Source organism: Drosophila ficusphila, unplaced genomic scaffold (genome assembly GCF_018152265.1).
Source record: "Drosophila ficusphila isolate 14025-0441.05 unplaced genomic scaffold, ASM1815226v1 contig_197, whole genome shotgun sequence".
Taxonomy (NCBI): domain Eukaryota; kingdom Metazoa; phylum Arthropoda; class Insecta; order Diptera; family Drosophilidae; genus Drosophila; species Drosophila ficusphila.
Window position 1 is genome coordinate 4,354,005 of NW_025064091.1, and position 244,175 is coordinate 4,598,179.

Below are 244,175 nucleotides of genomic sequence, written 5' to 3' on the forward strand. Positions count from 1 at the left end.
AACATGAATACAAGAAGAATATAGACCATTACAAACGAAGAGGCGACAGCAAAACGAGGAGTATCGTTAAGTGAAATGCGAAATATTGAGGAATAATTCAGAGAGCTAGCTGTCCTTAGTAGTAAACGATACAGTTAAGAACAGATTTCCCAACCATACCTTACTGAACCATACCTTACTGAACCATACTGTACGATATTTCCCACTCAAAATCAATTTCTTTTACTATTATTTATATTGATTGTACTTTTAGTTCCACGCACCACATAGGCGATATACATCTAGATGCATTTTTATTTAATAAAAATGTACTTTTAGGCACTGCCAAACTACTTTATTTTTACTCGTGAGCAGCAGAATGGCAAACGAATCGAATAGATAATGGTTTGTTGTCTGCGGCAGGCCTAGAAATCTGATCTGAAAACTTAAAGCCAGTGCTTTAAATAAATATAGGCGCCCCATACTTGCCCCTAGAAAAAGGGTTCTTCGACTTAGGGAGCACAGATTCGATAGAGTAATCCACAACATAAATTTACCCAACCCATACTTGGTTTTAAATAAGCAAAAGTATTACATAAATAATAAGTTACCTTACGTCTTTTTTTTAATTGTGCTCGTTTTTTTGTCTCTAGACTTATTTTTTGTAAAATTTTCTTTACATTTTGGACAAACGCAACTAACAAAAAAATCTCGAAAATGCTAAACACCTTTACAGACATTTTCTCAAATCCCAAAAACAAAAATAAAAATAAACAAAAAAAAAATGTTGCGAACAGTTTGTTCAAATTAGCTCAAAATCAAAACAATTATAATTATAAATTGTAATCTAACTGTAATTGATAGAAGGGTTCTTATATATACGTTTTTTTTATAATTTTGCATAATTTGCCTAACATATAAAATATTGAAATAAAATATTAATAAAAAGAATCCAACGAACTAATTGTTTTTTTTACTTGGGACTCAACAAGTGCTAAAGGTCACATTTTGAAATATGGAAATATATATACAGAAATCACTTGGCACTCCGACATTTCCGTTGGTGACGCAGAATGTCGATCTTTGACAACCGCAAGCTGCTTTTGCAGGTTTTGCAATAATAGCCATCGGACGATTGTGAGGCGGAGCTTTCGGATGCAGCGGGTTGTCCATCTTTGGCAGATGCGACCGGACTATCGGGCTTGGGGTTACGATCTTTTGTCCTGCGACCCTTACAATGTGGTCGATGGACCAGCTGCTCTAGCACATCAAACTCCTCCAGCTCAAAATCGCATCGCGTGCAGCTCCATGGCTTCGTGCGGAGTTCCGCGTCCATGGCCAATGTCCACGGTTGATCTGCCAAGCAGTCGTATACCACGTGCTCGGAAACATTGAGGCCTCCCTTCTCGGCATTTGCCAGCATAGGATAGTCGACGGCAAAGGGGTTCTCCTTAAGTTCCATGAGTCGTGCCGATGGCGCTTGGTGAGAATAGAGCCTTTTGATATCGGCGGGCAACAAACGCCAAATCGCGTACGCCACATCCAGCGACATGAAGTCAAGGAGCTCGTGCCAGAGCGTGCTGCTCACTTCGCTCCTAGTGAGAGTTACCTCCTGTTTGTTGTTGAGATCTGCAAATTGTTGGGTCACTTAGATTCACCGTTTACGACTGGCACGAAAAAACCACTAACCATCCAATTTGGAGTAGAGCTGACTGCTCCAACGGCGTCGCAACTCGATTGCGCGACTCAGTAACTCCATCCCACTGCCAGGCGTGGGCAGATCCAACCCAAGCCAGCCATCGCAAACAATTTGAGTGATGCCCGCGTTCGTGTCGATGGCAAAACTGAAGAGCAGCAAAGCCTGGGCAGCCGGCAAGCGAATACAGTTGATCAAATATGGCTTGGCGGTCTCCAGCAGCGATCTGTGGATCATTGGAATTAGCACTCTACCATTATATTGGTTTTTTGTATACCCACTGATAGCACAACAGCTGATGGCGTTCACTAATCGGATGCTTGGGCGTATAAAAATCCGGCTTGGGCAGCAGATCACTGTCAGCCAGTTTGAGCAGCTCGTAGTGCTTGGCAAAGTGCGAATTGGGGTGCTGCAGTATAAAGGGCTTGAGACGCGTGTGAAAAAACTGCTGGCCGCCACCCTTGCAGTAGTTAAACTCATCGCCGACTGCCAACTGTGGGTAAAATCCACTGCAAAGCAGTAATTTCAGCAAGACGACATCGCGATGTCGATCAAGGCGTGCCGATCGCTCCAGCAAGGCCAACTGGCGGTGGTCATAACGCAGCCGGAAGTCAACATCCCGCATATCATCGGCCGGCTCCCCATCCCGTTCTTCTTCGTCCGAGGGACCAGCGCCACTTTGATGGTGCTGCTTGAGCAGCTTGCGCTGACGCGGCTGCTCGAAACGTTTTCGGCGCTTGAGAGCCTTTAGCTGAAGAAGTTCACCATGCCGAGTGGCGCGCTCAGCGCTGGTCAGCTGGCCACCAGAACCGCTGGCCACCACCATGCCGCAGCTTTCGAGAATACGCTGGAATTGCTGGCGCAGCTTGGTCACCTCGTAAAAGCGCTGTTCCTCAATGCCCAGCCGTCGGCACCATTGTCGCGTGCTATCGCGTCGCAATTTAAGGTTCAGCCACTCGCAATAGAGACGCACCAATGTGAATAGATCTCCCTGATCCGATTCAAAGGATTCACGCTCGCGAACGCAACGCTGATCTGTGTGCGCGCGATTTGTCAATGGGTTTTGCACGCTCAACATGGCCGCCATAGTTAAAAGCTGCTCCACTTCCGGAAAAACGCATCCCATGAGCAACATCTTGCCGATGGATAGTTCCACGGGTAAATTGGCCAGCGAACTCCCCAGTGGTGTGATTTTTTCCTCCACGCTGAGGGCACACTGTAAATTAAGGCTTTAAGATTGATTTGGGTATTGCTTTAGAATTGCTTTTACATGTTGCTTGAGCGCCAGAATGGTCTGCTCGATGCGCTCTGCTTCCGGAGCTTCTATAAAGGGAAATTCCCTGACATTGGGCAGTCCCATGGAAACCATCTGCAGCAGCATTGTGTCCAGCGGCACGCGATATATTTCCGGCGTGGGATATGCCTCGAAGGAGTTAAACTGATCAGCGGTATAGAGGCGAAAGCAAACCTGCGATTGTAAAGTGAAGATAAGCAACCCATTTCGGGGATTTGAATATTACAGCTCAACTTACGCCAGGTCCTGTGCGTCCAGCGCGACCTTTGCGCTGCTCCGCTGACGACTTGGACACCCAGAACTCCTTGAGGCGCTGCCCTTTGCATGTGGCATCGTAACTCATTTCCTTGACTTTGCCAGAGTCAATTACAAACCTGACGCCATCCACAGTTAACGACGTTTCAGCGATGTTTGTGGAGACGATGCATTTGCGCGATCCTTCGGGTGCATAATCAAATACCTTTCCTTGCTCGGCAATCGCTTGTCCACTGTGCAGCGGCAGCACCATCCAATGCTCCTGCTGTGTGGCATACTCCTGGACGGCCTCCACAACCGATTCGATTTCGTTTACTCCACTCACAAATATTAGCACATCACCGCGCTCACTAGCTGGGTTTTAGTTTTGTAAAGGGTTTAGATTTTAATATATTTAGGTGAGCTACACTCACTTGGATATTGCTGATCGATGAGGCTGAGCACCTGGACAAAGGGCGCCGGATCGAGACGAGCGCTTTGGGAACGCTTTGAGGAAGCAGTCGCTTGTCCTGCTTTAAGCTCCAAAGCTGGTGGCGGCATGTAGCGCAGTTTGATAGGAAACAAGCGACCGGGCACCTGAACAAGTATGGCGCCCTCCTCCCGGAAGAAACCGTGAAAGAGCTCCACATTTATAGTGGCCGACATGAGGATCAGCTTCAGTTGCGGTCGCGCTCGCAGCAAGCACTTCGTCACGCCCAACAGAAAGTCACCAAACAGATTGCGCTCGTGTATCTCATCCAGAATGAGTACATCGTAGCGATCCAGATTGGCGGTCACAGCCAGTTGGCGCAGCAATAGACCCTCTGTGATGAAAAGTATGTTGGTGCTCTGCGTCCGGCTGCGTTCGAAACGAATTTGGAAGGCCACCTTACTGCCGTAGTCGTCAAGGAGCTCGTGGGCCACTCGCTTACAAAGAGAAACGCAGGCCAATCGACGTGGTTGAGTGCAGGCTATAAATATTAAATGGTTACATAGCTTAACAATTAAATGAAATCCTTCAGAACTTACCAATGCTGCGGTAGCCAAAATCGTAGAGGTATTGGGGAACCTGTGTGGATTTTCCGCAGCCCGTGTCACCGGCAACAATGACCACGCGAGATGAGTCCAAAGCGTTTTGCAAATCCTTTCGAAAACGGGCAATTGGCAGGTTACGTTGCGACTGTCTTAACTTCTTAATGCGCTGAAACTTCTCAGCCTGCCGAAAGTCCAGGTAGACCAGCAGGAGCTGCCGAAATTGGGCCTGCAACTCCGAGTTTGCCTCCTGAAGCAGTGTATCCTCATCCAAGCGCAAAGCCAAGTGCTTGCTGCGGTGATACGGCTGATCGATCTTTAGTTCTTCCCTGGAGAGCAGCGGTGGCAACACCGGCTGACCCGTAGAACGCATCATGGCCTCATATTTTCCCACAAACTTCCAAAAATCAGCTTCGTTCTCCACCAGACTTTTGCCCGCCTGACGGGTCTTGGCCTGCAGTAATCCGGATAGCTCCGCCTTGCGATCTAAAAAGCTAAAGTCGACAAGGTTGATCTGCGCCCGGTGGGCAGATGCGCCCCCTTCGCCTTTTCTTGATTTCCGGGACATATTCGTCGGATTACAGCAACTTAAAAAGACATTTCTTAACCGGCGGCGCAGCGTCCAAGAACACAACTATCGATAGACGGTCAGCTGTTGAGGTAGGTGCCAAAAACCGATAACAAAGATCTGGCCCAGAATGTTTTATTTTGTCTAAAAAGCTAACAGAAGGAGTCACTACCACATGGCGCGCTGCACGCCGGATAGCTTGTTGTAGTCAGCCAAGTGGCGCCATACGATTCGGCTAAGTCGATACTTGTGGACAACTCCACGGGGTCGTGACGTAAGAGCACAGCGTTCCCGCACTCGAACCAGCGATGAATCGCGCGGAAAGGCAGCAATTTCAGCATCAGCCAGCTCGCGGAGTTCTGGAGGCAGGATGTCGTTCTTGCGGAGAGAATTCACGCGCAACCGTTCCACGGCGTTCTCGCGGACGCATTTGCGTCGCTTGACATCGCGGATCATCTTCCAATCGGCGTACTTTGTGCGCACCTGCTGCAGCTGTTCGTCGAAAGAGAATGGGTCAAGTTTTGTTATTTACTTGGTTTTCGGGTTTCTTACCCCACAGCCGGCGATTTGCACCGACTGGCAGACAAAGCCCCCAATCCTGGCCAGAGAATTCATATTTTGTTGCTCCTGCCGGTGGTGTTGCTCTTCTTCTTATTCTGTCGTAGACCAACTATCGATTAAATATGGTAATGCCTGGTGTTTTCGATAAGACCGATTGTATCAGCTGATTACGTTGCGTGGTGAACGATACTTTATGGAATATATTTTTAGATTGAATTTCACTACACTTGATAGTTTATTTTAACAGCTGAGCGGGCGTGGGGCAAACTGTCGTGCAAATACATAAGCCGACAACGCGCCGCCTACGCCGCAAAAAACAGTTTTGATAAAAACCGAGACCGCTTTACATAACCGACCTGCAAGAACTTTTCAAAACAAGCGCCGTTATTGCCACTCACTCAGGCGCGAAAGCGATATTTGCCATTCGCCGCGCAACGCACGCACGTGTGCATGTGTATAATTCTGGTTCCCGGTACGTGTATGTGTGTGGCTGTCTCACGTCGAGTAAGAAATTTGCTCGTGCCCGCAGTTTGCCGTTTGCCGTTTTTCGCCTTGTGTGGTGTGTCTTGTGTGTTCTGCTCAGAGCCTATTGAAATCCCGCTCCGGAAGCAGTCGACGAGTAGCATCCGCAACATCGAACCCAGATTCCGGTCAGAATTCGCAGTCCCGGACCAGAGGCGATAATCCACGGTCAGCAGCTGAGGAAGAAGAAGAAGCCGAAGAAGAGGAAGAGTTGAAGAGGAGCAGCAGCAGCAGCCTTGCAGAGATGCCTTCCAGCGATCCCCTGCCGCCCAAGGAGGGTGCGCTCTTCCGGAAGCTACTTGTAAGCCAGGGGGTAGTCCTTTCAGTCTTGGTTTCTTTAAAGAAAGCCTCCTCTTCCGCCCCTCTGCTCTTGGCCGGCTTCGGCATCCATGTGCTTTTTGCCCGGCCAAATTAGAGTGGCCTAATTTGCACCAAATGCAGCAGGAGCAGTCAACCAATAAGAAGATGTCCAACTGGCATGGAGAGCTCTCCCGGCCGTTGTGTGCCAAACCAACTCCCCTTACCAAAGACCCCCCGAAAGTAGCATAACCTCAAAATCGGTCATTGGGCGGGATGTCCCACTAAACCTTAAACTCTTTACCCGTTCCTTTAATTTTTTTCTCCGCCCACAGAAATGCTACGAACTGAAGCAGTACAAAAATGGCCTTAAGCTGGCCAAGCAGATCCTCTCCAATTCCAAGTACACGGAGCACGGTGAAACTTTGGCCATGAAGGGTCTGACCCTTAACGGACTGGGCCGTCGGGAAGAGGCCTATAAGTATGTGCGTCTGGGTCTGCGCAACGATCTGCGCTCCCACGTCTGCTGGCATGTCTACGGATTGTTGCAGCGCAGCGACAAGAAGTACGACGAGGCCATCAAGTGCTATCGCAATGCTTTGAAGTGGGAGAAGGACAATCTGCAGATCCTCAAGGATCTGTCGCTGTTGCAGATCCAAATGCGAGATCTAGAGGGCTACAAGGAGACGCGCCACCACCTGTTCATGCTGCGACCCTCGCAGCACGCTTCCTGGATCGGCTTTGCCATGAGCTACCATCTGCTGCGCGACTTTGACATGGCCAACAGCATCCTGAAGACGTTCATCAAGTCGCAGACTTCGATTGTAAGTAGTTGGCTATCGGGGCACTCAATTTTATGATCCACAATCTCTCTCCGTATTTTTTGTGCAGGAGGCGCACGACTACCGCCACTCGGAGCTGCTGCTGTACCAGAACCAGATACTCATCGAATCGGAGCGTCTGCAGCAGGCGGTGGATCACCTGACCAAGTACCAGTCGCAGATCGTTGACAAGCTGGCCGTGCGCGAGACCATGGGCGATCTGTACATCAAGCTGCAGCAGCAGGAGAAGGCGGTGCCGATTTTCGAGTCCCTGATCCGGCGCAATCCGGAGAATGTGCTTTACTACGAGCAGTACATAGCCGCCCGCCAGGTGACTGAGTCCAGCGCCGTGGTGGCGATCTATCGTGTGTTCCAGGAGCAGTATCCGCGCGCCCTTTGTCCCCGCCGCCTGCCACTGAACATTGCCATTGGCGACGAATTTCGCGTCGTAGCCGATGAGTACCTGCGCCGCGGCCTGCGCAAGGGCATTCCGCCGCTTTTCGTCAACGTGCGCACGCTGCACCAAATCCCAGAGAAGGCGGCCATTATTGAAGAGCTGACGCTGCAGTATTTCGAGAACCTAACCCGTTCCGGGCACTTCTCTCGCGAGGATGCCGACGCCGGGGTTCCTGTCGAGCCGGCCTCGGCGCTCGTCTGGACGGCACTGTTCCTGGCGCAGCACTACGACTACATGCGCGACACCGATCGCGCCCTCGAGTACATCAATGTGGCGATCGACCATACGCCGACTCTGATTGAATTGCTCATCACCAAGGGTCGCATCTTCAAGCATGCCGGCGATCCCGTCGAGGCTTACGTTTGGCTGGAGGAAGCTCAGAGCATGGACACGGCGGATCGGTAATTTAAGCGCTAAAAGAAAGGATTTTCCAAGCATAACCGTTGTTCTTTTTTTCAGCTACATCAACTCGAAGTGCGCCAAGTACATGTTGCGCGCCAAAATGGTGCAGGAGGCCGAGGAGATCTGCGCCAAGTTCACGCGCGAGGGCGTCTCCGCCATGGACAACTTGAACGAGATGCAGTGCATGTGGTTCCAGACGGAGTGCGCCCTGGCCTACCAGGACATGGGTCGCTGGGGCGAGTCGCTGAAGAAGTGTCACGAAGTGGAGCGCCACTTCGCCGAGATTGTCGAGGATCAGTTCGATTTTCACACCTACTGCATGCGTAAAATGACGCTGCGCGCCTACGTGGGCCTGTTGCGGCTGGAGGACGTGCTGCGCCAGCACCCATTCTACTTTAAGGCGGCCAAGTGCGCCATTGAGGTGTACATCCGTCTGTACGACAAGCCGCTCAAGTCGGAGACCACCATTGAAGAGATCGATATTGGTAGGAAGAGTGCAAACATTCAGGGTAACGCCTTGCTTTACAAACCTTTTTCCTGTCTTGTAGAAAACTTGCCCCCTTCGGAACTTAAAAAGCTGCGCAGCAAACAGCGCAAGGCCAAGAAGAAAGCCGAGCTGGAGAGTGCGCAGGCCGCACAGGCGCAGGTGAAGCGCGAGCAGCACCAGAAGTCGAAGCAGCAGGCGAACCAGGAGACCGATCCCGATGCCCCGCAGCTGGACGAGCTGGTGGCCGAGAAACTGGAGCGCACGGATGATCCGCTGGAGAAGGCCATTGATTTCCTAAAGCCGCTGCAGCAGCTGGCCAAGGAGCGCATCGAAACGCACCTGCTGGCCTTCGAGGTGTACTACCGCAAGAACAAGCTGCTGCTCATGCTGCAGTCGATCCTGCGCGCCCGCGCCGTCAATCCCGCGCACCCCGAACTCCACAGCTGCATTATTCGCTTTATGAAGTCGTTGACCAGCGCTGCCAAGCAGCAGCCGTTCAATGAGCACGTACAGAAGGTGCTGGACAAGGCTACCAAAGAACTGATAGGCAGCAAGACGCCCCAGCAGCTGAACGACGAGTTCATTGCCAAAAACAACGCTTCCATACTGCATTTATACGAGGGCGCTCGCAGTCTGTACGAGTTGGACAATAGTAAAAAGGCCGCCGCCATCAAGTTGGTCACTAGCTTCAATCTGAACAAGATCAGGCTGGAGGTAAGCATTTGTCAGCTTGTTAAGTAGCTTATCCTGTTATCCTTCTTGTACTTGTGTGTATAGGAGGCCACCAAAATCTACACAGCGTTGCGGGACGGCGATGTGTTTGGCGAGTGCGAAGCGGAGGCCGCTCTTTACCAGCAGGCATGCCATGAACGCTTCCAGTACGCCCGCATCTTTCGCAATGTCGAGGAGCTGGAGGCCCAGCTGCAGGAAAAGGAGGCCGCCAAGCTGCGCGCCGAGGAGGAGCAGCAGCAGTTGATTCACGTTGATTCTAGTGAACCGGTGTCAGTTTTGGCCACGGCAGCGGCAGCGTCTTAGGACCAAACAAGACTGCTACTAAATACCCACAACCGCAATCGCAATCGCAAGAATAGCAACAACGGCAACAGCAACAGCTACAGCAACTACAGATCGATATGCGGCAATCAATAACGAAGTGAAGCGAACCTAACTAACAACAAAACAAACAATATGAACCAGGAATAAGCTTAGCTCTATAAACAACGGCAACCACAATAAAATTCACTATTAACAACAACAAACAAACAAACGAAATGCTATGATGAACAGGCTGAGCCAAAATCGCCAAAAGGCAAGGCCAAGTTTAGCGGAAGAGTTTCGGCAGACATACAATACAATTGTCCAAGTTGGCACTGTTGTAGGATTTTTAAAATTGAATCAAATGTGGACCCTTGTTGACAACACACTCGCTGGCTTTTTTAAACAACATTTATTTTTTATTATTTTTAACGATTCAATGTACATATAAAGTCGTAATTAATTATACGCAAAATCAAAACCTTAAATCGTAAAGAAAGACACGTCTTATAATTCTAGATAGCAATCTTCGCTACATCGAAATGATGTAGATAACAGAAAAAATCTTGAGTGCGTTAGAGCTCGAGCGAATGTTTTTAGTACCCTTGTGCTTTACCTGCTTATGCAATTCGCAATTAAAGTTTTCAATCTGTCGTATGCCATTCCAAGTTTTTCCGTAAAACTATATGTTGGGCCTTAAAAGGTAATCGTAGAGCACATAAATGCTATTACAATTTCAGTTTTGAAGTATGCTTTGGGGAAAATAGCTTCCGTGCCAAATACATATTTCTAATCAGCTGACAGGACGAATCTAGCTCAAGCCTTTACAAGTCTTTAAATTTCAGGAATTATAAGAATCGGGCGGACTCATTATAAAGCTGCCAAAAGGAACAATTAGGTCAGTTATATCCTAATAGGGAAGGCTAGCAGTTAGACCGCCAACTTATAAAATGAAAGGGAAACGATTAAATGCACGAAGAGTGTAAGAGAAAATAAGAGTTTATTACAAGAAAATATAAAGATGAGTCAGTCTCATTTCCAGGATTTCGTAACATAATCTACATTTTTCATTTATTCGCAAACCAATCCATTATGGTTTTAGCAATGCAGTCTTCGATTGTGGCTTTCTCAAGTTAACTCAAGTGCCTCGCACAGACTAGAAAAGTAAAGTTAATAAGGTAATAATCAAATACATTTCAGAGTTCATATCGTTAGGTGGGCAATAAACCTTATAATACGCAATCGCCGTAGCTATTACTACCATATTGATTTACAATTTATATTTATATATATATATATATGTATATATATATCAATTCATTGATTACGAGGCTTCATCCTCGCCAGGGAAAAATCTATTTTCGCTTGTCTAATTCTGTTCAACTAATGCATTATGTACTCCAAATCAAACTTGGCGCCAATACGAGGTACTCGTTGTTTTCGGGGCCTGATCGGCTGCAACGAAATAGGATGAAAGTTATGTGAATTTGAATCCAATGCATTTGTTATATATAATATAAAAATCACAGATTCCGTTAACGATTTTCGGTACAAAGCACCTTACATTGCGGGTCTACTGACTGACTCACCTGACGGGAGGTCGTTGCTGCAGCTTCATCCGCTTCAACTGCCTGAGCCACATCCGAAACCGATGGCTGTTGATGTCGAAAGGCGTTATATTATGATCACTGCGAGCATTACTTAACGCTCACCTTATCGTTAAGCGATTCCTTCGGTTCGTTCGTAGACTTCTCCTGGAAACTCGAGCTCGAGTTGGATTCCGTGGTCTCCGCCAACGGTGGCTGCTGCGATGGCTGGTTGGCCTCTTTCGAATCTTGGCGTCCGGCTGTCTGAGAACGATTAGATTTGCTAGCACGATACGCCTGAATGGGCACGAAATCTTGTATGGAAGAGTAGCGCGGTGCCACGTTGCCGATGTCCTGCAACTGGTGGAAGTGCTGTTGATTTGGTTGCTGGTAGTGCTGATATTGTGGCGCTGTGGCGTTGTTGCCCGAAACAATCTGTGCAGGAACATTGTTATTGGAACGTAGCTGATTTCCGTCGTTAAAGGCCAACCATGGCATTCGTTGCTGCATCATCATTCGATGACTTTGCAGGATCTGCTCCTGTAACTGAGGACTCGGCTGGCTAAATGGAGAATCTCTTTCCCCCATCATTCGGCCCCTTCTGACCCACTGTCGAGTCCTAATGCGATCGGTTGGCTGGGCCTGGATCTGGTTTTGCGCCTGAGCTTTGGCCTGGTCCTGAGCCTGTTGTTGCTTCTGTGCCTCCTGCTGCCAAAAAAGCGGTGGTTTGGGCAGGATCTTAAACAAAACAAATTGGAGAAATTTAAACACGAATATACTTATTTAACAACTGCAAAAGTTCTCACTGGCATTTGTCCGGGTCCGGGAGCTTGCTGATGCTGTTGCCGACTTTGATTTGGATTCTGATTTTGATTTTGATCTTGAGATGGCTCCGAATCCGATTTGCTCTTCAAACCCAGCAACGACATGAGCGCCAGGGTTTGATCTTGGGGCGAAGCCGTTCCTACAGCGCTTGCAGTTGGCGCTACAGAAGGAGCGGCAGCTTTTTCCGGGGCAAGGGACGAGCTGCCGCCTTTTTTACGCCAGTTCTCTGGCACACTTTGCGGCTTGGTCGATGGACCAGGTGGCCCAGGAGGACCAGATGGACCAGCGGTGCGCTCTCGCCAGTTGGCCACCTTCTCCGGCTTTTCCGGCTGCGGCTGGACTGCTTCTGGCTTGGAGCGATCCCGTTTGGCCTTGTCATCGCTACGCGTCTTGACAAAATCATCAGATATCTGTGTCTTCATCGTGATTGGCATCCAATCCGATCCGGCTGCAGTCATATAACGACTGCTAGTCGCCTGTTGTTTTGGTTGTTGTTGTGTTTGTTGCGACTCTCGGGAGTGAGAGTTTGCGCGGACATCTTCCACCGGTGTCCTGTTCTGCTGGCCAGTCTGCGAAGACTGAGCGTTGGCCTGATTCTTTTGTCCTTGCTCTGAAAACAGAAAAAAATAGATAACAATTAAAAAAAATCCGAAATAAAAAGATTTACCCATTTTAGAACTGCTTATGTTACAATAAAATCGACTACAAAATTATTTGTTAACGCTTGAGCTGGCACCGCTCACTTAGTCGGATATTTTAAAACACAGGCACAAAAATCGAAACAAATAAAACTGGTTCCTATGATTCACTTTTTCAAATTTAAATCAGTACGTTATATACATAAAAAAAAAAAGTATTTTAATAAAATATAAAACAATATATTCAACTGCCTGTAAATGTGAGCCATTGCTTTTAGTTCTTGAAATCTGGATACGAATTGACCCGATTGAAAATTTAGTGTTTGCTCTCAGATGAATATATTGCCTGCCTTTGAGGTTGAGGACTCTTCCTTGCAGACAATTCATAGTAAAGTTCTACCACACACCGTTCGTGAAGATGACCACCAGTGCGTTCTCCGGCACCTTGTAGACGCGCTCCTGCGCAATGCCGTGGATATCGTTGCAGTTCGGCACTGGCTTGTCGAACAGCACCTCGCAAAAGGTATCTACTGCGTGCACGCATTCCAGACGCACTGGATTCGGATCCGTTACGAGATTGATGCCGATGACGGTGCCCTTGATGCCAACTGGCACCATGTAGACCGTGCGCACGATGACGACGCGGTCGAAGAGTCGCACCGGTCGTCGGGGTCGGTAGACCTCCGGCAGCGTGACATTTGGCTTGATCAGCAGGTGCGGCTTCACCTGCAGCTTGACATCCTTGACGGGCAGCGATCGCAGCTCGTCGACGGCGGACATCAGAAGCTCAACGGTTTCGCGACACACGGTCTTCGATCCGCACGCGATGCGCTCGACCTTCATGTGCGGCTGTTGGCGCACCCAATTGGCCAGGGCCTCCACGCGATGCTGGCCCACTTGGTCGGGAAAGACATCCTGCTCGAAGACGTACTTGCCGCGATCGTTGCTCACGGCAAAGAAGGCGACGACATCAGGAAAGCGCTGGCAGTAATCGCTCATCAGCTCCAAGGCGAGGCGGGAGTAGAACCACTGGTTGCCCGTTCGGCAACAGTAGCCGGCTCGCTCCTCGTTCAGAATCGGGTACTTCAGCTGCAGGCCAATGTTGTGCTTGGCCACGTTCTCCATTCGCTCGCGTCGCGGTCCCAAGACCACCCAAACGGTGCCGGTGAGGCGACCCAGCGCACGTCCATTGATGTTCAGCAGGTGGCAGACCTCGTAGGTGTTCAAAAAGTCCTTGTCGCGCTCTTCTTGTAACAAACGAGCTGCATTGACATTCGGTTCCGGACGCACGCGTATGTTGACTGGAGAAAGAGGGGTTTAAGTGGTTACTCCAGCCACTATAAGGCTTGAATGGCTCACCCTGAATGCGACCACAGGAATAGGCAAGCATTGGGTCTTGCACCACTCCCTCGCTGCCGTAGTACGGATTGCCGATGAAGAACACCGTGCTGCCGACCGAGAAGAACTTCTCCACCTTGCGGAACTGCTTGCGCCTGATCCCGCCGGTCACCAGTTCGGCCAGCACTCCCTGGGCGGGATAGCCGGTCACCGAAGTGCTCCAAGTATCCCGCTCCTTGAGGGCTCCCCTCTGACCGAACTCCACCGTGCTGCCGGCAAAGGTGCGCACGTAGACGAGCACATCGTAGTTGGCGAACTGGATGCCCATGCGAGTGGTGAAACTAGTGGGGAGGAAAGCAGGTTAGCTGTGGGGCACGGGGGGCACGAACTGGGGTCAAGACTCAACTGTTCCTGCAGCGACTTGCACTCGGAATCGAAGCGACGCGCGTCATTTGGCGCGATGCCCTCCTCGTCGACGCGTCGGTCTCGCGTGGCTACGCGCACCACCTTCGCCTTGATGAGATGCGGCCAGCCGATGTGCACCACCTGCTCCAGATACTGCCCGGCCACCGCCTCCAGGGTGTCCTCCAATTGTCGCTTTCGCGGCATCAGGACTATGTTCTGGTTGCGGCTCGCCTGCTCGAAGACCTTGACACGATCGTGACGCAGCTCGAACTGGAGGATAAGAGAGGGTAAATCAGGAGCTGGATAAACAGCACTGCACTGGGGGCAACTCACGTCGAAGGGCAGATGCTGCATGGTGGGAAAGCCAGGGAAGAAAACGTGGCGCGCCGCATTCGGCAGCTCGACGCAGACGCTGCGCGGCAGGTTGAGCGCGATCTCGCTGGACCACTTGGCCATCTCGATGCAGTAGAGATGCTGCAGCGGCCCCAGCGGCGGGTGGCAGGCCATCGGACCCTGCGATTCATTGGTGTGCTTGTACACGTACATTGGACCGTGCTTGTTGCGCTTTCGCTCCGCTTCCGTGAGATTCGCCTCGCACGGACGCATGGCGGTCAGGAGCTGGTGTTCGTCGATGAAGGGAATCAGTACGACAGCCTCCCAGTCGTGCTTCTTGCCATTGAGATCGCTCTCGAACTCCAGCGGAAAGAACTCGGCCAGCGGACTGGCGGGATTGAGCATTAAATTGTGGTAGGCGAAGGGCAGGAGTTTGCAACTGGCTGCTGGCAGAACGGCCAAAAGCTGAAAGAAAAGGGGATCATTAAATATGTACATAATATTCAGCGGGATCATGGGGAATTCAATCAACAGATAATTATTTTCATATTATATATTGTGACCCCTATTTAATTGTTATCTTTTCTTTCGAAGAATCTCTCTTTATTTGGAAATGCCGTATGCATTTTAAATGGAAATGGTTATCAGCGTTAAGAATGATTTAGAGCAAGACAGGTATAGAACACACAACATTAATATATGCATATGCGATTCTTTGTCTGTTTTTCTTTCATAAAAGTACAAGATAGTAGAGCTAATTAGCGTTTCAACTCACTTGCTGGAATGGTAGAAAGGGCGTTCCCTGATGAAAGCTAACCCGGACCTGCTCGATGTTCTTGAGGTCGCTGATGAAGGGCGCGTAGTGGAAGGGATAGTACCAATCCCAGGACTGAACGCCGCGGTAGTAGTAATCGAGGACCCACTGCAGCGCGGTCACATAATGATGTCCCAGTTCCTCGATCAGTTGAGCCGGCGACTCGGAGTCGCACTTGAACTTGTTGCGGTAGTAGTTTCGCTTGTAGTTCTGGAACTCGTGCATCAAGCTCACATTTTCATCGCTCCAGTCCTCGTCGCTGTCGCCTTCATAAAGCTGCGAATGGGAAAGGCATCTCAATTAGTAGAAATCTAGACCTCAAACAAGGTAACCAGCTGCTTACCTTCGTGCTTTGATCGATGAGGGCCGCCAGATCCGAATTGCAGTTATCGTAGGAGGTAATTTCGGAAACATCAGCGTCGAATGCCTCAGTCTTGGCATTCATATACTTTAGGTCGTCGGCGTGCTCCCTAAACTGCTCCAGTTCCACCTCCGTGAGGGCGGACATGAAGATCTGCAGGCGCCGCAGGTTCAGCTTGCCGTTTTCGTTGATATTACCACCGAGCGTGGGGTAAATACGTATGTACGTGCGGTAGAGCAGTGGCAGGGCATTGGACGAGATGTGCAGGCAGGGCAAGTGGGGTATGAAGTCGTTGCCCACCATGAAGCCCATCAGAACCCAGTCGTCGATCAGCTGGGCCACATCAAACTTGCGCTCCGCAGTGCTCAGCTCGTGGAACTCCAGCTCGAGATACTCGCGCAGCAAGCCCAAGTGCAGCAGAAAGAAGCGCGTCTCTTCCACGGAGTCTCGTTTCACGTTCTTGCCGAATTTCACCTCCTCGCGGAGCACCACAAAGTGAAGTTCGTGGGTGCAGAGGCCCAGGATGATTAGATCAGCATCCAAGCCATACAGACAGTGCCGCGTATTTGGATCAAAGTCCGGCTGGGCCTTCATGTAGCGTATGTAATCCATGATCTTGTGCTCGCCCTCGCCGGGGGTCTCCTGTCCACTGAGAATCACAGTGCAGCGCTGCCATAGCGGATCCGTCGAGATCTTGGTCTTCAGAAAGGCGCGCAAGCCTTCCTGCAACCGGACCATAAACTCCGTGCCCGGCGTGATGCAGTTGCTGTCAAAGCGTTCGTGCTCCCGCTTCTCACCGCGCTGCGCGGCCTTCGCCTCCAGTTGATCCGCTTCGCGAGCCGAGCGAAACCTCCGGCTGCGCTGTTGATTCATTTTGGCACGCGGTGCCACTCCATCGACGGCCAGGAAGAAGAGCTTCTGCGGCTTGATGAGATAGAACAGCTTGTCAACGTAGTTGAAGATATCCTGGAAGATCTGCACCTCCTCCAGATGAAAGTGAATGTTGTTGTCGTCCGGATGCGAGCAGTTGTGCACGATGCCGTTCATGTCCAGGTACAGGTTATCGAACTCGGGGATCTGCAAACAAAGCGTTATTGATCATTGGAGATCCGCATTCGCAACCCATCCGCACTTACGCTGTGCTCCCGCGCCAGTTCGCTGAGGCACGGATACCGCTCGCTGATGTAGCGAAAGAACTTCGGAACACCCATTACGCTGCTGCTGCTTGTGCTCTCTAAGTTCTGTTGGCCGCGCCGAAACTCGTCCTTGGTCAACGAAAATTTTGGTGAAATTGGAGCTGGCGATCAGTGTACCCAGACGGCGCAATGTAGGGCTACACAAACATCGGCCTCACAAACGATAGCCTAACTCTAACGAACAGTGTTGAGAAACTTAAATTATTTGTGTACCTTTAGCGCTGTCACAAACCAATACAGCCTGGACTATGGTCGCACTGACACAAAATTCAAATGAAAACAAAGAAAGCGTTCGGCCACACTGCCACTGTCGAACAGCTGTTTTCTCATCTGTGTAACATTGCGAGCGCTTGTGTTCCAAATTTTACGTAATTCGCATCTGGAAGCCGATTATTGCGAGCAGACCAGCGAAATGTCGGCCCTCCGCCAAGTGATGTGCAGAAGCACCGCCTCTCTGCAGCTGTAAGTTGTCGTTCTATTTGCCAAAAAACAAGGGCATCCTAGGGGTTAACTGTTTTCACTCCGAAACTTCCATTGCAGCTACCAGGCCAACAAGCTGGCCGCCGCCCGCTGGGCGTCCGCCTCCTCGCTGGACAGCGGCCCACTCGATCCCAAGTTGGCACTGGCCCGTCCCGAGGAAGTCGAGCAGCGCAACAAGCTGAGCGGCAAGATCACCGTGCCCACGGCCGTCAATCTGGGACCAATTTCCGGAGTGCCGGACGAACACCTAAAGGAGCGTCGCGTCCGCATCCATATTCCGCCCAAGAACGCCATGCAGAGCGGCACGGACAACGTCAACACCTGGCAAATCGAGTTCGACAACCGCGAACGCTGGGAGAATCCACTCATGGGCTGGGCCTCCACGTAAGTCGCTGCCATGCAACTCCAGAATTATTATCAACAATCGATTGTCTCTTGCAGCGGGGATCCACTGTCCAACCTGAACGTGCAATTCGGCTCCCAGGAGGAGGCAATCACCTATTGCGAGCGCAACGGCTGGCGTTGGTACGTCGACGGCGCCGAGAAGCCCAAAAAAGAGCGCGTTAAGAACTACGGGATCAACTTTGCCTGGAACAAGCGTACACGCGTCTCCACCAAGTAGGCTTAATTCGAGAGCCAGGATCATAGACAACTATTCTTTTTTTTTTGCCTGATTTGTTCATAATCTGAATTACCAAAATAAACAGTCGGTTGGACTAGGAAGTAAACTCTAATTAGAAGAGGTATAAGGTTGAATGCCTGGCCAATTGGAGTGCAACTCCTCCTTAGCTAAAACAGGTGAAATTCACGCTTTAATGTTTTCTGTAGTATTGCCTACGGTACTCATGGTCATCTCGTTTTTGGCCATATCGCATCCTTTCTGAACTGGGACTCCTATTCCTACTTCTCTTTCGGCTGCTTCTGTGGTCCCTGTGCCTCTCCTTGTGTTTTTCATGTCCTTCTTTGATGTTCATTTCCACCGGATGCAGGTCTTTGTGATCTCTATACCGCTCTGTATCTTCCTTATGATCCTGGTACCGTTCTTTGAGCTCGTTATGCCGCTTTGGGTGGCACTCCTTGTGTTCCTTAGGGGTCTGGTGACGCTCTTTATGCCCCTCATGCTTATGCGTATGTTTTTCATACTCCTGGTGCTGTTCGTCATGCTCCTTTTGCCACTGCATTTGCAGCGCATGCATCTGCAGGTTGACCAACTGTTGCAGCTCCTCGTTGATGGTGGGCTTACTCTTGCGATGGCGTCGCTGCTTCTTCCGCTCGCGCTTTGTTACGCTCACCATCTCGGCGAAGGCAGCATTGTCCTCGAACTCCGGATGCTTCTTGGTGTGCTGCAGTACGTGCTCGTAGACGAGGAGCCTTTCGTTTGCGTTAAGTCCTGACTGCAGATCATCAAATGTGGCGGCTTCATTGAGCTGACCTGTATCTTTTCCTATAATACGTTGGATAGCAGTTCTGTCCAGCTGAATGCTGAAGGCGGAATTAGTGCAGCAGGAGTCGGGCAGTAATTCCTTTGCGCCCAATACATCCTCTTCCTTTGCATGATTCTTTGAGCTTTGACCACCTTCTCTTGCAGCCATCACCCCCTTTTCGCTCCAATGTAGGCGCTTCAGGATAGCCTTCAATCGCCTTCTGTTTACATCCACAAAGCGACGCAGTTGCTCCCGATCTTCGACAGACATTTTTTAACCGCAGAATGAGCAGACATAAAACGTAGTGTTGTGAAGGGCCAAAATGGCTAATCAGTGCTGCAGAACTCAGCTTGTATTTACACAGTCCTTTAAAGTGGGAAGTATTTTACGATGCAATTCGCCGTCAGGATAGGGATATCTAGGCCAGGAATTGCCACTCAACTCCAGAAGAGAACGGTGAAGGCCATGATCAGACAAGCAGCTCCCACCCACGGCGATTTACGCTCCCCGATCCTCGCCAGCTTCCAGAAGGTGCCAAGGAAACTGCAATAAAAGGGGGTTAATATGGTGGTCAGATTCAGAAACATTCGAGTTTTGGAATCTGCACACTTACCCGGTTTTGTTGCGATCGATGATGCTGGGAAAGAGGGAGCGTAGGTAGGCACAGGTGCAAATCAGCAGCAAGATCACTGACAGCAGGCTTTGGAAGTTGAACAGGGCACTCTGTGGGTGGGAAATACGGCGAATTAATGTCCGCTTTTGTCGGCAGCAAATTGTCCTTTCAAACCATGATTTTACGAATATGAATCCTAGCTTGGCAATGACAACAAACTGTGAACGAGTGACGTGCCAGATGTTGGGGGCCCGCGAACTGGTTTTAAAATCGGACAGGGTACTGGTTCGATATCCATTTACTAAGATATCGATATATTGAGAATGATTTTTGAAACCATCACTAAACTCTTGAAACCATCAGTAAAAACCGTTTTAGTTACACGCCTGTCATGTAGCTATCCGAAAAAACTGTATCTGTTGATAATAAAGTTGTTCCAAAACATTTCAAAAATCCTTTGTGCACTTGCTTGCCCGGAACGCATTTACTTGGTTTTTGTCCAATTAATTGTGGTTTCAAAGCAGCAGCCACCATTTTTCACCCTGACACTCTCGAGGATCTAATTTCAGCCACCGAATCTAATAATAATAATAATAAATAACAATTTTTTGCAGATGACGGCACATTTGATAATGCTTGAAGTACCGCGACCCGTATTTTATGTAGACAAAGACAGCAGCAGTATGTTTAACTAAATTGCTGTTTAAAAATCAATATTTTGATAATAAAGATGTTTTATTAATTTCATAGCGTATATTTTAGTTACTAGCTTTGCTGACTCTTAAGAAAAAATTAATGCTTTTTATTAGAACCCTTACATGGTCTAACAATTCTAGAAAAATAGGCAGAAATGTTATAATTTGTGATAAGTTTCGTCCATAAAAACCATAACAAGTTATGGTCCGCAAAATTTAGATAGTCGATAGACGCAAAGTTATTGGTATGGACAGATTTCAGTGAAATCGATAGTATCGCTTAAACATCGACTTTGCTACCAGCTCTAGCACCTTTACAATTTGTCTGCAACTTCTAATTCGCTGCGGGTATTGTATTTTTTTTTTTGTGTTACATATAATCCGATCAACTTCGATCGTTCGTTTAATCGTTCTGCCGTTCCGACTGGTGAGCTTTTGGCCAAGTTAAGACGAGCACAAAAGGGCAAAACTCTGCCTTCAATAAAAACGTTTATTTGCTGCCAGGGCTTTTGGTTTTCCCTTGCCTTCATTTTTTCCTCCGTTTTCGTTTCGTTTTCCACTTGGAATTGCGGTGGTGGTCGCGAGTCGTGAGGGGATGAAGAAAAGGGGAGAGGAGAGGAGACTCCCGACCGAGTGCATCCCCCGTGTGCGTGTGTGTGCATGAGTGTGCGTGCGCTGCAAATGCAATTGTAGCTGAGCGCGCTCATAAAAATCAAAAGTATATTTAGATATACATGTATTTATAATAATCGGATACGTTTTCTCGTTTCGCTGCCCCAAAGTGCGTGTGTGTGTTTGTTTAAATCAGCAATAATACAACAGACACACGTTCATTTGCGCTAGTGTGCGTGTGTGTGGAGCGCGCAGCGTTTTGTTGTTAAGTGTAAGCGAGAAAGCAACAAAAGGAACAAACAGGAACTGTAACAACAACGCATTGGAAGCAGAAGCGATGACTTCCAGTCGCTGCACTAGCATAGCGGTAAGTTTTTGGCGTGTCAAAACACGAAAAGAAATACAAATAAGTTAAGTTTCGCGAGGTGCTGCATGTGTATTTATGTAAGTACATACACACACACTGTGGTGTGCTAGTGTGTATCGTTTACAGCGCTGTTAGCTTCTAACACCACAGTAATGGTCATTCGCTTAGAACCAAATCAAAGTTATCGCGAGGTGGAGTGGTGCAAAAGAAAAAAATGAAATACAAACAAGTGTGAACGTAATTTATCAAGTTAATGCTAGAGGGCAATTACGATAAAGCAAAGGTGAGTTGCATTTTTATATGTCCTTTCAATGCTTTTCATGACACATTCACCCACAAAACACCACGCACATGCGCAGGGCGGGCAACTAATACCAATATACCAAAACATACCAGTGAGTCGTACGCGCTAGTGTGCGCTCTTTATTTTTGTTTTAGTTTTGCTCCACTCTGTCTTCTGTATTCATCGGGTGCAATTATTGTTATCGGTTTCTCTTGTACAGAAGTAATCGCTGCGTGTAAAAAACGGTAATCTTTGTGAAATTTGTGCTTCAATTAGATTTAGGCATTTTATTTATGTGGTGCTGAATGAAGGGAACATTAACGCAATTGATTTGTGTTTTTTCTGGTGTACACTAAATGATTGGTTCTCTTTGTGGTTTTATTAGATTTCTTGCTCTTTCTCTCTCTCGCACAAGCACTGGCCGGTGGCACACTCACACACGCGCGAAACACACACACATTTAAACAGAGGCCGCCATTGCTATGCTGCGCAGCTTTTACAGTGTTGCATTCTGCCGCGCAGTGTTTTTGTTGCTCATTGTGGAAGCTTTTTCGACTCTTGTTTTGTGTCCCTCATTCGTTCAGGTGTTTCTGCTATTCTGTTAACATCAATAGCCTTTGCGATATTTAGAAACTATCGGATTTAGGGTCTCCTATTAAAAATAACTTATTTTAGAATTTAACCGTATATGTATATGGCAAAGAAAACATCACATTGAGTTTAAAAATCTAAAAATTTGTACAGAATTTTTATATTATATTTCAGTCATCTAACTTTTTAAACCTTTCAACTTATGTTATATTTTTAAATGTTTTAAAGTGCCAGTTCGACATTTTTCTATCATTATTAATGATATATAAGCGTTTCTTATAGTGTGAGACGTACAAAAACGTAATAAAATGTTATCGTGTAAATTAAAGCACTTTAAAAAAAATCGAGCTATTTGATAAGCAAGTGAAACCAATCAGGACGCACTAAATGATTATAATTTAAATTCTGTCTTAAAATGATTGCAGACTTAATATACCGAATATATTGGATGTTTTCTGATAAATATCCTATCTCAATCCTTAAAGTAGGTATCAATTTGTACAGTATTTTTTTCCTTAAGGTGTTAGACACTGACGTAGGTACTGGTTGAACTTGCAAAATATTTATCCTCAGATTTCCTATTAATAAACCCTATGTGCTTGGCCGCAGCTGTTGCGCTATTTACCGCTGCCTTTCGTAATCCCTGCATAGACAAACGATTCGGGCTGGGATTCGTATTCCGATTCCCGATTGTGTGATTACCACCGACAAAACAAACGGCGACATCGGCGGTACGGTACCCGCTTTTTTCTTCTTCTTTTTGCTTGTGTTGTATTTGCTTTCCGCTCGGCGATCATCGCTCGCGTGCCGTTTTCGCAAGTCTGGGGGCTTCTGGCACTTGACTCGCTCTGCTTTTTGCTCATTTCGATTTTGTCAAGCGACGTGTGCGGAACTGAACTGAACGGCGGTTCGGCGAAATCGTCTTGTACTTTCGTTTCTTGTGCGGTGTGGTTGGTTGTTTTGTTGTGCCGTGTTTGCCCCCGAGTCAATATCAAATCTAAATAAGATATTCGTGTTTTTTTATATTAGCAGCGTTCAAACAAAACCGATCTGTGCTTTTTTTTTTCCTGTTCTGTTACTCTTTTTGGTCGTTTTGAAAAATCGCGTGTTTGAAAAATAGAGATTTTGCAGATCAGGCACACCACTGCTTGAGTTCGGCACACTGCTTGCATTCCGGGGCAAATGGCTCAGTCGACGGCGACTACGCCGCGCTACGCCGGCTATAAACCCCTACAAATCGTCAATACCGCTGCTACGGATCCGGATTTAATAGCCATGTGTACGTATAGAGTGCAGATCAGATCTAGATCCCCTGCCCCTCTTAATTTCACCCACGTTGCATAGTTTTCATCGTTTTCGCTGACTCGATTGTCTGGGCTCTCAGGTGGTTTAATCGCGTTTTTAGCATTTATGTGGTTTAATGACATTCTTGGCTTATTAACACAGTTATTAGCTCTTCCGATAATCTGCCAATAGTTCGTGTACACACTCTCCCACTCTCTCCTCTTTTTTTCGCACTTGTTTTGAGTGGATTTTACACACAGCATTGCCATTTACGTCGTTTGTTTATGCGTTGTTCCTCTCCGTAGTTGTCTCGTCATCGAATCACCATCCCCATCAGAATTGAAAAAACGCTTTGTTTTCATTTTCAAATGCCTCAAACGAATATTTCTGCCCCCATCTGCTATTTTGGTATTTTTGTGAATTTTCTTTCCGCCTTTGGCGGCGCATTGTTGTTACGGCGACTGCTAGTTTTCTAGTTTTCTTTGCGCCATATGCAACAAACACAGGTCGCTTTTATTTTCTATCATTTTTCTTTTTGAGGAACCGGAAAAATAGCTCAAAATACAAAACGCAGAGGAAGCACATAGGCGAACGATTTGGCCATTTATTTATTTATTTTTTGTTCCGCTCATATCCGTATCACCTGACCATTTGCACTACCCACACCCTATTTGCCTCCCCCTTTCGTGGCCTTGAGGGCCCGTTATTTATAATTCCGTTTGCTTGGGCCCAGCGGATAGCACTTCGTTGTTCGGGAATGCTTTTCGTCTACGGGAATGTAAAGCTGTCTACGGTTTTGGGCGCCTTATGAATTTTATTTTGCCACATCAAGTTCGATTTTTGTATCGCTGGATTGCTCAAGAAATCTCCCTTAACCGATTTTGTACAGATTTTTGAAGCTTATTCTGGAGCACACCGGATTGTGAGACACTGTAGTGTGCGATGTCGAGTGCAATTTGCCCGGTGTAGAGCAAAAGCTTGGGTGCTTAAAGCTTAAAATCCCTTTTAAGCCCAGCGCACATGACATTGAAACTGAAAGTTGAAGGCTTATCTGCACCGTCGACGATGACAAATGTATACCCTTTAAAAACAATTTGTTGACAGTCAGAAATCCCCTTTAATTGCAAGCAGTAATTGGGATTTTACAACGTTTGGATGGCACTCAGTCAAGAAATCACACAATTAGTTGATATCATAAGTATTTTACATATTTCAGACACTAGGTTGTAGGTAAATGTTGTTTCAACTCAAATATTGTTTATAGGATTTTAGTTCAAAAGTACATATTGGGTATATTTATAATTTATTATTTCTATATTGTAGCCTACTTTCCCTACAACTGTTAAAGCCAATAGCCAACCTAGCAGGCAAAACTCAAACGCCAGCAAGGTGGTCACGAGTGCCATTGGAGCGATTTGCAAGTCGCAATTAGAACTTGGTCAGGTGGTCTAATTGGTATTTAAGGGGGTGGAGCCCATATTTTGCCCTTTTCCCGATCAAGTCAAACAGCTTTGCCAACTAGTAACTGGGCAGGTTCATCATCTTGTAGCATCAAAACTAAAAGGCAAACATTTCCGTATAGTAATCAATGTCAATTGTTGCCAAATCTATGTTTTTATTGGCGAAATGTTAAAGTAAACATTTACGCAGATTATTAATAAAATGACTTTAAGTAAACAAAAACATTGGAACTTTTTGCGAACCATTAAAAGTAGAAACATTCTTTATCAGCATTAAAGCATTGGAATAGTAATTCGAAATCAAAATATGTACTATGAAATCAAAGCGATTCGAAAGAAGACAAAGGGTTCTATGAACATTTGGAGAATATTATCTGCAAATGTGTTTACTCGTGTAAATCCGAATCAGAGATGCTGAGCTAAGGCTTTAGTGTTTATAAAAAAATTCATAGCTAGGGAGAATAATCGGACGAGGCATAGATTATTTATTCCAATAAAATCTGCACTTTAGGTAAAACAAACACAAATGTTATGTTTTTAAACAGTTAACAAAAGCATTAACTTTATTATACCGAATGTTACTGTTGAACTCTCTCTAACCAGTGCGGGTGTACACTTTAAAAAATCTCCATAACGAATAAGATACCCTCTCTGAATAAATATAGAATAAAAAGCTGTTAAGAAAACAGCGTTAATTGTCCCATAAAAGGGGCTGGAATGAGTCACCATGACTCACAGCTAGAAATTGATTGGCAACAGTGATTTCTTTTTGGCCCCACCGACGACCATCAAGCGAAATGGCAGTGAGGTGGAAAGTTTTGCAGTTGCCGTTTAGCGCACCAAATTTAGCATCCCCCCACGCAGCATCAGACTTATCATCATTCGCACCTCACGTGAACACATGCCATGCACCATAAATTATCACCTGAAGTAACAAAACAATAAGCCGATTTGCGGCCGCTGTTGTTTAACGAGGGGCGCAGAGTTGTGGGTGGTTCGGTTTATTAACTTTGCTGTTTGGATACTGGCAGTGATCTTATATTGCCTCTAGTAGCTGATAACGGGGCAACGATAATCGGCAATTGCATTGCCATTATTTGTATGCCGATGGACTCTGCTCTGCGCTCATCTATTTGGTTTAGTCGCCGTCGTTCTTTTCTTTTTTTCGCACTGTGATATTTGTCTTATCAGGAGGTTCGTTCTGTCCAACCGGACTTTCATGTCACAACGATAATTACACTCGTTGCCGTTTCGTCGCTGCCGCCGCTGACAATGTTGTTATTGGAATTATTTTCGGTTGTTCTGATAGTGCGACAGCTGGGGAGAGATTATCAACAAGTCGGCGGAAGATTGTACCACAAGCGACCGCGTGGTCGCATTTGCCAATTTCTGCAGCGCTCAATTACTTTGATTACGCCGTTGATCATTCGGAATGAGTCAGCCTATGACGACGATCTTGTACTCATGCTGCAAGCAGAAGTATCATGTCCTAATAACAAATTCCTGATAAAAACAGGTAATTATTATTAGCAATACATTCAATTGAAATGTTGTCCAATACTTGCTCATAGTAAATATGAACAGATAAATAAATTACCTCTCGATATCAGCTTTGCATTCGAAGTGTAAATAATTGTTTACACTTTTTATATCTCTCCTTGTTTTATTTTCATAGTTTCAGCACGCAGGATGCAGTTCATTTCGAGTTAGATAAGATATTAAAAAAGTGCAAGTGTACCTTTGCGCAACAGATTAAAGTCTTTAATCTTACTTAAAAGGCCTCCTTGTTTTTCTTCTTATCTGCTAAAATAGGCAGGTATGTTTTAAACTTTTTAAAAGTAGGAGATCTCTTTAAGTATTTAAATTAAATACGATACCCCCACGATTTTGGGGTAGACGGGTCTCGACTATGTTTTATAAAAATGTAAGTTTTTAAAATTGCAAACCGTATTTGTCCGCAATTCCGATAAAATAGATTGAATTCAAAACTGGGAACAGGTCTTTAGTTTCGGATTCCTGTTTCTGATAAGAGAGTGCAATTCAGATCATCGATCTGGTTGCACCCGCAGATGCACGTCTCAAATGCGTGATCATCTAACCCAGTCGTATTTGTTTTTGCCGCACTCGACCTTGAGCGGTTCATATGGACCAGTTTGGGAGGAGATAGCTCGATCGGTAGCCGCCTCTATAGGCTAATGACGCACGTATGTATGAGCGATCCGATCCACACAAAATAGGAGGGCCGGCAGTCCACAGAGCCAGAGCTCAATTGCATTGGGAAGCCTTGTGGACAAACACGTGAGGTTCGAGTTAAGTGGTAAGACTTATGAGCTGAACTTTGAATGCGAGCCCGGCAATGTCAATTCAGCCAGGAATCGCAGAAAACTGTGTGCAAATAATTTGACATTTGTGTTTTTTTTTTTGTGTAGCTGCAAATATGCGCTTTGCCTCTGTTATTGTCGTTTCTCAAATACAGTGAAACCTTGATAGATTACACTCATCTCATTCATCCTAATTTCTTTAAATTTGTCTAAAAGCCAAAAAGATTGTATTACATTTCTCGAAAAAATAAATTCAAAACGCGTGGATAGACGTTTACTACTAGTTAATTGTTTTATTTTAAAAGAATCCCCTTTATTATGTAAATAAATAAGACCAAAACAGGTTCGACTTAAAGACGGTTTTAAGCCAAAGAATATTGCCTGTAGCTGCGCAGTTAGGCAAATGATCAACTCACTTCTTTTATTTATTGTTTTTTTTTTCCTAATTGGAGCCCAGTCGTCGTCGTCGTTACAGTTACATTTCGATTTCGATTTCGTGCCATTTGAGCGCCGGCGTCGAGTCGTCGACGCTTGTTTTTATTTTTTTTCTGCCCGCCGACGATCGGGGTTCTCAGAAATCGGCATTAGTTTTTCAGTGTTTGAGCGTTCAGCACAGTGTCTGCTTCATCTTTTTCAATCGCTCTGTTTCGCGGTTTCTGTGCCTCCAGCTCCTCGACGTCTTCAGGCTTTTGTTTCCGATATCCAGGTAATAATTGAAACCACTATACATCGCCTGGCTAAAATAGCGCGCACTTACTAATTATTGCTGACCATAAACGCTAATAAACCCAACCAGTTCCTTAAGTCCATCTGTGTATACTCTGTTGATATCCATTCGAGGTTTGCGTTGAACTCGTTTATTTGTTTGTGTCCCGTCGTGTTGGTCAATTCTGCGCTATCAAGCATTATTCAAGCAAAAAAAAAAAAGATGCTGGCTAAAAAGAGCACTAATCATACTATAACAATATGATAATATATTTTATACTCATTTGGATCTTCCCCTAAAAAAAATTGTTGAAAATTTCGAAAATATTAATGGTTTAAAAGTAATACAATGTCTGGTTTTGTTTAGGCTTTGGGAACACGGCGTTTAAAATTGTCAAGAGGTAATAATGCAATTTTGTTACTACAAGATTACAAGTGTTTAAGTATAGGGTTGTAGTTAAATGAGCGTTTTAAAAATTTGTTGCGTACCGGTATAACTTCATTGATAGCTGTACGAAATACATGTTCCAATTCATATTGCGCGATCGTCTAAAAATGTTTAAGAATTTTGCTTGTGAGCTTGTTGGAAGATACTCATTATACGTAGATCGTCATCTTTGTATTTCCTTTCGTCCCCATAGACTGTTTGTGGGGTTCTGTGCTTGGATTGTTTGGTTTCTCTTTGTTTTTGTTTTCTTTGGTTAGGCGATAAAGGCGATCGCTTTGCTTTATAAATTTTGCCTTGTCTTTATCATTTTTACTGGGACGCTGGTAAAATTCCATCGCAGGTCCCAGCGTATTCGAATTGAAATACCTTAAAAGAGCCGAACACAAGGCCCTAGAGTTTTTATGATTGCTTGGGGTAATAATCAGCAGCGGATCTGCATATAAAAAAATTGAAGCAGACTCATAAATATCGCAAATGGGCATTTGGAATTCCAAGTGTATTTTGTTTGCTGTGTTCTTTGTTTTTTTAGCTCTCCATTTTTATTGCAGATCAGATCGTAGATACTGAGCAACCTGGGAATTTGGCAATTCCAGGTAGTAATCACCTGTGGAAGCCATGTTGACAACCCTGATGCTATCGAACTGCGCCAACAGGTCATAGCCTAACTATCGATAACGCAAAAGAGTGCGAGGAGTAGTCGATACGATTTCAAACGATTCGTCAGCTGTTTTTATTCACTAGTTTCGTTCCGTTTCGTTTTGTTATTTAGCGTGCTTCGTTTATTATTTTCGCTAATTCCGCTCTCCGTTTCTCTCGACTCTCTCTTGCTCTCCCGTTTTTATTTTTGTTTTTGTATCGCCCACGCAGCACGCACGTTTTTGTGTGAGGCTCTTTCTTGCTCAGTCTCAGTTTCACTTTCATTTGTCTTCGATCGTCAAGTGCAAATAAGTCAAATATTAGCCATCCACAGAAACCGCCATACATATGCATACAATTTGTATCTATCCATATATGTATAATTAAAAACGGTCACACATAGATACACAGATGAAAGGCGTTGTTGATTTGTAGGTAAATCTTGGTATATATCCAACATATATCCCCTTGACTTTGACTTTGGCTTTGCTTTTTTCATCCATCCAGCACTCACAAAAACAAACTTGTGATACACAGTCACCCATCTCCACAAACCACATACTCCACACAAGCCATTCAGTAATTAAAAACCAGTAAAACAGCACATTTATGTTTGAAATACTCGACTAATTTCATGTCTCGCCACGCCACAACAACAAACAGCAGCAGCAACAGCAGCAGCAACATCAGCAGCAGCATCATCTGCAGCCACATCAGCTGTTCAGGTTCAAAATCCCGTGGAAGGATCCCCAGCAGAGCTGAAGAAAGCGAACCCTAGTCAAATACTTTCAGCCAGCAGTAATCAGCATCAGATTCAGGACGATCACGAAGACGACGACAAGGACCAAGTAGGAACATTGCCATTGCCATTGCCCCTGACCCACTCCATTAACAAAAGGACACCCGCCCTCGCCCTCAACCCAAATCGCCAAGCACAACCAGCGAACCTAAACCGAACCCCGTCCTACACAGACGACCTGTGCACGTGCTGCAATTGTGCCTACTCCAGTTCCTCCTCCGCATCCTCGACCGCCTCGTCCACATCCTCATCATCAGCCGTCGCCGCCGCCGTTGCCAAGCAGCTAGCTGTCCGCTCAGTGACCGCCACCAGCATCATGGATATGCCCTACAACACCTCGCCGTCGCTACGCGTGCGCACCACTTCGCTGAATCAGCTGAAGAAGACCGCCGACCTGGCCATCGAGAATGAGCTGCACGTCTGCCCGTCGGTGATGTCCGAGGAGCTGCGCAAGCTGCTGCCGCCCACCTCGGAAACGGTGATGACCAAGCCGTTCCCCATTCGCGGCGAGCGAACCATCGCGGACTGCACCACGCCGCATGTGATTGCGATGGTGGGTCTGCCCGCTCGCGGCAAGACCTTCATCTCGAAGAAGCTGGCACGCTATCTCAACTGGATTGGGATCGCAACGCGAGTGTTCAACTTGGGCGAGTACCGGCGACATGCGACCACCGCGTACAAGTCGCACGAGTTCTTTCGCGCCGACAACGAGGAGGCAATGGCCATCCGCAACCGGTGCGCCAACCAGGCGCTCCACGATTCCTGCGAATGGCTGCTGAGCGGCCAGGGCAGCATTGCCGTCTTCGATGCCACCAATTCGACGCGCGACCGCCGCCAGTTGATCCACGACATTGTGGTGAAGCAGCACGGCTTCCGGCTCTTCTTTGTGGAGTCGATCTGCGATGATCCGCAGATCATCGAGCAGAACATTATCGAGGTGAAGGTCAGTTCGCCGGATTACCTGAATATGAACACAGAGCTGGTGGTCAGGGACTTCCTGCAGCGCATCGAGCACTACGAGGAGCGCTATCAGCCCATTGACGAGGTCACCGAGGCGCATCTCAGCTTCATGAAGGTCTACAATGCCGGCAAGAAGGTGGTGGTCTACAACAATGAGGGTCACGTCGAGTCCCGAATCGTTTACTACCTGATGAACATTCACATAACGCCGCGAACCATTTACCTGACCCGTCACGGCGAGAGCGAGCACAACCTGAGCGGTCTGATCGGCGGCGATTCGAATCTGAGCGCCCGTGGCCATCAGTACGCCAATGCCCTGTCCACTTTCATTGCCCAGCAGCAGATCGACGGCCTGCGGGTGTGGACGTCGTGGATGAAGCGGGCCATTCAGACGGTGGCCGATGTGAAGGCGCCACAGGAGCGCTGGAAGGCTCTAAATGAGATCGATGCGGGCCACTGCGAGGAGATGACCTACGAGCAGATCAAGGAGCGCTTCCCCGAGGAGTTTAAGGCGCGCGACGTGAACAAGTTCGCCTATCGCTATCCGCGCGGCGAGAGCTACGAGGATTTGGTGGCCAGACTGGAGCCGGTCATCATGGAGCTGGAGCGGCAGGGCAATGTGCTGGTGGTATCCCACCAGGCCGTGCTGCGCTGCCTGTTCGCCTACTTCCTGGACAAGTCCGCCGATGAGCTGCCCTACCTGTATGTGCCGCTGCACACGGTGATCAAACTGACGCCGGTGGCCTACGGCTGCAAGGTGGAGCACATCAAGCTGCCCATCGATGCGGTGGACACGCACCGTCCGAAGCCCAAGATCCCCGGCGACGTTAGTGAGCCCGGACTGGACGGACTCAGTGGCGAGCTGGTCGCACCCGATGGCGTCGGCAAGGTGCTCATTGTGGGCGACGATGTGGCGACGGCCACCAACGGCAATGGCGGTCGCGTCGATGTCCATCAATGACGACGTCGCCACCTGCTGCACGTGCACCCCGTGCATTCACGTCTACCGCCTCCGAAATCCAAGACAATCTGAATATGAATAAAAGAAAAAACGGCTGCTGGAACGGCTGCCCCATCCGACCTTAGCCATTTGCCATCCCCCTGAATCCCAAATCCCGCACCAATTACTTAACCGAAATCGCATCCCGAACAGCCCAACGGAGACGGACAAAGAGATACGGACATGGTCGTGCCAGTGTGACAAAAGTTGATCGCTGCTCCTGCTCCCAAAAAACAAAACAAAAAAAAAAACTAGAAACAAAAAAAGGAGGATTAGGAGGCCAAGGTGGACGCTACTACTTAATGTTGCATCGGAGGACTGCGATTATGAAATTGTGATTTGATCCATTGTGCTGTTTTTTATTATGTACTTTAATGAACAATTAAATATTTTTAAAATTTTCTAGAACATCTATCTACACTGATAAAAAACCAAGACAAAAACCCAATACAGACTTAAATACTTAGATTTATATTTTGTACGTTTTCTCTTGCCAAAAAAAAAGAGATAATTTTCTTAATTGGGTGTGATAAGTTACTCCTAGCTGTCGAGTACTTTCAGCCACAACTTAGAAAGTAGAATATAATAATGCTATCACTGTAAACAGCTACGTGTGTTTTTTTATCTGCATTATTGTCTATTTTTTTATAGCAGTTTTGTGCGAGTTTTGTTGGCAAGCGAGAGGATAACTCACGGATTCCATTCGACAACTCTGTTTAACCGAAATCACTTACCCGAAACACTTTTATATAGCCTATATGTTTGCTCGTAGATGTATGTGCGGAATAAACAATGTAACTACATTTATACTATCGGACTTAATCAACAATAAATAAATATTAGAAACTATACAAAAATGAATGTTGTTTTATTCGTGTTCAGTACGACGGAAATACAAATACTTTAAGATTTTTAAAGCATCTGAAGACACTCGCACCAAATATTCTATTTGCGCGTGAATAATGAGTTTTGCATTTTCATTTTCGAGTTTTTAAAATAAATTTGCATTTAAAAATAAACTAAGCATGCTTTTAAAATTATTTCGCATTTAATGAAAACAAAAGCAGGCTTTGGGAAATTTCATTTGACAGAATATTTAATTTCTATATCAGTTCATTCCTGGAATTCGTTCCCTTCGTATCTCGTGCGCAATTTCAATCAAAAATAGTTGAGCTAATGCCATAAAAAGAAAGAATATTATTGGTGACGAGTGTGAAGGTGCTTGATACTACTGAAATTATCAATATTGTTAAGCAGTTATTCATTGAAATTTCGATTGGCTTTCAGCTGCCGGGAAGTGTTTCGGGGCGTGTCCTTATCCACGCCTTTTAGATCCACTTTTGCGACGGCAGAAGGGTCACGAAAGTGACGGTAAACCATTCAAGAGACATCGAAGGTCCAGGACGCCTCAAGAACTTCAACAGAATGCCTCGTTTCCGCAACGAGGAGCCCGAGCAGTCGCCCTACAGCGAGGGCGACGTGGTCTGGGTCAAACTACACAACACAGAGATCTGGTGGCCAGGCGAAGTGACATCATCGCAGGACTTCCGCTACACCAACGCAGTGCGGCCTCCTTTCGCCGTTGTGGCCTTCTTCAACGAGAAAACCTTGTGAGTCCTTTTATTTTTAAATCGAAGAGCGCTACTAAACTTAATTTACGCCATGAACAGCGAGCAAGTCAAGTCAGGAAAACTGATTTATCCCTTTCAATGTGATCACAAGGAGGAGTTTATTAAGCGCAGCAGCAGTAAGTATAGTCGCTAGAATATAGCATTCAATAATAGTAAATCTATGAAAGAGGAGGGGTATTAATTTCCTTATGCAAGTACAAACTATTTGTAAAATTGTTAATTAAAAATAACTTCAAGAACTAGCAACTAACACATTTAAAAAATTGGTAATTTCTTAAAAAGTACGATCTATTTTATTTTTTCCAACTCTTTAAATGCCAGAGAACCCAAGAAGGGGTAAATAACTTGTAACTACTCTCTCAAAACCCCGTTCCTATATTTTATGAAATTTCAGAAAAGGCCAGTGCAATGCACATGGGCGAGAAGTTCACCGAGGATGTAGCGCTCGCCGAGTCCCGCACTCAGCAGATGCAGCACCTCGGATCGCATGCCACCGGATCATCCTCTTCGTCCGTGATCGAAAGTAACAGCAACAGCGGCGGTGGCAGCAGTGGCAGTGGCGCCAGTGGCAGCAGCAGTGGTGCTCCCGTTTCCCGGCCGGACACCCTCATCAAGGCGCTGCTCTCGAGCAGCAGCAGCAGCGTTCAGGACAGCAGTGCCAGCAGCAGCGTAGTGCCCTCGCCGTCAGGTCGAGTAAGTAGCTCCTCCTGCAAGCCATTACACTGTTTGTTAATCATTTGATCACCTGTAAACAGGAGCCCACGTTCAGGATCATGGACATCGGGGGCGGCAACCCGCCCGCTTCGGGGGAACGCAGCTCCGCCGAGCCGGGCTACGAGTGCAACATGTGCAGCTTTCGCACGAACAGCATGAGTGTCCTGCTCATCCACCGGCGTGCCCACTTGGAGAGTACGGCGGCGCCACGACAGTCGCGCGCCACTCGACGAGCCAACACCACCTCCCACAGCGTGCTCGAAGTGCAGTACAACAACGAGAGGAGCCAGAGTCGCGACAGCACGCTCTTCACCCAGAACTCGATGCGCTGTCAGTCGCGACACGTTTCCATTGTGGTGGACGCCTCTCTGACGGACAAGGAGCAGCAGAAGATAGCCAAGATTGCCGAGGCAACGATGGCCAGCATCGAGCGCGTGATGCAGCCGAAGCATGCGGGCAGATCCACTTCGCGCTCGACCAGCGTCTCCACGCCCAGCGTCTCCGCGCCGAGCAATCGCAGCACTCGCTACAGCTGCGCCTCATCGCCGCAGGTGCCTTATGCGCGTCGCGTGAATCCACGCGAACAGCGCAGCAGTAAGCGCTCGAATCAACTGAGAGCCACGATGCCGGCTCCCCAATCGCCGCCGACGAAGCATCGACGACTCACGCGCTCGATGAACCGACGGATGCAAGAAGAGAGTCCCCCGGCGCGTCGCTGCACCTTGGCCGCCGCAGCCAGGGGGCAGGCAGAGGTGATGGCGACACCGAGGCGAGGAGCTCCGCTGCGTAAGACGGTGACAACACCACCAGCCGCTCCGCCCGTTGAGAAAACTCCACGGGCCGTCGGACGGCGCAAGCGAACTGTTTCGCGGGCTAGAACATCACTGGCCAGTGAGACTCCTCCACTCGTGCCACCGACTCCTGTGCTGCCTCCGCCGCCGGCAAGCAAGAAGTCGAGAGTTAGCAATCCACCTAGGCGAGCATCTCCATCTCCGTCTCCATCAACAGAGCGAGAACCAGAACCGGAACTAGAACTAGAACGGGAACCAGAAGTAGAATCAGAACCAAAACCAGAACCAGAACCGAAGCCAGCACCTGTGGCTGTTGCCCCACAAAACAAAAAGAATCTCGCGCAGAGCAGCAGCATGGCAGCCTCGCTGCAGCTGCAACAAAGTCTGCTGGCCGAGTGGTGCGACGATGACGATGAGCTGGAGGACTCGCCGTGTACGCCACCTGCTGCCAAGCCAGCCGAGAAGGAGGGCGTCAAGAAGAAGGTTCTCGATAAGCAAGCAGCGGTGCCAATGGAAAAGCATATGGAGCAGGAGAAGACTGAGAGCGTGGCGTCCAAGAAGCGCATACGCAACATACCAAAGAAGGATCGACGCGATGTGGTTATGCAGGAATTCGATCTGGACAGCCAGATGGCGGCGGACGAGACGATTGTCATCCAGGACAGCGATGCCAGCTCCAATGAGAGTGTGGTCTTCGTCGAGGATGTGCCGCGCCAGCGCGGCAAGAGTGTACATCCGCCGCAAGCCAATGGAAATGGCAACGAGAGGGCCAAGTCATCGTCAAAGACATTCAGCAACATCGCATCCTGCTTTGACTTCGAGGAGGAGGAGGACTTGCAGCAGCAGCAGAAGCAGGATGGCCAGAACGGCCTGAGCTACAGGCGTCGCACCAACACCAATCGTCCGGATGCCAATGGCAAGGCGCACCTGGAGGAGGATGCTGACGAGCCGCAAGTGGAGGCGGAACCGGAAAAGGCTGAAAAGCCAAAGAAAAGCAAGCCTGCCACAGGCGATGATCTTTTCAAGGGCTTCGGAGATGTTCAAACAACGACTATTGCAGCCGTTGAAGTGGATGCAGAGCCACCCCAATGTTCCAAGAAGCAGGAGGAGTTGCCTCAGCGAATGGAAATCGAAGAAGCCGAAGAAGAGGCGGTCGATCAACTGAGCATGCACAACAAGGACCGCCAGAAGCGCATCTTCAAGTCGCGTAACAAATCCATTGCAGCAGGCGCCCAAGAAGATGCGATCAATGCGGTGATGCCTAGTGATGAGGAGGAGGAGAAGGAGGTGGAGGTGGAGAAGGAAGAGGAGCCCGAGGGGCAGACAAGCTGCATCTTTAATGGCGCAGAGCGCAGACCGAGCAGCTCGAGCAACAGCCACTCAAATAGCAGTCGCAGCAAGCGGCGCAAGAAATCCAAGACTGAATTGAGCCGTCGATTGAAACGTGGCTCAAAGGCGAAGGTGAATCAGCTGCAGGAGCCGCAGTTGCCGCACGAGGAGGAGCTGAGCTGCAGCAGCAACAGCAACTCGAGCAGCAGCACTTCACACACCAGTCGTTCGAATGAGCATGGCCCAAGACCACTTTCCCCGGAGCCGAGTTCCAGCAACAGTTGCTCGATTGCCTCGAACATTGCGGTCATTTCGGCGGAGGAGGCACGCGAACTGCAGCGCTCGGCTTCCGGTGCTGGTCTCATCCACGCGGCCATTGTGGATGCCACACAGCCGGTGCAGCGCGGTGGCGTGCTCATCCTGGAGGACATTCGGCTGCCCAATTTGTTCGAACCCTTCGGCGGCAGTCTGCACTCATCGGACAGCAATAGCAATAGCAACAGCAACAGCAACAGCAACAGCAACAGCAACATCAGTCGCAGACCGAAATCCCAGCCTCCGGATGTGGATGATGAACAGTCGCGGGACAGGAAAATATACAAGCAGCGAGATCCTTATGGGGAGAAGCATCGGGATGAGAATGATGAGGGTCTAGCTGGAAAGCCAATCGTGGAGGAGGACAAGGAGGAGAAGCCAAAGCCTGAGAAGTGCGATCGAATCAAAGAGAAACATCGGAATGAACAAAATGAGGTTCTGGTCGGAGTAAAAATCACAGGCGAGAACCCTAAGCAGATGAAACGTGATCAAAGCAAGGGAAATCATCGGGAAACCCCATATGAGGGTATATCTGAACAGAAATTCATTGAGGAAAATCAGAAAGAAAAACCAAAAAAGAAGAAGCGGAACAGGGAGAGACATGGGGACGAACCAAAAGTTGGTTTGGCTGAAAAGAAATTCGTCGAGGAAAAACGGGAAGAGAAACCAAATAAGAAGAAAGATCGCAATAGGGAGAAACAACGGGACGAACCTGTTGAGGCACCTCAACTAACTAGACAGAAAATCGAGCAGGCGAAACCGGAAGAGAAACCAAAAAAGAAGAAACGCGATCGAAACAAGGAGAAACATCCGGATCAGCCTGATCAGGATCTAGCTGCAAAGAATTTCGTGGAGCGGAAACAGGAAGAGAAACCCAAAAAGACGAAGCGAGATCATCGCAATAAGGAGAAACCTCGTGAAGAACCTGATGAGAATCTAGCTGGACAGAAGATCGCAGAGGATCACCCAGCAGAGAATCCGAAACCAAAACGAAACGAGCATGAAAATAAGGAGGAGCCAATGGACATCGATGCGGAGAATTCCCGTTCTCTTCCTGGCCGCCAATCGCCAGGAGCGGGACGCTTTGTGCCACATGCACGCGAGGTGCTTCTCAAGGAACGCGAGCAGCAGCTGCTCCGTCAGTACGAAGCCGATGTGGCCAGTGGACGAAGCGTGGAGAAGAGTCGGCTGGCCCGTGAACGCTGGCACCGTTTGACCCCGTCCCCTGGACTTCTGCCGGAACCGGAACCGGAACCAGAACCGGAGGCGTTTGATGAACTCGATGACGAGCATATGATGTTCGTTGGAGAAGACGACGATGATGAGGATCTGGGCAGGCCCCTATCCCTGGAGGAGGAACTGGCCGCCTTGGAACTGGACCTGCCAGCCATCAGGTCGTCCCACGCCTCGCGTCGCTTGGCCAGCTATCCGCAGGTCAATCCAATGGCCACGAAGGCATTTATCTTCGGCACAAGGAAGCCGTCGCGGCACTACAGCTGCACCCGAATCCTCAGCGACGAGGACGTGGAGAAGGCCCACCAGCAGCTGGTCGATCTGCGCCAGCAGATGGAGGCTCTGCGCTCGAGCGCCTGCAACTCGGTGGCCAGTAGTCCGCCGTCATCCGGCGTCCATCGCCGACATCTTCGCCGCTCAAGGAACTCAGGAAGCGGTACGCGCAGCGATACAGCCGAGGATTCTTCGTGCGAGGACAAGGATGGCCAAGAAAGTTCCGAAAACGTATGTGACGATGATGATGACTATCTGATTCGTAGGATGACATTGCCATAAAGCCCTTCCCTACTTTGACCGATTTTGTTTATCTCAATAAAAATAACAATTAACCAATAGGTTTTATTAACATTATTATTTAGGAACTTTATTTTTGTTTATGGTTTTTATTTTATTTGTTGAGTTTTGTTAAAACACTAAGTTTTAAAAGCCTTAAAATGCTATAGTCAACATTGACTAAGGTAGAATTTGTCCAAAGTTTTTTGCGTCAAAGATTACGGAGAACTTTATCGATAAAAAAGTCTATTTTTTTGACATTATGACAGTTATTTTTACAAAAACAAAAACAAAATGACATGTAAAACCTATGTTAAGTAATGTTTTTTTTACGTTTTAATGTTGCCACTCTATTTAAGCAGAACTTTTTACAACCCTAAAGAATCATTTAAGAGAGGAAAGGGCTTTCATATTCCAACATTTAACTGTAATGTCTTCCTTCAGTCATTTTCGAACATTCAACCATTCGACCCATTTAACACTGACTTTCAATTCCTTGCAGCCACCACAATTGTGCGCTGGACGCATTTGCGCGGTGATGACTCGACCGATTCCGGGCTACAGCCACACATTCATGCTCTGCTCGCTGAACAACAACAACTTTACGCCGCTGAACAATGTGGCCCTGTACCTGGACAACGAGAAGAACCACTTGGTGCCGGTGCCGCGGGAGGCGCTACTGGAACCACCACGTCTGGCCGACGGTCATCCGCTGTCCGCCGTCTTTGCGGACATTGATTTCCTGGGCGGCGAGGCGGTGGCCCAGGTGGTGGAGCCATCGGACACGGAGGCGGGAACCGAAGGAGTTGACCTAAATCCGGATGTGCAACAGAATGATATTGAGCGGGTTTTGTCGCCGCAAATTCTATCGCTTTGCGAAGCGGACAACGACGTTGTGCCGCCGGTGGACTCGATGGGCATCATGACACCGCTCAGCCAGGTGACCGAGGGAAGCGCCTTGGCTCCCGGGAACTTCGTGAACGAGGAGGAAGAGCTATCCCTGCCCGAGGATCAGCTACAGGCGAACATACTGCAGTTGAATGTGAATGGCCACCGCCTGGAATTGGATCCCTCGGTGCTGTTTAGCATTGCCGAGCAGCCGGACTCCTGCATCGAGCTGAGTGTGAACGAGACGGGGTCGAGCAGCTCGGGAGGAGGAGTATCGAACAGCAGCCTGAGAGCCGTGCTCCATGCTCGCGACATCCTGCAGGCAGCTCAAGTCTACTTGCAGGCGCGCGATCTGCAGCTGGTCAATGTGGAGGATATGACGTTGGACGACGGGGAAACGGTGGCACCCTCGATGGCAGCTGTGCCCGCCACGGATCTGCTGTCGCAGGCACTCGCCGGCAGCCAGGTGGTGGACGATACGGACTTTGTGAATGCAGCCAACGCTGGCGTTGGTCTGCTCCACATCGACACGCGCATCGGTGGTGGGCTCCTGCACGTGGGCAACGACGATCCCGGCGGTGTGGTGATCCTCTCCCATCCAATGGCTCCGCAGAACGTCCACCTAACACCACCGATAACGGCGCGCACGAACGAAACGAATGCGCTGCTCGATCAGACGCCCATTATGTCCACGCTGGAGAATCCCAGCATGCAGCTGCGTCGCGTGTCTCCGCTGGTCGAGGGCAATCTGGAGGACAGCCTGGCCGTCCTGGGGGTGACGAACGGCAGCGGAGTGCCCACCTCGCTGGAGTTGCCCATCACCGTAACCAATCCGGCCATTGCATCACGAATGTCGGCGGCTCCCGTCGCCGATATGCTGCAGTTCGCTCCCTTTCAGTAAACCAGACTTGGATGGGGCACCACACCACAAACACATACAAACACACACAAACAAACACACTCAAACACACACACACACACACAGTCCACACATTGAAGATTAATTTGCTTTATTTTTGTTACAATTTTTTTGCGTACCATCTAAGAGCTTTATTCGTTAGACTTAGTCAAAGCAGGCGGTGCGTTGTATTTTGTGCATTGTATTTTGTGCATTGTATTTTGTGAATTGTATTTCTGTACCTTTTCGTTAGTTGAATTTAATTGACGACCAACGACATTTAGCGAGAATGTCATCGCAGATATTTTAGCTGCTTCGTTGGAGAAGCACTTTAAGTTCGATGATGCGGCTCCCCTTACATTGCAAATGTATAATGGGGAGCCCGAAACACATTAGCTCGTAAACGATTTTATAACCATCGCATAGATTTCGCATCTATCAGAACAGAACAGACGAAGCTGAACAAAAATGAGAAGCCAGCGAGGAAGTAGCACCAAAGCAAAACTTACGACGTATAACATAAAATCAGAACAGAACAGAACATGCAACGCAGGATATATAGGACCCTAGTTTAAAACTCATGTGAGCAGGAAGCGCACTTATATTTAATTAACATAAATGACTATACCAATGTGTGTAAGATATGTCAGTCTCTACGTTGAAAAAATGTATAATTTAAGCCAAGAATGAACGAATGGCAGTTCGAGCTGCCCAGCCTTGGCAACTATTTAAATATTTAAATAAAGGCAACATGTGCGACAAAGATGTATGTTATTTTTTTGGACGCGGGTAAATCAAAACAACTAATTAATAATATAGAAATCAGGTTTTTGAATGTGGAGCACAAAAAGGGATCCAATGAATCCCATGCCAAAACCTGTTTAAGTAACAGCTCAGCCATTTAATTTGGTTTCCTTTATTGAGTTTTAACAATTGCATGATGATTTTGCATTACAATTCGCTTAATTATTAATAACAATTGCTTTTCATTTCATAGCATTTGTGTATTTCTCTCTTGGTTTGAATAGGTTTAATTTGTGTTCTGTTTAAAATAAAGTTATTGTAACCGTTTACACTCTTTTACAACTTTCAACTAGTCTGGCTTCCATTTCACACGTTTATTGCCTCGAATTTGACAAAATTGTTGCCTTCTTTAAGTGGGTCGGCTGCACGCTGCACAAGGGAGCTCACTTAACTCAAAAGACTAAACAAATTAGAAAATCAATATTCAATAAATAATTAATTAACATTACTCTTTTTGCGTACGAATTATATAAACAATAATAACTCAAGGTTTTGGCTGGATGGCGACAAAAATACTTTACTACCGCAAGTAAAATTGGCAATTTAACGAATTTTAGCGCTTGCAAGTTTTGGCCTAAGCAAATTAAATAATATACCTAGGTATTCGAACGTAAAAATACTTTAGGTAGTGCTTTCTCTTTATACAATTTTCGTTGTTTCCTTGCTTTCGTGGAAATTTTGGCAAAATTGAAAAGGATAAAACGTAAGAAACATTCGGCAAAGTTTAGTGAGTGTTGTGTTTGTTGTTATGTTGGTTGTTGGTAGTTGTTGCTATATAGTTTTTGGTTTGGGGCGAGTGTTTAACTGCTGTTGTTCATACTGCATCATCTTCCCTCTCCACAATATTCCTGGCGATCTTTTCTCTCTGCTCCATCAGTTGCTGCTGCTGTTGTTGTTGTTGTTGTTGCTGTTGTTGGCGATACTCTTGCTACAGTTTGTGGCGGATGATCTACAGCTTGGCGCAGATCTCGTTCGTGAACTCGGAGCACTTGGCACGGCCGCCAAGATCACCGGTGAGGTACTTGCCCTCCTTGATGGTCTCGAAGGCGGCCCGCTCGATTTTATCGGCGTACGAGTTGAGCTCCATGTGACGCAGCATCATCACTGCCGAAAGGAGCAGGGCAGTGGGGTTGGCCAGATCCTTGCCAGCAATATCGGGGGCAGTGCCGTGCACAGACTCGAAGAGAGCGCCGTTCAGTCCCATGTTTCCGGAGGGCGTCAGACCGAGGCCGCCCACCAAACCGGCGCACATATCCGACAGAATATCACCATACAGATTGGGCATGACCTGATTTGGATCACCATTATTAGATAGGCTCAATAATCACTTAGAAGGTCGAGTTAACCCACCAGCACGTCGTATTTTCCGGGGTTCTGCACCATGTTCAGGCACACCGTGTCCAGGTACTTCTCCTCGAACTGGATCTCTGGATACTTCTGGGCCATGTCGCGCACACAACGCAGGAAGAGGCCATCGGACATGCGCCTGTTGGAGAAACGCACACGTGATTGCTGAGTGTACCGACGAATAGGAGGGACTATTCCCCCATACCGACTTACATAATGTTTGCCTTGTGCACCACAGTCACCTTCTTGCGGTTGTTGTTCTTGGCATACTGGAAAGCATACTCGGCCACACGCTTCGAGGCTTCCTCGGTGATCAGCTTGATGCTCTGCACAACGCCATCGACGATCTCGTGCTCGATGCCGGAGTACTCGCCCTCGGTGTTCTCGCGAATGGTGACGACGTCGACATCGTCGTACAGCGTCTTGTAGCCCTCGAGACTCCGGCAGGGACGCACGTTGGCGTACAGGTTGAACTCCTTGCGCAGGGCCAGATTCAGCGAGCGGTGTCCCTTGCCCACGGGCGTCATCAGGGGACCCTTCAGGCCGATCTTGTTCGTGTTCACCGAGTCAATGGCCGCCTGTGGGATTCCGAACTTGCCATCGGCTCCCTGTTTTCATGACACACAAAAAGGGGAACGTAAAGAGCAATTAATGGAGATTTCTATAATATGACTGCACAAGAATTTTTCGTAAAATATATTTTATTTTTTTCAAAATAATTGTAAGCAAAATGTCAATATTAAAACATTTTGGTTGAAACTCCTTTATAATAAATATTGATAATATATGTATATAAAAACAATTATAAAAGCTACACTAACTAGCAAACATATTTGAAAATAAAATATTTGGAAATTACTGAATAGAATAACTGCCTGGAAATCAACTTTCATTTTTAAATTTCCCGCCCCAATAACCTCCATTGTTGCCACCTGTTGCCAAAAAGGCCATTCACATCGATAGCGCGGTCAATTTGAAATTGAACTGGCGCTTGGTTTGGCCCGGTTATTACGACACTCACCCGCACGGGGGTCACATCCACAGCCTCCCACTCGATGGGCACATTTGCCGCGGTGAAAATCTTCTGGACGGCGGCAGAGATCTCGGGTCCGATGCCATCGCCGGGGATTAGGGTGACCTTCTTGGTGCCGGAGGAGTAGGACCGGCTGGCGGCGGGAGTCGCGTTGACCTGCAAATGGAGGTCACTGGGTTACAAGGGGTTGAAAAAACTCAACAAAATAAAACGGAAAATAGCTCTGAATAGGCAGCACATCTAGAAGGATTACATAAGTTGTCATGCCAAAACAACAATCTCGTCGTCAGTCGCTGCAGCCCCCTCCCCTTTCCCAGCCAGCAGCCCCTCCACGCCAAACATCCAACAATGTTGAGGTTAGAGAGCATAAATTATTCCCACGGTGTTGATAAGAAATCCAAATCCGAACCCAATCTCGGTAACTGTTTTTTACGCTGCGCGGGCGTTAGTAGGAGGTGGGGTGGTGGGTGTCTCGCGAGGGGTGGTAACCACTCGACAGCGTTTATCGATATCTCGGCCACGCAACGAGGGAGCGAGAGGGAGAGTGTTATGTAAAGGGAATGCGAATATGCTGATGCTGCTGCTCATTTTCGCCGGAAGGAGGACAGCTGATATCCTTTTATGGGGGATCGTGGGTCAAGGATCCCCGATTCCGGATACATCCGGTGCTGCTGGGGAAGACCAACCTTCGTTGCTGGCGTCACAGTTGCCGGAGCATCACGCGCAGCTATCAAACCCAATTGATTAAGCTGCAAGTATTTTGCGTAATGTGTTGTTGTCGGTGGGTTTTGATTTAGTTGGTTGATTGGTAGATTGGTTGATTGGCAGTTTGGTTATCGTTGGAGCAGGCAGGACCGTTCGGAGTAGAAACAAAATCGCAATGTTAGTACTTTTTGTCAGCCAGTGCACGTAATCAACTGCAGTCCTTTTTAGGGATTTCGATGTGGGCGGGTAGGGGGCGTGGCCGGGTCAATTCAACTTAAAGCCTACACACACACAAAGCACACACAGACACACGGGGCTCTTACAATTTTCTGTATGAATCGAGCAGCCATTGCGTTGCCTCGGTTTTTTTTGCACTGTATAGAAAAAAGTCTGTCTTATTTAGTCTGCGCCCGCCGTAGTCGCCACCTTGCGGAAATCTGGCGAATCTGCGGCTTATCGGCCGATAGACAGTGGGGGCATCAAGATTGCCACCCTGTCGGCAACTTACCCTTGCTAATTAAATGCATCCACTTGGCGGCGGCATCGGGCAGGTTTTCGGCTAGTGTGAACACCGATATCGCCCCCAACGGTCAGTTATCGATAGACAATATCCGTTTTTGGCATAGTCCGCGGTCTGGCAACACTTGCAGGACGCCGCAATCGATACACCGAAGCGTGACAATCGATAGTTTCGAGTGTATCCCTTGCAACCTTGCCACAGTTTAAATTAACTTTGAGCATTCGCTCAAATTTTCAGCACTATTTTTTCGTAAAACTCGTCCTGTGGTGCATTTAATCGGGGCGAAGAGCATAAATTTTCGATCGCGAACTGTAGTGCTAGTCGCGAATTGTAAAGGATCACTATCGGAACTGCTGGGTAAACGCTTAAGAAAAATCGGTCCAACCGACAGACAAAGCTGCACTGCGGTCGTCATTGGAAAAGTGCGCTGTGCACGGACGACGGTACGCGAGCGAGCTAGTTTTTTTTTTTCCATTTCTCGCGTTTGAGTTTGGGTTTTCGGTTACCTGCGCGCAACAACCCCGTTGTTCTGCCCGTTTGGTGCGGTGGTCTACAGTTTTGGGCCAACTAATAACCAGTTGAGTGGTGTCCGACTTTTCCGAGTCCCGGCAGTCGGCTAAACTACGTAAGCGGGGCGAAAGCAGTCCCATTGAACTCCGTGTGGCAGTCAGCAATTTTTCGGTTGTGCGTGCTTCTCGGGGCACCAGTCTACCAGGTAGGTGGACGCTGTCACTATTAATATAGATTGCACAAATCTCGCAAGGAATCACCCAATTCCTATACCAAAGATCCGTAAGCATTTGCAATCTCAGCTGGCTTGGCCCTCACCCACACACGCGTCGCACTCACAAGCATGCACACACTTTCACGCGAGCGTACACACGCGTCAGTGTGAATGTATCTGTTTGACAGCGCACTTCTCGGTGGTCGTTATGGGCAAAAGTGAGACTCGCAAAGCGCACACTCTCGCACCGAATGCTCCAAAGAGTTTCCATTTGTGGTGGATTTTTCAACGGGAGGAAATCCGTGCATCGTCCAAATTATTAACAAATACCTCGCGTTCTTCCTGCTTGCAGCATTTGCAATCGTTTGGCCACAGCCAGCAACCTGGAGAAGCAAAATAAGCGCGCCCAGCTCATCCGGGACAAGATGGTGTTGGCAGAGCGCAACACCACGGACGTGGTGCGCAACGGCCGTAGGTCGCGCGGTCCCAGTCCCAATACGCATACATCCGGAGGCGGTGGAGGCGGCGGCGTGGCCAACACACCCAGTCTGGTTGGCGGCGGAGGAGGAGCGGCCAGTGGAGGCGGCGGTGGAAATTCCGGAAATGCCAATTCCAATGAGAAGAACAACACAAATGTGCCCGGTGCCGGGACGCCGGAGAGCTCCGATGATGACAATTGTAAGTGGCTAGCAATGAAATCCTTTCTTGTGTTTCAAAACTCACTATTTCCAACTTGTTATTCAGCCACCAAGCGCAACGGAAAGAGCAAGGCGAAACAATCTGAGTACGAAGGTGGGTTACGAAATTTTTCGACTCCAATACCATTAACTAATAAAATAAAACCCTTTTCCACAGAGAAAATCCGCGTGGGTCGCGACTACCAAGCGGTTTGTCCCCCACTCGTTCCCGAAGTGGAAAGACGTCCCGAGCAAATGAATGAAAGGGCCCTGTTAGTTTGGTCACCCACCAAGGAGATACCAGATCTTAAACGTATGCAGAAACTAAGGAACTGCCTTTGGTGATGTACTTACTACCTTTTTAATCATCTTTCAGTGGAGGAGTACATCTCAGTGGCGAAGGAGAAGTACGGCTACAATGGCGAACAGGCCTTGGGCATGCTCTTCTGGCACAAACACGATCTGGAGCGGGCTGTAATGGATCTGGCCAACTTCACACCCTTTCCGGACGAGTGGACTATCGAGGACAAGGTGCTGTTCGAGCAGGCCTTTCAATTCCACGGGAAGAGCTTCCACCGCATCCGCCAGATGGTCAGTTTAGTGGGCTTCTGCTGCTACTTTAACTAACTCCTGCTCATTTCACAGCTGCCAGACAAATCAATCGCCAGTTTGGTGAAGTACTACTACTCGTGGAAGAAGACGCGCCACCGCAGCAGCGCCATGGATCGCCAGGAGAAGACCGTCAAGGCGGTGGTCAAGGATGGCTCCGAGAATGGCAGCGAAGTGGGCAGCAATGAGGAGTCAGATAACGATGACAAGGTAATTATCAGCTAGAATTAGCCAAGCGACAAGCCAAAAGATCCTTTCCCGCTCCCAAAACACACACACACACACATACATCACATCAAACACTGCTCATCCATACACACACTCGCTTTGAGAACAAAAACCACAGCCAAAAAGAGACGGCTCCTGTTTCGCCTCTCCTCGTAAGTCCACCGACTAAGTAAGTTAGTAGTATTATGTGCGCCAGGGCAGCTTATAACACAAAGATTAGGATACGGATGTAAATTCAGAGCTAAAAGTACTACAAATTGTTTTCTTCGAGACCCAAGTAAATGCCTAAAATTGTCAAACACAAAATAGCCTTAGCAGGTTTTTAAACAAGAAATGGAAAATCATGAGATTTAATTATTTCATTCAGCGTTAAACACCAAACTTAAAGAAAGGTTTAACAAGATTTAAAGCAACTTAAGATCCTAGGCTTTTTTGTTTTCTATATCCTTTATCCCTCGACTTGCCAAAGGTTTGTAGTTCGGACTGTACCCACTATGGCTCTTCCCCATTTTTAGCCAGCGATGTATGTCGTTTCAAAGTCTGGTTCGTTATTTTTCAGATAATCGCCGTGCCTGCATACATCTCATAAAATTTTAAATCAATACCCGAACACACACACAAACAAACGAATACCAAAAACAATAATTGACCAGCATCTATAAGACTTATAAACAAAGTAATGATACATTTTCGTTCGTACACAGAGAGAAAGAGAGATTGCAAACACAGAGAAGTTGCGATAATGTATTGCGCAGAGGTTAACCGGATTTGTTTGATTTGCTTGAGATTTTTTTTATCATCGCGGTAAATCAGCAAATTAATCAGGTCGGCACTAGACTAAGGCAAAGCAACAAAACGATTTGTTCTTTGTTCATACACACACATACACCTATATAAATAGTATATACAAATTATAAATATTTTTTTTAAATAATTATAAATAGCATGGTAAATTATTATACGTAAAATAGTAATTTATAAAATGAGATTGATTAAGAATAACGCATTTAACTATTAAAGTATATAACGCAAAACCTAAATTATGTAGAATTATACATATTTGTATACAGTGAGAGTGGAAAGGAGGAAGGCATTATCTCCCTTTTCCAGCTCACTCAACCACAGACGATAATCATGATGGATCATCAACACACCTAATGCTAAATCCTAATAAATGCATATCTTGTTTGCAAAAAGATTAAACAAAAACCCAACAACCAACAATTTATATGTGTTTCTTATTCATAGAGATTCGTTTCGCTTCTTCGTTTCCATCTGTATTTTTGTTCGATAATTCCCTCAAATCGTTATCCATTCGCCAGCACTTATGTACACAGATCCACAAAAACACCTACACATAGCATACATCCATTAATCTGATCCAACTTTCACTCATTCCCGCATCCTGAAACACAAACCAACACAAACCAACACAAACCAACACAAACCAACACAAACCCTCACAAACCCACCCAGTTCCCAAACGCTTTTACAGAATACTTTTCTATATCTACCATTGTATACACATGTATGGCATAAGATTCCTATATTGCCTGACATTCGAATCGGATTTCTGATCTCTTTGATTGCCTTGCTTCAAATCGAACAGAACTGTAATGTAAAAATCAGCGGTCCCCTTTCGTTTATGAGTTTAGTCGTTAACTATATTTTCTTTAGTCAAGGATACTAGGTTCTGTTATTCAGATATGAGATCCCTTAGAAAAAAAGAAAGCAAATCTTTGGAACTTGGTATTTGATTAACTATACCCAAATATAGGAGCTTCGTTTATTTTTTTATATTGGCATTTAGAGAGGGATCGGGATTGTTTTTCAGGGTGCTTGGGTTCGGGTTTGGGTGTTGGGATGAGAGAGCGTGGCAAGATCGTAACGTACTAGCGAAAAAACATCGTTTAAAAATTCCGTTGACAATAAAAAATGAAAAAAAAAAAAAAATCAACCAGGAGAGCAACAACAGACAACCCAAATACAATCTAGTAATTGTTAAGTGTTACCAACTGAACTAAAGCAACAACCAAATACGTTTTTTCTCTTCTCTTTGCATTTACTGTACAAAAATCGCAACAATCAAAATACACCATTAAACCAATAACCCGACCTGAAACTGTCCGAATCGAAAACGAATAATCAAATCAAATCAAAAACAATTTGAAAAACGAAAAATGCAAACATACCCAAACAAACGTTGCTTCATATTCATAATGATTGTTGCTGCAATTCCCACATCGTTGCAATCCTGTTGTGGCAGAAGGGGCAAGGCAACAATAGCAACAGTACAACAAACACAGAAGCCACCGCGAACTCAGCCAACACCAATTCCCCCGCAAACACAGTCACCACAAGCAACAACAACAATCACAGCAGCAGCAGCAACAGTAACAGCAACAGCAACAGCGGCAACAACCATACCAACAACAGCAGCAACAACAACAACAATGGGGATGAGAACAACCAAGGCGGCGGCGGCGGCGGCGGCGGTGGCAGCAACAGCAGCAGCAACACGAGCAACAACGAATTGGACTCGGAGCAGTTGTCCATCTTTGCGGGGAACAACGTTCAGGGCGATGAGGTGTTGGGAGTCCTTGGCCAGTCCATCGAAGGCGCCACAAATGGCGGCGGCAACAACAATGGCGAACTCGGTGCCGACAACTTGCGTCGCATGGTTGTTGGCGGTTTTTGCAAGATTTGCAACGTGGTGTGCCACGTGCTGCACGAATCGCCGTTGGGTCGAATGTGCAAGAGTTGCCACGCCCACTGGAGGTAGATATATATAGCATCGGAAGATCAGCAAGACCTAATGCCAAGTTTTCTATCTCTTTTTTCCCCCCACAACCCCCTCTCGAATCTTTTCTCCAAACCCGACTTTCAAAAACGTTGCATTCACTTGACTTTTGTCACAAAAAAAAAAACACATGAAAACTTTCGATTCGAAGGCGAACGGGCAACAAGCGTCCCATTTCCGGTCCGGAGGGCAATGCTCCTCGCAGATCCACACACAATTGCGCCGCCACCGCGGACCGATCCAAACGCAAGCCGCCCAAGGGCATGTACATCAACCACGACGATCTCACTGCCCTCGCCAGCTGCAAGAACCCCAGCGTCTATTTGGCGGAACGCGATCGCAAGATCACAGCCCTCATGGCCGAAGTAAGCGATTTGCAGGAGAGAATTAGTCCCTCCCCTCATTCCCATTTAATTGATTAGCTGTAGGATTTTTTCGGGAGGAAGCTTCAAAACCTTATTTTCGGGACTGGTTGGGTTTTAGTTAGAAATCTTTCAGATAGGGGTTATAATCACAATGTACTATCCAGAAACCAATATTGAAATTCTAAACATATTTCAAACAAATGATAACGAAAAAGTTTTCGGTATTAGAAATTTAGCATGTTCCATAAAAAGTCAGTTGTATAAGCAGTCCATAAGAAGATTATTATTTTGTATACGTAAATGGAGAATGGTATATCGAGTCATTTTATTTTGGCCAACTAATACTTAAGAACCTGCGAGTGAAGGCATCACAAATCAGAGATCATTACGCGCACTCACTAACAAACACACCACCCATCCACACACACAATCACACACTTCACGAGCCAATTGTACGACTTGGACCCACTGACAACATTCAATTGAATGCCCCCCTGCACCCTGACCCATTTCAGATTCAGAAGAATAGGCAGATGATGGAGCAGCTGGACAAGGAGTGCGATTCCATAAATGTCGAGGATGTGGTCTCCAAGCCAGCGGCGGCCAATACCGAAACAGCTCAGCCACGCATCTCCGCCCGTTGGTCGCCGGAAGAGATTCAAATCGCTCTAATGGCGCTCCGCGAATACGGCAAAAACTTTCCTGTAAGCAGACAACCATTAAACCACTTAGAATTGAAATACTAATTTCTTTTCTGTTTCTTCAGATGATTGCCAAGCTGGTGAGCACCAAAACGGAGGCGCATGTGCGCACCTTCTTCTTGAACAATCGGCGTCGATACAATCTGGACCAGATCGTAAAGCAGTACGAGGCTGGAAAGTCGGAGGAGTCTGGTGCGGAGGACCAAAACGAACCAGCTGCGGCCGATGCAGCAGGAGGAGCAGCAGCAACAACAGCTGGAGCTACTGCAGCAGCGACAACTGCTGCTGCCGCTGCGGCGGCACCCAGTGCTGTTGATTCCGCAGCAACTGCAGCAGCGGCGAGTGCGACGCCAGCCAGAAAACAGTCCACCGAAGCGAGCAACAACGGTGTTGAAGCGCTCCAGGAATCGCTGCCGAAGAAGGAGGATGCCAAGAAGCCGGAGCCGGCGACCAAGAGTGCTGCAGCTGGGGAGGCTGGAGCAGAGGCCACTCCAGCTACTGCAACCAATGTGAGCTCCAGCCCAGCCGCGACTGCTGCTTCACCAGGCAACAAGGCGCCAAGCAGTGCTACAATCACGATCACAGACGAGTCCGACACGGCCACAAACTCGAGCAGCGATGTGGTCACCAGCGGATTAGCCACCGGAGCTGCTAGCTCCTCTTCCCAACTGTCCAGCGCAACTACGGCGCCCGAAACCAAATCCCAAGGCGGCAGCGATGAGCCGTCGGCACTGAAAACCAATCCCGCAAGCGCCGGAACTCCGCCAACTGGAACTGCAGCGCCTGCCAGTGCGGCTGGAACTCCGCTGGGCAAGCGGGATAGCACTGTTCTGGTGGGTTCACCGTAGGATTGCTCCTTCTAAGATCTCCATTACTAATAGCTTTTATTATTTGGTCCCAATAGACCGTCGCCGAGCAGCAGCCACCGGCCAAGAAAATCGCACTCAGCCACGTCGCAGCGTTCTTTGGCAAGTGAGGCGATCCCTGCCGCGCCGTTGGATGTTTCTACTCGCGATATATATATTAAAAAGCATGAATATATATATACACACACCGGTACATAACATAGCCTGATGTTCGGCGGAAGCGGCGTGAAATCTCCACGGAACACCCACACACCACGTCCAAGAATTTTGCAGCCTGCCGTACATTTGCTCGCCGGTTTCGTTTAATATTATTAATTTTACTATTATTTTTTGTCTAGAACTTTTTGGGACGCATTTACTATAAAAAAAGCATCACGGCTTTATCTAGGCTTGTAGAAATTAGTTTGTTTGTGTTTTTGGTAACACTTAATCGGTGTCGTTGCGCCTGTAAATCGGAGATCGATCGTAAAACATGAATACTTTAACACACGCACGTAATCTTTCACCATGAAGTTGGGTAAATGAGGGGCAAAGCTGACGTATCTTTCACAAAAGTTGTATAGGTCAGAGATTATTTTAAATGGGCTTAGCGGGTAAGATACTTTCCTATGAGTAGTGGTGCGCACGAACGAGTTTTTGTATGTAAAATTATGATAATTTTAACACTAACGAGCTATGCACGTGTAAATTATTAACCTAACTGTCATATTTTTTTTTCGTGGCATAATTTAGCGTATAATAAAATTTACTTGGGAGTCGCCTGAAGGCAAGAAGCGTCGTAAATTTAACCGAAACTACCACAGAAAATTGAAAGAACGCGATGCAAACAACTTTGGCAACGAGTTTCTGTTAGGCTAATGAAAATGTGTAACTAAACGAACTGGGCAAGAAACTGTATACAGCCAGCGGTATTCGTTTAAGAAAACAAATTCACGTCAATCTTACTGAATTCTAGAACCCTAAGCGTCCACTGGCCGATGAAACTCGATTTCCCTGTTCTTAGCAAAAGGGTCTGTATAAGAAGTTTACACATCTCGGATTCGGCTAACGAAAGTCGGTCTCTAACGAGTTGTTAATAATAAATATAAATATAATTCACAAATGGCTTGTTTTTTCTGCAATGGAGGTTTGTTATACTGTGAGTTTGGCTTGAATAAAAAATATATTTGGGCGAATCATTCTGTTTCTTTTTAGCATATGTATGTACATACATACTTGTTGGTACAAAAAAGCGCCACCATTTTACCGTTAATCTTTGAACCAAGAACACCAAATTTTGTGAATCATAATAATCCTTAATATCAGTATGACTGTTTTGTGGTATTTTCTTTTATCCTTTTTCATGAAGTGGTCAACACTTTTTAGGCAGAATAGCTAACTGCTTGCTACATATATAAACAAAAACCAATAAGGCTTTAAAAAAATCGTTTATGAGCATTTTTCATATTTTTTTTCCAAATTATTTATTTTATTTTGAATAATCTTAATAGTTAAAAATTGAAACAAGAAAACGTTTACTTAACATCCTGGAATTATAATATGGTCAATTACAAAATTTTTAAAGCATACCTTTTTGCGCAAATATGGTCTTATGTTTTCGTTTGTTTTAAAATGTTGCCACAATCTAACTTTAAAAAAATCCACAACTCAATTATAAACATAGTAAATGTTCGTTTAACATTTAAAATGATTTGTTTGCTTGCAAATATTCAAATGAAAAATACAGCTGAAGAGCAAAGCAACTATGTATATTCAATATTTAATGGGTTTGGTGCTATTTAACTCAACTCCGCCGGGGATGCTGGTGAAATCGGCGCTGCGGTGAACTGGGAATCATGCAGCGCTCAAGGAACGGAACACAGGCGACCAGGTAGGCCAATCGATTCACCCAGCCGGGGATCTTCCGGCCACAGACGATGTTCACTAGGCTGTTGGAGAAGTGGTTGCAGTTCTTGCTGGTCAGGTGGTAGCTGTTCCCGGTGAACTGCACTCCCAGCTGGACCACGATGTGCTCCACATCGGTGCAGCTCAGATGGGTGTGGCCCAGCAGGATGCTCTCGCGGAATCGATAGTGCTCGCCCAGTTCCACCTGTCCGCTGCAGGGAGCGATCTCGAAAATCCCGGAAACCGGAAACTCGTGTCCACCGAACCCGTACTCCCTGCCGTACAGCTCCACTCCGGAGTGGAAGAATCCCAGGCCGAGGGCAAGGGTGTAATCGTTGGTGGGCACCAGGTCGTAGACATTCAGGAGCACCGCCTCCTGGGGCAGCATCTCGTCGCAGGAACTCTCCTTCACCTCGCCTCCCAAACGGGAGAGCCTCTTCAGTCGGCTGCAGAACATCCTTCGGGGACACAGAACCAGGAGCTGATGCTGATGCTGATGCTGAAGTGGATGTGGATGTGGATGTGGGTGTGGATGCGGAAGGACTCACAGGACTCTCCCCACTTGACTCCTCGATCGGCAGCGGTTTAAAACAAACTTGGAATTTATTTACACGAAAGCCTGGCCTTTCATCGATTGCCAACTGAAAGATATCGCCTTGCTTGCCAGAGAACAAAAATAATTATGCACCGAAAAGGAAACCGAACTCAAGTGTCGGAATTTCCACAGAGAGCTTGATTTGATCTTGACGTAAACATTTGTAAATTGAACTCTCCTCCAAAATGGAAACCCTTCTATAATGGAAAAAAGAAATGAAACTTTATAAACGTTGAGAGAGCTAAAATAGAATTAAAAGATTCCAAAGGAGTTGAAATAGATCACAAGTTACAAATTACCACCAAATAAATAATATTTACCATTTCCATCTAATTTGAATCTTACCAGCAATGATCTATCCAAATATCTAAATAAATAAGTAATACTTTGAGCAACAATTTGTTTTTAATATTTTTATTATTTCCATTCTTGCTGTGTCTGGCATAATTTGTTAAACATGCTTCTTGTAGTTTTCATTTGGCTTGTTGTTTTTTGTATTTAAATATATATAGGTGATGTATTTTATTGGTTTCAGTTTTTGTTTTTTTTTTTTGTTTTGTTTTGTTTTTTTTTTTTTTTTGTTTTGGTTTCGTTTAGTATTATTATTAAATATAACTCGTTAATGCATTGCTTAGCTAAAAAAAATCATCTTATAATTAGTTCGACACACCTTGAATTAGTTAGAAAGTTTGTGGTTTTATTCGGTTGGGTTTTTGGGCTTTCGACTTGCGGATGCTTCGATTTCACTGTGCACTTGGAGTTTATGAAAGGGATGGATTGGACAGGCATTCGGATGGTTGGAGGTGGAGCTCTATATGTACGTCGTATGTTGAGTAAGCTATATTTAAATGGATAGTGAGCAGGCAATGGAAAGTCGAGTCGGTGAAAGCAACCAAAGAGTTGCGTTGTTGGAGCTTAGGATAGGATCCGATCAGATCAGATCAGATAAGACTGGGCTCCATCTATGGTTTCTTTCATTGATTTTTGGTTTCTTTTTTTTTGGGGGTGGGGTCAAGCAACCGGAATTCTTATCCTACCGCTAGTACATACTTTAGTATATAGGTATTTATTTAAATTTATATATATTCGCACGACTTGTGCTTTTTATATTACTTTTTATAATGCCACGATAAAATCTCAATACACAATTTGCTTAGATTCTATGACTAGTTGCCTATTACATTATATCCTCCGCTCGTATTTGTTTACCTCCGATTCTTCTGGCTTTCTACATCCAAGCCTTATCTTATTTCGATTTGGATCTGGTTGGTCCAAAGAAAAAAAAATATGCAAAAAAAAAACACACACCGAATAATATCAACAAGTCTTATGAGTAAATCCCGCCCAGAGCTGAAAAGCGACATAGATTTGGATGCCCATTCGAATCTCTATATCTCTATATCCGATCCCGATTCTGGAGACTAATGACTGACTGACACACACACCCGTATATATACTATGTACATATATACAGCGATATATGCATAGATATAGACAGAGAATAGTTTTTGGTTTGTTTTGTGTTTTGAGTTTTGTGTTTTGAGTTTTGAGTTTTGTGTTTTGAGTTTTGTGTTTTGAGTTTTGTGCTTGGTTTTTTGTGGATGTTTGAGGATTTTCAACGCTTGACGCACTCACCCTTAAAACACCGCACTTTAAAGGCCCGGAATCAAGGCAATTAAGGTGCGATCTTTTAAAAGAAGTCGTCAAAGGTCTTTGATTATGTCTGGTATTGGAGCATTGGGGCTGACAGGTTGGGATGATGCGACGAGTTCATCCGCAGGGCGGACAGACTCTTGTTGTACCACTCGTCCTCCGGCGACATGCCTGCAACAAATGCAATAAAAACAAATGGGGAATCCCATTAGTCAAGGAGATTCATAAATAATATATATTATAAATATAAAGACGCCTTGCACTTTCCTTTTGCGGAAATTCGCATATACGCCTTGCCACTTGGCAGAACATTTTCTCCAGCCGGAAATTCATTTCTCTGCCCCAAGAAATATACATTGCTTCACTTCCGTCGAAAGGTGACCTCTAACTTTACCCCACTCTCCTCCACCTCCACCTCCTCCCCCAGTTACTGGTTAGCACTTGATTTGTTTACGCCTGATTAGGGGAATCGCTTTGCCTTTGGTTCGACGGCAGGTAACCCAATATTCGCCTCAGCAACCAACCAGCGATAAACAACTTCGGATTTCGGCGCCCAAGTTGTCGCCTTCAGCGGAAATTTACTTGCGGAATTTATTGGGGACTTCGATTTCGAGGGGGAGGATAAGTACGATAGTCGGAAAACATACATATGTACATATATGCACAAAGCTCGATCGGAAAAGCTCGGCTCTTTTAATCGGCGGCGATCGGAAAATCGAAATCATAAGCTTTGATTTCGATTGGAAAAAATCTGGTCTGTAGATTTACTTCTGTCATTCAAAGTGGAGCCTCGAAAGGGCGAGGATCGATCTAGCTTTAAGTTAAAAGTGCAAGTGAAAGTTGAAGCTAAAGGAATTTATAGAAATATTCAAAGGATATCTCAAGCTGTCCTGGAGGAAGGTGAGTGAACAAACATATCTTTTATAATTTATGCAATTTCTAATAATTAAGATGATATACAGAGAACAAGAAATGTAATTCTTAGTTAAACTTATTTAGTGTTAAACAGAAGAGTCAAAAGCCTATAAAATAATTATTATAAGTTATAAGTGGAAGTTTTTAAATTTAAATTGGGAGACCAAACAGTCATGAAATCTCTTCCCAATATTCATTTGAAAAAGGCAAAAAAAAATGAAATACTATCCCTCTGAATGGAAACTCACCCATCGAGTCCTGACGCACTCCGACGGATCCCATGTTCGTGCTGTGGGCCATGGAGAACGGTTGCGTCATCCCAGGATACGAGGAGGCGCCCATTTGGAAGAGGTCCTGCGGGAGTGCACAGATACACTTGGTTATGGGGAGAACAATCGGGGGTTATTATATAGACAATCGCACCTGGGGATAGCGGTTCATGGTGTTGTGGTGCGGATACGGCTGGTATCCCCGGGAAACGCTGTAGCCCTGGATGTTCCTCATCATCCCGTTGCAGGATGGGATCACAGACGGTGCCAGAGCCTTTTGCAGCTGCTTCTCCTGTTTTCGGTACTTGGCGCGTCGGTTCTGAAACCAAACCTGCAACACAAAATGCGAAATGGGATGAGTAATATATTTAAGGATTGCCAGAACTTAAGTTTTCGTTTTCCCTTTAAGCATTTTCCCCCATGAAAGCTGTACAGAAAAAAAAGCACTCGTCGCTTAATGAAGAAATAAGAAGGCAAAGCTAAATGGAAAAATATCCTCAACCTCTGCATTTCCCCGCCCCGCCCCCTTTTCCCTTTCCCCGTTTCCCTTTCCCCCCTTTCCCCCCTTTTGACTATCCTCTCTGGTCTAAGGACCTCCTTTTGCCTTTTTCCTTTTTGCTTTTCTTTTCTGTCTTGTTGCCTTCGGGGCTCCGGACGATGGCAACGTCTTATGAGTGAAAAAATCTACTAAATTGAAATTGAAAATAAGTTGACGACGCTGTTTGCTGCGAGGGTCCTGCTCTTCCAGGACCTGCCATCCATCTAAGTGAGTCGCGTAGTGGGGTTGCCTGCTCTGTTTAGATATTATTAAAGACAGTCCTCAGTCCTTGGTCCTTCGTCCTTCGTCCTCGCTCCTCGCTTCTGATGATGTCCTCCCCCCTTCTCTGCCTGCCTGCGTTTTTTCCTTCCATCCAAGATGGCAAAAAGAAATTGCCAAGATGAAAGCAGAGCACTAGACAACAAGATGGGCTTCTTGGCAGGATTCAGGGACAGGACAGAGCTCGGGGATGCGGGTTGCAGGGGTGCAGGGGTGCAGGGATGATGATGGTGTGTAGAAATTTCCGACATTTTGGAAGCAGCTCAGCTTGCTTTGAGTTACTTAAGCGCAGTGCGGGCGGGCGGGACGAATAACGGGGCTCTCAAAATGGGGTGGTGATGGGTGGTTGGGTGTATGGATTGGAGATGGAGATGGAATGGAGTGGATGGGAGTGAAGTGGAGTGGAGTGGGTGGTGGACCATCCGTAATGGCGGCAGCACCCAGACTTTCAGACTCTTTCGATTTTATTTTCTTTCTTCTTTTTTTCGTTTTTCGTTTTTTTTTTTTGTGCTTTGCTCTCCTCTCCTTTCATTTTCTTATTTATTTTATCATTATTATTATCTTTGTCCATGACTATGTACACGTACATATTCCACTGGCTGGCAGGGAGTAGGATTCTGGGATGCTGGGATGCTGGGATGATGGGTATCCTGCAGTTGGAGCCTTTAAACGAAAGGTCCTTCCATTCGGGGGTTGTTTTCAGCGCCCACTTTATGGCTCGTTCGGTTTCGTTTGGTTGGCTGCCAGCATAAAAATGCCAGCAAGGACACCCACCCATTCCCCATTCCCCATTCCCCATTCCCATTCCCCTCTCCCTCTCTCTCTCACACACACACTGCTAAATAATGCTCTTAACCATCATCAGGCATGTACGTATGTGTTAGTGTGTGGATGGCAGGATCCCCAGTTTTGGGGTGGAAAATGCGTTGTCTGAATGATTCGATGGCGCTCTGTCTATCTGTCGTTCAATTTCCAGCTGAATATGTGTGTGTGTGTGTGGGTGGGAGGGGAAACTCAATTAAGGATACATTTGATGGCACACTCCTATATATATATACACACACACACACACACACACATCTATAGTATGAACATCGGTGGGCCCAAACAAGAACAAACAAAATCGAAGGGAAATTCGATTTTAGCCAACATTTTCGATGGCTATTTCGCATCTTTAAGTCGAGGGATCTAAACACTAAAACCAGACGGCGCTTTAATTATTTGATGGCAAATTATAAATACAAATAACCATGGTCAAAATAACAAAAACAAAAACAAAAACAACAACAAAAAAAATACAAACACACGCACACGCACACGCACACACACACATACACATGGCCACTTGGCCACGGCGGAAATATGAAAATTAAACGTATTCAAATTGAATTTACTTTCAGCATTTAATCAAATTTAGCCGCTGCCAACGTTTTGTTGTTATTTTTTCAACTTTTTTTTTTTGGTTTATATTTTTTTTACTCGTTTTTGGTTTTTTCACTTGACAGCGCTTAGAGGTTTTGTCTGGTTTTCTATTTTTTATTTTTATCCCGCTTCGCCTTTTGTTCGCCGTGTGCGAATAAGTTAGATGAACTTTTCATCGGGTGGGAGAGAGAGTTGGCCAGGACTTTCAGGACATTCAGGACACTGAGGAGTTTGCAGGTGTTTGGGGCGCAGGCTTGCCAGGATTCCCCTGCCAGCGGTGACCTAGAAATGCGAAAGGTGACTAATTGCCAGCTGTTCCCCTTCAAAATGGAGCGAAGGCCCATTATTGCTGGTCGCCTGTTTTGTCTGCCTGGAATTTCAAATTTCACCTGCCCCAATATCCAGTGGCGCCTGCCCCAAAGTGCTTACCCTCAAGTCGGCGACAAGTATCAAAGTTTCGCATAACAAGTGCTGCCTTAAACAAAACAAATTCCAGTCTCCCCAAACTACAAACAAATAAACACCGAAATAATCGATTCAGCGCCAGACAATTCTCACGATTATTTGTTTACGGGCTTTGCATTTGGGGCCTTAGCAACTCGATTCCCCTTTTGCTCTTCTTTCCTCCCCATGAAGATAATCCGCAGATATCGGAATTCGTAAACATATCATCGCGCAGTCCGAACAAATGTTTTCTTTCTGTTAAAACAACCATCAAGTGCATTTTTGGTATTGATATCCGCTCCTGTCTGACTTTCAAACTTTCAATTTGTTAGTTTGTCATTTTAAAGTAAAGTTCCTTTCCTCTAACTTTACACTGAAATTAGTAACTTAAAGTACATTCAGATTGGTTTTTGAGATAACTGGTTGGTTTTTAAGGTGGATTTTATGAACAAGACACACTTTAAATTTCAGAAATTTATAATATCCAGATTCTATGTCACAATTGGTTTGCAGAAAAGTGGTGGTAATACCTGCACTTCCAAACCTATAACTTTTCTAATCCATCCAACATCCATTTCCGAAGTGGTACACCTCTAAATTCCCCTGTTTTTACTATCTAAAAGATCAGATCTATTACGAGTTTGTTTTGTATTTTTGAATCGATTTTTTTAAAATTTTTAAAACCCCCCTCCTGTAAAAATTAGTAAAAAATGAATTTGTAGAAAGATGAGATCTTAGAGCTTCTAATCCCTTAACTTTTCTAATTTGAATCCAATTGGCATAATCCTATGAATTAATTATTTTATTATGACAAAAACTGCATTCGATGTGGCATACCTCTAAAAACTTTAACTCTTCAAATATTTTCGTGATTATTGTGAATATAATAAATAGAACTTGAATAATTGTGATCCGAATTCGGAGTTGCAAAAAGTCAAAAATCTTGTCGTCAAACTGTCTAAACATCCACTCAAATTTATATTTACACATTTGGGTAGTTTTTTTGGACATTTTTGATGATAGAACCGGATTGCAAGTGAAATACAAAACTAAAAGTGCGTACTTCCATTGCCATATTTGTTGTTTCTAAAAACGGATTATGTTTTGGTTCCCTTGAAAGTATGCTATAGTTCTTTGCTTTAAAGAAAACCCTCACTCGTAGAAAATAAAATCTATAACTAATTAAGAAATACCACTGAGACAAGTGAATGCTGATGTGCCTTTGGCTAAATTCGAAATTTGCTCATGAGACATATTTCCCCGGCTGACGGATTTTCCAGGCAGATGTGTCCCGGAACGCCCCCTTTCCCCACGCCCACCTCATCATCATCACCATCGTCGCTCCGGAGCGTCAGTTTTCCCGTAAAGTGAATACAAGTTCAAATTCGAACACGAATAGCCGACAAATTTGTCAACACGAGAGTGGCAGAGTCAAGTTGCGATGTCGAGCAATGGTCGGATTACCAGGGGGTAGAGTTCCATAAAAACCTCTGAGTTCCGGTCGGGGGAAGTGCGGAAAAGGTCCTCGGAAGGGGGTTGCACCGGCCAGCTCAAAATATTTGAGCATTTGCACAAAAATATGGTTTATGCGGCGATAATAAAGCGACAGGGCTTTCAACATTCAGCTCTCCCATTTGCAGTGTCTAATTTGACCGAGAACAGTTGTTCGAATAACTTTTCTGGGGAAGGGGAAAGAGGGATGTGCTGATTATATAGCCATAAAATAACTGTAATAATCTGTAATGATTGCGATCGGATATTGTACAAGATGTTGTAAAAAGCATGGACGGAGTTATCACAATGTTCTCTTGATCTCTTTCGATTCGAAAACTACTTTATGATTCGATTTACTTTGCTTTATATATTTTTAAAGGTTTATTTAAATATAATTATAATTTGAATAAAATTCATTTGGTTTACTAAGCTCTATAACCTTAGAATCCTTTATATTAGCAATGATATTTTGATTTTCTCGATATTTTAAGGAAACCATAACATATTTACCCACACATAAATTGAATAACATGATTCCCTGCACTTAATGGTTTCCAAATTGTTTTCTGTTTCATAAAAAGTGCCTTATCTACTGGCTTATCGGCAAATGAATTATAAACTCCTTTGATACCTGTATCGGATTCTCTTTAAATAAAATGCTGACAGGCGAGTGCACTTGCTTAAAAAAAAAAACACTTTCCTGGGGGAGTGAATAAAACAAATCCCGCGCCGAGAAATTCGACACCGCAATTCCCTGCTTTTTCTCTCCGGTTGTCGAAGGAACATGTGGACTGGCTGAATTTAGATGATGTTGCTGATGAAGCTGATGAGGCCGATGAGGCTGTCAGCAACCCTCCTGCCTTCTCCGCCTTTCCTGCTTTTGGGAACTCCCCCTCGCAATTTGGTGGCTGGCGGAACACCCGCGGAAACCCACTTGTCTGGCAGTCATGATAAAACTATAAATTAATTATTACCGCGGCGCACTTGAAAGCGCAACAGAGGCGATCCATCGAAGCGGAGAACTCAGTCGGGGGTTTATGGATGTACCGAAATCGTATTCTGAACCAGAATCAGAATCTGAATCAGAATCGGAGTGGGGGGAATAAAAGTACTTGAGAGCAACACCACTGGGAGTCAGTCGATTGGAATAATCGCTCGCTAATCGGTGGCCGAGATCACCACCAGCGGGATAGGATACGGAAGGATATGCAAGGATATGGCTTCGATTTGGTTTCTGTTCAAATTGTGTCTTCAAGCCGCGAACAACTGTTGAAATTGCAGTCGGTAATTGGCCACGTTCAAACAGGCGGCAATTGTGGGGTGCTACACAGAAAAAAACAATTAGAGTGAATGGATGCAACCACTTCAATTTGAGATATAATTTGTACCATTCAAAAACGAGGTATTCGTACTTAAAATAGTTTCTATCTAACTCTTTTTCACCTTTAAATAAATTACTTTTAAAACTATATTGATTTGATATTGATTTCCAGCGAAAGGAATATACATAGTTTCTTATCAACTTTTGTTCTGTATACATATATAGAGATATAGTATATATCACGCTTAATGACTGATTGATAAACCCTTATAGAATATATTACTCACTTGGATCCGCGCCTCGTTCAGCTTTGTTGTTCGCGCCAGCTCTTCGCGGCAGTAAATATCCGGATAATGCGATTTGGCGAACGCTGCTTCCAGTTCCGCTAATTGTTCCTGAAATAAAGCGGATTTTAATTAGGCGAATTCGGTGTGCGGTGCTTTTTCATTTCTACCCCCCTTTACCCCCCTTTCCCCCTCTTCCTTTTCCCCTTTCCCCCTTCGGATTTCTCATTATTATGTCCTAGCATTTCCTCTTCACTTTTGCCCAATGGTTTTTATTCTGCTTGCCAAGTTGCCTAAATCTTAAAGGCAAAAGTCTGCTGCTCTAAATATAGGTTGTTATTATAGGTGGGTTGTTCAATCTATTCAATTAATTTCGGAACGTAAATTACTTATTAACAAGTATGAGCTGCTATAATTTTCATTACTTATTTTGCAGGACTTTAAAACGTTTTTAAGCTCACAAAAATCTCTCACAAACAAAGAGTTTTGTAACCATACATCAGTCTTCAGTCTACTTCCCTATTTCTGTATAAATTTCACTTCCTTTTTGTGAGTTAATTTCAGTGTTATGGGTTTTATAGGTTTTTGGTTCCTCGGATACAGATTATTAGATCCTGACTCCCCTTCGACCCCTCAACTCTTGATTATCTCAGTCAGGAATTGCAGCAAGTCCTGCTCCTTATTTCTTTCTTTTTTTTTTGTCTGGACTTGATTAAAGAGCCTCAACAAGGTACTTTGGGTGCCCCCTTCTCTTGTTTTTGTTTTTACTGTCTCCTCTGGTGCTCTTGTGGCATCAAAGTTTTTAATTGCGAGTAACCTTCACGAAATCCAATTAAATTGGTGGCCCAGGATGCAGGACGGAGGATCCCGAACCTCTGAGCCCCTGAGCCCCCGAGCCCCTGCTAGCTGTAAGCTGTAAGTTGGAGGAGGCGGACAACACTGACCTGTGTGAATGTGGTGCGGTGTCTCCGCCGGGCGGGCGTGGGGCAGGACGCTGTGGTTGGGGTGTGGCCGGCGTGCTGGCTGAGCGAGGATAATCCGCTTCCTGGCGAGGTGATGCCGGCGGAAACCGTCGACAGGCCGCTGTTGGGTTCCGGCTTCAGCTTCTTGAACGCGCCTTCCGCTGCAAACACCGAAAACAAATACACACACAACACATCCTTCGGTTATACAGTTTTTAAAGTGAATTATATTATTTTAAATTTTATAAGGCAGAAGTCGAAAATAAACCAAAATCTTTTTTCGAGTTGAGAGATCTGCTAAATCATAATTTATAATACACTACAATATTCCTTTTCCCATCATTTGTGTGCCAAACGGCTTACTGCATGAGGTTTACTTCTTTAATCCAATAAACGTAATAAATCAGAAATTTTTTTATTGCTAAACATTTTTCTCGGAGAAAGGTACTTCAATTCACTTTGACATAAAAGCCAAGCTATTGAGAATTTTATTACAACACTATTACCATATTATGACAATTATTTCCCAGAACTTAAACAAAAAATCTCTTCTTCTAATTAGAAATACCTAAGACATAAAAGCCAAGCTATTGAGAATTTTATTACAACACTATTACCATATTATGACAATTATTTCCCAGAACTTAAACAAAAAATCTCTCCTTCTAATTAGAAATACCGAAGATTTCTTAGGCTTTTGTACAACCTTGATGTTGCATTAGGTGTGTTGTATTACACAAGTTCTGCTACAAAATGCCCATAAATTAAAATGTGTTGGGCGGGCGTTTAAGCGGAGTGCTGCATAATTGCCAGGACAAGGGGACAAAAGGACAAAGGACATCGGTACTGAAAGGACAACACCGCAGTGCGGCCACAAGACGTTGGCGGCCATTGTCGAAGAGGTGAAAATGCGAACAGAACGCTGGAAAAGCTGAAAGCGAGGCGTGAAGGTGGAGGAAAGGTGAAAAGTTTCGTAACGGACGGACGGACTTACGGACAAAACGGACAGACGGACGGACGGACGGACAGAGTATTTATTCTAGCGGCACGTCGCAAAGTCGCAGAATCGCCGACGTTGGCGGTCGCATGAATATGCAATATGGGATAATTTATGCAAATTTCTGGCACATTAATCGAGGCGAGGCAGCCTTGCTTGGATATCCTGCAACCTGAGGGTCGCAACCTCGAGTCCGGAGCTCCGGAGCTCCCGAGTTCACCAGTTCCCGAGTTCCCGAGTCCTTTTGGCCAGAAAATGTCGTTTACCTGACGCGTGCCAACGCAAACGCAAAAAGGCGGCAAATAACACCCGGTCAAAGGTCAAAGTAGGGCACTCATTCGCATTTCGTTGGACTTTGCATTTAACACTCAACATTTTACATTTTGGATTCTGGATTCGAGGGATTCCGGCTTTTTGGCTTTTTGGCTCTTTGGTTCTTTGGCTTTTGGCGCTTAATTGAGGCGCTTAGCTCGTTAACAAAATGCAAACTATGTTGGAAATTTGTGGAGGGCGTCGCACTAATTGAATCACTGCCATAAACAAAATCCAGCGAATATCGTTATTTATGTTAAGTAAGGACATTCCGGCATCTCGTCCTTCGAAAACCGCTCGTCGTCTAATGCAATTGACCTTGCCGCGTGGGTGTGGCCATTTTGGCCATTTGGCCATTTGACGTATTGCTTCATTGGCTTATTGGCACTTTGGCTTTTGGCTCTTTGGCTTATTCCGCCGAGCCAGCTGTTAGCCAGTTCCGTTGGCGGTTTTCAGCCTGTTGGTCGCTGCATAGGCAAACGGGGTCAAAACCATCAGGCACGCGCCCAAATGCACACACAAAAAAGGAGTTGGGTGGTCATAAACACCTCCCCAAGGATCAATTATTATTCAGCCAGGAAGCCAAAGATTGTGGTGGTGAAGAAGGGAATAGACATATTTATAAGGAATATAATATTTGTAACCACTGCAAAGATCAAGATTTGTAATGCTTTTGAAGTTTCTTTCCTTAGCCATTTGCCAAATATTTGAGAGCTCTGATTTGGCCAGAACGTAATATATAATTAAATAACTGACTATTTCCTACGGTGTGTAGTCTAATTTGTTAGTTTTTATTTCAAATGACGACTTATTTAAAAAGCCCTTCCATGTTATTGCAAACTTTTCACAAAAACACGCAATTTTAGGGGCTATTTGGTTGTAGGTTGGCCAAAATGGGATCCTCAGCTGAACGGAAAACTATTTTGAGCTAAGAATCTAACCAAACAATTCCTATCCCCTTTTGGTAGATTTTGAAAAAATTGAATTCTTATCAATTATCTCATTTTTGATAAGGATAAGGGGCACCTTAATCATTTTTTGCAAAATTTTGAAAAATAGAAAATTTTCAGATTTGATTTCCAATCGATTAAGAATCCTATTACGAGTTTAACGAGGTATGACACTCCATATTCTGTATATTAATTATCTCCTTTCTATGCCTAAAAAAATGATTTTTTGGGTGGAAAATGACGATTAGTGATTTTTAAATTTTTGGCAAAGGTCACATTTTTTTGCAAAAAATTTCAAAAATAAAAAACTTTTAGATTTAAATGACAATCGATTAGAAATCTTATTACGCATTCAACGAGGTATGACTTTCTATATTCTGAGCATTATTTCTCCTTTCATGGCTGAAAAGATCAAATTTTAGGAGGAAAAATCTCGAAAAAAAACTACATCCATATTGAAACCCTAACTCTATTATTATAAACTTGTCGCTGAATAATATGCACAACGCTTCGCTGATATTGCAAGAATCTTATGTGAACCAGAAATATAGTTTGGGAATGATAAGGAAACTGCTAAGTTAACAAAGATGGGAAATAAATAAGTATTTTCTGCTTTAGTTAATTGGTTTTTATGCTAATTAAAGATGAGTAGAGCTGTCAATATGTTTTGATATGCTTACAAATATCCTTGCCGCGTGCCTTAAATGTTTCTTAGATTAATGCGATCGATTGTGTCTAAAGCGGGTTTAAAAGCAGCCCGTAATACCCGATTTCTTAAGTACAAATTGACAGCTCATTGGCTTTATTGTGAATTAAGTGGGCTGTGTTCGGGGGAAAATCGCCGGGATTTGGCGGCACTCCAGCTGTCGCCCTCCGACATCAGAAATCCTTGTGGCACTGGTCGACAACCAGGACGTGCAGGCCATGCAGGACATGCCTTCTGCCGCAGGACATGGGACACACAAAGCAGGACACTGGCGATAAGCCAGTGACAAAAGGCAGCAAACGCAGTAATAGGAAGCTGCGAAACGAGCATCAACAAACAGGCGGAGGACAAAGGATCAAGGACAAAGGACAACGGATGGAATGGAGGGCAAGGGGTGCGGATGGTGCGGATAGTGCGGGTGGAACAGCGGGTGCCAAAGGATAATTTCCTGTTAATGGGTAAGCTGGTCTAACCAGGCTATTGTGGTCAGATTAGGGGCACTAAAATAGGGAAAGGGGACACTCGGATTCAGGGGACTCGAAGGGGTTCTTTAGCGCACAAGACTTCCAGGATTTGCCAGGACTCAACGACTTTAAAGATTCCATATAACACATAACATATAACTGTCAAGATTCAAAGAATCCGCAGAACTAACAGCACTCTAAGGATTCACATTCACTCCTGAGATTTACAGAGCCTCCAGTATTCAAAAAGCTCTAAGGATACACTGTATTCCCAGGACACACACTCCACGCAAAACTCACAGAACCCAAGAATTGAATGAATCTCCTGGATTCTTCTGCAGCGACTTACAAACCCCTGGTCACACTACTTTCTGATTAAAAGAACTTCTGAGTTATCCAATACTTAACTCTGTGTACGAGTATGCAGATACCTTCCTGGGTTACAGGACTTGTTGGCTTTACATCCCTATCAGAATTGACTGTTTTTCAGGACCCGGAACTGTCTGGACAATAGGGAGTACCAGGAATAACATAATACTCTTAAAGCTCCCTAAACTCACAGGACTCCAAGAAGTCATAGCTAACTACACTACTACTACTACCAGGATTCGTAGGACACTTCCGCTGCACAGAATCCCCTTTATCTAAAGAGTGGAATGGAGACTCGCAGAGTTTTAAGAGCCAGTACTGTGGGTTCTTCCACCCGGAACTCCTGCTCCTCCCAGGGGATCCCTGGGGACACTCACCCGAGATGGTGTGGTCGGAGAGCCGGGAGGGCGGCGTGTGGGCCGGCGTGTGGTGGTGCGAGGACGAGTCCATGCCGGGGGTGGGCAGGCCGGAGTAGAGGGCGCTGAAGTCCTCCGGCGTGCTGCTGCACTTGCGCTGGTGGTTCAGCGAGGAGGAGGAGGACTTCTCCAGCGTGGTGATCGGCGACCGGGTGTCCTGCACCGAGCTGGCCAGGCTGAGCAGTCGGTTCTCGTGCGAGCCGCCGATGCCCATCAGCCGCTGGTCCTGGAAGGACATGAACTTGGTGTCCTGCGCCACGCCCCCGTGCTGCATGCTGGCATGATCCTCCAGCAGTCCCTGCTGCAACCCCAGCAGCCCACCGACCAGATTCGGCCGCAGCTCGTCCATGCTCAGCTTGCCCGCCGAGGTGCCGCCGGCGGAGAAGTTCAGCTGCCGGCTGAAGATCGCCGGGAAGATGTTGAACTGCTGCGAATCCGCGCTCGACTGCGGACTCAGCCCCAGGCTGTGTGGCGCCACGTGTGGCAGTCCCCCCGCCGCCGCCGTCGCCGCCGCCGAGTTCGAGGATGCGGAAAGCGAGGCGGATATCGATGCGGATGAGGATGAGCCGCCGCCGCCGCCTCCACCTGGTCCTCCTCCTCCTCCTCCTGCTCCTGTTGCCGCTGCTGCGGCGGCTGCTGCTGCGGCTGCTGCTGCACTTGCTGCGGCTGCTGCGGCGGCTGCTGCAACCGATCCGTTGCCCGATCCCGCGCCCGTGGAACTCGGTCCGTTTCCAATCAGCAGAGTGGGTGTTCCACCGCCTCCTCCGTTATTCAGCAGCTGTTGTTGCTGCTGTTGCTGCTGTTGTTGCTGTTGCTGCTGCAGGGGACTTGCGACACCAACGCCCGGCGGCAACTGTTGCGTCTGTTGCTGCTGTTGTTGCTGCTGCTGCTGTTGCTGTTGCAACAAGCCGTGCTGATGACCGTGGGCAACCGCTAAGGCGTGGGCGTGTCCGTGGGCGTGGCTGCTGTGGGCGTGGCTGCCAAGGGCGTGCGGATGATTTAGAGACAAGGCGGCCACCGAATTGCTGCCGTTCGATGAGTTTCCCACTTGCTGTTGCTGCTGTTGCTGTTGCTGTTGCTGCTGCTGCTGCTGCTGCTGTTGTTGCTGCTGCTGCTGTTGCTGTTGTTGCGTCGCCGAGTTGCTGGTGTTGCTGCCGACGCCTCCGACTCCCAAGCCCAGTCCCAAACCCAAGCCCAAACCCGTTCCCACTCCCCCGCCGCCACCACCGGCAACACCACCACCGGATCCTGGGCCGCCGGCACAACTCTGGTGTTTGAAATCCAACTTGTGGCCGGCGTAGAAACGCTGCGTATCGATATACGTCTTGAAGAAGTCGATTGAGTAATCCAACTGGAAGCTGTCCGCGGCGAAAAGCGCGCTCTCGTTTTTAAGAAGGAATTATATATATACTTAATTTTATTTATTTTTTGTTTTTTTTTATTTGTTTTAAGGCCAAACAGCCTGCGTTTTTTCCGCTTCTTGTTGTTCAACCAGTGTTCTTCGATTAACAATTTACGGTTGGAACTTTCGATTAACGTTTACGATTACGATTAGGATTTCGATTGCGATTTCACCGTTATTGCGTTGCTTGCACTTTTTGTGGCACTGACCGACGGCCTTTTCCCTTTGGGGCACTGGCAAAAAAATGAACTTTGGCACGACACATTCAAAAAAAAGGTTGAACTGCAACTAATATTGTCTGGGGAATACAGTATTCATTTATAATAGATATATATATAGAATATATCTTAGTCTCTGACCGCGAAGGGAAACTTTTCTCCTTTTGTTTATTGACCGCTGGAATGTCCTGGTAAACCGTTGTGCCAGGAGCCGCTGCAGCAACTATATGGCTGTTTGTTTTTCGCCTTCGACTTCGCAGGAGCAACAAGAAGAAGAAGAAGCACAAGAAGACCACGAAGTATATCCTTGTGTGTGCTTTTTTCGGTTATTCTTTTTTTTGTTTTTTTTTTTGACTTTTTGTGCGTTGCGCGCGAGTTTTCAAGAAGGCAAACAAATTCTTGTCTCGTCCTTTTTTTTTTTTTTTTAGAGTCCTTTGTTATGGTTACTGTTGTGGTTGTTGTTATTGTTGTTGCTGTTGCTGTTGTTGTTGTTGCCTTTGCTGGCTGGTTAACGCAGGCACACGGGGCGATACGTATTCTCGGCCGATCAAACTTAAAATGATATACAATTTCAGGCAACATACAAAATTATAACGAAATTAAGGATCATGTGCTCGACGGCAGAGACGTCGCTGCTCGTCCTTTTTGGCTGGCTTTCGCTGGCTCCGGCTGCCACTTTTCCTAGTGTCCTGGCGGTGGTGGTGGCTCCTGCTGCGGGGACATTTGCGGGCTGCGCGCGAACGATTGGTGGTTAGTGGCTCGTCGCCCGACTTTCCGACTCTGTGTGTGTGTGTGTGTTTGTCTGTATTCGAGTGTGTGTGTGTGCGTCTGTGTGAGACCACGAATCGTTAGTCGTACTAATAATTTTCAAAAAATAATGAAGCTCCCTGCCTGCCTGTGTGTGTGTGTAAGAGAGAGCTGTGTGTATTGCGCTCCCGCTCGCACAGCTGCCGCACAACAGCCGTCTCGCTTTAACTCGCTTGGTTAATTTCGTTAGTCGCTGCCGCCCGACGCCATTGCTCTTCTGCCGCTGTAGTGGTGTGGCGTGTCCTGCGGCCAGTCCGAATTCGAAACGGAGTCCTTTTCGGATACGGATACGGATTTTGATTCGGATTCGGATTCGGATTTGAATTTAGAGAATCGAGAGAAACAGTAACGAAAACAGACGGGCACATTCCTTTCAAAGGAAATAACGGCAAAAAGTGGCACACTTTTGCATTTGGCAAGACAGGATTTTTTTCGTTGAATTTTCTGATGTTTTTAGCGAGCAAAGTAAAGTCCTGCGAAACAATTAATCCTGGCTGAGCGAGCATCCGAGAGAGGCTGCTCCACCTGGCTCGACTCGAATCGAATGCGAATTCTGAGCGCCAGGAGCAGCAGCCAGCGAAGAAAGAGATGGCAATAGCGGCGAAGACAAGGCGAGATGGCAACAGGACACGACGACGTCGGCAGCGGCAGTGATGTTCTGTCTGCTCGAAACACTAGTCTTCTCACTCTCGCTTGTGGAAACTAAGGCGGCAGGGTATTTGACCAATCGGAGGACGCCAAAATGGAGTCGTGCGCAATGAATTAATCCTTGTTAAATGTGTCGATGACACAGGACTCAGGACACACAGGGCACGAAGCGCTGTTGCCGCTTTTCTTGCCACTTTCTTTCGGCTCGCCTGCAGTTGCGCACCGCCATTCAGCCAGCCAAACAGCCAAACATCCAGTCGTCCTGTATCCATCCACTTCGTCCTGTATCTCTGCAATCCTTAAAACAATACATTCAGCTGAAAGTCCCCAAATGCCGCCTGTCTGCCGTTTTCCTTTCCTTTCCATTCCTTTCGTTTCGTTTCGGAATCGTTTCGTTTGGCACTAAGGATGTTTTTTTTTCATTTTCATTTTCGTGGGGGCGTCCTTTATTTTCATCGCAGGATGAGAGGCGCCGCTTTAAGGCGCTCTGAAAATGGGGTCCAAATGGGCCACTCATCGTATCTGTTGGGCTCACTTTTCCCCCCTCTTCCCACTCCTTTTGCCTGGGTCGAAATGATTAAAACTTTTTCTTGAGCAGAACACAAAAAAAAAAAGAGAAAAAGGAAAACAAAAATGGGGAAAAATGCTTAACTGGGTACAATACACATATGTTTCTGGCCAACTTCGCTGCAGCCAACTGATTTGGATTTTAAAGAGCGAGGACTTCACTTCAATGAACACCAGCTGAAAGTTGGAGCAATATTATTAGGAAGGGATAATAAACGGAGTAATGGAAAAGGGGGAAATACAATCAGGAGCGCAAACATTTCCCACAACAAAAATGCCACACAAATTAAGCTAAACAATTTAATAAATCAAATTTCCTCACATAATTGTGAGTTATTCAAAAGGTCAGCTGTAAATTTTTATGATCAGCTATTTAGGTTTTGTCCTAGGGGTTGATGTATTTATTTTTGATAAAGATTTAAAATGTGTTTAAAATTCATTTTATTAAATAAGCTATTCAAAACAGTATACTGTTTGTATTTGTAACAATTTTTGTTTTAGTTATATAAATTAAGTCACAAGGATAAATGAATTTTTCCCTTTAAAAAAGGTAAATTGACTTTAAAAACAGAAATATTTAGCCAAGTATGGAATGTCATACCTCGTTGAACTTAAAATCGAATTCCTAATCAATTTCTATTCAAATGGAAGAATTTATATTTTTTGTAAAATTTTGCAAAAATATTATGATTATCAAGAAGTTGAAAATTTGAATGAGTAATTCTCTTTTTTTATCGCCTGGAAAGCATAATAAATCGTTAGGTTGTTAGCTATTTTAAAATGGTAATTATTTTCGCTGTGGGTCTCTTTTTGATTTAGTTACAGCATAAAAACCATACAAAAACTTGTTTTTTATGGGCAAAACTAATAAAGGTTACTTGAGTACTCTTCCCCTCGCTCCTCAATCAAAACACTTCTAGTTTCTCATGTGTAAAAGCATTAAAAGCACCTTTGCTGCACTCCCATAAAATGTTTCAACTGCAATGGCAGCGGCAGGACTTAAAGTCAGCATTTAAATGCACGACGTCAGGTCAAAGGATACGCCACACGAACACAACTAAGTGTGTGCTCTGTGTGTAAGTACTTTCCCAAAGTCAAACAGACACACACACACACTAGCACACACACACACACACAGACATACTCGCTCATGAGTGCGGATAAGGTGCGGGGAAAGGGGAGCCTGTGAAGCAGGCTATTAAGCATCCATTTAGGATACTAATTTGTGTATCATTACAAATTGTATCTGCACGCACACACTTATACACTCGCACACACACACACACACACGAAGCGAGGCAAACTGTTGGCCACAACCAGTGCATATGAGGCAGCACCACCCATCAGCCACCCAAAAGGCAACTGGCACCACCCAGAAAACGCCACCCGAATGCCCCCCGAATGCCACCCGAATGCCACCCAAATGCCACCCACTGGCCGCAGGCCTTTGCTCTGCTCGCATGTTACTCATACGCAGCGTTGGCCACAAAGAACATATCACCGAACACACAGGGATATTGCCATGCTTGCGGGGGGCGGTCAAAGGGGGGAGGGGGATGTGGAAAAGGAGGAGGAATGGTGATCATCATAACATCAATTAAGGCTTCCATCTATCTATGCCATTTCATTCGACCAACAAAGCCAGCAAAGAGCCAAGGAAAAACCCCAAAAACAAGAAGTAAAGCGAGTGGACACACAAAGAGCCACAGCCATAACAACGAGTTTTCCATTTTTTTTTTTTTTTCCTGTCGGTTGGCCCGACATCTTTCAATTTTAGCAACGACAAGAACGAAAGAAAATCTTCCTCGCAGAACAAAAAAAGATGGGAAAATGATTGCTGCTGTTGTTTTCTCTGCGTTGAAAACACATTTTACCTCATCCTGAATACAGGCATATGGGTTCGAAAAAAAAGGAACCGAAAAAAAATAAACGAAAAAAGAAGTGGAAACCTCATCGCCATCACTTTGCGAAGCAAGTAAGAAAAATGTATCTCATTGATGTGGCTTTTTAACTTTTCATTATTTACCGCTAAAAGCATCTTTTAAAAATTTTCAAATAGCTACCGCAACAGAAAAAGCGCTAGACAACAACAACACAACACAAAAACAACAACAACAACAGAACGCAACACAACACAACAACAACAAAGAAAACGTGAAGGGCGGAAAAAAGGGAAAAGTTCAAGGAACAGGAGAGAGCAGGACAGGACTAAAAAATGCGAAAGACAAAAAGAAAATATAAAAAGGGAATTAAGACCAAAGTGGAAAGTAAGGACGACAAGTTACTCACTAAAAATAATATGTCGCAAATAAACAAAAATGTTGAGTTGTATAAAATTTTAAAATATAACAAATAAACATCCTAATTATAAAATCATAAATCAGTTTAAATGGGAACACGAATGGATAAATGGATCTCTATTATTAAATGAAGCTGGTATTAATAAGATAATAAATATCTAACTATATCTAAATCTATATCTATATTCAGTGGCGTATTTAGAATTTCAATCTGGGGGGGTTTTCAAAAATCAAAAATTTTTCTGTGTAAATCTAGTCTGTAGAATTTATATGGTAATCTCGGGAATTAACTTTATATCAGTTCATATATATATCTAATTATTGTAAAATTATTCAATTATAAACGAATAGTTTCAATTCAATTTTACCGCTCTGCAAATGCAGACCTGCAGATGTCGACTGCGTTCTTTTTTGGGTTTTTGGTTTTCAGGGGGCTTTTATATCTAAATTATTATATATACTTATATCTAAGTTAATATCTATACTTATATCCAAATTATAATCTATACTTATATCCAAATTATAATCTAAACTTATATCTAAATTATTATCTATACTTATATCTATACTTATATCTGAATTATTATCTATACTTATAACTAAATTATTATCTGTTCTTACATCTATATTTATTTCTATGCTTATATCTAAATTATTATCTATACTTATATCTAAATTATTATCTATACTTATATCTAAATTATTATCTATTCTTATTTCTATACTTATTTCTATTCTTATATCTAAATTATTATCTATACTTATATCTAAATTATTATCTATTCTTATATCTAAATTTATACCTATACTTATATCTAAATTATTATCTATACTTATATCTAAATTATTATCTATTCTTATTTCTATACTTATTTCTATTCTTATATCTAAATTATTATCTATACTTATATCTAAATTATTATCTATTCTTATATCTAAATTTATACCTATACTTATATCTAAATTATTATCTATACTTATATCTAAATTATTATCTATACTTATATCTAAATTTATATCTATACTTATATCTAAATTTATATCTATTCTTATATATAAATTATTATCTATACTTATATCTAAATTATTCTCTATACTTATATCTATACTTATATCTAAATTATTATCTATGCTTATATCTAAATTATTATCTATACTTATATCTAAATTATTATCTATACTTATATCTAAATTATTATCTATACTTATATCTAAATTATTATCTATTCTTATTTCTATACTTATTTCTATTCTTATATCTAAATTATTATCTATACTTATATCTAAATTATTATCTATTCTTATATCTAAATTTATACCTATACTTATATCTAAATTTATATCTATTCTTATATCTAAATTATTATCTATACTTATATCTAAATTATATCTAAATTATTATCTATTCTTATATCTAAATTTATACCTATACTTATATCTAAATTTATATCTATTCTTATATCTAAATTAATATCTATACTTATATCTAAATTATTATCTATACTTATATCTAAATTATTATCTGTTCTTACATCTATATTTATTTCTATGCTTATATCTGAATTATTATCTATACTTATATCTAAATTATTATCTATACTTATATCTAAATTATTATCTATACTTATATCTAAATTATTATCTATACTTATATCTAAATTATTATCTATTCTTATATCTATACTTATTTCTATTCTTATATCTAAATTATTATCTATACTTATATCTAAATTATTATCTATTCTTATATCGAAATTTATACCTATACTTATATCTAAATTATTATCTATACTTATATCTAAATTATTATCTATTCTTATATCTATACTTATTTCTATTCTTATATCTAAATTATTATCTATACTTATATCTAAATTATTATCTATTCTTATATCGAAATTTATACCTATACTTATTTCTAAATTTATATCTATTCTTATATCTAAATTAATATCTATACTTATATCTAAATTTATATCTATTCTTATATCTAAATTATTATCTATACTTATATCTAAATTATTATCTATACTTGTATTTAAATTATTATCTATTCTTATATCTTTACTTATTTCTATTCTTATATCTAAATTATTATCTATACTTATATCTAAATTATTATCTATTCTTATATCGAAATTTATACCTATACTTATTTCTAAATTTATATCTATTCTTATATCTAAATTAATATCTATACGTATATCTAAATTTATATCTATTCTTATATCTAAATTATTATCTATACTTATATCTAAATTATTATCTATACTTGTATTTAAATTATTATCTATTCTTATATCTTTACTTATTTCTATTCTTATATCTAAATTTATATCTATACTTATATCTGAATTATTATCTATACTTATGTCTAAATTATTATCTATTCTTACATCTATACTTATTGCTATTCTTATATCTAAATTATTATCTATACTTATATCTAAATTATTATCTATTCTTATATCTAAATTATAATCTATACTTATATCTAAATTAATATCTATACTTATATCTAAATTATTATCTTTTCTTATATCTATACTTATTTCTATTCTTATATATAAATTATTATCGGTATCTATATCTAAATTTATATCTATACTGATATATTTATTAATATATTTACTTATATCTAAATTGTTATCTTAACTTATATCTAAATTTATATCTATACTTATATCTATATTTATATTTATATTAATTTCTATATTACATCTATGTTTATATCTTTACTTATATTTATATATTTATCTTTATTTTTTCACTAATATACCCGAATTTGATCTATGATTACTGGGTGCAAAAAGGAAAGCAGAACGAAAATGGTTGGGTGCTCGGAAAGTGCTCGTCCCCCCATCCCCCACAAACCGCCATCCCTGCCCCCACCCCCCTTTTCCTCAACCTGCTGGCGCCATTTTGCCAGGACTTTGATATCACCCCCCATTCGCCTGTTTCGTCCTTCAACTCATTTAGCTGATGCTGCTGTCATTTTTTGCTCGTTCCTTGCGGCTGCACCACGCCCACTACTTGAAGCACTAGCTCCCCGCCCCTCTTCCCCTTCCCCCTTCCCTCTTCCCCCTTTCCTCTTTATTTTATACATATATTTCTTTTGTGATGTCTGTGTGCGCCGTTAAACATTTCTGAAAGCCCCCCTTTCCCCCTCCTTCTCCATCCTCTTACACGCTTTTCCGACTCTTCTCTACTTTTTTTTTACGTTTTTTTTCGACGTTTTTACTTTGATTGCAAAACGCATTTTTATTCCTTGTCGCGCTTAAACGCGCTTAATTTAGCCTATTAGTTTCTTGAATGCTCTCGTACACACACACAAACATACTCATACTCATACATACGCACACGCACGGAAGGAAAAGGTTCAATTACGCCAGTCAGGACGAAATTGGAGCTCCTCCATGCGAATGCCATCCTTTTGGAGGTCTTCTTTAAGCAGTATCCCATCTTGCACTGAGCGAAATAAAGGGGAGGCCTGGCGAATTAACTAGGGAATCTCACAAATAATATTCGAAAATTTGATTTCAGTATATTTAAAAAAGCTTAAATACAATTTGAATACGTTTTTTAGGAATTATTTGGCGAAAACTAAAGAAATATTGGTCTGATTATGGAATATCATTAAACATTCGTTGAATTTGGCAAAGCTACTATTATCTTTATCAGTTTAAACAATTTGGAAAAATACAAAACGGTGACATTGACATCTCGTGTTTGGCGAATGAGCTCGGATTTTTGTAGTATTTGAATAAGATAAATCTGTTCATTCCTCGACACAAGAAGTTGAAGTTGATAATCAACTAAAACAAAGTGCTAAGGATACGCAATTAAAAACAAAAAAGGAGCATTTCCCCTAAGCGAGCAAAGAAGTAGTATTTGTTCGTGCTGAAAACTCAAATATAACTTTTTTGAAAGCTAAAAGGATTTGTTTGCAATCAGCTGCATTTCAATTGAATTGCACAATAAAAACGTCATTATACATTATAATAGTTAAAGCTTAAAAAGCAACGATTAAAATCAGTTTTAAACATAATTAACCGCGCATTTCATTGTGTTAATTAAGAGATGATATCTCGCCATCTCCATAAATATTGTAATTCGCTTGCGATACAAAAAATGCCAGCGACAACCTGCTGCCTTAATTAGAGATTCAAATGGAACATTTAAATGATACAAATCTTTCGATTTAATTGGCATCATTTTAAGAAATTCAATTTTCCCCCGTACAACTTGCTAAATATCAAAACACTCCTTTCTTGTTTCCCTATTCGTTTTGTGTGTGTGTGTGTGTGTGTGTGTGTGTCTGTGTGGGAGTCTGTGTTTGTTTGTATCTGCGAAAAAAGGATGGCTGCTGGAAGGAAGAAGGATATAGTTGGGTTCGCTCCGCCTCCGCAGGACTCGCTTCCCATCAATTTTTCACTCATACAATTTTCGAGGCCAGCGATGGGATACATCAAAAACTACACGAAAAACAACACGATTATCCAGGACTCTCGACTGAAAAATCAAGTGAATGTCCCTTGGTGCTCAAGATACACTCAAAACGCATTGCAAATATAAAAAATATAAAATAAAATAGAAAATATAGAGATACATGTAGAAAAGAAGGAGGAGGAAAGAGAAGAGGACGGCGACGGCGATGGGGTAGAAAAGAAGGTGGAAATGGAAAAAATGTCGCCCTGCTGTTTCCGGAAAAGTGCTCGGGGCGCACATATGTCAACTTTTTGTCGTTTGCCTTTGCAGTTTGGCATCCGCATCCGCCATCCGCTATCCGCTATTCGCCATCCGCCATCCGACATCCGCAGCAGGATCCGCATCTTGTCGTGCTCTTTCATCCTTCGCCTGCACGCACACTTTGTGACAAGTTTAGCGAGGAACTTTTCGAGCGCAGGACGAACTGAGGAAAGGACGAACGGAACGAAGGACGAAGGACGAAGGGCAATGCGGCGCACTTGAAGCGAGCGGCACAACTTGAAATTGGAAACTTTTGAATGTCCCTCTTATCAAAATCGTATAATTTGAATGTAATTTGCAACTGTAAAGGGGCGAAAGCATGCGGCCGCTCCGCATTTCCGGCTCATGATCCCGTTCCCATTTCCACCCCCTCCGCCTCCCCCTCAGCCTCCCCCTCCCCATTCCTCATTCCTCATCTTTGTTTTGAACTGGCATTCCCCGTTCCAAAAAATCCTGACCATGCGTGAACCAAGTCGAGAAAGGACGAAGGGTCCTGCTGTTTGCCAGTTTGCCTGTTTGCAGCATTGCGGTGAAGTCAATGAAACGACAGGTTGCTAAATCTTTAATGTCCTCGGGTGCGGAGACAAAAGCTTTTTGGAAGCCCAATAAGTCCTTTAAGTCGGGCTAAAGACAATTTCCCTCCCATATTTAGAGTAGCTACTTATTGCGACTTAAACAGCATCTAGAATTTTTGGGAGCATTACGAGGTTTTATATAGGTTTCCATATGCCAAAGGATCTCCAATATTACCATTAAGTTACACTCTTTTAAATATGTTCTTTGTTGTATGATACATCACTTTATTTTCGTTTCATAAAGGACTCTTTACTACTGTTTTATATTTTAATTAACTATCTTTTAGTAAATGTTTAAAATTTAATCATTTAAACAACAACTATTCTCTAAATTACCAAATCAGTAAATCATTTATATTTTCTATTATACAAGTTCCTTTAAATTCTGAAATATATTTATAGTTTTATTTTTAAATCCTTATTATGACAGTTATCTTGAAATACTTATAGCTTACAATCCTTAATCCATTTATATTTATCCTCAGATAATAAAATAATCTTGTAATTTAAGCATTTAAACAACAACTATTAAATTAAATTAAATAACCAAATCAGTAAATTATTTATATTCTCTGTTATAAAAGTTCTTTAAAATTCTGTAATATAATTATAGTTATATTCTTAAGTTCTTATTATTACATTAAAATAACTTTTAAATAGTTATTGTTACAATCCTTAATCCTTATATATTTATCCTCTGATAATGACCCAAATTCGCTGGCTTGACTTTGTTTGAGCTGGAATTGTTTGGAAATAATCTTGTAATTTAATCATTTAAACACAACAACTATTAAATTAAATTAAATAACCAAATCAGTAAATTATATATATTCTCTATTATACAATTTCTTTAAAATTCTGTAATATAATTATAGTTGTATTCTTAAGTCCTTATTATTACATTAAAAAAACCATTTAAATAGTTATTGTTAGAGTCGTTAATCCTTATATATTTATCCTCTTATAATGACCCAAATTCACTGGCTTGACTTCGTTTGAGCCGGAATTGTTTGGAAGTGATTAGCTCGCTCGGAATTCCTTTCTTCCCAGTAAACAGCACCCGCAGATAAAGTTGCACAGATAAGGCGCTTTGAGCGTCAAAAGCCTCTTCCACACACAAAGGACAAAAAGTGTTGGCGAAGCAGGTCCTGCAACCGCAATCCCACTGCCAGGATTAGCTCTGCCCGTCCAAATGGAGATGCCTTCTGCTCCTCACCCACTTCATCCCCTGCAGTCGTCCATCCCCCTTGGAAAACAAAACAGGGGGGGGTGGGGTAAAAAAAAAAAAAAAGAAAACACTTTGGCAACGCACCAGCAAACAAATAGCGATGATGACAACAATTTAAAATCCATCAAGAGCACAAAAAGGCCTCATTAAGTCAAGAGGGTGACGATGGCGAAATGGGGTGGGCGTGTTGGACGGGAAAGCACCCAAGGGGCGTGGGCACACACCCCTCCCCCTCTATTCCCTCCCCCTCCCCTCTGAATTCACCTCCCAGCTTACCTCCCCCTTTTTGCCAAAATGTAAGCATAAGACACAATAGTAATTATTGCCTAAATAATTTCAAATGAGGCCTTCGCACACGGGCAGTTGAACCTCGTTGTTCCTCAGCTTCGGATTCGGATTCAGATTCAGATTCGATTCGAATCTCGATGGGGTGGCAAGTTGCCACCAAAAGGGTGGCGACACCCACGGTGGTCCTGCACAAGTGCACTACACGTCCGCCTTCAATTGAGACACATCCATCCATTCATCAATCCATCCTTCCAACTCGGTTGTCATCGCCGGGGGATCCTTATAAAAGCATAATGTATCTGGATTATAGGGTTAGCAGGAAGTCTGGGTTATAAACCCAACCACTAGAAATGCATTGACTATATGTTAATTTATACACAACTGCAGATATAAAATTGGGTAAAAAGGAAAGATTGGGAACTCTTACAAACCTCGTCAGGTTGATATGAATAGATTAGAAAATTATGTAAATCCTTTAAAACGATTTAATTCATTAAAAAATCGGATTAAATGAACATTGAACCTTGTGTCACGTGAAGTATGGTACTTCCTTACTACAAAAATCTACAAGTGCAAACACAATTTCTTAAATCGTTATCATTTTTAATTTAAACAATAAGCGTTTATTATTTCTCTACGAGTGAGAAGAAAATAATCAAAGAACCCCTTTCTGAACTTCTAAAGCAATTCAATATCCTGATTAAGTAAATGGCTGAACAGCAGCCTAATTATATTAATTTCAATTCGTTTCTACTCATTTTTGATCATTGGTGGGAAGGTTTAACAGGATTTACAACATTTACTTCCTTACCAATGTTTAAAAATTATAGCTAATGAAGAGAGTGTTCTCTGTTGAAGGAAGTCGCTTTGAGATGACACTCTTGACCTAAGCTTTTGTTCACACTTTACTTTGTAAACAGGAGATATTAAGATCGAAGTTCCATCTGGAAGTGATCCTTGAAGACTTTGCACTTGAACCCCTTTGTGTTCCTAACCAGTGGCTAATTCGTACTTCCTTGAATAGAAACCCGAAAAGCATTTGCAATTGGAGACGCGAAATCCCTGAATAGGCACACATTTCCCAGACTAATCCAAGTGCGCATATGCGCGATTCAGCCTAAAAGTCCTGGGCGAAGCGAAGGGAAAAGGGAGGGAAAGGGGAGGGGTGGAAAAGGACCTGCCAGGAGTCGTCCTTTTCGAGTGACTGCGATAGCCAACACCTCGGGGTGTCGAACTAAAGCGCTCGCCAAAAAAAAAAGGGGGAAGCAAAGTGAAGTGAAGTAAAGGACATTCAATAGAAGGAAGAATGGATGGATGGATGGATGGATGGATGGCCAGCAGGAGGACTCCTGGCTGATGGACAACTGCGTGAATCAGAGGCAGCGACTCAAGTCTCCAGTGTTTCAGCTTTTTGTGCTCAATCCACACTGCGATTCATCGGGGGTGGTTATTCCATTTGGTTTGGTTTGCTGTTTAGTTGGTTTGGCTGGTTTGGTTGGTTTGGTTGGTTCGGTTCATCCAACCCAAGTCCACACCCTCGACAATTGCCACTGCACTTGCCCTAATGTGTCGATGTCGATGTCAATGTGCTGGTAATTCGAGTAGGCAAAACGACCCGGCGTGTCCTCCGATGTGACGACCCCGGGATGTCCTGGGATGTCCTGTCCTCCGCCGATGCGCCTCTTTAGCGTCCGATGGCAGCAAACAATTGTGAAATTGTAACAAAGGCAACAACAACTGCAGGCGAACCAAGATCAAATGAATTGTGGAATTATGCCACAGAAATTCGAAATCAATTTGCACATGTGTTCCAGCTGACTCCTCCTTTCGTCCTTTCGTCCTTCCATCCTGACATCCCGCTATTCCGCCTCGTCCTTTTGAACACTCAACTCCCAACGCCTATTTCCCATCCCCATCTAGGGATTTTCCTTCGCGCGATTCCTCCTTGCAACTGGTTGAAGTTAAGTCAGTTTAGTTGGGTTACTTACTTTGTATATATACTGTACACCAGGAGAAACGATTTTGTATTTAAACGGAAATTATTTAAATTCAAGAAAACAATCTGTCTCAATTGCATTTGCTGGTATTCAATTTATTTGGTTTTGAAATACAATTTTTTTGGAATTTAAACATAGAGAAGTTAAATCTTTATTTTATTTATTAACTTTTATCATTTTCTTACAATAAGTATAACATTTATAATCAACATTTTTAATAGTGTTTCTTTTCTTTTTATTTATTATTATTTATAATATATTTATTACATTCATATATCAATTAAATATTATAGTTCTTCTTACATTTAAAGCAGTTATTTTTTAAAAAGACCATGTATAAATGGTAAAAACTGATCATGATCTTTACGTTTTTTGTAAATTTATAGAACCTTTTTTATGTTAATGGCAGCAACCACTTGTAAGTAGTTTGGGCACATCGAATCCAGCACTTCTGATCCTTTGCAATGGATGTCCTGCTGGTGCTGAAGAACTTGTTCTGCAGCCATTGTGTTTGGTCCCCGAGGATTGGAGGTCCTTCGCGTGGGCTTTGCAGGTGTGAGCAGTGCTGGTTCCCACTTCCATTCCGGTTTCTGTTCCTGCAACTGTTTCTGCATCTGTATTCGTTCCTGTAAATGTATCTGGATTTGTTTCGGTTAATTCATCTGCATTTGTGTGCGTGTTTCGACGTTGGCGTCAGCGCAGTGCCATTGTTATTTGCCGGCATGCGGTTGGCGTGCGCGTCGACATCCGCATTTCTATACAACCATTTCTACTCCTGAATTCTACTGCTACTGCTGGATGCTACTACTGGATGCTACTGCTGAATGCTACTGCCGAATGCCACTGCAACTGCGACTCCGGATGGCCTTGCCCCCGGGCAGTGGGCCTGCAGGACATCCCCGTCTCGACATCACCCAATTCGCTGGGACACGTGCCTCCACTCAACCAACAATAATAACAACAACAACACGTGGCAACAGCAACAGGAGCAGTCAAAGGATAACGGCGGGCGTCAAGGAGTCAAAAGAAGTCAAAAACCGTGTCACGTGTGCGGCTCTCTTCGCTAATTTCGTCACCTCCTCTTTTCCTTCCTTTTTTTTTTTTTTGTTGTTCAGGAGCTTCCTAATTTCCTCACCAGAACGACAATGGCCAGTTGTGCCACCCCATATAAAAATAATGTATATACAGATATATAAAAAGGAGAGAAATCCTGCCTTTGCCACGCCCCCAAAATAAGAGTAAAGTTCGCCAATTTTCATTGCGATTGTTCGGCTCTGCGTGTGTTTGTCTGATTTGATGTATTTCAAATATTATATTTGTACGAATGTATGTTTATATCATATATATATGGGTCACGCTTTGAGTGGCAAAATCTATTAAACTTATTCAATGCAATCATTTCATTTGTTTCCGATTCCCATTTTTAGGTGGAAACTCATTGGCTTTGGAAGCCGACGTTGCAGATACACTCTCGAATTAAATCAGTCCGAATTGAAATATATATGTAGGTAGTAACTCTCCTAAAACCTTACTGATTAATTTCAGAATTACTTAAATAACTACAAGATTATTATAAATAAATAAATAAAGTTTGGTACTCACTCAGTCACATCCTTGGTTTTCCCATCAACCTCTCGTCTTCCTCAAGAAAGATAACCACTGCAACCACTTTGTCCGCACAATTTACACTTTACCCTGAAATTAAATATAAAACAAAAAAATAAAATAAGTAATTTGTTATAAATATTAATTGGCAGTATTATTAGTTAGTATTCACTTGCTAATAAAAGGGGTATTTACCTCTTTGGGTTATTGATGCACTGCATCTTGAAGTTCACTCCAAGCAGGAAGGATTAGTCATCACCTGTAATGAAAGAAAAGAATTGTAAAATATTCGTTAGATTATTGAATTCAAATTCAATGTTCCATAAAATATATTACTTACCCCAATAGGTTGATGCTCTGCATCCTGGAGTGGAGTTCAATAGAAGATCTCGCCATTAACCACTTTACCCTGCAAATAAGAAAAAAAAAAAAAATAAAATTAGGAATTGGTTACAAAAAGTAAAAGATCGTTTTAATTTTACCTCTTTGGGTTATTGATACAGTGCATCTTGAAGTTTACTCCAAGCAGGAAGGTTTAGTCGTCACCTGTAATGAAACAAAGAATTGAAAAATATTCGTTAGATTATTGAATTCAAATTCAATGTTCCATAAAATATATTACTTACCCCAGTGGGTTGATGCTCTGCATCCTGGAGTGGAGTTCAATAGAAGATCTCGCCATTAACCACTTTACCCTGCAAATAAGAAAAAAAAAAAAAAATAAAATTAGGAATTGGTTACAAAAAGTAAAAGATCGTTTTAATTTTACCTCTTTGGGTTATTGATACAGTGCATCTTGAAGTTTACTCCAAGCAGGAAGGTTTAGTCGTCACCTGTAATGAAACAAAGAATTGAAAAATATTCGTTAGATTATTGAATTCAAATTCAATGTTCCATAAAATATATTACTTACCCCAGTGGGTTGATGCTCTGCATCCTGGAGTGGAGTTCAATAGAAGATCTCGCCATTAATCCCTGATCTTGGAGCCTGTTGTCCAGTCCATTTAGGTGGTATCAGCATACTCAGCATTTCTCCGGTAGCCGCATTCTTAAAACTATTGTAACTATAGGCTTAAAATCTACCTACTTAGTTTAAATTATTGTGTTTGAATTCATGTACATTACATTATCAAGTTCATTATTTGATCAAAATCAACTTTTAAATATCTTTGCTCTTGTTGAATACTTTCGGATCTTAAACTGTTGCTCTTGATTTCTTGTCAGAAATTTCTTTTCAAAACAAATATCTTAATTATTTACTTTCTAATTGATGTACTCACTGCGTAAAATCTTTGGTGCACTGCATCCGGATGTCCAACTCCAAGCTACAAGTTAGGTGGTGTCACCAATTGTTTTCTGGAACTTGTTAAATACACATGCAAAAACCTGAAAAAAAAAAAAAATATTTCATAAAATTATATATTATATTATTAATATATTATATTAAATTATATTTAATTAAAATATTATTATATTATATATTATTTGCAAAAAGCCACGTCATCACGTAATTTAATAACAAAACACTGTACTCACCGCTTTGGGGTTTGATGCACTGCATCCTGGAGTCCTCCCATGCAGGCAGGTGTCGGGCACTTTTAAGTTTATGCCAAGTCGGGAGATGATGCAGTGCATCCTCCGCTTCAAGCAGGTGCCTCTTCCAGCTTGGTGTGGACCAGGATGCAGTGCATCATCACAACTCCATGCCAGGTCAAGTGATGGTGCACTGCATCCTGATCCCCACCCGAGTCGGGTTATGATGCAGTGCATCCTCCGCCTGCTTGGTGTGGATCAGGATGCAGTGCATCATCACAACTCCATGCCAAGTCAAGTGATGATGCACTGCATCCTGATCCACACCCAAGTCAAGTGATGATGCACTGCTTCCTGAACCACACCAGGAAGGCACCTAGCACACAAAAGCACATGCCAAGTCCAGGCTATGATGCACTGCATCCGGGAGTGGACTCCAGTGGGAGGGTACCATCAGGTACTCTCTGTCGCACTCTGGAGCCACACACGCACTCTGGAACCACTACGCACACACACACACTTCCATAGACCGGAAAGAGTTTCTCAGAGAAACTGCCGGTCATCCCGGAGAACTGACCAAATTGAGCAAAATCCACTGATATCCCACCACAAAACAGCTAGAACAACTTGGGAATTGGCACCAAAACGAAAAAAATGTTTAATTATCATGGTCGCTGACGTGGCCATAATAATTAAGTTAACATTAAATTAACATTAAATTAACATTAAATTAACATTAAATTTACATTATATTAAATTAACATTAGGTTAACATGTAATTAACATTATATGGATTTAAATTAACATTTCACATTTAAAATATTTTTTTTTTTTGCCTTTTGCATTTGGATTGATGCTCAAATTTTTGGTGTTGTTGAATTATTAAAAGAGCTTAAAAAAAGATGTCCTGACATCCATTTGATCCGTTTTTTTTAACATTCGAATACCCTTTAATTATCTATTCCGCATTCAGAAGGTTGAAAATAATCTGTTTCACTGCCTTTTTCGAAAACAAGGACAAATTTTAATTTATAATTTTAATTGATATACTATATTTCTATATTTACTTTGAGGCTCACAGTTTTCAATAGGGTTCCTTTAAAATGGCTATTGAAAATTAGTGCAGACCATTGACTCTGTCGCTTTCAATTCCTTCTGATGTGATTGTATTGCCCAATTAACTGTTACCTGGAAGTGTGGCGAATTACGGGGAGAGGGGTGAAGGGGGAGGAGGAAGGGGATAGGAGGAGGGGGGGGCGGAGTAAAGAAGGCGGTATCCTTCTAAGTGGGCCGCTTGTAGTGCGGCCCATTGTCCAAGGACACGTGTCATGTGGGAAACTGAAGGCTGTTCAAAATGGCAAATGGCGGATGGGAGAATCGAAGAATTGGAGGAGGGGAAAATTGGAGAATTGGAGGAGGGGAAAATGGGTGGTGGCCACCGATGGCGATGTCCTGTGTCCTGTGTCCTTCGTCCTGTGTGAAAGCGAGCGAATGTCGAGCCGGCAACATCCTGTATGGCCTCCTAATTGAATAAATTCGAGCTGTCGCCCACTCCCTTCGCTTTTTTTATGTTTAGCCCATTGCGTAGCTATTGTTTGCCCAAACGAATATATATTCTTTATTTTTTCAAATCTACTATATTATATTCACTCGTATTCAAGAATCTTAAAAAGAAAGAAAAGAAACCAGCGAAGTCCCGAAGCTGCAATCTCGGTATTATCGCAGCAAGTTTCCGGGACTTCGTACTGTATGAAGAATTCTATATACAATACGAAACCTCAGAAATTTATTGCAATGAACCACCTTTAACTATTGATTTCATTTCGGAATAAAAAAGTTAAGTTAATTCCAAAATAAACTTCCAGATCTACAGGTGAATTCTTGAATCTAAACACTGCCTACATCCAGTATGTTTTTCGATTGCAATACGGATGTGGGGGTCGTTTGCACTCAGAGATTCCGGAGTCTTCAGCCGGCGAAGGACATCGAAGGAATGAATCACCGCAGACAGCGGCGCCCCGCCATTAATAAGGACCTCTCCAATGGCAGACCGTCGAATCATTGGATTAGTTCTCATTAATGGTGGAGTGCCGCACCGACCACCACATTTTTTTCTAAGTGCCTAATTCCCGCAAGTCCAATCCAACATCCGATTTCGACCACGTGGGTATCACTCACCTTTCCGCTCATTTGATATCGGGTGAGATATTCACGTCGTTGAATCCGTGTCTTGGAAAGGAGTTTATGTTATATAATAATATACTTTACTTACGATTGATGAATCACCAAACAAAGGAATTATAACAATTTAATGGGTAAATATATCAGCAGGGTAAAATTATTATATATATTATTTCTTTATACTTAATTTTGACTGATATCTTTTAAGTACATTATAGACGAAATATTAAATATATAGCACATCCAATTATGATAAAGAAAAAAGGAAGAGCTATAAAATATAATATGTTATATATTTATTTTATTTTCATTCACTTTTTTAAGCTTATACTTAAAACCTCTTACAGAAAATGAAAAGCCAACTTACTAATCTGGAAAAGAACTTAGTTATTAACGTATGTAAGCAACTTGGTTGCGAATTACTCAAATGATAACCTGGTGAATGGTGTAGCGGACACAGAGACTTCAAATTGGAAAACTAATGGGGAATCGCAATGGACATCAACATGGAACCGCCGCGCTTTAAAGCGATATTAATTTCCATTCTCATTCGAGGGGGAAAATGAAAATGCGGCTGGTATAGTTGCTGTTTATCGGCTTTTCTGCGCGCATTAATGAGCTGCTTGTACGCTTTTAATTTGCATATGTCTGTAAATGCCGAATCGATAGATAGATGGGCTTTTGATTAATTAACATATACGAGCGCGCACAATCGCACACACTGCCATAAACGGCTGGCCACATCCCATATATGAAGGATATGTGGCTATGGCTATGGCTATGGCTGTCCGACTATCCTGCTCCGGCTTTCCTCGTTTGTCGAAGGATGGCGAATGGAGAGTGGAGCGTGGAGCTTGGAGAGCGACATGGCCAAAAACCATAATTGATTGTCGATAATTCATGCGAGCTTAAATTGCCAATTGCTTGTGGAGCGGAGGGTTGAATTCCGGGGGGCAGGATGGCAGCCGGGCAGCTGGGCAGCTGGGCAGTCGGACAGGATACAAGGATAGCTGGATGGCAGGATGCCTGGCTGTCGGGATGTAGGGAGTTGCAGCAGCAGCAGGAGGAGGAGGAGGAGGAGCAGCAGGAGTTGCGGGAGATGTTATAGAGATGACGGTTGGACATTGATGACGGCTAATGGCGAACATACAGACGCACCCATGTGGACATGCGACTGCATATTTATATACTACAATATTTGCAGCACATATGTATGTATCCGAACATATATGCATATATAAATATATATATAGTTATATGTGAACACAGGGCAGACTCCCCGCACTACATACAAAATGACTGGAAATTGGCTTTTGTGGGTGTGTACCGGCGCGTATTTGCCATGTGTGTTTTTAAACCTCGTTCAATTGGAAAGTCTTTGCCTCGATAAAGGAGAAAACGTTAAATACCTACCCATGAAAATCCTTGACATATTTCACATACTTTTAAATCAGTTTTGGAAGTACAAGTTCTATAACTAAAGTTAAGGAGTCGTCAAAAAATACTCACTCAAAAAAACAAAATGAACAAAACTTTAGTAAACTAATTCGAATTATTGCTTGCTTATTAAAAAAGTTGTAAGACAATTATATCATCTATATATTATCTGCAATTATCTGTATATTTTATATTATTTTATATCATTTTATATCATCTGTATATCATCTGTAAAGTATATCATCTATATATTTTATCATCTTTATGTTATACCAACTACATTGTTTCCAAATCTTCGATTGGCGATTGTTGCAGCTAAACTGGAACTCAAATCTCAGCTGTCATATGCATTCAATAGTATCGCAGTGGGGGTGGGTTCTAGAACAAGTGCAATCCTCCCGGGCAATCGCTTCCGTGTCAAAAAAGAAAGGACGAACTGCGGCGGAATAGTGGTCGTCAGCACGAGCAGCAATCGACGCCTTTGGCTAACGTTGATCTGAAAATCGTGTCCAGTGACGTTGATTGCAATTGTGTGGACGCAAGACGGCAGAGTGATCTTCTTTTAAATTTAGTTTATTAAAACATAAATATTAGTATTCGATTTCTTTTACAACTAAACGAAAAACAATTTGTGTGCTTAGTTGGATGGCAAACTAGAAGACATGCGGGAATGGTGGGAGAACAAATTCATGATTAATTCATTTATTTATCTAATACTTTCTTCTTGTCTTTTCCGCTTAGCAAATCCGTTTTTACTTTATTCGAAAGTAATGGGCTTTTAGCCCATGGCATCCTTGACACACAACTTGTCCATCTGGTCCGAGTAGAACGAATTGAAGTTGATGCGGTGCACGAGATTCATGAAGCGATCGGCGGTGTTCTTCTTGGCCATGCTGGTGATTTGCTTAAGGAACGAGATAAGCAGCCCGGTGAACTCCAGATCGAAGCGCTTAACTCGCTCCGAGAAAGTATCCGCCGGATCCAACGAGCTCTCCAACTGGGCATAGAGGATATAGAAACAATCGGTTAACCATTGAAGAAATTTTAATGAAATGCGTAATGCATTGTAAAAACTATTGTAAACATTGAAAAGTATTTTAATATGTTATAAATAAATCAAATACAATAAACGCAATTTATAAATTAATTCGAGTACAACGAATTTTGTATCCTCCTAAAAAAATATGGTTCTTAGTCAAACAATAAAATTCAGTAAAGATTGCATTAAGAATGATAATAAATGAATAGTAAATTCGTGGAAAGTATCAACTTCTTTTTACATATTTATGTAGTAACTTAAACTATATTATTTTAAGCAAAGCGAATATACTGTACTTTAAGTGGATAAACTTTGTAGGAAAAACAAAAAGAAAAGATCAAACAAATAAAAACAAAATAAGAATGTAAACACACCAACAACAACTTGAAAGTCGGAAGAAGGAAGGTAACAACATGCAACCCGTTTCCGGGATGAAAATAATAATGATATTAGGGATTGGGGTCAAGCTGACATGCAACCCAGCCAGGTTCCCCGGGACCGAAAAACAAGGGGGCCAATCTCCCCAACGAAAGTACAAAAAGAAGAGCCGAGGAACTGAAAAGGGGTAAGCAGAAAGAAGCCTACACAACACAATACCTGCGGCCGGTGCGAGCTCTCCGTTTCGGATTCGGAGCTCTCCGCGCTGTCGTAGGTGTCGCATACCATCGACTTGAGCTCGGCGTCCAGGAAGAAACGCTGCGAGCGCTGAGAATTTGGGCATGGGAACGGATGATAGGGTTTGGTTTTTGATTTTCGTTTTTTAAAACAGCAGGCGTGTGAAACAGAAGGCGTGAGGAGTGAGGAAAGCGGAGCAGAGAACAAGGGACAGGAGAATTTGTACTGGAGAAGCGAATGCCACGCGAACAGCAGGTCGGTCAATTGAAATGCCCGATCGCCTCACTCACCTGGATGAACTCGCAGAACCGCAGGCAGATCTTGCACAGCTTGAAGATGGCACGATTGAGGTGCGATGACTCCGTGAGCATGCAGTTCTTCAGGCACGAATCGAGGAAGTCCTGGTGCAGTCGCAGCACATTGTCCACGTTCTCCACCTTCTTCATCTTCTCGATGAAGATGTGCCAATTGGGCTCGATGATCTCGATCATCATGTAGTACTCCAGATTCTGGATGGCGTTCATCATGCGCTGGCGCAGCGTAAACGCCGATCGATACAGTTCAGCTGCATGTGGGGAGAACTTCTTGGCAATGGAGTTCTCCTTCCAGATCCTAGAGGCAAAAGAAGCGAACAGTAATCTTGCAAATATAAATAAACGCTGGAGTGCGTCACTCACTTGCAGAGCTGTCGCTCCACGTGCTTGCAGTAGAAGAGCTGGCGGAAGAGCATCTGGTACTTGGAGATGGCAATGTGGTTCAGCACCAGCGAGACGGGCCACTTCACCTCGTACGTGAAGGCGAAGCACTCGAGGCCGCTGAGGTCGAGGCGGTGCTGGGCCTGCCAGTACTCCTCCTTCTGGTTCATGATCTTCGACATCTGCGTGACGAGGTCGTAGGGCAGCAGTTCGCAGTGCAGGTCGTCCTTGTACGGATCGTTGCGAGCGGAGGAGAGGCGCAATGTGAGACCCAACAGATTCTCCAGAGTCATCGGCAGCACCTGGTCCACATTCTTGGAGAGCTCATCCTCGCAGGCGTCCATGAACTGCATGGTGAAGTCGCCCTGGTTGAGCAGCAGATAGCGCTTCACCGACTGCAGATGACCCATCAGATCGTTCTCCGTCAGCAGGACATCGAGCAGCATGCGTGCGGCGAAGTAGTAGGCATCGTTGATCACCGACTCATGCCGCTCGCTGGTCGGATCGAACTCGAGGTGCATCTGCTGCGTGAGCATCACCCGCTTGCCGCACTGCCTAATCACGTTCAGGTACTTCCCGGTGCGCAGTATCTTGTCCGAGTATTTCTCGAGGAACGTGGGTATGCAGTCCCGCCGAACGGTGTACCGCTTCTCCCAGTAATCATCCGAATAGTGCTCCGGCAGTTCGCCGCGATGAATCACCTCGTTGTCCTCGACCATGAACTCCCGATTGCGGTCCACAATAACGCCCTTCTGTATCCAAAGCTTCAGCATACGCATGTACGGCTCAGCCGCCTTGCGCGTCAGTCCGATTATTATTTTCTGGGCCTCGCGGTCGCCCTCCAGCCGCTTGATTCGCTTGTGCAGATACGTCAGCACGGCGGCATCATGCATACCGCCTAGCTGAATGGCTCCCAAAGTGGTCCAGATTTCCTCCATCACCCAGAGAGTGGGTTGCAGGTAGTACAACAGCTTTTGCAATGTTAACCGACCGTGCTGCAGCTCGTCTTCGGCTTTCTCTATCAGCAACTACAGACCAGAACAGAATAGAACAGAAAGTTTGAGCAGTTTGTTCTGCTTTTAAGCTTAAGAGAAATTGCAAGTTCTTACATAGAAATCATGGCTAAGCTCCTGCAGCGCCTCGTTCAGCGAGTTCATCACCTGACCCTGGCCTTCGGTGGCCGAGATCATCCGCTGGATGCCCATAAAGTACGATGCCATCGGCAGGATTTCGTTCAACAGCTCCGACAGGGAGCGATCCAACTGTTTGCTCAATGTGAAGGTCGTCTCGAATCTGGCGAGTCCCACGGTGCACGTATCGAAGGGCTGCGGAACCACGAAGTTCTCACGAATGCCCACAAGGCAATGGAGCAGCTCGTCAAGCAGCACGCCCTGTTGGCTGGCCAGCGGTATGCCCGATATCTCTGGCTTTGGCAGCTTGTTGCCCTCTACTTTGTAGTAGTCCCACAGCGAATGGGTGCGATACTCGTCGGGCACTCCGGTCTCCGTCACCGGCGTATTGGATGATCCCGATGTGGCACTGCTGCTCGATTTGCCGGTGGATACTTCACTGGCCGCCGAGCGATAGGAGCTCACCGAACGGCTGGAAACGGCGTTCAGCACACGCTCTTTAATCTGCGATGGGAAAACGTGGGTTTTACAGGTTGATTCCGTACAGAGGCACAATAGTCCCCCAATCTCACCACACTCAAGTCGCCGCGATCCCGATCCTCCTTATTGGATCCCTGCGGAGGCGGCAGAGTGCGACGCCTGGCGAAGACTACACCGCTGTTGGCGCTGATCTCCGATTTGCTGTTCAACGGCGTCGATGTGGGAATACCGGCTTTTTCGCGGGTTTCATCCGTCAGACTTGCCCGGGAATTGCAGTAGGGCGATGAGGTTGTGGATGCGGACGCAGCAGTGGAGGCCTGGGTGTCCGATAGGGTGGTCATTGAGGCTTTGCCGGGCAGCGGTGAGGTGGCAACAGATGAGGCCATTTCGGGTGGCGAGTGGTGGGATCTTAGGGATATACCGTCAGCGTAACGTTCCGCGAAGACGAGCAATGCAAACATAGGATCCCTCCTGAAAATGGGAAACGAATAAATGGATGTTAATCATGTATTGTTTGTTATCAGTGGGATGTGCTTACCTCTCAAGAACATGGGCCACCTCGGTGATCACCTTTTCTTGGTCCTTGCGCTTCCGGCTGATGGTTGCCAGCAGATGGAGCAGCTCGTCGAGGGGCAAACGTTTATCGCTTGTGGCAAGGAATTCCCGTAGAATAATATCCGGTGTTAAACTTGACCTGCAAAAATGGCGTAAATGCGAAATGTAGCAAGAAGAAGAGGAGAAGTAGGCTCGACCGTTCGTTCGAGCGTTCGATCGAATGTCGGACCACCTGTGCACTGATTTAACTTACTGAGACTCCCCGATCAGATTCCAAAGCACTTGACGTACTGGATCGATTTTACTCATAGCGATTAACGGTTCCCAGCACTTCGCTATTTACAGTTAAATGCACTAGCAATTGAACTCAATTTGGAGTTGAGTCGCGCGGCGCCTCTCCTTTTTTTCTCAGTTGAGTGCAGCGCTTGCAGGGTTGTCAACTGCCTATTACTAACTTATAGTTGTTTCGATTCTTGCTGCTCTTATGTGGCTCATTTTATTTGGTCGCCATTTCGTCAGTAAGCGAATTAAATTAGTACACAAGGGCTGTAAGCAACTAAATTGAAATTGGCATCACAACAACAATGCAGTTAGTATTTAAATACTTTCGGATGTGGTGACACTGGTCGCGGATGGGGTAAATGGGCAAGTTTAGCAGCGTTCGCAGGTTGTGTGCAATTGTGTTATTGAGAAGTAATTACAATTATAGGAGGACGATATAAAAAGAAGATTTAAATTGCTTTATTGTATAAACTTTACTGATTAAATATATAAAACATTGCACCATTAAATATATAAAACATCGTAGCCTGAAATCAATGAAACCAGCGCGAGTGTGAACGCCACGTAACGGAGTAGCGTAGTGGGAACGGGAAGATTATTGGTCACACTGCAGTGCGCAGGCGCGGGCCTAAATCAGCTGTTATTGAACGTTTACACTCGCGGCCCTGATCTTCTGCAGCCGAAATCCGTGGGCGTTGCAGCAGCAGCCCCATCAACGCACCGAGTCGAGCCACCCAGGATACACGGACACAGGTACGCGATCCCAACAACCAACAGGAAGGCACAGAGCACTCGCACGAAAAAGCATTTGCACTTGTTTTTTCGCGGCCGGATCATGTTTCCCAACCTCAAGGGTCACGGCCAACGGGTCAACCTGCAGCTCCTACAGGAGGCCGCCTGCCGCGAATTGGTGCAGCAGCTGGAGCACATCGAGGGCTCCAAGGTGATTGTCCTGGACGAGGCGATGATCGGTCCCCTCGATCTGGTAACGCGACCAAAGTTGTTCGCCGACCGGGGCATTCGTTTGTTGGCGCTCAAGCCGGAGCTCCATTTGCCGCGCGAAGTGGCCAATGTGGTGTACGTAGTGCGCCCGCGGGTAGCGCTAATGGAGCACCTAGCAGCTCATGTGAAGAACGGTGGACGCGCGGCAGCCGGAAGGCAATACCACATCTTGTTTGCACCGCGCCGTTCCCGCTTGTGCGTCTGTCAACTGGAGGTCAGCGGCGTACTGGGCAGCTTCGGGCGCATTGAGGAACTGGCATGGAACTACCTGCCGCTGGACGCCGACTTGGTCTCGATGGAGCTGCCCAATGGTTTTCGCGATGTTAGCGTAGATGGCGATACCAGTTCGCTCTACCAGGCAGCTGTGGGTCTGGTGCAGCTGCAGCGGCTCTACGGACGCATTCCCAAGATCTACGGCAAGGGCGAGTTTGCCCACCGGGTGTGGGAACATGCCAAGCAGCTGGGCCGGGACGAGCGTTCCCTCTACAATGGCGACAAGGGCGTTATCGATCAGTTAATCCTGCTGGACAGGGGCATCGACTTGATCAGCCCGCTGGCCACGCAACTCACCTACGAGGGACTCATCGACGAGTTCTATGGCATTCGGCAGAACAAGCTAACACTGCCCGCCGAGAACTTTCCCTCCGATGGATCGATCAATAGCTCTGGTCCACGAACGGAGGAATCTCAGTCCCTGCTGAGCGACAACGAGAAGAAGACCATCCTCCTGCATTCCGGGGAGCAGCTGTATGCGGAACTGCGAAACAAACACTTCAATGAGGTGACCAAGCTTCTGGCCCGCAAGGCGCGCGAGATTCACGTCCAAATGCACGCCACCTCGCAGGACAAGAGTGTGCAGGAGATAAAGAGCTTCGTGGAGAACCTGCTGCCGCAGCTGATGGCCCAGAAGAAGGCCACCTCGGAGCACACGGCCATCGCCGGCCTGCTGCATGAGCAGGTCAACGCGGTGAGCTTCGCCGACGACCTGGCCGCCGAGCAGGAGTTTATGGTTTGCGCGGACATCGACAAGCCGAGCGCCTACATCGAGGACCTCATCGCCTGCAAGGCGGAGCTGCGTCGTGTCCTGCGGCTCATCTGCCTGCAGTGCATCGCCGCCTCCGGGCTCAAGGAGAAGCTGCTCAACCACTACAAGCGCGAACTGGTCCACGTCTACGGGCTCGAAGTCCTGCTCACCGTCAGCAACCTGGAAAAATCGGGCCTGCTCCACCAGCAGACCGAGTCGCGGGCCTACAGTGTGCTGCGAAAGGTCAGTGTTGGTCTAATCCTGGTTATAATCTCTTAATTTGAAGAACCTAAACTGTACAGTAGTTTAGTCATCAGAGTCGAAACAATTGTTTTCATATTTGACAGAATGTCGCTGATAGTTTCCCATCCTATTTTAAATGTAGAAAAATTATGACTTACTTTAAAAACGCCAATCATCTTACAGACACTGCACCTCACCGTGGACGACAATGTGGAGGTGGAGCCGAAGGACATTAGCTACGTGCACAGCTTCTACGCTCCGCTCACCGCTCGCATTGTGGAGCACTCGCTGAAGCCGCTCGGCTGGCAGTCGCTGAAGAGCCAGATCAACAACCTGTCCGGCCCCACATTCGAGGACTTTCAGGCGCAGCTGGTGGGGATCGGGGGACGGCACACGGTGGGCACTACGGTCAGCGAGGGATCGCTGTTGAATGTGCCGCGCGTCGTACTGGTTTGCTTCGTGGGCGGTTGCACTTTCGCCGAGATCGCCGCTCTGCGATTCCTTGCCGCGCAGGAGGACAACAATGTGGAGTTCCTGATTGCCACCACGAAGGTGGTCAACAAACACTCCTTCCTGGAGAGCCTGATGAGCTCGTGAGGTCGGCGGCTAAGCCGATTGGAGGCCCATCGCCTGTCCAACGACCACGGCCTGGCACGTGGATGAAACGCGTCGGAGCCGCTGATTCCGAGACCGAAAAGGAAGGGCAAGCGGCGCACCACGGCGGTCAGGATTTCGGATTAGCGTCCAGTGAACGGAAGTGGGAAAGCATAAAGCAAAAACATATATATATATACACATACATATATATATTTTTCTATTACGGCATTTATTCTCGTATTCTGTGTACCGTATATGGAAATATTTATATAGATTGCATACATATATGCATATATTTATTTATATATGTTTACTCAATTATGTACATGAATGATTCTAGTTGTAAGTGAAAATGATTCCAAATTTAAATTCATTAAAGTTCTGTGCAAGAAACTTATTGTCAAAATAAAGTATTTAGCCAATGTTATATTATAATGGACGCTAGACCAGCTAAAAAGTTATTTAATCGCATAACCGATAGAAATGTAAGCCGGTAAAGACCGAATCCCTCAAATTCCTTGCCAAGCGGCTCGCTTTAATTGTAATGAAAACGATTCAATATTCTTCTCCAACTATAATATCACTCACCTTTCCAATGGATCGATTGAATTGGCTGGTTCTCACACAATACGTATTCACCAAATATTATTGTTGAACTGAAATAAGACTGTGCAATGTGAATATTCAGGGGTATTAAGAAAGAACTACAAAAACCCCAGGGATTTTAGGATTGGGCTGTTATCGAGAAAGTGTGTTATATTTTCCGTTTTATGTAAGCACTCTTTTTTGCTCTCTACAGACAAACCAAACTTTGAATGCAGTGAATTATTATTATTGTTCATTGAACGTAATTTATATTGTCGTCTTAAATATGTAATCAATAAGGAATGAGCATATATTGTTAAGGTGCGACTATATTTGGTAATGAAAATATGAGGGCATGAAATATTTTTGTCAGAATTTATTTAGCTCGATGTAAAATGTAATTAAATATTCAGATTTGAAATAAATGAAAAGGATGTATGGATTTTTGTGACGATTATAAAGCGTACCCGAAAACCTGCGGAGGTAAGTCTGTGTCCCATTAATCAGATTCGTGATTATGTATTTTTAAATAAGTTTTATTTTATTGACATTGACGTGCATCAATTTAATTGTTATTCGTTTTTCTTCTTCATTTACCATAATTGCAAAAATACAATTTATATTCATATAATAATTATCATAATAATAAAAAAACAATTTTATAAACATAAAAAATATTACATGTATTGTGTTCCCCGTGCTTCTTTTTAGCTATCTCTATCTCTCTCGTGATCTTGTTTACCTTCATTTCGGTCATGTTTTCTTTAGGTTGATATATACCAAAATAATACGCCTCCTTAATAGTAATAATTATCATCTTGGAACCGCCCCAACTCAATACCAACCAAAGTACCGAAAATTGCTTCCAATCCTTCCACATTTTAATCTTTTCCTTTTCTGTAATCATAGAAATTTGTATTAAATTTAATTTAATTAATGACTAACGGAAATATATGGTTGGTTTGTTTGTTATTTTTTTTCTTCGTTCTATGTTGTTTAGTAAAATATTATTTGCTACATATTTTCGCAATTGCATTTGCCGAGCATTTTATTTATTTATTTTTTTTTTTTTTTTTTGGATTTCCCTCATGGATGTGGGTGTGTGTTTTTGTCTGTGTGTGTGTATGGTGTTTCCGTTACTTTGAATCAACTTTACGACTGCAGGAAAAAGTATAATATTTTCACGTAAACATAAATCATTAAATAATTAAACGTTTATATGCTTTAATTTTCTATACAATTTTTATTGTTTTGACTAAGCATTTTGCAATTTGCATTAATTAACTCTAAAATAGGCTTATTTTAAATTTATATATATATATATTATATCCTTTTTGTTATAACAAACAAAACTAAATTAATTGTAAACAAAATGAATCCTTTTTGCATTTTAATATTTGCTGGGTTTATAATAATTTTGGCGATAAAACTTATTGTACAGCAAATAAAAAATAAATGTATTATTTTTTCTTTTCAAAAATACTTTTATTTGAAACGAGTCAAAATAAAAAAACATAACGTAAATCGAAAATGTTGAACCTAACAACATGCAAAGATGGCAATCGATGTGTGCCTGGAACTGCAACTGCGATCGCGCAGCCCTTCTCTTTTTCGACTATCAATTTAAATTAATATTTAAAAATCTCGCAAACTCGAATGCGAAGGCAAACTGCAAGTTCTATTTTTCGCGAGTTTTAACAAATAATACACACCTAATTGTTTTAGTGACATTTTTGCAACGCGAGAGCACAAGTATATAAATGGTTAACAAATCAAAATTGCGATTGATTCAGTTACTCGGTAATAATATCAAATTAGAATTTAAAAGTAAAATTTAAACACTTTGCATATCAATAATTGATGTTGATCTTTGTTTGCTTGTTTGTTTGTTTGTTTGTTTGTATGTTTGTTTTTGTTGTGTTATTGTTTGTGTATGACATTTACGCTTACATATATAATTATTTATTTATGTTTGTTTTTTCTTTGTTTTTGATTGATCTTGTATTAAATTGGTTTCAAATGTTAGTATCTTGTTGCCTTCTCCGGTCGAATTTCTTTAATACAAAACTATTGCAGCTTATGCTTGTTGTAACTTTTAGAAAATACTTGGGTTTTCATGAATTATTTTTCGCTTGATGCAACCAATCGTGTTAATTGCTGTTTAAGTTCCTACAAAAACATTGCTAGACAGGACTTTTTCTGCTATTGTTGATGTTTCAGCTGCTGCTTTTGTCGAGTTTTAGTTGCTGTTGCTGTCGTACTGTTGGCTTTATAGTTTCCATTAAAATTGAAGTAGTTCATATTACTAAACACTTGTTGTTGTGGTTGGCCTTGTTGTTGTTGTTGTTGTTGTCTATGCTATAGCGAACCAGCCGGAAAACTTGTTGAACTATTGCTATGGGCTAAACTAATTATTGAACCAGACAGACTTCCCTCCTCAACATCATAGACTTCACGAGAGACCTCAGTTAGTGATAAAGTGCTGCAATGGGATTTACAATTATTTTAAGAGTATTCTATATATTGCAATCGTTTGGCATTAATTACCTGAAACCTAGGGCAATTGATTCATTATCAAATGCGTCCAATTCTTTAGTATGCTTCTCGTGTTTCAAGCGCAAGCGCTCCTCTCGTCCCTGGTTAAACTGGTGCAACTCGGCATCCATCTGGGGGAAGATGTGAAATAGTCATTCAATGTGTTCCGGCATGCAAGTATATTGCATTGTATGTGCTCACCTTATTCTCGAGCAGTCCTCGTCGCACGCTGACCCGGTTCTCGAGCTCCCGCCGCTCGCGATCCCGCTGCTCCTGCGCCTGCTTCTTGTTCTTGTTCTGGTAGGCAGTGAGCATCTCCAGCTCGTACTCCAGCTGCTCGTGGGTACGTTGGCACTCGATCACTTGGCTTTCGTCTAGTTTGTAGCTCTGACTTTGGAACATATCCGCAATGCTTTGCTCGTACTGCAATTATGTATCAATTCATTCAAGTTAAGCATTCAATCAATTGTCAATAAACAATGGAATGGAGTAAAACAACGCACCTGTTCACCCAGCAGCGTCAGCTTGCGATGCTTCTCCTCTTTCAGCTGCTTGATGACCTCCTTCTGTTGCTCCTTTGGTGTCGTCTGCAGCACTTGCGCCTTGTAGCGCTTGTATTGCTTCGTCTGCGTCTTGCATGTTTCCCGGAACTGTTTGCGTATCTGGAGCTCCTTTTGCTGTTTTAAGAAGTTGATTTTGAAAAGTCTATTGCCACGATCTGAGATATAAAAATCCCGTTGAATGACCTACCTTCAAGCTCTTGGGCTGTTGCCTTAGTTCGACCGCATGCTTGCGCACCAGCTCCTTCTTGATGCGGTCCATGTAGTCTTTTTGATTGTGCAACTCCGTATCGTGTTGCTTGTTAATCTGTGAATGGAAGTAGCAATAGATAGGTTCTTAATTCTATTCAGCACTGTGAAACCTTTAAGCAACTCACCTGCTCTTCGCGCAACTGGTGAACGCTCTTCTGCTGGCGGTACTCCAGCTCCTGTGTCTTTTCGTGGTGCTTAAGGAGCATGGTGTGCGCCTGCTGCAGTTGTTGCTCCTTCTTTGCCAACTCCTGCAAGGCACAAAGAGTTTAAGAGTAAGACGAACTTGCCAAAACAGATTACAACAAATAACTTACATCACGCATCTGCTGATCTTCGTGCTCGTGCTGCATGATCATGCGCTTGCGCTTGAACTTGCGCATCTCCAGATCGATGTACTGCTTCTGCGCCTGGATCATGCGCTGCTCCTCCTGCGCCTCGTGCTGCTTAAGGTTGTCCTTTTGCGACTGGAGCGTTAGGTCGCGCTGCCGCTTGGGCGTCGTCTCGTCCATTGAGAGCTCTCGCTTCCAGCGCTCCTTGTTCGCCTTGTACTCCTTCTTGCGATTCAAGTCGTACACCTTGCGGTCGGCCTCCTGTTTCAGCGTAATCTCTTTGTGTAGTTTCTTCTCGGCGGCGCTCGTCTGCTTCGACCGTCTCTCCACGTCCTGCTGGTGCTTCGTCTGTCCGAGATTAATGATTAGGTACTCTGTTTTAATTTGCTACCCTTTATCTCAAAACCCACCTGCAGCCGTTCGAGGTCCCTGGTGAAGTTGTGCAGCAGCGTTTCATACTCCTTGTCCAGGGCCGCCTTGTGCGCCTCCATGTCCACCTTGCACTTCTCCTCCAGCTTGAACAGGTGCGCCTGGTGCTCGCGTCGCATCCGCTTGTAACCGGACATTTGCTCGTGCATCTCCTCCTGAAGTATCGGATCGAATCGGATCGGATTGCCGTTGTGTTGTTGTTGTGTTTTTGGTTCAGTGCAATGGGGCAGAGAATGCACACATGGTTAGAGGCGATGGTAAATGCGAGAAGCAGCGGGCAGCTACGGCATAACTGAACACAGACACACACACACACACAAACTACTCTTTCGGCGACTAACTGTAACTTACACGACTGCCGGCGAATTCCAGCTCAACCATAACCTCAACGGGCGCAAAGCGCGGCCAAATCATTGGCTCCTTACGCGGTTCTAGGCCTCCGTCTACGGATTCTAGGCACTAGACTACTAGGTATTATTAGGTTAACTCGCAATTGACTTGGAGAAGCGGGAAGGTAAATAGTTCTACTAGCTTTTCAACAGGCAACTCAAGCTCAAGCAATTCCCGCTTGCAATGTCGAATGTGATTGAAAGCTCGGTTTTGTCTAGTGTGACCCAATTTTGGAGGTAGAAAGGAGGTGGATCGGCCTATAGACAGTGTGACCTCTTAACAAATAATGGAGAGATGCTTTTATCCAAACCGTTATTTTGCATGACAAGTCTGCAGTGCGAAGATGTCATGTTATTAAACAAAACAAATCAAATTTTAAACGGAAAACAATAGTTTGTTCTTTGAAGTTTGTCTACGTATGAAAAAAAGCAGCTGGTTTTAAAAGCAAATTAATTATTCAACACCAAATACCTATTTTTTCAAAACTCAACTGAAATGGCAATTTAAAGACATACGAATATATGAAAAACAGTTGCTAAATGAAATTCTATATGACTTTGTCCAATGAAAACAAACCAGTAAATTTATTCTTAAATCCGACAGGCAACAACAAGCTGGCAATAATCTAACCTCTAAATGCTTCTGGTTTTCTACGGTGTAGTTGTTGTGAAAGATGCATTGGCCCCAGCTACCAAGCTTTAAACGAAACCATTAACAATTAGTAAATGCTTACACTTGAGAGACATGAAAAACAGATGCGTTTTTGAAGCCATGAAGGCGTGCCAATGGCCAGGGATTTTGGAGATTTCTGGTTTTGATTTTTTGGAAGAGAACTTTGGGTAACGAATACAGGTGGAAATGTGAATGGCGGATGCAACTGCAACAGCAGCAACGGCTAACTACAGTAAGTACATGGTACCGGCAGCGACTTTTGATTTTAAAAACATTTATTTCTCAATCGATTGGACGCCTCCGCTCTGGCTAGGAAATTACACAGGGACAGTGGCGTTTGGGGTCTTTGTCTTTCTTTTCGCCGCCGATCTTGCTGATCTTTTGCCTGCTCTCGATCCGCCGGCTGCCGTCGCGGCAATCGCTGTTGATGTGGTCGCCACCACACAGCTGCGAGCAGAAGTTATAGCGCGCCTGTTTGAGGATGCGGGAGGAGAACAATAAACACAACAAAGAGCTTGTAGTAGAGGGCACAACAAAAAAGTTAGAAGGGGATCAGATCAGCAGAAAAGCGTAAGCGTTGCGGCGAGCGAGGAGAGGTAGGAAATGGATGCTTTCTAGCCGAGATGTACACGAAATGATGGTTCCCCGATTCGAAATGCTGACAAGTGGACACAGGACATGGAACACACACACAAAAATGCAGCGCAGGACGAGGGGGAAATGCAATCGATGCTCAGCCCGGGATACACAACATGGAGGCATGACCCTGCGTTGGATTAACTATGCCCTGAACTCAACCCAGCGATCGAGATAGAGAGAGCGCACACAGAAATCTACGGCCAAGGCAGGAGAGTATCAAAACAAACATAACGCGACAACGCACCTGCATGTGCTCCTTCTGCTGCTTGGTCACGATACTGGTGGTGCGTATGGTGGCAAAGTTGTTCGGCCCGTGGTCGTTGACCGCATTGGAGATGGCCTGTTGCGAGGACGCCGAGCTGGCGGCATAGACGGCCGCTTGGGCGGCGGGCGTTGTCAGATATCGCGGCTGGATGGGCTGCATTCGATCCGCCAGTGGTCCACCGGAGGCTGGGGAGCCTCCACCGCCGCTGCCGCCGGTTCCGGTTCCTCCGCCACCGTGGCCCATTGCACCCAGGTGCGGTAGAACGGAAAGCGGCGGCGGTGGAACCGGAGCGGGCGCCGGAGCAGGCACCACCGAGGCCGAGTTTGTGGGCGTCACATTGTTGTTCATGCTGTGCATTATGTTCGGCAGCGGCGGCCGGTTGCGATGCCGCGACGAGTTGCGCGACACGGCCCCGGGTGGAATCGCTCCCTGTCCAACCTGTTGCGGATTACCGCTCGGCCAGCTGGGCGGCGGCTGCTGCTGGTGCGGATGATGGTGGTGGTGCATTGCCGCCGCCACAGCGGCGCTAGCCGCCTGCTGGTGGTGGTGCGCAGCGATATGGTGATGATTCTGGGCCGCAGCCGGTATGGAATTGGATGACGAGCTCTGCAAGAACAAAGAACGCCTGGCTTAGAACAGGAAACATTTGCATATTCGCATTAAATCCCCACCTGACTACTGGCCGCTGATACACCCACCGAGTGTATGGAGTGTTCCGAAGTAATACTATTGCTCTTGCTGCTATCGCCGCCGGCATGGTCGTCCTGCTGATCGTCGGCATCGCCCACGGCGCTCTCCGTCTCGCAGGTGTCCACCATGAGTATCTTCTTCATCTTGCGGTAGTTAAGGTTGTCCAGCTCGCGCACCGCCGACTTGGTGCGCGCGATCAGCTCGAGGAGCACGGTGTCGGAACGTGGTCGGGTCACGTACGCGTGGGTCAGCAGCTTGGCCGACGAAGGTCGTTCCGCTGGCATCTTTTTGAGGCACAGTTCGACAAAGCTGCAGAACGCGTCCGACCAGTCGTTCTTCTGCAGGGAAAATATAAAAAAAAGGGCTTTGCTTTACAAAAAGTTTACTTTTTGAAGTTTATGTTTGAGCATATTAAATTTTAAACTTTTATGGCTGAAAAGTGCTCATTTTAAAAGGTTTTAAACTGCAATAGCAACTCACCGGAAGAATCGGCGACTCGTTCTGCGCAATGTGATAGAGCGCCGACATGGCGTTCATGTTGAAGTAGGGCGGCTTGCGCTCCGCCAGCTCGATGCAGGTGATGCCCAGCGACCACACATCCACCTTGCCGTCGTACTGGCCCTCGTCCATGGCCAGGATCACCTCGGGGGCCATCCAGTAGGGCGTGCCGACAAAGCTGTTGGCCGGGCACTTGATGGCGGCGCTACCGAAGTCGGCCAACTTGACGACGCCATTGTCCGTGAGCAAAATGTTGCCCGCTTTGATGTCGCGATGGATGCGCCCCAGCGAATGCAGATAGCTCAAACCGCTGAGCACGCCCAAACAGATGGCGGCAATCTCGTCCTCGTGCAGCGGCTTCTTGTGCACCTCGATGATGTCCGAGGCGGAGCCCACGCAGTACTCCATCACCAGCCAGGCGGTCGATTCGCGCAGATAGCAACCCTTGTATTCGATGGTGTTCGGGTGGTTCAATTGGCGAAGGAAGCTGTTGGTCAACACCCAGTTGGTTACTTGAATTCATGAGAAAATAAGAACTCTCTACACACCGTATCTCTTTGAGAATGTCCTGCCACTTCTCCTGGCTCTGCTTGCCGGTGTAGGACATCTTTTTGATGGCCACAATCTCCTTGGTGAGATTGCAGCGGGCATAGTAGACCGCACCGAACGACCCATGGCCGATTTCGCGCAGATCCTCGAAGATCTTCTCCGGGTCATGCTTGTTAAACAGATCGGCTATTTCCGGATCCTTGAGACTACCAGGTCGTGCCGAAGGCATGGCTGTCTCTCATGCTCTAGCCCAGCTCACAACTCAGTGGTCCTGCGCTCTGCGTCCTCCTCGTCTGCAGCAGCTCCAAGTAGCCAACTCTGCTGGGTTTAAGGTCTATCGAGGATCGAAGTGGCAAAGAGAAGAGGGGAATTCCGGTTAGTCAGTCCACACAGTCTTAGTCATTGTGAAAAGGGTATTGTTTTTTGGGGTCAAGATTTATTTTATTTTTCTTTTTCTTGGGAGTAGGGGTTTCGAAACCCGGAATCGTAAGTGGGCGGGGTGCAAGGTTAGCTGTGGTTTTTATTTTTTGGACAGCGACTGGACGGGAAAAGCCAAAAGCCGACTGTCATCAAATCGATCAAGTGATTCACGCTCACACACACTTTAATACACGAATCATTCAGAATTCAGCATTCCACACGCAGCACTTGGACCTTATCGCAAAGTTTTTTACGGCTTGCTGGCCTCTTTTATGGCTATTTTCCTTAGCTTGTTACCACCTTGCCAGCTGCTTTTTGGCCAGTTCCTGAATAAAACAGAAATTTGCTGGGGATCCTTGGCTATTTAAAAGATTTTTAGGGATGGTTGCCACTGCCGTGCTTGTGGACACCAAGTTCAGTTGGTTAGTATCCGAGTTGTTTTCTGTAGGGTATTATTGGCTGTTATGGGGATATGTAGATAAGCAGGGGATGCACACGTGCTGTAGGGTATTCTGATTGGTCTTACATATCGCAAGTTTTGTTGGTCACTTCCCGAAAAACTGAGGTTTGCTATGTATACATAGCACTTGGGTATTTTCATAGCATTAGATAAGGTTTTCTTTTAGGGCCAGGAATACTTAACGCAAAGGTCATTTGCCCACCTTCCGACAGTTGACTGAGGTGACAAAAGATTGTGGCTTATTAATATTTTGTAGAGTATTTAAACATAAGATAGGGTTATTTTTCAGTTATTCTGACCGAACTCCTAGGCACACAAACGCTCTTATAGGCTGGCAAGGAGTAACGGCACTGAAGGGGTGCATTTGTCGCCGTTGCGAATCCACACACACTCGCCACACACACGCGCACTTGCATATGCATGCGGAGGCGTTTTGCGGGCGTCTGCGGATATACGCCGGCTAAAGACGCGGATTTTAGATCTACGAAGCTCCGGCTTTCAACTCTCGCATCTGGGCAATAATACTCGATAATTAGCCCGCGCCGCCGTTTCGCGACTGCAATTATTTACTTGCGACGCGAAACAGAAACACGCCTATTTTTCATAGCTACACACTACTGCACAAAGAGCAGCCATGTCGCTCACGCACACATGCACTTGTGTATATGTGCGGTTTGGTTGCTTGTTGTTTTGCATTTTTACAGGCGACACAAATTCAATTGAATTCGTGCTTTTCTGGGGCTTGGGCTTTTGTTTTGCGCCTTTTCATGTCGATTGCGGCGGAAAATTGAGAATTCTTCAATTTGGTTTTGATTTTTTGCAGCCTTTTTTCTCTTGTTTTTTGGGTGCGGACGCAGCAGCTCACACAGAAAGGGGAAAAAAGGCGTACCAGAAAAAAAACGACAATGGTTGCGGCGCTGCTTGTTTTTGCCGGCCGATTAGTTTAGCGACTGATTTTTGTGGCCAACTCTTGTGGAACTATTGGAATTGCCGTAATTCGCACTTAACAACTGTTTTGAATCGCCTAATTTTGTTTTGCTTGCACACCGCACACCCACACACACACACGCTTGTCGGGGGAGCAGACAAATACACACACAACTGCAACGCATACGTATTCGTCGTCTAGTGCTGGCTCTTTCTCGCACATTAAGGGGAGTCGCACTTAAATCAGCAAATTTGCATTTTGTTTGTTGTTATTATTATGTTTTTGTTAAAACACATCAAGATTTGTTCATTTCGGAAAATAATCAATTCAGCGGGCACACACTAATTCGCATTTATCGGCCGAAACGCAAACGCGAAAAAGAACAGTATGCACACAGACACACACTACCTTCAACATACACGCACACAGGGATGGAGAGACAGTGGAAAATGCATAAATCTGGCGAAAAAATGGACTTGCTGTATTTTCGATGGCTTACATTTGGAATTTAATTAGTGCTTGCTTGTTTATCAGCGCGGCTGGCTTTTGGTTTTCGCAGCTGTATGCATTTTTCCCTCATGCGTCGCTTTCTTCACGCCTGCTGCTGCTGTTATTTGCCTTGCTGCGATTTCGATTTGCCCTGCACTGCACACGCGTTGCGTTCACACTTTCGCACTTGCTACGCATCTCGAGGTGCCGAAAATTTAGTGGAACGTCGATCCCGATCCCGATACCATTTGCGCTATTTAGTTCCACACTTTTCTTCACTCGTTTTCTTAATTAAATTCTGTAAAGTTCACACACACAGCAAGCGGTAGAGGTGGAGAAACATCGATTGGTCACTTTCGATCCATCGATGATTTTCTATAGGTTATTTATCGATAGTTTTCGGGGCAGGCGATAGATAGCGTACTTTTCTTAAGATATATTTAAATAAAAGTCATTTCATAACCCCATAACAGAATATTCACTTATCTTCAATCCTATATATCACTAGATTTTATATTATTCGCTTTCAAACCAACCGATATTTTGTTCTTTTGGGACAGTGTTACCGCATTCTTTGAATACTCAGTCTTTTAGTCAGGCTCCACTGGAACAAACTTTTAAACTCTTAAATTTTTGGGGAATAAATGTATAAAGTATAAAAGTTTAAAGGTATGTAACTTTGAATTCGTTTTAAAATTGACAAAGCTATGGGTGTTGGAAGTCTAGTTTTGGGTCACAATGCCTAAAACCATTGAAAACTCATTATTCACACGATTAACGTTTATTTATTTCGATTTTTATTAACCACTTCTCAACCTGGGTATAAAAAAATACAGTTAATTTTACAAATAGCTTATGGCCAATTTTAAGCACACACACTCTGCATCACACAAGCAATAATATTTAGAAACTAATGGTTGCCAAGTTTGTACAATAAGCGTTAAAAAAAAGAAACTATACCGCTTAGTTAAAAAAGTACTGCTGCTGATTCGGCGACTGATTGGAGAGCGGATAGCCAAAGAAGCCGCCGGAAGGTCCGGAAAACCCAACTGAATTGGGAGGAAGTGCATCCTGGCTGGCCGCAGTTGGTGACCCAAAATCACTGTCGCTCGCATAGTTGACCAAGAATCGCGGTGGAGCGGAGGAGGGAGGAGAAGGAGGAGGAGGAGGAGCATCAGCAGCATTGGCACCCGCATCCTGATCCGCATCCGGTTCTGATTCTCCGGCGGCGACGTCAACACCTTCATCCCCGTTGACCACCGCCTCCGCCACGGATTGCGACCTAGAGAAGGTATCTGCAAAGGGTCGGAGAGAATCCAATTGTACGGCAGTTAGTTAAAAGTTTACGGATTTTACCAGTAGGTTGTGCGTACTGATAGATAAGACGATCGCCCAGTTGCCCAGGACGTCGTTGTTGTTGTTGTTGTTGTTGTTGCTGCTGCAGTTGCTGTTGTTGTTGTTGTTGTTGTGGTGGGCGGGGACGTGGCCGATTCCTGGGGCGTGGCGGAGGAGGCGGCGGCGGTGGTGCCTCCGTCGGCGGAGGAGCTTCATAATCGTAGTCATAATCGTAGTTTGGTGGAGAGGGAGGAGGCGGCGGTGGTGGAGGAGCACGAGCAGGAGCAGCAGGAGGGGGAGGCGGAGGAGCCGGTGTCCTTTGGGCGTAGAATGCACTCAAGGGGCGCAACTGTGGACGGACTTTCCTGGGCGGCTGTGCAGTGGGTGCTGGTGGTGGTGGAGGAGGAGGAGCTGGCGGCCGATTGGCTGGAGGTCGCAGATCCGCGTAATCCGCATCGTAATCGAAGGGCAGGTAGCCGGAACTGAAGAACGGATGCCAAAGGGGACGCCTTATCCTTGGCGGGGGGCGGCGGAGGAGGCGGAGGGGCCGGAGTGGTTGTTGTGGTCACCGGAGGACGACGCGTTGTCCTCGTAAGATTAGCCTTGGCCGAGGACAATTGGGCGCTTTTGAGCAGCAAATTGCGCAGGAGCAAACCGAAATCCAAGGTGATGGTGCCGCGTTTTTGCCGCAATGAAGTGTTCTCTGCCAGTGAAACGTCCTGGGAAACAGGATCTGCGGACAGGGGGCCAAAGTCCAGAGCCACCAGCAAGGCCAGCAGAAGCCAACGAGATCGCAGCCACATCCTTTCGGGAGTCGGGAGTATAGCCGCTAATCGTACCGCTCGAAAGGCCGTTCCAATCAGAACTGCCATGACTTTTTCCCCAAGTCCAATCAGCCTGGGCGTCGCGGATTATGTGCCCCAAAATCAACTAGTTAGACGGGTTGCCCCAACGGCCGCACTATTCGGATCGGATCTCGTAATCGCAGACCCCGACTTCCAACTTATAACTGAAAACAGAAAACTGAAAACTAAAAACTTAAACTGCGAGCGGTTATCAACGAGTTCAGTGCGTGGCAACAACAATTACTTTTGCACTACTTTTTGCAACAGTTTATAGATCGTAAGTGCAGCACAAACTATGCATAATGCTGGTCGGCCAGTGCATTTCAAGAGCTGCCACTGTGGCACCACTTGAACTACTTTGGAAAGCCAATTCAAGTAGTTGAAAAGAGGAAATTTAAATGTTAAATTCAAGTAGTTACTGAATACTAAGGGGATCTGGAGTTTATTGTTTTTAATTTAATATATGTAGTTCAAAAGCACATATCTAATATTATTAAATTTAAATGCCTTTTTTTTTAATTATATTACAGAATTCGAAACATTCATTTAATGTGGTTTGGAAAGCCAATTCAAGTATTTGAAAAAGAGCAAATTCAAATGTTAAATTCAAGTAGTTACTGAATACTAAGGGGATCTGGAGTTTATTGTTTTAAATTTACTATAGTTCAAAAGCAGTACTAATATTATTAAATTTAAATCACTTTTTTCAATTATATTACAGAATTCGAAACATTCATTTAAAGTGGTTTGGAAAGCCAATTCAAGTATTTGAAAAAGAGCAAATTCAAATGTTAAATTCAAGTAGTTACTGAATACTAAGGGGATCTGGAGTTTATTGTTTTTAATTTATTAAAGTTCAAAAGCACCTGTCTAATATTGTTAAATTTAAATCACTTTTTTCAGTTATAGAACAAAATTCGAACCATTCATTTAAAGTGGTTTGCAAAATCTGAAAGGAATATCCTTGCATTGATAACGATTAACTATCTGGTCAATTTAACCAACCTAATTGATTCATTGCGAATTGCACGTGCTTCTTTGATTATTTCTATGACTAATTCTTATTGGTAACAAGCAAACATTACAATCTAACACATTTTCAGAGACAGAGCTTGGTTTTCCAATTGGATTCATACCACTATGCCAATAAGGGGCTGTCACGAGTTGCTCTCATAATAATATGAATTTCGATTTCAGTCTGGCTGCGCCTGTTGAATTTGATTTTCCAGATATGTTTAATCATTTCCACAGTAATTAACAGCTTTAGTTTTTGTTTTTTTTATTTCGGAGCATTGGCGCAACTGAGTTTTCTCTGCTCAGTTTGACTGGACAATTGTTACCTCTCGCTTTCAATTCGCAGTCGCATTTGTTCGGTGGGAAACCAGTTTTTTTCCAGCATGAATTTCAAAAAGATTTGACGAAAATTTTGACGACTTTGGGTTTTGTGTTGGCGGTTCTGAATGCAGATTGGCCATTAGTTGGCCAACTTGATTCGATTCGGTCCCAAAAGTGTCTTGAAATTGCACTCATTGAATGCGCTATTTGTTGCTAAATATTCAAAAGTAGATAGTAAAGGGATAGGACTGATTGTACAAAATCCCTGAAAGCATTTTAAATGTGCAGTTTTAATGTTCCTAATTCATAATATTCGGACCATTTGGATATTTTTGTTCCTCTAATTTCTTAAAATACTATAGATTCATAATGGAGTGAGCAGAGTTTGGAAGGAGATGTCCATGATTGCTTATATTATTCTATATTCTATATAAACTAATAGTATTTGCTTTTCTGCAGCATTATGGGTATCCCTTTGGTCGGTTAACTCCAGCTGAGATCTTACTCCTTGTTTTAACCTTGAGAAGCTTGGTGCTTTGGAGGTAGTTGCGTAACCCAGATATGCGAATCTGGTCAATAATGCGTCTGAGAAACCTGTCTGGGATCGGTGCACTCCCCCCTCGAAATTTGACTAGACGAAAGTGAAAACTCGTTTTGATCTCCATTTCCCACAAAGCGTACATAATTGGAGCTGCGAATAGGTGTCCGAGTGTCCAGGATATCCAAATAAAATGTATCTGAATTGGCGAGCTTTTCATCGGCAGACAGTCGGTCTTCAATTGTCGGAAACGGCAATTTGCAGAGCGAAAAGTTTAATAACAATTTGCTGAGCGAAAAGTTTAATAACAATTTGCTGAGCGACATGTATGTTGCATGTTGCATGGAAAACGTAATCGATTATGAGCCAAAAAACAAGCGAAAAGTCTGCAAGAGCTGGAGGCCAATCAATAAAAACCATATTCGTAGTTTAAAGTAAACAAAAATAAATCGAGTTTGCAGGAGAATCAAGTGCTTTTCAGTGGGTTACCTATATGGAGATTTCGCAACAAAACTTGGTTGAATTTTAATCACAAATAAACACTCACAAAACATTTTACTTGGAACATTGCGATGAGAGATAATTATTGGGTGCTTGTGATAGCATGAAAATAGATTAACCCATAATTGTGTTATCAAACGGGAACTAAGGTTCAAATATAACTCGATTTGTTTAAACAATTCGCAGATAGTTTGAATGGGGAACGATACCGATGCCTTTGAAATGCTCCAAAGGCCAAAGACTGGTTATCTGGCCAAGTGTTTCCCCAAACTGAAAAGAGTCGCCAAGGCAAATGGCAAATGGGTAATTGCACGATTAACCGACTGAGTAAACTGATTATTGATTATTATTACTGCTAACCGAAAGCCAAAATCGCTTGAATGAGCGTTTTATCTTTTCGTAGTAACGTGTCAAACCTGCAGATAAAGTTCCCGATTTGGGGGATAATAACAATCAAGGTGCTCACATATAAATAGCAGATTGAAGGGCGATTGGTGAGCAGTCACAAATTGACGGCTAAATTGGAGAGATGATGAGTGTGACAAGAGCTCTGCTAATTGTTTCACTTTTTGCAGCGAAAGGAGTTCACTCAACTGAATATGTTCCCTCGGAGGAGAGGGAAGTATCCTCACTTGGGGATTATGAACGCCTCATGGATCTGCGTTCCTTGGGAAAGGAGTTCGTCCGGGAGTTCCAGAACATTTCCTCACAGGACCTGCACCTCCTCGAGGGAAGAACCACTGAACAGGATCTAGTTTGCCTGGCTGATCTGGCCCAGTTTATGAAGGACCTAACTGCACCCAAATTGTGGGCCCTTCAAAGTGAGTACGAGTTTAGCTCACTTTCATTTGATATTTCATATTTCTGCTACTCGCACCGCAGTGATTGATTCGTGGGGCTCCATTCCGTCTGGGTATTTGAAGGGTTCGAACACGGACATGGGAAACTACGATGAGTGCGTGGAATTGGACAGAGCCATCACAGATTCCCACAGCATCAGGGGAAAGTTCTGCTTTCTTTCCCTGCCAGTTGCCAAGTGGCTTGGCTTCAATTCGGAGCTCTTGAAGTCCACCTATATAAAAACTGCGGTCTGCTTTCCCTCATCCTGTTCGGCAAGTAACTTCGAGGGCTTTCTGAAGAGAGTCCTGCAGAGAGTCCTGGGCTTGAGCGACCCCAGTGCTCTGTTTTCCATCAGCGAGGAGACTTGCCGAACCAATGAGAGCGAACCCCTCGATGGCCTAACCATTTTCACTCTGTAAGTCTTTATTTATTTACTTATAATTCAAAATAACTTGCTGATTGATAACTTTAGTGTCCTGATTGGCGTATTTCTAGCTACGGCTGTTCTCTGCACACTCTATGATTACTTTTTGTGCTCAAATCAGGGTAAGTATGGAGGCTACTTCCTTTAAAAGGCTTTAACTCAAGTCTACCTCCTGCAGAGAAGCTGCCCAAACTTGTGAGGATTTTCTCAGCTCGTGCAATCTCCCGAGACTTATTTACCCTTGCCGAGAACAAGGATACTCCGAATGTGATCCACTGCCTGAATGGCATGCGCTGCATGTCCCTGATTTGGGTGGTCTTTGGACATGACTTCACCAGCAACCTGGCTGCTGCCTCCACCAACGAGGCGTACAAGATCACGTGGATGTCGCAGGCGTTTTCCAGCTTCATACTCTACGCTCCTTTCTCGGTGGACACATTCTTCTTCATCAGCGGTTTGCTTTTGGTGGCCATTGGCTTGCGCTCCTTGGATAAGTGAGTTTGAAAACTCGTTTTCCATGCCGTAACATTCGATATTCAAACGTACTTTTTGTCGTATTTATCAGAACCAAGGGAAGTTTGAATGTGCCGCTGATGTACTTGCACCGATATCTTCGACTAACTCCAATTGTAATCGTGGCTCTATTGGTTTATACGAAACTACTTTCCCTTGTGGCCGATGGACCCATGTACAATATTTCCGTGTTCTCCGATTATTCGGTTTGCAAGAGCAATTGGTACTGGGACTTGCTCTACGTGCAGAACTATGCCACCGATGATATAGTGAGTGGTTAACCCAGTTACTTGTACTATAATTATGTATTTTGAGTAATTAATTCTCGTTTTTAGTGCCTTCCACACACTTGGTATTTGGCTGTGGACATGCAGCTCTACATTTTGTCGCCCATCCTGCTGGTTGCCCTCTACAAGTGGGGCAAACGGGGAGCTGCAGGGATTGTCCTGCTGATCCTGCTGTCCTCCGCTTCTCTCTTCGTCACAATTATGATAAACGATTATCACGTCATGTTCAAGTGAGTTTTTCCCCTTTTTAAGTTAAATTACTTAGTTATCTTCTAATTTACAATGGCTTACCCTTGGCAGAGATGGACTGATGATGCCAGGGGTCCAGAAGAAGATCTACAATGCCACCCATAACCACGCAGCTCCTTGGTTGATTGGAGCACTCTTTGGTTACTTCCTGCACTCCATTCGGGGAAGGGAAATCCGGCTGCATGTCGTCTTGGTTTGGATGGGATGGCTGCTCTCGTTGGCCGTGATGTTCACCTCGATGTTTGCCCTGTATCCCTATGCCAGATTCCTGGGTCCTTCGCCCACGATTTTGGAGGGAGCCCTCTACTATACACTGACCCGAATCGGGTGGCCCTTGGCCCTTTGTTGGGTGGTATTTGCCTGTCTTAAGGGTTATGGCAGTCTGGCCAATAGCTTTCTGTCCTCGCCATTGTGGCAACCGATCTCCAAGCTGTCCTACTCCGCCTACATTTGGCACGTTTTCATCCTGGAGGTGAATCACCGAAGGGTTCGGTCGGTTTCCTACTTCTCGAATTATGATGCGGTAAGTTAGTGGTCTAAATTAACCCTTAAATGAGATACATTATCTGATTTTCTTTATTAGATGCTGAGTTTCTGGTCCTGTTTTGGGTTCACTCTGCTGATGTCCTACGTGTTCTATGTAATCCTTGAGGCACCGCTGGAGGCACTCGAAAGATTGGCCTTTCCCAGTCGGAGAAAGGTTGAAAGGAAAGTAGAAATCGACGAAGAAACAGATGTACAATCTCTGGAGCAAAGTGCTCCTCAACCCGAGTTGAAACAGGATAACCAGGATATTGTTACTACCAAGGATACAGTCACAAAACAGGAGGCTTAAACTTCAAATGGGTTATCAAATAAGTAACACATTAAGTTCCTACATGGTAAATAAATCTATTCGCACAAATGTACTTGAGTTAAGTCCAATCAAACACTTTCGCTTATCAACTAATTGCACTTAAAAAGCGACCAGGTGTGCAGTTCAGCAATTTATGATCGGTTATTTTGATTTTGCTCCACTTAAGAGGTTTAAACAAATGAAAAGTAAAAACTCTTATTAGAGAAAGTGATGAGAACCGCCAACTAAACCAGTCAAAATAATTAATTTATGTACAAACTGTATGATATGTCTTTATTATCTTATTAAGAAATACATTTATAAAAGTGACGTTCAACTATCAAAAAGTTAATCGAATATAAGTAGCATTATAGCATTAGGAAAATAATTAGAAATATATCTAATAATATAAATTGAACTACATTTTTTCAATGTTTGTGTAGCAACTAATTTAGTTTAACAGTCATATTTTATTATTCAGTTTACTATACATACAAAAAAAAAGTTTTTTTTTAGTAGTGGCATGTGGACATGCATTTAAACATTATTATTTTGAGTGTGAATTTCCACCACTTTTTCAGAGGATGTGTGTTTTTCAAGCTCTTCAATTGGAGATTTCTCAACTGAAGATTCCCCAACTGGAGATTACCCAACTGGATATTCCCCAACTGGAGATTCTCCAACTAGAGATTTCCCGACTGGAGATTCCCCAACTGGAGATTACCCAACTGGAGATTCTCCAACTGAAGATTTCCCGACTGGAGATTCCCCAACAAGAGATTCCCCAACAAGAGATGCCCCAACTGGAGATTCCCCAACTGGAGATTCCCCAACTGGAGATTCTCCAACTAGAGATTTCCCGACTGGAGATTCCCCAACAAGAGATTCCCCAACGGAAGGTTCTCCAACTGGAGATTCACCAACTTGAGACTTTCCAACTGGAGATTCTTCAACGTGAGTTTCCTCAGGTGCTGTTGGTTTCAGTTCTTCAACTTTGTCATCAACCATTTTAGCCTCCACAATTTTGGGGGTTGGCCGCTTTGTTGGCAGCAAAAGACTTTCCAAGCCGGCAAAAGGAGCTTCGACCAGGATGTGCATCAAGAAGGACAACAGCATAGTGAAGCCGAAATCAGCCCAGAATCTCAGCATCTAAGAGGAACATATATGCGTGTTATACACAATTGAAAATAAAGTTTACTATGGGCACTTACCACTTGGTAGTCGCTGAAGTAGATGCTTGTCTGGGCGATTCCTGCGTTGAGGGTCTCGATGAACATGTGGAGTACGTAGGCGGAGTAGGACAGCTTGGACAGGGGCTGCCACAGGGGAGAGGAGAGGAGTCCTGCGGCAGGACCTCCGTAGCCCTGCATGCAGGCGAACACCACCCAACAGAGAGCCAGGGGCCACGCGATTCGGGTGAGGGTCACGTAGAAGGCCTCCTCCACAATGGGCAGCGAGTTCTGCCCAAAGACGGCGAACACGCAGGTGAAGATCAGGGCCAAGCTGGTCAGCCAGCCCAGGAGAACGGAGAACCAGTTCAGCTTGAACTCCCTGCCGCGATTTATGTGCAGGAAGTATCCGAACAGGATGCCAACCAAGTAGGGCGACGCCCTGTTATTTGTTGCATAGTAGAGTATTCTCTGCGATTTCTCACCTTGCGAGCTAAATAAAATTAAAGGGGATTAGCTAATCAGTCAGGAGAAGTTAAATGAAATATTTAAAGGAAACATTATCATATTGGTTTCTCAGAAACATAATGAAGCAAGCAGCCCTATGTACATATACCTATTATTAAGCACTGCTTGATAAGCAGCTAACGTTATTGTTTATTCCTTAAGTTAAGTCCCATAACAGTGTCATCCTTTATGTCTCCCTTACTCCTTTACGAAACACCATGTGAACCCATCTCTATGCATGTACGTCTCTCTCTTGCACATACGAGGTTGTGAAATAGGCTAAGCATTAACAGAGATGATGAAATAAAGATCACTTTTGCTGCGACCACGGAAGAGAAAAGACCCTGATTGTATCACTACAATAAATTGGACAAAACTACTTCCGGCTGTGGTAGTTTACTTACAATGAAACGTTCTTAATAACCATCGTGCTGAATAGACAGCTGGCCAAGAGCAGCATCAGGATGAATATCCCGGCTGCCGCCTTCTTTCCCCATTTATACAGGCAAATCAGGAGGAAGGGCGCAAATATATACAGCTGCATGTCGACGGCCAAGTACCACGAGTGACTTAGGCACTATAAGAATAGAATATAATTAATAGAATTCAACCCAAATAGTTCCGAAGGAGGTAAACCCACCATGCGACTGGTGGCGTAGTTCTGGACATACAAGAGTGTCCAGTACCAGGTGTCCGCACAGGACGAGTAGTCGTCAAAGGACGCCGAGTCCATGAGAGGACCCTTTCCCACGAGTGGCAGGATCTTCAGGTAGATCAGAATGGCAAAGGCCAAGACCGGAGTGAGTCGCAAATAACGATGCAAGTACATCAAGGGAATGTTCAGTTTTCCCTTGGTCCTAAGAAAAAGGTTTAGTTAGTTAAGAAAATTAGCTAAAATAAAATAGGAACTCACTTCTCCATTGACCGCAAGGCAATTACCACCAGCAGCAAGCCACTGAGAAAGAAAAACGTATCCACGGCATAGATTCCGTGTCTCACAAACTGATTGAAGATGCCATCAAACCACTAAAACATAGACTAAAATTAGTAGAATATTTATACTTAGTTACCTCCGCTTACCGTCAAAACGTAGGCCATATTTATGATGGGTGATTTGGCGAAGACGAGGTAATCGTGGCAGAAGACCACGTAGATGAAGGAGAGACAGCGGATCCCATGGAGGCAGTCGATCACATTGGGATTCGATTTGGGACTCGCAAGGCGGAACAGAACCCTCGAGTTTGCACGGGCCGAAAAAGCTTTTGCCACTGGATTCAGGGGTTCTATAGGGACGATTTATATACAAGGTGTTTTCATCTGTTAAGGGGATTCCCGAGGAAACACTCACTCTCATCCTGGCAAGTTAGGTAGTCAATTAACGTGCAAAGACCCACTAGAGCAGCCAAAGTGGACAGGCTAACTCTACAAATAAATAGGTGATTGAAATATAAGAAAAAAAAATTATTAAATAATACCGATAATAAATAGTAATAATAATAGATAAGGATGATGGATGTGATGATGGATGAATATCACAACTAATTGAAGAATAATAACGAATAACTGAGTTGCAATATAAACTAAATAGCTAACTTAAATGAATTGATAAACATGTTCAAAGTGTTTACTCACATGGTGAAAATGGTGAGTCCGTCGTACGGAGTCTTCTCCGCTGTCTGGCAAGTGGCTTCATCCACTATCTGCACATCGGCACTGATCTCCAGGCCGAGGATCCTCTGGAAGAGGGTCCTCAGCATGGAGTCCATGTGGGTGGCGGAGCAGGAGGCGGGAAAGCAGACGGCGGTCTTGATGGTCGCCAGCGAGGACAAGCTCGAAACTGGGGCGAACTTGGAGAAGCAGTACTTTCCCCGGACACTGTAACCCGTGGTCACTGCGTGATCTATTCCGAGGCACTCTTCAAAGTTTCCCAGGTCCCAGAAGTTTCCCACCAGCAGTCCCGAGGGCAAGAGACCCCACGAATCAATCACTGAAAGGATCAAGGATGCATGGTTATATTTCTGTTCGAGAACCTCCGTCCACAACTTACTCTTCAGTGCCCAGAGCTTGAAGGATGCGAGGTCCTTGGAAAGGAGCGCCAGGTCCACCAGGCACCTGACATCCTCAGCCGAAGGCAATCGCGTCTCGTGATCATTCGGATAGAGATCCGCCAGGGTGAAGTTGGAGTAGTGATCGAAGAACTCCACTGCCAAGGATCTCAGCTTGGAGACGGTTAAGAAGTAGTTCCCAGCCAAGTCGTCGATGGGAACTGGCTTGTCGGGCACAGCGAACATGTTGTCAATGTTGCCATTAACGCTGCCCAAAGCCACAATGCTTAGCCAAATAATCACTGATGGTCTGGCCATGCTGCCCAGTCAATTGGCCAACTTTGAGTGATTGATTCGCTGCCGCCGAACAGGTTTTTATTCCAGGTAGCCCTCCTTGCGATAATGCCACCTCGGTGCTATCTTTACAGACCCCCAGATTCAAGTTAAACCAAATCGGGAATACATACTCTAGTTTTGTTGCCAATCTCCACTGATTGGAGTAATCGCTAAATCCAAGGCAGAAATTCGAAAGTGTGAGTCATTATTATGATGTTTGCTGACAGAGCTCCCCACTTTGTCCTTTTCCTCTAATTTATTATACAGTTCTATTTTAGATTTACGATCGAGGATTAAAGGGTTTTCATTAATATTGCTACTTGAACAATTATTTACCAGTAGGTTTTCTAATCAATTTGTTTCAAAAGCATAAATGAGTTCGAAATTTGTGTTTCAAAAGCATAAATGAGTTCGAAATTTGTGTACTTTAATTGGAACATTTAAATCTCATTTTAAAATTCAGTACAGGATGATTTTCCAAAATTGTCAGTCCTTCTTTTTGATCATCTAAAAACAAGGGGGGTAAACGATTTAAAACAACCCTATCGACACACTTAGTGATAGCGGGTGATAATGTTCCGACTAACAGCTGTCACCCCAGTGAATCTAAATATTATCGCTCCACTAGGTGGTGACTCGAACAAGCACTTGAGAATTATTGTGGCGAGCTGTCTGTCACTATCAGTGACTAATTCCGAGGAAGGCCGGGCCAACCTGATTGGCATCGCTTTTGAGGAATTCCAATAGTCTGTAAGTACTCAGTTGTAGCTTTATCGCCACAAAAACAATTCCGTCTTAGCGTTTCCTAGGCTGATTATTTGGGGGAACGATTGGATTTCTATTAAGTGATATGCAGAAAAGCCTATTTTAAAACAAAGAATCGCCAGATAATCGAATTTCTGCACAACTTGGCGTTAAGATAGGGTTTCTCTTGAAGGAACTAAGTTCAACAAACGAACAAACACATTCACTGACACCAAAAATATATTAAGTATACTTAGTTCAGGTGGGTGAGCTCACAGAAATGTATCCATTAATATTTGTAAATAGTTAACTGATTAGCTTTAAATTGAAAAGCGCACAAGGGACCTAAATGGGCAGTGGCACACCTCTGAGCACCTGACTAAGTAAGCAATCTGAATTCCCTGAAAAAAGGATAAAAGTCAACAATGTAATGTAATATTTTTAGAGCATACTTTTAGACACATTTGGAAAAGCTCTCAGGGATTTATGAGGCATCTCCTTGCCCAGAATTAAAATTCAAAGTCATTGAGATTTATAGTTGATTATCTAAAAAAATTTAATGATTATTCCACGATTGTGACTTACGAGAGTCCCTTTCTTATTTCCACAAGAACACTTGAACACCTTTTCTTCGCCCAAATGTTTCCACAGAAAAGTCTCGTGTCGTCTAGACTAAATTTATAGATTTGGCATTATCGCCGGCTAATTCGAATTCTCGGGCAAATACTATTTGAAGATAATTTCCTGCTTCAGACTTTGCACGTAGTGGGTAACAGTTTCATTATTTTGAGGTCAGTTGCGACCGTGACATTCATTGCGGCGATTGCACAAACGGTAAACATTTTCGGTTAAGAGATTATGGATCGATAACCAGGATTCCCATGCTGAAATGGGCTTGATTGCCGTGATACCACTTCTAAGGGCAATCTATTCTTATCGAGGTCTCGGCCTTCGGTATAAAAGCCCGACCGATGGCCACCCCAATCAATCAACTCCTAACCGCCGACCCGCCAACATGGTCAACCCGAGACTAGTGAACTTGCTCCTTCTCCTATCCTTGGCATTGGCCAGTGCCAGTGTGAGTTGGGAGCCTCCGCAGGAGACGTCCTTGGATCTGCACGGTCTGGAGTCCTATCAAAGTGCCACCAGGATCCGTCGCTTGGCCGTGGAGTTCTTCGATCGCTACCAGAACATAACGATTTTCGATCTGATCGAGCCCGAGAATCGGGCTTCCGCTCAGGATCTGCAGTGCTTGGCCGATCTTCAAATACTGATGAAAGATGTGGCGACCACCAAAGTTTGGGCTCTGAAAAGTGAGTATTTAGTTCTTATTTTTGAATGATATTTCCAAACAAGAAAGTGTTAAATCAGATCGTAAATTAAGTAATATGAGTGCATTCAATCAGAACACAGATGGTTATATCTCAAATTTGACAGATAATCAAGAGTTCAAGGAGCTATTCACATTTTAATGTTATTCAGATCTCAAGAACTCACCATAATTTTGTGTTATTGCAGTGATCGATTCGTGGGGTAGTCTGCCCTCCGGAATCCTAACTGGCAACCTGATCGACCTGGGCAACTACGACGAGTGCATGGGAGTAGACCACGCGGTGACCACCAGTCACAGCATCCGGGGAAAGTACTGCCTCGCCAGATTTCGACTTGCACCGAGCATCTCGCCCTACTTGTCCCTCCTGCCAGCGGTCTGCTTCCCCAGCTCCTGTTCCACCAGCCACATGGACACCCTGCTCCGGAAACTGTTTCAGAACCTCCTGAACATAACACTGGATCCGGATGTTCCATTGGTCCGGGAAAAAACCTGCAAGACTGCCGAACGAGAAGCCTTCGATGGTCTAACCATATTTACCATGTAAGTGAATCGTGTTTATAGAAAACCATGATATTTATTGGAGTATTTTGTTGATCATTTTAGAGTGGTGCTTTCGATATTGCTTGGTCTTGTGGTCCTAGCCACTCTTTATGACTATTTCGCATGCCAGGATAAAGGTATTCACTTAAGAATAGCAATCATTTTTTGAACTTATTACTTAATATAACATCTTTTGTTGCAGCAAACATCAATGTGTGGATCAAGGCTTTCTCGGCCAGGGCCAATTGTCGAGTCCTCTTCCGATTGGTGGAACCCAAGAGCAATCCGAATGTTATAGATTGCCTGCATGGCATTCGATGCCTTTCGTTCATTTGGGTGGTTTTTGGACACGTATATCTTGTCATGGCATTCAGTCCCAATATGAACTTTCCTAAACTGAATCAGGTTAACTATAAACACGTTGCCCTTGATGAACTTGTATAAATAATATATATGTTTTATAGTGGACCAGATCGGTATACAGCATGATAATACAGCATGCCGAGTTTTCGGTGGATACTTTCTTCTTTTTGAGTGGACTTTTGCTGGTGGTGATTGCACTGCGAGCAATGGAGAGGTATGTCTGATTGAAGTCAAGTAAGATAATACAGGTAGTATATGATACTTGGCTATATTTACAGAACGAAGGGAAAGCTCAATATACCCCTGATGTATCTGCATCGTTATCTGCGACTCACTCCGCTGTTGGCCTTGGCCATTCTTGTCTACATGAAAATCCTTCCTTTGATGGGCGATGGTCCACTTAGCGGAAAGGTCACCTTCGATGATTACGCAGTCTGCGAGAAAACCTGGTACTGGACCCTCCTCTACGTCCAAAACTATGCCACCCACGATATCGTAGGTTCATCTGGCGTTTTATAATCTATCTCCTAAGCGACTAGTTAACCTTTGAACCTTCTTTAGTGCTTGGGGCATTCCTGGTACCTGGCTGTTGATATGCAGCTCTACGTGATTGCTCCTCTGCTGCTCATCGCCCTTTTCAAGTGGCAAAGGAAGGCGGCCGCAGGGATCTTCGTCCTTCTGCTGCTCCTCGCCTCCTGTCTCTTCAGCATGATGGTGATCAAGGATATTTCCCTGTAAGTGTGGGTGTAAATAATACATACGTAATACAGCTTATAGGACTTCAGAACTCAGGGAAAATTATTCCTCGTTGATAATGTAGTACCCTCTTTACTTAGTTTTAAATATTATTTACCATTTTACAGAATTGCGCACACCAACGATGCGATGTATAAGATTTACTTTTCCACCCAAACCCGCGCATCGCCTTATCTGGTTGGAATCCTCTTCGGATACTTCTTGCACGAGAATAGTGGCAAGCAGTTTAAATTGAGCCCTATTACCGTTATTCTGGGATGGCTGGTTGCGTTGGCCCTGCTCTTCTGCTGCTTGTTTTCCATGTTTGATTACTCGGCAACAACGGAACCACCGCCAATTCTGGAGGAGGCCTTCTACCTGACCCTCGGCCGGATCGCCTGGCCGTTGGGCCTCTGCTGGGTGGTTTTTGCCTGCATGCAGGGATACGGGGGAATGGCCAACAGCTTCCTCTCCTCTCCACTGTGGCAGCCCATGTCCAAGTTGTCCTACTCGGCCTACATATTCCACATGTTCATGGAGACTCTCAACGCGGGATTAACTCGCACCAACACTTATTTTGGCAACTATCAAGTGGTCAGTTTGGAAATACTTCTCACTGATTTTGGAACATAATAATGCCGTTATTATATACTTTATAGATGCTCCGTTTCTGGGGTGACTTTGGATTCACCTTGCTCCTGGCCTTTGTGGCCTACATCCTGATGGAGGCTCCCCTTGGAAACTTGGAGAGCCTCTTGTTGCCCGCCAAGAAACCCAGTCCTCCAGCTCCAAAGGCCGAATTATCGCTGGAAAGCAAAATGCCCCTGCCGAAATAAGGATCTCCAAGCTTCTCTAAATATAGATTTAGAAAATTATTTTTTTTAATATTTATAATAGATAAGGTTATTTTTTTTAATAAATCAATAATTTTAGTGGAATTTGTATTTTTTTTTTTGTTTTTACAGTTAAGTTTTAAATAAATTTGAGACCATATACGCCTTACTCTTGGTGGTTTTTTCTCTCATTTAGGAAGGATTATAACAGCACACATGCAAAACTCGCACCTGGAAGGACTTAAGTGGAATGCAGCAGTGCTCAAAGAGAGCAAACAGAGAGAGAAAAAAGACACACATGATAAAATACCCTTTTTTTTCTACTTTATTTCATTTGTGTTTTTGAATTGGCATTTGTTGGTTGGTGTTTCTCTACAGTGATTTATCATAAAATGCTCACAAGAAAGATGCCCCGAAACACCAAGAGCATTTAAATTGTAAGTATTATATGGTTTTAAGCAAAGTAAAGTATTTTATGTATTATTTCTGTTACGTTTATTTTCATGTGTTTGGACATGCAAAATTAGTAACAATAGCATACAATAATAGCCTCTTATACCGGGAAACCGCAAACATAAAAATTCAAAAGTCGTAAATCAAATAAGAAATTGTAATGAATGTTTTGTCGAGAACAAATCTTTGGCGATTGGCCAAAAGGGAAAACGAGAGAGAGGCAAATCAATCGCAAGGTTCAGAAGCAGTGGCGGATTTACCGTGTAGCCAACATAGGCAGCTGCCTAGGGCGGCAAATTTTTAGGGGCGGCAAATTTCGACTGTTAACACTACTACGACTGTTAAAGGTGAAAATTAGGCTGCAGTCTAGGGCGGCAAAATCAAAACTGCATAGGGCGGCAAATTGTCTTAATCCGCCCCTGTTCAGAAGATATAGAAATGGAATCCAATGAACCCAATATTACATTAAAATCGAACCGTTCTGCTCAAGAAGCAACTGGTGAATCAAAGCAGAGTTTTGGCCAAAATAACACTAATAACTGTCTCACTCCGGAACAATTCAATCAACTTGTACAAACTCTTAATTTGGAAAACATTAATGTATTTCGAATGGAGCGGAGAATTGAAAAAATTGAATCTCAGCTTTCAATGCTGGTCAACAAAAATACCAAAATTCTAGCAAAAGTAAAAAAAATTGCGGAAAAATTTCCAACATCTCTGCCGAAAACGGATTTTCCTATAACTTCCATTGAAGAACTTGATGAAATAGAAGCCAAAGTAACGGAAAACCAGGAAAAATATGTAAAAGAAAAAAATTTAGTTTAGAAAACATTTGTTACTTTTTTTTTATCTAAATAGGTGGAACTGTTTCGAAGAATACTCGCTCCTGAGGGCGTTAGAAAACATTTAAATCGAATTTTAACAACATCGATTCTTATGAATATGAACTATTCCGGACCGTTTTCCAAAACAGGACTTAATTCCTACGCAAATTTAAACATGGCTATTTATGGTAAGATAAAAGTTAAACTTTTTGAGTTTATTCCTGTTAACAATTTCATATTTTTCAGAGTCACAAAAAGAAATGGATACACTTTTGGGGATTATGTGAAGGAAGTCCGAACAGCCTTTGCGAAACAAAAAAAATAGGGTATATAAAGCCACATAAAAAAAAAAAAACAAAAAAGCGACAGAGAGCAAAGACTACGACGCCGACACAAGATAATAAAGTCGATTTTTTGCCTGATGTAGCTTAAGTTTTTTATTTCTTTAAAAAATATGACCAAAAAATGAGTATTTAATAGGTTTTAAGGATGTCTGGTTTCTTTTAAGGGGTTACATGGGTTTCCTGGGGTAAAAAACGGCCTTTTTTCAAACATTTTTTTTGCATATAAAAAATGAAATATTTCAATGAAACTTTTTATTATTTAAAAGATACATGTTTAATAAAGATTTTGTGAAATTTTCAAAAAAAATATCAAAACGTCGGCCATTACGACGCCATTTCCGGCAGTCCCTCGGAAAAAAGGTGCCTCCGCGTTGTCAGCAGAACTTCTTTCAGGATCGTCCAAAGTAAAAATAAAAAAAACGTGTTTCAGAATAGACAATAAACTAGGTATTGGACGAAGGAAAAAACAAAAAAATGAAAATTGGATTTTTGGCAGACGTTTTTACAAAAAAATGCAAATTTCGATGAAAATTTCTCGACATTTTTTTTTTTTTAAATAGTTGTAATTGAAAAAAAAAAATCCTTCGTTCAATACCTTGTAAATGATATCTCGAATACTTGTGTAAAATTTCATTAAGATCGGTTGAGTAGTTCGCGAGAAATTTTGACAACCGACTTTGAAAACATAGTTTTGAGAAAAACGCGTTTAAAGTTTTAAGAGACAATAAAAGTGCTCTCAAGCGTCCACCTTCTCAAGGCTGTATCTCCGAGACTATTACTCGGATCAACTTGAAAATTTAGGACAATATTCTAGACATGTTTTAGAATTTAATAAGACAAAAAAAAAAAAATCGATTTTTTGAAACCCTGAAACCCATGTAACCCCTTAAACAAGAAATATTAAACTTAAGCTCTGCATATTAAATGTTTTGCAGAACAAGCGAGTTCTAAAAATAAATTAAAACAATAGAGTATTTGTTGCGGATAAAAACTTAATTCTTGAATATATATACATTATAAAATGTAGTACATTTTTCGCTGAAGCGAATTGTTTGGTGTGTTTGTGTCATTACAAATTTGCAAAAACCATAATAATGCGATTATTGAAGAACCAATGTACTATCGATTAATATTATATTTGCAAAAAATAATAAATGGTTTGTGCGTCAACTAAGTATCTAGATGTTATCATTTTGACTTGGCTTTTTTTAGCTATCGATATTTTGTCGTTTAGCAACACTTTAGCTCTTAAAACCTCTTTAAGCCTTTGAAAATGATTTGCAGGTAAATAGACAATTGGGAACACACGCTCAAAGCAGGGCAAGTGAACAAAATCTGTGTCCAAAGGCAGAATATATATTTTTGATGACATTTAATTGTGGACCGTACCTATAAAAATATCGATGTATCGATAGCGAATCCGATTGCTTGCAAATAGTCGCCAATGCGACCACACTGCCCGTCGTCTTCTTCTTGTCATCCCTTCCGTTTCCCTTTCTTTTCGTCTTCACGTTTCCGGTGAGTGCGTGTGCTCCGCGAATTTTGACTGAAATTTGTTATTTAAAACGTTTATATCTCTTTTACTTACAGCGGGAGTGTTACGATACGTTCGCGTTCGTGTAACTTTGTGTTTGCAAATCAATCCAGGTAATTGTCGCAGCCAGAAAACTCTTTTTCAAATGGACGCAGCCGGAAAAATATGTGCACAATGTTGTTCCTGCGACGTGAATATTTTTTTTCTGTGCCTGAGTGGCTGAACACTCGATAAACAATGTGTGCAATGGATACAGCTCGAATTAAGACAATAAGGAACAGTCCTGAAAGAAAGGCCAATTGCTAACTTATTTGTTTTCCCTGTTTTTTTTTTTGCATGTGCAGAATGTTTATGCCAAAGGCCCATCGCGTCGCGATCTACGAGTACCTCTTCAAGGAGGGCGTGATCGTGGCCAAGAAGGATTTCCATGCCCAGAAGCACCCCGAGCTGGAGTCGATCCCCAATCTGCATGTGATCAAGGCTCTGAAGTCGCTCCATTCGCGCGGCCTGGTCCGTGAGCAGTTCGCCTGGCGCCACTACTACTGGTATCTGACCAACGAGGGAATCGAGGAGCTGCGCAGCTACCTGCACCTGCCGCCCGAGATCGTTCCATCGACGCTGAAGCGTCCCGCACGCTCCGAGACCGTGCGTCCACGTCCCGCCGCTGGCGGTCCACGCGGACCTGGTGACGCCTCCAAGACCGGCGAGGATCGCTCCGCCTACCGTCGTGCTCCCGGAGGCAGCGGTGTGGACAAGAAGGGCGACGTTGGTCCCGGCGCCGGCGAGGTCGAATTCCGCGGCGGATTCGGACGCGGATCGCGCAACTAAACCATGCGCTTCAGTTTTTTTTTTAATGTATAATTCAAAACTCAAGTAAAAAAAAATGTTGAACTGAAGAAGATCCAGATCCCTCAACATCAGAAAACAAAAAATGTGTGTGTGTTTTATGATATGACGAGATTATAAAGCAAACGCAAGTGAAAAAAACCTGTGCCCTTTTTTTTTGTTGTGGTGTGCAAATCGGCGATGAATTCCCCGAATCCAACTGTGGTGATCCATTCATTCTTTATGGAAGGTTTAGGGAAGTTATAACTACCTGTTTCTGTAGTTTTTCTGTGTGAAAAACCGCTTAGAGCATCTGTATTTTAGTTAGAATCAGAAATTTCCTACATGTAATATATATGCTTGACCAGCCACACGAGTTCAGTCTAAAGCATTTCCAACAATGTGCAAATATTTGCCTTTTAATGAAAATTTGGTGGTTTAACTCCATTAGCAAAAGATTCCACGAAGATTGTTTAACTTCAACTCAAAAAGCCCCCAAAAAACGATTTGAAAGAGTAACAGCATGCATATCAATTTAGCAAATATTTATTTGTTTATGTTGTTTCATTAATAATTATGAAAACGTGAAGAAATTTAAATGCTTTCGAATAACATTATTTTTAACCAATGAAACTCAACCGATATACTCGTATTTTTGAAATAATTGTCCAACCAAAACATTGGCACGTGGTAAACAAGCTAAGTCGGTTGTGTTATGAAAGTTGTTTTGCAAAAATCCTACATTTTCCGCAATTACTTGCCAAAGTACAACAGCATCTTAATAATCTTGGAACTTTTTTTGGGTTAAAAACTGGAAAGAGGTTTAGATTTCTTACATTGTCTAAAAAGCGTGTAAAAACATCTTATTTTAGTAGTTTATTTAGGTAAAACCTTAATTAGAAAAATAATTTTTGTTTAATAAAACTAAAATTAATGTTTAATGTTTTTGTTGTAGTCATTTAATTTACATAAATACTTTTTATCTGTTGAAAACTTCTATCAGGGCGTAAAATCTTTTTGTTGTGCTTCAGTTTATAACTAAAGTAATCAATCTAATGGGCATTGAAGGATATATTCTAATTTCTAACATTTCTGGTCTTGGGTATGTGAAGCTGTGAACAATAATGTGTATTCAAAACTAACATATTACTTATGTATATGTTGGACAAAGTAAGTATCCTTATATTTTCAGAAACACATTGCATTGAATTGCAATCTACAAATATATCTTTTAATGCAAAATAAATGTTGTTTTATTTACAATATGTTATTGTTATTATTTAAATGTACATCTAGTCTATTGCTTCACTTAGGAAGGGTTAAGAGCTTCACATACTCGAATATGAATGAGGCAATTTTTTGTGAAGTTTTTGTACACTATTGGGCCAAATTTTCACAATGATGTGTGATTTGTAGTTCAATTTTGGGTAAACGAAAAAAAAATTTGATTGCTCGAAAGTGAAAACCCTTTCCCTCCCCAAAGTCCAACGAATTTATGACGACGGACCTCTCAACGGAGGCAAGGGGCCAGGCGAGATGTGGAGTCGCCCGGACCGAAGGCGGAGCTATCGCCGCTTTATCGAGATCTTACCCTTGGCGAGGTGCGACATGTTGATCTTGACCTTGGTCTCGTTCGTGCGCTTTACCCAAACCTGCAAGTGGTTTTCTTAGTTAAAAAATGATGAACTGAATATAGGAAGTAATCAAAACGCACCACTTCGTTGCCGATGGCGGTGATGGTGGCCGCAAACTTGCTCATCTCCTTGCCCTCCACGTAAACCTGTTGGCCGCGGCAGAACCATCGTCGCTCGTACAGCAGCTTGTTGTCCTCGATGCGGGTTTCCACATAGCCAGTGTTTGCAGGCGGCTCGGCCAAAAGTCCGTGCACAGGTTGCTGCTGCTGATTGCCGCCGCCATAAGAGCCTATGCCATTCTGTTGCAGGACATTGGGCGTCAGAGGCTTGCCGCGCTGTATGAGCTTAAGGTCCGATTCAATCTCCTTGTCGTCCAGTTGGTAGACCAGCAGTTGTCCCGTGGCCGGTTTGCGACGCTTCTCGATAACCGGCAGTGGTTCGTTGGGGCGACGACGCAGCTTGCGCGTCACTGTGGTCTTGATCTCCATCGAATCGTTGGTCAACTCGAGGCTGAAGCGCTCGTTTTCGATCTGACGCTTGCGGTCCTCGAAGTCCGAAATGAGATTATCCTTGAGGTCCATCATCTTCTCATCGTACTCCTTCTGGGCGGCCTTTTTCTCCAGCACGTAGTCCCGCTCGACGCAATCGCGCATGTAGTCCTTGTAGATTTCGTTCAGGCGTCTTCGCTCTTTTAACTGGTTCTCCAGCTTCTTGACGCGCTTTATGTACTCGGGGTGGATCAGTTGGCCCAGCTCCTCCATTTGCTTCTGCAGATTGAGCAGCTTGTGCTGGTACATCCTGCGTGAAGGGGTGGAGAATAGGATTAGGGATTGAGCGGGCGGGGCTGCGAATCGTGTGGACTACTCACTGCTCTTTGAGTTCGCTGTTGGTGCCGAGGCTGTTGCTATTGCTGTTGGAGGTGCCGTTGGTGCCGCCATAGCGACTCGGGCTGCGGAACTCCGTCTCGCTGGCGTCGTCCGTGTCTGCAAGTGAGGAGGGGGAGGAGCACGCAGGATGCAGGATGCCGTGAGTGGAGCCTGCGGCAGGACAGCCGGGTGCATCGTACTCACCTTCCTCGCTGCGCTCGTCGCCGATCGATTCGTCATCGTAGTTGTCGCCCGTGTAGTGGCTGTAGTAGGCGGACATGGTCTTCGGTTGTTGGACGACTCGCAGCTATCAGTTATTGTATGCCAATTGTTTATTTTCCTCGCTTCGATGCCAGATGAATACACACGCACACAAATTTTTTATTGGCTAGTATGACCGTTTTGGGTAGGGTTGCCGGCGCTTGCAATATGTCGACAAATATCGTTTGGCATGATTCGTACGCGGATATCGATAGTTACTCGAATAGTATCTTATTATTATTTCAATTTTAAAACTACCCTCACTAACGGAAACGGAAAGCCATTTACAGGAGACAAAAATGGATTTTATTAATTCATCAGATTTATGTTCGTATCTTGGATTTTATATTGTTACATGTCGATTGTTGCTTTATAAATGTTTTATGTAGGTAGCAAGTTGTATGGTGTATGTTGTATTATTATATTCCAATGTTTTATTTCAATTTTAAATGTTTTGAAAATACCTTATTGCCAAGTTGATTTGATTTTTCAGCCACTTCGAAAATATGGTTAGTGTTATTATTGTTAAAAACAAATCTGGATGACTCATGTTTTGAAGATTCAACGATGCCCTATGATATCATCGGATATATTTCATTATCCATAAATGACAAAAATATGCCGCAATGCAAAAATGGCAATGGATTACAGTCAAGTGGGAGTGCTTTAATTAACTAACTCACGACTCCCCGAAAGTACATTTATTTTTCCCCTAACACTTAAAGTGCCAGCAGAATTGCACATTTTGTTTGCTCATCCACTTTTAGATACTTAGGTGAGAAAACGAATGATTTAAGTGGGCTTAAAATTCGAAAAAAATGTACGTTGAACTATAAATTGCGGATCTGTCTTTTTAGCAATCAATTTGCAGAGAGCATTAGAAAAGTTTTTTAATTTGTGTACCTCTTCGCCTATAATTAAATGTGCATCCGAGCACTGCACTCGTAAAACGCATATTACGTATACGTATTACGTATTTTCGTGTACATATGCGAAGGCTTACTTTTGTTTGAATATTAACAGCACTTGATTTTTCTGGCTGACACATATTTTAATGCTGTCGTCAAGCAGCGAACAGCAGACAGAAAACAGCAAATAGAAGCCAATGCCAATGGATGGATGCTGCCCACGCTATTTGCAGCTCGCTTTTTGCTTTGCGCTATTTGCCCAAGCTGAAAAATTAGTGAACTCTCATCATCAGCCAAAAATTCCATGCTAAATCATCGCGGGCAAATTTTGATTGATTTCTGACTGCGAGGGGGAGGCTTTGCTTTCGGTTTTGGGAATGGACGTCGTACTACGAGCTGAAGTGGGATGACATACCGGCAAATGACTAGATCACTTATATCTCTTATATATTTCGTTCTGTTTCGTTTTGCCGAGCGAGCAGCACTTTCGAACGTTCTGGTGACGTGGGGAAAATTTGTTTTCCCAATTTTCTTCGGTGATCCTCGAGAGGTACATTCTTTGCACACAAGCAGAACAATAATACAGCAGCATCTTTTTCGAGATGCTTCAGATTTATTGTATTATTATTGTCGGCTGGGGGGTAAAGAAAATAATGTATTTATTTATGGTTTTTGGTAAATCTGTTATTTTTATATTTATTCTATTTAATAGCGCTTGCAGTTTACATGTTGCCACCAAACCAAACGTATTTACTTTCTGTTAAAATGTATATTTAATTATTACTAATACTTCTTATTTGATAGTCTTTAAATGTTGTTTAGTTTTCAATTTTGATTTGTAGATTTTAACACAATTTCTATGACAGCTAGATTCATTTACCCATTATATTCAGAAGTTTGGTTGCAACTATGTATGTAAAATTAAAATTGCACCGCGAGATGAGATGATATGCGTTGTCCCCTCATTATTTTCGTGGACTTGCGGCTTAGGTGGGATTCTGGGGGCTTCAAGGTCGATGTTTTTGATGAAAATGAGTTTATTGTTTGGACAGGGGGCATTAGCAGCCATCGCAATGCGTCCAATGTGGGCGCTGTGAAAAATAAAAACGAAAACACCTCAGCCGCAGCGTTGATCACCGATGATTGTCATTTTATTTTTGTAATTCATGATTAAATCTATAATTATGTGAATGGCTTTCCTGCCGATGCCCCCAATGGAATTTGGGATAATAGCGGGCACAAATTTAAAATACAATTCAAGCTCTCTCGAGAGGAAACCTCAATAGTATAATGTACTATAAACCTACATACATATGTCGGAAAATGTTTTAATTTTTGCTAACCCGAACCACATATTTATAAACAATTTGTTATTTTGCTTGCAGATAAAAGCCTACAAATATTGTGTTGCTTTTAAGCTTGCAAATACTGCATACACTAAAAATTTTCTCGTGAAATTCAAAATAAATTTTTGTGATTTTAATTTGAATATATTTCCATATTTCGCAGGTTTCTCTGTACCTCCACTATACCGCTCGAATTAGTGCCACAAATGTCATTGTAACCAGGTCCCATTTATTAAATTTGCATTCCCGTGGCAGACGCTCCGTAAAAGGACATCTTTACACTCGGCTCAACTCTGAATTCCGATTCCGGTTCCGAATCTCAAATCCGACTGCCAATGTCACGCGCCTGAGTCATTTGGTTTTGCATTTGTTTACAAACAAACCGATTCGATACGGAGTGGGCAGTTGATGTCCACACCCCAAGAAAAAAGGCAAACTAAAATAGATTCATTTACATCTCGATATAGAACGTATAATGAGGTTAAAAAAACATGTACAAAAATGTTAAGCGCATGGTTTTAAGATAAAAGTAGAAAATAAATAAAAAATAAGAGACCGTAATGTTAAATAATGGCTAAAATAGCTTACAACTATTAGCTAAACTCAATTTGTTTATTAAAATACATATTATTACTGTTTAATGACTATGGGTTTTCACATATGCAAAAGATATTAGTTTTTTTCTGTGTTTGTATCTACGACGCCAACGTTGCCGCCCACTCTAGCAAATATTTGGATTTATCAACTCTGCACATTGGTAGTAATTGTGTTCGTTTTGGCATAAAGTCTTAAAATCATGATCCACGGCTTATACAATCTGAATTTTTGGCAAGAAAATACTTTCCGGCCGTTTTAACAAAAGTCTTTCCATTAATGTGCCTAAAATGCAATAGTTTTTTGATTTATAAAGAAAGACAACCCTCACTAAACACTATATATTTTTGGGTATAAACAACGATGTAAAATGTACGAAACTACCATCAAAAAGTCAGAAAAGTAACAATTAGGTCCAGTGTGCAGCTCTCTCTTTCTCTCGGTTCGTTTCCTAAAACGGTAGGAAGCGTTGATCTCGAACCGGTTAACACGACCGCTTAGAGGGCCGTTTGAACACCTACTTCCACTGCCACTTCGGCTGCCACCCACCACTCACACTCACATTCACACCACTCGTTCAGTGTACACGTCAGATAACTGTTTTTGCTCCCAGTTGGCCAAATAAGCTGGGAATAGTTTGCACTTGGTTCTGCGATGCAAGCCGCAGTTCGAGGAACTTACTTTCAAGTCATTACTAAACGTCTCCCACGCAAAACGTTCATATGTATATGCCAAGCATTAATTGCCTTAAAACAGGAGAGATTTATCATCAATAAACTACTTTGCAAGGTTGTCAATATTTTGTTCTACTGGGATTAGTCACATTTAAATATTTTGACATATTTAAAGTAAAAAAGGTTAAAAGCCACGGCTAATGGTGACTACAATTATTTCTGATTTTTATGGTGCCTTTCCTTAGCTCTAAATGTTTTGCCAAATTTGTTTAATTCCATGACACTGCCAAAGCTAATGTCCTTTCGATTCATGAGGAAAGGGTGTTCGTTATCGATAGGTAGGGTATCTGCAACTCCTGTTCTTCTCTCCTCTCCTTTTCCTCTCACCTTCCCTCCATCTCTTCTCCCACTCAGAACCACATTGGCCATTCAGACCTTTGGGCCATTGTCATTGTTGTTGCGCCGAGAGTGCGTTTCGTGGCCAACTGCTCTCTGTGGCGCTCATCCCCACTATTTTACGCTCTTTGCCTGTGGTTGCGGTGTGGCGGCGCCATGGTATAAGTACAAGGTAGTCTCGTCGTGCGCAAAGTCGTTCGGGTCCAGTCCGCTTACATTAACCTTTATGTACAAAGGTAAAAATGACTTCTTGCAATTATTGCTTCAAGCCTGAGCAAGGCATAAATCCTATTAATGCACTAAAATGTTTAGCAAGACAATCAATATGGGAGCTAGTTCTGCTCTGCAACCTTGCCGATATTTAAAAAAATTATTCAACAATTTTCATTTTGTATCATATGGTTGTTATGAGCCCCATGCACCTCATGAGGGTTGCTCTATTGCTGTTTTTTCGCACTTATTGGAAAACACTATTTCATTCGCACTCACTGTAGTGACTGGTAAGGGTCTGTCGGACCCGATGAGACTGCCTTATACTTATGCTACCACGAGCGGCGCTATAAAAGCAAAGACTCCCGGAGAATGCAAAACAGTCGAGAAATTGAAACGCGGCTATCTGTGCGATACGTCCAATCAACAAATTCCCAACACAAACACACACCGAAACCCAAAACGTCTCGAGGTCTAAATACATATAGAAAACACATCGTATTCCCCCCTTTTTTTTTGGTTGCTCCGTCGTCGATTAGCAAGTGAACAAGCTCTAAAGCGCGTTGAGCAGAACAGAAAAAAGAACAGAACGGTATACGTCAACGGCTGTATTTAAGACAGCTAAAAGATTCAAGACTCCATCTAGCGAAGCAACCACCAAATAACCACCAACCAACCGCACAAAAATGGCCGAGGCTAACAAGAGGAATATCCCCATCAAACTGGGCGACTTCAGCGTCATCGACACGGAGTTCAGCAACATTCGCGAGCGTTTCGATTCCGAGATGCGTAAAATGGAGGAGGAGATGGCCAAGTTCCGACACGAGCTGATGAACCGTGAGGCCAACTTCTTCGAGTCCACCAGGTGAGGATTAGAACAGATTACCAAAGATTAGTGTTCAGGCAAGGAATTAGGTATTTATGCTAAGTTATAACTCTCGTTCGGTCGCAGTTGATTCTCATAATTCTTGGCTCTAAATATAGACGAGCACTTCTTTCCACATCGCCTGTGGGTCTGGAGCACTTGCTCACATATACAATACACATACACACAAAAAACAGTGGGCCATAAGAAAGCGTTCCGATTTGCGCCCCAGATACAATATATTTCTTTCTTTTTTTCGTCGCTCTGGGGGAGGATGAGTCACAAGTTCTAAATTCTCCGCCGCTGTCTCCGGCCAAAGAAAAAAACACATGTGTATCCCCGCCCAACACCCGCAAGTAATCTCCCCCAACATTTTTGTTTCCGATCTCGAGTGCCATTCGTTTATGCAACCGATATGTGGGGCATAACGGAATTTTTCAATTTTCAGAATCACCTGTGCCAAGACATTTCGTTGAATATGTGTGTGTGTACCTACCTGCCTACAACAGCAGATAAAAACATTATATTGTTGATGTTAAGATAAGATATTCGAATCTGGCTTTTCTTGGAGATATTTAATAGCAAGTATTTTTTCGAATACTTACCTTACCTAGAGTATGAAATCGATCTTTAGCATATGGACCATGTTTTAGTTATACTATGTACATATGTATATGTTTTTTTTTTAGAAATTCCAAACTATGTACATATTTTTTAACGTAAACGGTGAAGCACCGCAATGAGCACCTTTTTACAAAATGAATAACTTATTGATTGTTGTTACAAAAATTATTTGCATATGGAAAGCAGAAAGCCTTATTTATATTCAAAGAATTTTGTGAAAGACTAGAAGGTTCTACTAAACAATACTGCTTGTCGCTTTTCCCTTATATACATACGTACATATGTGGGATCCGAATTAGTGATTAATAAACAAACAAAGCTTGATGCGAATATTTCGTCGCTTTTGACGCCGTCGCGGTTGCGCGCCTCGTTTGGCCTCTCAATCAAGTTGAACAAATATTGCGTGGGCTCCAGTTTTTGTTTTTTTTTTTGGTTGCTTTTGTAACGACCTTCCCGGCCTATGACGTAATCGAACTAATGGTTTTGTTTTTGCCTTCGCCATGGTCGCCAATGCATTTGCATGGCCACAACAGAACATTTCGCTCCTTTCATGGGGGAAAACCGCCAACTCATCGGAACTTCAGGCGAAGGCTCAATTAAAGTTGGGATACCACCTTGCACTCCCACCCACATTTTAACTTTGGCCATTAGCAATAGAAGGAAATTAACCTAAATTGGTTCGCATAGACACACCTGTATGTTAGCTGCAGGTGCTTTATTGACTATTTGGTGTTTTGATGAACTGTCTTTAGGAAACATTTAATGAAAATTGAAAAGCTGAAAAACTGATTTAATCAATAAAACACTAAAGATCAGTTAAATACAAGTGAATGGTACCTAAGATAATACTGCAAGACTTAGGTTTAGCAGTGGCTCCAGATTAAACTCTATAACCCACCACCCACAGTCGCAACCTTTGACATCTGGGGCTATAGCGTGTCGCTGATTAATGCGCTGCGTGATATCTGAATGACTCAGCCTATAGTAAAAGCACACCCATAGGGTCATCCATACAGGTTTAGCGTGTATACAGAACCAATTAGGCAAAGATGATATTTAAGATATTGGAAAAACTCAATAGTGGTATTTTATGGATGAATTAAGACAATAATATTGTAATTTTAATTAATGTTATGAATGCCCAGTTTTAATTGTAGGTAATAATGGCATAACAACAATAAGGTTACAAACATGCTATATTGCCGCCAAAAGTTGTTCGGGCAATTTGCTGACTTAAAATAAATTGAGGACTGATGTGGTTTCGGGGAAAGGGCTTTCATTGAGACTTGGCCAACTGCGCTTTTCTGAACCCATAAACCGCACTTTAGTGGTGGCGCCTCCTCATTGAATTTCCGGCGGCGTTGCTGGCGAATCGGTTCCAATTGAAATTCAAATGATACGATTATCTGGTTGATCGCCAGATATACATACAAACATACAAATGTGCAAAATCTATTGGCCTGATTCGATGTGAGAACACAATATACGCTTCTGGTAATGGCCAAACGTAGGCAAATACCATCGATCTGGTGAATTTATAGACTCATTAATCGGCCTTGCGTTTTGAATGTGTGTGTAGTTTAAACAAATAAGTGCGCTAGGATCATACATACATAAAATATTGTATATTTAACGTGCAAACAGTGCTGTGCGAAAAGCTTTCACACACGAACAGATGGGATGAATACGTTTAGTTGCCAATATTGGTTGCTGGATGCTGATAATTTAAATGAGCAACGGACGATGATATCATGTCAATTTTTAGCTATTGCGCTTCGACTCGATTTACCGGCACAATCGGATCTCGACTCGATGACAAAGCTGCGATCGCAGCCGGTAATCGATATTTTAATTCGACATTTGTTTAGACACACATATATGTATATGTACATACATGTTCGCTGGCAAACAACAAAAGAGAACAACATTGTTTGCGCTCGTTCTCGTTTCTTTCACAGTTCCTTGTGTCTGTGTTTATTTTTGTTTCTTCTTTGGTTTCCTTTCGTTCGGCTTTTCAATAACGAAAAAATATGCATGACATCATTGTCATCAGATGCCAGAGAGATATAGTCGCACACACATAAACGTACGTGTGCAAGTGAAAAAAAGAGAGGCAGAAAGAGGGAGGGAGAGCGGCTAATTTACCGTGAGTGGGGGTGTGGGAGAGGTACCGGGACCCACATATCTTCTTCTTGCCTTCTCAAAAAGAAACTTTGCCCCGGCTAACGGTTATTGGTATTTATCATTAGCGTGCTATTGATTTCTCTTCAGCGGGCGATCAACGTTCCCGCTCCCCAACTGCCCTCTCCAAGGTCGCCAGAAAAACACGCATGCTCACGTTTCGCCTACGAGTGATAAGCTCCCACTACTTTCACGGAGTGCCAGTTGATGGCCGCTTATCAAAAACACTCGCACGCACACATACAAGCTACGTTAACAGGTTTAACGGTCAATCAAATCCACTTACTTTCAAAACTCTCCCTCTGCATACGAATGGCATAAGGTGAACCTTTTACGAGGTAAAGTGAGATGACCTTCCCTTTTTGTGGGAAATTAATTTACTTAATAGCACATTTAAGCCATAGCTCAAGCTGGCATAAACCATATTTGCCTGTTATAAAAGTAACAGTGAAGTGCAAACAAGATTTACAATCGAAAGATATGTAATGGCATTTCTATATACATAAATGTTCATGAAAGTGTAAATTATTTGTAAATTAATTGCAATTTGTTTTACGATTAACTACTTTGACAATATTGAAGTCAGTAATAAAAACCGGTTCCAAATCGTAGACCCTTAAATAATAATGTATTTTTATCACTTACCTAACTAAATATAAATCTTTTCCTCTATTTTTCTCTTTTCTCTTTCTTGCCGCTTGGAAAACCTTAAACAACCGCAATAATTTCCATATTATAATAATGTCCTCTCCTATCTTTAAACAAAAGCTCTACTAAAAAAACAACAACTACCAGGTACAAAAAAAAGTAGAAAGTATACCAACTAAAATGTTTGTTTCTGTTAATAATTTTTGGTAACCAACTTTATTATGTCTTTAATTTGATTAATGTAATTGCAACCTTTGCACATATTCACTACTTAAACAGAAATGAACACTACTCCTTACACAATTCACCAGCCTTATGCATGTTTAGCGTATTATTTAATATTTTTCTTTTTTGAATATATGGAGTAAAAGGTTTAAGTTTTATAATCGAATATTCTGGGCTTATAATAACAACTTTATTCGATATATTTTACCATATGAGTCATAGCTGATCAAAATAGAGGGGATGTAATTTAAGGTATAACGAGAGACATGTGCAAACAGGAGGTTTTATGTATATTTTTAGTGTGTCCAAGCAGACCGTGTCTTGAACCACGTAATTTAACTTAATACACAAAAGAGATGACTTGAAGATCCCCATAGAAATCTATTCTTAGCAGATGCAGAAAATATAACAACACAATGCAGACACATGTCTACGTATGCCTATGTACTTTCAAAGTGCCAGCTGCTCTCTTAAGATCCGTACATAGGGCTCCAAAACGGAAGCCAGATCTATAATTAGTTGTTCCTCAAGCAAGTAGGCTTCATTTTGAGTTGGGCTCGCCAACAAGATCAGTTAGATCCAAGAAATTCAACAGAATGGAGGCTTTCACGCGCACACTGCAAAATACCTTTCGCAGCACAAGAACCACGACTACAACTACCACCACAAAATCCTCCACCAGGTTCCTCTACACTGATTCCTAACACTTTTAATTTAAACTCTAATTTTTATGTATTAATACGGTTTTAGTTTTTTTTTTCGGTTTTAACACTTTCTTAACATCTTTATTGCAGCTCAACGACAAACTCGGCTCTGCCATCCCGAATCCCAAAGCAACAGAACTACGTTTCCGATATCAGCTCACCTCTGATTCAGGTATGCATTAATCTTTGCAAATGAACCCATTGAAAACTTACAATGTCTTGCATTTTTTGCAGGATGAGGGCGACAACAAAGTGCTGAAGCTGCGTTTCGATGTCAGCCAGTATGCTCCCGAGGAAATTGTGGTGAAAACTGTGGACCAGAAGCTTTTGGTGAGACCCAAAAACCAAACAATAAAAAAGTAAAAAACTAACAGATTTGCTTTTGCCCGTTTTAGGTGCACGCCAAGCACGAGGAGAAATCGGACACAAAGAGCGTCTACAGGGAGTACAACCGGGAGTTCCTGCTGCCCAAGGGCGTCAACCCTGAGTCGATCCGCTCGTCCCTCAGCAAGGATGGAGTCCTGACCGTGGACGCCCCCCTGCCAGCACTCACCGCCGGCGAAACACTGATTCCCATTGCGCATAAGTGAAGTCCTCCGTCATCATCCATCAACCGATCACCATTGAAGAGGAAGGAAGGAGGAGGCTACCGCAAATCAGATTAAATCATACCACACATTGACTTTAATCCAATCCTATCTAAATGATTAATTTTTTTTGGTTCTGACTTAAAGCTAAACTATGTTACTGACTTACTACTCATTAACTTAAATATAATTCAAATTATTATTAAATTTGATTAATTTAATTCATATTTATAATTTTTGCATTAAACGTAATCAATTTTGTCGTAGTTGCCCCCGCATTAGTTTTCCTCTCCTCCCGTCATCAAAAAATAAATCAAGATTTATCCAACTGAGTGGATTGTGATCAGTTAAGTGGGCTATTGCATAACACAACAATCATTTAAAGACCTTGGTTTTGTTCGCCTATAATGCGAATAATAAAAAAAAAAAGTGCAAAAAATAAATATTCGAAAGTGGCAGCAAGGTTTGTTTGTTTTGGTTTCCAGTTCCATAACAATGTACCTTTCGACTGTAGGTATAGTTTTGGCCAAGTCAAATGGATATCAATTTGATAGAAGTTTCGGCCAAAAAATAAGGTTTCTAAATTTCCCATTCAAAGAAAAAAAAATTGTAGGACGTGAAAGAAACAATGTTTGAAATACGCAACTTCATAAAACTCGTAATCCAATTCCGAAACGAATGGCAGTCAATCATAAACATTTTGATGTTAGTACATTTTGTGTCCTGGTAATAAACTAATTCAAGTTAAGTATGAAAACAATAATAATAAAAATACAAATCGAATCAGAAATAAAAACCACCTTTTTTTTGGTTCATCTGTCCTTATGAACATGTTAACTTTGTTTGTCTTTTCAATTTAGAAATTTTACTCAGCTTAGTGTTCGTTCCGATAAAAAACTTCGGCTCAGAGATATTGTGTGCAACACACACTTACCAAATTATTGGCGGCTGCCCAGGGATGTCTTCCCCAAAGTCCGGAGGTCCTGTCGTTTTGCAATCCATCCACTTGTGAGGAAACACAAATAAGTGGCCGACATTTCGCCAGTAATTGGCAACAAAAAACAAAAAAACCCACGCAAATCAATTAAAGAATTAAGAAAGTAAAGGAAACTAATGAAAATGCCGACGCAGTCGGTGGCCGAGAAGGAAAAAGAAAGTGAAGAGGATAAGCATCAATTGGAGTTGAAGGAGGTGGATCCGTTTCGACTGTCGACATTAATCCTCAACGCAGATCCTCGATATCGGATTAGGCCGATGCAGCAGGTGGTGTCAGCACTTATTGGCGGCCTTATAACGACCTTTGTGGGTGAGTAGGGATCGGATGATGGAAGCAGTTTGAGGTTTTAAACCTATAACCCCTAAGTAACACCCTTGGAGGTGGTGAAAACGCGGGTGCAAACGCAACATGCGGTCCGTCAGCAAACCACTGTCTCCAAGCTGTGCTATGTCTTTCACAATGGTTTAATGACCCATGTGTGTCGCTCTAGTGATGTTTGCATTCCTAAGCCGGGTCGGGATCCCTCAACCTTTCGGCCCCTCCGTGGCTCCATGGTGAGTAGAGGGGTGCAACTGCCAGGTGTTTCACTGTAGTGCTATCTCCATTTCGAATACAGGACGCTTTTGTAAAGATTTTCTGCAGCAGCGGCCTTAGCGGTCTGTGGGCGGGCCTTAGTCCCACTTTAGTTTCGGCACTGCCCTCCACGATTATTTACTTTCTCACATACGACTACCTTAAAAACTCCCTGACGCATATATATCTGGTATCGCGAAAATTCGAGGAATTTGGCTCTGAGGACCAAGTGCCCGGAGCGGAGGGCGGGGATCCCCTGGACTTGGCCACCCAGAGTCACAATATGAGCGTCAGTACGCCAGTGTCCTCGGTACCGGTGCCGTATTATGTGCCAATGGCATCGGGAATCTGTTCGCGCACCATCGTGGTTACAGCCATCACGCCCATTGAGATGGTTCGCATAAAGATGCAGTCAGAGTACATGACCTACTCGGAGCTGTGGCGCGTCTTGCGCTCGCTGATTCGCCAACATGGAGTCCTGGGCCTCTGGCGAGGATGGCCGCCCACCGTGATGCGGGACGCCCCCTTTTCCGGCACCTACTGGGCGGCATACGAGGCGATGAAGCGGGCTTTCGGCGTCATGGAGCCCACCTTCCTCTTCAGCTTCCTCGCAGGCGCCGTTTCCGGAGCGGTGGGTGAGCAGTGCACGCTGTGCGGCGCACAGATCACAAAAGCTACTTTGGGGGAAGTTACCGATTATTGTATCGTTAACCTTCTTTTGCAGGTGGCTACCTTGGTGACCATGCCCTTCGACCTGATCACCACCCACACACAAATTGAGTTGGGTCAGGATGTGCTCTACGAGGAGGTAGGAGCGGGAGCGGGAACGGGAGCGGCAGCTGGGGCTGGAACACGATCTGGATCAAGCACTGGCACCATGACGAAGCCCTCCATGGTCACCCGGCTGAAAAACATTTATCGGCAGCAAGGTCTTAGAGGACTCTACGTGGGCGTTGTGCCGCGCATGCTTCGTGTGGTCCCCGCCTGCGCCATCATGATCTCCACCTTTGAGTACAGCAAGGCGTTTTTCTTCCACTACAATATGGATCTCAAGGAAGCAGGTAAGTAATACGTGAACAAAGGATGTTTAGGTATTTCCCAGTCTTCAGGATCAAATAGACTTATTTCAAACAAATTCAACGAAAGATATTAGAATAGAAAACCTCTGGAAATTCTCCTTTTAAATTCGCTTTCGATTAGTATGCGATGGTAGTTCCGTTCCGATGCCACTTATCGATAGCACCATGCGTCAACAGCTGATCGGCTAGCCAGCGGTAGCGGAACGGAATGGTAATGGTACAAAACGAACGAGGAGCACGGTGTACTATTTTGGACCTGGAGACTATTTCACAATGATCGTAGTGCTGGCCTAATTGTCGGGCTTGCGGCTACTAAAACTATAAAACACTACACGCGATTCACCTTACCATCCTTTCGCCACATTTGCTACATTTTCCCGCCAGCTTACCGGGGCTCCCAGTGAAAAAGCAGAGCCAGTGCATCCGCGAAATGGCCAAAAAGGAGGCCTGCGCCCACTTTGCGGCTGCCGCGGCGGCAATAGCAGCCACTCCCAGCCAGAGTCAGTCAAAGGCCACGATGACGGACCCGCGATTCCGGATTCGGCCGCTGCAGCAAGTGGCATCTGCCTGCACCGGCGCCATGGTGACCGCCTGCTTCAGTATGTTTACTTTAAATTATGTTACAAATGGTATTGATTTTTATTATTTTAAAGTGACCCCTCTGGATGTGATCAAGACCCGGCTGCAGGCGCAACAGCAGGCGCTGCTCTCGAATAAGTGCTTCCTCTACTGCAACGGATTAATGGATCACATTTGCCCTTGCGGACCGGACACGCCAAATCCAGCAACCGCCAAGCCCGCTCCCCGCTTTTCTGGCACCATTGTGGGTTGAATTAACTGGTTAAAGTATAATTAATCGGCCTAATTGGGTTTTTTCTGTTTTCAGGACGCATTCATCAAGATCAGCCGCACCGAGGGCATTGGCTCTCTGTGGTCGGGCCTCAGTCCAACGCTTATTTCTGCCCTGCCCTCGACCATCATTTATTTCGTTGCATACGAGCAGTTCAAGGCCCGTTTCACTGACGTCCATTACAAATACATGCAAAACTTTGACGCCAGCGGTCGCGACATTCCACAATCGATTCCAATTTTGGTGCCCCTCCTGGCTGGCATTTCGGCCCGGATCCTGGCCGTCACCTGTGTCAGTCCCGTGGAGCTAATCCGCACCAAAATGCAATCGCAGCGCATGACGCACGCCGAGATGTTCGGCACCATTCGCCAGGTGGTCCAGACGCAGGGCGTTTTGGGCTTGTGGCGCGGCCTGCCGCCAACCATACTACGCGATGTGCCCTTTTCGGGCATCTATTGGACCTGCTACGAGTACCTCAAGAGCTCCTTCGGCGTGGTGGAGCCCACATTCAGCTTTAGTTTTGCGGCTGGAGCGATTTCAGGATCGGTATAAAGAAATGCATTCGATAAAGCTTTTGATTTAAAGGTAATCGTTTGATTTTCTTGTTGTCAGGTGGCTGCCACGATCACCACGCCATTCGATGTGATAAAAACCCACGAGCAGATCGAGTTCGGCGAGAAGTTTATATTCTCAGGTAGGCAGAATGTGGTTCAGCTTACCCGAGCCAACGGCATTGACAATGGTTCGGTTTGCATTACGGCAGATAATCCTCCAAAGCAAGTGCCCACCAAGTCGGTGGCTCACCGTCTGACCAGCATTTATCGTTTGGGCGGACTGCCTGCCATCTTTTCTGGACTGGGACCGAGGCTCTTTAAGGTGGCGCCAGCGTGTGCTATTATGATTTCGTCCTTTGAGTACGGCAAGTCTTTCTTTTACCACTACAACATCGACCAGCACAAACGCAGCAATTCATAGACGACATAGGCGTCCGAATCGTTTTCACTTGATTCTAATGTCGACCTTGAATATCCATGTAAATATTGTAAATTAATGCCCAACGGTGCCAGGAAATTGGCAAGCAGGCATCGTCGTCGTCTGCTGGGTTTGGCGAGCCCCGTCGAACTTGTTTAAATTGTAGTGAAATAAAATTCTTGTATTTCCTGGTTATGAAAACAACAACAAAAAACTGGCAGCTGGTCATTCCCACCACTTGAGCTAGTCTTATGTTTGAGCTAAGAAGCTAAACAAATGGGGGCTAGCAAAAACTATTGTTTTTTATTAAAAAAAAAAAAAAGGGTGTATTTGTGCCCCAACAACTATGTATTTATACGGACATTACAGCGCACATTAACATATGAATTTTCTGTTGACCTTGTTGAATAAAATACATAATACTTATACGCCGTTTGTTTTGTTTCTCGCAGTAGGATTAAGTAAAAAAAAATTATTTTTCCTTTATTTTGTCAAAACCACAAAACATTACATTTCCGTTTCAAATTATTGGGAATTAGCGCCTCTAAGTTTTATAATCGAAAGCAACCCTCAATTTATGATGGCAAACATATGTTGCTTGTTATCGATAGACTGTCAGGCAACACGTGCATTCGCTGTTTTGTATTTGTGTTTGGATTTTATTTTGACCAGATTTAATTGACAAAATGAGTGAATCTGCTCCCGAAAACGTTCCTTCGCAAAAACCAACAAAGGTCAAGAAGCCCGTAAAACCGGAGAATAGCATTCCACGTGGTCAACCGAAGTCCAATCGTCCATGGAAGACGCCTAAACAAAAGTGAGTCTGTTGCTCAAGTATTTTATATCTTGCACACAAATAACACTCGTATTTTCTTCTTAAGATTCAGCAAGATCAAGAAGACAGTAAACAGGCTTTCCTTCGAGAAGAAGACAGCTCTGCGCGACGAACTTCGTTACATTAAGGAGCGATCCAAGGAGATCAAAGACAAGCGTAAGGAGGACGCCGTACAGAAGCATCAGCGCCGCGTAGAGAACGCAGAACGTCGACTAGCCAACGAACGGCGCTCCGAGGTCGTCCAGGTCATTAAGAATCCCGCCAAGCTGAAGCGCATGAAGAAGAAACAAATGCGCATGATCGAGAAGCGAGACACCAGCCAGGTGAAGGTGGTCTAAGCTATCGGTTTTCTAGAGTTAACTTGTATTTTTTGTGCTAAATAAATCTAGTTTTAACAATTATTAACTTTACATGTATTTACGTCGCAATGCAAAACAAATTTAGTTTATCTTAGCCTAGTTTAACAAATTTACATAGTAATTCAAGTTCGCGCCCTCGTCATCTCTCTTTTCCCGGTACAGTGTCAAAATATCCTTTCTCTTGTTGTTAAGTGTCCTCCCCGCCGATTGTTTGTTTTGCTCCTGCGGCAATGCTTCAAGCTGTTTTTTGATGCGCAACCGCAACAACAAATCCAATTTGTGGGTCAGGGACTGATCATGTGGTTTTTTGTTCGCTGATTCTAGTAATAAAGCCTCCTCCGCGGGTTTCAAAAGCAGGGAATTAAGGAAAGCAAGGAGTTCAGGTCTTGAGGCATCTAAATTATGGATTGTGAAGCTATTGCGCTCCCAGTATTCCGACCCCGGTACCTCCATCTTTACCTTCATCTGCCTTATTATGTTTGCTGGCACTTGACTTAAATCGCTTCTTGTTTCGTTTGCCTGCAGGCAGATGTTCAGTGGTGTAGTCAGGTGTATTTGGCCAAAGGTACAGCTATATTTACGACAAAGCTGATACACTTTGTGGCGCATGCTGCGGTAGTAAAAGTTGTCGTCGCACATGATGAGGTAGTTTTCACTGTTGCTGCTGCAATCGTTGCTGGAGGCAATGCGTTTAACTTGCGGAGGCCAGTTCGTTTTTGCTTGAATGACGGAAATTAGCTCTTCAATTAAATTAAGTATGTTTTCACGCTGCTCCTTGTAGGTAGGCTCTGCCGAGAATTTAACATCGAAAAAGTCGTCGTAGCAAAGGTGTATAACATGGCCAACGTGGAGGACAGATAGCTGATCCAGCAGCCAAGAACACAGCGAAGTTTTGCCCGCTCCTGGCAGGCCGATCAGTGCAACAAGGCAAATGCAGGGCATTCTGTGGGGTTGGTTGAGTGAAATAGGGTTTTGGTGTTTCTTGTGGCGAGTAGATGATTGGGTGGATTCCGCGATTAGCTATCTAGGATCGAGAACAGCAGCTGCGGCGTGGTGTACCACTCCGGATTCTCCTGCTACATGGACAGGTTGCCAGTGACGCCTGGCTGGACGGGAGTAAGTACCGTCGTGGTGGACACTTCCTTTAGCCGCTCCTGCTCCTTCTGTTGCTGTTCGGCCTTGCGGGCGTTCTCCTCAAGCTCCTCCATGCGCTTGGCGTTAATCGTGGTCTGCACATCTACATAAACCTTCATCATATTCTGATTGAAGCGCGCGAACTTGGTGACACACCGGTCTACGCAGATTTCCTGAGGGTTTTTGGGCTTACTTAGTGCATGATTTGTTGGATTTCCTATCTGCCACAGCTACTCACCTCCTGGCCACCCAGATCTCGTTGGCTGAGATTATCCACACATCGGTTGAAGCACAACTCCGTCACTTTGTTGTATAATGTGAGAAAATCCTTGAGCTGATACGCAAGAAGAATAGATTATCCTCTGGTGGGGAATTTCGAAGATTGGGCTTACATTGCGCAAATTGGAATCCATCGGTCTACTAGAACTTCCGTCTTGGTTGTGTTTTAATACAGCAATTGCACAATTTAATTTTACAAAACCGTCACGTTCGGTGACAAGAAGAACAGCTGTTTTGCTTTTATTTTGAGCTATCGATAGCAATGTGTTTCGATATTGGAGATGCACTACCTGCTATCGAATTTAAATTTATTTACATAAGACACTAACTTATTATTTCTTTAGAAATCGAATTATTGAAGATAATAAAATATAAACAATTATAGTAAAAATTAAATTATTCATTGTTTAAATGTGTGTGGTGTCTGAAACCCAATCATTTGATGGACAACAACAAGTTCGAAGAGTAATCGTGTCCATTTAGCTGTATACAAACATGGAACAGTAAACCTTTGCAGTTTTAAGGAGTGAAAGCAAGAAGAAAAGATCTTTTTCGACTTTAAATTAAAAATGTCCACACAAATTTGTATTTTTTATTAGGTATAATATATGAAATATATAGTACTGATCTTGGAAATGTTTTAATTTCTCTCAACAAATACGCAGTCTTCTTAATCTTGAATACATAACTTAATTAATTAAGATCAAGGTACTCACTGCGACTCATCCGCGGTGCACTGCATCTTGTTGTCCAAGTTTAAGTGGGCCACTCTTCTGCTGCAGCTGCTTTTTAAACACACACTAGCCCGGAAACCTGAAATAAATAAATACAAATAATAATTAATTATTAAATTGCATTTACATAATGCCACGTAATAACCCACCTTTTTTGGGGTTTCCGATGCACTGGATCCCAGAGTCCACTTCAGGTGGAGGTTTCTGCAGTGAAGCATTCTTATCCAAATTTATTGAATCTCAAAACATGGTACCTCCTAACATGGATGCTTGATGCAGTGCGTCCTACATTCTGGAGTTGGTCCAAAGGTGGTATCGCCAATTAGGGGATACCAGGAGAACTCCACACACAACCGCACAGCAAAAATCCGGAAACCTGGAATAAATAAATGAAAGCAATTTAATTATTAAATTGTATTTACAGAAGGCCACGTAATCACTTACCTTTTTTGGGTTGCCGTTGCCCTGCATCCGGAATTCCACTCCAGGTGGAAGCATAGGCATCCAAAATTTATTGATTATCAAAAAATGGCACCGCCTCACATGGATGCACTGCATCCTGGAGTTGGTCCATGCCAGGATGCATTGCATCCCGGCGTCCACTCGAAGTGGAGTTCCCATACCCAAATTTATTCAACCCCAAAAAATGGAACCTCCTCACATGGATGCTTGACGCAGTGCGTCCTGCATCCTGGAGTTGGTCCATGGCGGAGATGCATTGCAATTAATGGACCAAAATCAACGGCTATTTATACAATCCCATGAGGAATCGGCCAGAAGAAGTTGGGAATTGCAATTGCGGGTGGGCGTTAAAAATTTAAATTTCTCATTTATGATGACGTGGCCTTGGCATCCAAAGTGGCAGTTTTTAAAAACGAACACATAAACACACAAAGGGACACATATCCTCATATGATCCACGCACGATCCACACACGATCCACACACGATCCACATATGGAATGAAATATGAAATGCCTAGAAATTTCTGTACGCCTGGTACTTCGTTCTCAGAAACTGCAAATTTGAATGCCACATGCCACGTCATTATAAGTGAGACATTTAAATTTTTAATATTTTTATTAAAGCTCCAAACCAAAAATAAATATTTTATTTAATATAACTTTAATTATAGCAAATAATTCCAAATCAACTCAATATTTATGTAATAATAAGTTAAAATCTATTATTAACTACCTACATTTCAAAGAAAATGCATAATAACATAATTTATAAATCACTCTGCTCGTCCAAGGTGAATAATTGTCGGCTGCTCCTCGATGAATCCTCGAACGTGGTTTCAGTTGCTCTCTTTGATCGTTGGGTAGATGGCTAGGTTATGGAACGGACAGGAAACTTATGTTAAGTAGGCCTAGAAGGAAAAGTTTTCAAACATTACATTTTAAGTGCTCAGTATTTGATTTTGACCTTACACGTAGCAACAAAATATTATTGAGAATGACATTTTATTTTTATACAATACGTTGATTTAAAAGGACGACCATTTGACCATTTTATGCAGTTTTTACTAAAAAGAAAATGCCCAAAAAATGGAAAATTCAATTTTGCCAAAAATCATTACAACGATAAGCATTTCAAATGTGGACTGCGTATAATTGGGTTGCACAGATGGGAACTATCATCAAGTAAGCTTGAAGGTATAGAGTTACTGGCAGTGGAGTAGAAGGTCCTCTCCTCGTTGTCGCGCTTAATCAAATGCGATTTTTTAAAACACAACCCAATAAAAAATAACTTATGATATAACTAGTGAATTTATTGTACATAAAACGTTTCAATACCTCTTTGAGTTTGTGGTTTAATTATTTAACAAACTACATCATTAGTAAATTTTATATTTTTTTGGGGATTTTTTTTTATTTTTGTGTGTAATTTTCCAAATTTTCAAAACAATGGGCTGGCTGAAAATTAACCAAAATTTACTAACTCTAAGTCATGGCATGCCTCTTAAGGTAATTTTGTTTCTCTGTCGGATTTTATCTCAAATAACCTGTACTGATTTAAATAAAAATTACTAAATGCCACTTATACAACGAATTAAAAAACCTATGGATGATTGATTGTTAATAATAACATGCACATTTTTCAAGAAAATAGAAATAACCACCTATGTAGCCTGCTGACCATCGGGATTGTTGCCATCTGCCGTTGCAGGACGACTTTCGCAGCTATCCTCGCCGCTGCTTGTCGTAGAAGCTCCTTCCTCCGGCGACGTCTTCACCGCCTCGTCGGCCTCCTGTTGCGCATCCGCCACTCCGGCATCCGCCTTGCCACTCTCCTCGGTGTCGCCTCCCTTTTTGTTCTGCAATCGAAAGAAAGCCATAACTCTAATCTTCAATAATTCAATTGGATTCTAGCTCGGAATTTGATTGTATTCGTAACGATAATCTTATTCCCTTAAAGTTGAGGTAAATACTGCAATATTCAGGTATTACCTTCTTGCGCTTCTTGGGCTTCTCGGCTTTGACGGCGTGCAGCTCCTCCTCCTCCTGGAGAGCGGACTTGTAGTTGGGCGGGAAGAACTGCGTGGCCTCCTGGTGGCCAACCACTGAGTTGGCACTCACATAGCTGGGACCGTAGGCCATCAGAGTGGGAATGGTCGGGCTGCTGACCTTGTTCACCTTCAGCACGATTTTGTCGGTCCTTTTTGGGGTAAATCAATTTAGGATGGCCGAGATCAGCAATACTCCCCACTTCACTCACGGCACATAGGGCTTTGCATTGTACTTCTCCACCGAATTGGCTATGAAGAGCGCCGTTTGTGGATTCTCGCCGTTGAAGAAGCCGTAGAGTGGGATGTCCTCGCGACAAGTCTCGAGCAGAATGGCCAGGTCCTTCTTTTTGTACGCATCGAAGATCATCACAATGTGCGGTGGCTCCGGCACAGGATCCGGTGGCAAAAAGGTCGAGGTTTGGGCCCGAAAGTACGTGTAGATTAGCGCTGCATGGGTTCGCTGGTCACTGGGCACCCAAATCGGCGGTATCCGGATGGTCTTGGTTCTTTTCTGTTGCGGTTCTGGAACTGGAATCGGGACCTGTTCGACCTCCGTCTCAGCCTCCCCCTCATCAGCATCGCCCTCCTCGTCGTGTTTACTTTCAGCCAGTTCCTCGGCATCTTGATTATCCTGATCCTCAACCTCCTCCAGTGGCTCTAAAATAACTTTGTCATTTACCAAACTTAAAGTAGAAAGCAGCTTTCTGACCAGGTTCTTGGGGGATCTCCACGGTCACTTCGAGCGGCACAATCATGGGCGGCACGGTGATCTCCTCCTCGTTGAATTCATCGGGGGGCTTAATGGTTTCCTTGGTCAACTCGTGGGCATATTGACGCAGCACAGCTGGTGGACTGCCGAGCACCTCCTCCACTTTCCAGAAGCACATGAGCAGCTCCTTGTCGTATAGCAGCTCAATGACGTCCTGGGACAGGGGATTCTCGGCAGCAAAGTTGACCGTGGCAAAGTCCGTCGGTGTAATGAGGAACACCTTTCGGTCCTTGCACTGAATCTTGAGGGGATCGGCCGGCTCCGAGAGCTTTTTGAACATATCTCGGTTGACCTGCGGTCCGAAAACAGTGATGCCAATGTCCGGCAGGTTGGCCATGATGCAATCGGTGACGCTGTGCAGGTACTCCAATCGCTTCCGGCGACTCTCCGCCAGTTCGATCTCCTCCGCGAGGCGAAGTGCCTTGTTGCGAACCTCCTGCTGCTGCAGCTCGATCGGCTGCAGCTCGGTGATCTCGTAGCCAAAGTGCGACTCCTTGGCCATCGTCGACTGAAGCAACTTGGTGATCAGGGCCACCAGTTTGGGTACATCCGTGCCAAACATTATGTTGATTGCCTTGCCGTTCTAGAACAAGATCAAATCAAATTAAAAAGAGAATCACGGTTGATGCAATGTGAATTTTTCCAGAAATATATATAGAATATATTGGATACATTGGATTACCGTAACAAACATCCAGGTGGGTTCGCTTTTCTTATTGAACCGCTTCAAATAGGAAATGGAACCAGCCTTGCACTGATAATTGGAAAAATGGGTAAATCAGTGCTCTTGAAATGCCTTGCAAATCGGAGTCTTACAATGGCCAACTGCAGGTTATCGCCGCCAAGTTCGAGTTTGATCTTCCGGAGGCTGCCCACCATTCCCAGACAAGGACCACACCATTCGGAGTAAATGTCGAGGACTGTTCCAGTACGATATATTGTGGGTTAGCCGGGTCATCGCTGCCATTTTCAATTCTTCGACAATTGAAAACATACCCAGCAATCCGGAGCGCTGAAGAAACTTCTCGAACTCCTCGTCCGTGGTGAGATCCGCCTGGAGTTGCTGGACTCCTCCCTTCTTCGCCATTTTTGCGCACTGAGTCAGCCATTAATCAGTATCGCTATCCATGGCGTTCAAAATAATGGAGCTCCAGGTATTGATTAAACGGTGGTTGCCAAGACTAAAAGGTCACGCAGGATGTGCAAACATCGTCCTATAGATTTATGTACACCAACTAAACATGTTTTAATTTCTGGCGGCGGTATATCGAAACTGATATTTGATTTTATTAGGGGCAACAATCGAATGATCATATGCCTTAAAAAGAGAGAATCTGAAACTTTTAATCAAACATAGATACACATTTATATGCAACTCGATTTCATATATGCATCATTTTTATTAAAAGGGGTATCTACTTGAAACAAAACAGTAATAGTTGAAAGTCGAAAGACCTTATTTTAGCCGCTGATTCTGCCGCTGATTCTTCCATTTAATGATCATGTCGCATTTGTCTGCGCAACTCGCGCATCGTAATCTGTAAAAAACCATTCAGCGTCGTTAGAGGATCGAGCATACGATGACAACGAGGAGTATATCGATGGCGTTAGATACTGTTTTGTCATTTACAATGATGAAGTCAACAAGTTGCTTACGTTATTTACCTTCGAAACTGTGGAACAATCTTTGAAATACAGTTATTTACGCATCGGCTTAAGAAATCTTTAAATAATTTCAAAGTCAATAGAAATATAGAAAAAAATCTAGGTAAACTTTGTAAGGGGCAGACAAAATTATTACAGGTTAAACTTTGTGGGTGGGATGTAAATATTGCAGATTCATAGTTTTCAGAGGGTTGTTTCGGTTTGCAAGCAGGAAACCGGTTTAAAATCGGTTAAAATACAAGGACATGTTATCACCGAGAAATTCACGGGATTGCGGATTATTTACAAGTCTAATTTTAATTATAAATCAATTTGGGCGGCGAATTGATGCGCTCGCGGTGCCCTTTATAAATATGTATGGTGGATCGGGATCGGTTAGACATTAAATGCGATTGCGGGCGCTACTGGGTTGAATCGTATCAATTCATATCTATATCTTCCAGTCGTACAGGCTGTGTGTACGGTATGACCGACTTCTTGTTCACGTCCCTCGATAACGCCTTTCTCATGTCTGAAACAAATAAATTGAAATGGTAGCCAGGGCTTGAGTAAAGTATCTCGTGTGGCGCCTACCGTATGCATCCTCATCCTGGTCACCGGAATAGTACTCCAATATAGTGCGGTATATAATGTAGCCGAGATTCGTGTACATGTTTATTGCCACTTGGTTGCTTTTTCGCACAAACAGGTCTACAAAGTATGCCCGCTTTCTGGGGAGTGGTTAGAGATAGAGTTGATGATTCAGGGGCCTTAGATACCTCTAATTGCTTTCATACTTCTCCGAAATGTCCTCCAGGAAGCTCATGAGCAGCGCAGCGAGTCCAAGTCGCCGGTAATCGGGTGAAACCGTCAACGCCGTCACATGTCCGTGCCAGTTGTCCAGGTGACCCTCAACCTTGCCCATGACTGAAAGATAATAAATAGCAGGAACCTTAAGATATTGTTTTGTATTCTTTGGATTAAAAATGCAGATGCAGATTGCCAGTTACAAGTGAAAACACCGCTAGCAAACCTTTTTTTAGGACTTAAATTTGGTACATATTCGATGATTCTTGAATGGGTAATCTATTCCAAACTTACTGTAGCCCATTATTTGTCCACTGGGAGACTCCGCCAGCTGAAAGTACTCCGGCCACTTGGCCAAATACTGCGTGTAGAAGGGCAGCCCATAGGTTTCCGTGAGTGGGTCAAAGTTTCTGTTGGAATTATCAGCAAAGTTAACATGGGCCCATATTCAAAAACTTAATTAACTCACACATTGTTGAACTTAAAGAGGTCGTCGCAGGTAAAGGGTCGCAACGTGGTCATCGTGTCACCTAATTCCTAATTTCTTTAAACCGAACCAAAGTCTCTATATTTGTCCACCGGCACCAGTGTTGCCAGATGTTGAGCTCCAGAATAAGCTAGATTCAGGATAAGAGCAGACTAAAATAGCTAAAAAATAAAATAAACGTTTAACAAACAAGCCAACTCCATATGATAAAGGAAAACATACATAGACCACAGGTTTTTAAATAACACTTTTAATCTAAACTTATAACTTGATTTCTATGGGAAACTAATTATCGATAGACAAAATCGGCAACACTGACCGGTAACGTCTGCAATAGAGATGCCCTCCACTCAATAGGTAGCAGGGGAGCATGATAATCGATATGGTGTGGGTGCCCAAAATAATAGCTAAAAGCTTTATAAAAAAGAACAGAAAACTTGGTAAAACTTTAAAATAAATGACAATTCAATAAATAAAGTCTAATCATTCGGTAGTTTTTTATAAAATAAAAAAGCTTGATGTAACTATAAAAACCAGCCGAGCAGTGTGACCCTGACTGCATTGTAATCGGAGCTTCTTTAGTGATAGGGTCCCACTAGCACGCCCACGTTTGGCTTTGGTCCTTGTGGTTTTGTTGCCTGATCATCCTGGGCATCTGGTAATGGAGCAGTCTCAGCCGAGGCCCTCCTCCTCATCGGGCGGCAAGCCGCAGGACTCCGGCGTGCTCAGCCGAGAGGACTTTGATGGCGGACCCGTGAGTATCGACGAGGTGGATACAGGATTGTTTTTGGGTGAGCATTAGCAACAGCTTTTCCAAGGACATTATTCTTATCGCAGTTCTTTACAGGTAATCTAACGGCTGCCACGCACATGGAAACATTGCGTTCCTTTAAAATCACCCACATCCTGACCCTGGACTCGGTGCCGCTGCCGCAGCACATCCTGGAGGCCAGCTTCCTCACCACCAAGTATATACAGAGTAAGCAGTGCGATCGGAGATTCTTGTGGATCAGCAAATCCAATAATGTAGTGCATCCCTTCTTTCAGTCGCCGACATGCCGCGCGAGGATATCCTGCAGCATTTGGAGGGCTGCGTGGACTTTATTACCACAGCCCTCGCTCAACAGGGCAATGTCCTGGTGCACTGGTAAATGAACTTGAACCTGACAAAGATTCGCTTACCTACTCCCCATTATTGTTTTTGTCTGGCACATCTCAGCTACTTTGGCGTAAGTCGCAGCTCTTCCACGGTGATTGCCTACATGATGAAGCGCCACAACCTGGACTTCCTGCCCGCATTCGAGCTGGTCAAGGCCAAGCGCCGCTTTGTCCAGCCAAACGCCGGCTTCGTTAGCCAGCTAAAGCTCTTCCGCCGCATGGGTTGCAAGATTGATCCAAACTGCCAGCGCTACAAGATCCATCGGCTGCGTCTGGCCGGCGAGCAGATGCGTAAGGCCAAAATCCTGCCTCAGAGCTTCCACAGCGTGGTTCGCCCCGATCCGGATATAACGCGAGAAAATCCCGAACCCATTGTCTTCCGCTGTCGGCAATGTCGTCGAGTGCTGGCATCCAAGTCCCATGTGCTGGAGCACAAACCACGCGATCGGCCGCCACAGGAGGAAGTGACTAGTAGCAAGGTGGATCAGCCGCAAGAGCAGATTGATAATCCCAGTGGAACACGCGTGCTAGAGCAGCTGGCCGAGCGCATACGGCAATCGTCACTTGGTTCGCCCAGCCACGAGGGCGCGCCAAAATATTGTCGCAGCATTTTGTTTGTGGAGCCCATTGCCTGGATGCACCGCATCATGCTGAACACCCAGGGCCGTCTCTACTGCCCCAAGTGCGAGCAGAAGCTGGGAAATTTTAGCTGGATCAATGGTTGGCTTTTGAAGGAGATAATAAATCAAATTTCTGGTATTCATACCGTCCTTTTTTTCTTGCAGCCTGCAGGTGTCCATGTGGAGAGACGATGACGCCTGCGTTTTATCTTATACCTTCCAAGGTGGAGCTCTCCAAGGCCGTGCAGAACGTGCAGACCACAGTTTAGGTGCATCTTCCACGAAACAGAATGAGATGGCATCATCATACGAAATTGGCGGGATTATTTGGACGTCCTTAACAACACACACACACACACACCGATTGGCAGTCGCCCACCTAGTCAAATACCAATGGTCACTGTCACAAGGACGCTTTTAAGTCCTTTAAATTATAAAAATAATTATAATACACATGACAAAAGTGATCTTTGTGCAGACATATGGGACACAAAATATGTTTATATAGACCAATGAAAGGGAAACTGCAGTCTTGGTTTTTGCTTAAAAGGTGCTCTTCTTAAGATATGATTAAATCAAAATATCTTTTAAAGTAACTTGCTAAATATTAGGCAATTATAAATAAAACTTTAAAGTGCAGTTTTGCTTTAATGCTTTCTGTATCAACATATTTTGTACGTGCATATGCATAAAACTGTAATTTGTATAAGGTCTCATTTGGTTGTCCAATGTTATAAACCAGGTGCATGAAATGAGAGGTATTCTGATTTAAAATCGTGCTGAATATCGACACCAATCATAACAAACATAACTATTTTAGCTTACTCTTGAAAACCTTGTGATCGGTAAAAAACTGTTGCCATGTCACAGGATCAAATCTTACAAGCAAAGAAAACGTATTGTAAAAAACCCTTGTTTTCTCCACAAGATATAATATTTAAATGTGAACCAACATATCTCAGAAACTAACTTCGGATTCAAACAAGTCGGCGAGGTTGCACCATTCTTAGTAATAAGAAATAACCAAAAAGTATTTGTTTCCAAATGGCAAGATAACATTGACAAATCGAGTTAAGTGAAGTTCTGTGAAACTAGTTCCATTAATATTTGCTCGAATATTTGTTTCATTTTAAATAGTTAGCCAATGAATTCGCCCATGTAATTAATTATACACGTATGTGCATATATGCACCTATATTTGTTGGAAGCCATGAAACCAAATATCGATTTTTGCTGTTCCATATGCATTTGCATAGCTTTTTGCATGTTACCAACACACAAAACTATGAATGTATTTTAGATATTTAAACCTTTTTGGAAAGCATTTTATGCAAAACGAAAGAAACAAAATATTTTCAATGACAATATCTAAATTTACGCGATAAAAGTTTATGGTCAAGGTAGTTTGCCAGCCAAAGAAATAGCGTCTTGTCTGGGAACTAAGGATTTTAAATCGAAGACGACATCAAGTTTCGACAGTACTCGGATTTTGGCATTACCTTTACTCCATATTGATGTGCTTTGTTAAACTCTATGTATTGTACGTAAATGAGTGTGTATTGATATTAAAATCAAAATTGTTTGTTTTCCATAACCAAAATGTTTGCAATTTCGAGGAGCATCCAGTTGAGTCGCTGTTTTTTGGGCTTGCGTCGTGGCTTTGCTCAGAGCTGCCAGCCGTGTCCTCGAATCCTGGCCGCCATTGACTTCGACAAGACCATCGTAACGCAGGATTCCAGTCTGGCTGTCAGCGAACTGTTGCCGACCAAACAACGAAAGGAGCTGCAGGATCTCATTCCCAAAACTGGCTGGCTGACCTTCATAGGTAAAGTCCTGAATTCGCTGCACAGCGAACACAAAATGGACTCTTGTGCCGTGGGGAAACATGTGCGTAGCCTGTCGGCAGTTCCGGGGATCCTTCGCGTCATCCGGCGACTGGCCAGGAATCCCGAGGTGGACCTGTGCATCGTCAGCGATTCCAACTCGTTTTTTATCTGCGAGTGGTTGAAAGAGTACGCCATCGATCACCTCTTCGCCGCCGGCGTGTTCACCAATCCTGCCTGCATCCAAACAAATGGCGAGGTGCTGGTGCTGCCCTACGAGGAGCAGGGTCACTGCAAGCTTTGCCCCTCGAATCTCTGCAAGGGCGCCGTGCTGAAGCAGCTCATCTGCAGCGGCAAGTACTACCAAGTGATCTACGTGGGCGACAGCTGCAACGATCTGTGTGCCATGAGGAAGTTGCGCACGAAGGACGTTGCCTGCATCAGGCGAGGATTCGAGCTGTATGGCAAGCTAGCCGCCCATAAACGTGACCTCGACTGCTCGGTGCTTACCTGGAGCGATGGCCACGAGCTGGAGTCGCTTCTACTGATGCCCAGTGCAGCCCACTGATGCGCGGCTTAGCGTTGCGTTTGTGGTAAGGCCAGGTTATTAATGCTGCTGTTTTATTTCGACTTAAAAATAAATCTTTTAGTATGTATACATAAGAATAATTTCACTTAATATGGACTTAAGCATTAAATTCCATGGAAAAGTAGATATTACCGAGGTCTCTTCAGCGTCTGCAGCTGGGCCCGTGTGTACATAATATTCATCCACTTTGTGTTAAGTAGACCGAAAACTTAAAGCTAACTACATTCTTTCTCTCTTATGCGATCGCTATTGCTGCTGCGGCGGTATCAGAACTGTTTGCCTAATATTATTTCACACACGGTTGTTTATTTTGCCATTTGTTTTCTTTCAATCAATGATGGCTTTCTCGCCGAAATCATATATCTGTTCTTGTGCTTTTCACTTAAAGTTACAGGTATTATATTTATATATATATATATAATGGTTGTGTGGGGGTTAGATTGTTGGGTATGTGTTAGCATAAATTACATGTATAATACATTTTTAGTCCTACAATTACAGAGAGTGTAGAACCTAGCTTTCTTCGATTCTTGATCAAACGAAGGCCATTCATTTTTCGCTTACGAATCTACAAAAACTAAACGAAAAAAAAAAACAAGCAGCTACCGCACATGAAGACACTACTTAGGTTGTGCTTGACTACTTACAGGGGCTGTTGTTCTTATAAATACACATATACACGATCAAAAATTCGGCGCACGAGACATTTAAAATTAAAAATTGCGTGTTCGTTTATATAAAGATATAGATGCACACGCATATAATATAATATAGTACAGTGGTCTAGACTTAGAGGCTGAGAAGTAGACACTATTTCGATTCAAAAGTAACCAGTAACACGGAACAGTTAAACCTGCAGATATGGACAAGAACACGCCTCGGGAATAAAGAAAAAAAAAAATAAAACTGAAGTCAGTTGGCGTAGGTAGGCGCGTGCGCACAATTTAACTAAAATGCGTCAAATGAATTCTCTAGAAACATTATGAAACTGTGACTTAGTGCTAGGCATTTTAAACTTAGGATTTAAAGAGGACTTAAGCATAACGTGGGTTGTCTACTTGGAGTTTTGGGTGTGCTGGTTGTCATGTGTTTTTGTTTTTGTTGTTTATGTGGTTGGGCTCCTTCTTCTTGTGGTTGTTAACATTAGCAAAGTTAAGTAACATAACTATAATAGGAATATTCATATATATATATATAAAACAATAGCAATACGATGTACTGACAATAAAGGATAACTATAGATAAAAAAAAAAAAATAGTTCCTTAAATAGTTTCTCCATTTCGGTTTTCCCTTCTTGTCGCATTTGTTAATACTATGCATCTGTGTGTGGTATTGTTTTGTTTTCTTTTTGGGATGGCGGCTGGTTTCGGTTGGTTATTTGTTGCTTCTGGGGGAGAGCGGCGCGTCCGGCGCTTACTATAAGTCCGTTAGAGTGCGCTTGGCACAATAACGTATGACCCCCACTCAGGCAACAACCGGCGGCGGAGCTATGCCAATTTGAGTGGCACTCGGTGCTCCGCCTGTTGCCACTGCTGATGCTGCTGCTGCCGCTGCCGCCGTTGATGTTCCAGCTGCTACCGCCGTCGCCTCTTCGGAGACCCCGTTCCCGCTGTAGCTACCGCTACTGCTACAGTGCATCGTCGTGATATTGACCGCACTGTTCCCCGCCTGCCGCCTATTCGCTGTCGTCGTGCTTGTAGCATTACTGCTAGTTGTGGTGTCCACCGTTGCCTCCGGAGCGGTTGGCAGTGATGATACGGATGCCATAGTTGCCTTTGGACTGGGCGACGCCGCCGGCGAGAGCGCAAGTCCTCCGTTGGTCGTCAGGCTTGGGCTCGGTACCGGGCTGTCATCTGTGCTGGTGGACATGAGGGCCTCCGCGGCTGGGGGGAACAACGGTGGCAGCCGCGGCGACCGACGCCGAAGGTTGCCGCTTGGCAGGCTTCGTACGGGCACAGGGCACACAGAACATGGCGGCATGCTCGCGCAGCTTCGTCAAATGGTCGAGGCGGTACTCGTGCACCCATTTCAGCCGTTTGCTCCGAGGCGACGTCTTCGAGCGTTCTCCGTTGGGTGAGGGACCTCCTGACAGGGCGGCCATTTGGGGCAGTCCCTCGGGTCGAGTGGCTCCGCATCGCATGCACACGCAACAGCGTTCACAACTCCAACGTCCTGAAATTTTAATAGTTGGTGTTTTAGTTACACAAAAGGTTTCACATTCTTCACATTCACAACTATGATCATAAATGACACTCAAACTGCATATGTTAAATAAGGGTTAACTGCTTCACGTCAACACAAGTATAAATTATAAAACATACCGTCTGGCACCGTCCTGAGGCCCAGGCAGTAGATGTGATAGCCTCGGTCGCACTGCTCGCAATACAGCATCTTTCCCGGCCGCTGACTGCTCCGGCACTTGATGCAGCACTTGCAGCCTGCGCACTGCCAGTTGTAGTTCCGAACGCGGCTCACCATTCGCTGAGGCATCTCAATGCAGCTCGGATGGACTGAAAGAAAATATAAAATATATTTAAATACACTTAGGTGCGAGGAATGGGGAATAACCTACCGCGTCTTCGGCAACTATAGCAGCGGATAAAGGCCTCCGGCATGTCTCTAGCATTGCGATGCTGGCTGCGCAGACAGACACCACAATTGGACAGCAGGGCCGACTGCGAAGAGTCGTTTCCTTCCTCGTCCTCGCTGCCAGCTCCACTCGAGGCACCCGTTGAACTGCAGCAGCTCGAACTGCTGCTAAAGTCGCTTTCATCACCGCTATCCTGCAATATAAAATGAAAGAGATTTTGAATGTGATAGGATGAACTTTTTTTTGAACAACTAACTTATGAAGATCTATCGTTTTTATCTAAGCCCAACCTCACTAGATCCGCCCGACTCACCGTATCACTGCTGCTGCCGTTGCCGCTGGACGCGGATGAGGCCGACTGGGTGGAGGAGTCACTCGAATTGCTGGCCGTGCGCACCTTGTCCGTCTGCTGGCGCGTCGATCGTCTGCTGCGTCGCGCGGGCGCCGCCCCCGCAACCGTTTCGCCTTTTAGCGCAGGCTGATCTTGCTCCAAATCTTTAGTTGCTGTTTCCTCACTGCCAGTGGCCTCGATGCCGTTGTCACGCTGAAGGATATGCGTTTCCAGCTCAGTCCGCGGTTTGTCCAGCGCAGTATCGATTGGATAAGCTCTGCAGAAGGGAATTGATTTATAACAGGTCAAAATAAGAACTTAAAAATGAAACTTACCTCAGTTCGGCGGCCTCGAACTGGCGGTAGAGCAGCGAGAACTGATCCGGCACTACTGTGACTGGATAGGCGTAGTCCGAGTGCTGGAATGCCTCGTCGTAGACGCGGGGCGGCACAAGAGTGGGCGGGACTGGAATATTTTCCGCCTCGGCCGCTGCCCGCACCACACTCGCAATGGAGCGCTGGAGACGGGTGCAGCTGGGCGCGGTCCTTTGCTGCGGCTGGTTCATGGTGAACGTCTGCAGATCCAGGCAAACCAGGCGTTCGTCCTTGCGGCTGTACAGTAAAGTTTATTAATTAAAAATGCGAAATCAATGCTTGATTTATACTCACGTCTTGTTGAAGTAGACATTCCATTTGCTAGTCGAAAGCATGGCACGATCTCGCGCTTGTAGACCTTTTCCGGCACCGACTGTTAATCCCAGCGCCTTCTGCTTGGCCTCGATCTCTCGCAAGTGCTTCTGACGAATGTACTCCTTGTACTCCTCATACTTGTCGTAGAAATCTGCGTACATGATGTCCAGAATGTCGGAGGCCCAGACAGCCGTGATGCCCAGGTCGCACATCCTTTCGCTGACCAAACCCTTCTCCTGCAGCCAATTGCGCTCCTCCATGTCGACAGCCCGGCGTGGCAGATCGGGGTATTTGCGCTTAAAGCTGGTGATCCCCAGATAGAGGGCCACCTGCTCCTGGATCATGAATGTGTCGCGGTTCTTTGAGGGACAACAGCCTTTGGGCGGAGGCCAATCGTATTCTGCAATGCTGGAGGCGGTGTAGTCCGTGCTGCAATCGATTATAGGGTTAGAACTCAACGGCAAATTGATGGTTAATAACAGGATACACTTACTCTTCGGCCACGCAGATTTCCATTTTCTTTTTCTTTGGACGTTTTAGCGCAGAGCCCAAAATAGCGTCAACGGACTGACCCTGATTCGAGTCGAGCATGCTCACATTGCTCACCATGGACGACTGGGACTCCTCGTTGTTGAGGAAGTCAGGTTGCCTGCAAAAGAGCAAGGGTTTTTTATTTCAGATATTGGGATGTTTAGATGGAACATACTTTTGCGGCGTTAGCGGGGGTTCCATTAGGCTGGACATTGACTGAATGCTGTTGCTCAGATCCGCACTCATACGGGTGTCCTCCTCAAACACTTGCGGCGACTTGATAAATAAAAGAAATAATACAAATTGTGAATTAAAAACTAAAATTATCCTTTCTAACTTCCTAAAACTAAATAATGTACGATTTTCCAATAGATCATTAAATTAAATTCGATCATCCTCGTATGGACATTCTCCCAGCTTAAAATGATAGTATCCAAACTTTAATTTATATAATATACATACAACCCCTGCTAATGTTTACCTCTTGGAAAATCTAAAATTTTTAAATATCCCTAAAAATCTTCTCCCTTCGCAAAAAACATTGCCTATTGCACATGTTTAAACATGCAGTAGCAAAAACCGACAAAGAGTTGCCAGCTCTCAGCGAAATGCACATACAAAGCTTCGATTGAGAGAGCTTGTATCACAGCGAGAGCCAGCGTGAGAGAGAGGAAGAGAAACGACAGCAACTGCAACAGCAGCAGCAGGTGTGGTGAAGGTGGACTACCACACACACAGGCGCACTCAAATGCGTTCGTGTGCGATTGGCGAGAGCCAAACAAAAACTTCAGCTGATTAAAATCGCAGGTGAAGCCAACAACAATCACAGCGACTGCGCTGCTCAGTTTCGCAGCTGCTTCTTTTTGCTCCCCATCCCCTTATGCATCGTACCGCCCGGTCGCCCCTCACACCTCCCCGCGGGCTCATCCGGTTGTGTTGTTGCTGCTTTTGCACTTACACTGGGCCGTTGGCATTGAATTCACGACATGGCGCGCGCCTTTGTTTTTAATTACGACACGTTAGCCCTAAGAGTGCATGTTGTGTGTATGGGTATGTGGGCAAAAATTTACGTAACGAAACATAAACAAGAAATCTGTGTTATTCATATTGCAAGCGTCAGTTAAATCATCAACTGTACTGACCATCTTCAACACGGCGCCCCACATTTGTGACAACGAAAACTAGCGATTAGCGACCGCCCAATCCTCTTGATCTCGCTACTCGCTATATGCGAATAACGGGTTATTATATCGGTTTTTTAAATCGTACACAAAATATCTTTTTTTTTTTTTTTTAATTCTAAACGGAGTCTCACTTACCGGACTAAACAGGCCTTTAAGTCTCTCGGGATCGGGCGTGTGCTTCAGGCCGCCCACACATCGCGGTCGACTCATGGCGATGGCCTTGGCCACCGCACTCGCTCCACGGCTCATCCGAGGCGCCCGAGGCTGTGCGTTGGGCGTGGTGGAGGAAATGCCTCCGGCGCTTCCAGACCGATCTGCCGAAGAAGAGCCTCTGCTGCGACCTCCGCGGGATCCCCGTCCACGACCGCGTCCTCGCGTGGGCGTCACCATCGAGAGCATGGGTGACGCAGCGGCAGATTCATCTACAAAGTAAACATTTTCCCTGTTATTCTGTTGTTCAAAAACAAAACCACTCTTGACTCACCGCCTGAATTATCCAGCGCACTATTATAGTTGTCCTCATCGTGCGAATCCGGCTGACTGCCGCCGGCACTGCCACCGCTAATGCTCGAGGGTCGCGGCGAGCGCAGCTGCTGGGTGGCCATGATCGAGGAGAAGTCGTTCGGCTGGAAGATGACATCGGGCAGCGGATCCGACGATGAAAGGATCGTCGCGGGCGGCAACATCGAACTGCTGCCACTCCCGCTGACCAACTGCTGGTTGGCGGCAGCGCCCGAGGAAGTCGATGAGCTGGACGAGCACATGGTCAGGTCGATTTGCGCGGTCAGAGCAAAGGACAAGCTGCTGTTATTGTTGTTGTTATTGTTATTATTGGACTCCGCCTCCAAGGGAATACCGAACGGAGCGATCGGCAGCTGCTGCTGGCTATGCATGGCATTCGCCTTGCTCTGACGCTTCCGCGTGGTCTTCGGCGTGGGCTGCAGGTTCGTGGTGGCATTCGCATTCGCGCTGGGATTGTGGATAGTCGAGCGCCGCGTTGTCCTCAACTGGCGGTGATCGCGACCCTTAGGCGTTTCCACCCCCGCGCCGGTTAGTTCTTCTTCGACCCTGGCATTTGGTTCACCCACAGCCGCAGCATTCTTCGGCGTCATGTCCGCCTGCTCCGGTCCCACGCTAACCATATCGATGGCCAGTCGCTTGCGCAGCAGCTGCACGCGTCGCGATTCCTGCGGCGTGGCTGGCTTGGGGGTTACAGCTCCAGGATCGGTTGTGCTCTGGTTCGGCTGGATCCTTTTGGGCCTGCCCCGTTTCTTGCCCGTGCTCGGCGCCGCTGACGTGGCAGTGGACGGCAGTTGAGCGGGCGGCGGCTGTTCCAGAGGATCCTGCTGTGCCTTAGCCTCCGCCGCCACTTCAGCCTCCGCCGCGGACAGGGCTCCATTCTGGTCGGGCGTTGGTATCATCGCTTGGTGCTGGCTTCCCGGAAACAGGGCATCCTCCAGTTCCGTGTTGAGAATCCGCTCGTGCTTCTGCTTTCGCGATCGATGTGAAGGTGGCAGCGACTGCAACGATTCGCTGCCGGGACTGGTGTTGCACTTTCTGGCGGGATCGTGACAATTCTGCGTCTGCTGGTCGTTCTCATCGTTGTCCAGACGTCGCTGCTTGCTGGGAGGTATCTGTGGAGGAATAGATGGCAACAATTAACAGCCATTCAATCTTAACTAATTACAAAACACCTACCCCACTGCTGGGAGATTCGTTGCCCTGGCTGCTGGTGCGCTTCAAGTGGTTCTCGTTGTTGTTGTCCAGCTCCTGATCCTCCTTGTGATTAGCCCCGTGATGGTTGTTCAGCAACGGGGCGTGATGGTGGTCCTCGTCCATGTAGGTGACCCTTGGACTGCCATCGGGCGTGTCCAGAATCTCGATGGATTCGATGATGGACTGCGTGTTATTTGCGGTGGCCAAGGGACCAGCAATTGATTCGCCTTCCGGCGCCACAACTGACCCACCACTGGCACTGCTCATGCCAACACCACCACCACCACCATTCGCCATCAGGCGCTCCGTTAGCTGGGGATACTTGCTCGACTTGCTCTTGGGCGTTGTGCCCGTGGCAAAACTCTTGGCCGGCGCGGTCAGTTGGCTGAGCAGGATGTTCGAATTGGGCGAGGCTGGTCCACTGCTGCCCACTCCGGTCTCGCTCATCCGCAGGCACTCGAGGAACAGGGGGTTCTGCTGCATAAAGTCGAGGGCTCCATGCGCTGGCGAAGAGCCCGGCGACGGGGACGAGGTCAGATCCACCATGTCAACAACGTTGTGCTGCGCTTGAGCCGCGGCCTTGTTAGCCTTAGTCGCAGCGCTCGTGATGCCATTGCTGGCGGCCAGTGGCGGTAGATTGTGAAAGATCTTCGGGTCGTGCTCCTTGGACAGCGAATCATCGATGACCATGTCGTCAGAGTTGCGACGCCCCTCGTCGGAGGCAGTGGCCGCCGCATCTGCATCCGGATCGGAGAAGCCGCAGAACTCCTGACTGCTGCTGTTCGACTCGCCGCCATTCGTCATCGGTGCGGGCGTGGAATTGGTTGGTGGGAGGACGACTGTTGGCTTCGCCACTGCCAGCTTGGAGGCCGCCGTCGGCAGCTTCTCCTCGAGCACCGCGCGCACCTTGTGCTTCGGCGAGCATAGGTTCTTAATGGTCAGCTTGGGCAGCGGCTGCAGCTGCTGCTGCTCCAGCTTGCCTCCCCCGCTGTTTCATCATCCAGCAAATCGATGGACTTGGTCTTGATCGTCAGCTTGGGTATGCTCTGCGCGTTGTTCAGGTCGTGCGTCATGATCACCGTATGCATGTGCTCCTGGCCACCGCCACCGCCGCCCGTCTTGATGGTTAACTTTGGTATTTGCTGCTGCTGGTGCGAGTGCGAGTGCTCCTCGCTGCTGCTGATGCAGCTGCTGCCGGCCAGCGTTGTCTTGATCATCAGCTTGGGCACCGTCTGCATCTCCGCCAGCGAGGAGGAGGACGACGACGAGGAGGAGGACGAGGCGGACGACGATGAGGCGGAGGCGGGCGAAAGGCTGGACAGGTGGGCATCGTTCTTGGCTGGCATCGCTGACTGGGCAACGCCCCCAACACCCACGGCCGCCGACGAGGAGCTTGAGTTTGAGCCGGAGGCAGCTGGATTCTCGGGCAGCTTGATCGTCAGCTTGGGCACCACACTGCCCACGCGCCGCTCGTTGGCCGCCCGGATGGTCAGCTTTGGCACGATGTGCGGTGTGTTCCGCAGGTGCTGACCCAGTGTGCTGGCCACCTCGTCCTCAGCGCATGACGACGAGCAGGATGAGGCGTCCGCATCGAAGGCGTCCTGCGGCTTGGCCACCAAGGCACCTTCGGCCAGCTGAATGCGCAGCGGCTCCACGCGCCTCTCGTCGCCCACCGCCGCCGTCTGAGATTCATTTGGGTTTGAGTTTGAGTTTGTGTTGGCGGCGATGGTGTGCTTGGACAGCTTCAGAATGATCTTGTGACCGTCCCGCTCCTCGCCCTCTACCTCCAGTGCCGTGGCAGCCATCTGTGCTGGTGGTCCTGAAGCTGCTGCTGCTGCTCCTTCTGCTGCTTCTCCGGATGCTGAGCTGGCCGATGCAGATGCTCCGGTGGTGCTTGGGGCATCGTCGCACGGCGTCGGCGGTTGTGGTTGCGTCGGCGGTGGCGACGCTGTGGTGCTGGTTATATGACCGGGCTGATTGTGCTGGTGCTGCAGTGCCTCCTCACGATGATGGCGATGGTGATGCTGCTGCTGCTGCTGTGGCTCCCGCTCCTGATCCCGATCCCGCTCCCGATTCCTATCCCGATCCCGATCCGCATTCAACTGTTGCTGATCTCGCTGCGCTGGCGACGATGTGGAGCTAACCCGCTGCTCCTCCTCGCTCGTGCTGCTCGCTGCCACTGACTTTGAGTTTGAGGAATTCGAATTGGAGTTCGACTGGTGGCGACCGGCTGCTGCTCCTCCCGATGATCCCGCTGTGGACGTGGCGGCTGACGTTTCTACCGCTATTCCCGTTTCCGATCCTGATGACGATGTCGCTGCTACCATCTGCTGCTGACGTAAATCATTCATTGCTAGTTTCGATTGTCCAGTGGCCGCCAGCCTGGAAAAAGTGAAGCAAAGGAAATTTACAAGTTTTATTACAGGGTGTAAAAAAACATGAATAATATCAGGTGTTCTATTAATTGAATATCATTGAAATTCTCTGCATGATATAGAGAATTTGTTTTCAACCTAACAATTGGAAATAATAGTAGTAGTAGTGTTAACTTATATTCACAAGATGGAATATCTTTGAGATGTTTTAAAAGGTTGGGATATCTGATCTTTCCAGACGCTAAAGGTATGTCTCTTCTTAATTTTCATACAAATCTTCTTAAACACGACAAACAGGAAAACACATATAATATGGACAAACTAAAGGAAATATCTGTAATCGACGGAGTAGTACATGTTATTCAAAGTTCAAATCCGAATATTTAAATTATTATTTGGGTGTGTAGATTATCTATACATTATATATGGCCGTATAGGGAATAAATAAAGGCGCAATGCAGGGTTCGTATACAGAACAGTTATGTGGCATATAGGACAAAAGGCATCCCTAATTGAATCCTAGTCATATCTATCTATATCTACACAATTGTTGTGTATAATTACCGCCCCAAGGGATGGATTTTTGTTTAGATTGAGAAGAGACAAATTCAAAAGGGGAACGACCGACACACACACATTTCTACACAAACCAACACTCACACTTCCATGCTTTGGAGTCCGATAGAAAACGAAAATTGAATCAAAGCCGGGCAAAGTTAGAGATCTAATTTTAGCACATGTTTAAAATGTATTACTTCGCATTTACATCCAAGATTAAAGCAATTCACCCAGATATATTAATAGGGATTCTCTGGATTCCAAGATGCGGGGATAATCTATTGGTCAAAATTGCCGCGAAAACTCCAAGCTAAATAACAACAACAACACTTAATAAATAATAAGCGCTACAAACATGCGCACACAGCTGTCGAGAATGGGGGAAAGATGAGGATGAAGCGGAATGGCGGAGAGCGCTGAAGAGCGGCGAATCAGAGGAATGGGCAAATGCTGAGAAAGCCGCGCCGCCACGAAGAATATGACCTGTGTTTTTTTTTGCTTTTAGTGTGTGTGTTGGCAACACTGTCGCGCGCACTACCGCGAATTCACCACACTATCTTGCGATTCCACCACAGAGGCAGTCGCCGCTGCATGGAGAAAATACACACACACACTTACACAAGTGCAAGCTATCACACGCATATGCGGGTTGGCCTCAGAAATGTACATGTATTTAACTGGCCGAAATGCAAGCATCTATTGCAATGCTTATTATATACGATATTTAGCGCAACATCAACAATCAGCGCTAAAAACCGAAAACGACGCCGAAGCCCTTACCCAACAACAAGAAAAACAACAAACGAAGAGGCAGCGGCAAGCAAAACGGACGGCAAACTCACCATGCGGCAAAGTCGTCGCTCAGAGTCAGACAAAAGAAGATGGAGTAAAAGAGCGCCTGCTTTTGCTTTTGATATTGCTTAGGCTTTTGATTTGCGTGCACAATTCGCGATTCGAGTTGTTTGCTGGTGGCATTGGCATGCTCATATTTCTATATTCCCGATGCTGTTGCTTAGGATGCACTTTGACTGCTGTTGTGTCTTGGGCGAGAGATAAAACACATTTTTTTCTTTCGAAGCCACTCTCGACCGCAGTAGGCACGCACGCACACACTGCCAGCGCCACAACCACACACAGACGCACACACACGTTCAGAGCACACACACAGAGGCAGAAGCGGACCCACACACACGCAGATACACCAACACAGTAACAAGCGCAACGAGCGCTCTCGGTTGCCGTTGTCCCACTTTCCGTGTATTGGTTTCGTTTCGTACACTTTTCCACGCACTTTTAACGATTCGGTACAGCAAAAAAGGGACACAACGCATTTAAAGCTCGCAAACCTCAAAAAAATATCGTCCTCGAGTCGATGGGCCGCACGCACGATTCATACACGCAGACTATGTTCGGCGCGCGTCGAACGTTCTTATGAATTCATTATTAAACGGTATGCTCTGCTTCTCCTGTCTGCTTATGTTTTTTTCTTTTCGATATTCCGAGGTACTCGTCACGACAAATGAAAATCAGTGTGACCGTCGCCACGGTGCGAGCTTATCCCACGTACTGTGGAAAAGATCCTAAAAAACGCCACTATCCGGGACATCTTAGCGAAGTTCCGAACCAGGATCGGCGTCGTATACGCCTAGGGAATACTTTAACCAGGTTTTAATTTCCTAAAATTTACCAACATTACCAAACATTACACCTGGTCTAGAACATGAGTTCGTTTCTTTTTAAATGAATAATATTATCTAAGAATCTGCATTAAAACCAATAAAGTCCAATGAGGCTGCACTCTTGGGTATTTAACTATTAGAAAAATCAGATTCTAATGTGGCATACCTATATACGTTTGAAGTGAAAGGCTTTAATAAACTATATTATTAGTTTTTTTTTTGTTAGTTTTGGGTCGCTTTTTTTAATATTTATTATAAAACTGCTTTCCAAATTTATGAAAAATGAGCTTGCAGAAAACTGACCAAAACCACTTTTAAGTCCACCACTTTTGTGATATACTCTCTATTTTAAAGTGCCGTACCTAAACTGCATTATTAGTTTATTTTCAAATTTTTCAGTCAATTTTTTCGAATTTTTTAAAGCAACTCCTTTCCAAATTTCCGAAAAGTGGAATTGCTGATTTTTTTTTAAATTTTTGTATGATGTGATTAGTGTTAATAGTTGTTTGGATACTTTGGCGGCTACCGCAAGCTTGCAAGTCGATAGTTGACCAATTCGATATATCAAATTCCTCAAATAGGTGTCGATATAATCGCGAGTGGTAGCCCCATCCCTATATCTGCTTTGCTTGTTTTCTTTTCTTTTACAATACAAAACCAATACGTTTAGAATTAGTAAGTATCCTTGCAGGTCAATTTGCAAGCCATAACAAGCGTATGCCCTAATTGAGTTCTGAAGCACCCAGGCAAACGGTGAAATCCAAATATTTGCAAGCCTTTAAGATACTAAAAGAAGAAGCCAATTTTTCGCGATGAGTGCACAACCAAGTCCGCTTATGAATCCCCAGCAGCAACAACAACAGCAACAGCAGCAGCAACAACAACAACAACAGCAGCAGCAGCAGCAACAACAACAACAACAGCAGCAGCAGAGTGAGCAGGAGAAGGTAAATCACAATCGGGACACCCAACCGCACGCAAACGCTCTAACTCACTCTAATTCTGGCCAGGTGTACCAATGGATCAACGAGCTGGCCCACCCGGAAACGCGCGAAACCGCACTTCTCGAGCTGAGCAAAAAACGGGAGACCGACCTGGCACCCATGCTGTGGAACAGCTTTGGCACAGCCTGCGCCCTGCTGCAGGAGATTGTCAATATATATCCCTCGATAACGCCGCCTACGCTGACGGCTCACCAATCGAATCGCGTTTGCAACGCTCTGGCCTTGCTGCAGTGCGTCGCCTCGCACCCGGAAACGCGTACGGCCTTCCTGCAGGCCCAAATACCACTCTACTTATACCCTTTCTTGTCCACCACCTCGAAGACCAGACCTTTTGAGTACCTGCGCCTGACCAGTCTGGGCGTCATTGGAGCACTAGTCAAGGTGGGCTTAAGGCCGTTAGAAAACGAGGAAATTGTGTTCATTTTACCATTTCTTCCCGCAGACCGATGAACAAGAGGTAATCACTTTTCTACTGACCACTGAGATTGTGCCGCTTTGCCTCAGCATCATGGACAGCGGATCGGAGTTGAGCAAGACTGTGGCCACCTTTATTATCCAGAAGATATTGCTTGATGAGTCCGGGTTGTCTTACATATGCCAGACTTACGAACGCTTCTCCCATGTGGCCATTACTTTGGTAGGTTTTCCTTTTCCCGTCTCGTACAAAATTTACTAAGCATATTCACCGATTTTAGGGCAAAATGGTCATCCAATTGGCAAAAGATCCTTGCGCTCGTCTGCTCAAGCATGTGGTGCGCTGCTATTTGCGACTTTCGGACAACACTCGGTATGTATTGGTAAACCTTCAAGGTACGATGCATATTCGCTTTGTAAACTAACCGCTTTTTATTCCCACAGCGCTCGCAAGGCACTTGGCCAATGTTTGCCCGACCAACTACGAGATGGAACCTTTGCGCTGTGCCTGCAGGACGACAAGTCAACCAAACAGTGGCTGCAGATGCTACTCAAGAATCTGGAACTTGGCGCCACACCGCAACAGATCGGCATGTCGCCGCTGGGCTCCTAGAAAGTGGACGCCACAGACTCTCCCGATCCGCGCTATTTCAAGTATTGCTTAGACATCTGCAAGACCCTGTCATCCTTGAGACTTTGCAAGTCATATCTATAAGTGATTCCCATTTGCTAGTTATCTGCTCGACCGAATATTATGATAAACTAGCACGAGATTGCCTGAGTTTAACCTAAGCAGAGCTGTAATATAAAATTCTAATATACTACCGATAAAGTTATGTTAATACTAAGTTCGTCACTGATAGAAAATAAAGAACCTCAAGCAGACGATAAGAAATTTTCAGTTCTAGGGCATTGTGTGAAGTTTGCATTAAAGGTAACAATAAATCCCAGAGACTAAACATTTTTGAGCACATATGGCATTGGATAATAATTTGGTTTTTTTTTATATGTATATTTATTATCTTATATATAACTGCATAAATAGAACCAGGTTTGTTAATTAATTTAGTTTTGATTACTACTGTATATTTAATACTTTAAAAACCTCTCACATTTTAAGTGAAGAACCAAACCTATTTGTGTATAAATAAAATTCTAAACAGAGTATTTCCCAGTAAAGAAAAAATATTGACTAATCTTCGCTATAAACAAAGAATTATGTACATTAACATGTAAACAAAGTCGTTGACTATGCGCCAAAAGCTGAAAATAGGCCCTGCATCTCCTCGTTCCCTCTCGCTCTTGTGCACGCACGCCAACCTAAAGCTATCTCGCTCTAAGCCATTTTGGGTTGCACACCTTTCACACCTTAAACAAAAAAAGGAAAACCGCAATACCCAATAAAAAGCGTTATATTGCAGTAACGGCAAAACACACATTCAAATGCATATAATATGGACACTCATATACAGCTTGCAATAATTTCAATTACAACAAGTTACAATATACACACACATGGAATAAACATTAACATCCGCAGCCAAAAATTGACTCCTTGAACTGGAACCGCCTTATAGAGGCTCTGAAACTGTCTTGTTTTAGAAGTCCTAGCACACAGGTCCACTTAGCATACTTAGCAATAGTCGGTGCGATGAAAAAGAGGGGGCGTTAAACAAAAAAGAAAACAGACCAGACCACATGATGATAAGAAGGGTTTTGGGATGCGGATTTGAGACCTGCATGAGTAGTCCTCGGCATCGCAGAATCGTACAATAGGTGTTTGAAACCTGATTTTAAAGGTGGATCAACATGATCCGATCACATCCTTTTTACAATTTTTTGCTCTAACAAATTCAAGTGCTTCATAAAAAATCAAGAAATGCCTAGGTCTAAAGAATTCAGTTTTATTACATTCTAGACAACTGCCTAAGGGTCTTCTTAAAAGGATTTGCACTTCACATTGTTAAAAAAAAATGGGTTAGGATAATAAACTTAAAAGTATTAAAGCCCCTTGCTACGAAAAATGAGCGTTTTAATGATTTTTAACAAATTAATAAATGCCTTTGAGGGGCTAAAGCTAACAACAACAGCAACAAATTTAATTCGAGCTTTTATACTGTTAAAAAATTATTTAATGGTTATAGTAATTATAATTTATAAACGAAAATCCTTTGCTCTAATGAATTCGAGATTTTGTATTGTTCAATATTGAGGTTTTTGAATAATAAAAGCAAAAAATTTTCAAGCCTCCTTGCAAAGTTCATTAAGGTTTTCGTTTGCCCCTTGCTCTTAAGGGGTTATATCCAGTTGCGAGGCCAAAAAAATGAGCTTTTTTGAAAATTATTTTTGGAGAGGCTATTTATTGTATGAATACGTAATATATATGAAAAGATAGGTCATTATTTCTAGTTTTAGAATATATTTAAAAAAAAAAAAAAATTTGGACTCCGTCGGTCCTGTAGAGGATCTCCCGAGGGTCCACTTCAAAAAAAGGTTTTGCGGTGAGCAAAATATCTCCGGTCCAAATTATTTGAAATGCAAAAAACCAAAAGGATTACGTAAAGAATAGACAAATGCTGGTAATGAGACTTGGGATTTTCAAAATTTTGATTTTTGACAAAATGGCGGCTTCCCAAACATAAAACTTTGTTTTTGGCACAAAAATTTCAACTTTGAAGTGGCTAAAAAAATCGAAGTTTTTGTCGGAGCCAAAATTCCAAGTTTCATTACCTGAAAAAATATCTAAGAAGAGAATGTGAAAGTTTCAAGTCAATCGGACAAGCCGTCTCTGAGAAATTTTGCTCACCGACTTTGAAGACATAGTTTCGAGAAAAACGCACTTAAAGTTTTGGCTACTAGTTGAACTACATGGGAGGCGTCTTTACAAATACACTTATTACTCCAATACTATTTACCGGAATACTTTGAAATTTTCAGACAATCTTCTTAGATATATATACATTCAAAATAGGCAAAAAAAAAAATTTCGATTTTTTCAAAATCGCAACTGGATATAACCCCTTAAAAGTCAGCTGATTTGCATGATTTGGATGAATTAATTTAGGCCATCGGTTAATTAAAACTAAAAAGTATAATATCAGCACTGTCCACGTTGGTTTCCCTGGTTCCTAAGGATTCACAATAGATGTTGATCAAATAACGAGTAAGCCTACGATTCTACGATGCCAATCTGATCGTTCTCGATTACCTTTTCTACACACTTATGGAGGTCTCAAATGCGAAGAAGGTGTCATCTTAATTCGGAGACTTGGCCGGCCCGGCGATGGCCGATGCTCGCCGTGCCACCTCCGGGGCCGCGGTTTCGTTGCTCCGATCCGGATCCGGATCACCCGGGCAAACCTGCGGAGTTTGCAGTTGGGGTAGGGCGAGCATCTGGTCCATCAGATCAAAGCCGCTCTTCCACACCAGCAGCTGGGCGCGCAGCTTCAACTTGCTGCGGTTGCGCAGGAGGTGCTTCTCCATGGCGAATCCCTTGCGGGCGCAGGCGAAGTCGCAGGCCCGCTGTCGCAGCACCGGACAGATATCGTTGTTGCCATCGCCGACATAGAAGACATGGTCGTAGCGAATGCTCCGTCGTAGATCCTGTTCAATGACAAAGTGCTCAAGGACGCGGCCCTTGCACAAATTGCTGGCGCTCAGCTTGCAGTCCGACTGCTGATGATGCGGTCGGACGATTAAGCGGCCAGAAGCATCGAACTCCGCCGGATTGGTGAAGACGGCCACAAAGCAATCGGCCAGGTTGTGCGCCCGCAGCCACTCCTCGATGAACACGCTGTTCGAATCACTGATGATGATTAGATCGAAGTGCAGCCGCTTGGCCAAGTGCTTAATGAGCCGGACGAAGCCGGGCACTTCCGGAATGCCGCGGATGGTGTCTCTGATCCGCGACTCCGGCACCTGTTGCTCGTGCAGCAGGCGGAACACCTCAGCCATGTATTCCGTCCAGCAGTCGTTTTCCATCAATTCGTTGGCCCGGGCACTGGTCACCTCCGTGGGCAAGAGGTCGCGGACCACCGTGTCCGTGTTCTGCGACACGATCGTGTGGTCAAAGTCGAAGGCCGCCAGGCGACGGCGCTGCTGCTTCTTCAGTTTGCAGCTGGCCACGGCTGCGGCCACCGAGGAATCCTTCGAGGACATTGGCGTGGAATGGACTGCCAGCAGCAGTGTGACCACAGCTCAACCGTTAGCTGATACGCTGGAATGGAACTGGAAAGTAGACTGGGAAAGTATACTGAAACTGGAAATATACCAAAACAACACAGGACGAAGCGGGAAAACCTTAAAAATCCGTTATTTCTGGGTTGCTTTTGAAGTGGGTAGGATATTGTGAAGTTATTTTATGTCACATAGCGATAATGAAAAGTATTTCAGTACAAACAAACCACTTTAAATGTTAAAACCGGTAGGAAAGGTTGGAAGTCAGGACAAATTTTTTTAGTAAGAAGGTAAGGAACTTTTAACACATTTGATTTTTGGCGGTGCCCTGATTATAGTGTTTTTTTTTTTTAAATATTCTTAAACGCATAAATTAATATGTAAAACCCAACCATTTAAAAATGGTGATAATGTTTTACACTTTTCTAAATTTATAACCAATTTCCAATAAGTGATATTCCAATCTTGCTTGAAAACAGCTAAATAGGCAACACTTTTATTGACAGCTTGGCTGTGTTGCAGCCCTGGCGTTTGACACTTTGACGTGGAACTGTCATCGGGAGTCGGGCACGAACAGAAGGGTCGACGCGGCAGTAAACGAACTCAGCTCACTTATTTGGAAATTTTCGATTGAACCGGAGGTGCGTGTGCTTGTTTTTTCAATCTTAACTGTTCTAACATTATTTGTCAATTAAAATAGTCAGTGAACAAAAGCATAGAACAATTCAAACTTCCGAATAAGTTTATTTTCCCATCTTCGTGGTTTTCCGCACCTTGCAGTTTTTCAATTCACTAGGTGTTTACATAAAATAATGCATTCGGTTCAGTTTAAGATATTACTTTATGTAGCTAAATTCTTAAAGATCTGTAAAGTGTAGTGAAAACCAGGCATGGAAAACACATTTTCAGGAGTGGGCCACCAAATTTCACCTGTGACGTCTCTCACCATTAGCCACGTCACAGCTGAAATTGGTGTGAAAGTGCTCGGAAACCAAATACCGATTACTGATGCCCACTTTCTCCTCTTTCCTTGCAGAAACCAAGCTTCATCAAACGACATGGACAAGGTTGTCAAGTTTGCCGAGCCAGGACGTGCCTTCGCCAAGGACTCGATCCGTCTGGTCAAGCGCTGCACCAAACCCGACCGCAAGGAGTTCCAGAAGATCGCTATCGCCACCGCCATTGGCTTCTGCATCATGGGCTTCATCGGCTTCTTCGTCAAGCTGATACACATCCCCATCAACAACATCATTGTGGGCTCCTAAGTGATTAGGGAAACCTCAAAAACCTGAAGATAATCAAATTCAAATCATCCATTTTAGCATATGTCCGAGCAATTTTTTTTCGTTTAGTTAACATGCATTATCTATATAAATAGAGAGAAACTATGTGCATTCAGCGAATGTCTTTCTTACAGAATTTTCATGTATGTGAAAGCGTACTGTAAATTTTCAAAATTCCATTCATACCTCTATGTTGAAGTGCATGAACAAGTTAGTTAATAAGGAACAATTGTAAAAAGAAATGAACCGATTTCACAGCATTTGTTTTGAGGTGTTTATCCCAATGAATAAATGTTAAACCGATTTTCCAAGTAAAAATTACATGTGTTGCTTATTACATTTTATTCATTTTAATTGGATTTTGAAAAGAAGTGCTGGTAAATATTTTAACAACCCTCAACGGATAAATGCCAAAGACTTGTTGGAACATTTAATCAAATAGATTTAATTGCCTTTAAAATCCAGTTTAGCATGTAAGGTACACTAACGTGCGTTGCATAGGAAGAGCAATCTGAAGGACCTCCCGAAATGACACCAACAAGTTTACGGTCAACAACCAAAGGTCCACCTGAGTCACCATGGCACGCCCAGCGTCCATATTCTCCGGCGCAAATACTATCCTTCGTAATATGAGTAACACACATTTCCGGTCTTAGAATACGAACACGAACACCTTGAAGATTTTCAGGATAAGAAGGATGTACTGAAGTTCTTCCCCAACCAGTAATCCACGCAAGTTCTCCAGGCGCAGGATTATTTTTTGCCAAAAGAATTGGCTGCACTTGTTTGGTAAATTTAATCGGTTTAGCTAATCGCATGACAGCAATGTCGTTGGCATTCGAACCATATTCATAAGTTTCGTATGATTTAATGGCTGCCACTTTCACAATGGCTCCTTTAGAGTATGTCTTTGATGATCCTACGCGAATTGTAAAGTGGTCGGCCCCAAGTTTTTGTCTTGTCCGAGGATGGAATCGGCAATGGGCGGCTGTGATTATAATATCCTTGCTGTAAATGGACCCACCGCAACAATGTTTTCCATTTAGTTGTAAGGAAACCTGCCAGGGAGCCTCTTTGATATCGATGGGTCCTCCACCGAAAATACGTTGTGATGGCTCTGGCTCTGCAGAGAAATAGTTAAATGCTAAAAGCAGCAGGAAACTCTTGATGAACATCTGATCTTGTTTGAGTGGGACTTTGAATAAAAATGTTTTGACTACCAGCGAAGTTTACCCTTTATAGGCCAAAAATTGCTCTGTTTACTAAAGCATTTCTTAAGTTAGAAGTTTAAGAATTCAAGCGATTTTGTTAAAGAAGATAAATTTTTTTTAAATGATTTAAATGTTTCAGTTAATTATTGACGATACAATTTGAGGTCAGAACTCCAATGCCAGATAAAACTTTAAAGGCTTCTTTTAAAATAATTTTTTTTAAAGAACTTTTAAATCAGTTGTTACAGTCGCTCCACACATAAAAAGATGTATAACATGAGTTGCATATTTCACTCTTTAAATTTATTTGAATTTTGACAATAGTGCTGATAAATATTTTGTTTTTGTTTTTTGGTTTGCTTTTTCAAAAATAACAACACTCAACGGATAAATGCCAAGGATGTGTTGGAAAGTTTAATCAAATAGATTTAACGGCATTTAAAATCCAGTTATGCATATAAGGTACACTGATGTACCTAGTAGAAGATAAGCAATCTGAAGGACCTCCTGAGACGACACCAACAAGTTTACGGTCAACCACCAAAGGTCCACCTGAGTCACCTCCGCACGCCCCGCCTCCATCTTCTCCGGCGCAAATAAGATCCTCCGTCATATCATGTACCATATCATATCTACACATTTCCGGTCTTTGAATACGGACACATACGCCTTGAAGATATACAGGGCCGTGAGGATGTATTAAAGTTGCTCCCCAACCAGTAGTCCACGCAAATGATCCAGGCATAGGATTATATTTTGCCAAAGGAATCGGCTGCACGTCCTTGGAGAACTCAAGGGGTTCAGCTAGTCGCATGACAGCAATGTCGTTACTATTCGGACCCAATTTAAAAGATTCGTGTGATTTAATGGCTGCCACTTTCACAATGGTTCCTTCAGAGAATGTGATTGTTGATCCTACGCGAATTGTAAAGTCTTCGGCCTCAATTTGTTGTCCTGTTGAAATAACGAATCGGCAATGGGCGGCCGTGATTATAATATCCTTGCTGTAAATGGAGCCACCGCAACTATGTTTTCCATTTAGTTGTAAGGAAACCTGCCATGGAGCCTCTTCGATATCGATTGGTCCTCCACCGACAATGCGTTGCGAAGGCTCTGGCTCTGCAGAGAGATAGTTAAATGCTAAAAGCAGCAGGAAACTCTTGATGAACATCTGGACTGGTTTGAGTGGGAGTTTGAATCAAAATGTTTTGACTATCAGTGAAGTTAGTCCTTTATAGGCCAAAAAATACTCTGTTTTGCAAAAGCATTTTTAAATTTAGAAGTTGAAAAATTCTAGCGATTTAGTTAAATGCTTTGAAGATAAACATATTTAATGGAAAAAGTTATTTAAAATAGTTATTTAAATGTTTGAGTTAATTATTGAAGAAACAAATTGGGGTAAGAAGTCCAATCCAAGATAAAACTTTAAATGCTTCTTTTAATTAGTTCTCGAAATTCTTATTGCAATTTGAAATAAATTAATTATTATATTTTACTTAATGGCTTTACCGCTTACTTCAAAAAGACTTCGTAAATTTCTAAGCACTTCATAAACAATTGTTTACAAATATATTTTTTATACCTTTTACTTGCAGTTAACTTTAGGCCTATAAATATAATACAGTAATATAAAGATTAAATTAGTACGCGTTAGTTGTCTCCTGAAGGCTCTCCTCAAAAACCTAAGAGCCTGTTGGCCGATTGTCGCACAGATTGCTCCAGTCGGGAACGTGCTCACTCTTCAGATACGTCTCCTTGACGAGGGATCGTGTCTGGATGAGGTCAGTCGCTCCACACAAGGCGCCGCCCAGCCAGGCGGTGAAGTTCTGCTTGCCAATGGCGTTGAAGAACTTGAACTCCAGATCGCCGTGAAAGCGCTCGGCGTAGAACGGATCCTCGGTGAGCAGATGCTGCAGTTCCTGGCGCAATCGGGCCAACAAACCCTGCACCATTGACCCACCACCTACGAGAAACACACTTTCGACCAGCGCGCGTCTCACGTCCAGCGTGCAGTCGAGTATGGAGCGCAGTATGAGATGCGGCAGGCTGTCCCGCTCGTGACTGGCCTCGAACATGATCTCGTAGACGCTTTCCCGCAAAATGCCGGGCACTTGGATTACCGCATCATTGTCGCTGACGATATAGTCCACATCTGGCGCTGGTTTCGGCTGATCCTCGCCACCTTTGGCGCGCGCCTGGGCTCTTTCTATGGTGGTCACAAAGCAGGTTCGCACCTTGATGTCCTCGAGCACGCTCTCCGACAGCAGGCTTTCCTTTACGCCCGTCTCCACCAGCTGACGCTTGATCTCCTCGTGAATGGCCTTGCCTCCATAGCTTTGATCCTTGAAGGCGGACATTATCTGCACACCGCTGAAAACTGGCATTACGCTGGTCTCGCTGTAGCCGATGTCAACCACCAGGGCGGTGGGAACGGCCAGCGGGGACAGGGCGATGAGGTGTACGGGCACAAAAAGCACCGAGGAGACATCAAAGTGGACGAAAAGGACGCGAGCCAAGGTCTCGCGCAGCACGGTGGGCCCAAATACGTTCTCCACCACTACGAACTTTCGCTCCTTTGGGCTGACCAGCAGATGCCTAAAAACCATAGGGAGAACTATGTAGATATAGACCTTGTGATGTGCTCCACATACTTAAAGAAAATCGTTTGCAGAAAGTCCACCAGCTGGTCGTAGAGCTCCTCCGGTGAACCGTAGTCGAACAGACGCTTCCTGATCCCTGTCGTGGTCATCACCACTTCCGTGGGCATAATCTTTCGCGGGTAGGCCTCCGCTGCGAATCCCAGCCTATAAAATTGGCACGGTGATGACTTCACCTTCGATTGCACCGCATATTTGCTTACTTTGTATAGGCGGTGCCGATGTCCAGGACAATAGGCGGCTTCTCCTGCATAACGCTCTCGTAAATGGGCATTTTGGGGAATTTGTTAGTTAGCGCTAGGACTAGTTATTTATAAAAAAAAACAATTAAGCCAACAAATGTTGGGGCTACAGGTATGCAACTATCGATAACAGAGTGCAATCGATGAACGCGATGTGACTAACAGTTCGTCTCTACTAACTCTGTATCGGCATTATTCAAATTTTTAACTTCATATTCAAATGTTCCGTAACCGTTTACTTTAAATATAGCGTAACATTTTGAATATGTATGATATTCGAACTCCTTTTACAAAATTTCAATTTTTTTATTTTACTACTTAGCCAATAAAAAGGGTTGCTTACATATTTTTTATAACGGGTTCCATTATTATATGGTATATAATAAATAATTTATATAATTACCCCGCCCTGTCTCAATTTAAAATTGATTTACTCTTTAAAAATTACAAACAAATTTTATTCATTTTGAATTTGTAAATTTATTTCAAATTTTTTAGCTTATTTCGATTTTGTGTTTTGCGGGGTCTTTCCCTTCGATTTCATTTAGTTATATAAATAGTAGTATATAATTTCAGTTTGAATATTACATACTCACGCAACTATAATTCTTAGAATCCCGATGTGTGTGTTTTTTTTTTTGGGGAGGAGTAATGCATATGCGATGCGGGATGTGTGTTCATATACAGATTGATGTATTATATAATAATAACTCGTTGCCTATCAACTAAGCCTAAGCGTAATTTCATAAATGTTTCTTCAAAGGATAAATGTGTACAAATATATATAAATTACAGTATGCCTGCGCATAGGTAACTATACAAAACGGGGGGGCGGGCAAAGCACAATTCATTAATTAGCTATCAAGTATAAAAAGAGCTCCAAGCGTAGCGGCGGGGGAACAGGGGATATTGGGAGTATTGGCAATTATTGATTCTACTTCCTTTGTGCAAACTAGTTTAACAAATTCCGAATAATAAATAACAAAGCAGTAACAAGTCGGGTTGGATTAAAACGGAGCGATTACAACCGCGGGAGACTAATTAAAAAAAGAGCGTTACATGCGGGTGTTAAATGTAGATTTGTAAAATAAATAAATACATAAATTTAGGTTCGATTGGGGGAAAACTGGGACTCTGGGGTACTGGGACTCTGGGGAACGGGGTCATGGGCAATGGGCGCGTTGGAGGACGGGAGATGCGGTCCTTCTTCGTCTAGGCTAGTTTACAATTACTTTAAGTTCAGTCGTCGCTAGTTTGGCAGCTGAGGTGGCCGACGTGGTCTCGACGTGATCCTGTACTTGATCGTGATCCTGATCCTGGTCCTGGTCCTCGACCATTACCGAGGTCGGTTCGCTGGTGACGGCGCCTCCGCTGCGACGCCTCCTCCTGCACCTCTCTTCCGCTTTCTGTTTCTGTTTCAGCTTCAGCTTCTGTTTCGGTTTTTGCTCCTGCTTCTCATCCGCCCCCTGTCACTTTTCCGGCCCAAAGAGCCGCGCCAGACTGGCGTTCTGATTGCTATCCATTATGTCCGCGGTTGTGCCCATGGCTCCCTTCGCCTTGTGCGACTGCATTGGCGGCAAATTCGCGATCTGCACTTCGTGCCGGAACAACTGGTTCACACTCCGTCCAACCAGCTGTGCGGTGAGCTTCTTGAATATGTCCTTCTTGGCCCGATCCACCTTGTTGCCCTTCACGGGCGCCACGGCGATCTTCTCGTCGAACTTCTGAATGTCGGCCGCATTTACGCTGGGTATGTGCTGCAGCACTTCGCTGAGAATGGGGAAGTGTGGTCGCAGCAGCTCGTAGAACTGTACGCCCAGCGTAACCAGGCCCGATTGGTTCGCCTCGTGCTGCCCGTGCACCTGCATGCCCTGCAGAACGGCCGTGAAGGCGGTCACCGCCTTGTTCTCGTCCATCAGCTTCTCGGCGGCGAGGAAACGCATCACGGGCGCAGCAATATTCACAGCCTTCATGCTGCACATGCCATCGTTCCAGGCAATGGCCTTCAGCAAGGTCATTAGCACATAGTTACCGATGTGTCCGTTGCGCAGCAGCTTGCCACCCAAGTCGCTGATGATGTCCGACAGCAAGGCCGACTGGCTGGCCCGCGATTGTGGCGCGCTGTCCATCGAGTGCTCCTCGTTCTCCATGGCCACCGAATTGCTGTTGGCATTGGCGCCGGCCGCCACATGATCGGCGCCAATCTGGCCGCCGACCAATGCGATCTTCAGCACATCCAGGTACTCACGCGTCAGCGTGCGATTCAGCTGGTCCTCCAGCACCTCCTGCGTGTCGTTGACCTCCCCGTTCAGCTGACCGCTCTCGTACAGCGAGGCGATGTACAGCCAGCGACGCGTCAGCCGTTCGCACATCAACGGGGCCAGGTGGGCGAATAGCGGCACGAGAACACTGTCGTAGAAACTGGGCGGGCACGAGTAGACGAAGGGCTTGAAGAAGACCCGGATGATCGGGCGCAGTCGGTAGTCGGGCACCACGTCCATGCGGCTGAACACATTCGTTACAATGGCATCCGCAAGGCCCAGCAGCTGGTAGAGATCACGACCCAGCGAGGGACCCGCGGAGCCCATCAAATGGTAGCAGCCCTCGGTGACCATCATCATGAAGGTCTGCATCTTCTCGAAGGGCGTCGGTTCGCTGCGAATGGTGGTGTCCAACGGATCGGTGGGCAGCGCGCAGATGCCCATCAGCTGCTTCTTCTCGTGCTCCAGCATGCCGTGGATGCCGCGATAGCCATCGGAGAGGGCGAGCAGCGCCTCGGGGGCAAACAGTTCGTTGAGTACGCGCATCAGGCTCAGGACATGCGAGAGCAGCGGCACCACGTGCTTGGTCGCCGGATTCCGGCAAATGGGATTGCCCAGTTCCGTGCAGCCGATCACAAAGCCACCGCGCTGGGCGCGATCCGGGTCGTCGGGCCAGGTGCACCGCTTCACCACGCCCAGAACGACGTGCAGGGCGTCCAGGAGTCGCGAGCGATTCTGCAGCGTGGGCGAACCCTCTACCGCGTAGCTGGGCGGCTTGTCCAGGCCCACGAAGCTCATGAAGTCCAGCGGCGACTTGAGCGCATCGCCGAAGGCCAGCCACTCGGTTCGCTTGTCCTGGACGATGTGCTCAATGAAGAGCGTCTGTCGCTCGAAGTCGCAGAAGTGGTTCGAAATTAGGATCAGCGCCTCCTGCAGCGTTGTGCGTTCCAGGCGGCACAACTGGTGCTGGCCGGGCTCCTTGAGCAGCAGCTCCACATGGCCGTTGATCTGCTCGAAGACGGGCAGCAGCAGCAGCGGGTACTTATGGGCCAGCTTCACCAGCAGCGAGGCGGCGTGGCGTCGAAGATTCACGGCCGACTTGGCCTGCACTTTTTCCAGTTCGTTGGGCGGCTTTAGCACCAGCGCTCGGAAGATCTTGTCGAGGACACGCGGCAAGAGGCTCACACCGCTCATCGCCACACAATTGGTGGCCGTGATTTGGCACGCGGACATGCTAAGAAAGACGAACAGGGCCGAGATGCACGAGAGCAGGATCGAATAGGTCAGCGGATTGATTGTTTCCAGCTTGAGGCACTCCTCCAGCAGTCGCAGGCCCGCCGGCACCGACGGACGCTCCGCCACGAGTAGGATGCGGCTGAGAACGCCATCCAGCACGCTGACAAGTGCGTCCCATTCCAGGTAGACGGGATCTAGCACGCTGCACGAAATATTGCCGCTCTTGACCTCGACATCCGCTTCGGCCACCGCGTTGCGCAGACGCTGTTGCAGCCACTGCTCGCAGTAGCCGTACGTGACCAGCGGCTGGACGAGCGTGGCCAGGCGGAAGATCTCGAGGAAGTCGGTGCGGCAACGGAAGAAGTAGAGCGCGAACTCCTCCTCGCTGTCGTACTCTAGTCGAATGTACGCCTCCGTGGAGAGGCTGGCAGGCGAGCTGGTTGAGGTTGAGGCAGGATATGGCAGCTTCACGATCCGCGGCGCAATCGTGTGGATGAGCTTGGGAATGTAGTTGACCGTGGCGAAGTCCTTGGAGCACGGCTCGTGCTTGAGCAGCAGCTGCCAGATGAGCGCCGCCCCATGGGCGACGGTCAGCGATGGATGCTGGACGAGCAGCAGCAGGCATTCTAGCAGCACCTCCAAATGCACCGGCCGCTGGGTGGCATCGTCCTTGCCCCAGAGCGCCACCAGCTGTTGGGCCATGCCGTTGAGCACCTGCAGCAGTTTCTTGAGGAAGTTGTGGTGCTGCTCGATGGCCAGCGCCGAACTGGAATCGGGTGGTATCTGGCTGGCCTGGTAGATGTAGCGCAGCGGCTCCTCGTTGAACAACTGCAGTAGCGGTTTGCGCTCCTTTGCCTGGCCCTTGCGATTCGTGATCTGCGCCAGGCACTCGGCCGCGTTGCACTGGAATGCTTTGTCGTTGAGCAGAATGCAGAGGAAGTGCATCAGCTTGCCGTTGCTGGACATTATGTGCTGGATGCTGACCCACTCGACGAAGCCGCTTAGCGTGAGCAGGACCATCTCGACGACGCGGCTGTGTGCGTTGGCCTTGGTGAAGTTGCATTGGCGCGTCGTCTCGCGAAACGCCGTCACATGCTGCTCCACCAGCCGCAGGAAGAACTCGAAGATGTCGTTCATGTTGTTGTTAAGCGCCTGGTACATATCCTTGCGCCGCTGATTCGACTCGATCGTCTGCAGCAGTGCCACATCCTCCACCAGCCGTAGGAAGACGAGCAGCACCAGCTCCGTCTGTGCCTCACCTTTGGTGCAGGCCTGACTGAGCTCGGGCAGCAGATCGGACCACTGCTGGGGCCACTCGCGCTTGATCATCTCGACGATGATGCGCGATAGCGCGTCCTTTGTGGGCAGCAGCGTGCGGTCCTCCGCCGGGCCCACGCCCACGTTCAGCATCTTGATGGCATTGTCCTTGATGTACACCTTCTCCTCGTGCGTGATGCAATTCCAGCGGAACTTGATTGTGTATTCGATTAGCTGCAGTCCGAAGTGCCGCACCTGCTGGTTCGATTGCGGCGAGCTGGCCAGAAACAGACCAACCTGGGCGCACAGCGGCGACTCCTCCTTGAATCGCTCGCAAGCCATGTAGGCCTCCAAACGCGCCTGCGGCTGGGTCATCGGGTGCATAATCAGGTCGACAGCCGTGGCCAGTTCGGCGGCCAGTGCCTCGGTGCCTCCGTGCTGGGCCATTGCCATCGCTAGCTGCTGTCGTCTGCCTGTCGTCTCCCTGGAGGATTGAAATATGAGCGAGATTTTGGGGTGCGGTTGTTTATGGTTTATGCCACACATGTGCTTCGCTGCTTTTTCCCCCTTTCCCTACCCCTTCAATGAGCCACTTACATACCTGCCCGCCGCTGGAAACCCAATTCTCGCCTAGCCTCTCGATCGCCTCGATCCCCTGGTGCCTCGTCTTTGGCCAATGCGGTTCCTTTTGCTTTTTGAAGTTCAGCAGACGACAACGTTTCCAAAGATTAGAATAGCTGCCCGTGTGTGCGTGTGTCCGTGTGTGTTTGCGTGTTCGAGCGTGTTTGTGTGTGCGGAATGCGTGAGTTGGGTTTCTGGGCTGTGATTGTGGGTTCTCGTGCTGATTTTGTGGTAACTCCTAACTCAGTTGATCCGGCTTTAGTAACGCCTATTGCCTGGAACACAGCCTCGATTCGTAGCTTGTCTCACATCTGAATCGCATAAATATTTCTTGGATAGCCCACTGGAAACGGCTTTTCCGGCTGGGTTGTTTTAGAACAATGTGCAGCAAAATCGCACGGGACAGGGTTGACAGGCGGCTCACGGAAGTTGCCAGATCGTACTGTCTCTGCTTAGGATTTTCACCAGACTGCAATATCTTTCATTTGCTTTTGCTTATTTTATTCAGTGCATCGTATTTGTGGAATTTCTTTGTTCAGTTTGTCATGAAGTTCCGCGTGTAGCTATGTTTCTTATGAAATTCGCGCGATATTTTCGCAATACAGCAGCGTTGCCACGCCGATAAATTTGTCAGGCTGCCGTTTGCCGGTTCATGGTGTATATCTAACTTTATTATTATGAATCTTAAACAAGTATTATTGGGAAGCTAGGAATTGAATTATGTACTTGCCAAGTGATAAAAATCACAGAAGCTGCTTTGTTCAAAAAATTGTACAAACTTGCAAATTTTATTGGTCACTAGCCAACACTAAACCGGCAAAGCGTGCGCAGGGACACAACAACAAAACAACCGTTGCTTTTAATGTCAAACAAAGCGGCAACGCCGGCATCCCCACGAATAATCAGTGTTAAGCGCGTATTTTTATTTTTTATATGATATTTGGCGTAACTTGTTTATTTAAATCGCGGACGTTGATGCACTAAATATAATCGAAATGGAGTGGCACGAAGGCGAGTTGGATAGCCGCCGCACGGTTGCCTTTCCCGAACGCACAATTCCCGGTTTTGGACAAACTGATCCGGCGGATTCCGGTAAGTTTTGTAGTTCACAGGAATGCGGCATGGGATTTTACAATTTGTATAACCAATTCGCAGGCGATTACATGGGAGGAATAATCGGCGATGGACAGTGGGGCTGGGTCACCTGCCGGTATGCCAAAGACGCCACATTAATGGTCTGCAGCATGGCCACAGGTGAGTGCATCTCCTGCCATTGCTTCTGGAGGGAAGATGCCGATGAGCAGGAACAGGAGCATCGCAGCAGCATCCGTTGCGTGGAGGAGCTCTTCCCGGGCGAACCAGAGCGTTCCGGCCTCCTGGCCATATGCCTGGAGTCGTGGCCGAACGGGGAACTGCGCCCTGAAAATTGCCCGTTGGCCAGCACACAGGTGCTCATCTTCGCGATTGCCAGCGGAAGGGTGCTGCGCAGCTTCAACTTGCAGGATCTGCACTGCAGCGCGTTGGCCTTCCTCGACCAGCGAATATGTGGCGGCACACGGTTGGCTCGCTTCGATGGCTGCTTACTAGTGGCTACCGAGGAGGGAATGGTCCAGCTGGTCGATCTCAATGGCAGTAGTTTAATGGAGAAGCGCAACAGCGACTACAGCATCTGCCAGTCGCCCAGTGCCGAGAATGAGCCGCGCTACGGAGAGCTTTACCCTGTTCTCTGTGAGGAGGTGATACGCAAAATCGATGTTTTGCTGGACTTATCTCGGTCCAAAGGAGGCCACTTGGCCGTGCAGGTGGACGGTGAGAGCGTGTCAGTGAGGGCCCCAAAGACACCCAGCTAACTGCCTTTTCCTCGACAGTGGCTCGCACTGGAATCCGCTGCTTGATGGGCATCAGCATTGCACCTGGTTTTGCCGCCGGATTAGAGGATGGCCGCGTTCTGATCTACGATTTGATGCGGTTCAACGTGACCGCCTCTCTGCAACCGCCAAAGAAGGAGGGAAGGATTCACGGGGCCGTGGAGCGAATGTGCCTTATAATGCCGCCCGACGATCCCAAGCCGTGTTTCTACATATGCGTAATGTACCACAGCGCCGAGCGGTTGAACATGTTGTTGCACTCGGTCAACTACCGGCGATCCTATGTGGAGCAGGATGGCGATGGATTCCGCTTCGAGGTAAGCAGTCGAATTGAACTTCAAAACGTTCCAAGCACTACAACTACTTGCTCTCGCAGCACTTCCATTCGAGCTCCGTTCGCAATCACCAGGTTTTCGACGGCGAAAACTGTTCGGTGATTGCCTGCACCACGGCATCTACGTTTAGCTTTGCTGGCGACAGTGGAACACTGCTGATCATCATGGCTTGGTACTCGACCACCGAACGCAAGAACAAGCTCGTTTTGTTCGACATCAATCAGTGGTACAAGGACGAGATGCCCTCGTGCGTGCGACCTTACGAAGTTCCCCATTACATCGCCGGCTATTTTCTTAGCCAGAATGGCCTTAATGGTCTCCCAATGGGATTGGGATTGCAGCTGCACCCGAACTCCATAATGCACTTTGTTTCGCTGCAGCGCTACGATGAGCACTTCTATCCCGACTCCCTTACTTTTGGTAAGAGTTAGAAGTGATTTCGGAATTAGAACTGAACTGATAGTCGTTTCGCTTTAGATTGCAAGCTGTTAACCCCAACTGGCAGCCGCTATTACGCTCAGAATGGAGTGCAGCACCGTTTTTTAAACGCCCTGCGATGGGAGCGCGCCGCACTCTTTTTGCGTCCACAACCTTACCACGAGGACATAGTTCGCCTGCGACTCCTGCCACAGTTTTGCGAGCTCAATCCGAATGCCACGTTCTCAAAGGTGGGCGATTACGTTTGTGTGGCAGAATTTATTATTATTATTACATTTATGCATCACTTTCACTTGATGTTCTTCTCTTACATTTCATACTTTTTTATTACTATAATATATTCGCTTACTATTATACTTTTTTAATATTCAGGCAGCGATGTACGAAGTGATTTTGTCTGTGGCTCTGGAGCACAAGTGCTCGGCCCTGTTGAACGACTGCGCTCGCAGCTGGTTGGATGGAAGCTTCTTGTGCAACATGATCGAATCCACGGAGCTCTCGCTCTCCACGCTGACCAACTGGATCATGAAGCGCGCCGGGCAGATCAAGCAGCGCTGCGCGGAGCTCTGCCAGGGCATCTTTGACTACGGCGGCTATTCACTGGACGAGCGGGAGCGTCGCGAGTTCGAGATCCTCGCCACCCAGTTGCGTGAGCTGTTGCGACTGCAGACGTACATTGTCGAGCTGGGAACGCGCCGGCTGTCGCCCACCGTGCTCTCCGAATGCCAGACGAACAGGCGGGCACTGCAGACGGTTCACGAGTTCCATCGGGTGCTCTACTGGTTTATCGAGCAGGCCCTTCTGCCGGAGGGTCAGCACGAGGATCATCGCCAGCACCGGGAGCCGCCACTCGTCAGCCTGCGGCGCGACTACTCCGAAAGGCGGACTCTGCGAAAGAACCTATATATCGACACGCTGACAGGCCAAACCGGCCTGCCCTCCACATATCCGCCGGAGTCGCTGAAAGCCCTGCTGCTTGTGATGCTCGAGCCGTACACAGAGCTCGCCAGCAAGCACGCACTCGTCCTCTATCTGCTGTTGGACCTCAATCCGCCATTGAGCCGGCGCTTTCAAGCCAACTTTGAGCTGGACGAGGATCTCGCGAAGTCGGTGCGCTCCTTTTGGAGCTTGGATCGCGGCGATTGCACGGTGGGCTTTGACTTGGAACTTACTGATACGGAATAGAAGTGATTTACTTACTTTCTCTTTTGTCTTCTTATAGGGGTGCGTCAATGAGCTCTACAAGGATTTCGCGATGAGCGTAAACCTAGAGGAATGGCAGACGCGTCTGCTGCTGGAGGGCCTTCTGGCCGCCGGGGCTGTGAAGGCGGCCATGCGCGTGGTCAGCCAACCGCCTGGTCCCATACCCGCCGCCCTGCACATGAGCGTGCTGCTGGCGAACGGGAGCATGCCGGAGGCCTTCGAGAAGGCCCGCCTCCACGACAGAGACGGCGGGGCGGGCCAGTCGCTGCTGGAGCTCTTCTTTCGCTACTGCATCGAGCGCAGACGCTTCAAGGTGCTGGCCGAGCTGTGCCTGCGCGAGCAGGAGGAGGCGCTCCTGTACCGCCTGCTGCGCCAGTGCCGCTCGCGGCAGACGGAGTGCGTCCAGCTGATCCTGCTGCTGCAGAAGAGCAAGTTCGTCGAGGCCGTGTCGCTGATGGACCAAGTGGCCGCCGACAGGGAGAGGGACGAGTCCTCCAGCACGATCATTTCCGCCTATCGATCCACCATGGCACCGGTGGCCCAGAACATTGCCGGCACCTATATGCGCATACGGGGCAACCTGGACGGCATGGAGGAGGGCTGCCCGGACGCCGGTCCCCTGCTGCCCTTCAGCTGCCAGCTGGTGCAGCAGAACGCCAGCGGCCAAGTGGGCGGCATCTTCCAGAGCTCCGCTGTGAGCGCCCATTGGGCGACGCACTGCGATGCGACTGCCTCGGCACCCGTTCATATGCCCTCCGCCATTGGTTACTCGAACATTCCGTTCCTGCGGCACGAGCAATTCGGACCGCCGGACCACTTGCAGCGCCTGCCGTTGGTCAAGCCCGTGCCGCACCAGTCGGTGGAGAAGCGACAGCGCGAGGAGCAGGAGGAGCAGCAGCGGAAGCAGCAGCAGTCGCAGTCACAGTACTCGCTGCAGCCGCGCAAACGTCGTCGCCTTCTCGCGGAGCAGCTGCTGGAGGACGTGCGTGGTCACATCAATTCGCTGATGGATCATCAATCGGAGCAAAGGGAGCTGGAGGACGCGGAGCAGAATGGGGCCAGTGATTTGCTGCAGCTGCCGAACTTCCTTCATGCACGCCAGCGCACCGAGTCGGACAGCCGGCCGAGCAGCATTGCCCACCAGGCAATACCCACGATCCTGAAGCGGCAATCGACCGTCACTGGCGCTCCGCCGGCAGCCACATCCACAACGCTAGCGGAGCCGAAGCGATTCCGTTTCATGCCGCCGATTCCACTGCGATTGGATGGCTCCATGGCTGCGGTCCACGAGGATAAGCAGGAGCAGGAGGAGGAGGACGAGGACGAAACGGACGAGATCATCGTGGAGATCGAGTCGAGAAGCGAGCCGCGAAGCGCCGACAGCAGTGCCTCCGATGAGTTCTGTTCGCCGATGGCCTCCGCCAATGTTTCCCTGTTGGATCAGCGGGACTCTCCGCGCCCCATGATCCCGCCAGCTGGCCCGCAGCCGCGCAGCTCGTTGCTGCAGGAGAGAACCTCGATCGGAAGTGGAGTCCAACGGGCTGGTGGCTTGGGAACAGGCAGCGAGAGCAGCAGCGGATTCGGCAGCTTTGCCACGGTGCAACCGGCCCAAACGACCTCGCATTCGCAGTTCGTGCCCACCGTTTGCTCATCCAAAATGGGCGAGACCCAGTCGCAGGTCTTCTTCGCCGGGAGTGGTCTGGTGAGGATCTCCGAGCGCACCACCATCTGCGGCGAAATGGAGTCCACTGAGCTCGGATCGGAGCTAATGGCTGCGCCGAGTTCACAGTGGTCGCTGCCCGCGGAGCGGCCACTTGGACAGATTGGTCAGATGATGGACACCACGCTGGGCATGTCCACGTACGATGTGCAGCCAGAAAGCCAGGACGATGGTGATGCCGAGGAGGAGGAGGAGGAGCTGAAATTGGGTGAGACTCAGTCGCCAGAGCAGCACAATCAACAGGATGAAGAGGAGGAGGGGGAACAGGTACGAGATCAGGAGCAGGAACGTTCGGAGACCAGCGGTTACCAGCTGGCGTTCCTGGCCAACTCCTCGGAGGCACCCGCCACTTCGGAGCCGCTCTCCTCGCCCACTTGCAGCCTGAGCAGCGAGGAATCGGACATGTCCTCGGCGGGCATTCGCAATCCGCTGCTGCCGTCGCTGCCGAACGACGATCCCATGTACTCCATCGTCGTGGAGTCGACGGGCTCGATAACGACATCGCGTTCGGTGACGCACACGCCGACATCCTTCCTGCCCAGCGACACGAACGTCTCGCAGAACTCGAGTCCACGCGGAGCAGCGCATGGCGACAACGATGGCGATGGCTCGCCGATCTCGCTGTATCGCGCGAACAGTTTGGAAACGGTGGACGATCTGGACACCACCAAGGGCTCGCTGGAGGAGGAGGAGGACGGCTACGACGAGGACGACTGTGTGATCGCACTGGATGGCACCGAGGTGCGCGGCTATGTGGCCCGTCCCCAGCAGTCGGCGGCCTGCAGCAGCGCCGAGTTGTTCGCCTTCAAGGACGACTGCCAGCAGCAGCAGCAGCAGGAGGAGGCGGCCAGCGGTCCGCGTCCCTCGCTCTCGCTGGGCGCCACCGTCAACAGCGACTCGGTGGTGGCCGAGACCATTGTGGTGGACAGCGATGAGGATGAGGAGGAGGAGGAGGAGAAGCCGCAGCCGCAGCCGGATGCGCAGATGGAGCAGCAAAAGGAGCCGGATCAGCAGCCAATGGAAGAGGATGCCGGTAGCAATGATTCCGTGAACACGGTGGCCTTTAGCGAACCCAAGCAGCCGATGGTTGTCGAGAGCGAGATCGAGTTGGAGGTGGTCCAGGATGGAGAAGTCCCGCAGGAGGTGATGCAGCTGGAGCGGATTCCCGAGGAAGAGGCTGAAGAGGATGAAGATGCTGCAGCAGTGGTGGTGGTGGAAGATGTGATTGAGATGCCAACTGATGAGGTGATCAATGAGGCCAATGAGCACATCAGTGAGGGAATCAATGTGGTCGCCAAGGAGGAGGAGGTAATTAAGGTGGCTAATGAGGAGGTTATTGAGGAGCAAGCAGAGGAACCATCGGACAAGCCATTGGAGGAGCCATCAGAGAAGCCATTGGAGGAGCCATCAGAGGAGTCCACACCCCTCGTAAAGGAACGAACCGAAGAGCGGAAAAAACCGCACTCCTCAGAGGCTTCCCGGGCAGCGCCGCTTTTGGAGCAGGAAGAGGACTTAGCCGGGAGTCTAGTGCTAGTGCTGTCCGACGATGAGGAGCCGGCCAAGGCACCCGCCCCAAGGACACGCTCCCGCCGCAGCTCCAACGTGGACAGTCCGCGAGCGTTGCGGCCGCGTCGCGGTTCCCTAGAGCACAGCGACAGTCCGGTCCCGGGCACTGGTCCTAGCCACAGGATTTTAGTGCGTAAAACCGCGTCGCCCGTTTCGACGCCCAAGCGCCGCACGATGCAGCACCGGCACTTGCTGGACGTGATCGAGGAGCAGGGATCGCAGGATGCCTGGCTGCCGCGCACTCGTTCGCGGTCGCGTCTCAGCGTGGACTCGGAGGGAGCCTCGTCCTCGCGGCCGGCCACTCCGACCAGACCGCGGGAGCGGGGCAAGCGAGCCGTATCGCTGGCGCCGCAGAGCAGCGAGCCAGTGAAGCCGATTCCCAGTCTGCGGCATTCGTTGCGCGGGATCAGTGAACCGCCAGCCAGTCCGGCATCGAAAAAGAAAGCAGCAGCAGCAGCAGCTGCAGATGATTCCCCCGAGGACCAGCAGCAGCCTCGACTCCGTCGCTCGGCGCGCATACGCACCTCGGAGCAGGCCAGTGGCTCCACCTCCTCGGAGTCCGCCTCGCGGTCGAACTTAACTAACAGCAGCACCACCACCACCGCCACCACCACCACACACCGCGAGCGGCGTCCTCGCATCCGGAGCCGATCCAAGTCGGATGCCTGAGATGCCATCTAGTTATTTTAGTCAGGAAGTGCCTCCTCCTGCTGCTGCGTCCGAAAAACAACAAAGGATGTGTGTGATGTGTAAGTCACAGCCATCTCAACTGACCCATGTCACTTGCATCTGCAATCTCCGATGAACCAAGTGGGTGGAAACGTCCTCGGAGGCACTTCTCAACGAACCGCTGTCGCTTGACATTTTATTTTAAATTTGTTTACGTTAAATACCAATTTGAATTGGCATCTGTTCTATATTTTAAATAAAAAAAATTGAAGTTGAAAGCCTTTTTAGGGAAAACGAAGAGCAAAAAGGATAAACTTGGGAAAATCTAAGTACTTACTCAACATTTAATTCCCCCCTTGATGTGGGTTTGTTTTAACAAATCTGATTGCTTACATTGATCCGCTAACCGGTGGATTTAATTGAATTAAAATGGCCAGGCAGCTGCTTCTCTTGCTTTTTCGCTTACAACGATGTTATTCTGTTCGAGTTTCGAGTGTCGGATGCGCATATGTACAAATATATTTACAGTGTGGCGAGTGTGTGGGCTTATGTCTAGATTTCGGCAAGCTGAAGGCGGGGGCGGTGGCTGTGTCGTCTGTTAACAAGTCTAGTGGCTAATCCTATTCCTCCTGCTTCCTGATCCTTATCCCGAACAGGGATTCAGACGAGCGTGGAGAGCTCGTGCAGCAGGACGGTGATGTTGCTCATGTCCAGCGTTGGCGGGATGCCCGGACTGACCGAGCCGCTGGCCTCGCGAGCGCCCGTCAACCTCGGCGTGGGCGTTGGCGGCGTGGCCGTGGCGGGACGCACCAGAAAGGACGAGTTAATGGCTCCCATTCCTCCTCCTCCCCCTCCTCCGCCGCCGCCGCCTCCATTGAGCAGATTGTTGCTTAGCAAAGGATTGAAACTTCCATGCGAGTGATTGGGCGAGACTGCCGTCACTGAAGGCGGCACCAAATGGTGGCCCGCATGACTCTGGTGGCCCGGATACGGATGATAGCCACTGGACGGCGGCAGCGCCAGTGGCAGTGGCAAGGGCACAGGCAGCGGGGCCGTGGAAATCACCGAGAGGTTGTGGTGCGCCAGCGAAGCGCCGCGATAACTGATGGTCTTCTCGCGCTGCCAAACGAACACATTGTGCACCATGGCGCCGCCGCAGAAGACGATTCCCACGCCGATCAGCAGGCTGGTCACGATCGCCGGCGTCGAGTGGAAGTGACTGAAGGTGTAGAGGATCAGGCCGGTGAGGAAGACCGGTATCGAGATGAAGAAGCCGCTGACGGCGCACGTCCGACTGGCACTCGACTTGGCCAGGTACTGGTTCTCCCGTCCCTCGAACGACGGTTCGCGCAGCTTCACCGCGAACAGGAACTGAATGGCGCACACGAGCAAACAGCAGAGGTTCAGCGAGAGCGACAGGGCGCCCAGGGCCAGGGTCACGTCGTAGACCACGATGAAGTCCTCGCCACTCGGGCCACGACCCACTGCATCCTCGCGTCCGTTCGGCGAGATCCGCAGCAGGAAGATCAGCGAGAGCAGCGCCAGGAGCAGGGAAACTATGAGGAAAGAATGAGGAATTATAAGTGCTGGCTTTTCGATTTCCATTGCTCACTTACTCAAACAGAGCAGTCCCAAGCTGGTGAGCGCCTCGCGTGGCGAAGGACCCGACTTGGGCACCTTGTGGCGCACGGGATTCGCGTTCAGGTGGCTGTAGCTCCTGTAGTTGTGCGCCGCCTGGCTGAGATTGTGCGTCTGCGTTTGCGCCTGCGCATGTTGCTGATGCAGCTGCGTTTGCGCATGCTGATGCTGCTGCTGCGCGTGCTGATGCTGCTGCTGCTGCTGTTGCTGCTGCTGCTGAAGGCCGTTGCTGCTGCTGGCCAGTATGTGCTGGTTGGTGTAGGTGTGATGGTGCACGCTCCCGTTGCCCAGGAAGTGCCCGTTGGGCGTCAGCTGGGTGAGCGGAGTGAGCGGGGTGAGCGGCTTGAGCGGCGTACTCGGCGTGGCGATGTTCAGCAGCGTGGAATTGGCGGGGTTGCCGTTGTTGAGCAGCGTGCTCGTAACGGAGGCGTTCAGCGCGGATATATTCAGCGGCTGCGGCTGCGGCGGTCGCAGGTGGATGTTGCGCGCGGTGGTTGCCACAGCAGCAGCAGCTGCTGCGGGTGTCGGCGACCCACCACCGTTTGTCGTCGCATTGCAGGTGTTGCCGATGTTGCCGATGTTGTTGCTGATGTTGTTGTTGGTGGTGGCGGTGGTGGTGGATATGTTGCACGTACCAGTGGCTGCTGATCCTGCATTTGCCGCTTCCGCTTCCACCACTGGCGGTGTGTTCTGGCCACTGCTTCCCGTGTGGTTGTTGCTGCTGCTGCTGTTGCTGTTCGTGTGGCTATTGCAATTGCTATTCCCATTGCCGTTGCCGTTGCCATTGCAATTGATGTTGCTGCTGCTGTTGGCAGCGGTGCGCAGCAGCTGGCCGCCCAGCAAAGTGGCCAGCGGATTGGCGCCCGCTGCGGCACTGCTCGTCGTCGAGGCGTGCTTCAGCATTTCCGGCGGTTTGGCGCCCTCACTCCGATCACATTCTGCACTGGATGACGAGGACTTAGTGATCAAACAGGACAATCGACCTTCAAAGGAATATAATAAAAGAAAAATGATACTTTGAAAAATCTCTCAAACTTTAATTTTGTATAAACAAAGTTATGAAACACAAAATGATACAAAAATTCTTCTTCTATTTTGATTAAACCACATTTTACTCTCTTAAAGTTTTACAGAAAAGTCAAAGCCATTGGTTTACCTCACAGAGTTTATATATATTTAAGCATATATGTATGAAAAACTGGTTGAATAAAATCGTATTTCAAACAGTTTTCCACTTCATCACTAGTGTGTACTAACTAACTGCTATTCGCAACGGTAATTGGCTGCAAAAGGAAAAAGAAAAACCATCGTGGGCACTTTCATTTCGCCAGTGGCTGCGCATGTGCAAAACTTTCCCACAAATTATGTGTGTGCAGAGTGCATCGCATGTATTGTGTAATTAGTGTAGAATATGGCGGAGAACTTTTCACCAGGAGCACCTTGGATGCGGGGATAAAAGCAAAAGCAAAAGCAATAGCAACTTGCAACCTGCGGCATATACGAGCATTGAAGGTATAGGAGTGATGTGGATCACCAGTTTGCCCGAAACGAGAAAGAACTTAGGAGTCGAGGGCCTCGACAAAATGATAACCGGTACCCGCCCGAATCACTTCCTCCGATTTGCATATTTATAACCATGCATTTTGTGTGTACATAAATACACCTTTAAATTAGCAGGATAAACCTAATTAAAGGTCTTTCTGGCCCAAAAAAAGTGAACCGTTTACCATACAATTCGTAGGATCAGTAGGAATGGACAGGTTTTTATACATGGCTAAGATTTCTTCCCAGGGTGCAGATTCCACGGAAATATGAAGGTTGCTCTGAAACCTTTTTCCGCTGACCCAACGGTTTTCCAAAGCACAAAGAAAAGAAAATCGAACGTGTCAACAAATTTGAGTCATCTCTTCTAAGACATTTAAAGTGGTTTGTAAATGTAAAGGGATGGCAAAAATGGATGGACACATTTGACCTGGTTCGATTCAACAAGGAAAACAAAATAAATAGCAACCTTGAGAACGTCAGTACTTAATTAAATTGTGGTGCTTGAATTTAATGGAAATAAAAGCAATATATAAATATTATTTTTGTATTCACATATATGATTGAATCGTTGATTTCAAAGTATTTCAAGTTCGCGTAAGGTTATTAGAAATACATATTTCTGTTCAAGAGATCTTTAAAGAGTGTGGATGCTGATCAAGAATTTATACACTTTATAGTTTTACAACGCCGACTAGCTGGTATAAAAATAACTTAAAGCACCTGCCGTTCTTGCGAATTTTACCAAAAAAAAGTTAAAAAAAAAAACAACAAGGAACCGAACGAAACGAACAACAAATTGCAACTGGGTTGTAAAACGGGTTTACCTCCGGATTCTTTTTTGGTACTTTAATTTCCGTTCTTGACCTGTGACCTTTACATGGCCATCGGCGAGCGAAGAAAGCGACGGATGATAGTAGTTAATTGGCGGATGAATAAAGCGCGGGCTAAAATGTGGGTATGCCATAGGCGGCGCGAGCTCTTCACTCAGCCTCAGCCTCGTCCTCCGGATTCTCTTCTGTTCCTGCTCCTGCTACTGCTGCTTTGCTGCTCTTCCTCATCCACAGCAGATCCAAAACCGAAACCGAAACCCAAACACCAAAGCCACAACGACAAGTGGACTGGACCTGGGACGCGGTGACCGATCGAGTGACAAAGTACGACTAATATCGGATCGGATCTTGGGCTTCGGAACAGTGGATCGGATCGGATCGGAACGGATCGGTTCTGGCCGCCGGCAGCTATTCGCCCAACCAGTTAACAACTCTCTCTCGCTCTCACCCACTCATGCAGACACGGCTTACACGGACAGGTGAGCCTCTGCTGTGGAACGAGCCAATTCCGAATGCCGCTTGCCACAGTGGTAGCCAACTGCGATTCGAAAAAGTGGAACATTCAGACACATTTAAAAGAGTCAAAGACAGTAAATATTTTGAAAATATATTAAAACGCCGGAAAACCAGTTGGACTACAATTTTGATGGGAAGCAGAACGATTTGAACTGTAAATTACCTAGCAAAAGCAGATGCTCATTGCTTACGTTTTTTTGCCACCTTTATACTTTCCAAGCCAAAAATACCGTCAAAATTCTAAACTTTGCACCAAGAAAAGGTTTTTTGAGGTGCATTGCAGGACCCGACCCACTGTGCCGTGCTGCAAACCTGCTCAACTCACAAGCACTCGCGACGCTGCTGCTCCTGCTTCACACACACACGCACACAGGTAAGGAATGGTGGCAGCAACGGCTCCAACTTGCCGAGCCGCATTCCACGAGCTCCGAACTGGAAGGTTGTTGTCGGTTATTGCTATTGGTTATGCGGTTTGTTATTTTCGTTGGGGCAGTGAATTTTGGGTGTCCATTCCTTCAGGCACTTTTTTGGATGCCAGGGACAACGACAGCGTTAAATGACTCTCTTTCACAAGTCGTGACTTAATTTAATTTAAACTTCTTTATGGCGCCTTGTCAAATTGAAATTCCTTTCGGTTGGATTTAAAAATTAGAATTGTGGACAATCAATGCTGCCAGACTGTGTCTAACAGTATTGGTAAACCGCGCACAAAAAATCGATATCGAAACACTTTTATCGATAGGACTATATAAATTTTAAAAACAAGTAATTGCAAAAAGGGCAAAAAGTAATTGCAGTGAAGGCTTTTCACTTCATAGCCCATCATTTTTTTATGTCATCTCCGATTTTAAAGCGGCATACCTCTATAAGTTTGTGGTTTATATAAATTTGGGTCTTCTGGCCAAATTTTTGGAAAAATGGGTTTGCCGAACAGTGCCCAAAATCCTATACTTCTGAGTCCGATTTCTCCGGTTCCGAATTAAACGTGCTAAACTCAAATTCAATTGAAGAGCTCACCACATTCATACTACCAAGGGTCCCGGTGCGAACTGAGTATAACCAACTGCGCGCGGCAACAGCTGGCCACACCAACTTTTCATTAGTTGTCAGAACCGAGTGACTGTCATACTGCTTCCAAAACCTTGGGTGAACGTAGATTTTTTTGAGGACTGGATAATCACCGCACTGCCAAAGAGAAATGACTGATCCCAGCAAGCTGTCCGTGGCCGTTGTCTGCTCCTCGAACATGAACCGATCGATGGAGGCGCACAACTTCCTGGCCAAGAAGGGCTTTAACGTGCGCTCCTACGGAACCGGCGAGCGGGTGAAGTTGCCCGGCATGGCGTTCGACAAGCCGAATGTTTACGAGTTCGGCACCAGCTACGAGGACATCTACCGCGACCTGGAGTCCAAGGACAAGGAGTTGTGAGTTCTGCCATGAAAGGTCCACATTCTGTACTCTAATCATCTTCATTTTTTCCACTCAAATACACACAGTTACACACAGAATGGTCTGCTACATATGCTCGACCGCAATCGGCGCATCAAAAAGTGCCCGGAGCGCTTCCAAGAAACCAAAGAGCAGTTCGACATCATCGTGACCGTGGAGGAGCGCGTCTACGATCTGGTGGTGCTGCACATGGAGTCTTTGGACTCGGTGGACAACCGGCCCGTGCACGTTATCAATGTGGATGTGGTGGACAACGCAGAGGATGCGCTAATGGGTGCCTTCCTTATTACGGACATGATAAACTTGGTAGGATCCACCAAAATAAGACGATCAGCTCTTTACTGTCTTTAATTATCTTTTCGCTTTATAGATGGCGAAGTCAACGGATCTGGACAATGACATCGACGAAATGATCCAGGAGTTCGAGGAGCGGCGCAAACGGGTCATTCTGCACTCGGTGCTCTTCTACTGACGACCGACGTCACCGAAACCCAGACAACCAACACCACACTCCCGTAGTCTCCCTGCGTTCCAGCCGAGTGAATCGCTCGCCCTGCCGCCCAGGATTGGATCCTTGTGGCAAAGGGTGTAGGAAACGTGGGGCTGCGGGTCCCGGAATTGGGAACCTAGCATCTAAGAAAGTTGTAAATAGAGAAGGGGCCATCACACACACACATACACACACAAAGCATGCATGCCCTCACACAACCGATTCAAAATCCAATCTCAACACACACCTGCACTCTCTGGCAATGGCTCATGAATTTGTAATGAAACAGACACACAGCACTCATCAAATGGTGACCATTACAGCACGGCGGATCCGTAACCCTTTCATATGTAGTATGTGTACACGTGTCCGTATTCCTTATAGTTCCGGCGGAAGATCCGCATTCGTTCTGCTCGTCGTCTCTGGATTTTATCACTGGGATTTCTTAACCGACCATCTGACCGATACTCCGATCTCCCGCTCTCACTCTCTTTCCAACTCTTCGCTCTGCTGCGATACGATTTGATTCATGTGTGAAAACAGAAAAAACTCGCATTACACAGAGCCGTGCGTGTGCGTATGCGTGTGTGAATGGAGAGCCAACCAGGTGCGGATCGATGGGGAGATCGGGGCCTTTGGGGCTCCACCTTGTGGCCAGAGGGGTGTAGTTTCTAATCTAGCTTAGTTTTTTCATATTGTTCAGACAGGGCGCCAGTCCGCCTGCCATTTTTATAGCCTAATCAATAGCACCCGAAGATCATCTGTGCCGAATGTTTCAAGCAAAATAGCCAAAGGAAGGCCCGCTGCGGGCTCCAGTACACGATACTAAATACATACAGTGCAAGCTCGATACGGTGAATACAATAAAAACCAACCAAGGCAGATGACTTACTCAGATTGTGTTCACAACAATAATGATTGGAATAAAAATAGTACGCCAGTCAAGGAGGTTTTCTTGTTGACATTCAAAATTTGTTTATTTTGGTTTAACAAATGCATCGGGTTCTGAACACAAAATGTTGATCAAAACGAATCCTAATTTGAACTTTGGCTGTCATTCGAACTTATATTACCTACACTATTTTCTTTTTAAAATTTTTATAGCACGGTTATTTAAACAAGAGCTTTGAGTCCCCAAATTACTTTTTGGTTTAAAGTTTGTAAGATATATTTAAAATTGTGTGCCTCTATGTGTTACAAATAGCCGATGCATATCTGTTTACTGAAAGCAAATATTTTAAAGTTAATATACACAATGTTTTTGCTATTATATTATTTCGATCCGCAAAATACAATGATAAAACGTTACTGAGTTTGCACATTCATTTAAATGATTTTTATTTTGACGTTAAACTTTTGTTTTACACCTTCTATAATTCTTTATTTTAAATAACAGTTATATTCACCCTTAACAAAAAAAGAAAATTTAATATATAAGTTTTCGCGCCGGTAATTTGGAACGCTAAGCTTAGCAAAATAATATATTGTTTGTCATCATTTGACTTGGACTTTAAATATAAGTTATTGGTTACTATGTCTATACAAATTGTTAATTAATCAGATTTTTTTTTTTTTAAGTTTAGTTTACCAAATCCGCTCCTGTGCTGCGATCGACCGTCGCAGTCGGGGTTTACAAAGCGTCGGTTGGTGTTGTTGCCATTGGCAAGTGCCGCCGTCGCCGCTTTATTTTATGCTTCAGTCAGTCAGGGAATGATCGTGCTTAGCTTCATTACTTAGCTCCGCGACTCCGTAGTTTAATTGTTAAACAAGACAAGCCGAAAAACAACAGACAGTAACTCTTCGTTGGTCAATGTAATTACACTGCGTTTCGGGCGAAAAAGCCGCAAAGGTTAATTAACAAACAACGTTTTAAGTTTTTTTTCGGTGGTGAAATCTCCGAAGGCAAACAAAAACCGATCGCTTGAATTTTGTTGTTTTTTTTTTTTGCGGCGGATATAACACACAGGTTAAGATGGCAACGCATAAGGAAGGTGAGTATATCGGTTCGGGGATTTGGCTTTCTCGATTTAATCGATTCTGATTGTTGGCAACAAATTCAAATATGAGTTGCCGGGGGCACAAACTTTTCGTGATCACTGTCGCGTCAGGTGGGCGATTGCGCCCTTCAAAAGTGTATTCTTCGACTGGGGTCACCTACAAAAAAGCAACGGACGCCAGTCTTATCAATCTTCCCGCTCTCATTCTCACTCTCACTCCACAATTACCAACCGATAATAACCAGCAACAACAACAGCAATTGGTTTCGTTCTCATTCCCGATTCAATCCCGTTCCCCAAGATTAAAACCCGGCATGAAGACCCGGCATGACGACCCCTGGTCTCCATTCTCCATTCACCGTTGTCCAATCTCCACTGACAATGACATTGGAACATGAATGTACCTTAACATTCAACGCACAAATAATTACCTCACCTGTGGGTTCATAAGCGTTGTCTTACGAAAAGCCTTTCCAAAACAAAAATAGACACAAAACCCGCTTGGCATTTAATGTATTCAAACACGTTACCTTGTTCTCTTTGGCTCTCTCTTCTCTTTCTCCCTGCTACATTCTCCGTTCTCCGGTTCTCCACTACGCGATTCTCCTTGCCCCAATGCCTTCGTCTGTGTCAATGTCAAATGCGATGCGGCCGAGATTACAGTCCGACCTCCACAAATCGAACCATCTTGTACCAAAAAAATATATACATATATATATTTCTAAAATATAAATATAACTGATATATTCACTGTTACACTCAATGGCTAATATTTAAAACAGGTCCATCAATCAAATTGTACTCCTAAAGTTAAAAGCAAAACCTTTCTCGAATGTAAGGTCAAATTTTAATTTCAAAGCCTTGAGATTAAAGAAGTTCGAGTTATGGGAGTTTGACTGTAATGCTTTGACTCACAATCTTGGCATTCAAAGGAGTCCACTTAGTCATCATCTACAGACCCAATCTGGTTTGCTCCCCCAGATCGCAGATTTTTCAGATCCTCTGCAGCCGAAAAGTATGCCTTTTCTGTTTAAAGCAAGGAAAATACTTTTAAATATTTATTGTTAATTTTCTCAATTTCAAAATGTGTTTACCCTTCGCTAGCAGTAATTGAATTGTCCGTACCAACACGTGATACGTCGTCTGACTTTTAAACGACTCATGATGATTATTACCTTATTGTTTCAATCTCTACCAAAAACTCGGTTTTACTTGACTGTTTCAAATAAAATAATGGGTCTTAGCTTTGTATCTTAAATCAATAATTGAATTTCAAAAGGTTGACTATTTCACCGTTATCTTTTTGATAATGATTTCCTAAAAATTCTGTAACTTGACTAGTACTTGTGTTCTAAGGAAGTCGAGATAGTTCGATGTTACCTTGCAAAAACCAAAGGTAACTAAGGTTATTCCTCAACAAGTAAATGTACTATATATTTTGGCTAGACTAAATATATTATTCGAAGCTTACTGTTTCCTATGATAAGAATAATTAGATCGAAGAGCTACGTAAGTGATTTTTCGGATTGATAAAATCGTATAGTATCTTTGAAAAGGTCAAATCAAAGGCGCTTTAATGAGCCCCTGTGGGGGCGCATCTGTTGACGCTTTTCCGCCACGCGATCGGCTTGAAACTGATGGGGCCTATTCCGAAGCCAAGTTTTGGATATATATGTATGAAGATTACACCTATTACATGTCGCTTGCACTTTGTGCTCACAGTTGGCGATTGACGATCGCTGCGAAGTCGACGTCGCTGCCTGGTTCATCGCCAACACCTTGTTAAAGTCAACCCAACAGCCGAATGAACCGCAGTTGAGCGATTTTCATTCGCTGTTGTGCCAACCGCATCGAAAGATACGCGAAAGCGCTTCCGCGTTTTCCTGCCACCACCTGGTCGTTCTTTTCCGACCTGGCCGCCGATTTCCACACCCGTTTCCAGCGGTTCCAGAGGTCCACTATCTGCTGGTTGGGAGGGTGACCTCTGGCAGTGCTCCCGCTCACGGATTGCTTGGCCAGTCATCGGCTTCGGCGGTGATTAGACAACGGATTCGGTTCTTATCGAGTGCTTATCGCCCTTTCCACCAGCTCAAATAAAGTCTGCACACGACCTTCGGCGTTCACTTTCCTCCGGGAGCTCGGTGAGTCCTAACGTCCCTCAGAACACGTAGGAAAGGGTTAAGAAAACAAGTCAAATGATATGACCCATTCTTTCCTTAAAATATTTTCACAATGCTAATTACACACATAACTTCCCCTCTTACTATATATGTATATAATACTCTATTTAAAAAAATCATTATGACTTTCAAATATTTTTCTATCACACTCCAAGCTAAAGTTAAAGGTACATTATATCAACCTGGAAGTAGACTTTGAATAACTTGTTGGTGGGAATTCAAAAATGCCTCGACACAAAATATTCTAGTACCTTTTAAAAAATCTTTTTTCTATTGATTTTTGGGTAACCCCAGTTAGATGGGTTTTTTTTTTGGCAATTTAAAGATACGATTAAAAGGGTTTAGTTTATATTAGTTTTCAGAAAAGAAGAAAGTGTTTTAAATTCCATAGTTGATATATCTTTATAGAAAATAACCTTGGATGGATTTTGGTAGGAATAACCAAAACTGGTAGTGATTTTCAATGATGTTTTTTTCGTTTCGTTGCAGATCACACCGCCCTGGATCTCATCATAAAATCGCTCAAGTCCCCGACAATGGTTTGTGAGGGCACCCACTTCGATGGCCAGATCCCCCACACTTTTGTGATCTTCGGGGCTTCCGGCGATTTGGCCAAGAAGAAGATCTATCCAACATTGTGGTGGCTCTATCGCGACGATCTCCTGCCGAAGCCCACGAAATTCTGCGGCTATGCTCGTTCCAAGCTCACGATTGCCGCTCTCAAAGTGCAGTGCCTGCCCTACATGAAGGTACTTCTCTAACCCATGTCCAAGCTATATCTTGTGGATCCCTAACCCATCGCTTATCCGTGCAGCTCCAGCAAAACGAGCAGAAGAAGTACGAGGAGTTCTGGGGCCTCAATGAATATGTTTCTGGCAGTTACGATGGCCGAACGGGCTTCGAGCTGCTCAACCAGCAATTGGAGTTGATGGAGAACAAGAACAAGGCCAACAGGATATTCTACTTGGCCCTGCCGCCCAGCGTTTTCGAGCAGGTGACCATTAACATCAAGGAGATTTGCATGTCGGTGTGGTGAGTACTAGGATCTAAAGGCTACTAAGATGCAGTAACAAATAATAGAAAAACTGTTTAACAAATATTAGTTAAAGCATATAACATTGTATTATGATAATATCTATATTTTTTATAGCGGCTGGAACCGCGTGATCATCGAGAAGCCCTTCGGCAGAGACGACGCCTCCTCGCAGGCGCTGAGTGACCATCTGGCCAAGCTGTTCCACGAGGATCAGCTGTACCGCATCGATCATTACCTGGGCAAGGAGATGGTCCAGAACCTGATGACCATACGGTTCGGCAACAAGATCCTCAGCTCGACGTGGAACCGCGAGAACATCGCCTCCGTGCTGATCACATTCAAGGAACCCTTCGGCACCCAGGGTCGCGGTGGCTACTTCGACGAGTTCGGCATCATTCGCGACGTGATGCAGAACCACCTGCTGCAGATCCTGTCGCTGGTGGCGATGGAGAAGCCGGTCAGCTGCCATCCGGACGATATTCGCGACGAGAAGGTCAAGGTGCTGAAGAGCATCCAGGCCCTGACGCTGGATGACATGGTCCTGGGCCAGTATTTGGGCAATCCCCAGGGAGCGACGGAGGATGCGCGCACGGGCTACCTGGAGGATCCCACCGTGAGCAATGACTCGAACACGCCCACCTACGCCATGGGCGTGCTGAAGATCAACAACGAGCGCTGGCAGGGAGTGCCCTTCATCCTGCGCTGCGGCAAGGCTCTGAACGAACGCAAGGCGGAGGTGAGGATCCAGTACCAGGACGTCCCCGGCGACATCTTCGAGGGCACCACGAAGCGCAACGAGCTGGTCATCCGCGTCCAGCCCGGCGAGGCGCTGTACTTCAAGATGATGACCAAGAGTCCCGGCATCACCTTCGACATCGAGGAGACCGAGCTGGATCTGACGTACGAGCACCGGTACAAGGACTCCTACCTGCCGGATGCCTACGAGCGACTGATCCTGGACGTCTTCTGCGGCTCCCAAATGCACTTCGTTCGCTCCGACGAGCTGCGCGAGGCGTGGCGCATCTTCACGCCCATCCTGCACCAGATCGAGCGGGAGCGTATCCAGCCGATCACCTACCAGTACGGCTCCCGTGGCCCCAAGCAGGCGGACCGCAAGTGCGAGGAGAACAACTTCAAGTACTCCGGCTCGTACAAGTGGCACGGCGGCAAGGGGGCCACCTCCAATCTCTGAGGGGTCATGCCCTCCAGCTCGGGCTTGGGTTCAAGAACACACATACTCCTCTTCCACCTGCTCCTCCACTTCCACCCACTCCACTTCCACCTGCTCCTCTCTGTCCTTACGCACATACATATACGATATGTATTTTTTTTGGTTATTTGTAATTATTTTTCTTTGGTTTGTACGAGAATTTTTTTATTAAACATTAACATAAATAAATACGAGCGTATTCTAATTCTAAAGCTATACTTTTATAGCTAAAAAAAAAAGGTTGCAAATAGTTAAAATGTTTCCTATCAAAATTAACTTTCAGGACGTTACCTCAATAATTATAACTAATTAAAATGAAATGTGGATGATAATAATGGATAACTACTTTTAAATGAATCACAATGATGCAAGGCGAGTATTGAACTGGAATCTCTAACTTTACATATTTACAAATGTTTATGTCTCATTATCGTGCTGGTGGAGCTTTTAAGTAGCCATCGTTGCAAATTGGATTCGGTCCGTTCATGTGGACATACGGACTCAATGGCACAATGGGTTCCGGGGAATCCCTTGCCCTTGCTGGTGGAGCTTTTAAGTAGCCATCGTTGCAAGTTGGATTCGGTCCGTTCATGTGGACATACGGACTCAATGGCACAATGGGTTTTCCTTGGCTTGGCTGTGCGCTAACCTCTTCAACTTCCATTTCCGGTTGCCAGTCGTAGTCGATGGGTTCCGGGGAATCCCTTGCCCTTGGTGGTGGAGCTTTTAAGTAGCCATCGTTGCAAATTGGATTCGATCCGTTCATGTGGACATACGGGCTCAATGGCACAATGGGTGTTCCTTGGCTTGGCTTTTCCGGTTGCCAGTTGTAGTCGATGGGTTCCGGGGAATCCCTTGCCCTTGTCAGTAGATCCGAGTAGTAGATTCTGGCGTGCATGCTTCCCGGAACCGATTCCACCGGCATCTGGATGTTCGCCTGACCTTGGCAGCTTGGAGCAGGGCCGAAATCCATGTCCGGCAATTCCACCCGAATGTTGGCCATCTTTCGCACCTTTTTGAAGACCAACACGGCCAGAGCAGCAATCACCACCAGCATGGCTATGATGCCCTCGAAAATGCGCATCGTCGATTCGAACAGAGTACTCCTGGCCTTGCCCAGCCACGTGAGTCCTCCGCTGGCATTGTCACTATATTCGACTGCCACCGCCATTCGATGGAGGGGCATTGGTCCATCGAACCTGTACTTCGTTTCCCGGGTAAAGCGCTTCTCAATCGGCTCTTCGTCGCTGCACTCGTCGTAGTTCACACTGGAGGCCTTGCACCAGACGACAATGTAACGGAGGAGATTCGCCTCGTCCTCGGGAGGACGCCAGGTGAGCGTGTTCGTTGAGGTGTTGTACTCCTGCTGCGACGGCTGTCGCATATTGGCGTCGTGCAGGTCGGGCACCACCATTCGGCTGCTCCTCAGCGACCGACCCAGTTCGTTCCGGCTCCAAATCGATATCGTCGTTGGACCCGAGGGATTCCAGTCTTTGAAGAGCGCGGAGTTGCGATTCGTGATGGAGGCATTCTTGCTGGAACAATCGAAACGATCAACTAGAAGAATTAATACCAGCTTTTAACTGGCAAAACTCCGTTTAAGGTTTTACTTCTCTTACTTTTTAACTAACTTAACTAACTTAAATTTAAGAAGTTTCTTTAAAAACGCTTAACCCGATCAATTTGCAAAGCACATGGCTTGAATTACTTGATGATAAAAGGCTGTTAAGGATGTAAAAATATATTTGTTGGCGAACAAAGAAATAATAAATGAAATAAAGAAAAAATAATAGGGAGCAATCTAAGCGTTATCGGTACGAATTCTTAATAAAATTATATAGTATTTTTTCCTGGAAAAATGAGCAGATAATGTGACGCGTGTTTAACGCAATAAAATTGAAACGATTTCTCAGAAAAAAAACACAAAAACCTCGACTCTGATTTATTTGTTTACACTAGAGTTTTCGAGTTCAGGGTTTCCTAAAGAAAAAATTGTAAAATTTCGGAGATAAAAATGGTTTCAAACTAATTTTCAAGAACGATTTCGGGGAGACCAATAAAAGCATTTCCAATAATCTAGAATACAAGATGGTTTATATGTAGTTTGAACTTACCCCGATTCGATTAGAACTTCGTAACTCTGTTTGGGGGCATTGAACTCGATCTTGTCCAGCTGCTCCCAGTAGACCCTCAACTGTGCTTTATTGGGATCATAGTGGAAGCCATTGGGCAGGAATTCCGGCGGACGGGATGGCAATGTTTTGTTGGTGGTAAAGCTAAGTCTAAAGTCCTTCGACCAGGGAGCATCCTTTTGGGCAAACCGCTGCTTTATGATCACATCAAACCTTTGATCGCCCTGCCGCGGAGTTTCGAAGCAAATCTCATACACAAGAAGGCCGCCCACAAGCTCCTTGGTCTCGGTGATATTCCTCGATAGCTTTGGATTCGAGTGCTGCAATAGCAAATTGTACTCAACCCTTTCGTCGTGAAGAACATAGGGACAGTTCCAGGTGAGGCAGGTTCTGTTATCATATCGCATCTTGATCTTGGGACCTTCCGCTGGCCATTCAAGTTCCATCATCTCGTACTTGCTGAAATTGAAGTGCTGCGTCTGATTGCCCAAAGTATCGATCATGGTCAAAACAAAGCGGCTTTCATTGGGCTTCAACGAAGCGATGTACACCCGGCATGTTATCCTAGTTGAGTTCTCCACTCTCTCGCAATCGACGGGCTTCAAAGAGTTCATTTCCAATTGGTAGCTGGTCACGGCCACAAAGCTTTCCAACTCCGAACGGCTAAAGGTGCAGATTAAAGTATATCCCTTGTAGCGACACTCGAAATCGGTGACGTTCATCAGTGGGAACACCTTCACGGAGGCGGATCCCATCAGGGCATCCTGGTAGAGGCACTCGAAACGCAGCTCCCAGGTGCTGTTCAGGTTCCCCTCCGAGTGGACCAGAGTGGTGTTGCTGCTGTCCAGCCATTGTCGGGGCAGATTCCTTCGCGGCAGGTGGAAGACCATGTCCTGCGGATCAACGTTTTCGCATCCCTTGCAGTAGACCTCGCCGATTCCACCGACTCGCCACTGGGAATCATTCGAGGACCACACCTCCATCGTCGTGCACTCCGACTCCGGCCCTAAATCCATACACTTTGCCAGAGAGCCGAGCACCAGCATATTAATCAGCAGCCATGTCCTCCATCCCATTAGTTCTGGTAACGTTTGTGTTCTCTTATCGCTGAACTATATTATAAAAAAAGGGGAAATAAAACCGAAATTAAATTGACTTGGTCAACTGAAAGCTTATATAACCTTGGGGTAACAATTAGAAACCATAAAGGGACTATATTTCCTGCACATCCTTTCTCCTTTGTCTCGGGTTGGATATTTGTCTTAACGAATTTCTAGGTCTTGGCTATTCTCTGATTTATGTGTACTTCAACCGAAGTAAACATAGCTCTAGCTGTAGATTAATTGAATACTAGGTATTAGCTGGGCTTTTTAGTTTGCTCTGGGTTCTGAATTATAGATCGTTAAATCAAAGCTTTCACATCAAAAATTCCATCATTAAAATGCATAACTTAGAACCAGGGCGATTAGGAAATATGTAATTAACTTTGAGCAAATGCTTTGAACGTGATTATCGCCCCTTTGCAAATGGCAGTACAGTTTCGAATTAATGATAAATAAGTTTCAAATAAAGAAGCACAAAGTAGTTAAAAAAACGTTATGATAACTATTTGTTTTTATAACGTTTCTATGCTGCTAAAAGTTTCATTTAATAACTATCTTATTGCCCTGAAGCTTTTTTCCCTGCAAGAAAAATAAATAACATTGACCACATCAAAAGATCGATGATAATTTAAATGTTTTTAATGCACTGATAACACTCCAGGCGAACGATGCAATTCGAAGAGAAACGAACCTTCTCGCAGCTCAATAACTTCACAACTGACCGATTCGAATTTCGAACAGCGGAGCTCGGCATACTTATCGATAAGAAATGTTCGATTGACCGATGACCATTCGAGCTTAAATCCAAGCCCGCGAAAAATAAAAGCAAAACGAAACGTTGAGATTTTTTTAAAATTAATTTTATCTTGACATACAGCGGTGTGCGTTATATATTATTATATATTTAATATGTTAAATTTAAAAGCTCGATCTGTCGACGCGCGCGGATGGTTAAGTTGTACACGTACGAATATAAATATGTATATATAAAAAAAATACTACAGCGTTATTCAAAATACTTTTTGCCTCACACGCATCGCAAAGAAGTATAAAATAAATAAAAACGGGGAGTCTCAACTAATTACTATAAACAGCTGCCGGAGAATTGGTGGACCCATGGTGGATGACATGGCATTGGAACGGGATGCGAATGGGGTTCGTTTGGACACAAATTGAATGATGGTTGGTTGATAGGATGTCACGTTGAGAGTGAGGTTGCATGCAATGTGGCGGACTGACTCCTCCTCCTTCTCCTCCTGCTCTTGCTCTTGCTCTTGCTCCTCCTTCTCCTCTAGAGCACTTGTCGATTGTGGGCCAGTGCATTTAGATCCTGGGGCGTGACATAGCCATTGATTTGCGGCTGGAGGCGAGAGGGCGCCGCTCCAACTCCAACTCCTCCTCCTCCTGCATTGTGATGAGCTGGCGATCCCACAGCGGCCGGCAATGGCGGCTTTATTAGCCCGGTCAGCTGCAGCTGCTCCATGGTGGTGTACCCGATGTCGGCCATTTTTGGCGCGGGCGCAGTGGGCTGACCAACTGGCTGGGTCGATGGCTGTTGCTGCTGCTGCTGCTGCTGTTGGCTGGCAACTGTTGGCGAGGACGTCATTGGCGGTGAGACGAGCGGCTTCAGCTTGTGCAGATCCGAGGCCTGCACGTAGTTGTCCATGTTGAGCAGATGGGCCGGCGGAAAGAAGGCGGAGGCGGCCGAAGCAGCGGGTGCCATTGTCTGGACCGGAGCCGGAGGAGGATTGAACCGCGCCTGGGGAATGGGCACTGGCACATAGCCACTGAGCGGCATGGACATCGGCGGCGCTTGAACTGCATTGCCGTTGCCATTGGCATTGCCTCCCGCCGCCCAGCTCTTCATCTGCGTGGGCTTGATGTAACCGTTGGTGTTCCGCTGCTCCCGCTCCATATCGCTTTCCCGCTGCTGCTGTTGCTGCTGCTGCTGCTGATGTTGTTGCTCACGTTCCATCGCCAACTCACGTTCCCTTTCCCGCTCGCGATCGTTCTGCACGAGCAGCCCGTGCCGCATGGACAAGTAGCTGGTGGGGGGCGCCACTGCGCTAATGGGCGCCGTCTCCTGGTGGTCGTCGTCCACACAGCCAATGCCGCCGGTGGAGAATTGTGTGCGCAGCAGCTTGGAGCTCTCGCTGCCGCAGCTGCCAAAGTCGTGCGGCAGATCCTGCGGCGTGTACTGCGGCGAATCGTCGACGCGCGTGCAAACGATGCCACCGCTGACGGAGGAATCGGGTCCGATGCCGAGGCCCAGGCCACCCATGTCCATCGGCTTCTTGAGGGTCTCCATGATGCCCTGCGGCAGCACCAAGTCGATGTCGGACATCTTGCGGTACTTCTTGTACACCAGGTAGCAAATCACGCCCAGCACAACGATGGCCACCGACACCTCGACCGTTCGGTACATGGCCTTCACACTGTTCGTGTCCGGGGTGCAGATGAACCCGTACGCATCCCACTCGGACCTGTACAGCCGATAGGCAGTGCTGTTCCCCGCATACGTCTCGAACTGCCGTCGCTCCTGCTCGCCCAGGGCGTCCGTCTGGGGCTCGCATCCCTGGCCGGCCCGCGACGACATCAGCGATAGCAGTGCACTCTCCGCCGCATCCAGGCCCTCGAACTGCGGATGCTGATCCACATTGATGGCGCGCACCGCCAGCTGGAAGGGATTGTGGCTGGTGCAGCGCGGCGTGGGCATCGTGAAGCTGCGATTGCGACCCGGCAGCACGATGTTCATCAGGCAGGTGGCGTTGTTGTCGCGCAGCGAGATCTCGTAGTAGTCAATGCTGCCCGCCGGCATCCTCGGTGGCTGCCATTCGAGCCGCGAGCTCTGGTCCTTGTTGTTCGTCACCTGCAGCGTTGGCGGCGACGGAACTGCGCAGAGAAATGTTCACTTTAGTGTATATAGTAGATATATATAGTAAATAAGGCTTACTAACAAAGGTGTTAATTATATACATAGTATATAGTAACACGACACTGAACAGTTAATAACAGTGACTTAAGTTTGTTTGCTTATCTCGCATTCCTGTTTATTTGAATTCGTATTAGCGAAAATAGACACACCCCCATAAATAAAAAAAACCCCTTGATAAAGAGGGAGAAGTGCTGACTCACCTCCGATAGCCGTGGTGAAGTTGATGACGTTACTGGGCTCCGAGGAGAAGAGCGTCCTCGCCCGCACGCTCACCTCGTAGTCGGTGAAGGCGGTCAGGTTGCCCAGGCGGTAGTAGATGGGCTTCTCGTTGTCCACCAGCTCCATGGTGGAGGCCATCACCCGGAAGTGTTCGGTGACGTTGTCGTGCAGGGACTTGAAGGTGCCCTCGTAGGCGCGCACCATCCCGTTGGCCATGAGCGGCGTCTTCCAGCTCAGCTGGGCACTGGCGCTGGTCACCCGGATGAGCTGCAGATCGCGCGGCTGACTGGGCGCCGCCTCGCTGGTGCGATTGACCAGCTCGTCGCTGTACTTGCTGGCCCGCGACTCCGAGTACATGAGCATCTTCACGCTGTACTCCGTGTAGGGCATCAGGTCCCTGATGTCGTACTTGGTGGCATAGCGATCTCCAATCGCGACAGTGGTGCAGTTATCGGGACGTCCGCTGGATCGCTGGCAGTAGGTGAGCTTGTAGCCCTCCAGGATCACCGGGCACACGCGCTCCGTCACCCAGCTGACCCTCAGCGAGTTGCTGGTGGCCACATCGATCGAGGGCTCCATCTTGGCCAGGTCGTCCATCTTGTCGCTGCTGCAGATGTGCCACCGCAGTCCGGTGTTGTGCGTGCGATAGTTGGCCGACACGGCCATGTGCAGCGTGCTCTGTCCCCGAGCCGTGGTGAAGTGCTGATGGTCGCTGGAGACCTCGGCAAAGCGGATCGGTCCCTTGCACTCGGACTGGAGGCCCGGCTTGGGCTCGCACCAGAAGACCGTGTAGTTGCGCAGCTCCAGCCGGTCCTCCGGCGGCTCCCAGCTGAGCGTGTAGCTGTTGTTGATCGAATGGTACTCGCTGCGGATGTTCTTCGGGACCCGCTGACGGAAGTCGCGGTTGCTAATCGGACCGATCGTCATCGGGGTGGCGTTCACCGACAATCCCTCGCTGTTGCTGCTCCGGATGAGGAAGTGGTGCACCGCATTCATGTCCCAGTGCTCGATCATCGCCGAGTTGTTCTCCACTTTGATGAGGCCAGGGTCCCTGAAGAAGTTTAAAGGGAGACGGGTTTTGGATTAGGAATCCTGCCGAAAAAGCTACACCATTCATTTCTTAATAAATAGTCACTTTTGAAAACATTCTGAATGTTTTTTAAAGCTACAAGTACATTTGAACAAATTTCATTTATTGTATCATCAGATTGCTATAAAATATTTGTAAACAAGATGGTTTGGTTTTATACAATGTTGTCCAATGTTTTTAAAAAGATAGAACTTTTATAATGAAACGACTATCAGCTCAATTCACGAGAAACTATTTTAAGAGGGTTCTGAGAAATTATTATCATCTGGTTTTCCAGTACAGATTGATTTAATAAGTCATGTGCTGGTTTTTCCAAGCTAAATGTTTCTGAACTCTGAAGGCAATAATTGCTTTCAAACGAAATTATCACAAAGACTAGTTTTTTGCTTTGTATTTCGAAACAAGTAAATAAATAATACTTTTGATTAAGAACCGAACTAAATAAGATCAATTTTGCAGGCAAAGATACTGCTAACTAATAAGTACCTATGAACATATATTGCAAATCCATTACTTTTAAGATACACAAAGTAGTGGCGTCAAATGGCGATGGCGATGAGTGCAGGGTATCGGTGTATCTGGCTCCGATTTCTGTGGAAGTGCATTCGCACAAAACACCTCCCATCTTCCTATTAATGAACGTGTTTTTGCTGCTGCTTCTGCTTCTGCTACTGGTGTGCATATGGATGTGTGTAGATACATCGGCACTTCGGGCGAATGGATAAAAATAAACATTTTCAACGGAACCCCACAATGGGAATGGGAATGAAAATGAAAATGGGAATGGGAATGTGGCTCTCCGCGTGTGTGCTTCTGCAAATACTACGCCGTATGTCTTGCCTTACGTATTCTCAAGAAATCGTCGCCGTCGCCGTCTCCGTCTTCCGGCGAATCTCTCCGCCGTAGCACGAATGTGTGTACACATTGAATTGAGACTGAGACAGGTTTGCCACTGACTAATTGAGGTGCCAAAGTCTGGCAAAGCCCTTATCACACTTATCATATAGGTCCCCATGCACCTCAAAAAATAATCTAAAGTATCATTGATACAGACTACAAATTAAATTCGAAAATCCTTTTCGTACTTAATGAAAAAAAAAACTAGTTTCTTTTTTTTTAGGCTTTGTTTAAAACAAATGAAACGATGATAATCTTTTCTTTCTTTTTCGAGATTAGAAAACATCAAAACAAATGATTAAAATATGAAAGTGATATGGAAATACAAATTGAAAACTTTTACCATAAGCACACACTCTTTATTTTCTGTGTATCGAATTGAACTACTTGAGCGGCAGGGGAATACGAGTTATCAACAAATAAAGAAGCAATTGATTATATCACTTCGTTGTCTAATTAGTTTCACCTCGATTGCAATTACTTTTCGGTTAATCCTCGTACTCACATGAGGGTTCCATTGATGCGATACTCGCTGATGATGTACTTGAAGTCCGGCCCGTTGTGCTCCTGCCGTTCCAGTGGCTCCCAGAAGAATCGCATGCCCTCCTCCGATGAGTAAACATAGAAGCTGCCGTAGGTGACTCGCGGAGGACGCCGTGGCCGCGCGGGAGCGGTTTCGAAGCCGTAGATCAGGGGATCACTCCACATTGTGTTATTCTGGTTGGCGCGCACGCGCACACGCAGCGTGTAATTGTAAAAGGGAAAGGGCAGCTCCGTGAGGCAGAGTGTGTCCTTGATCGTGGAGCTATTGTTGCGCCAACTGGTCCGATTGAGAGTGGCAAAGTTCTCCGGCGCTACGCGCACCTGCCAAGTTAAGCCACGGTTGTAGTTGGACCGGCGAGGCATCTCCCACGACAGGCACACCGAGCTCTCCGTCCTGTTGACCAGGGTCAGGTTTTGGCCAGGCCTCGCTGGCACCAAACGCTCAAAGTGGTTCATCGTAATCGGTTGCGTCTCGTGACCCAGAGCATTCACAATGAACAGCTTGAAGTAGAAGGTCTCGCTGAAGCGCTTGTAATTATCATCCGTCAGGTTGCATGTGACCACAGGTGCCGCATCGAAGTTGCAGTCCAGCGAATTGCTGTACCGCCAATCGTTGTTGGTGTTGTAGCTGATGTTGTACTTGGTAATGACCTTGTTGGGCGGCTGGGTGAAGTTGCACACCATGAACTGGAAGTCGTAATCCAGGCAATTGAAATCGCGCACCAACAGCGGACTGGTGCCCACGTAAACCTTCGAGGTGTTGATCACATAGTCGCGGCACATGCACAGGTACTCCTGCTCCTGCTCGGAGGCGTTCTGGGCGCTGAAGAGGATCGTCGTTTTGTTGAGCCGCCGAATGTCGGGCAGATTGCGGAACTCCCGTTTGCCGGCCAGAAAGTACAGCTCCTCCACTGTGCAGCGCTCGGTAGCGTTCACCTCGCGGAAGTAGGCCTCGTTCAAAGTACAACTGATCTTAAAGTCGCCACCGATGACTTGCTCCACTTTGTCGGGAATCAGCCAACCCGGCTCCACGCCCGCCTCGCAACCGGCGAGCAGCATAAAGAGCAGCAGGACGACCTGCGCCTTGGGCCACATTTTCCTTATTCCTAATCCACCACCGCTGTCAAGTTTCACTCTAATCCTCTCCAGCTGCTGTTGTTTAGTGGGGTCACTCTAGTTTGGTTTCTCCCTTTCCTCCTCCTCGAACTCTCTTTCGGCTCACACACGCGCACACCGATAGGCCGCTCTCGCGCACACACTCACAAGAACACCTTGCTGGCCGTGGCACTTGTGGCTCTGTATTGGTGGACAGTTCTCAGAAACCGTTTATACGCTGCGTTCCTGGAAGTGGCTTTAAAACATTTTGCTGTCCCCAGGTGTGGTGGGCTGCTTTTTTCTCTTATTTCGGCACTTCACTACTTAAGGATATATTTAGCTGATGCTAGGTTTGTTTTGCTAAGTTATGGCTGCGCAGAAATTCAGAATCCTCGGTTGGCTAAGGACGGCGATCGTTTTTCCTCCCTGCCCCCGCTCGCGTTATTGTCGACGATTTTTTGGGTTGTCTGCAGTGTGACCACTTATCGCAACTTATCGCAGCTCGATACGCGATATCTGACAAAGGGTTACCTGTGCGATAGCCCGATAGTCGCACCTGTTCAACTTACACAGCAATTCAAATCGAAAAGGCCGTTAAACCTTTGTTCCTGCACAGACTCGTGAGAACACCCCGTTTTTAAACGTTGCGCACTGTCTTATCACCTGATAAGAGTGGTTTAACATTCCGATTACCGATATATCGATACCTTATTGTGGCAGCCCTGGCTTGTGTGTAAATGTCAAAATCGAACTGAGCGTGTGCATGTGTGTGTGTGTGTGAGTGAGAAAGTGACGAATTACTTTTCATCAAATGGGAAATAATTTAGTTTGAAAACACGTACCTATTCAGAGCACCAGAAAAATATAAAAATTTTAGTTGTGAAGACGTTAACACTACGAGCTAAATCGGCGTAGGGCGGTAAAAAACAAGCAACCCGGAAAAACACAATAACTACACCATCGAAATGGCGGAAGGCGGCAGCAAGCGCATCAACGTGGTTGTAAAAACGCCAAAGGACAAGAAGACGGTTGAGGTGGACGAAGATTCTGGAATAAAAGATGTGAGTACGATGCACGTGACCCATTCGGTGGCCCTTATTTTTTTGGTGGTCCCCCCCAATCCCATCGATTACCCCGCGCCACCCCTTTGGCTGCAATTGCTACACAGGGCGAGCCAATTAATGCCCACAATCAGAGGTACAGTGCCCGCTGCCTAAGTTACACTTTGCGCACTTGCTGCACCTTGCTGGTACAGTGCGTTCTGAAAAAAAGGGGTGGCAAAGGGCAATTCGATTTGGTTTTAAGCCCTTAAACCCATATGTCAAACAGGTAACTAAATCCCCTACAATTAATCAAATCACATTATTCCATGCCACACAGTTCAAAATTCTGGTTGCACAAAAGTTCGAGGCAGAGCCCGAGCAGCTGGTGCTCATTTTTGCCGGCAAAATTATGAAGGACACGGACACGCTTAAGATGCACAACATCAAGGACAATTTGACGGTGCACCTGGTGATTAAGGCGCCGACGCGCAACAACGAGACTCCGGCTCGCACACCGGCGGATGTGCGCCAAACGCCCTTCGGTCTGAATCAATTTGGCGGACTCGCCGGCATGGAGGCCCTTGGCGCCGGATCGAACACCTTTATGGATCTACAGGCGCGCATGCAGAACGAATTGCTTAACAACGGCGACATGCTGCGATCCCTGATGGACAATCCGCTGGTGCAGCAGATGATGAACAACCCGGAGACCATGCGCCAGCTGATCACATCGAATCCCCAGATGCAGGACCTGATGCAGCGCAACCCGGAGATCTCGCACATGCTTAACAATCCGGATCTGCTGCGCCAGACGATGGAGCTGGCCCGCAATCCCTCGATGCTGCAGGAGTTGATGCGCTCGCACGATCGGGCAATGTCTAATTTGGAGTCGGTGCCGGGCGGCTACAGTGCTTTGCAGCGCATCTATCGCGACATCCAGGAGCCGATGATGAACGCAGCCACCGAGTCTTTTGGTCGCAATCCCTTCGCCGGACTAGTCGACGGCGGCGGATCTGGTGCAGGCGTCAATCCGCAGCAAGGCACCGAGAATCGCAATCCCTTACCGAACCCCTGGGGCGGCGGCGGCGGCACCAATTCGACCACAAATGGCACTGGATCTGGCAGTGGCGGCGGCACCCCAGGAGGCAATCGAACGGGCGGTGATCTACCGCCGAACAATGTCCTCAACACGCCGGCCATGCGCAGTCTGCTCCAGCAGATGGCCGACAATCCGGCCATTATGCAGAACCTGCTAAATGCGCCCTACACGCGCTCCATGATGGAGTCCATGTCGCAGGACCCGGACATGGCCTCGCGTCTGCTAAGCAGCAGTCCGCTGCTGTCGAACAATCCCGCTCTGCAGGAGCAGGTGCGCCAGATGATGCCACAGTTCATGGCCCAGATGCAGAACCCGGAGGTGATGAACATGTTGACCAATCCGGACGCGATGAACGCCATCCTGCAGATCCAGCAGGGCATGGAACAGCTGCGCAGCGCCGCACCTGGTCTCGTCGGCACCATGGGTATTCCCCCGCCGCCGCCGGGCGTTAATTCGGCCACGGATCCGGCCAGCGGCGATGGCAGCAATAGCGGCGGCAATGGCGGTGGAGTCACCACCAACAATGTGTCGCCGAGCAGCGGCAATCCGGCCGCTGGAGGACCAAGTCTAGCCCCTGGCGGTGGTCCCAATGCGCAGCTCTTCAACGACTTTATGATGCGCATGCTCAACGGGATGTCGAACAATGCGGACGGCACGCAGCCGCCGGAGGTGCGCTACCAGTCGCAGCTGGAGCAACTGGCAGCCATGGGCTTCGCCAACCGGGATGCCAATTTGCAGGGTGAGATAAGATTAACCTCCAAAGCAACCCAGTTTCTAATTCTATCCATTCTGTTCTTGCTCCATAGCTCTAATCGCCACCTTTGGGGACATCAATGCGGCGGTAGAGCGATTGCTCTCCCTCAACCAATTGTCCCTGAGTTAACAACGTTAAGCCATTTCCACATTGTACACAACAACCTGTCTATATATCTACGAACTACATCTATATCTAACACTATAGCCCTGGAGAACGCGAATGAGAAGCCGCAAGACGAGAACACGATGAGAAAGCGGGACAAGCGGGGTCCTTTTCCTAAACAAAAAGCGGAACCCCACACAAAACATACAAATTCCACAGTTAGCTCTACTGATTTATCGATTGCTTATTCCCCATTGAGCCGGAAATATCTTGAATCCTTAACACCCACACACACACTGCACACACTCACACATACACAGACAAAACTTTAAACTTAGAGAACGGAGAGATATTAGGTTGATATGTCGCCGGTGAGAAAGTTAGATAGAGATCACAAATACCAAAGTGTCGGCACTTGCGTAGTTGATATCATTAATTTTTTTTTCTTTTAATTGTTTACATTTCGAGAGCAACTCGGAGAGATCTGAAGGCTTTGTGCGACTCCTTCTAAACCTTAAAGCGGAAATGTGTTATTCAAAAAGCAATTTCAGTATGCATAAACAGCGCATGCATATATCTGCACACCTTCACCAACACTTGAACAGAATCAGAAACATTTCCCGCTTTTAAACCCGCTGAGAACTGGATTGTTTTTCAATAAATTTGAACGGAATCGTGCTCTCGTTTGTCATTATTAATGTAACTACATATTTTGCTATAGAGAAGATCGGTGCAGAGATCAAAAATCGGGTGCCTATAGTTCCGTTTCCTCCCTTTCCCGCAATCCGGAAATGTTCTTCAAATTACACAACTGCAAACGGGACAACGTACAGTAGATATCAGATATATGCAGCGGCGGGAATGCTAACAACAAGCAATTCAAGTAGTCAAAACACAGTTATTCATCCATTATTATACGAATAATCTCCAAGCGTTATTTATCCTATTTGTTTCAAAGAATATTGTAAGGAATTGCGAAAAGGTTCGTTGCATAAAGACCTTACTTGCATGTTACCCGATATCTACTGTGGGTTTATTTATGTGTATATATATATATGAATGTGTATCAAAATATTCCATGGTGTTAACAAAAGACGTAAAGATATTTGAAATTCCTTAGTAAAAGAGAGAGAATCAATCCCCAAACACATATTATTTGTAATTTACTCTAAGCATTCGCATGCCTATAACCGACTTGTTGGGACTTTGGACGGGTGGGTTCTAGTGGGTTCCCCAAAATCCCGATTGCATCCCTCTCCGAATAACACACTTTCGATTCGACTCGTTTCCGCTTCCCTTCGTGCGCTCACTGTCTATATATGAAAGTATGAAATCAAATGTATACTACTACTATATATCGTCGCTCGCCGGTGAGAAGAGAAGAGGAGGTGGGCTAAATTCATCGGGGGATTGGGTGGGTGGTCAGGTGGTACTGAAGGCGATCGGAGCTACGTTTATTTGTTTAGTGAAGGAAGTGAAACTAAGTAATTAAATGTAAATGATCACATGTTTTAAAACAGTAATAAAGCTACTTTGGTTTTAGATTATAGCCGCTTTCTTGTTTCATTTTCTTGGAAGGGAATATAAACTCCATTTAAAATATTGCAAGACCTGGTTTAGATAAAGATAGAATGATAGAACAGCTAGTTCTTACATCTATCATTAGTTTTAAAACCCTAATGAGAGCACATTTTCCGTTTAACCCAGATAATACCCCTGAATGCACACCACATATGTATATCTACATATTTGTATCTTTGAGCTCGCACACAACATGCAATTGTAATGCTGGCCTTGGTTTATTACAGCAGCGGCTTGAGTAAACAATCGAAACACATTTAGTAAAGTATATGTATATGTAGTATGGTACAAACTATGGTTAAGGCACAGTCACACACTCTAGCACGCGCTCAGGCACACACACCAAATATCGTACAGCTAGGTGAGGGAGTTAGTCATGTGTTCAAGGGGTCCGGTCAAGAAACCGGGCGAACCAGCGCGATGGGAGTTGGTCAGAGCTCCTCGAAGAAGGCGACGCGCGCCATTGTGGATCCCGACTTGAGCTTCTTGAGCGTGGAGTACTTGTTCTCGCCCGCCTTGATCTGCATTTCGCTCAGAATATCCAGGTTGCTTTGGTTCTCCTCGATCTTGTGGGGCGCAATCTCGGAGCGCAGTGTTTGCAGTTGGTTCTGCACCTGCTTCTTGGAGTTGCGCAGGTACTCGAGATGGTTGCGCTCCATCTCGTTGGTGATCTGCTCCATCTCGTTGTCAGTGAGAATGAACTCCTTCGGCTCGAAGTCATCGGAAATGCCGCTGGAGTTGTCGCCCTGCGCCAGATAGTGTGACGAATGGGCAGTTAGCTCGGCACCGCCGGCGGTCTCCATGTCATTGGTCGAGCTGCTGGTGGTCAGCGAGGGTGTGCTAATGGCCGCCATGCTGGACGAATTGTTGGCCGCGTTCGAAACACTCGAGGCGGTCAGCAGGCTGTCCGTGGAGGACTTGCGTCCGCTGTTCAAGAAGTTCAGCAGGCGAGCAGTGGCCTCGCGCTCGGCCATTTTGGCACAGATCAGCTCCTTGCGCAGCTTCTCCGTCTCCGCCTCACGCTTGTCGTTCTCCACGGTCAGCTGGTGAACATAAAAGTCCGCGTCGCGGATCTTCTTCTCCAGATCGTGTTTTTCCCGCTCGATCTTCATCTGCCGCTCGCGCAGGCGATCCATTTCGGTTTTAAAATGCTTCGCCTTGCACTCGGTCAGCTGCATTTGCTCCTCGTTCACGCGGCTCTTCTCAAAGTACAGCTCCTTGGTTTCCTCCGAACGGCGCTGAAATGGTAATACCCACACAAATTTAGGTAATGAGCGGCTTTTTAGGATATCCAATTTACCAGCGCATCGCTGGCCATCCGCATTTCGTTCTGCAGGTGCTCCATGCTCTTCTCAAGCTCGTAGCGCTCGTGCTCGGCCTTCTCGCGCAGCTTCTTCTCCCTGATGAACTTCTTGCGCTCGATCTGGCGGCGCTGCTTCTCCTCCTTCGCCTGGGCCTTCATTTGCTGAATTTCCATTGTGTCTGGCTTGCGTCGCCGCATGTAAAGATCGTGGTTGCCCTTGCAAAGGTCTAAAATCTAATCATAGTTGCGATTAGTTTCCATAGTTTATTAACCATTCAATAATGCCTGCTTACCATCTTGTTGATATGCAAGTCCTGAGAGTAAAATATGAAGTTTGAGACCTTCGCGTCCACAAGGCGAATAGTGAACTTCTTGTCGTCGAAGCTGACATGCCGTATTTCGTTCCACTGGAACGTGGTCTTTGGCGTTAGCTTGTCGCGTTCGTCGTAGATGTTTAGGCCTACTGATGTGACGCCCAGCCACAATTTGGTTTTGTTCTTATTCTGTCGGGCACACAAATCAGATTCAGATTCAGTTAACGAAACCAAAAGCATGGCACACAGAACTCACTGTAATAGGAAAGTAGTTTACTCCGTACATGTCCAGGTCCTGTGCGATTTTCAGGTACTCCATTTCAACTTCATCGCGTGTCATGGGCTCGTGGTCCATGTACCTGGGATTAAAAACCTCTATTTGTTAGCTTGATCGAGAGTTTTGTTTGTTTCACCGGTACCCACCAGGTCTTAATGCGCTCCTCCCACATCTCGGGCGTCATCTGGTACTGGTCGGTCACCCCCTTCGGTAGGAGTTCGCCCCCGGCCAGCATGCCATCCTTGTAGGTCTCGTAATCATACGGCCCGTACTGAACGTGCACCGCGTACGAAGCCAAGAGCACCGACGCTTCTGGCCGGCAGTAGATGTCCATTGACAGGATGCTCTGCTTGACCTGCAGAAAGAACAGGTGCTGTGTGATCTCCTGGATCAGCTCCTCGCTGACATTCTCGGGAAAGAACTTTGCATAGAAGCTGAAGACGTACACGTTGTTGCTGGCATGCAGCTCAACACGCTGATCCCGCACCCGTTTCTCCATTTTTAGCCAGGACACATTGCTGCGCGTGTCCACGTACTGCAGGCCAAAGTACCAGGATTCGCGCAGCCCGATGGTGCGACACACCAGGTCGAACAGATCCTGGCCAGTGGCGCGCGGCTCTAGTTTGAATTCCAGTTCCGAGTCGAAGGTGCTCACTCGCACCGACAAAGAGCGATTCTTTTTAGAGCTAAAGAGGCTCATTCTGTTTGAGTTTTTATGTGATGTGTTGTGATGTGAGGGCGCTGGCAATTGGGTGCTCTAAAAGGCAATTCTGTGATAACTTGTTGCGTGCAGGAGGACTTGTTGCTGCCCTTTTGCTCCTGTGCTGGTCCTTTGAATTCTAAAACTGCAACTCCTGCAGCTAGTGGCCCACTTCCTGGTGGCTAATCCTGCGGTCCTCGCTTTCCGCCGACTGCCTCATTTTGCAGCCCAAATTCTGTGCTCCGGGCAATTGGGAATTCTGGGCAGAAGCTGAAGGCTGCGAGAGAAAGAAAGAGTAATTCACTTCGCTCATGCGGGTGCGCGACTCGTGAACTGATTGCCGATGGTATCCTAGAGCCCACTGTGCTCCGTTAACCATGTCCTTTCGGTTGGAACACTTACCGATAAGTCAGCAATAGAAATGAGGAACGCCTACGGAGGGCAGCCAATGCAAAACCCTTAATTAATTACAATTGTTCGGTGAATTTGCGATGTGCGCGGCATGAACGGAAGCTGTGTGACCAGTCATGGGTTTATTGCGAAATGCCTTTTATATAAGGGGCACTCTTGTATTTTTTTTACTCATTTGTAAATCGACCTAAAATCAACCACTATCTTATTAAGAACCAGCTAGAACCTGGTGGGACTTGCAATTAATTTTATGTTTGAAGTTCTTATTGGAGATGTCGTGGCCAATTGTCGATGTAATTAAAATTTAATTTTTTGTATATTTTTTATATAGCAAAGATGTTGAGTATTTCAAATCGGACGTTGAATTTTGGTTTTTGAATGTTGAAAATTGTATGTCGCTTTTTGCATATTTTAAGTTTTAAGTAAATTGTTTTTCCTTAAATTAAAAAAGTTAAACCCTGAGTCTTAATATTAATTTTATAGTATAAGCTTTAAAATTAAAAAAAGGTATTTCCGTACAAAAGATTTATGTACAAAAAATACTAGAATAACTTTCGGTGTTGCCATATCAATAGCATATTAAAATTTAAAATGAGCATAATTGAGCGCAAAATTCGATTGACCATTAAAAAGAAGAAATATTCATAAACCAAAAAGCTTAACACAGTAACGGCTTTATACTAAAGTTATATTTTTTAATAATTAATTAAATTCGAATGCGTTCTTATACACAGACCAATTTAAAAATAGTATAGTTATAATTTATATTATATTTATATTGTTAAAATTACAATCCGGGGATCGATTTAGGCTATATATGTGCGTGCTTCTGGTAGTCTTGGCTCGATTTCTATTATTGGCGATGCTAATGCTTTGCAAGTAATTAATGTTTATCACACAAACGCAATTGCTGGGGTTCTTTGTTCCCAGCTCTGTAGACACAACAGGATGGATGAACAGATAACTTCACTAAACTAGGACTACAAGGTGTTGCGGCAGAGGACATCTTTGATTGGCACTTGAATGGCGGTGCCAGAACTCGGTATCCAGATTCCAGACTCCTTGCTAATGGCTGGCCCGCTTAAGGCGCTCCACGTGTAGATCGTATAGCATCTTGTTCTTTTCGTAGTAATATGGATTTTGCTCGGCTCCCAGTTCCGGATTGTATTCGTAACCGGCACGAACTGCATTTCCGGTTGAGGTAGCATCTGGTCCATTTGGGCCTCCACCTGCTGTTGTTCCTCCTCCGCCTCCCACTGCTGACCCACCTGGAAGCGGGGGAATGCTGCAGCTGCTGCTACTGCTGCTATTTCCATCGTCGTAGTTTAAATGCAGGTTGTTGATGCGCTTCGAAAGGGGCGTAGAGTCACAGGGCAGGTCGTCCTCCCGACTGCGCTTCCTGTTGATTTAAAATGAATTGTTAGTGTAAACAGGATGCTTGATGGGAGCGTAAAATCAGTACTAACCGTGTTTCTAGAAAGCCAGCCATTCCGACTTCCAGGGCTAGCTAATTGAGTTCTTTCTTATTGTGATTATATTCTCCAATTCGCATTAAAGCGAAATAGTGGTCTCAAGCGGAAAACTCGAAATGACCAGGCACTGCAGTGTTGGAACCAAAAAAGTGCAAGGCAGAAACTGGCGTGGTGCTTCTTTTACGTTGTTAAGACCTTGATCCTCAGATAACTCCTTTAGCATTTATACTAATGATTATATGAGCACGACAGTTCTCCAATTCTGATTGTTATTTTGTCTAAGAGCTCGCTAGCAAGTAGCTACCCTTGTTCGGCTGACAGTGTGCCCAGACAATTATCAATATTCAGCTTTAAGAATATATATAGAGTTATATTCTTTAATTTGTCTTAAAATTATTTTGTACTTTGATAAATCTATGTTGAATTATTCAAAGCCCAAATTCTTATGAAGTTATTTTTTGAGTATTTTTAAAAAGCCTTGTTGATTTTAGAGAAATAAACATTTAAAACATTCAGTGCTAAATAACTATTTGTAAAACATACCTAAAAACGTTCAATTATTTTAAATATAAGTTCCAACAATTTATAAAGCATATGTAAACAAGTGCAAATCAGACACGAATATGTCCTACAAAACCCCGCGTTTTTCCAAAATCAACTAAAAATACCATCTCGTTAAGCCGGGCGGGAGCACAACGGCTGGGTGGCAACGCTGCACTAGTTAGCTCGCTGGAGAGAGAGAACACGAACACACAAAAGGAAATAGTAGTTTTCCGTACGAATCGAGCCCAGCCCAGAAAAGCAAAAAAGGCAACTGACTCGCCAGCGTTTGCAATTTAAAAAAAACTTGTAAGTAGAAAATGTGCTTGCATCAGTTGGCCAAAAAAGAAAAGGCAAAACTTGGGCAGTAAAGTCGAAAATTACCCAGTGAAAAGTGAACGAAACGTCGATGACGGGCCTGCGGGTGTGTGTGTGCGTTAGTGGCTTGTGCGCCAGTGTGCGTGTGTGATAAATAATTGGTTCCAAATTTCATTAGTTTTCTTAAGCCTTCCTATGACAAATAAAGTCTGTTAAATTGTTAATTGCGATGAAAAACACGTTAAAGTTAGCAACTGGTGTTTGTTTCTTTTTGTTTGGAAATGGAATAACATAAAAGATTGTGCGTAAGTGCATGAAAACTGCATTTTTGAGCAAGTGAACACGCACCGCACACACCAATGCTGCGCCCGTGTGTGTGTGTGTGTCCAATCAGAATTTTCTGATGCCCGTCCGGCTTATCTGTGTGCGCCGTTGCTTTTCCATTCTTTTCGTTCTTTCTTTGGCTTGAGTCATCGGTCTGGCCAGATATGTACATATGCCCACTCCGCTGCATAGATAAGCGGCCCACCCGGCAAACGGTCACTCTGGCAGGAGCAGCAGGAGGAGTGGAAAGAGAAGGACCAGAACAAGCCCACTGACACACCCTGCTAACTAACTAACAAACCGACTAACTAACCCTTCTCTGCACTCCCTTGCAGGAGTCAACCACTTCCCTCTGCACAACATGCAAACCATCAAGTGCGTGGTCGTCGGCGACGGAGCCGTGGGCAAAACCTGCCTGCTAATTTCGTACACAACCAACAAGTTCCCCTCGGAATATGTGCCCACGGTTTTCGATAACTACGCGGTGACCGTGATGATCGGTGGTGAGCCATACACACTGGGCCTGTTCGATACGGCCGGCCAGGAGGATTACGATCGACTGCGCCCGCTTTCGTACCCGCAGACAGACGTCTTCCTTGTCTGCTTCTCGGTGGTCAGTCCGAGTTCCTTTGAGAATGTAAAGGAGAAGGTGAGTGGTCAATTGGATATCCAAACTGAAAAGGAGCTAACAGATTTATTTACTTTCTCAGTGGGTGCCCGAGATCACACACCATTGCCAAAAGACACCGTTCCTGCTGGTGGGCACACAGATCGATTTGCGTGACGAAACCAGCACGCTGGAGAAGCTGGCCAAGAATAAGCAGAAGCCCATTACCATGGAGCAGGGCGAGAAGCTGGCCAAGGAGCTGAAGGCCGTCAAGTATGTCGAGTGCTCGGCCTTGACACAGAAGGGCCTGAAAAATGTATTCGATGAGGCCATTCTGGCCGCCTTGGAGCCACCAGAGCCGACAAAGAAAAGGAAGTGCAAATTCTTATAATTCTTTAGCCCTTCCCTTCACAACACCCTTGTCCCCCTTACATGATGTGTATCCTCCCTTTCACTTTTGGCTTTCTACAACTATCGCAATGAGACTCCTTCCCAGCCTCCTTCTTCGTCCGTCGGGGAAGCGTTCAATATATATACCCATATATATGTATATGTTTTGATTATGTTATTCCGCAATCGTTTCCGCCGGAGCCGCCCAGTCCAGCCCAGTCTCTCTTTATCTCTCTGCCGCTGTGCGTGTGTATTCCGTGTCTATGTCAGTAGAGTCTGTGCTCCTCCTACCCGGGAGTTGTAAAATAACCCCGGATTATAGTCGGATTTTATGATTTACCCACTGTCCCAGCCGACTGGGCAGTTGCTTTTTAACTCGGGACAGTCTTCCGCCACAAAAAAAAAAAAACAATATATAAGAAAAACCTCTTCTATCCCAAGCCCAGCCAATTCAAAAGCCCGCCCAGCAGGTGAAATCAAAACAAGACCTTCATTTCTGCTCGCATTCTTGTTTCTGGCGCAATTTTCTTATTAAGTAAAGAGAGAAAAACACAATATCAATATAGCGAAAACAAATTATTTATATATATTTCTTTATATATATACAAGGATTAAGAGAAAACAACAAATATAAATTTATTATAAATCAAACAATCCAGAACAAAACAACAAAAACAAAACAAAAAAGTAAGGAAAAGAAAGGGAGAAGCGAAAAGAACCATGCAATTTTTTTGTTTTGCATCAGTCGATAAAAAAAAAAAAACACTTGTAATCCAAGTCGATAGTCCCAAGAGCAACGTGAAAAATATGAAATGTGAAGATTATATAAAATATTTATGATAACTGATGGCGTAATGTTCAAACAACGGAGGTAGGAAGGAATTCGCTATGAAAGTGAAGCTTATTATGTAATAAAACTAAGAGTATGAGTATTGAAATATGATTAAAAATAAATTAAAAGAAAAAGAAATATAAACAAAAGCAAAACTAGGCGTTGCACCACAAAACACACATCTGAAATCTACAATCTTTATAAATATATATATATATATATTTAAATATGTATAACCCATTAAAGTATAACAATAAAACAAAACGGCAACAGCAAGAAAGAAATTTGTATTGTAGTTCAGCGAGAAACAACAAAGATGAAAAGAAAATACGAACTAATGCATTTTTTAATATTTTTATATGTATACATTATCAATTTTTACATTTTTTTCTAGACCTTAGAGATTTAACATAATTGATTTCAGATAATATCTTATAATAAAACGAAATCCAAAACGAACTAGTTTTCTTTGTTGCTCGTTTTTAAGAATGAACAATAATCAATAGCCCAACAACTCAGATCGTAAAAAGCTAAGCGACTTGAACTTTGTGTGCTGTACGAAGATCTTTAAAAAGTGGTCGGAAAATATATATCTGATAACTAACGATCAACAAAACAAATGTTAAAGAATTTTATTTCCAAAGCGTTCATCTAGTAGCTTGGCAGGAACGTAAAAACTGAAAAACTAGCTTTTCAACCAGATGCAATCTTCATCCCAGTGGCTGCACCCACTTGCACTTAAGAGCCGCCGCGGTCACAGCTTCCTCGTGGCTTTCCGCAAAAGCCGCAGTGCCTTGGATGTCAATGCGATCGTAGTCGAATCGCAGACAACCCTCCCTATCTTGCATGAGCTGCTCCACGCCATGCCAAGCGATCATTACGCCGTTGTCGGAACAATACCGCTTCGACGGCCGAAAGCTCTGGCATCCGTATTGAGCGGCCAGATGTGCAATGTTAGCATAGATGACATCGTTATTGGCCACTCCGCCCGACACAATCAGCGTGGGCGGTGCATCGCCAAAGAGTCTCACTTCCGGTAGCATACAGTACTCGATTGCCCGCTGGGTGCGATGCATTAGATGCCGACTTACGGCGCGCAGTAAGCCGGCACAAAAGTCTCCATAGTTGCTGATCACTCCATCCGGCGGCGTTCGCTCTTTCCACTCCTGTTTGCGAATGGCACGAATGGAGTTGTTCTTGATCCCGGCAAAGCTGAAGTTGCAGTTCCGCTGCTGGGCCAAAGGTAGTGGAAAATCATAAGCACTGGGATCGCTGGCCAGCTTAGCGGCATGTTCGATGGCCCTTCCACCATTCCACAAGCGGTATTCAGGCAGGATGTGCAGCCGCAGGCGTCGTCCGATTTTGTCGAAGGCCTCGCCAGGGGCATCGTCCAACGTTTGCCCGAGAAGCGCTAATCGGCCAGGTCCCTGGACCACCGCCAGTTGGCAATGGCCACCGCTGACCAGCAGACATAGAAACGGAAAGCGAATCACTGACGGTTGCTCCATACGCGCCTGCAGAGCATGGGCCTCCATGTGGTGAACGGGCAGCAAGGGCTTCTGCAGGCGGCGCGCCAAGTGACGGGCGAAGCGCAGACCTACCAAAAGACTCAGTGGCAGTCCGGGTCGCGTAGTCACCGCAATGGCCGCCAATTCCTCCGGTTGCAATTGCGCCTCCGCCAAACAGCGTTCGTAGGCGGACTCAATGCGGGCGCGATGCAGATCCTGAGCTCTCGGTGGTATAATCCCTCCATATCTGCCATGGAGTGGGTTACATTTTTGGCCTTCCTTTGAAAAAAACACTCACCGAGTGTGGAACTCCTGCTGGGAATCCAGCACGTTCGCCCTCACCCGACCGTCGGTGTCCACGATGGCGATGCCCGTGTCGTCGCAGGAGGTCTCAATACCCAGGACATAGCTAAGAAGGCGTCGTTGGCTTCGGAGGTTTCCTCTGATTCTTGATCCAAGTGCATTTCGTATTTCATTGCCGGCTAAACACCTGAGTGCATGCATAATGGTCGGTGTGACCAGGTGACGGCAAAAAGCACTGGGCGCCAGTAAATGGTGATACCGTTTGACTAAAGACTTTTTTCACAAAGCAAAGATTAAATTTTCTTTAGTTTCTAAATCTCAGAAACTAAGCAAACATGATTTTTTTTTTATTTTATTCAAACTTACCTATTTGAAAAGTACTTATTTCAAACAAAATTTTTGTTTTTTAGAACAAGTTTAAGTTTTTGTAATGACAAATTGCAGGACACAGTTGTCATTTAAATGCTGCATGCCTTTAATAATTAATTAAAGAACAGGGAAAAAGTACATATTTGTTGCCTTCTACAAGTTTTATGAAAAGTGAATATTTACAGTTGTCTTGTTATTTGTTTATTGTTTTCAAATTGAATTTTGGACTTGTCTTTGTCGGTTTACAACTAAATAATAAATATGTTTTTTTTTTTGTTTTGGAAAACGCCATTCGCTAAATTGCAAAGCGATGGAGATTTCCGTTTGTTTTTTTCCGGTCCGGAGATGCTTTTACGTACACGTAACATCGTAACCAAAACCCAGACGCACACGCACATACAGATTATTCCGGACTTGCACATTAGCCCGTTTTATAGAGATAGGATTTTTCTAAGTTAGTGGATAGGATATTAAATACATTTTGGCCTCTTAACGCTCGTAGTAGACGCGATAGTACAGTGTCTTGGAGCGCCAGATGCTGTAGCTGTTGTCGAACTTCAGCAGGTAGACGCCCTCACCGGGATAGGAATGCGAGCCGACGTAGACCTCGTTGTAGCACTCACGCCGGTAAATGGGTACGATAATGGAGATGGGTGGCTTTGGGGCGGCAGTCGGACTGCTCACCGCGTCGCGCTCCTGCGACAGCGAGCCCGACTCCAGATCCTCGGTGGTGGAAAGATAGTCCTCGTCCACACAGTCCTCATCCTCATCGGAATCGCTAACGTGCACTGTCACCTCGTTGGTGACGGGTTTGGCCCACTCGAAGTAGATGCCGAAACCAATGTCGTAACTATCCGTGGCGAACTCCCAGAAAATGCACTTGCCATTCATGTTGGTGGGCACACGCACCTGTAAATTGCAATTATTGTAACTTGAATTTCACAAAAAGCATGGTGTTAGACCCACCGTTACTGTGTCGCCGTGTCCAATGGTTATCACGCCGTCGCCATCGCCGGCGGACACCTCAGTCTTGAACTGCTCGATGTCGGGACGAGTCCAGATCTTGGCCGGGCAGATCATGACGTAGTCGTCGTACTCCTCCTCGCCCCCATGCTCCTGCACCACGCCGTCGGCTTGCTCCACCTGGCTGTGCTGCTCCTCGGCCAACTGCGACTGCTGCTGCTGCTGCGTTTCAATCTCGGCAAGCTTTAAGCCCTCCATGGCGCCGGGCAAGTCGGTACTGCTATTGTTGTTGTTGCCAGGGGCGTTGTCCTCCGTCTCTGGTTGGCTCTTCTCCTCCGGATTCTGGTTCTGCAGCTGATTCTGGTTCTGCAGATGGAGCTGCTGCATGTACTGGTGGTAGTGCTCCCGCTGCAGCTGGTGGATGAGCACGGCCTGCTGCTCGGGATTGCCCGGGAACTGCTTCTCCGCATACAGCTATGGGTGGTAAGTGACAAGAGGGTAAAATAATTGCCTGGGAACTGGGTCATGACCCCCTTTCAATGCCAGACACTTAGGGCCATTAGCATGAATTATTAAGCGAGCCCAACAACGGGTGCAAAGGCCCCGGCGTCTGGTGGTGGAAAAAAATCAATGTTCTACCTTGAACTGCTGATAGGTCTGCTTGTTCAGGGCATCCTGCAGATGGCGGCGCTGCAACTCCTCCTTGTAGCCCTCCTCGAGCAGCTCCTGCTGGGCGTTTTCCTGCCGCTCCCGTGCCTCCTTCTCCAGCTCCATGAGACGCAGTTCCTTGCGCAGCGTTTCATCCCGATCCTGGCGCACGGCTTCAATGTACGGCCGAAAGGCACTGCACATCGTGTCCAGCAGGTCAACGAATCCCTCCATGGCCTGCTCGCGCGTAATCTCGCCCAGCAGCTGCCAGTGCTGCTGGCGATCGCGTCCAATCACATCCAGTACGCCCAGCGCCGGTGCACGACTCGTGTTGAAGGGACCAAGCGCAGCTTGTTGCTTGAAAGCGATCAGCTTAAGGTTGTCCTCGTACGAAAGATGGATGGCCTTGCCCGAGTTGCCTGGAAATGGGGTGTGGTTAGTTGGACGGAATCGGCAATGGCAGCGGCAGCCGCAGCTGTAACTTTAGAAGCACTCACGCTTGTAGAACGTGAACGCCAGGCGATAGAGCTCCACCAGTGGGAAGCCCCACTTCTCCGCCGACGGCGGCGATGTGTCCGCCGAAGCGGGAGCTCCGCTGCTGCTGCTGCCGATGCTTGTCCCACTGCTGGTTGCTGTCGTCCCGCTAGCCATGGTCGTCGTCGCTTGTGGTCTGGTCCACGCTCGCCTGGCCTGCAAACTTTTCGCACAAAACAAAACAAAAAATAATAGAATGTGACGTCTGCTGCCAGTGTGACCAGCTGTGGGCTCACCGTACAAGTCTTGCTCGCAGAGCCGAGCGTTTAGCAACACTGGCTAAGGGGATTCAGATTGACACCCATTTTCAACAAGTATTTTATGCTGTATTGTTGTTAAATTATTCTTCTTAAGTTGGTGGGAAAAGCCTTAAGATATATTTGTAGAACGGTTCGCCTTAAATTAAATTATCAATATTTAATTATTATTTGCTTGGCAATCGCAGTTTTATAACAATTTAGATTTTTGGCAATTGAAAAAAATGGCTGGCAAATATTTTTGTATTTTTCTTAGCTTCAACTAAGCTTCTTAAAAGTAAATGAAAAATTAAAATATTTTTTATGAAAGTTAAGGTGTTATGACATCGACTGTTCATTTAAAGCTCCAGTTCTTCCAATTGTAATGGTCACACTGGCCAGATGCCGGGATTCTACACGTGCAGTGAAATCGTATTGTGTTTTGTAAATACTTAAAACACATCTCTGAAATGGGCAGTACTCGGTTCTTCCTGGCGGATCTGCCCGCTAGGACCTCGGAGGAGGACCTGCGCGGCCTATTCCAGGACTACGGCTATGTAGAGCATGTGGATCTGAAGCGAAAAGAGCAGGATGGCGTCACCAAGGTGATTGCCTTCGTCACTTTGCAAACGGAGGATGCCCAGTACTGTAAGTTGTTCTTAAAAGGTCATAAAAGAAAAATAAATATAGCTTCTTTAACAGGTGTCAACGAGCTCAACTGGCAGAAGTTACACGGCGCCAAGTTACGCGTGTCGCTGGCAAAGGAGTCCTTTTTGGATCGCTTGAAACGCGAACGAGAGGAAAACCAGCGAAGGGAACAGGGCGAACCAGAGGAATCGGAGACGTTTGCACACAGTTCCCAACTGCTTAGTCAGAGCAACCAAAACAAACGCAGGGTTTTCGGCGAGGATGAAGAGATCGGTGATGATGAGATCGCACCAGAGCTTCTGATCACAAAGAAGCGTGCCGCCCACTCTATCCACAATGGCAGGGTAGGCTCAACCTCAGTGACTTACCACCTTTAGCCATCTTAATTGATTTTCATTCCCTTACACACAGATTGTCATACAGCAAGAGCACGATGTGAAGCCGCTGCACGTCATCGAGCAGCATCGCAAGCCAGCCAAACAGCCGGCAGACGCCAAGATCAGCCAGGCGGAGCAGAAGCGCATGGAGTCGCTGAACAAGATGCGGCAGGGTCACCAGCAAAAGAAGTCAGCCATCCAGCTGGCGCTGTCTGCCATTTCCATTGAAGGCACTCAGGGGAAGAGAATAAAGTTCAGCGACGCTGAGGAGGAAACCGAGCCTAAACCCGCCAAGAAATCCAAATCTCAAAAACGCGATCTCTTCGAAGACGACGACGAAGAGGGTAATGATCAGGTTGTACTGCCGCAACACAAGGGAAAGAAAGGCGAGCGGCTGGTGGAAATGCAAAGCAAACAGAGCATAGATCCCCGCTTTCGTATCACAGCCAACTTCGTGGACGAGGACGAGGAGGAGGCGGCGGATGAGGAGGATGGAAATAAGCCAGAGCCGGTGGAGAGTGAGCGCAAGTGGCAGATGGATATACTGGAGCAGGTTGTTGGTCACAAGCTTCCCGGTTCAAACAGCAACGACGGCAAGCCGGCAAAAAGTAAAAAGATGCTGCGTTTCGATCCGGCCAAGGAGGATCACCAGAAGTTGGTCCGTCAGAAGCAGTCAAAGGATGAGGAGACGACACCCAAGACTAGGGATACTGCAGAGGACAGCCATAGTGCCGCTGCCCAGGCTCCGGTTTCGAAAACTGCCTTCTATATGGTCACCGATACACTGAAGCAATCGCTAAACACTCGCGGCGAGGGCTTCAGTCTGCTGGACATGTTTGGCAGTGCGCCCGTCGAAGAGGATGCCAAGCGGCAGGATCAGCTGGAGAAGCTGGGAAACGAGAAGATCCTGGTGGGCAAGGCTTCGGCCAGCAAACTTGGACTCGCCACACTCAATCCGTTCTCCTACGACTCATCCGACAGCGAGGATGAAGCGAAACAGCAAGATGAGGAGCAAGAACAGCAGGATAGCAAAGAAAATCAGGCACAGCCAGCAAAGAAGTCCACGCAAAAGAAGAGCAAGATCAAATTGGAGTCCTTCTTCATACCCAAAAACGATCCCCGACTGAAGGGTAATCACAGACACTCACTTACACTTGATGACAGAAAACTTACTAACCCACTGTTCTTATTTCAATTTGCAGAGGGTGCCAAGTTCTTCAAGTCCGCGAAAACAGAGGTTGACCAAGCCGAGTACGACCAGGTGAGAAACCGACTCAAGCTGCTCATCAGCAACAAGATCGCCAAGACCAAGAAGAACCTGCCCAGCAAGGACATCAAACAGTACCGAAATAAGAAAGCAAAGCGCTAATACACTTAGGCACCCATAGTATAAACACTACGTTAGTTAAAAGTTGTACTCCGGATTACACACAACCATGTTCAAGAAACTTATATTCGGTTTTCGGCCATCAATCAAATAACTGGCCAACAATTGGTAAGTTGAAAACCTGAATATGTGGTAGTAATAGAAATTTAAGCATACTCTACTCCTCTGTGAAATAAACCACATTTGTCTGTTTTTTTTTTTAAATCGTACTTGTATTTATCTAGATTACAAAAAAAAAGAAATGATTGTGCCTAAGTTGCTGCACAAATGCATTTGAGCCCCGTTGCAGCTCCAACTAGATTATCGTAGCGGTTTGAATCCTGCTGTATTTTTGAGATTCATTCTGGCATCCGTAGGTGGGATTCCGCCTAACTAAAAGCTAAAAGCTAGCGCTAAAAAATGTGTAAAATTATCGCTGCAACAAAAAGAATTGCGATGCTCGGCATTCTCGTCCTTAAGTTTCACTCGACCGCTAAGCAAGTTTGGTTCTTTCGTTTGGTTTTTGTTGGCTCTCTCTCTAAGTAAACATGGCAATCTCAATTAGAATTCGAGACGTGGCTCGTCTTTGGCACTGTGTGGGTGTGTGGTGTCCTCCCTATCAATTCGCCAACCGGTCGGGATTGACGGAATGGGGAAAGATTTTTGGGTGGAGGGAGGAGGGCTTAAGTAGATCTATCGAGCGACTAAAGTAGAGGGTTAATGGGTTTCCTTTATTCTAAGTCTGCTTCCCTTCGCTTCGGTCATCCTCTCCGGCTTCTGGTGGAACAGCAACTGGTGTGTCCATCGCCTGCGGCTCGTCATCGCCATCGTCCGGCACTTCAATGGCCAGATCGTGATCCTCAACGGGAATGGAGCTCGCTGGTGCACTGATTTTCTTCTCTGAAGAATTGCTTGATGATTGCTCCTGCGTAGCTGCCGATGTCGCTTCCGTTGGCGGAGAAACAACAACAACTGATGCGGCTGTGGCTGCCGATGGTTTAATTTCGTTCAACGGAAACGAAAGCGCCCGTCGAACGGCCAACGTTTCAATGGCCACCACGGTGCGTTCGAGCAGGTTCATCAGCCGATCCTCGCGTGCATCCATCCGCTTGAGGAACTCCTCGTCGCGCTTTTCCCGCCTCTTTAGGTACTCAATCAGCTCGTAGTTGGTGCTGTCGCCATCCGTCGAGGTGGACATCTTTCGCTTCTTCTTCAGCGTCGTGGACGAGGAGCAGTCGGACAGATTGTCCGTGTCAACAATAACGTCCGGGTGCAGGATATTCGGATCCAGAACTGGTGAATAGTAGTTTTGTGCCCTTCAAAAGGAAAATAAAACACTTCAGTCAGTGAAGGGACTTCACCGTGGTGCATCTTCTTTCCGCAGGAGCAGCACTCACCCATTGTAGTTCGTCTGCATGAGTTGGATGTCGTCCGGATTGAATTCGCCCTCTGAAAGTGGTTCCGATCTGCAGAGGAAAGGTATTCAATTAGTCGTGCAAAACCTTAAAGGCACCAGTTTTCATTCACTATGTGGAGACTTAAGGCCTCCTAAAAATGTTTCCTTTTTGTCTGCCCCATTGATGCACTCACTTCATGGATATGTTGTTGTCGTGGTTGTTGTTCTGGTTCTGGTGGTGCATGTTGAGCGCTCCGTTGCAGTCCTTTTCGAAGTCGCCCGCCTCGCCCGGCTCGTCCATGGGATTGTGACCCAGGCCGAGGGCATGACCATGTCCCATTCCATGGAGGTGGTTCTTAAATGCCGGACGCTGTGGCTCCTCCCCATCGTCGTCCTCCTCGGTCGGCACCAATTGCCCCACATTGGCCATCTGCAGTTCGTGCCTCTTTTGGACGGCGACGGCGGCAGCGGCAGCAGCTGCGGCGGCGGCGGCCATCTGCACCTGGAGGGGATTGTCGTCGAAGCCGGAGACGGGGCCAGTGCCGCCGCCGGGTCCACCCACCTGGCAGGGCACCTCGTTCAGCTGCGCCTCCACAAAGTGATTGGGCAGGAAGCGCTCCAGTTTGCTGCCACTTTGCGAGGAGTCCGTCGAGTGGGCGTGCGAGTGTCCTTGGCTGTGGCTCTGGCTCAAGCTCTGCAGGAGGCTGTGCTGGTGCGGCGTGAGATTGTCCTTGTTCAGCAGGACACCCAGTTCGGCCGCCTGGCGACGACGCTGATAGTAGGAGAGCTCGTTGTGATTCTTGGAGATGAGCGCCAGGCGCTTACCATTCGATCCCCAGCACTCGCCGCGCTGCTCCTCGATCTCCTTGAAGAGGAACATGTACGGCCAATTCCTGCGCACATGCCGCTCCGGATTCTTCTTCAGCTGTGTGTAGATCTTCTTCAGATTCTCATAGCGATTGCAGCACTGTTTCGCCGTCCTCTTCCGCGCACTGAACCGATTGAGCACCTCGGCGACCATTTCCCAAACGCTGGCATGGTTCTTCCGGTTCGATTGGAAGGCACTCTGGATGCGCTCCGATTTGACGATATTCAGCAGGGCCACCGATTCCGGAACGTTGAAGTAGGACTCCGGGGTCCGCGGCGCCCGCTGGTGGTGATAGCTGCTCGTCACCGGCGGCGGATTCTTCGTCTCCTAAATTACAAATTGGAGAAAACTGGTTTACTTTTGGTACTGCCATTGCAAGATATTCGAAAATGGCACAGAAATCTCGATCAAGCTTGAAACTATCTAAAAAGGGCGAAAGTTTGATGCTTTAGAATATTTTATAAAAAGTATTAGTATTCACTAATACTGTTTATTTATTGTATTTCTATTTCTGAAATGCCCGTAAAACATAAATTTAAAAAAAACAAAGAGATTGCAAGTATGTATATATCACTAAAGTTTTTAAGAAATAGTATAAAAATTGATTTGGCGGAAAAAACTGGCATGAAATGATAGATAGAAAAGTGGTAGATAGATTCTAGTTCTAAAAAAGAAATCTAAAAATTGGATCTGTGCTTATTCATTTGATCGATAGTCATCATTTCAAATTAGCTGTCAAAAGATATTCTACCAAAAATGTATTAGTACCGAAATGAATTCATAGACAGATCCTTAAAACTTTCTAAGAAAAAAATAAAGAATTGCAAGATTATTATAGATTTTAAAGAGTCGTACGTTCTTTAATTCAGATTTAAACGTTGCAGATGTACATACATATATGACCTATAACATACCCCATTCATTAGTAACTATAAATTGCCTTTGGGATTTCGTATCTATTGGATCGCCAGTACAGAAGTTTGAATTTAAGGATGCCTTCCGTCTTTTTTTAATTAATAGAAGTGATGTTATGGTTTTGGTCAGAACTGTTTGTGTTTCATTATTCTATTGGTAGCAACTCATTTATGTCGTGCTAAAGATTCTACGAAATATACCCCCAAGCAGAGTGGACTGAAGACTGCGATGACTAAGAGCAGCGAAATCGGTTTCACAGATTTTCGCAGATAGTCACTGCTGCAGATAATAATCCATGCAAATGCTTTGGCATTCCGATCCAAACTGCAAACGCTTCCGAGTCTTGGCGATCTATCTTTTTTGTGGTTCCTTTTTATAAATCATGGTTCTATCTCCCTGGAAGCTGTTTGGTTTCTTACCATTTGAGAATTCTGTGTTGTCAGCAGCTTCTTGATGCTCCGATTCTGCTGAGGAATCGAAATCTCACGCTCCCCTTGGTTTTCTTCTCTCCTCTTGTATTCTCCGCTACGGATTCTTCCGAGTGATTTAATGGCGGGTTCTCCTGCTCTTCTGTTCGTTGGTTTTGTTGTTGCTGTCGTGCCGCGTTTGCATTTCAAAATCGCACTAGTGTAAACGCAACATAACTCTTGTAGCGTTCGGTGGGTAACGGTTAAAGCTCACTTATACAAGACTAACTGTACAATGTTTGTTTCTGTCTACGAAAAAATATAAAAAACGGAAAGCGCGTTTAGCGGGGCACACAAAAAAAGAAAGGAAAACAACAAAATAAAATCAAGATCGAAACGAACTCGATTTTTGTACTTGATGTTTGTTGTTTTTGGCGTTACTCGCATTTCGTTGTTGACAACAAACCGACAACGACTATTAATATTTAGAAGTTAACCTTTTAGCCTTAGACGGCGGCTCATCGGCTACGGGCAACGTCGACAAAAAACACACGCAAAATAAAACGAAAAAATAAGAAAAGAAAACACAAGAAAAAAATGTAAAACACAAATCACGAAATCAGTTGCACATGTGCCCAGTGTTTAACACTCACGAATATCCCTTTGATTATTTACATGCACATTTCGGCACTTTCTTTTTCGCTCTTTTTTTGTCGCAGAATCCTGCTCTTTTGCTATTGTTGTTTTTGTTATTGTTGCTCCTGTAAATCTTTTGTACTCTTTCTCACTCACACACCCAAAGGAGCACGACACTCACGGGAGCACACGGACACACTCTCTTTCACTCACGCACGAGAAGCTTTTTTCGGCCAAACTGCATATGCACTGAGAGAAAAAGAATAACAAAAAGGGAGCGCGTCTCGATTCCAATTTCGCATTACGCCGGACAAGCGTTTACCGTTTCTCCGTAGTCCGCCGTCCTGAGATTCCAACTAACCAACTAAAACTAACCAAACCAAACAACAACGAAACAGAAACTGAACTTTTTGTTTGCGATCCCGTTGCCGATACTAACGGCAGTCGCACACACACTCACGTGTAGAGCACACTTTCATAGATATATATATATAAATACATATATATATATAGTGCTACGATCGTTAGGCGGCACGGATCGCTCCTCGGGCACGGAACATAACGGATCCGATTGGAACGAACAAAAAAAGGGAAAGGGAACGGAACGGAACGAAACGGCGCTGCTCTAACCTGGTAGATTATTGCGGCGGAGAGCCGATCGAGATGCTGATGTTGATGGTGAACGGTGATGGTGATGCCTTCTGCGGTGCACATGTGTGCTCCCACACAGACAGCCGATTGGGTATATAAATATACACGAATGTGTACATATGTCTACTTATAGAATCGGCCAGAGACGGAGAACTACGATGGCGAGAGAGAGAGAGAGAGACATCAAAGATGGGAGCAAGCAATATTCCAACGATCCCCACAGTCCGAAGCAGTTACTCCGATCCCGATTCCCGATTCTGATTCGATTCCTACTCTATAAACCACGCACACTGTACTGTAACTATACCTATTCCATACCCTTACACTCAGAAAAAGTTCGGCTAAAAAACTATTTAAATTTTTTTGAAATAAATTCTGAGATATTTCGGAATTGTCATTTACCTGATTATCAATCTGTTTTATGCAACCTTTTCCGAACTGCACTATAGTCAATTCTATATAAAATAAATATATCATCTATAAATCCATCTGTTACTATATAGTTTTTGTGTCAGAAATTAAAAAAGAATTGATATTTTCTGAGTGCACTCGAAACTCTTCTCCCGACTACTCGGTGCATGTGTTCGATTCGGGATGGTATGGTATAGTATGTTATGGTATGGGATGGATCTCGATCTAGATCTATGAAGGGCCAAATGGGAAAAGTCGTAGCCTAAATATAGATACAAGTATGGTGTTTGGGCACCCCAAGTGGATGCAATCGGTTGGCGTTTGGCTTCTGTTTCTTCGGCTTTTGGGTTGATGATCTCTGCAGCGAAACTGCATCTCGAGCACCGGCCACAAAATCGCATCAGGATACCGAAAAATCGACGTACTGCTGCAACATATTGGTTAACATCTGTTGTAAATTAGAAACTCCTCAAATGTTTGGAGTTTATGTTGAAAAATAGAACAACATATATTCATAGGTTTCACCGACGAGATTCGTTGGACTGATTTGGGCTTTGCTGATCAAGATTGTACATCTGTTTTAACAGTATTACGATAGTTTGTTTAGGAAATAATATGGTTTAATCAACAGAAAAAATATGAGACACATGTTCAACTTTCTTCTGCATTTTAAAACTAAATGAAGCTTTCTTAAAGATACAAATTCCTGAATTAGTAGGCAAAATTTTTGCTGAAATACCTTCAAAGTGACCACTAGTTATTTTCGGTGAATGGAAAAAAGAAAATTGTCAAATCATTGTCGTTACGATATGTAGGTCGTAAACCCAGAGCTTTGACTGTAGTTCCATGGGTCTAATCAAAAAGTAGACGTATGAAAAAGAAGCTTAGGTCGAGTCGAGAGTCGAGTCTACGGACCAACTACCAAGCTACAGTGATAAGTCATTGGGTTCGACAGATAACCCCGCTCCCGCCAAATGGTGAATACTTTTTTTTTTTTTTTTTTTGTTCCACTAGCGCCTAGAGATTAGTAGAGAGTAAGTTGATTTCTTTATTGGGACCTATGCGCCCGAAAATCGAGCGACTGTAAGTGACTTCTCTGCTCTGGCTGTAAGATATAAACTTCTGCAGGCTGTACTCGATACGAGGCACAAAGAAGACATCCCAGTGAAAAGCGTTCGCTGAGTGCCAAGAATCAAGAATAAAAAAAGGCGGAAAAATAAGGAAAATAACAACAACAACAGCAACAACAACAACAACAACGAAAAGAGAGTGGGCAACAACGAGAGATCGTAAAGCGAACCACATAGTTCGGATGCAGATACAGCTACAGAATACGTACACTTATTTTGGATTACAAATAGAATACGATCGTTGCCAGAGCATTGCTTTTTTTTCGTACGCTTGTGTGTGGTGGTATATGTACTAAAAATTAAAAATAACGGTGGGGCCGTGAGTAAAATTTTTGAACGACTGCCGGGCCACCCAATCCAAATCCAAATTCAATTTCAATTTCAATTTCCATTTCAATTCCATTTCCAACGAGGGTAAGGAATTTTGGTTACGATTTGGGCATTTTCCATGCCATCCGTCGAATCGATCGATCGCTGATCGTTGATCGATCGCCAATCGCTCGACACGTGAGTCAGGCAAAACTGAAACTGAAACTGAAACTGAAACCGAAACTAAAGCGAAACTAGAAGCTAGAAGGTAGCAACTAAAAGCTAAAAGCTAGAAGCTAGAAACTAATCAATGAAAATTGACAAAGGTGGCGGAGAGAGCAAAGCCCAAAGCCAAATAACCACCGGCGATCGTAATCCGATTTAGCTTATACGAGTAAACACTCACCCGATCGACGGAGGTGCATACATCTGCATACGCTTAGAATTAGAAGCACCCAGTTGCATATCAAAATGTGTGTGGTCTGCCTCCGTCTGGATGAAATTCGGTCGGGGCTTTGCGCAAGCCAAGTTGAAGATATTTTACTTGCATCAGCTGCTAAATAGTTACAAAGTGAACAAACTAAACAAATGAAAAACAAAGTAGAATATTAATTGATTGGAAAAGCTGCTATGACTGTAAAAGAACGAAAATGATTTGCAACAAAAGGGGCTGGACAAATTATATGTAATATACATAATTTTTATATATATTAAATAAATTCTTTTTTATAAGCGGATTATGATGTATTTAAAGTTTTGGAAGTTCTTCTGTTTTGTTATCACAAACTAATGTAACTTGGACCAACATTATTAGGCATTATTATTTGGTTGCCCAACTGATAAAACATTTAATATACAATCTACATTAACCATTTCTGGGTGTAATCAGAACAGTTACAGCTCGTTCCGTTCTCCAGTCGGGAATATTCAGTTCAATAACCCCCGAAAGAGAACCATACAATACCATATTGTATTGTACGAGTAGTGCATGTAAAGTTCCCCCATTTGCCGAGAGGCAAATGTTGTTTT

At 45.3% G+C, this 244,175-nt stretch overlaps 53 protein-coding genes and 2 long non-coding RNA genes across 76 annotated transcripts; 23 read left to right on the forward strand and 32 right to left on the reverse strand.

The window, feature by feature from the left end:
- Positions 1–930: 930 nt before the first annotated feature.
- LOC108097408 (probable ATP-dependent RNA helicase DHX34) lies at positions 931–4,889 on the reverse strand. 2 transcript variants are annotated; one of them, XM_017199665.2, is made up of 7 exons: positions 4,233–4,889; positions 3,638–4,174; positions 3,208–3,578; positions 2,946–3,143; positions 1,957–2,891; positions 1,669–1,901; positions 931–1,608 (listed from the first exon to the last, which is right to left on the reverse strand). In XM_017199665.2, exons 1-7 carry the CDS (start codon positions 4,801–4,803, stop codon positions 1,016–1,018), a joined length of 3,438 nt encoding a protein of 1,145 aa, XP_017055154.1. In that variant the 5' UTR covers positions 4,804–4,889; the 3' UTR covers positions 931–1,015. The 2 variants fall into 2 exon arrangements, with proteins under 2 accessions (XP_017055154.1, XP_017055155.1); XM_017199666.2 differs by lacking the exon at positions 4,233–4,889 and having other exon boundaries at positions 3,208–3,574; positions 3,638–3,748.
- LOC108097417 (28S ribosomal protein S14, mitochondrial) lies at positions 4,889–5,489 on the reverse strand. Its single transcript, XM_017199682.2, has 2 exons — positions 5,356–5,489; positions 4,889–5,295 (listed from the first exon to the last, which is right to left on the reverse strand). Exons 1-2 carry the CDS (start codon positions 5,416–5,418, stop codon positions 4,972–4,974), a joined length of 387 nt encoding a protein of 128 aa, XP_017055171.1. The 5' UTR covers positions 5,419–5,489; the 3' UTR covers positions 4,889–4,971.
- Positions 5,490–5,811: 322 nt separating this feature from the next.
- LOC108097410 (N-alpha-acetyltransferase 16, NatA auxiliary subunit) lies at positions 5,812–9,873 on the forward strand. The gene is made up of 6 exons (XM_017199668.2): positions 5,812–6,187; positions 6,519–7,007; positions 7,075–7,862; positions 7,921–8,348; positions 8,412–9,064; positions 9,128–9,873. Exons 1-6 carry the CDS (start codon positions 6,131–6,133, stop codon positions 9,383–9,385), a joined length of 2,673 nt encoding a protein of 890 aa, XP_017055157.1. The 5' UTR covers positions 5,812–6,130; the 3' UTR covers positions 9,386–9,873.
- Positions 9,874–10,368: 495 nt separating this feature from the next.
- On the reverse strand, positions 10,369–17,054 carry LOC108097407 (5'-3' exoribonuclease 1). The gene is made up of 11 exons (XM_017199664.2): positions 16,822–17,054; positions 15,668–16,762; positions 15,286–15,600; positions 14,511–14,975; positions 14,179–14,447; positions 13,794–14,113; positions 12,842–13,735; positions 11,778–12,406; positions 11,098–11,709; positions 10,975–11,040; positions 10,369–10,840 (listed from the first exon to the last, which is right to left on the reverse strand). The coding sequence occupies exons 1-11, from the start codon at positions 16,894–16,896 to the stop codon at positions 10,769–10,771; spliced, it is 4,812 nt and encodes a 1,603-aa protein (XP_017055153.1). The 5' UTR covers positions 16,897–17,054; the 3' UTR covers positions 10,369–10,768.
- Positions 17,055–17,179: 125 nt separating this feature from the next.
- LOC108097416 (NADH dehydrogenase [ubiquinone] iron-sulfur protein 4, mitochondrial) lies at positions 17,180–18,095 on the forward strand. The gene is made up of 3 exons (XM_017199681.1): positions 17,180–17,343; positions 17,422–17,745; positions 17,803–18,095. Exons 1-3 carry the CDS (start codon positions 17,294–17,296, stop codon positions 17,981–17,983), a joined length of 555 nt encoding a protein of 184 aa, XP_017055170.1. The 5' UTR covers positions 17,180–17,293; the 3' UTR covers positions 17,984–18,095.
- A 17-nt stretch (positions 18,096–18,112) lies between these two features.
- On the reverse strand, positions 18,113–19,076 carry LOC108097415 (sex-determining region Y protein). Its single transcript, XM_017199680.2, has one exon. It carries the CDS (start codon positions 19,053–19,055, stop codon positions 18,174–18,176), a length of 882 nt encoding a protein of 293 aa, XP_017055169.1. The 5' UTR covers positions 19,056–19,076; the 3' UTR covers positions 18,113–18,173.
- An 11-nt stretch (positions 19,077–19,087) lies between these two features.
- Positions 19,088–19,700, reverse strand: LOC108097419 (protein kish). The gene is made up of 3 exons (XM_017199683.1): positions 19,573–19,700; positions 19,399–19,508; positions 19,088–19,328 (listed from the first exon to the last, which is right to left on the reverse strand). Exons 1-3 carry the CDS (start codon positions 19,573–19,575, stop codon positions 19,223–19,225), a joined length of 219 nt encoding a protein of 72 aa, XP_017055172.1. The 5' UTR covers positions 19,576–19,700; the 3' UTR covers positions 19,088–19,222.
- A 673-nt stretch (positions 19,701–20,373) lies between these two features.
- Positions 20,374–52,391, forward strand: LOC108097677. Its single transcript, XM_043209565.1, has 20 exons — positions 20,374–21,072; positions 32,847–33,169; positions 33,230–33,306; positions 33,585–33,883; positions 33,946–38,076; positions 38,627–39,909; positions 42,104–42,219; positions 42,300–42,454; positions 42,509–42,641; positions 43,106–43,217; positions 45,396–45,721; positions 45,788–45,835; positions 45,899–46,033; positions 46,097–46,311; positions 46,366–46,539; positions 48,824–49,335; positions 49,509–49,722; positions 50,238–50,426; positions 50,489–51,256; positions 51,328–52,391. Exons 2-20 carry the CDS (start codon positions 32,985–32,987, stop codon positions 51,397–51,399), a joined length of 9,144 nt encoding a protein of 3,047 aa, XP_043065500.1. The 5' UTR covers positions 20,374–21,072; positions 32,847–32,984; the 3' UTR covers positions 51,400–52,391.
- On the forward strand, positions 22,728–32,416 carry LOC108097412 (6-phosphofructo-2-kinase/fructose-2,6-bisphosphatase 1). Of its 4 annotated transcripts, none has more exons than XM_017199670.2 (2): positions 22,728–23,225; positions 29,467–32,416. In XM_017199670.2, exons 1-2 carry the CDS (start codon positions 23,129–23,131, stop codon positions 31,518–31,520), a joined length of 2,151 nt encoding a protein of 716 aa, XP_017055159.1. In that variant the 5' UTR covers positions 22,728–23,128; the 3' UTR covers positions 31,521–32,416. The 4 variants fall into 4 exon arrangements, with proteins under 4 accessions (XP_017055159.1, XP_017055158.1, XP_017055161.1 ...); XM_017199669.2 differs by having other exon boundaries at positions 22,730–23,225; positions 29,464–32,416; XM_017199672.2 differs by lacking the exon at positions 22,728–23,225 and adding an exon at positions 26,992–27,007 and having other exon boundaries at positions 29,464–32,416.
- Positions 40,811–44,248, reverse strand: LOC108097414 (probable isocitrate dehydrogenase [NAD] subunit alpha, mitochondrial). Of its 2 annotated transcripts, XM_017199678.2 has the most exons (6): positions 44,123–44,228; positions 43,781–43,843; positions 43,083–43,250; positions 42,275–42,669; positions 42,065–42,200; positions 40,811–42,002 (listed from the first exon to the last, which is right to left on the reverse strand). In XM_017199678.2, the coding sequence occupies exons 1-6, from the start codon at positions 44,147–44,149 to the stop codon at positions 41,664–41,666; spliced, it is 1,128 nt and encodes a 375-aa protein (XP_017055167.1). In that variant the 5' UTR covers positions 44,150–44,228; the 3' UTR covers positions 40,811–41,663. The 2 variants fall into 2 exon arrangements, with proteins under 2 accessions (XP_017055167.1, XP_017055168.1); XM_017199679.2 differs by lacking the exon at positions 43,781–43,843 and having other exon boundaries at positions 44,123–44,248.
- Positions 52,392–53,016: 625 nt separating the features above from the next.
- On the reverse strand, positions 53,017–53,883 carry LOC108097452 (deubiquitinase DESI2). The gene has a single exon (XM_017199724.2). The coding sequence runs from the start codon at positions 53,628–53,630 to the stop codon at positions 53,073–53,075; it is 558 nt and encodes a 185-aa protein (XP_017055213.1). The 5' UTR covers positions 53,631–53,883; the 3' UTR covers positions 53,017–53,072.
- A 472-nt stretch (positions 53,884–54,355) lies between these two features.
- LOC108097398 (ecdysone-induced protein 74EF) lies at positions 54,356–82,956 on the reverse strand. The gene is made up of 9 exons (XM_017199654.2): positions 82,778–82,956; positions 69,845–69,987; positions 68,227–68,931; positions 67,525–68,079; positions 63,332–63,510; positions 62,391–62,498; positions 56,760–56,936; positions 56,585–56,690; positions 54,356–55,592 (listed from the first exon to the last, which is right to left on the reverse strand). The coding sequence occupies exons 1-9, from the start codon at positions 82,954–82,956 to the stop codon at positions 55,486–55,488; spliced, it is 2,259 nt and encodes a 752-aa protein (XP_017055143.1). The 3' UTR covers positions 54,356–55,485.
- Positions 82,957–84,290: 1,334 nt separating this feature from the next.
- On the reverse strand, positions 84,291–84,999 carry LOC122319719. Its single transcript, XR_006245292.1, has 3 exons — positions 84,717–84,999; positions 84,430–84,642; positions 84,291–84,356 (listed from the first exon to the last, which is right to left on the reverse strand). It is a non-coding gene; the product is annotated as an uncharacterized LOC122319719 (long non-coding RNA).
- A 4,654-nt stretch (positions 85,000–89,653) lies between these two features.
- LOC108097656 (gamma-tubulin complex component 2 homolog) lies at positions 89,654–94,206 on the reverse strand. Of its 2 annotated transcripts, XM_017200089.2 has the most exons (8): positions 93,866–94,206; positions 93,596–93,751; positions 93,150–93,528; positions 92,557–93,081; positions 91,430–92,475; positions 91,043–91,364; positions 90,735–90,842; positions 89,654–90,095 (listed from the first exon to the last, which is right to left on the reverse strand). In XM_017200089.2, exons 1-8 carry the CDS (start codon positions 93,919–93,921, stop codon positions 89,877–89,879), a joined length of 2,811 nt encoding a protein of 936 aa, XP_017055578.1. In that variant the 5' UTR covers positions 93,922–94,206; the 3' UTR covers positions 89,654–89,876. The 2 variants fall into 2 exon arrangements, with proteins under 2 accessions (XP_017055578.1, XP_017055579.1); XM_017200090.2 differs by lacking the exon at positions 90,735–90,842.
- A 273-nt stretch (positions 94,207–94,479) lies between these two features.
- Positions 94,480–97,787, forward strand: LOC108097657 (vacuolar protein sorting-associated protein 33A). Its single transcript, XM_017200091.2, has 2 exons — positions 94,480–96,163; positions 96,347–97,787. Exons 1-2 carry the CDS (start codon positions 94,730–94,732, stop codon positions 96,758–96,760), a joined length of 1,848 nt encoding a protein of 615 aa, XP_017055580.1. The 5' UTR covers positions 94,480–94,729; the 3' UTR covers positions 96,761–97,787.
- Positions 97,788–98,204: 417 nt separating this feature from the next.
- Positions 98,205–107,792, reverse strand: LOC108097683 (serine/threonine-protein kinase Tao). Of its 2 annotated transcripts, XM_017200149.2 has the most exons (13): positions 107,461–107,792; positions 105,153–105,487; positions 104,587–105,091; positions 104,088–104,444; positions 103,396–104,022; positions 101,432–101,605; positions 101,007–101,369; positions 100,818–100,940; positions 100,631–100,747; positions 100,384–100,557; positions 100,082–100,303; positions 99,893–100,011; positions 98,205–99,827 (listed from the first exon to the last, which is right to left on the reverse strand). In XM_017200149.2, the coding sequence occupies exons 2-13, from the start codon at positions 105,380–105,382 to the stop codon at positions 99,704–99,706; spliced, it is 3,135 nt and encodes a 1,044-aa protein (XP_017055638.1). In that variant the 5' UTR covers positions 105,383–105,487; positions 107,461–107,792; the 3' UTR covers positions 98,205–99,703. The 2 variants fall into 2 exon arrangements, with proteins under 2 accessions (XP_017055638.1, XP_017055639.1); XM_017200150.2 differs by lacking the exons at positions 103,396–104,022; positions 104,088–104,444; positions 104,587–105,091; positions 105,153–105,487; positions 107,461–107,792 and adding an exon at positions 101,802–102,061.
- Positions 107,793–108,413: 621 nt separating this feature from the next.
- LOC108097399 (formin-like protein 14) lies at positions 108,414–109,588 on the reverse strand. The gene is given in 3 exon segments (XM_043209566.1): positions 108,414–108,745; positions 108,807–109,311; positions 109,313–109,588. Coding segments are annotated over 3 exon segments (1,113 nt in total).
- A 2,944-nt stretch (positions 109,589–112,532) lies between these two features.
- LOC108097454 (nose resistant to fluoxetine protein 6) lies at positions 112,533–115,197 on the forward strand. The gene is made up of 8 exons (XM_017199726.1): positions 112,533–112,825; positions 112,887–113,259; positions 113,317–113,390; positions 113,447–113,762; positions 113,834–114,050; positions 114,117–114,298; positions 114,369–114,840; positions 114,901–115,197. Exons 1-8 carry the CDS (start codon positions 112,534–112,536, stop codon positions 115,150–115,152), a joined length of 2,178 nt encoding a protein of 725 aa, XP_017055215.1. The 5' UTR covers position 112,533; the 3' UTR covers positions 115,153–115,197.
- A 415-nt stretch (positions 115,198–115,612) lies between these two features.
- Positions 115,613–119,200, reverse strand: LOC108097441 (O-acyltransferase like protein-like). The gene is made up of 9 exons (XM_017199710.2): positions 118,876–119,200; positions 118,461–118,815; positions 118,177–118,250; positions 117,909–118,111; positions 117,742–117,854; positions 117,469–117,685; positions 117,233–117,405; positions 116,364–116,814; positions 115,613–116,301 (listed from the first exon to the last, which is right to left on the reverse strand). Exons 1-9 carry the CDS (start codon positions 119,189–119,191, stop codon positions 115,873–115,875), a joined length of 2,331 nt encoding a protein of 776 aa, XP_017055199.1. The 5' UTR covers positions 119,192–119,200; the 3' UTR covers positions 115,613–115,872.
- Positions 119,201–120,959: 1,759 nt separating this feature from the next.
- Positions 120,960–123,786, forward strand: LOC108097439 (nose resistant to fluoxetine protein 6). Its single transcript, XM_017199708.1, has 9 exons — positions 120,960–121,266; positions 121,472–121,826; positions 121,890–121,963; positions 122,029–122,231; positions 122,291–122,403; positions 122,468–122,684; positions 122,751–122,923; positions 123,053–123,518; positions 123,584–123,786. The coding sequence occupies exons 1-9, from the start codon at positions 120,969–120,971 to the stop codon at positions 123,758–123,760; spliced, it is 2,076 nt and encodes a 691-aa protein (XP_017055197.1). The 5' UTR covers positions 120,960–120,968; the 3' UTR covers positions 123,761–123,786.
- Positions 123,787–124,110: 324 nt separating this feature from the next.
- On the forward strand, positions 124,111–125,414 carry LOC108097475. Its single transcript, XR_001771785.2, has 3 exons — positions 124,111–124,194; positions 125,069–125,222; positions 125,281–125,414. It is a non-coding gene; the product is annotated as an uncharacterized LOC108097475 (long non-coding RNA).
- Positions 125,415–126,842: 1,428 nt separating this feature from the next.
- On the forward strand, positions 126,843–128,678 carry LOC108097722 (40S ribosomal protein S10b). The gene is made up of 3 exons (XM_017200217.2): positions 126,843–126,896; positions 126,969–127,025; positions 127,257–128,678. The coding sequence occupies exon 3, from the start codon at positions 127,258–127,260 to the stop codon at positions 127,738–127,740; it is 483 nt and encodes a 160-aa protein (XP_017055706.1). The 5' UTR covers positions 126,843–126,896; positions 126,969–127,025; position 127,257; the 3' UTR covers positions 127,741–128,678.
- Positions 128,679–128,687: 9 nt separating this feature from the next.
- On the reverse strand, positions 128,688–130,638 carry LOC108097721 (sin3 histone deacetylase corepressor complex component SDS3). The gene is made up of 4 exons (XM_017200216.2): positions 130,442–130,638; positions 130,240–130,354; positions 129,452–130,169; positions 128,688–129,389 (listed from the first exon to the last, which is right to left on the reverse strand). Exons 1-4 carry the CDS (start codon positions 130,515–130,517, stop codon positions 129,303–129,305), a joined length of 996 nt encoding a protein of 331 aa, XP_017055705.1. The 5' UTR covers positions 130,518–130,638; the 3' UTR covers positions 128,688–129,302.
- A 4,348-nt stretch (positions 130,639–134,986) lies between these two features.
- Positions 134,987–140,792, forward strand: LOC108097661 (heat shock protein beta-1). Of its 3 annotated transcripts, XM_017200096.2 has the most exons (5): positions 134,987–135,491; positions 139,065–139,091; positions 139,964–140,045; positions 140,108–140,203; positions 140,269–140,792. In XM_017200096.2, exons 1-5 carry the CDS (start codon positions 135,313–135,315, stop codon positions 140,461–140,463), a joined length of 579 nt encoding a protein of 192 aa, XP_017055585.1. In that variant the 5' UTR covers positions 134,987–135,312; the 3' UTR covers positions 140,464–140,792. The 3 variants fall into 3 exon arrangements, with proteins under 3 accessions (XP_017055585.1, XP_017055586.1, XP_017055587.1); XM_017200097.2 differs by lacking the exon at positions 139,065–139,091 and having other exon boundaries at positions 134,988–135,491; XM_017200098.1 differs by lacking the exons at positions 134,987–135,491; positions 139,065–139,091 and adding an exon at positions 139,741–139,851.
- Positions 140,793–141,037: 245 nt separating this feature from the next.
- LOC108097658 (solute carrier family 25 member 40) lies at positions 141,038–143,598 on the forward strand. Of its 2 annotated transcripts, XM_017200092.2 has the most exons (5): positions 141,038–141,766; positions 141,824–142,011; positions 142,074–142,661; positions 142,755–143,091; positions 143,494–143,598. In XM_017200092.2, exons 1-5 carry the CDS (start codon positions 141,574–141,576, stop codon positions 143,511–143,513), a joined length of 1,326 nt encoding a protein of 441 aa, XP_017055581.1. In that variant the 5' UTR covers positions 141,038–141,573; the 3' UTR covers positions 143,514–143,598. The 2 variants fall into 2 exon arrangements, with proteins under 2 accessions (XP_017055581.1, XP_017055582.1); XM_017200093.2 differs by lacking the exon at positions 143,494–143,598 and having other exon boundaries at positions 142,074–142,665; positions 142,755–142,919.
- On the forward strand, positions 143,310–145,359 carry LOC108097659 (solute carrier family 25 member 40). 2 transcript variants are annotated; one of them, XM_017200095.2, is made up of 5 exons: positions 143,310–143,708; positions 143,763–143,932; positions 143,996–144,505; positions 144,572–144,653; positions 144,723–145,359. In XM_017200095.2, exons 1-5 carry the CDS (start codon positions 143,540–143,542, stop codon positions 144,932–144,934), a joined length of 1,143 nt encoding a protein of 380 aa, XP_017055584.1. In that variant the 5' UTR covers positions 143,310–143,539; the 3' UTR covers positions 144,935–145,359. The 2 variants fall into 2 exon arrangements, with proteins under 2 accessions (XP_017055584.1, XP_017055583.1); XM_017200094.2 differs by having other exon boundaries at positions 144,572–145,359.
- A 184-nt stretch (positions 145,360–145,543) lies between these two features.
- Positions 145,544–146,171, forward strand: LOC108097772 (coiled-coil domain-containing protein 86). The gene is made up of 2 exons (XM_017200298.2): positions 145,544–145,748; positions 145,813–146,171. The coding sequence occupies exons 1-2, from the start codon at positions 145,618–145,620 to the stop codon at positions 146,102–146,104; spliced, it is 423 nt and encodes a 140-aa protein (XP_017055787.1). The 5' UTR covers positions 145,544–145,617; the 3' UTR covers positions 146,105–146,171.
- On the reverse strand, positions 146,165–147,075 carry LOC108097771 (L-seryl-tRNA(Sec) kinase). Its single transcript, XM_017200297.2, has one exon. The coding sequence runs from the start codon at positions 147,065–147,067 to the stop codon at positions 146,222–146,224; it is 846 nt and encodes a 281-aa protein (XP_017055786.1). The 5' UTR covers positions 147,068–147,075; the 3' UTR covers positions 146,165–146,221.
- Positions 147,076–147,201: 126 nt separating this feature from the next.
- Positions 147,202–147,787, reverse strand: LOC108097773 (mitochondrial import inner membrane translocase subunit Tim10B). Its single transcript, XM_017200300.2, has 3 exons — positions 147,652–147,787; positions 147,498–147,593; positions 147,202–147,432 (listed from the first exon to the last, which is right to left on the reverse strand). Exons 1-3 carry the CDS (start codon positions 147,670–147,672, stop codon positions 147,202–147,204), a joined length of 348 nt encoding a protein of 115 aa, XP_017055789.1. The 5' UTR covers positions 147,673–147,787.
- Positions 147,788–150,396: 2,609 nt separating this feature from the next.
- On the reverse strand, positions 150,397–152,847 carry LOC108097790. The gene is made up of 7 exons (XM_017200321.1): positions 152,549–152,847; positions 152,369–152,472; positions 152,235–152,306; positions 151,493–152,135; positions 150,993–151,440; positions 150,725–150,932; positions 150,397–150,591 (listed from the first exon to the last, which is right to left on the reverse strand). Exons 1-7 carry the CDS (start codon positions 152,637–152,639, stop codon positions 150,397–150,399), a joined length of 1,761 nt encoding a protein of 586 aa, XP_017055810.1. The 5' UTR covers positions 152,640–152,847.
- An 81-nt stretch (positions 152,848–152,928) lies between these two features.
- On the reverse strand, positions 152,929–154,624 carry LOC108097791 (N-alpha-acetyltransferase 20). 2 transcript variants are annotated; one of them, XR_006245905.1, is made up of 6 exons: positions 154,473–154,617; positions 154,298–154,413; positions 153,994–154,123; positions 153,791–153,927; positions 153,218–153,728; positions 152,929–153,090 (listed from the first exon to the last, which is right to left on the reverse strand). XR_006245905.1 is itself a non-coding variant. In XM_017200322.2 (6 exons), exons 1-6 carry the CDS (start codon positions 154,523–154,525, stop codon positions 153,046–153,048), a joined length of 543 nt encoding a protein of 180 aa, XP_017055811.1. In that variant the 5' UTR covers positions 154,526–154,624; the 3' UTR covers positions 152,929–153,045. The 2 variants fall into 2 exon arrangements, 1 of the variants encoding a protein (XP_017055811.1); XM_017200322.2 differs by having other exon boundaries at positions 153,667–153,728; positions 154,473–154,624.
- A 426-nt stretch (positions 154,625–155,050) lies between these two features.
- On the forward strand, positions 155,051–156,735 carry LOC108097555 (dual specificity protein phosphatase MPK-4). The gene is made up of 5 exons (XM_017199922.2): positions 155,051–155,281; positions 155,338–155,469; positions 155,538–155,637; positions 155,710–156,368; positions 156,434–156,735. Exons 1-5 carry the CDS (start codon positions 155,152–155,154, stop codon positions 156,535–156,537), a joined length of 1,125 nt encoding a protein of 374 aa, XP_017055411.1. The 5' UTR covers positions 155,051–155,151; the 3' UTR covers positions 156,538–156,735.
- Positions 156,736–157,075: 340 nt separating this feature from the next.
- Positions 157,076–159,350, forward strand: LOC108097556 (pyridoxal phosphate phosphatase PHOSPHO2). Its single transcript, XM_017199924.2, has one exon. It carries the CDS (start codon positions 157,868–157,870, stop codon positions 158,657–158,659), a length of 792 nt encoding a protein of 263 aa, XP_017055413.1. The 5' UTR covers positions 157,076–157,867; the 3' UTR covers positions 158,660–159,350.
- Positions 159,351–159,596: 246 nt separating this feature from the next.
- Positions 159,597–170,195, reverse strand: LOC108097554 (supporter of activation of yellow protein). Its single transcript, XM_017199919.2, is given in 14 exon segments — positions 159,597–160,568; positions 160,570–160,853; positions 161,003–161,191; positions 161,254–161,464; positions 161,585–161,879; positions 161,938–162,213; positions 162,271–162,720; positions 162,785–162,940; positions 162,998–163,098; positions 164,142–164,428; positions 164,491–165,640; positions 165,705–166,703; positions 166,706–168,104; positions 169,498–170,195. Coding segments are annotated over 13 exon segments (6,189 nt in total). The 5' UTR covers positions 168,074–168,104; positions 169,498–170,195; the 3' UTR covers positions 159,597–160,145.
- Positions 170,196–170,912: 717 nt separating this feature from the next.
- LOC108097765 (CCR4-NOT transcription complex subunit 9) lies at positions 170,913–172,637 on the forward strand. The gene is made up of 6 exons (XM_017200288.1): positions 170,913–171,009; positions 171,074–171,281; positions 171,345–171,719; positions 171,781–171,975; positions 172,034–172,125; positions 172,197–172,637. The coding sequence occupies exons 2-6, from the start codon at positions 171,147–171,149 to the stop codon at positions 172,363–172,365; spliced, it is 966 nt and encodes a 321-aa protein (XP_017055777.1). The 5' UTR covers positions 170,913–171,009; positions 171,074–171,146; the 3' UTR covers positions 172,366–172,637.
- Positions 172,638–174,684: 2,047 nt separating this feature from the next.
- LOC108097798 (pyridoxal phosphate phosphatase PHOSPHO2) lies at positions 174,685–175,971 on the reverse strand. Its single transcript, XM_017200329.2, has one exon. It carries the CDS (start codon positions 175,908–175,910, stop codon positions 175,008–175,010), a length of 903 nt encoding a protein of 300 aa, XP_017055818.1. The 5' UTR covers positions 175,911–175,971; the 3' UTR covers positions 174,685–175,007.
- Positions 175,972–176,440: 469 nt separating this feature from the next.
- Positions 176,441–177,529, forward strand: LOC108097794 (protein transport protein Sec61 gamma-2 subunit). Its single transcript, XM_017200325.1, has 2 exons — positions 176,441–176,569; positions 176,965–177,529. The coding sequence occupies exon 2, from the start codon at positions 176,987–176,989 to the stop codon at positions 177,191–177,193; it is 207 nt and encodes a 68-aa protein (XP_017055814.1). The 5' UTR covers positions 176,441–176,569; positions 176,965–176,986; the 3' UTR covers positions 177,194–177,529.
- A 74-nt stretch (positions 177,530–177,603) lies between these two features.
- On the reverse strand, positions 177,604–178,405 carry LOC108097793 (trypsin alpha-like). Its single transcript, XM_017200324.1, has one exon. It carries the CDS (start codon positions 178,384–178,386, stop codon positions 177,646–177,648), a length of 741 nt encoding a protein of 246 aa, XP_017055813.1. The 5' UTR covers positions 178,387–178,405; the 3' UTR covers positions 177,604–177,645.
- A 304-nt stretch (positions 178,406–178,709) lies between these two features.
- LOC108097434 (trypsin alpha-like) lies at positions 178,710–179,616 on the reverse strand. Its single transcript, XM_017199703.1, has one exon. It carries the CDS (start codon positions 179,591–179,593, stop codon positions 178,841–178,843), a length of 753 nt encoding a protein of 250 aa, XP_017055192.1. The 5' UTR covers positions 179,594–179,616; the 3' UTR covers positions 178,710–178,840.
- A 341-nt stretch (positions 179,617–179,957) lies between these two features.
- Positions 179,958–181,458, reverse strand: LOC108097789 (actin-related protein 10). The gene is made up of 3 exons (XM_017200320.2): positions 181,283–181,458; positions 181,074–181,226; positions 179,958–181,017 (listed from the first exon to the last, which is right to left on the reverse strand). Exons 1-3 carry the CDS (start codon positions 181,351–181,353, stop codon positions 180,105–180,107), a joined length of 1,137 nt encoding a protein of 378 aa, XP_017055809.1. The 5' UTR covers positions 181,354–181,458; the 3' UTR covers positions 179,958–180,104.
- A 532-nt stretch (positions 181,459–181,990) lies between these two features.
- On the reverse strand, positions 181,991–187,384 carry LOC108097470 (exportin-5). Of its 2 annotated transcripts, none has more exons than XM_017199742.2 (2): positions 186,677–187,384; positions 181,991–186,559 (listed from the first exon to the last, which is right to left on the reverse strand). In XM_017199742.2, exon 2 carries the CDS (start codon positions 186,526–186,528, stop codon positions 182,791–182,793), a length of 3,738 nt encoding a protein of 1,245 aa, XP_017055231.1. In that variant the 5' UTR covers positions 186,529–186,559; positions 186,677–187,384; the 3' UTR covers positions 181,991–182,790. The 2 variants fall into 2 exon arrangements, with proteins under 2 accessions (XP_017055231.1, XP_017055230.1); XM_017199741.2 differs by having other exon boundaries at positions 186,673–187,384.
- A 160-nt stretch (positions 187,385–187,544) lies between these two features.
- On the forward strand, positions 187,545–194,773 carry LOC108097469 (protein ELYS homolog). The gene is made up of 7 exons (XM_017199740.1): positions 187,545–187,788; positions 187,852–188,505; positions 188,565–188,881; positions 188,941–189,319; positions 189,377–189,567; positions 189,710–190,486; positions 190,560–194,773. The coding sequence occupies exons 1-7, from the start codon at positions 187,692–187,694 to the stop codon at positions 194,493–194,495; spliced, it is 6,351 nt and encodes a 2,116-aa protein (XP_017055229.1). The 5' UTR covers positions 187,545–187,691; the 3' UTR covers positions 194,496–194,773.
- Positions 194,774–194,835: 62 nt separating this feature from the next.
- LOC108097472 lies at positions 194,836–200,052 on the reverse strand. Of its 2 annotated transcripts, none has more exons than XM_017199746.2 (3): positions 199,350–200,052; positions 196,112–197,116; positions 194,836–196,051 (listed from the first exon to the last, which is right to left on the reverse strand). In XM_017199746.2, exons 2-3 carry the CDS (start codon positions 197,034–197,036, stop codon positions 195,156–195,158), a joined length of 1,821 nt encoding a protein of 606 aa, XP_017055235.1. In that variant the 5' UTR covers positions 197,037–197,116; positions 199,350–200,052; the 3' UTR covers positions 194,836–195,155. The 2 variants fall into 2 exon arrangements, with proteins under 2 accessions (XP_017055235.1, XP_017055234.1); XM_017199745.2 differs by having other exon boundaries at positions 198,503–200,052.
- Positions 200,053–200,133: 81 nt separating this feature from the next.
- Positions 200,134–202,289, forward strand: LOC108097474 (RNA polymerase II subunit A C-terminal domain phosphatase SSU72). The gene is made up of 3 exons (XM_017199750.2): positions 200,134–200,449; positions 200,522–200,780; positions 200,845–202,289. Exons 1-3 carry the CDS (start codon positions 200,223–200,225, stop codon positions 200,944–200,946), a joined length of 588 nt encoding a protein of 195 aa, XP_017055239.1. The 5' UTR covers positions 200,134–200,222; the 3' UTR covers positions 200,947–202,289.
- A 303-nt stretch (positions 202,290–202,592) lies between these two features.
- On the forward strand, positions 202,593–207,576 carry LOC108097473 (glucose-6-phosphate 1-dehydrogenase). 3 transcript variants are annotated; one of them, XM_017199747.2, is made up of 4 exons: positions 202,593–202,955; positions 205,631–205,890; positions 205,956–206,173; positions 206,292–207,576. In XM_017199747.2, the coding sequence occupies exons 1-4, from the start codon at positions 202,937–202,939 to the stop codon at positions 207,367–207,369; spliced, it is 1,575 nt and encodes a 524-aa protein (XP_017055236.1). In that variant the 5' UTR covers positions 202,593–202,936; the 3' UTR covers positions 207,370–207,576. The 3 variants fall into 3 exon arrangements, with proteins under 3 accessions (XP_017055236.1, XP_017055238.1, XP_017055237.1); XM_017199749.2 differs by lacking the exon at positions 202,593–202,955 and adding an exon at positions 204,753–205,102; XM_017199748.2 differs by lacking the exon at positions 202,593–202,955 and adding an exon at positions 205,439–205,572.
- A 120-nt stretch (positions 207,577–207,696) lies between these two features.
- Positions 207,697–211,325, reverse strand: LOC108097471 (cytokine receptor). Its single transcript, XM_017199743.2, has 3 exons — positions 211,314–211,325; positions 209,502–210,631; positions 207,697–208,922 (listed from the first exon to the last, which is right to left on the reverse strand). The coding sequence occupies exons 2-3, from the start codon at positions 210,593–210,595 to the stop codon at positions 207,815–207,817; spliced, it is 2,202 nt and encodes a 733-aa protein (XP_017055232.1). The 5' UTR covers positions 210,596–210,631; positions 211,314–211,325; the 3' UTR covers positions 207,697–207,814.
- A 152-nt stretch (positions 211,326–211,477) lies between these two features.
- On the reverse strand, positions 211,478–217,888 carry LOC108097680 (cytokine receptor). 2 transcript variants are annotated; one of them, XM_017200146.2, is made up of 3 exons: positions 215,353–215,552; positions 213,758–214,827; positions 211,478–213,514 (listed from the first exon to the last, which is right to left on the reverse strand). In XM_017200146.2, exons 2-3 carry the CDS (start codon positions 214,788–214,790, stop codon positions 211,914–211,916), a joined length of 2,634 nt encoding a protein of 877 aa, XP_017055635.1. In that variant the 5' UTR covers positions 214,791–214,827; positions 215,353–215,552; the 3' UTR covers positions 211,478–211,913. The 2 variants fall into 2 exon arrangements, with proteins under 2 accessions (XP_017055635.1, XP_017055634.1); XM_017200145.2 differs by lacking the exon at positions 215,353–215,552 and adding an exon at positions 216,269–217,888 and having other exon boundaries at positions 211,479–213,514.
- Positions 217,889–218,147: 259 nt separating this feature from the next.
- On the forward strand, positions 218,148–221,951 carry LOC108097717 (ubiquilin-1). Its single transcript, XM_017200209.2, has 3 exons — positions 218,148–218,462; positions 218,782–220,282; positions 220,350–221,951. Exons 1-3 carry the CDS (start codon positions 218,367–218,369, stop codon positions 220,424–220,426), a joined length of 1,674 nt encoding a protein of 557 aa, XP_017055698.1. The 5' UTR covers positions 218,148–218,366; the 3' UTR covers positions 220,427–221,951.
- A 203-nt stretch (positions 221,952–222,154) lies between these two features.
- Positions 222,155–224,580, reverse strand: LOC108097756 (moesin/ezrin/radixin homolog 2). Its single transcript, XM_017200268.2, has 5 exons — positions 224,024–224,580; positions 223,857–223,959; positions 223,580–223,789; positions 223,284–223,520; positions 222,155–223,221 (listed from the first exon to the last, which is right to left on the reverse strand). The coding sequence occupies exons 1-5, from the start codon at positions 224,575–224,577 to the stop codon at positions 222,415–222,417; spliced, it is 1,911 nt and encodes a 636-aa protein (XP_017055757.1). The 5' UTR covers positions 224,578–224,580; the 3' UTR covers positions 222,155–222,414.
- A 1,163-nt stretch (positions 224,581–225,743) lies between these two features.
- LOC108097638 lies at positions 225,744–226,895 on the reverse strand. Its single transcript, XM_017200068.2, has 2 exons — positions 226,455–226,895; positions 225,744–226,387 (listed from the first exon to the last, which is right to left on the reverse strand). Exons 1-2 carry the CDS (start codon positions 226,475–226,477, stop codon positions 226,054–226,056), a joined length of 357 nt encoding a protein of 118 aa, XP_017055557.1. The 5' UTR covers positions 226,478–226,895; the 3' UTR covers positions 225,744–226,053.
- Positions 226,896–227,168: 273 nt separating this feature from the next.
- LOC108097637 (cdc42 homolog) lies at positions 227,169–229,930 on the forward strand. Its single transcript, XM_017200067.2, has 3 exons — positions 227,169–227,309; positions 227,978–228,291; positions 228,353–229,930. The coding sequence occupies exons 2-3, from the start codon at positions 228,004–228,006 to the stop codon at positions 228,638–228,640; spliced, it is 576 nt and encodes a 191-aa protein (XP_017055556.1). The 5' UTR covers positions 227,169–227,309; positions 227,978–228,003; the 3' UTR covers positions 228,641–229,930.
- LOC108097636 (probable tRNA N6-adenosine threonylcarbamoyltransferase, mitochondrial) lies at positions 229,740–231,559 on the reverse strand. The gene is made up of 2 exons (XM_017200066.2): positions 231,278–231,559; positions 229,740–231,226 (listed from the first exon to the last, which is right to left on the reverse strand). Exons 1-2 carry the CDS (start codon positions 231,481–231,483, stop codon positions 230,182–230,184), a joined length of 1,251 nt encoding a protein of 416 aa, XP_017055555.1. The 5' UTR covers positions 231,484–231,559; the 3' UTR covers positions 229,740–230,181.
- Positions 231,560–231,829: 270 nt separating this feature from the next.
- On the reverse strand, positions 231,830–234,030 carry LOC108097635 (Golgi resident protein GCP60). Its single transcript, XM_017200065.2, has 4 exons — positions 233,760–234,030; positions 233,254–233,681; positions 232,618–233,088; positions 231,830–232,560 (listed from the first exon to the last, which is right to left on the reverse strand). Exons 1-4 carry the CDS (start codon positions 233,911–233,913, stop codon positions 232,141–232,143), a joined length of 1,473 nt encoding a protein of 490 aa, XP_017055554.1. The 5' UTR covers positions 233,914–234,030; the 3' UTR covers positions 231,830–232,140.
- A 373-nt stretch (positions 234,031–234,403) lies between these two features.
- LOC108097699 (probable RNA-binding protein CG14230) lies at positions 234,404–236,648 on the forward strand. Its single transcript, XM_017200178.2, has 4 exons — positions 234,404–234,680; positions 234,735–235,024; positions 235,092–236,187; positions 236,260–236,648. The coding sequence occupies exons 1-4, from the start codon at positions 234,503–234,505 to the stop codon at positions 236,424–236,426; spliced, it is 1,731 nt and encodes a 576-aa protein (XP_017055667.1). The 5' UTR covers positions 234,404–234,502; the 3' UTR covers positions 236,427–236,648.
- A 36-nt stretch (positions 236,649–236,684) lies between these two features.
- On the reverse strand, positions 236,685–241,091 carry LOC108097700. Of its 5 annotated transcripts, XM_017200181.2 has the most exons (6): positions 240,968–241,091; positions 240,507–240,534; positions 240,022–240,318; positions 238,014–239,014; positions 237,821–237,889; positions 236,685–237,739 (listed from the first exon to the last, which is right to left on the reverse strand). In XM_017200181.2, exons 3-6 carry the CDS (start codon positions 240,022–240,024, stop codon positions 237,160–237,162), a joined length of 1,653 nt encoding a protein of 550 aa, XP_017055670.1. In that variant the 5' UTR covers positions 240,025–240,318; positions 240,507–240,534; positions 240,968–241,091; the 3' UTR covers positions 236,685–237,159. The 5 variants fall into 5 exon arrangements, with proteins under 5 accessions (XP_017055670.1, XP_017055671.1, XP_017055668.1 ...); XM_017200182.2 differs by lacking the exon at positions 240,507–240,534 and having other exon boundaries at positions 240,022–240,314; XM_017200179.2 differs by lacking the exon at positions 240,507–240,534.
- Positions 241,092–244,175: the final 3,084 nt, after the last annotated feature.

What these genes read in the sequence shown, in the direction of transcription:
- LOC108097408 (XM_017199665.2), bottom strand. Translation starts at nt 4,803, where the DNA reads ATGTCCCGGAAATCAAGAAAAGGCGAAGGGGGCGCATCTGCCCACCGG. An exon ending in TTCTGGCGCTCAAGCAACAT is followed by an intron (nt 2,892 to 2,945) that starts GTAAAAGCAATT and finishes CTTAATTTACAG; the next exon opens with TGTGCCCTCAGCGTGGAGGA. An exon ending in CATCAGCTGTTGTGCTATCA is followed by an intron (nt 1,902 to 1,956) that starts GTGGGTATACAA and finishes AATGATCCACAG; the next exon opens with ATCGCTGCTGGAGACCGCCA.
- LOC108097417 (XM_017199682.2), bottom strand. Translation starts at nt 5,418, where the DNA reads ATGAATTCTCTGGCCAGGATTGGGGGCTTTGTCTGCCAGTCGGTGCAA. An exon ending in TGCAAATCGCCGGCTGTGGG is followed by an intron (nt 5,296 to 5,355) that starts GTAAGAAACCCG and finishes TTCGACGAACAG; the next exon opens with CTGCAGCAGGTGCGCACAAA.
- LOC108097410 (XM_017199668.2), top strand. Translation starts at nt 6,131, where the DNA reads ATGCCTTCCAGCGATCCCCTGCCGCCCAAGGAGGGTGCGCTCTTCCGG. An exon ending in CGCTCTTCCGGAAGCTACTT is followed by an intron (nt 6,188 to 6,518) that starts GTAAGCCAGGGG and finishes CTCCGCCCACAG; the next exon opens with AAATGCTACGAACTGAAGCA. An exon ending in TCAAGTCGCAGACTTCGATT is followed by an intron (nt 7,008 to 7,074) that starts GTAAGTAGTTGG and finishes TTTTTTGTGCAG; the next exon opens with GAGGCGCACGACTACCGCCA.
- LOC108097407 (XM_017199664.2), bottom strand. Translation starts at nt 16,896, where the DNA reads ATGGGTGTTCCGAAGTTCTTTCGCTACATCAGCGAGCGGTATCCGTGC. An exon ending in TGCAAGTCGCTGCAGGAACA is followed by an intron (nt 14,114 to 14,178) that starts GTTGAGTCTTGA and finishes CCTCCCCACTAG; the next exon opens with TTTCACCACTCGCATGGGCA. An exon ending in AGGAATCGCTTAACGATAAG is followed by an intron (nt 11,041 to 11,097) that starts GTGAGCGTTAAG and finishes CGACATCAACAG; the next exon opens with CCATCGGTTTCGGATGTGGC.
- LOC108097416 (XM_017199681.1), top strand. Translation starts at nt 17,294, where the DNA reads ATGTCGGCCCTCCGCCAAGTGATGTGCAGAAGCACCGCCTCTCTGCAG. An exon ending in AGCACCGCCTCTCTGCAGCT is followed by an intron (nt 17,344 to 17,421) that starts GTAAGTTGTCGT and finishes CTTCCATTGCAG; the next exon opens with CTACCAGGCCAACAAGCTGG. An exon ending in CTCATGGGCTGGGCCTCCAC is followed by an intron (nt 17,746 to 17,802) that starts GTAAGTCGCTGC and finishes TGTCTCTTGCAG; the next exon opens with CGGGGATCCACTGTCCAACC.
- LOC108097415 (XM_017199680.2), bottom strand. Translation starts at nt 19,055, where the DNA reads ATGTCTGTCGAAGATCGGGAGCAACTGCGTCGCTTTGTGGATGTAAAC.
- LOC108097419 (XM_017199683.1), bottom strand. An exon ending in ATCGATCGCAACAAAACCGG is followed by an intron (nt 19,329 to 19,398) that starts GTAAGTGTGCAG and finishes CTTTTATTGCAG; the next exon opens with TTTCCTTGGCACCTTCTGGA.
- LOC108097412 (XM_017199669.2), top strand. Translation starts at nt 23,129, where the DNA reads ATGGCTCAGTCGACGGCGACTACGCCGCGCTACGCCGGCTATAAACCC. An exon ending in TCCGGATTTAATAGCCATGT is followed by an intron (nt 23,226 to 29,463) that starts GTACGTATAGAG and finishes AACAACAAACAG; the next exon opens with CAGCAGCAACAGCAGCAGCA.
- LOC108097677 (XM_043209565.1), top strand. Translation starts at nt 32,985, where the DNA reads ATGCCTCGTTTCCGCAACGAGGAGCCCGAGCAGTCGCCCTACAGCGAG. An exon ending in CACCGAGTCAATGGCCGCCT is followed by an intron (nt 42,642 to 43,105) that starts GTGGGATTCCGA and finishes TCACATCCACAG; the next exon opens with CCTCCCACTCGATGGGCACA. An exon ending in AGTTGCCACGCCCACTGGAG is followed by an intron (nt 49,336 to 49,508) that starts GTAGATATATAT and finishes TTCGATTCGAAG; the next exon opens with GCGAACGGGCAACAAGCGTC.
- LOC108097414 (XM_017199678.2), bottom strand. Translation starts at nt 44,149, where the DNA reads ATGGCTGCTCGATTCATACAGAAAATT. An exon ending in CTGTGACGCCAGCAACGAAG is followed by an intron (nt 43,251 to 43,780) that starts GTTGGTCTTCCC and finishes CTCCATTTGCAG; the next exon opens with GTCAACGCGACTCCCGCCGC. An exon ending in TGGATGTGACCCCCGTGCGG is followed by an intron (nt 42,670 to 43,082) that starts GTGAGTGTCGTA and finishes TCATGAAAACAG; the next exon opens with GGAGCCGATGGCAAGTTCGG.
- LOC108097452 (XM_017199724.2), bottom strand. Translation starts at nt 53,630, where the DNA reads ATGTTCTGCAGCCGACTGAAGAGGCTCTCCCGTTTGGGAGGCGAGGTG.
- LOC108097398 (XM_017199654.2), bottom strand. Translation starts at nt 82,956, where the DNA reads ATGCAGAAACAGTTGCAGGAACAGAAACCGGAATGGAAGTGGGAACCA. An exon ending in AGCAGCCGCCGCAGCAGCCG is followed by an intron (nt 68,080 to 68,226) that starts CAGCAAGTGCAG and finishes CATCCTCGAACT; the next exon opens with CGGCGGCGGCGACGGCGGCG. An exon ending in TGAACGAGGCGCGGATCCAA is followed by an intron (nt 56,937 to 62,390) that starts GTGAGTAATATA and finishes TTTGTGTTGCAG; the next exon opens with GTTTGGTTTCAGAACCGACG.
- LOC108097656 (XM_017200089.2), bottom strand. Translation starts at nt 93,921, where the DNA reads ATGAGTAAAATCGATCCAGTACGTCAAGTGCTTTGGAATCTGATCGGG. An exon ending in GTGGCCCATGTTCTTGAGAG is followed by an intron (nt 93,529 to 93,595) that starts GTAAGCACATCC and finishes TCCCATTTTCAG; the next exon opens with GAGGGATCCTATGTTTGCAT. An exon ending in GGTTCTGCGAGTTCATCCAG is followed by an intron (nt 90,843 to 91,042) that starts GTGAGTGAGGCG and finishes CCAAATTCTCAG; the next exon opens with CGCTCGCAGCGTTTCTTCCT.
- LOC108097657 (XM_017200091.2), top strand. Translation starts at nt 94,730, where the DNA reads ATGTTTCCCAACCTCAAGGGTCACGGCCAACGGGTCAACCTGCAGCTC. An exon ending in CCTACAGTGTGCTGCGAAAG is followed by an intron (nt 96,164 to 96,346) that starts GTCAGTGTTGGT and finishes ATCATCTTACAG; the next exon opens with ACACTGCACCTCACCGTGGA.
- LOC108097683 (XM_017200149.2), bottom strand. Translation starts at nt 105,382, where the DNA reads ATGCCTTCGGCACGACCTGGTAGTCTCAAGGATCCGGAAATAGCCGAT. An exon ending in ACGAGTCGCCGATTCTTCCG is followed by an intron (nt 104,445 to 104,586) that starts GTGAGTTGCTAT and finishes TTTTCCCTGCAG; the next exon opens with AAGAACGACTGGTCGGACGC. An exon ending in TGACGCTGCTGGGTGAACAG is followed by an intron (nt 100,304 to 100,383) that starts GTGCGTTGTTTT and finishes ACATAATTGCAG; the next exon opens with TACGAGCAAAGCATTGCGGA.
- LOC108097454 (XM_017199726.1), top strand. Translation starts at nt 112,534, where the DNA reads ATGATGAGTGTGACAAGAGCTCTGCTAATTGTTTCACTTTTTGCAGCG. An exon ending in CAAATTGTGGGCCCTTCAAA is followed by an intron (nt 112,826 to 112,886) that starts GTGAGTACGAGT and finishes CTCGCACCGCAG; the next exon opens with TGATTGATTCGTGGGGCTCC. An exon ending in CTTTTTGTGCTCAAATCAGG is followed by an intron (nt 113,391 to 113,446) that starts GTAAGTATGGAG and finishes TACCTCCTGCAG; the next exon opens with AGAAGCTGCCCAAACTTGTG.
- LOC108097441 (XM_017199710.2), bottom strand. Translation starts at nt 119,191, where the DNA reads ATGGCCAGACCATCAGTGATTATTTGGCTAAGCATTGTGGCTTTGGGC. An exon ending in CAAGCTCTGGGCACTGAAGA is followed by an intron (nt 118,816 to 118,875) that starts GTAAGTTGTGGA and finishes TGATCCTTTCAG; the next exon opens with TGATTGATTCGTGGGGTCTC. An exon ending in CCTAACTTGCCAGGATGAGA is followed by an intron (nt 118,112 to 118,176) that starts GTGAGTGTTTCC and finishes TCGTCCCTATAG; the next exon opens with AACCCCTGAATCCAGTGGCA.
- LOC108097439 (XM_017199708.1), top strand. Translation starts at nt 120,969, where the DNA reads ATGGTCAACCCGAGACTAGTGAACTTGCTCCTTCTCCTATCCTTGGCA. An exon ending in ACTTTCCTAAACTGAATCAG is followed by an intron (nt 122,232 to 122,290) that starts GTTAACTATAAA and finishes TATGTTTTATAG; the next exon opens with TGGACCAGATCGGTATACAG. An exon ending in ATTTTGGCAACTATCAAGTG is followed by an intron (nt 123,519 to 123,583) that starts GTCAGTTTGGAA and finishes TATACTTTATAG; the next exon opens with ATGCTCCGTTTCTGGGGTGA.
- LOC108097722 (XM_017200217.2), top strand. Translation starts at nt 127,258, where the DNA reads ATGTTTATGCCAAAGGCCCATCGCGTCGCGATCTACGAGTACCTCTTC.
- LOC108097721 (XM_017200216.2), bottom strand. Translation starts at nt 130,517, where the DNA reads ATGTCCGCCTACTACAGCCACTACACGGGCGACAACTACGATGACGAA. An exon ending in CGACGAGCGCAGCGAGGAAG is followed by an intron (nt 130,355 to 130,441) that starts GTGAGTACGATG and finishes CCTCACTTGCAG; the next exon opens with ACACGGACGACGCCAGCGAG. An exon ending in CCGCCATCGGCAACGAAGTG is followed by an intron (nt 129,390 to 129,451) that starts GTGCGTTTTGAT and finishes AACCACTTGCAG; the next exon opens with GTTTGGGTAAAGCGCACGAA.
- LOC108097661 (XM_017200096.2), top strand. Translation starts at nt 135,313, where the DNA reads ATGGCCGAGGCTAACAAGAGGAATATCCCCATCAAACTGGGCGACTTC. An exon ending in AACTTCTTCGAGTCCACCAG is followed by an intron (nt 135,492 to 139,064) that starts GTGAGGATTAGA and finishes TTTAAACAAAAG; the next exon opens with CTCTACTAAAAAAACAACAA. An exon ending in AAAAAAACAACAACTACCAG is followed by an intron (nt 139,092 to 139,963) that starts GTACAAAAAAAA and finishes TCTTTATTGCAG; the next exon opens with CTCAACGACAAACTCGGCTC.
- LOC108097658 (XM_017200092.2), top strand. Translation starts at nt 141,574, where the DNA reads ATGAAAATGCCGACGCAGTCGGTGGCCGAGAAGGAAAAAGAAAGTGAA. An exon ending in CCTTATAACGACCTTTGTGG is followed by an intron (nt 141,767 to 141,823) that starts GTGAGTAGGGAT and finishes ATAACCCCTAAG; the next exon opens with TAACACCCTTGGAGGTGGTG. An exon ending in GGCCCCTCCGTGGCTCCATG is followed by an intron (nt 142,012 to 142,073) that starts GTGAGTAGAGGG and finishes TTTCGAATACAG; the next exon opens with GACGCTTTTGTAAAGATTTT.
- LOC108097659 (XM_017200094.2), top strand. Translation starts at nt 143,540, where the DNA reads ATGGCCAAAAAGGAGGCCTGCGCCCACTTTGCGGCTGCCGCGGCGGCA. An exon ending in CCCGCTTTTCTGGCACCATT is followed by an intron (nt 143,933 to 143,995) that starts GTGGGTTGAATT and finishes TTCTGTTTTCAG; the next exon opens with GACGCATTCATCAAGATCAG. An exon ending in CTGGAGCGATTTCAGGATCG is followed by an intron (nt 144,506 to 144,571) that starts GTATAAAGAAAT and finishes TCTTGTTGTCAG; the next exon opens with GTGGCTGCCACGATCACCAC.
- LOC108097772 (XM_017200298.2), top strand. Translation starts at nt 145,618, where the DNA reads ATGAGTGAATCTGCTCCCGAAAACGTTCCTTCGCAAAAACCAACAAAG. An exon ending in TGGAAGACGCCTAAACAAAA is followed by an intron (nt 145,749 to 145,812) that starts GTGAGTCTGTTG and finishes TTTCTTCTTAAG; the next exon opens with ATTCAGCAAGATCAAGAAGA.
- LOC108097771 (XM_017200297.2), bottom strand. Translation starts at nt 147,067, where the DNA reads ATGCCCTGCATTTGCCTTGTTGCACTGATCGGCCTGCCAGGAGCGGGC.
- LOC108097773 (XM_017200300.2), bottom strand. Translation starts at nt 147,672, where the DNA reads ATGGATTCCAATTTGCGCAAT. An exon ending in TGGATTCCAATTTGCGCAAT is followed by an intron (nt 147,594 to 147,651) that starts GTAAGCCCAATC and finishes CTTGCGTATCAG; the next exon opens with CTCAAGGATTTTCTCACATT. An exon ending in GAGATCTGGGTGGCCAGGAG is followed by an intron (nt 147,433 to 147,497) that starts GTGAGTAGCTGT and finishes AAAAACCCTCAG; the next exon opens with GAAATCTGCGTAGACCGGTG.
- LOC108097790 (XM_017200321.1), bottom strand. Translation starts at nt 152,639, where the DNA reads ATGGCGAAGAAGGGAGGAGTCCAGCAACTCCAGGCGGATCTCACCACG. An exon ending in GGAGATCCCCCAAGAACCTG is followed by an intron (nt 151,441 to 151,492) that starts GTCAGAAAGCTG and finishes AAGTTATTTTAG; the next exon opens with AGCCACTGGAGGAGGTTGAG. An exon ending in AATGCAAAGCCCTATGTGCC is followed by an intron (nt 150,933 to 150,992) that starts GTGAGTGAAGTG and finishes TACCCCAAAAAG; the next exon opens with GACCGACAAAATCGTGCTGA.
- LOC108097791 (XM_017200322.2), bottom strand. Translation starts at nt 154,525, where the DNA reads ATGACCACGTTGCGACCCTTTACCTGCGACGACCTCTTTAAGTTCAAC. An exon ending in TGGACAAATAATGGGCTACA is followed by an intron (nt 154,124 to 154,297) that starts GTAAGTTTGGAA and finishes ATTATCTTTCAG; the next exon opens with TCATGGGCAAGGTTGAGGGT. An exon ending in TCATACCGTACACACAGCCT is followed by an intron (nt 153,091 to 153,666) that starts GTACGACTGGAA and finishes GGTTTTTTACAG; the next exon opens with ATTACGATGCGCGAGTTGCG.
- LOC108097555 (XM_017199922.2), top strand. Translation starts at nt 155,152, where the DNA reads ATGGAGCAGTCTCAGCCGAGGCCCTCCTCCTCATCGGGCGGCAAGCCG. An exon ending in GGATACAGGATTGTTTTTGG is followed by an intron (nt 155,282 to 155,337) that starts GTGAGCATTAGC and finishes AGTTCTTTACAG; the next exon opens with GTAATCTAACGGCTGCCACG. An exon ending in GGCAATGTCCTGGTGCACTG is followed by an intron (nt 155,638 to 155,709) that starts GTAAATGAACTT and finishes GGCACATCTCAG; the next exon opens with CTACTTTGGCGTAAGTCGCA.
- LOC108097556 (XM_017199924.2), top strand. Translation starts at nt 157,868, where the DNA reads ATGTTTGCAATTTCGAGGAGCATCCAGTTGAGTCGCTGTTTTTTGGGC.
- LOC108097765 (XM_017200288.1), top strand. Translation starts at nt 171,147, where the DNA reads ATGAGTGCACAACCAAGTCCGCTTATGAATCCCCAGCAGCAACAACAA. An exon ending in TCATTGGAGCACTAGTCAAG is followed by an intron (nt 171,720 to 171,780) that starts GTGGGCTTAAGG and finishes TTCTTCCCGCAG; the next exon opens with ACCGATGAACAAGAGGTAAT. An exon ending in CCCATGTGGCCATTACTTTG is followed by an intron (nt 171,976 to 172,033) that starts GTAGGTTTTCCT and finishes CACCGATTTTAG; the next exon opens with GGCAAAATGGTCATCCAATT.
- LOC108097798 (XM_017200329.2), bottom strand. Translation starts at nt 175,910, where the DNA reads ATGTCCTCGAAGGATTCCTCGGTGGCCGCAGCCGTGGCCAGCTGCAAA.
- LOC108097794 (XM_017200325.1), top strand. Translation starts at nt 176,987, where the DNA reads ATGGACAAGGTTGTCAAGTTTGCCGAGCCAGGACGTGCCTTCGCCAAG.
- LOC108097793 (XM_017200324.1), bottom strand. Translation starts at nt 178,386, where the DNA reads ATGTTCATCAAGAGTTTCCTGCTGCTTTTAGCATTTAACTATTTCTCT.
- LOC108097434 (XM_017199703.1), bottom strand. Translation starts at nt 179,593, where the DNA reads ATGTTCATCAAGAGTTTCCTGCTGCTTTTAGCATTTAACTATCTCTCT.
- LOC108097789 (XM_017200320.2), bottom strand. Translation starts at nt 181,353, where the DNA reads ATGCCCATTTACGAGAGCGTTATGCAGGAGAAGCCGCCTATTGTCCTG. An exon ending in ATCGGCACCGCCTATACAAA is followed by an intron (nt 181,227 to 181,282) that starts GTAAGCAAATAT and finishes CCAATTTTATAG; the next exon opens with GCTGGGATTCGCAGCGGAGG. An exon ending in CTGCAAACGATTTTCTTTAA is followed by an intron (nt 181,018 to 181,073) that starts GTATGTGGAGCA and finishes TATGGTTTTTAG; the next exon opens with GCATCTGCTGGTCAGCCCAA.
- LOC108097469 (XM_017199740.1), top strand. Translation starts at nt 187,692, where the DNA reads ATGGAGTGGCACGAAGGCGAGTTGGATAGCCGCCGCACGGTTGCCTTT. An exon ending in AACTGATCCGGCGGATTCCG is followed by an intron (nt 187,789 to 187,851) that starts GTAAGTTTTGTA and finishes ACCAATTCGCAG; the next exon opens with GCGATTACATGGGAGGAATA. An exon ending in GCGATGGATTCCGCTTCGAG is followed by an intron (nt 188,882 to 188,940) that starts GTAAGCAGTCGA and finishes TTGCTCTCGCAG; the next exon opens with CACTTCCATTCGAGCTCCGT.
- LOC108097472 (XM_017199746.2), bottom strand. Translation starts at nt 197,036, where the DNA reads ATGCTGAAGCACGCCTCGACGACGAGCAGTGCCGCAGCGGGCGCCAAT. An exon ending in CTTGGGACTGCTCTGTTTGA is followed by an intron (nt 196,052 to 196,111) that starts GTAAGTGAGCAA and finishes CTTTCCTCATAG; the next exon opens with TTTCCCTGCTCCTGGCGCTG.
- LOC108097474 (XM_017199750.2), top strand. Translation starts at nt 200,223, where the DNA reads ATGACTGATCCCAGCAAGCTGTCCGTGGCCGTTGTCTGCTCCTCGAAC. An exon ending in GAGTCCAAGGACAAGGAGTT is followed by an intron (nt 200,450 to 200,521) that starts GTGAGTTCTGCC and finishes AAATACACACAG; the next exon opens with TTACACACAGAATGGTCTGC. An exon ending in TTACGGACATGATAAACTTG is followed by an intron (nt 200,781 to 200,844) that starts GTAGGATCCACC and finishes TTCGCTTTATAG; the next exon opens with ATGGCGAAGTCAACGGATCT.
- LOC108097473 (XM_017199747.2), top strand. An exon ending in AGTGCCTGCCCTACATGAAG is followed by an intron (nt 205,891 to 205,955) that starts GTACTTCTCTAA and finishes TTATCCGTGCAG; the next exon opens with CTCCAGCAAAACGAGCAGAA. An exon ending in GAGATTTGCATGTCGGTGTG is followed by an intron (nt 206,174 to 206,291) that starts GTGAGTACTAGG and finishes TATTTTTTATAG; the next exon opens with CGGCTGGAACCGCGTGATCA.
- LOC108097471 (XM_017199743.2), bottom strand. Translation starts at nt 210,595, where the DNA reads ATGGGATGGAGGACATGGCTGCTGATTAATATGCTGGTGCTCGGCTCT. An exon ending in GAAGTTCTAATCGAATCGGG is followed by an intron (nt 208,923 to 209,501) that starts GTAAGTTCAAAC and finishes CGATTGTTCCAG; the next exon opens with CAAGAATGCCTCCATCACGA.
- LOC108097680 (XM_017200145.2), bottom strand. Translation starts at nt 217,401, where the DNA reads ATGTGGCCCAAGGCGCAGGTCGTCCTGCTGCTCTTTATGCTGCTCGCC. An exon ending in CGCATCAATGGAACCCTCAT is followed by an intron (nt 214,828 to 216,268) that starts GTGAGTACGAGG and finishes AAACTTCTTCAG; the next exon opens with GGACCCTGGCCTCATCAAAG. An exon ending in CTTCACCACGGCTATCGGAG is followed by an intron (nt 213,515 to 213,757) that starts GTGAGTCAGCAC and finishes TTCTCTGCGCAG; the next exon opens with TTCCGTCGCCGCCAACGCTG.
- LOC108097717 (XM_017200209.2), top strand. Translation starts at nt 218,367, where the DNA reads ATGGCGGAAGGCGGCAGCAAGCGCATCAACGTGGTTGTAAAAACGCCA. An exon ending in AAGATTCTGGAATAAAAGAT is followed by an intron (nt 218,463 to 218,781) that starts GTGAGTACGATG and finishes CATGCCACACAG; the next exon opens with TTCAAAATTCTGGTTGCACA. An exon ending in CCGGGATGCCAATTTGCAGG is followed by an intron (nt 220,283 to 220,349) that starts GTGAGATAAGAT and finishes CTTGCTCCATAG; the next exon opens with CTCTAATCGCCACCTTTGGG.
- LOC108097756 (XM_017200268.2), bottom strand. Translation starts at nt 224,577, where the DNA reads ATGAGCCTCTTTAGCTCTAAAAAGAATCGCTCTTTGTCGGTGCGAGTG. An exon ending in TAAACTACTTTCCTATTACA is followed by an intron (nt 223,790 to 223,856) that starts GTGAGTTCTGTG and finishes TGTGCCCGACAG; the next exon opens with AATAAGAACAAAACCAAATT. An exon ending in ACTTGCATATCAACAAGATG is followed by an intron (nt 223,521 to 223,579) that starts GTAAGCAGGCAT and finishes AACTATGATTAG; the next exon opens with ATTTTAGACCTTTGCAAGGG.
- LOC108097638 (XM_017200068.2), bottom strand. Translation starts at nt 226,477, where the DNA reads ATGGCTGGCTTTCTAGAAACACG. An exon ending in GCTGGCTTTCTAGAAACACG is followed by an intron (nt 226,388 to 226,454) that starts GTTAGTACTGAT and finishes TTAAATCAACAG; the next exon opens with GAAGCGCAGTCGGGAGGACG.
- LOC108097637 (XM_017200067.2), top strand. Translation starts at nt 228,004, where the DNA reads ATGCAAACCATCAAGTGCGTGGTCGTCGGCGACGGAGCCGTGGGCAAA. An exon ending in TTGAGAATGTAAAGGAGAAG is followed by an intron (nt 228,292 to 228,352) that starts GTGAGTGGTCAA and finishes TTACTTTCTCAG; the next exon opens with TGGGTGCCCGAGATCACACA.
- LOC108097636 (XM_017200066.2), bottom strand. Translation starts at nt 231,483, where the DNA reads ATGCATGCACTCAGGTGTTTAGCCGGCAATGAAATACGAAATGCACTT. An exon ending in CAGCAGGAGTTCCACACTCG is followed by an intron (nt 231,227 to 231,277) that starts GTGAGTGTTTTT and finishes ACTCCATGGCAG; the next exon opens with ATATGGAGGGATTATACCAC.
- LOC108097635 (XM_017200065.2), bottom strand. Translation starts at nt 233,913, where the DNA reads ATGGCTAGCGGGACGACAGCAACCAGCAGTGGGACAAGCATCGGCAGC. An exon ending in GGCGTTCACGTTCTACAAGC is followed by an intron (nt 233,682 to 233,759) that starts GTGAGTGCTTCT and finishes CCCCATTTCCAG; the next exon opens with GCAACTCGGGCAAGGCCATC. An exon ending in AGACCTATCAGCAGTTCAAG is followed by an intron (nt 233,089 to 233,253) that starts GTAGAACATTGA and finishes TACCACCCATAG; the next exon opens with CTGTATGCGGAGAAGCAGTT.
- LOC108097699 (XM_017200178.2), top strand. Translation starts at nt 234,503, where the DNA reads ATGGGCAGTACTCGGTTCTTCCTGGCGGATCTGCCCGCTAGGACCTCG. An exon ending in AACGGAGGATGCCCAGTACT is followed by an intron (nt 234,681 to 234,734) that starts GTAAGTTGTTCT and finishes CTTCTTTAACAG; the next exon opens with GTGTCAACGAGCTCAACTGG. An exon ending in AAACGATCCCCGACTGAAGG is followed by an intron (nt 236,188 to 236,259) that starts GTAATCACAGAC and finishes TTCAATTTGCAG; the next exon opens with AGGGTGCCAAGTTCTTCAAG.
- LOC108097700 (XM_017200182.2), bottom strand. An exon ending in GACAACAACATATCCATGAA is followed by an intron (nt 237,890 to 238,013) that starts GTGAGTGCATCA and finishes TTTCCTCTGCAG; the next exon opens with ATCGGAACCACTTTCAGAGG. An exon ending in ATGCAGACGAACTACAATGG is followed by an intron (nt 237,740 to 237,820) that starts GTGAGTGCTGCT and finishes TTCCTTTTGAAG; the next exon opens with GGCACAAAACTACTATTCAC.